The sequence below is a fragment of the Atractosteus spatula genome, chromosome 8 (genome assembly GCF_055471065.1).
Source record: "Atractosteus spatula isolate fAtrSpa1 chromosome 8, fAtrSpa1.hap1, whole genome shotgun sequence".
In the NCBI taxonomy this organism is placed as follows: Eukaryota; Metazoa; Chordata; class Actinopteri; order Semionotiformes; family Lepisosteidae; genus Atractosteus; species Atractosteus spatula.
Window position 1 is genome coordinate 49,307,939 of NC_142713.1, and position 288,358 is coordinate 49,596,296.

The following is a 288,358-nucleotide window of genomic DNA, read 5'->3' on the forward strand; positions in this document are numbered from 1 at the left end:
CACAGACACTCACACTAGGGCTAATTCTGCAGAAGGTAAATAATCTACCATCTACCTTTGGATTGCTGGAGGAAACCTGTGTACTCAGCATGAGCCCACACGAACATGGGGAGAATATACAAACTCAAGAACAGATCCCAACAAATCTAACATAGTGCCATCCTTAATATACACGTCATTTTGCCAAGTAGCTATTGTACGTTACATATATGTGTAATGCTTTTTAGGTTAGGCAAAATGCTTTTTATTGTGGCGGCTACATTAGCTGCTAGGAGACTTTTTCTTTGGTTACGTCAGCTTTAAGTATGCAATATTCAAAAGAAGCATTTTAATACAGTTAAGTCAGGCTACAATCTTGTGGTGAGACCTGCAGGGCATTTTGGGTAACAACATGATACAATACTTTGCATCTGGATTTTCTCCAGGGTTTTTAGGTTTGAACACAAAACCATATGACAGGCAGGCTCTTCCTTAAGTCCAGCAGAACCACGCTATTTAAAGCAATTGAGGAAAAAACATCTGCCACAGCATTTGACTACGTGGAACACTGTTGTAAATCTCTTGTATACCTGTATTTCAAGCTAAGTAATGTGTATTCTTCGAGCGGGAAAATTGTGTAGTGCTTGCTAGTTGCTTCAATAATTCAGCTTTTGCACTTTCAGTCACAGGTGAAATTAAAATTAATCCCTGACTATTTGATATACAAAATAGCTGTGTGAAGTATATGAATATAGAATGTTATAGAAGGCTGATGAAACGACATTGTTGGAAAAGTATACACAGTGGGCAAGAAAATTGATATTTTTTATATATAATATATATAATTTTAAAAGGCTTCCTTAATACAAAACTAAATTATGGTAATTTATACTTTAAGGAGCTCACTAAAAGTTACGATCATCACCCTAGTAGAAACAATTCATATGAATGTATTAATATACAGTGGCTATGAAAAATATTCACCCCCGCTTGGACTTCGTGTTACAATATGGAATCATAATGTATTTAACTAGGATTTTTTTGTCATTGATCAACAAAAAACACTCTATAATGTCAAAGTGAAAATAAAATTCTAAATTCTCAATAGAAAATAATGGATTGCATAAGTATTCACCCCCCTTGAGACAATTTGATAGAGGCACCTTTGACAGGAATTACAGCCATGGGTCTTCTTGGATAAGCCTCCACCTACTTTGCAAATCTTGACACTGCAATGTTTGCACATTCTTCATTGCAAAATTGCTCAGGCTGTGGTATCAATAATATTCATTTGCATGTACACCTGTGACCATAATCGGTTCCACCAGTACCAGTCTCCTGACAAGGATGCTTCACGAGGTTGGCTTTTTCCAACTCCCGAGTAAGTAGGGAGCACAGCAGTATATGAGAAAGGCTCTTGACCCGAGAGCACTCCTCCGCTGCTAACCACAAGCAGGCAGAGAGAGAGATGTTGAGCTGAACGCACTCTCATTTATCGCAGCACCGGTGCTGAGGTGCTGTTGACGCCAAGTATTGTTATGTCTTCCATAAAGTCAGTCTACAGATTGTAAGTTGCTGAAAAAACAGTACAAAAAGGCAGGGCTCAGACAGGAAGAGCACCAGGAAGAGAAGACGCAAAGTGCAGCTGATTGCTCCCAGACAGCACAGCAGTGCTTTATCTTTGCTTTTTCAACAAGCTGAAGTTGAAAGGGCAGGCATTGTTTCATTTTTTTTTATTACGTGATGTTGGCCTGCTGTTTTCTCCGTTGGCATATAAATTACCCGTTGGCAGTTTTTGGTTTAGACGTGCAAATCCGGAATCATGTTTGCACAAAACCTCACATTAATCAACCACTATCTGCCTTCTCGTGCTGCTTAGATGTAAAAAAAATAGAGACAACAATTCTTTTTACCTCTGAACTCTGACAAGACCAAGTTTATACCGACTAGCTGTCCTCTTCAGCTCTGCAGTTCTGTTCTTCAGGTCAGGCACGTTGGTATCATCAGGGATTTGAGTCTTTAATTTGAGGCACTTCTGAGATGTTCTTTTCTTATCTTTTTTTTCATTTATGTAATGCAAACCTGAGGTCTGATGCCGAAAACCTAATGCAGGCATTCATCTCTTCTTAGAATCTTATTCTATAACAGGTAAGAGCAAAAAGATCCAAATGGGCCATCCAAGAAGCAGGAAAACAAGTTACATACAGTAACACACAAGTGATTCAGAGCTCTGGGATTTGGGTGTGCATGTTGATTCTGTGTCTTCATCAAGATAACAGGGGAAGCAATAAAAACAGCAAACAGTGAGTAGTAGAATCAGCAAAATGTGGAATTTAAATGAAGGGAAGTTATGCGTTTTACAATTCACTATGAAGACCTCATTAAGAATATTGCTTTCAGTTTTGTCATAGAAGGCAACAGGAATAATTATTGGTTAAAGAAGCCAAATCTTTTCAGTCTAGAATTAAGGGGATTCAGAGGAGATTTGAGCCAAGTATATAAAATCCTAAGAGGTATAGTCAGAGTGAACCCAGGGGACTATTTTGCACTCAACAGTGAAGGACAAAGTGTTACAATGGAAAACTAAAAGAGAATTTATTTAGAAAGGAGAGTAAGAAAAGCTTATTCACACAAAGAGAGTCCTGCATATGCATATAACGGGCTTCCCAGCCAGGTGGATGAGGCCCAACCTCTGGGCCCCTGCCAGAAATGTCGTCTAGACAGTTTTTTGAGAATCACCAACTATTTTGATAGACACATCCGATTGGAAATAGACAATTGTGTATTTTTCACGTCTCAGCTTGGAGCTACGAACCTTACAACCAGAATCAAGGCAGAATTAGGAACTGTAGAGGGACTTCCAGCCCGCCCACTTTTGAACTCTGCCTTGGGAAGACACGCACCTTCAGACAGCATTCAGGCTTCTGTCCATGAAGGCCCACAGGGGTCGCCATGTTGCTGAAAGCTGACAGATTCCTGGCTGACTATCCCACCCTACTCTTGGCAGCCCTCGGCCAATTGTGTGCTGTTAGTTGGGGAATCCCAATCGCAGGTGGCTACTGACATGATGCACATTTCGACATGTGATTGAGGAGCTCAACCTGCAGTCCAGGACTAGAACTATAAGGTTATCCTGCCATAACATCACAAGCATGGATTTTCAGCAAATCTGAAGCATATACAGTATACCACACCAATAAAAGTTGCCAAGTGTGACAGGAACTGCCTTAGCTGGCGAAATAATATTAATATATTATTAATATCATGAGTATACAACATATAAATAATATGGTGCATTAGGAAAATCCATACTGGAGTAAGTTAACACTTTATGTGATAAACAGTGATCTGTGATGATGCTTGGCCATGTAATGTCACCCATTTAACCTAAGTATATTATTACACACAATCCAATGTTCCTACCTATACTGAACTCTGTATGAGTAAATAAAAACATAAACATTTATTGCATTTATACGTAATGGTAAATAAAACTAAATGCTTCCGATTAAATTATAAAAGCTGAAGACACTCATCCAAGGTATTCAAAATCCTTATTTTTTCTGCTAATGTCATATCTAAATGACCTTTCTACATTATCACCTTTAGTTGTCTTAGACTGTGATGTGATTCTACTTCATAAGGCTATTAACCAAAACAAGAGTCTAAAAATGGTTGAAAAAGACAAACACGACTTCACTGCACCGCACGTGCTAACGAAGTAAAAGATACAGAGCTATATTGATGATGATGTACAGTATGGTGGTGTAAATGCAAAACATTACGTCTGATTCAAACTTATTATATTGTGTCACTGAGGCAACGCCATCCCTACTGGGAAGCATGGTGGTGGCAGTATTCTGTTATAGTACTGCTTCTCACCAGCAGGAACTGGGAGACTTGACTGGAGTGATGGGAACAGAAATGGAGCAAAGCACCGGCAGATCTTAAGAGGAAAACCTGCTTCAATTTTCCATCATCATGCCCTAAGTGCTCACACCCCCGGTGCCCATGATTCAGAGTGAAGAGTATCTGAAGAATGGACAGCATTTCCCATGAATTTAATTAATCAGAGGTGGCAAACTGACAATTCACATTGACAAAGAAACTCAGCAACACCTTTTCATACTGTTGCAGTGAAAGACTACTTTCATTAAGTGGGAACCTACAGGTACGAGCAATTACAAACAAGAGGAAACCATTTGATCCATCTAGGCCAATTGGTGGATCTGTGATCGGAGGATCTCATCCATCTGTTTCTTGAAAGAGGTCAGGATAGTGGCTTCATCAACTTGGCTGTGTAGCTTGTTTTATTCTCCCACAGTGCTTTGTGAAAAGAAGTGCCTGATGTTATAAATATAAATAATATAATCACAACACCTGGCACTTAGACTGGCCTTCAAGGGGACTGAATTTTGTTCTAAAGCCCCAATATTTCATCTACATTTCTCAAATCCTCCAGACAGAGCACGAAGAAGTTACCAGTGTGAGCTAAGTTAAAGTAGTAGAAACTGGAAAAAACAGAACCCTTCAGGCCTTGTTTGTGGAGGAGACAGTGTTACCGGTAACATAATATGAAGTATGAATAACTGAAGTGCTTAAATAATGAAGTACAGTACATAAAAGAAGTCCTTACAGGCAGACAACATTATGATTTGGAATTTTTACATCTAAGTCAAAACATACTAAGCAGGCACGTTGCATGATAACGTGCAGCACTGCAAACGTTTTATGGAGGAATAAGCCTGTCTCAGCTCTAGACACATCAACAAAGAAAGGCGAGACTTTGGAAATCTGAAACATTTTCTTATTAGAGAGTGGTTTGGCCAGTGTGAACACAGCTGTTTTATAGAGCACTCCGTCTGAATAGTCCGAGTATTCTCGGCAGTACTGTGCTGTCTCGAAAGATGAAAACTGAGAGAAGCTTGAAAAAATACTTCGGCTTTACTGTAAATGTATGCGCCAGCATGGAAAGAAAGAAAGAACTGCTTGTGCAGTATCTGGGTGCTGGATTTTCCTCAGGAAATACTTAACGGAAGAACAAAAGCCAACTAGATGAAGCGGTAATTATCCATGAAATTGATTTTAACATCTATTCCAAAGGTTTACAGATCTGACGTTTTTGACTGAAGATGACTGGAGAAACAGTCACATTCAAGACTCAGAGGTTATAAAATAGCTTCTGAGGCCCCATTAATTAATGTTGCTTCTGAATCACTTGCAAACAGTAAAATTTAAAAATACAAAATGCGATTCAGACTATATATATTTAAATTGCATATATTTAAATTTAAATTGTTGTAACAGTGAGCTGTTGATTAACAGTTGGTAAACTGGGAGTTATAAAAGTCAATGAATAGAAAAGGCCTACTCCCTTATTGTGAACAGGTACTAAAAACATGGGCAGCCAGATGCTCATCATCGTTGGGCCAGATGAGTCTGGGTCAGGTCACTAGTACGAGGATTTCAAAGGTAGTACCTCATAGCTGATTGAGCACTTCCAGGGATATGATTGGGACTAGTCAGGCTCTTGGTAACACACAGGAACATCTATGACCTTTCTTTGACATGACCTGCAAGCTTGTTGTGACATCAGTAAGAGACGAGTCACTCCTCCCATAGCTGTTAGCTCATCTGCGAGGCTCTGCAGAACTTGTAGCATGTCAAAAGATATACTTGAGTGGATAGATGACTTGGATGTCTGCTTATTCTCACTCACCCTGTGGTGCACAAGAGACATTAGTGTGACCCAAGAAATAAAAAAACTGGCCATGCCAAAATGATTAGAAATAAAATGAAAAAAATAACATAATCTCTATTCATCTTCATTTGAGTTTCAGAACACGTACATGGATGCAAGGAGAGGTTAATTCCATGCTGAAAATGAGAAGGAAAGAAGGTGGCTCACATCTGGAGAAGGTCCCACAGATGAAACATGTTCTTCTTTTTTGTTTCTGTCTTTCAGCGTGAAACTAACCTCTAGTTGTTCTTTTGTGGCCTGCAGTCGACACAGATTCAAACTCAAGTCTCCTCTAAGAAGTGCATCGAGAGCAAAAAAGCAAAAACAAAATCCATTTGGCTGTCTTGTGGGTGGTTCATTATTACATAATTATGAAGCTAAAGGTCTCCATCAAAGTATTGTTTAGTTTCTGATGTTTCTTTGAGTTCAGTGAAGCACCAGCTGTGCTTAAAAGCACCTTCAAGGTCTTTGCTGTGGACTTAGACTCATTATGGCAGCTCAGGACCTTTCTGCTCTGAGTAGAGGACAAGTGTTTATTCATTTAACTAATGGAAATATAAAGCTACAGAGAAGAATATACAAAAGCCTTAGCTTGTAGACCTTAGGGCTCCAGACAAGAAAGAAACTTTAACCAAGATCCGTTCATGAACATTTTACCTTAAGTGTGGGTTCCACAGTATAATGGAAAAATATAGTTTTGACTGGGTATAGGGTTTCTTCTAGTTGTCATTTCTCTGATTCTCAAAACAATTAACCCTTTTTTCAGTACAGATTGATGAAGGTTGTATTTCAGCACGGGAATTTGCATTTAATAGAGTGGTATTAATATCAGTCCTTTAGAAGATAAACTTGCCAGCGTTTGATTACATTTTTAGCTTCCAGATTTTTCAACCTGTTGGCTTCCCAGTAGTACGTCAGTGCTTCAAAGGCTGTGTCATATTAAATGTGACATTTTTGTGCAGCAATTTGTTTTAGATACTGTAAATTGCTTTTGGCACAGTGGTAACAATGCCTTTGATTAAGACAAAAAAAAATTAAATAAAAGTATAATGATATCACTTTTTATTCCTCATCCAACAAAAACAATAATGTATTGTTGTTAGAAAGCATTATACGTCCTTAAAATATTAGTCCTAAATGCAGAGTATTGAATTCCACCAAATGGTAATGAAGTATTTACTTATTATTACCAATTATTTTCACCTCCTTTCAGTGTTTGAAGACTGAATTAAATCAGAACAACCTTGTTCCTTTTCTGATTATGAATACAGTATGTATGTATGCTAGTCTATGATGAAAAAATCTGTTTTTCTTGTCTACCGATGGTTCTGATTTTACTAGTCACTGTGCTCTGGAAGGCGTAATCACTTTCCCTGTCATAACCCCTGTTCTTCTTGTTGAAGAGTAAGACCCACCCAGTGCTGCAAGTTGATTTAAATCTTTTTATTTGGAGGACAGTTGCAGAAGCTTATCTTGTTAACACAGTACTTGTGTTGTTTTTAGTGCTCCTTCTCTGCTGAATCTAAGCCTTTACTAAAGTAGCCGGAGACAGAGGTAAACTGATCCTCTGTGGATTTGTCTGGAATTCGGCTCAGCTGTAGCTGCTCAAGCACTTTTTTTTCACTGGTTGTTTTCTATCTATAGCTGATTATAACACCACATGTCTCGAAAAAAGCCGTCTAGGGCTAAGTGCCAGAGCTACTGCACCGGACTTCTGGCCTCCAGATTTGTCATTAACAGACCTTTATAAAGACACATTCTCTCATGGCTCAAAACTCAAACCACAATAAATCAGTCTCTAATGTCATACTGCTACGTACGTAATCACTTGTTATAAGCTCTGTCAAACAGGAAGCCATCAATCTCGATTTTAAGTTGCAATTCTATCGGGTCCAGGGGGAATCTTACTAGCTGCTACTCAGCTAAGAGCAAGTGGCAAAAGACATCATCATAAACAGGGAATCCTTACGACTCAGCAGGACTGCCTAACAAAGTGTTATTTAAAACCCATTATGAGTAATCAGTGGGTCAGCCCCTAGGTTTTTTTAAAGAAAATTAAGCGTGTTTAGTCTAATTTTGGGACAAATTACCCTCTGTTCTCCTGGGTAAACAACATTACAGACTGAATAATTGTGACAGTGTGTTTCTTACTAAATTAATCGCTTCCTTATTTTCCATGATTTGGTTGTTTCAGTTTTTTGCATGTCTTGACATGCTACAATAACTGTTACGCACCCTTCATTTATGGTGGGTGGTGGGGTTGGTGATGCTAATGAATTATAAAAGGTGTGAACTACATGGAGTAAATTTTTTGTATTGGATTGATGGATGTCTGCAAGATCAAGGAAAAAAACATCAAGATGAAGGACATGAAATACTATCTATAACTGACATGACTGTGGTTTGTATTGAATGCCACTCAATTAATTGATGAAGGTATAAGCATACCTGTCAAAGTGATTTATCTGTAATCCTGGATTATGGAGTTACTTGATGATGGACTGCAGTGGTACCTCCATACTTGTTTTGTGGTAACATAAAATAATCATGTGCTTCAGTACTGAACATTGACATTTACATACAAAGATTAACAGTTTAAAATGACTTTTCTGCAGAGATTTCAGGACAGTCACAGGGGTCAACTCATACAAATTTATGAGCAGGATCACCCATGGTGTAACAAACATCAAAGACCATCCCAACACTTAAAACAGTTTACTCATCTGAAATGTAACTGTTATTCTGGAATTGTCCACATCATACCAGATTTCAGTAAACTAAACACAACATTTTATATCGTAGCAGATCTTCTATTAAACCCAATCTCTGGCTCTAGTTCTCTATTGGTCCTACTAGATCTCACAGCTGCATTCAACATTGTGGACCATCACATTCTGCATTCAACTTAAGTCTTGTACATATGTGACTGGAATGGCTTTGAAATGGTTTGAGTCTTGTACTGTATGTCAAACTGAGGGCAATTTGTTGCTGTTAATAATTTTAGGTTCAAAACTCTCACTCTCTTTAGGTGTACCCCAAGGCTCTAGCCTAGGACCTGTTCTGTTTTTAATCAATTTATTACCATTAGGCAGCCTTATTGGCAAAATGGTTGTCCACTTTTGGGGTATCCACATTCTGATCCTCAATGTGACGTTCATTTCTGTTAAACTGTGTGTGTGAAATTCAAGCCTGGTTTTGCTCAAATTTCCTCCATTTAAATATGAGAAAAACTGTGGTGATGTTCAAGTAAATCTTACTATGAGAAATCTGAGGGTCTTGTTTTTAATCCTGAGCTCTGTTTTGATGCACAAATAAAAGCCAGTTGTTACTTACTTTCATCCCAGAATCACTGCCCAAATGCAGTGCATTCAGTTAAAGATTTTACCCTTAACTTTCCTACATACCAAATCCCCACAGTACTTATCATTACTCCCTATGTAACAGGCAGGGCTTTATGCTCTGCTAAGGCACATCTTTTAGTGGTACCTTCTTATACTGTAGGTACAAGCATGCTTTCAATTCTCTTGCTCTGTAACTCAATCCCTGCTAATTTAAGAAATATCTTAAAATTTTTAAATCTGAACTAAAGACTTATCTATTTAGTCTTTTAACTGTTGTTTGCCTTTTCTTGTTTTTACATCTCTATCTTTTCAGTCTGTCTGTTCAATCATTATTTTATGTTTTTCTTTCTGTGTTTTGTTTTATTTTACTCTGTAAAGAGCCCCAAACACTGTTTGTGTTTGGGCACTGAAATAAATCCTTGTATCCTTGTTCAATTAACTAACACCAGTTGCTGTTGCTGTTGCTGTTGCTGCACCTTTTTTTAGTGTATTTAAGCATGTGAAACTGCACAGAAGTGAGACTCAATAACTCAATAAATCCAGTTAGTCTTACAGGTTACCCGTTTTTAAAGAGTGGGAACACTTGTAAGATACTGATGAATTAAGCAAGAAATCTGTTCAATTAATAGACATCTGATCCTGGTCACTGACTAACAGGTGCTCCTAATTACATGTTGGTTTCATGTGTTCTCTAAAGTACTACTTTTAACAAATAAATTACTTACTTGATCACAATTAAATTGTTTCTGCTCTTTAGTAACTGGGGATTTCAAGGTTACCTATAAAACCTGCTGGACTAGGGTTTTCCAAAAAGAGTGTTTGGAAATCCTCATCTTAGAATCATGATTATTGCGAAATCAGGGAATTTCTTTCAGTCTATGGCCAAAATAGAAATAATATTTACTCATTCTGCTGCACTTAAACCTCTTGTGAAGTATTCCCTTGTTCTGTAACCTGATAATAAGACATAATGAAAAAGACTTTAAAATGTGATGTTTAAGTGCTGTTTTTCTGATGGACAATAGTATTTCAAATTTAGTTTTTTTCACATCATTTAATTTTTTCTGCAATGCAGATCCTTCCGAAATAAGTAGAACTACAAAGAAGAGCCTGTAGCTTGTATTGTGCAGGCCTCAGACTGCTTTTATGGCAAGTTCTGTGTTTCCAGTGTCAATTGACGACATGCACTATGTCGTTTACTTGTATAATCATCAAATTAACATTTACATCCAACCATCCATTTTCTAACCAATTCATCCAATTCAGGGTCACAGGGGAGCTGGAGCCTATCCCGGCAAGCAAGGGCACAAGGCAGGGTACACCCCGGACGGGATGCCGGTCTATTGCAGGGCTGGCACACAGACACACACACACACTCACACCAGGGCCAATTTTCCCAGAGGCCAATTAACCTAGCACTTTGTCTTTGGACTGCGGGAGGAAACTGGAGCACCTGGAGGAAATCCCCAGAAAAATGGAGAGAATATACAAACTCACAGATACACAGATAGCACCCCAGATCCAGAATTGAACCCAGGGCCCCAGAGATGCTAACCACTGCGCCAACTGTTGCCCCTAAAATCTGCATATGCACAGCTGAACTTTTTTTTTTTGGGGGGGGGAATTGCACCATAACATGTAGCATTAGAATGCATGTGTGTATCTGTGAGACTCAACTGAAGGAATGAAAAGCATGGGATTTAAAGTATGGTGCCACATGGCTGTGAGCAGTTGGCATCTCTCCTAGACAAAGTTATGCCATTGCCTTGCTTGATCACTAAAAGATTTGGTTAAATGCCCTGGTTCTTTACCATGAATTTACCATGAATTTACCAGGACCACTTAGCTTGTCTAGTGTATAGGTAAAGTTTTGACTTCTTGATCATTAAAATTCCATGGCATTATCTAAAAGAGTAGGGGTGTTAAATCTAGTGTCCCAGGTTAAATTCCACCGTGAGCTTGAACCATCTGGCCTACTTAAAGTTCCCTCTTAATTTAATAGGTGAAATAATTTTTTCTGTTCTCAATCTGATGGCTGAAGTGTGAATGGAGTCATATGCCACTGAGGTAGGTTCTGCATTTCAGTGGTGAATGAAGTGTACCCCTTCTTGTATGTAAAATGCTTTTAGATCCTTTAGTGTGAAAGGCACATTATAAAATCAAATAATTATTCTTGTAAATTCCTCACTTAAGAGCAGAATGTTTTTTGAAAATCACTTTCAATAACTGATTTAAGTGTTATCTTTATGCTCGAACTGGAAAAACCTGTTTTTCCATCCTTTACTTATTATTATATTGCTTAACCTATAGTACGTGTCCCTTCTAATGACTGCTTAATGCATAAGATTTGCCACCACTCTTACTGAAGCTGAATTGAGCTCAGTTAGGCAATAAAATAATTAAAAAATTCAAAAACCAGGCAAGCTGACAAATTATAAATCTTTTTAACCGCCCTGCAAGAAGGTTATTAATCAGGACTTTCTTCATACTTCCCTTCCTGTACTTTTATGGCTCAGGAAATGAGATGGGTTCGACAGCTGTAAATTGCAGAAATATGTAAATGCATTATGAGTAGTATTTTCATATAGTTCTGATAATTTGATCAAAACAATTTATGACAGAGATAAAAATCTAGATTCCTTAAAGTCTAGGCTATTAGCTCAGTCAACTGTGATGGGGTTTTCTGATAAACAGTCATGCAATGTTGTGGCAGGGTATAACTTAACATCTGTTTTTAGTTTATTAAACAGACACAACATAGGTAAATTCAATATACTGACTAAGACTTGTCATCAACAAAGTTGATCTATATGGCTACTGTGAAAGTCACAGTCAAGTAATGTGTGTAGCCAATATTGGAAGCAATACAAGATGCACATCTGTGATGCATATTTTAAGCCAGGTTGCGGTTGCTGTCTTGTGGGATTCTGTTCATTCCTCTCGTAGCTCCTGGACAAGCATGCGCCTGTTTAGTGCTCTCTGAACTATAGATACGACATCTCAGCTTGTCCCACAAATGTTTGATGAAAGTCACACTTCGCTAATAGGGTATGTACAGTATAAATTTCACATTCACATCTTGCAAGAAAGCCTTTTTCTTATTCAAACAGCAAAGCATTTTGTGGTAACAAGTAGCAAAGGATGTGCAATGTGTAAGGAGGGCAGCAAATGAAGTTCCAGGACTTAATTATTATGACAACGTGCAGTCAGGTTGCCATCAAACACCACAAGTGGAAATTTGTAGCAATTAGACACACCTGCCCAGACCATCATACTTGGACCTCTCCTTTGATCATGGCAGAATCTCATGAATCATAGTCTCCCAGATAATGGACTGTCATTAACAGATTGTGTAATGTCTTGCCAGGTTATAAATTACAGATGGAAAGTCTCTATCTCCAGACGGAGAGTGATATTGTGCTGGCTTAGTCGAGTCTGACAGTAGTCATGGTGTTGACTGACAGATGATGGGATAATATGATGGGTTTGCTTCAGATGTAATGCTTTACATTTAGACCAAAAAGGCATTGTTCTCTATAAGTGTGGCGTATTGGTTCCTTTCTGTGTTTTTTCTTTTTTGCTCTTCACCAGGATTGACTTTCAAAACCTTCTAATCTGTGACCAGTTATTTCTTTGATTAGTGAGGTTATTTAGTTATTATGCAAGTCAATCAAGTCGGTCAGGAATAACTGATTGATCAAACAAAAATATTTAATCACTTTCAAAAATCTATATACTTCATTTTTCTCAACACATACATGCATAAAAGAGCTATAAATTATATTTTATGTTATTTATATTTGTATGTTTCTTGATGGTGTTCTGGGTTCTTGGTTTAAATTACAGCTGAAAGGCCAAGCAAGTGCAATTTTTCCAACAACATGTGTACATTCCTCATCTTTCTCAGGTGATTCACATGCTGCTGTTTAAGGCAATGTTGAATTCTGCTTGGGATTTGTTAAACTATTCTGCCTCTATTGTGAGGATGACCACTGGGTACAACAAGAAATGCTGGACCCACATCTCTCTATTTCAATTCCATCTGAGCCAGCACATCCGTCCCTTCAGATCTGGTCAACTCTTCTACCTCTTGCACCTCTTTCCACTTGGAGTGCACTGTGTAGCACAGTAGTGAAGACTGGACCCCTCCTCTCTCCCTCAGTGATGTCCTCAGTACTACAAAAATGCATCTCTGCTGGACTGTTGCTGGACTATAAGCCAGGCAGAAGTACAAGACAGATCTCTCCAGCAAAGTGAATAGGGACTAACTCCCTGCTTTCTTTCAAATGGAGATGCCTGTATAGCTATACTTGTTTTTCGATAAAGTCAAATTTTACCATCAAATGAAAAAAATGAGCTTACAAATATGAAGGGATAGTGTACTTAATAATTTGGCCCAGATGAGAAAATGATAGTGCTGGTCAGAGATCAGTGCAGTCAGACTTCCAACTTTCACAAGGGATGAACAAGGGAGAAAATGACAATGAAGCTGGGGTAGAGGGAAGGGTAATAGAAGAGATGTGCTCAGTGCAATTTTCTGCCAACTCCCTTATATGTGTAGAGAATGAGCTCATGAATATGTACTGATAAAAAGCTGATGAAGATGAACATATCACTTTTGATTTAACGTGACTTGCTGAGAAAATGACAGTGCTATCAAATTCTCTCAAAGGAATCCCCAAAACAACAACTCAGATTTAAAAAACTGAGGTAAGAGCTAAGTCAGTTTGGTTGCAGTTTTGTAGGAACCAAGTAGGATGCACATATAATATAGAATGAATTTAAAAACTCGTATGAAGTAGGCTTGAACTTGTTTGATTCAGTAGATCTAGATATACAGTGAATGAGAGGCACGTATGATGTAGTTTTAAGCTTGGGAAGTAGATGTGTGTATTAAGAATGCAAGTCAGTAAACAGATGGCAACACCAGTATCTAGTAGCACTAGCAGGACCGGCTAATTTGAGATTTGAACTCTGTTGTGGGTAATGGAAAATGCTGTGGTGGCCCAGAAGAGTACCTGATGCAGAATTGGCAAGACAGCTACCACTTGCTGAAGTTTCCTAAACAGAATGAATGAGAATGTATTCTTAGTAGAACCCCCCAAAAGACGAAATACCCGCTACATATGTAGTTGGCTTAGGGATGGAAAAGAGTTGAGGGCCAATAAAGCACCAGTTGGACACCATCCTAAGGAGGTGGCAAACAGAGGAGAACTCATCACTGTAGCAGCCTAAGCCCAAGTACTATGGACAGCATGAACCGTGAACAAGGAGGCCCAGACCGATGTGCAGACCGATGCTCTGCTCTTCTGTTAGAGGCAGATTAGGAATCAGATTGGGTTTCTGCATGGAGAAGGAATGGGAAGAAGGCAGAGACATAATAACAAATACAGGCTTGGGGGTTGGAAGTTTGACCAGAAATGGAGAAAAAACGGATAAAGGAAGGAGAATGAAGTGGGTGGGATTAGGCAGAAAAAGGTAAAAGGAAAAGAAGAGACAAAACTGCCACAGTTCTTCAGAGTTTTTGGAAGTCATGATGACATCAGGAAAACTGAAAGAAAAACCCAAGACAACAGCGATGTAGCAGAGCCACTAGTTATTGTAGATAGACTGAAGAGGCGAGAAAGCGACATTGGTCCTGGCTTGGAATGTACCGAAGATAAGGTCCCAACAACATATGTGAAACATCTGTCTGCAACAAAGCAGATCGCAGAAAAAAGATGTTCCCAGTGCCATCTTCAGCCAGGGATCTTATATATAGAGGGAAGTGGAAGTTCTTCTGTTTCGCTAAACTCTGCAAAGAAGTCTTGTTTTACCAGATATGGAAACTACTTGGGGATTGTTGAATTCAGAAATTCAACCTCTGTTGAGAAATCATAACTCTCAGATCCCTCCAGTAAGTCAGTTATAGTCAAAGTCAAAGTACAAATTGAATATCGTCTTATCTTGAGCAATCTTCCAGCTTGATTATCTTGTACGCCAGATATTCCACATCTTTGTTTAGAGAGCATTCAATATTCTTTTTTGTGACTGTTGTTTACCCAAAACAAAGTTTGGTTAAGAAACCAATTGCTGCATAATTGCCATCTGAGCACAGATGTTCTCAGCCACTTCAGCAATTTGGGAGGTCAACATAAATATCTTGTTTTTTATCTTGACTGGTGTAACTGGAGTTGCCATCTTACCCAAATCAGGCATTTCATATTATCATATATTTTTTTCTTTGCTGGAGAAGATCTGGCAAATGGAATTAACTTTTTTCTGGGTCTCTGCCATCTCATTCACACAGGCTCAAAATCTAGTGCAAAATAATTGAAGGAGAAACTTTTACTTTATTATAATAGGGCAGTGGTTCTCAAACATTTGGACCAAACCAAAGCATCCAAGTACCACCTACAAGTCATCTTCTCATAGGAACACCAGAAAAACTCCATATAATACACAAATAATAAAAATAGCACTGAGCACTTACCATTTCAGTGAGAGGGGTGAGCCTGTTTAGTCGAGCAAAGCAGATGTGAATTCATTGGTTGAGCCTTGATACAATTCACAACTTTGACAGCAGAATCTAACAGATTTTAAATCGTCAGGCATTTTCTTGACTTCCAAGGCCTCGCGGTGGATGCTGCAGTGTGTCCACTTCATATCTGGAGCAACCTCTCTAATTCGTGCAACTACACTGCTGTGTCTGTACAAACTCTTGATGCATTTTTTCCAGTCAATGCCATTCTCTTCGATAAATTCATTCAGAAGCTGAAATATGTGCTCTCCTGTAGTTCCTGTTTGTAGTGGCTTACAGAACAGAAAGTCCTCATGGGACATGCCCTCAAACTCATAACGTAAACTAACGTAAACTCTAATGTAAACTAGCAAATTGGCCGAATCAACGACATCTACAGACTCATCTAATTGCAGTGAAAAGCATCTGCTCATCTTAACAAGCTCTACCAGAGTACTTCATCCGCCATATCAATAATTCTATGAGTGACTGTGTCTTTAGGAGGGGGCAGCAGGTCGAGCTGTTTAGCAGCTTTTTCTCCACACATAATACGTCAGCTCTTTTGCCAACGTTAAACAAAGTTCTTCACCAATAGTGTGGGGCTTACCTGCTTTAGCAATCCGCAAGCTTGCATTTTCCCTGTTTCCGAAGTTAAAAGCAGTTTTTATTTCATGCGCATGGGAGCGAAACACAGATTATCTATGTATTTTTCTCAAATTAACCTAGAACAGTCCTTATTTTCCTGTTATCTATCACGCTTTCCTGTGCTCACAAGATTGCCAGTGTTCCAAAACCATGCACATACTACTACCTCCCTATTTGCTGGAGATAACTTTTTAAATACAATTGGTCACTTACATTCGTAGCACGCATTCCTATACAATGGTATAGAATTAGTAGCTTTTGTGTCCACTCAATTATTAGCGCGTACTGTATCGTAGTACGTAGGCTGCATATTTGACACATACTGCATACTCATTTTATTAAAATAGAAAAGATGCAAACCCGTCCCAATTTTTCAGTGCACAGAACAAATTTCCATTTGTCTTTTGGTGTACCACCAGTTTGAGAACCACGGCAATAGGGCATCTGCCTCTGACATTTCTTTTTCTGAGAAAAGTGTAGTGTATCTGATTGTCCTTCTGGGAACCTTTCAGTAAATTATTAATCCATCATCTCTGCTGTTGATTCACAACATTGCACATACTGGTATTTCTTATGACTTTATTAAGTGACCTTCACAGACTTAACTTTAGTAACTATACAAGAAAAAGTGTTACTACCTGAGTGAAACATGAGAGGAAGACAGAAGTACTTTTTTATTTTAAAAAAACTCTGCTATGTAATCATAATTAACAAGTACACTTTTATTAAGGCCTTCTTTGGGTGTGAAGGCTCCACAAATGAAACATACTTTTCTTCTCTTTTCAGCATGAAATAAAATTTTACTTGTTCCTTTTCAGGATGAGTTTTGTTTCTTTCTAATATGGGAGTTGAGAAACCCTTCTTGACAACAGAAACGAAACTCATCCTGAAACTAGGTTCACACCTTCCCCCTTCTCTCAATGACCGACATTTTCGTGTAATCTTCTCTATTCTCATGCAGGTTTTGACTTCACAACTTTCTCCACCCCTCTCCACTTTACACTTCCCGAGTGACCTCTCTGTCTCCCCTGTCTCCTCCCCTCTCCCAGCTTTTGTTCTTCTGTGCTAATTAATCTTTGCTGTCTGCCCTGTCTTTCTCACACCTGAAGAAGGCTTCACAGCCAAAATGTTGTGTTTTCTTTTTTTCTCTTTTCAGCATGGAATAAACCTATTACTTGTTCCTTTGCAGACTATGCATACTGATGCAGCTACCCACCTGAACTAATTCCTGTAAGATGATACAGTCCTTGAATTTAAAACTGTGAGAAAAGTTTGCAACTCGGTACTTGGAGGTTTAGTAATTATTCTACAAATATCAATAAATATCACCCAGTCAAAGCATAAAATGAACAATTTTTACATAACTTTTCTAGTTTTTTTTAGATAATACCATTACGAAAGAGAAAAAAAAAGCTAAGTATTTTTCTGAAGACATTAGAGTGAGGAGCTGCACTACGTTTGAGTTACAAAGGAACAATTAAGTGCTTTATTTTACTTTAGTTTCAACATTGAATTAAGACCTGCTTGTTCCTAAGGGTCTTTCTGCCTTACACATTATGGTTAAATGGGATTTGTATGCAAGAGATATAAACTTATATCCAAAATTCATATTACAATAATCCAAATTAAATAAAAGCAGTGTTTTATGCTTGATTTATAATAATATTTAAAGTAGTTCAGGTGGGTAGCTGCGTCAGCATGCGTAGGCTGCAAAGGAACAAGTAATAGGTTTATTCCATGCTGAAAAAAAGAAGAAAGAAAACACAATGTTTCAGCCGTGGAGCCTTCTTCAGGTGTGAAGCCACGGCCGAAACGTTGTGTTTTCTTTCTTCTTTTTTTCAGCATGGAATAAACCTATTACTTGTTCCAATATTTAAAGAATATTCTGAGAGCAGAAGTAAAAAAAACATTTTTTATCATACAAGGGAAAGCAGAAATGGTAACATAATACATACCTTTGTTCCCTAACTGGCGAAGGCTGCAAGTGACTCTGATGGCAACGTCCTGTTGAGTAACAGGGCAACATTTTCATTTCTGCTCTCAGTATAGGCCATAAGAGGAAACATATTTTAATTTACTGTAAATAACTTAAACCCTGGGCCCTGGTGTGAATGGATGTGTGTCTGTTCCTGTCTGCCCTCATCATGGACTGGCATGTCTTTTTTCTGACTGCTTCTTTCAATTCAGGGGCAAGGGGGAGCCAGAGCCTATCCCAGCAAACAATGGGCACAAGGCAGGGACATCGTAAAACTAAATTTTAATTTCCTGTCAGAGATCTTCAGCCCAGAATTGCTGCATTGTCAACTGATCTCTGTAAGTGTAAGATATTCAGTGGTATGGTGTTGGTGCATAGGAAAACTACAGACAATCAGTAATAATTGCAAAAATAAATTATTGCGAGACCTTATTTTTGTGGGCACAACTACAATACTTAAACAGAATATGTACAACCAAAAATATGAATATAAAGAGACACAGCAGTACAATAAAGGGACATATGGTTGGATGTTTGCCCATTATGCCTTCTGGCATACAGGGGCAGCAACATCCTGTTGCTGTTATTGTAACATTTGTTTTTTACAGGTTGTTAGCCTTGTGCCCAACCTCCAACATGGACTACCATGAGATTATGAGTCTCATGCTCTACCAACAGAGCTAGCCAGGGCACCAAAGGGACATACAGTATAACAAATAGTAAACAAAAACAAGTATTTCACAACACCCAAGAATTAGATGAGTTTGAAGATGTTTGAGGATTGAGTATTAGGCATAGTGAAATGAAGCTTAAATTGCTTGGATGAGGGCTGCACCCCTGGCCATAGGACAAAGAAGCTTGGACTTGGATGTGGTGGGGAGGGATGCAGGAGGAGAAATGATGAAAAAAGGGATGTGCATATGGGATGTAGTTTCAGGAAATGACGTCATGAGTGATTATGATCTAGAACAGCTGGAGTAAAAGACTTAGTTGTCATCATCCCTTCTGAACTTCAGTTAAGAATTTACATATATACATTTGTATCTTTCTTCATTCTAGAAGGTAGGAGACTAACGTTAACATGGAGATGAAACAGAACATGGAGAAAAAGAGAGAGCACATTATACTGGCCCGTAACAATCAAACACAACAATTACAATTGTGGTTCAGGTGGGTAGCTGCATCAGCATGCGTAGGCTGCAAAGGAACAAGTAATAGGTTTATTCCATGCTGAAAAAAAGAAGAAAGAAAGAAAACACAACGCATGGAATAAACCTATTATTTGTTCAATTACAATTGTGTGTTGCTTCTAGTTCCCTTGTCTTTGCTTGTTTATTCCTTTATGTGACTTACAGGGAGAAAACAAAGGTTTAAGTTTACAGTATTCATTTTTTAAATACTTACTGCCAATAAATACAACACTATTTCTGATATCGTAAACATCCATCCATCCATTTTCACTCCACTTTTCCTGGTGAGGGTAGCGGTTGCAGCAGGCCAAGTAGATCAGCCCAGACTTCCTTGTCCCCAGCAACAGATTCCAGCTCCTCCTGGGGGATCCCCAAGTGCTCCCAAGCCAGCCAAGAGATATAGTCCCTCCAGCATGTCCTGGGTCTGCCATGGGGTCTCCGCCCAGTGGGACGTGCCTGGAACAGCTCTGGTGGAAGCCGACTGGGGGGGCATCCCAATGAGACGCCCAAACCACCTCCACCGGCTCGATCTGGAGGAGCAGCGGCTCTGCTCTGAGGCTCTCCCCGGATTGCCAAGCTCCTCGCCCTGTCACGGAGAGTCAGCCCTGCGGAGAAACCTCATTCCCGCCGCTTGTATCCGCGATCTCGTTCTTTCGGTCATCACCCACAGCTCATGACCATAGGTGAGGACAGGGACGTAGATCGACCAGTAAACCGAAAGCTTTGTCTTCAGACTTGGTTCCAGCTTCACCACCACAGCCCGCCTTTTAGCCTGCCGGTACCTCTTGAATGTACCCTGCCCGGGACAGGGTTACCAGTACCTGACCCTGGAGCCAGGCCTGGGGGTGGCGTTTGCTGGCGAGCGCCTGGTGGCCGGGCAGCCCACATAACCTGGCTGGACTCTGCCTGAACAGGCAATGTGGGGCTGTCTTGTGGGCAAAATAAAGGGTGAAGGTCAGGTGTGATGCCAGCCTAGTGGCAGGCATAAGAGGAAAGGACCCAGATGGACTAGACCCTGGCAGTGGAGACTGGCTTTGGGAATGTGGAAATAGTAAACAGTTATAACAAAATATTACTAGGGAAATACTTGTTCTGTAGTGGAACTGTACTCTACTTTCCCCATAGTGAATTAAATTCTGCATTCGTGAAATCACCATTCACTAAGACTTCAGGGTACCTACTGAGATTTTTCTATACATTCAATTGTGTATTGTGATTATGATCATTAATCATAAGTCATTCATTAATAATTTCTTGTATTACTAAAGCCTGTAATTGTAATACAGCATTTTATTTTATCCTTGAAAAAGGATTTGTCAGAATTTGTTGCTTTAAAGCTTGCAGTCAAGACACTTTGAAGATGCAAATAATATTTGTTATATACAGTACACATCCTACTCCACACATTCAAAGCAATAGCTAAAAAGCAAGAAGTACATAGAATCTGCCATCCTCAGTCACCTGACCTATCGATGGAAGATAATTGGTAGGGTGACAGTTAAAACCTGGAAGCACAGGCTTCCAAGTCGGCTGCAGAATGCTGTAGAAGGAAGAGACCAAAAGAATGATGAGGACGAGGCGTGGGTTTTTGGTCTCTGTGAAGGACCGAAGGTTTATAAAGTTTATTTAGGAGAACAGTCTTGGGAAGAGACTTCATAGTGAAGCTAGTAAGCATTCAGAAAGCACTGAAGAAGTGATCTAGACCTCAGTGGTGTGCTTGGTTTTATTGTGTGGTTTTATTTTAGAGCGTATCCATGTGCTGTAAATAAAAGAGCACTATTTATTAACTTATGGATGCATTTGTGTGTCTGGTTTACCTTAAACCAACCTATTTAAAATCCATATTGGGCACCCCACCCCAGGAGAGTTACACAAAGAGAGTGCCCTGTTTACAGGCTGGGGAAGAATTAATCCAGTTAAACAAGGATATCTTCTTTATAAATGGGGTCATTTGACTATCTCAGATAGGTGTCCTTCCCTATTAATTAACACCAATGTGAACACTTATTCATTCTGTTCAAATACAACAATGAACTCTTCCCAAGGAACGTTTCTCCCAGCAGTATGTCCAATGGTTCTGAGTGGCTGCCCCTTGGTGACTACACCCATTTTCCCCCCAGAGTGGCAGCCTGCCACGTCTGAAATTCAAGATGATTATCTCACCACAGCTAATTTGATAAATAATGCATTACTGGTACATTCCTCAGGGGATTTACAACAACTCCCAGATGGAGTCCAAAAAATAAGTCTTCACACGCAATACCTCTCAGGTCTGCTATTGTGCACTATAACATTTCACAGAACACAAGGTGATCTGACTCACATAGTGAGCAGACCACAGGCCTTGAGTGTTCGTGTTGCTGTATTGTATCTGATTCAGGTCTTTCCTCAATTTCTTGTTTTGTCTTGGCATGAACCAACTTTAATCATAAAAGCCAAACCCCTGACAGCCCAACCACTAAAAACAACTCAGACAAGTCCACACCTAGCTACCCAAAATGTCAACAGGCTGTCGCTACTTACGTATTATACCGTGTTTCTCCAGCACTCCTCTCTCTGTTGCATAAAACGTGTTTGAACAGCTTTTTCAAAGGCAGATTGTTTAGTGTCCTTCTGTTCACCGGCTGTATGAGCAGTAATGAAAGCAGGATATTGTAGACTTACATTATCCTTGCTGTAAGGGAAGCACCGTAGAGTCAAGGGATATTAAATAGAGGGACAGAGATTATACACTGCCATTTTCAACTTTATAAAAAATGTCCTTCGATGATGTGTTTGAAAAAGGAATATTAAAATTATTTCCATGAACCTTCAGCAACATTTTTTAACATTCTTTTTCTGTCCTTTTATCAAAACTATCAATTTAGGAAAATGGCATTAATATGTGACTTGTATGAATGGTTATAGGGATACTGTAACTAGAAATTCTGGTCTGATTTTATTTACAATGTTACGAATATAATTCTTCGAATATATGTCTTAACTCTAAAGGCTTGAGTGCATCTGCAAACACATTGAGTATGTCTGGTAGAAGCAAGCCTAAATACTGGACATATAGCTCCTTATAAGAAACAGGAAGATTGAATTTGAGGATAACTCCTTCTTTAATCAAATGACTAGTATATCAGAATTTTTACAAAACAAGGAGTGATGTACTGTACACTAACAGTTAATCATTAAATCATTTTGTTAATCATTTAATGATTAATCATTAAATCAAACTGGGAATACTCACACACAAAAATAAAGAGAAAAGCTAGGGCATTGTGAGCTTTTTGCTAAAATACAGTATAGACACTACCCACACTTTATATTATTTTTGCTTTTCACCATCAAGTATCACTAACAAGGAAACCACTGAGTCTCACTGATTGTGTGTACAAATCATTGTGTTTCAGAAGACTAGTTCTCTACTTACAAAAATGTATTGCAGTTACAGACAATAAACTGTATACATCTGTTTAGTTCTGCCATTAATATACATTCACACCAAAGCAAATGCAAAACAATACAGAGGATTATGAAAACGACAGGACACATACTGTATATTGGAAGGCATATTGTTCAAAATATGCATCAATATACAGGCTGTCCTCTAAACAATGAGCACACACTGTTCCTATATCACTGAAGCAAAGATTATTACTGGGTACAACCGGTACCTACCATGTAGTTAGTCTATTACAGCATCATGTACCATGTACAGTAGTTCTGTCTACAGTTTATGATGTGTATGAATTTATTCATACAAATTTAAACTTTTCATTATGGGCCATTTTTACTGAGGTTAAGAGATGCTGGTGAATTATTTCTCCTTTGATATCCTTTGAGTCCTCAAAGATTCGTGAGAAATAAAGACAGCTGACCATTAATATAAACCAGTAGTCATCAAGATGTTGTAAGTTAATGAGTTCAGTTTTATAATGCCTAAAAATAAAAGTGCAAGCCATACTCCTAAAACTCTTCTCAGTTGTCTTATTCTTCTTTATTTTTAAATGTGATTAATTACATTAAAAGAGTACATGCTTTGTCTGTTGTTTGTCTTATAAATATTATCTAAAAGCGTTCTTACAGATACTGCTGTAATAGACTAATCAACTGTTTGGATAGACTTAAATCATAACATGCTTCATTTACATACAAAGAAATAATAATGATGAAATATTAATAAAGATTTGAATATGCTGCATTATACAATTGTGCTTTATTAACTCTTTTTAACAGCACAAGAATAATAAATCTTTTTAGCTGATATTGCTACCAAATATTTAGTTTTCTATAATACTGAAATTATAATTCTATTATAAATGTTACACTATTTTAAAATATGGTTAAAACTATATTTAACCATTTAAATAAAATGAAACAATATAACCTTAAAACCTTTGATTCTCAGACCTTAAATTTCAGGAAAAGGGTTATAATTCTGATATTTTATCTCTCTTGTTTTAAGTACTTTAAAATACATACAGGATGCAACACGGAGCAACACAGCACACTGTTTTACTGTATCTTCCACAAGATAGTGCTTGGGTACAATACAAACAGAAATCATTGTTCTTTTGTGACTTTGATTTGATTGACTTTGTGGATAGAGTTCTAGCTGAAACACGCTTTTGCTGACAGGTTTAATTTTTATGAGTTAGTTAATATTTAAATTGGCAAGGCTGCTTGACAGTGCCATAAATCAAACATTATAATGTCGAGCTCATATATAGATCACTGAAGAACGGTTCTTAGTTGTCATTACTTCTGTAAATAATAGTTGTGATTAGTAAAATGTATTCTCAAATGAGTGTTCTGACTTTATTTACAATCACAGTGCAGTCCTGATAAAATGCTGGTTTCTTCGAATGGAAGCGAATGAATGCCTTAGATTTAGACTTGTTTTCATAAAACTGTGAAATCTTCTTGTTAGGTTAAGTGAAAACAATCCTTTGTATTGTTTTAAAGGGAAATTGTAGTCCCAGTTTCCTAGACCAGTTATTAAATCTTGGTCAAATTAATTCACCAACGTTATAGAAAAGAATTACACATTTCGAATTAAGCAAAAAAAAAAACATTAACTTTGTGAAAGTTCTATAAGTTGCCATGTCATCGCAAACCCCTGAACTGTGTACATTTTACTTTTATTGTGGTTTGAAAAGCACTCACGAATGCTGATTCTTTCTAACCCCAAATACTGTATATACATAGCATTGAGGTTCCCCTTTAAATCGCTCACGTAGGACGTTACCATTTTGTTAACAGACTGATCTGAAGCATTCACATATTTGGCTCCTCTATAAGACGATGTAGTTTTATATGAGATTAAAAGTCTCTATACTTCAACATCTTCAAAATTATAAAACAAAAACACCGAAGCTGATGAATATCACGTTAACTCCCCCTTCACGTACCTACCCCTAATCCTCACTCACTGAGGAATGAGCCCGGGAGCTGCTGAAGAGATGCATTTGGAGGTGGAGAGAGGGGCGTTAGCTCAAAAAGATACACAACTTGTAGCAGCCAGCGAGCATTTAGAAGAGGGGAAGGGAAATATTAGTTTAGAATTTGACGTCTTCCCAAACTAAGCTTAGTAAAGCTGTTTTGTATTTAGTATCCTAGTCTTTTCAAAGGAACCAGGGGATATTCTTAATATGCTACGTAACATTCAATGCGATTAAATAAATCAACAAAGGCTTACGAGCATTTTTCTTCACTTTTAGAAAGCCGTTAAGAAATCAGCACTTAACCCACTGTATTTACAGACCTTTTTAGTGGACTTTTGTGCGGAGAAATCATTTCTAAAAATTGTTTCTCCACATTGTACTCAGAAAGTTGAAGCTCAACGGCTACCGTGCAGTTTCCTATAAACATTTCACTGCCGAGGAAGGAGGGGAAAGTATATTTTTGATATATGAGGATGGACTGAATTTTTGCATTGTTTTTTAATTTTGCTTTAAAATCGTGGCTGTTAATTTTACAGTCACGAAGGCACGTTACAAAGAAATTCAACAAGGGTGTACTTGCAAGTACCAGTAATAGCATTTTAAGGAAATAGGAAAAAGAACACCACGACTGCATGTGTGAACGAATTTGCAGTAACCAGCATTTTTTTCAATCTGCAAATAAATCGTTACAAGAGCGAAACTGTAAAAAAAAAAACTAGGGTGTTGCTTGGACAAAGATCCAGAATGAAATTGTCATTAACATTAACTATGAAGTGATCTGTCGTCTGGCTATAAAAGCATACAAAAAAATGGACATACTAAATTCAAAAGCTCTCGTTACATAATAGAAAAGGCACGAATGGAAATAGTAAGTGCGCAAACATTTTAAATATGCCATGGAGAAGGTTTCATAAAACAAATTATGTACAAGTTGGTAATCATTACACTGAATATCCACGGAGCAGAAAAATGTTCATCAAAAAACCTGTACATCTTTTCCGAATCCTAAACAGACCATTAATCAACTTAAAAATGAAATATTTTAAAACTATGTTTATGCGCATGCCACACTTCTAAACAAATGAGAAAAATTGTCATGATCTGACAATAAACCACTGTCGCAGCAGAAACAGAAATGAGCTCCACCGCGCTGTATTTGATGAGACGAGCCTGATAAATTATTAACCTCAAGGCTTGTTTATATCTCGCAAATTATTTTAAAAGTTTCCATATGTTGGAGCAGAAGAGAAGTAAATCTTGTCATATTTGGTCAAGAAAATGTGCTTGTTACAGTGCTTTGAATGAATGAAACGATCAGGAGATTTTTCAAAGCCAGTCGTGTTCCTGGGTGGTTGGCTTTATGACTTTAAGATCACCTTGGTCTTCTTTTTCGTAGAATAACCATCATGTGTCATGATGATCCTACTAGCAAATATATGCAGGTATTGTTTTCTGAAGCAGTCTGTTCTGCTTTGCCTGTAGAGATTCCACAGAAAACATTTAAGTCCGCCTCTGGGAATGAACAGTGGTTAGTGAAATGGAAATTTAAAGAAAATTGGTATGCCCCTGATAATGAGGTCCTAAGTCTGGTAGTAGTGTTGATATTTATGTTTTAAGTGGATAGAATATTCATCGGAATTCAATCAGATTAATTTTAAAATCAGCTTCACTTAAATGTTTTTTTTTTGCTTTCTCATTCTTCTAATTCAGAAAACATCCTTTTTCTGCCAGTAACCTATATCCTAATATAAGATATGTTAGAAATATTCTTTCCAGAACAAATCACATCTCGAGATGCCAAAATATACACACGTGTTTGCATCATGTACGGTTCAAGAAACTCACTCAGTAAGAATAAGACTTCTATTTTTCCTGATGTGTGTTCTGTGCAGTGGGCCCAAAGTCTGTTGTGTCAGTGAGGCAGTGCAAGAGGAACTGCGGATGTGTTGAACATGTGGAATTGATAGAATCTGTTTGTGCTGGATTATGAACTGGCTTATTTCTCTGACCCTGGGATTACAGATCAGTTTGAGGTTATGAGCTTTATTAGGAAGGAAGGCAGTAAAAGAATGTTTTACGGTAATATGTATGAGTCATACTTGTGAAGGAGAAGTCAATACTTCCCTCATTGAATTTGTGAAAAAATGGTCTAGTTGTACATCCGCTTCATTTTTTCTGAAATGTTCTTGCTGACATAAAAGAAAGGTCCTTGTCCATGGTCACTTTATCTTAAAGTGAGGGGGTCAGTAAAGATTGACTTCATGACAGGCCACTTCACCACTCTGCGCTAGTGGCAGCCACTGGCCAGCAGTCTCTCACACAGCAATCCTCTCAGCTTTCACCTCCTCATTTGGTCTTGCATGATCTTGCCTGATCAACTGTCCAGATACATATTAAGCAGCTGTTCACTTATGTTGTTGGCCAGTTGGCTCAGCTGGTTGTTCCATGACACTTATGGCTTCTACATTGGAGCAATGAAATAAGTTACTTATTGCGAGTGAGCACTGTTGTGTAAGTGGTTTTTCAGAGTCTCTGTTAGTAATTAAGAGGGTAAGATTAAAGCATTTATCAAGCCAATGTAATACTGAACAGTAAACAACTTAAAGAACTAATCCAAATCTTAGAAAGAGGGTACAAGGCAGCATGATCACTGTTTTTTGGAATAGTTAAAAACCACAAAGGTACTATGGTTTTCTTTGAAAAGTTCAAATATGACTTAAATGTCATTTTCTTTTTCCTGTCATATTCTTTTTTGTGAGGACACAATGGTATAGTTCCAATACTATTTAACTGAGAACGTTCCCTATTATTAATAAACAATCCTCTCTATCTGTTAAAACAGTCCAAAGTTAACTTCCAAGAAGCTTATTTAGATTACAACCAGTCACACTATGAGTCTGTAGGGTAAAGCCAGGGCTGTGTTCAAAAGCCTAGGCAAAGAATGCCAATATATCTAAGAGCTGATGACAGTGTTTTATAGAAACCACAACATTGTGTCAGGGCTGGTAAGCTATGGGCAGTAAAAAAGCAAGCACATGAGACATCTGAAACTGGTAAAATGTTCACTAGTACATCTGTAGACATAATCAAAAAGGGAATTAAAGTAATTCATGCAAGGAATCATGCTTCCATTTACATGTTAAATTGAAGACAGATTTACTAGCTGGAAGATCATATTTATGTATGTTTTTTAATTTGGTGAAAAAATATGGTGGATAAGCTGTTTTGTTTTTGAGTGATTGCAAAGAGGATGCTTTTAATAGAAAGCTTGCTGACAAATGAAATTGTGTGGTAAATTGTTTTGGTAAATACACATAATGGGGAGCCAAACGCAATAACATAATAGTCTTGTAATTAACATCGTAGTGCTGTAATGGTAAGAAAGCAGCACTGGAAATCTACTCATATAAATGTTCCTCGTCGTTATATGAAAAATCTGTTAAAGCAATTTTTCTGCCTGAGCTGCAATGCTTTTTTGTAATCTGTATATGTCTGTATATATTTATAGTTATCTTCTGTAGCTCAGCCGGCAAAACCTCTGTTGAGCGACGCAGGAGACCCATGTTCGAGCCCATGTGGTGAAGGATGAACCGGGACAGGAGCAGCAAGAGCACAAGCCCAAGAACCTGAATTCATTACAGTATTGGGGGCAGAGTGGTGGCACTTTAGCTAAGGATCTGCACCTGTGGCTGGGAGGATGCCCGTTCAAATCCTGTGGCCAGCAGAAAAATCCCACTCCATTGGGCCCCTGAGCAAGGCCCTTAACCCCAGCTACTCCAGGGGTACTGTATAAATGGCTGACCCTGTGCTCTGACCCCAAGCTTCTCTCCCTGTCTGTGTGTCTTGTGGAGAGCAAGTTGGGGTATGTGAAAAGACACATTCCTGATGCACGAAATTGTATATGGCCAATATTGTGATCTTATCTTATATAATCAGGAACAAATAAAACAAAAAAGCATTTGTGAAGACAAAATTAAAAATCAGTCATGACAGATGGATGGGATGGTGGCCAAACATGAGGTAATGTTATGTATATTTTGCCTTTCTTGGTACTTAAATCAAATATTTGGCTAAACCACAGAACACAAAATGTTCTTGACTGGTTTTCATGATTGTACAATTACTTCCCATTTTTAAAATGTAAGCTGTAATGTTGTTTGATGGGGATTTGCTATGTTTATTGAGTGTACACACGCAAAGTAAGGGAGATAATGCAATAAAAATGAGAGTTGATGAGAGTACAAAGATGTAGTAATTTACTTAAAATAAATTGTATCCTTAATGGGGACTTTAGGTGCCAGTACTTAAGCTTTTTAAGGTCAATGAAAACCCACAAAAGTGAACAAGACATGTATTAATGTTTAGATTACAGTTCACCCCTAAAAAAACGAGTTGCCAAGGGTTTTAAAACTGGAGGATTAATGGAGGGCAGCATGGTGACACAGTGTTTAGCATTGCAACCTTGTAGCACTGGGTTCTGGGTTCAATTCTGGACTTGGGGTGCTATCTGTGTGGTGTTTGCAAGTTCTCTTAGTGTTTGTGTGGGTTTCCTTGGGGTGCTCTGGTTTCCTATACAGTCCAAAGAAATATTGGTGGGATAATTAGCTTCTAGGAAAATTGACCTGGGAATGAGTGTGTGTGTCTGTGTTTATTCTGTCTGCCCAGTGATGGCCTGGCGTCCCATCCAGGTGGTATCCTGGCTTGTACCCATTGCTCCCACAGTCCCTGAATTTGGTGAAGCAGTTAGTAAATGGATAGATGGAAGGATGAATTGATGAAGACACTGGGAAAATAATTAGAAGGAATAGAACACACTAAAACTTATATAAAAGTGCCAAGATTCGAAGATGGAGAAAGAGTACACAGGCCAAGCTGAAAAAAGATGTTAGAAAGGAAGAGAGACAGAAAAGACTATAGTGTAAAACATGTTAATTGAATATTTTGTTGAAGTGTTTATAGTAGAAGACAACAATAACACGGCCCATGTTGAAGATGGGGCTCCAGTAATGAATAATCTTAGCACGAAGGATACTGAGGTTCTAAGGAGATAAACTAGTAAATTGTTAGGGCATGACGGATTATTTCAAGTCTTACTTAGGGAAATTAGTGATATTATTTATTTGTGCACTTGCTAGGATATTTCAATTCTTAGGATAGGAGCTGTACCAACAGATTGACGACATAAAAACAAAGACAAAAAGTGGAACATAGCAGATCAAGGAAACAACGGACAAATCTGTCTTCTTTTGCTGGTCAACAGGTATTGAGAATAGGAACACCTTATTTAACTTGCTAGAAGTTTTCAAATAAGCAATAAACTGATAACACCATAAGTGGTGATGAAGACCACCAGTGAGTCTTCATCAGGGAGACCCTACATCTTTTTTTTGTTTCAGCCGAGTTTTCATCACCTTTATTATTTTAATAATGAATTTATTTTTTTTCCATCTGAAATATATTTGAACCTGTCAGTTCTTAAAACACAGAGTTGGATTTGTAATCAGTACCACCCTTGAACCAATTTTCGAAATTTCAGAACACCCCTCATTCAGGTGTGCTTTCCTGAAATATGTGTCCATCTGAATCTCAGCTAGAGGAAAAAAATGGCCTTTGAAGGAACGTTTCTTACATACTCATTCCATATGTCTGTTCATCATTTTCTCATCACCTATGAGGAGCCAAAAATTAGGAAACAAGCAGTTGATTGTATACTGTAATTGTGAACAGGTCCTGAATAATGCAAGAATTGTATTTAAAAATGTTTAGGATTGTCTGGAATTCATCTTTATCTTAAAGATCAGCTGAGATAAGAGCACAAGCTGTGGCTGAAATTCAAAGCCTGCCACTACATGCTCATATGCAAGATGTGGTTTCTAGTCATTTTTTCGCTAAATGACCAAACCTTTAGTTCTTTACCCAAAGACGGCATTAATGTTCCTCCTCTGCCTGTTCAACCCAACAACTCTTTGTAGCAGGGGGTTTCCAAACCATGTCTTAAAACATTCACAATCCAATAGGACTTTTGCTCCAGACACCATTTTTAGGGCAAAAATGCTTTGAACTGATCAACGCCTTATAGCAGTGATGTACAGGCTTCATATTCTATAGGGTAAAAATAATGCCATGTTTTAGTATTAACAAATGTTAAACTGAAGCTAACGTGTGTGATTTCACATAGCAGCTGTTATAGCAATCCATGAAAACATTACAACGCATATATGTATATGGGTTCTTAAATATAGAAACATTATCCCAGTTAGGCTTAGAAGGTATAAGAAGGATATGGCAGGGATCATATATACTATATACATTGTCACTCATCCTACTGTTCACCTTACTATCCAGTAGCATCCTTGAGAAACTATTTTGCTGTATGGTATTCTGACATACCTTCTGTTGGGATTTTTCAGCAGACTTTTTCCCTTCACAGCAACTGCAAAGATGTCCCTGGATTTCTAGGTTCTTACCTATGGTTCCCATCAGAAAAGGGTCATCCATACATTTTAAGGAACTACTGACAAATTGGCAATGACAGAAATACTGAATATGTACAAAGGAGAGAATGAAGAATAAATAAACAAAAATATTGTAAAACATAGGATCAGGATAAAAGTTAAAACATTAAAAAGTTTGTATGCTTCCCCTACATTTGTGTGGGTTTTCTCTGGGTGCTCCAATTTTCTCCCACAGTTCAAAAACATAGCAGTATGTTAACTGGCGTCATAGAAACATTGGCCCTAGATGTGAGTCTCTGCATGTCTGCCTGCAATGGACTGGTGTCCTGTCCAGGGTGTACCCTGCCTTGCAGATGATGCTGGCCAGGATAGCCCTGGCACCTCCTGTGAACCTGTATTGGAAGAAGTGGTTAGAAAATGAATGGATGCACATTGTGTTGAGAACTCTGTTGAGAATGCTACTGTGTAAGGAAGCTTTTGAGACATTCAAAATAAGCTGCTTTTTGAAAAGAAAAATTATAGTACATTAGCAGAAAAATAGTTTGAAATAAAAGCCTGGAAAGTCTTCTGATAAATATTAAAATGTAATTTGTATGCCTTCACTTATAATTTCAAGAAAACTTCTAAATTATGAACAATTATTGAGAAACAAAACAGAACTCAGAAATCAGTTCTATTACAGTTTTTTATTGTTTTACATCCAACACTGTACACCACTCAAAACCTCTTCTACATTAAACTCATATTTTCTTCTAACCATCGAACATACCAAGTCCTTCTTCAAAATTCTCACCTTCCCTACATACAAGCTTACCATCATATTTTTTTTGCCAACTCATGATGACTTTTTTCTTATCAAGAGAAAAATTCACCACACACAGAAGCAGGTGTTAAACTATCTCGTAGCTCTAACAGTTACAGTACGAACCTAAGTTAACCTCAAATAACTTGTTCAAACATTACCTGCAACAATATATCCTTATAACTCTTTGCTTTTCCACTTCTCATACCTTCTACAACATACACGTTCCCTCTTCAACATAAAATATTTACATTACACCTTCATGTTCTTCAGTAGTCCAATGCTATAAACAGCATTTACATGCTTGCAGTAACAACCAAAAATCCTCATGCAAGATGCTATACTGGAGGGTTTATTCCATTTTTTAGCAAAACAAATGTCAGCTCAAAACCAACTTGGCTCAGTTTATATTTGTCATAAAAATACTATTCTTAAAACTCAATTACCAGTTTGGTACAAACTGGTGATTGTTTAAAAAAGCACTGTATTTAATTCAATGAATATAAACTATGGAAAACATATAATATTGGGCAAGATAACATCTGTACAATAAGGAATGCAAAAATGAGAAAATAGGATTGTTTCTTTACAAACTGCTTACCTTAGGATCAGATTAACTATTGACTATTTACAATGGAATTTCTTTACAAATCTACAACACATATTTTTCTACAAATATTAGATAATTGGTATTGTTATAATGGCTGACATGATACTAAAACAGTGCTTATTTTAGTAAAAAACAATAATTGTTTGGGAATATATAAAAATGTTTAAAAAGGAACAAAATTGCTAAAATCAAAATTACCATAATGCCAATTCAGAATGGGAGTGTAGAGGCAAAAGGGAGTATCAACGAATTCTCTTATCAAACCATCTCCGAAAAAGGACACTCAACCCTCTCGCATTCAGCTGTTAGACTTCTTTCTTCTGCAGTACAGCTGAATATATTGAACGTAGCTGCCATTAAGAAAATGAAATAAAAAGTATAAAACAGATGAACGTTAACGCTGTATTATACATAGAAAACAAATATTCATAAATACAGGTCCTTTTCAAGCCACGATTTGGCTTATTTACACCAGCGTTTCCTTCCTTTTGCCTGACGAATGGAACCTCTCCTTTCTCGTTTTCCGCGCGGGCGGCGTCTTGTGAGCCGAGGCCTGGACGTTCTCGACGTCCTCCAGGGAGTCCTGAGCAGGAGCAGTGCCTGTAGCGTCTTCGTCCGCCTCCATGTGGACGACGCCGGAGAGGGTGGAGGACCGCCTCTTCATGGCCACGGGCCCCGGCAGAGGCGAGAGGCCCTCCGGCTCCTCGCTGAGCAGCGGCAGCTCTCTGTCCCTCTGAGGGGACTGTGCAGGCTGCTGCGCCGCGATGGCGGTGCGGATGCAGTTGAGCCACTGCTGCTTGTGAAAGACGTCATTGACTTGCAGCGTGTGGGACTGGCCATGGGACGGGTCCGCAAATCGCACCCTGAAGATATTTTTAGCTGTAAAACAAAAGAAGCACGTTTTAGTCAGTGCAGTAAACTAATTGTTGCACTGTAGAATATTAACATTTTCCTTATTGAATTATACCCTGCATTCAGAGATTGATAGTCAGGTTATGTGTCAGAGGAACTGGTCTATACCCTGACCTGAAATTCAGCTTGATTTCACCCACCAAATTCTACACAGACCTAATTCCTGTTTGAACACTGTAAACAGATATGGTAGGGAGGTGAAATAGCCGAATTTAAGAATGTGTATAATTAATTTGCATCTTAATTTTTAAACGTATAAGCAAAGTCAATCTTTGAGTAACACAAAAGTACACTAACAATCCATTTATCTATATTTTACAACCGCAAAAAATTGCAAACAAATACTTATTTTGCACTTTCTGGGGTGGCAGAACCTCACTTGAGAAATAAGGCAGATGTATCATAATCTGATTTCTCAGGGTACCATGTAATTGCTGAATAATGCATCCTAATTGTAACCGAGCTTTGTGGTAGGGTCTGGATTCTTGCTTTGAATGCATTCTTGAAAGGAAAATCATTCTTTGTACTGTAGAAAGCATATTAACATTGAACTACAGCTCAGAGACTGAAGTAAACAAGGAGAGCCGTTTCAGAAAGGGGTGGGGCTCAGTGCAACACAAAGCATGGTGATTCCCACCTTTGTCCGAGTTGCTGAAAGCTCCTCTGAAAGAGCCGCCCATCCTGACGTCCCCATCCTGCAGGTCCTCCAGGACCAGGTCCTGCACCGGGATGGGCTGCCGGTACACTTGGTAACAGAGACGTTCGTTCCTGGTCACAGGCCGCGTCAAAATCAGCAGCTCTTGGAACAAGAAGACGTACAGTTTCTAGAAAAAAAGAAGACACATTATATAGGCATTATTTACTATTTAAACATATTTAACACAATAACACACCAATATTACAATTTTTTCAAAAAAATCTGAATTCACAACTCAAGAACAGTATACCCTTAATAAAACAGATGCCATTTTCAAAACTTCTGGCTTGTGTTTTTTCACAATGTTACTTTAGTTTCTGAAGAACAAGGAAAGCCTGGCAACTCACTGTTCCACTCTTGTTCCTTAGCTCTCCGTGGCACAGCAAAGTCCTGCATTTCTCAATGTGAGGATCCCTCTGCTTGTCATCCAGGTACTCCAGCTTGTCAATGTAATACTGGCATTCAGATTCTCCCTTCTTGATGTTGATGTCTGAAAGAACTCCTTGGATTATGGAAATCTGCAATCGTCAACAGAAATGTACTTATTATAGCATAATACTCTGTAGCATAATTCAAAGCACTAAACATTTAAAAAATGAATTATGCGTGAGTGACTGATCTATAACCTGACCTGAAATTCAGCTGGGTTTCACCCACCAAATTCTATACAGATTCCTGTTTGAACACTGTTCATGTTTAGCGACTCTGTAAACAGCCATAGACATAAGTACAGTAGCCCACATACCGCCTCCTCTAGGCTCTGTACATCAGGGTGGTCCTGAGGAGTGTGCTTTAGGATCTCTTTCAGGAGAAGAGGGTACTTGACAAGCCGGCTACGGGGGATGTCCAGGAAACTCCAGAGATCCAGCTTGCGGCTGAAAGGAGACTCCAGGCAGCGCTGCAGGAAGTCCTGTACTCGACGGTCCTGCTTCTTCTGGTCCAAAAGGGCCTTTGCTGCCAGCTGGTTGCTGCAGTAGTCTTTGTAGGCATTGAGCCCTGGCAACTGCAGATTCAATAAGAATACAGAACTCAGTCAACAAACTGCAAGAAACAGAATAAAATACAGAAATTCCCAAGTCAGAGAAACATAATACCCACCCAGTTCACAACAATGTGACCAATTTGTCCCACTGTTCCATCTGGACCTTTTGCTCTTGCAAGCTGTGCATGTAGATCTGAAAGAAAGAAGAATGATTAAATATATACATTTAAATTTAAGTGTATGTACCACATATAAGATAAACTTTTATCTTACTTTATTGTTACTTATTTATACTTTTTTTCCCCCTGGAGATTACATGTAGTCCAACATTTTATACACTGAATATCAAAAGAAGTTTTAAGTTTTAAAGACCTCACCTTCATGCAGTGGTATGTATGAATCCAGATCTCCAAAGATCTGCGTCAACTCCTCTTCTGACATAATGGACAGCTTCAGCATAGGATCATGGTATGCCTAAAAAATAAATTTAAAAATCAATCACTTGTTTTTTTATATGGAAGAACACTGATCTGTAAAGGACTGTACAGCATTTGGCATTCATGCCTATGATTTGTTTTCCTTTTTTAAAAGATACAGCTGAAAATATGTGCAGTGAAGACAGCCAAGAGCTGATTTAGTCTGTTTGTGTAACATGTATTGTTGATGACAGCAAATTATTTTTGAGTCAGATAAAAAACTGACCTTCCGGGCTAGGTTGAGGTCTTCGATCAAATCTTGTTCCCCTCGAGACAGTTCAAATATAGCCTGAGAAGAAAAAGGAAAGCCAACTTAAGTCCAACAAAATTCAATCAAATTACATACTGTATCAGATATAACATACATCATGTGATGCACTGTGCTCAAAATACATTTGTTAGCAATTATCTCAATTGCATAAGTGATCTCAGAGACTTAATACTCCAACAGAATTCCTTACATGAACTTTGAAATTTGAACTTGGAGTTCTGACTGCACGCTTTCGAAACAACAGACTTTTCAGACAGAACTGTTTGATAGTTGGTTGTAACCGTACGGTGTACTTGCTGGCTCAGATGACAAATGCACAAGGTGGACTCCGAGGAATAGTGGACAGTTTTATCATAAGCAATAGTACTGCCACAGACAAAGCATGCTCCCTCTTAATTTTTCACTTTCAGGGGCGGTTGCACTCCTTGCATTTTAGCGCCACAAAATGCAGCCCTCAGGTGCGCAAAAAACTCATCCACCTCTGCACGCTTATTCTCCACCCCAGACGAAGCTAACTCCAGCCATGGGCAAGCATGTCCGTGTACGGAGAAGTTGCCGACCCCTGCCAACGCGCTCCCTGAGGGGTAAGTAAGGGAAAAAGTACGGAGTGTGCCAAGTCTGTAATAGCTTAGAATATCTGGATCAGCTCAAACATTGGAAGACTATCAGCAAAATTGAGTCAAACATTTTCACATACATCACACGACAAGCACGCCGCGGATCTGGACAGGGAAATGGCGGCTTATGTCACTTTACATAAATCAACTTGTTTAAGTCCAAATGAAATCACTCCATAAGCATGCTTTTCTCATGCTCTTTGCAAATCCAAACACACAGACCTCTTGTCTCTTGATTTCCTTGGCAGAAAACGTTCCTTTCTTGTTCACATCCAACGTCTCTGACCAGAGCGTACTGTTCCGCCTCTTCGGGGGCGTAGGGGCGGCAGCTTTACTGCAGGACTTCTGGGAGGCACTGGGGGATTTGCCGTCACCTCGGAAAGAGATGGACTGTGGAGGAAAAAAAAGCCAGTTCAGATCCACCTGCCAACACAGCAAGGATGTACTCTTCCCTGTCACGCCCCTCTCAAACTGGAAGTGACATTTCACATATACAATAAAGTCGACAAGCTACAAGTACATCTGTATCCAGTGGCTCTGCATAATAAATCAAAAACACAGCTTTGTCATCATTGCTATCAACGTCATTGATAACTACTACACACTGTTAAAGTCTATAAAAGCGGGTCATTTTTTACCTGGATAGTTTGTCCGAAGCGCCTGACTGCACCATTTCTCACTGGAGAGATTAAATTAGCTAGTGAAGTCACCCTGCCAAGAGGTCTAACCCGCTTGTTACTTGGTTCCTGGAAAACAAGAAAAAAATGTGAATTAAACCAGGTTTGTAGACATCCTCAGTGAGATAAATCACCAACACGACACCAATTCTTCTCTCAAACCAGAGAAGAATCATTTTTTTAATCTGACAGTCAGTACAATTTCTAGGACAGTAACCTAAAGAAAAAGGTACAAGATACTGGGCGAATTTCAGAAGCTTTGCTGTGGCATTTTCTGGCTGGTAATACTATACTAATGCTCCTCCCAAAAAGGTCAGGAAATTGCCCTAGTCAACAGCTGTTTTTTTAACATGTGATGATCCCATGGTTCTTATCTGTTTACAATGGCCTACACTTACTTCTACGAGGGTAAAAAGGCTTGGAGGCATTTCTGGTATGTATCTGGTTCTAGTCTCAGCTGCCATACCCAGGGTGGTAAAAAAACCCTTAGCAAATGGTCATTGATTACTATGAATGGAGAATTGTTTTTGCTTTTCGACAACTCGCGTACAAAATGACCATTGAAAAGAAATTCTGCCTTGTATAATGTGTACTATTCAATTCACAAAAAGTAGGACAATCGGTGCAATACTTTTACAGTAGTTTAATAACACTGTACTCAGGGACCCGTTTTTATTTTTCCATTCTTCCATAAACAAGAAAACAGGCAGAAAAGTTGGTTAAATGATTGTAGTACCATTACACTTAAAAGGAGATCATAGCCTATACAAGTTAAAACATGCAACATCCTTATCCTTAATCACTTAATCACTAGCTGATTAATAATTCAAGTATTGGGTTAAATGGAATCATAGACTAAATTGTGGTTTAATACACAATCATCATGTTTTTTACACTACAAATCAGATTTAATTGTGAGTGGTTTACAAGTAGGTTGGTACTAATCCACATTTAAAGAGAAGCAGTACAGTGGGAGAGATTCTTTCATGTCGGAACAGGCAGACAGACTTGCGTGTGAGGGGGAAGAGAACCTGAATGAATACAACAGCAGCTGCAGAACCCCCCTTTGCAGCCAAGACTACCCAACAGGTTAAGACAAAGCAAAGCTTTTTTTCATTTGCTATGCATTCCCTTCCCTCTGAGAGTCATATACTGTGAGAGAAGAGAATATACTGGCCAATAACAGGAACCACAGCAAAATAAATGTAATGGAGATAAAGTTTGTCTCAATCTGAACTGGATCTAAATAAGACTTAAACAGAACGCATAATAAAAATTAAAAACTTTAAATGATACAGAGCAATTTTGCTGAAAACTTTGCACCCTTTTCACTTCAAGAGTAAAGCCACTAATTTCTAATTTTGTAACTTTTTTCCTGTAAAAAGTAATTTGTGATTTTCTACGAGAATTTAGCCTATGAATTTCTATAATTCTCTTAAGCATTGATATTCATTTGCGCCTTCTGAAATAAACCCCATTAGATTACTAATTGTTTGAAGTAGAAATTAGTATGGTACACAGAAGACCTTTTTTGTAGTGCTTTTCTGTTTGACAAGCTAAGCAGTATAGAAAGTCTATACAGAACCATTCTAGGACAGAAAGCTGCAGAAAAATGCTACTGGCAATTTAACATTTCTGTGATGTAGTTGGCATTAATGTTTTCCATATGTCGGCTGAAGACAACCACTAATTTTCAAACAATGTGCTTCATAAAGTTCATTCCATGATTTTAATAAGCGTTCGTAACTTGATACGTATTCCTTACTTATTCTGCCATTAACACCAGAACAGTACAAAAAAGTGGCAGATGATATTTAGAATCAAAAACTTTGGAGGTAACCCAAAGAAAACCATGGAAACATCTGACACTTCAAATACGTTTCCTATGTGTGGAAGACCCTGAAAAAACATTATAAAGAGAAACGATAATATGTTTCTATTTCAGGTAGTGGTTTGATTGCAGTTCTAGATTGTGCACTCTTGAGGATAAAAGATTTTGCTTAATACAGGAAACCACCCAGATCCGGCAAATAACACGATTTTTTGATAAATGTTTAGTGTTGCCTGTCTAGAGCTCTATATTCCCTGAGGCATAACCACCCCCTTTTCTATTCCTCTACTTTACAATGTAGCCTGGCTGCCAGCTACAGTCCGTGACCCTACCATACACAGGACAACCTTATAAGTTTTAAATTTTATGAGCATTTGGCATGGTATGTACTCCAATAACATATATCAAACTAAAAACAACAACAAAATTTACTATAAACACAAAAAAATAATTTCCACTTAAAGTTCAAATTGATTAGAACCCTACTGTTCTAATGTTGTTTTCTTTAGCTTTTTAACCACACTAAATCTTAATCAACCCATAGCAGAGAACAGGAAAACCTTCAAAACCTCGTATTGCCAACACAAATACTTGAAAAGAATTCAGTGGTCAACATTTTATTCAGAAGAAAAAGTATCCAAGAATCCTTAGGTCAGCTAAGGTACCAGACTAGAACAAGAGGATTTACCAAATTTTCTTGATGTCCGTCAGTGCATGCGTTAAACAAGCTTTACAAAACCATGCACAAAAAAATTATCATCTGGTGAAATGTACTTTAAAATACACATAGGTAATTCATATTTGATCTCCAAGCTCATTCAGCAATTCCTGCTTGAACTATCGCTCATCGCAGAAAAAGCAACTTCCCATCTCACACACACCAAAGAAAAACACAGAAAGTCTCGATAAGGAAGGAAATTGGAACTAAAGGAGAACTGATTCTGATAGCAATAACCCAAATGCAAATGTTCAAATTTTAAGCCTATTTTTTAATGCTTCAGAGAAAAAAAAATCCTTCACCTTTGTGTAAAATAACACTTCAATAGACACTAACTTATTCAACCCCTCTTGGCTTATACTGCGCTTTGATGTTGGGGTGACTGTGTTTGTAGTTTAAAGCTTTCATAGGTCTTAATGTGAAGTCATCTGTCTGGTTTTAAAACAAGTCTACTACAGTAAATGTTTATGACTTAACTAGAGTGTATAACTTCAATATAATGGTCATTCCGAGCAGTTGCCGTTTTTAACAAACTTTAGCAGTACTTTATATTTAAAAACTGTATGTTACCAAAAATTCCAAAACCATCCACACAGCACTTACAAAATAAGCTAGCAGAAATGCTAAACCATAAAACTAATCAAGGTTTGATCTTGAGGTCACAGTCTAATTTACCATAAGCAGATCTTGAAATGGAGTCTGAATCCATTTTCTCATTTAAGAACAGAAGGCATTCAAATGTTTGAAACAGCCAAGAATGAATAAATATAAATATGACTTTTAAAACTTGAGAACTAATAGGAAAAAAAAGGACTGATTTAACATGATCTTAGGAACTGCAGCACCTGTTCTTTATTTACCAACATCTTTTCTTACCTCGGATTCTTTGTTGAACTGATTCTGGATATCTAGAACTTGAAGAGTCCTTTTGATAGGCACTATACTCCCAATTTCATCGTAAGCCACCATGCTTTGTTAACTCCTACAGGTAATTCCACATGAAAAATTCACTTTAAAATATAATCCAAGTAAAAAAAAATCCTCCTTCTTTCTTCAGTCTACTGTGTGACCTCCCTGCTCACTAAGTTTCCCTGTCTAGTCTATTTCCCTGCGGGAGGGAGAGTGAACTTTAGTCAAGGTAGGAGGGGCAAAGCAAGAGGTACAACCTTCTCCTGGGATCCTTTGTCAGCCAACAGGAGCTGTGTCATGTTAAAGGGGTGGAGAAACAACTTTGACTTGAACTATAAATACAACCCTGTACTGTAGTGCTAGTCTTGTTTCATACTCTTAATTCTGCTTAATGCTAAATTTGATAGTTTTTGTTTTTAATGTTAAGCAATAGTTTGTTACAAAACCTGTAAAAAAATATACACAAATCAATGTCTATGCCTTTCAATAAGTTTACCCACGTAAGAAATGCAAATAGATTTGATTAAAAAAAGATTCATCAATGAATACAAAGTTGCTTGTTCGATCAACACAAGACAGGACTGAGAGCACAAAGGTACACTTGCCCTGGATGGGGCAGCAGTCTCTGTTGGCGCATGGAGAAAGGTACAATTTAGACAGTTCAGTAGGTAGCTGTGTCAGCATGCATAGGCTGCAAAGGAACAAATAAGAAGACTCCACAGCCGAAACGTTGTGTTTCTTTTCTTCTCTTTTTAACACGCTCCTTTACAATTTAGACAGCGTGTCTTTGGCGGGGGTGGGAGAAAACCAACAAAAACACAGGAAGGACATGCCGCAGCCTGGATTCAAACCCAGGGCCCAAGTGCTGATTCAACTGCCTCACCAATTGACTAAAATGACCAATTAAACAAGCAGCTCGCTCTCATTACTGCTTTGATATGATAAGAAAATAAGTATTAAAATATAAAAACCAACAGTTGCTCTACAGTGATTGCTGAGTAAGGACAAACTATCTGCACTCAATTATACAATTATACTAGATGGTGGATATACTAATTATATCCACCATCTTTAAACAAGTAGTATACAGTCTAAAAATACGAATGCATAGTCAAAAGGTAAGTGTGAACACCTAGGGATTTGTACTAAAGTGTCATTTACACAAGTGTAACAAAGATGACAGTACTGTAAAATTCGCATTAGAATTAAAATGAAACAATTTCTGTCATCTGATGACAATCTGGAGTGGAGTTTAGGACTCTGGACTCCTAGCCTGAGGGTTGAGAGTTCAAATCCCAGGGGAGTTGAGAGAAGCAGTACAAGGTAGAGGTTTACTCCGCTCACAGTAAACCGAGCTGTACAAATGGGTATGACACATTTTACTCAAAAAGGCACTCAATCTCTGTATGTCTCTTTAGATATTATTGGAATGTTAAAGAAAGGTACAGTATTGCTTGCTGCCAAGGACATTATGCAGAGTTTGTCTTTTATTTCAACAAATTAATTGTTAAGAAAGGTGTGCAATGATACCTGGATAATCCTGATCATCCTGTTTTTGGTAAAGTTTCTGTTGAGGGTGAGGGGTATTTTACAAGAAAGTGACCTACATTTTCACAGGTTTGCACAAAGAGTTTACACACTGGTATGAGCTATAGTATTGCTTATACTAGAGAACGTCATTTAAAACATTGTTGGATGTATAGTTAGGTTAAAACAATTGGTAAAAACAGAAATGCCGTTTAAAGCCAAATATTTTATGGAAGACGTTACAAAATAACAATCAAAGCATTAGTTACACAAAATTTACTTAAAAATACTTTACCACTTAAGAATAGACAGCAATTGAATGAGAAGGTCAACGTCTTAAAGAATGAAATTACTCATAAGGAAAAGTAACAGATGTGGGAAAGAATATCCATTGTAATAATTTATTATGTATAACGGCATTCATAGGAATAATTTTAAACCCTCAAAAATGTCAAATATTACCACCTGAACCATAAAATTAAATAGCTTACTTATAAATGCAGCTATTTACACTATAAAATCTCACAAAATATGAACACTACCTATTTGACATTTAATGCTGAAGTATTTAAAATCCTTATATGGCCTTCAGAATCAATGGTGAACACCCTGTTAAAGGCCAAGAGAAAGCTATGAATGCTAGAAGTGCCTTAAGAAACTGAGAACAAGCACTTTTTTTTTTTTACAAAAAGAGTCTTGGAAGTCTATAAAAAACTACCAAGGTATGTTGGTGAAACATGGCTTCCTTCAAGAAAAGGTGATGCGAGTCTCATACTACTAAACAAGCTAGATGTCAAATTGTATCCTTGTTTTTTTTTACATGTTCATTTGTATAACTGTTCATATATTAATATAAAACATCAACTGTGCAGTATAAGAAATTAGTCAAAGAGTCAAGAGTAAGCTTAATTTACATTTTTGAGAAACAAAATAGTTTGTTATTGATAACATTTAAAATTGTTTCTTTCTTCTGTTTATGATCTTAGCAGGCCTCTCACCCAGAGTGACGTAATTAATCAGGCTACAACAATTTTCCTTTGGATAAACAACAAATTGAAGGATTATGTGCTGTTTAGATGCTAGATTGAATTGCCAACAAAATAAAATTGCAGCCCACACTTCATTAATATAGCACAATGCACGAGCTGTGTAAACTGACCACAGTATGTTTTCTTCCATAAAGCTGCGTTATTATTGCAATTTGAGAAGGTACCAGTTTATGACAATCGCAATGAGTCCTTGAGCATCACACCCAAAACATATTTTTAACTTGCATACTGTACTGCAAAACAGAACACCAGTCATGCTCCACTCCCTTCTCCCTCTGTGGTTTAAAAAAAATGACTCACTAATGTACTAAACTTCAGCGTCCATATATTGTGTATTCGTATATTCCTTTTTGTAATGTAACTGTATTAAACACTATCTATGTGCTGATTTTATTTATAAGAATATTGATACACACAACATTCATTCTTCAGACGCAGGGGTGGTTCAGTCCTGTGTTACTTTCCTTCTTCAAAATTATTCTGATGCAAGATGCAAGTTAACATAGGATTTAATCATATATGTGACAATACTGAAGTTGGCATGTAGAAGCAAATTAAGGGATTAATCACACACAATTACTAATATAGGCCCAAGATTCTACAGTACGGTTTCTTCAGCTCAGAACTGGGGTTGAGCCACTTATCTGTGCTCACAGATGGTAGGTGTTGACCACAAAGGCAGTGATTTGAAAAAACAAGTCTGCTCCTATGTAGAGCCACTCCTAAAGCATCTGGGTGAGTGGGAGAAGAGGATTACAATCTCAGCTGAAGTCACTCTAACTGCACACCCAGTGGGCATGTAAAAACCTTGTTACTAGGGATCATATAAGAAATTATAACAGAAATATCAACTGCTACTACTTACATTCCCTCCAAAATTAAAGAGAACCTGAAAATAATAGTTTAAAAAAGAAACCAGAAAACGTGAGAAATCTTTATCTTTAGAGAAAACTGAGGAAAAACTTTATTAAACCCATCAGTATAAGGAATCCCCCTTTACAATCACTTAGACAACACAAACGTATACTTACCGAGGACTCCTATGACAAAAAAAAAGATGCGGATTTTGCAGAATTAAGGCTTACATTATTTTTTTTTAGATCTCTGTTGATTAAACCTTTATGAGTATTTCTAACTTCTACGATGTATAAACCTCAGAGCTAGATGAATATTTGCAGCTATAGTGACCATTAAAAAACCTTTCTCTACTTATACTGTACCCATATTCTTTCAGAGAAATAAGATATCCTGAGTATGGAAACTATTCAATCAAAATAAATATTTAATCACTTATGACTGACTGAGATCAACTCATTAGTGAGGTGGCTAACTGGGCACAGGTGATGATAACATTTTGATTGTCGAGTCTGGTGGAAGAAAAGAAAAGTAGAGAAAGAAACTAATATGGCCTAATTTTGAAAAGAACAACGCCTTTGTCTCATCATGCTAAGACTAAGTCACCTCAAGTGGGCTCTTCAGGCAGCGGTGCCAAGTCCTCTTTAACAATGAATTAAGGTTTTGTGCAGACCACCATGATGGACGTCAGCGGGTGTGGTACAGATGTGCTGAACAACAGGGGAATTGTTGTGCACCTGATCAATCAATGGAAAGGTCTAAGTGTGATAGTCTGGGCAGGAGTGGCTAGACTGCAGAACTCCACTTGCAGTGATTTAAGGAAAACCTTGTTCCCCGTTCCCACTTTTAAGGAAGAGCGTTCCTGCAGGCTAATCCTGATTGTGACAACAAACGACAAGTAAACACGTCTGTATGCTGTACATGCAATAACAGCTTTCTCTTGAGATGAGAATGTGACAGTGAATGCCTTAGTCACCAGTCTAAATCCCCATTGAACATTTGCTGATAAACAGGGATGAGTTGTGGCATCTAGAGCTCAGAGAGCAGTAGACAGACACAAACATTTCCTGGCTTTAGGAGAGCAATGAGACAGAATTCCACAAGAGAACATCTACAACAAGGCGCAAAGCATGTACATGTTAATAGTCTGTGACTTTCACATAAACACCCTATTGATCAAGTCTGTTGATGACAAACATGAATTAGCATTATGTGATTAGTGTACTTGCTGCAAATGCAATCACTTATTCTTACATTTATATGTTGATGTTCAATGTACGTAGGAGAAAAAATGGCCTGCCAAACTAAATATATTTGAAAATCGGTTCAATTAAATTATTCAGAGATCAGAAGGAGTACAAACCAAAGAAATAAAAAGGCTATGCAACAGGTAAAAAGGGCAACCAGGCTCAAGGAGCCTGCTCAACTTGATGATAATGTCTCATTTCTCAAGAGTTTATTCAACTGGATTGTGAATGAGTGATTGCACCCTCAGTTTACCTGGTTGCTACAAAACACAAAAAGTAACTACAACTCCAGTTAAAAAACATGAATCACCTGATAAAATGATATGCCCATTAACAGAAACAGAAAGTAGACAGTGATTTTTGGTAGATATCTGTGGGATAAAAAAAACCCTCTTTCCAGTGAAACAGTGGAAGCAGAAGTTCTGTACTTTAAAGAAATCCTTGATATACTGTATGAAAGGATCTGATTTTTTAAATATCAGGAATTTAAATAATGTCTCTTTCCTGTAAACTCTGTGTTGCATCCATCTAAACTAAAAAGGTTATCTAGAAGACATTTCTAGGTTTTACTAATTCAGCAAATTCAAAATGTGCTTGCCGAAAGTAATTTATGTATTGAATGAGAAAGTGTGTGAGCTGAATTCAATAATTGACATTATCTTTAGTATTCCAATAAATCTGTACACTAGTGTGCAGAGCAAATTGTAGCTGTCCTCTTGCACTATAGTAAGGAATATTACTTCAGAAAGTTGCCATTAAATTTCAATCATCTTAAAATTATGTTTGGAGTACAAAGAACCTAAAAATAATATGAAGTACTTTAAGTAAGTAGCTGCGTCAGCATGCATAGGCTGCAAAGGAACAAGTAAAGAAACACAATGTTTCGGCTGTGGAGTCTTCTTTGGTTGTATATTGGAAGCACACCCAAAGAAGGCTCCACAGACGAAACGTTGCGTTTCTTTTCTTCTCTTTTCAGCATGGAATAAACCTTTAATTTTTCCCAAAAATAAGATGGATAATCAGAAAATTAGAAGGCAAACTACTTCCACTCTTGGTACAGCTACTCAGTTAGAACAAAAGAATAGAAGTTCAGCTACAGACTTTCTAGGGAAATTTAAAGCAAACCCTTTCTAGAACAATTTCCTCCGACAGCATGCATAAAAACAGCTTGTCCTGTATTTACAGCTGAAACATTCTGCATGGGTTGCATAATAAAGAGTGGCCAGTATCCTTTTCTTATCTTGATGAATAAAAACAATGCCATCAGTGTCTGTAGCACTGTATTTTGGAAGCAGCAAGAGCTTGAGGAACTGGTTTACAACAGTCAGAGTCCCACTACTGATTGCAGGAATGATTAGATAGTATCACCCACATATGGACACAGTATGACTGATGACATCTTATGTTTCAGACATAAATGAATGCATAGTTCTATCCTATTTAAGCGGCAACCAAGTTATACCAAATGTATGCAAAGACCTGATTTCAAAGATAACAATCTTGAAATTCATGTTACCGAGTTAAAAGTAATAAAAACTGATTGCAAATAAGCCTTTTGCAAACTAAAAGACTGATAAAGTTACTTAATACCATTGTGCAATAGATATTCAAAAGCATTATCCATCAGTAAGCAGACCGTAAAGAAAGCATTCATAAGGCCACAACAATTGACGACTCATGTCTCTGATCTAAAAAAAAAACATTTTGAAGAGATGTTTGGTTTAAGAATACTAGATAATCTTTCTTGAATCTGATATACAGAAAATGGATATCTCCATTCTTGATGAATTAGTATACATTTTCTGACAATGCTCTCCAATGTGTAAATGAAGTGACAGTGTAGTTTTATCTCTGTGAAAGCTCTTTTTCCTTAGAATACAATGCACACAGTGAATTAAAAATCTGCATGTTTCTTCCATTAAATTCCACATGTAACTTTTCTATCTAAACGCACATATTTACTTCAGTTTCAACACCGAACCTTTCTGACTAAAAGAGAAAGTATGAAGACACTTTTGATGTGGTACGGTCTGGGCAAGAGGTATCTGACAGAATGATGTAAATGTTGCTTTGTTTCAGTATTTTAGAACCACAATAACAGAATCAAAGGCTTTAATATTAAAAGCATATGGTATGGGAATGATGCAACATGTATAAAAATGTAAAGTTTCTCTGTGAAATCAGAGATCTGTTTTGCTTCACTGTTATAGAAAGGCATGGTAATGCCTTCTAATTTTGTTCTGAGTTAGGGTGTAGGGTAAATCTTCAAGATGGAGTAGACATGATAAATGTTCCTTTTTGCTGCAATGTTTGTAAGTTTACAATTCGTACATTGTCCAAATAAACATAATACTTATTTTTATTTATGCACAACTGTGTCTTTGATGCAAGCAGACTACTACATTGTAATTCAAATGTAAAAAAACCTTTATGGGACTGGCAGGAGACGCAAAATACCCCCATGTTTCAATTTGCGGCCTATATACCGTTCATATTGTGTTTATGACAATGCACAGCAAAACAAATGAGAGTAAGAGTGTCTGTCACAGTCTATAAACATGGGTGTATCACTTATTGCAGGGTATCTCAGACTTAAGAAATAAAAAACAGGGTTGGATACGTAACAAGAACAACATGTTTTAGGCCCAATGCCAGTTTCTGTAAATAAAAAATGTATGACGTGTACAACACAACAGTATATGGAGTGAAGAGTTCATAAACAAAAGAGACACACGATCTTCACGTAGGATTTAGACGAAGTTAAATAAAGGCATATCAAATATGCAATAATTGCCAAATGTACTGTACTTTGATGATTAATTACCTGTGATGAAATATAACAATATAACAAACTGTTGCTAAGGTTTTCCTAAATCAGAGCATATGATTGTCCTTTTCAAATTGATGAGTCAGGAACGTTTCAGCCATCCAAATAAGTTTTGTTTCCATTTTTATTGCTTTCTAAAGGTCAGTGCTCCTATGGTCAGTAGAACAGCAGTATGTGTAATTTACATATAATAATAATAATAATAATAATAATAATAATAATAATAATATCACTTTATTAACCCTTTACAATTTCTTGCATTAGGAATTTGTCTTTTCGCATACCCCAGCTTGCTCTCCATGAGACACACAGACAGGGAGAGAAGCTTAGGGTCAGGGCGCAGGGTCAGCCATTGTACAGCGCCCCTGGAGCAGCTAGGGATAAGGGCCTTGCTCAGGGGCCCAACGGAGTAGGATTCCTCTGCTGGCTGCGGGATTTGAACCGGCAACCTTCCAGCCACAAGCGCAGATCCTTAGCCACAGAGCCACTGCTCCACCCATATGCCCACTGTGCATTAGATATCTTTCATTTCTATTATCCTTCAATTCTGGCGGTACACTATTCTTTTTTTTTGTTGAAATTGCTAATACTTGGAAACAAGTCCTGAGTTACGGTATAAAGGAGAAGCACTTTTACACAGTGCATCTTCCTAGTACAGACAAATTACCGAATTGTTCTGTATATAACTAAACAGGCACTCCACAATTCTGATCTCTCTCTCTGCTATCTGGTAGTCTGCTTGCCTCGGGTTATTGATACAATGTGTATTGTACTTGGACAGTTCTTCCACACCTGCACCTTCTTTAATTTGCTTTCCACCGTGAATTGTGAGCATGGGCGCACTCCTCTAGACATGGAAATACACTGAATTAACATGTAATTAAATGCATTGAATCACAGAAGCATTTGCGTCTTACATGTTGTTGTAAATTTATAGTGCATGTAACTGTTCTTCACATCTACGCCTCATGCTTTAAAAGTGATTCTGAACAATGGCAGTGTATGTAAAACCAACAAAACTTAAATAGAAATAAAGATATCATGCATTCTTACCTTAAAATCAAAACTGCAAAGACTGACGACATCATCATCTTTCTCTCGTCTCTTTCGTTTCTACAGAGCAACAACAAAGCAATAAGGCATTTTATTCGAGCTAGCAAACAAAGATTTTCTCCGTCTGCTATTAGCTTAATAAAACAATACATTATGTTTTTCCACGTAGTACGTAAAAACTGCATAGACAGATATAATACAGCATGATGCTCAGGGTCAGCCTTTATCTAGAAATTAAGAGAGACCAAATAACCGAATATGTAAGGCTCTCAATTCTGGATTTCTCAGCCATTCTTTAATACTCTATTATATTTCAGGAACTTCTGAAAAAAATGTGTCTCCATATAGTAGCCAGTAAACAGGCAATATTCTAGAATCATTTAAAAAATCAGATTTTCTTTTACATTTACTACACAGAGGATTTTAAACACTATTCCAAACCCTTATTGTAACTGTGTAATTCTGCCACCTCCTCTCATTGTGTGACTACTGTGAAGTAGTTTGAGAGGCCACTTTTAAAAGTACTATATGAATAATGTTGTTATTATTATCATTATTGTTAACATGTATCCTATGCACAAGCTATGTGTCGGGGTTAACTTTTCTCAGGGACAATATACAACATATTACACAGGAGTTTGTGTGAATGGTTTAATTTCACATTCACCAGGAAATGGTGTGTTTAAATGGGAAAAGCATAACTGGGTGCCCCTGTTCTTTCCATCAGTCTGGAACAACTCATAAAAAACATTTCAACAAATAGATTGCCATTACATAATGTCTGCAGGAGGAGCTCTCGCTTGAACCAAACTAGTAAAAACATCTGGCCACACCTGTGTTCAGAAAAAAGGCATAGTAGGCTGTTATTCTCATGAGAACTCTGTACAGTAGTTCATACAAAAAAGCAAAAGAGACCACTTTCACATCTTTACATGCAATGACTACACTTTATTTTGATGGCATTTAAAACTGGTTGTTTTTTTATGATACATTCCTCCAGATTCAACGACCTTCCAATACAAGGTCACTGCAATTCAAAACCAGACCTAGCAGACAATGTGCAAGACAGAGAGGGAACAATAAACAGACAAAACATAACCTAGATAGCAAGTCTTTAGGCTTTAGGAGGAAAACATAGCACTAAAAGCAGCTGCACTTTAATCATTACAATGGACCTGAATTCAAAGTAATAGCTCTATAAAGAAAGAGCCTGTTCTCAGTAACACTAAAATAAAAAAAACATAATTAACATCGATTAAGAATGCCCTTTAATTAAAAGTAGGATTCCACAACTTTTTAAATTACATGACTCTGTAATGAGATTGAACCTTCATCTTCAGTCATCAGTATTTTTTTACTACACAGTTGCTACAGAACCCCCAATTCTTTCAACAAACACTATTTGAATTTATATTGTAGATGTGTAACATTTATAAAAGGTTATGAATTTGAGCTCCCAGTACTGTTTGCCAGCTTTGTTTGAGACCCATATGGAGGATAAGAACTGCCCCATTCCCAGAGGTTGGGGAGTGAGAACTGGCACACAATAGATCACATCTTTGTACCAAAGTATTCTCTATTGAGAAGGTCCTAGGAGTGGCCAGGTGTGAATTGCTTTGGAATAGTTCAGGTGGAGCTCGGTCAACCACTGGATCCAGACCCATTGATACTGTTTTTCAGTTGAACTCTCAACAATCAGCACATCACTTAATGAGACAATAGACATCTTCCCCACAGACATTAGAGCAGTCCTGACACTGAAACTCTGCTGTTAAAATTAGCAATATAAAAGGGGAAAACTACATCAGACAATCTAAAATTATATTTGAACTTTGTGGTTATAAGCAGGCTCTTGTAATTTAACCCCAGGGCAGACATGGAAATAGGGGATACCAATCCCTGCAAACCATCCATTTTTGAAAACATTTAGCCTATGTTTTTACTTTAATGCCTGCAACATTAAAACATCCACTTACTTGGCAATTGTATTTAATGAAAAACTGTATATTTACTTCAGATTTTAGTAAGTGAGAAGTGATGAACAAAAACAAAAACATTTAGGCCTAAGTGTTTCCAAGAGATTACACATCTGAGATAATGTTACCAAATTTGGAAACCTGATTAAAGCCAAATGTTTCCTACATAAACTGGAAATAGTGAACTACAATCAAAGACAGATTTTGGCAAAAGATGAAGTGTTTTTAAACCTTTGCTGGCTTTCTAACATCAAACGAAAGTTTTGAATTTCAATTCCATCTAGTGTACAGCACAAGGACTCTAAAAACTAATGTGGTACAAAAATGCTATGCTACTTTCAGAAACTAGTGACTTTTCCCCCCGCATCACTGTGTAGTCATCAAACAATGCTATAAAAGGCCTTTATATACAGTATATATGTATACTGTACAATGTATACATATAGTAATGAACTGATTTTTATCACAGGCCATGCTCAATATTACATTAGAGGACATCAGGCTAGACTGGTGAACGCTATAGCTATAAAACTGTGCATCTTTCATCTAAATGATAAACCTGTTTTAGGAAAATTTGCATAGTAAAAAAATGCATTTAGTGTATTGCATCAGACAAGGCTATAAAAGACCTTTATATATGATAACATCATACTTAATAGCCGAGTGATCCTAAAATCTAATCCATCCATTGCTTGAAAGAAACAATCCCAGCATTAACAACATAGCTGGTTAACTTGTTTGATACTCCTACAGCCTTTGTGTAAAAAATGCCTCGTGTTCTAAGATTTGAATGCACTTAGTTTTCACTTGAGACATCTAGTTCACTTCGCACTGTTGATACTAAGCCTTTTTTTAGAATTTTAAATACTCGGTCCCCTCTTAGTCTGCTCTGCCTAAGACTAAAGACGTTCTTGTAGCCTGTCAGTGTAGGACATTCCTTTGCGTCTCAAAATGTGGGACAAATCTTGCTCCTCTCTGGACTAATTCCATAATTAATTCTAGTTTCTGGCAGAAACATATTATTTTTTGTTACATCATGACCAAATTGTACATGGTATTCTAAACGAGGTCTACTAGTACATTTCACAGTTTAACATAAACACCTTTCATTTAACATCTGCACTTTTAACTATTTAACCTAGGATTCTGTTTGTGCTTTCCCTTGCTTCCTCACATTGTCTAGAAGATGGAAACAATGTTTTCATGTGAATATCTTTTTCATAAGTAGCCTCTTCAAGGGTTTTCCACTTTAAATCACTGGATTAGGTTTTTACTATCTACCAGGCATTTGTCCAGTCTTGAATTTAATCTAATCAATTTTGAGTTTCATTTGCTGCTTCTAAAGTATTTGCTATCCTATCTATTTTAATATCATCTGCAAACTTGACTAATTCTTGAACTATACCAGAATCCAGAATACTGACATACATCAGTGGTATTTACATAAATATGTAAATTGTGCGCACATCAATAACTTGTGGTATTAAACTATTTCAACCTCTTCTTTCTTTGCACTAACTAATTCTCAGTCCAAACACACACAATTCCCCAAACACCAAACACCTATAATTTGAAAGATACCCCTCAAGAACTTTGTCAAAAGCCACCTGAAAATCTAAACACACCATATCGTATGCTGTGTCTTTAACTGTGGCTGCTTGTTCAGAGAAATCTCACAAGTTACTTAAGCCCACAATTACCTTATCTTCTTGTCCCGAAACAAATGACGAGATCCATAAAAATGTGAATTTCTATATAAAATGAATATATTTTGTTGAAAAGTCTAAAGATATTTTGATACCTTTAGCTTAATGGCCTTTTATTAAGTTATTTGGATTGAATGAGAAATGTGTTTTTATTATCCTATATAATTCTGAGTCATTCAAAAATGGATACAAAAATAACTGAATGCATAACAGGATAAAACACTAACTAATGATATAGAGTAAGGGTTAATTTGAAATTAATCATGAAACTGATACACACTATTCAAAAAGTAGCACTCATACCATTTAAGGTGTGGCTTTAAAAAAAACAATTGAAAGTTATCCGTTTCCATTTCATAATTCTGAGTAACGTCAAAGCACTTGACAGTGCTGGTAAAGACAATTTTCCATCAACAATTTTTATGATATTTTTTTAAGCTAAAAGGCAGGGTCCACATTCACAGACAGCCCATATTGTAATGTAAACACAAAACTTCTCCTCCCAGCAATGATGTGTGCATCATTGCAATTAACTATGCTGATGATAGAATTATTAACAAGTTTCGTTATGTTTCTAAAAGCCGCTGAATTTTGTAATGCAAGACGTTTTCCTCAGCGTGGCATTAATTTTTGGTGTTAATGCTAGACATATTAATGTAGAGCATAGACAGTTTGATGTGGCCACTAGTTCGCATGACAACACAACTCATTTTCAAATATTTAGTTAGGATATTTACTCGCCTGAATACAGTATTTGCAAGTTATAAAATCAATAGTACCCTCTGTACTGTGCAAATTGGGTGTGCACAGTAAATAGAATAATGATAACATGAATGTTAACACTTGCACAATTGGATACCGTTATGAACCTTAGTTTTAAATGCGGTGTCTGGAATGGATTTTTAAGCAGGAAGGCCCCTAGAAAATGCTATAGACTTAACCAGAATGTATGATGAGCATCTATTTCAGATACCAAATGCAAAAAAACCAAGGCTGTATTACTAACTGGAACATACACTTTGCCTTTGTTGAGAACTACACAAACACAAAGACAGACTTCTGTTTATTTAAACAAGAATCCCCTCATGGGCTCCCTCCAGTCCCAGCTACTCATACATCACCACTGGCACTTCCAAGCTGGCCACTGCCTGGATTCAAACCACTAATGCAAGGGAGAGATGACTTGGGGGGAAAGGTTTTACTGGCTGAGACAGTAAGGAGGCAATTATGTTTAGCCTACTCTTTAAACGGAACGGTCTACTAAGCAGACAGACTAAATATCTGTGGAACAGTAGCAGGAAAAATGGCAAATAGCTTGCTGAAATTTCTCCGCTATAAAAGTTACTGGGCAGCTACTTATGCTTGAATTTGCTTTCTTTTTACACCAGATAACATCTGGAATGTGCCTTATATCAAAATTAAATCTAGAAAATAATAAGGTTGTTAGGAGGTTAGGAAAACAATTAGAACCGTCAATTCTATGGCAATAGATATACAATTGAACACTGCTTCTGAAGAAAAAACGAAGAAAGCATTTTATGCTTTAGAAATGACAGTACAAATATTTAAATAATTGGAAAAAAATCTGAGCATCTCACACAGAAACTATACTGTATCTAAATTGCTATAAAATGAAAATATACCATTAACTGAATGTCAAAGTAGAAGCCAAATGTTAAGAGCAAAACAAATAATGATGTTTTCCCTAAAAATTGAAATGTTACCAAGTCAAACACTTAATGACAAGTTTTATAATATTGTTCATATGATGGGAAATCTTGAATATTACAGTAAATCATCGTCTTTACGCTAGAGTTAATAATGTTAATGTTTCTCCATTGCTTAATTAAATTACAAGACTAGTAACTTCAAAAGCATCTCAAATATTTGGCAAGCCACACATCTTGTCAGATCTCAGCAGCTAAGCAAGGCAGAGTCTGGACAGTATTAAGCTGGGTGACCCTAAGTAAAAGCAGGCTGCCTCTGCAGGTGATGCAGGCAGACCAGAAGGTATCAGTCTTCCCTCTGAACAGGGCTTTCCAAACCAATGTCTCAGCATGTTGATAGGGACATTCAGCTGTAGGTGAAGCCATCCTTTGGATAAGACCAAGGATTCAACTGAGGTAGTGACTACTAGGACATTAAAGATCGCATGGTACTGTTCACAAGGGATTCCCAATTTCCTAGCTCAATTTTACTCTGGATGTCCAGCCTTCATAAAGCTCCAACACAATTTAACCACTGAAGAAATTTTGTGGATTGAGTAAAACTAGGTTGACGCACTTTAGTTTTGGTTAATCGCTTTGGATCATATCAGAAAGCATCATATAAATGCAATAGTACTGTCCACACAATAATGACCATTTTAGTATGACTCTACTTGAAGGCTTCACTAAACTAAAGTCTAAATTCAGACTATAAAATAAGTAACTTAATACTAATAATTAGATTTAGACTAATGCAAAAAAAATGAAAAATGTTCTTCTCAATTCAACAAGATCTCAGAAAAAAAGTAAAACAAAAGAACTGAATACTTAACAACTGTCTAATTTATGCCTTAGCACCTGAAACGCTACATGAAAAAGTGTCCAACTAGGCGATTAATTCTACCATGTGCTGGCAAATGGGTTTAGAGGCAATTGTCCTGACTGGAGATGTTATTGAAGAGGCTGTTCCTAATCAGACAGAAATATGTCTGTTTAACAAACATGAGACACTCGGGGTGTAACAGAGCCTAAATGTTGGTTAGAAGTAATCTTGTTCTATCAATAACACAAATATTTACAAAACCCAAACCAAACCACACTGATACTGTACTTTTCACAGCAGATGCAAGATAATTCAAAACCTCTAGCCAGTATTTGCACAAGTCATGAAGAGGTACTAGGCAATATGTATTTGTTCTTGTTAATTCCGGAAATCGAAACAGACATAATTCAAGACCAGGCAAACACCTGACAGATGAATTTTATATAGACAATGACATTATAAAACAAGTATTACATGCGGGAGCCAAACCGAACTACAGCTATTGAATGAGACACACTGAGCATCAAGAAAACATGAACAAGGTTTAGGAGTCTGACATTTTCATCTTCTAAGCAATGGGGGAAGCAATAAAAAGCAAATTTTGAGATGTACAGTAAGAAGTGCAGAACTTAAATCAAGGGATGGTGTGCTTAAATTGTGCCTTGTACCAGTAAGTTCTTATTTATAATTTTGTGTACAGTGTTAATCACCATGTTATTAAAAGGATATTGTTTTTTTAGAATCATTAAAGATAAGTGTCTCACTGAACTTAAGACTCAGCCTTTCTATTAGGGCTTAATTTAGAAAAAAATAAAAATATCAAATACAAACACTAAAATAAAATACAAATCCAATATAAAAGATCACATGTCAAAATACCAAAAAACAGGAAAAAAATAAATGTTACTTAGTAATGTAGCAGAGCCTACTCTTCACTTACCAAAGTAAAATCCCAGTGGGGCCCTGGTGTTAGGAAAGTAAAAGAGCTTCCTCTTCGAAGTGGAGGCCTGAAATTGAGAATATTTGGTAAAGAGTTTGCAAGATATGGCTACAATTATTGGTTCTCTAAAAAATGTTCCACAAAAATTTCAGAAAATCAAAATATAACAATATATATAAAAGCAGTCATATTAATGTGTTATATTTGCCCATTTCTGTGATTCACTCTGAGTTGAATACACTGGCATTTCTTCTGCTCCAGCAAACCTTGATGGGATTTGAATAGTATTACAAAGTGAACAGAAGAAAGCACCAACATTGTATAGCCACAAACATCAATCATTTCACCTGCCAAGAAATGCGGAGAAAGCTGTCTTCCAGTACAATTCATTAATAGCTTCCTGAGAGCAAAGGTATCGGCACTTTGTGCAAAAAGAATAAAACTTCAAGTAACTTAGTGTTCAGAAAATAATGATTAATAAGTACATGAAACACACCACACCTCAGACTAAGCACTGGCTACAGCTGCTTCCTCCCTGCTAGTTTAAGGTAGTAGACTAAGAATCAGGAGAATCAGGAATCAGGATTTAGGCAAAAGGCAAATGGACATGGACCATAAAATAAAGTAGCCACTTAAACACAGAAAAGAAGGTAATGGGGACTCCAGTCCACCACCAGAAATGTGCAGCCCCACCTGATGATGATGCGACGGCAGCCACAGTGTTCCAGAACGCTCACCACACATCAGCTATCAGTGGGGAGGAGAGCAGAGTAATGAAGCCAATTCATAGATGGGGATTATTAGGAGGCTGTGACAGATAAGGGCCAGGGGGAAATTTGGCCAAGACACCGGGGTTACACCCCTACTCTTTTCAAGAAACTCCCTGGGATTTTTAATCACCACAGAGACCTTGGTTTTACGTCTCATTCGAAGGATGGGGCCTTTTTACAGTACGGTGTCCCCGTCACTATACTGGGGCATTAGGACCCACATAGACCACAGGGTGAGCGCCCCCTGCTGGCGGGGTGATATGGGTGCAACTCACAACTGGCAAAAAAGTGGGTAGTAAAAGGCTTTTCACTACTAATAAAAGTAAAAGCAGTAAACTGCTACCAGTAAACTGCTGGAAAAAAGTGGGTAGTAAAAGGCTTCTTATAAGTTATAATGTAAAGGTGAGGTTTGAAAGTTCCTTTTCTGAGTGATGGTATTATTTCCTTTCAGGATATCTTAGAAGACCCCACACACTGTTTGGTAAATTGTATGAGGGATTTGGATGGGGCTGTGCTGTGAGAGAACAGTCTAGATAATCAAGCACTGTAGGGATGAGGAAATGTTTTATGATATGGCCTTGATTATATGATCTAAACATCTGAAAAATTCTATCACACCAATTAAGCCCCAACAATAACATCAACAGCAACAGAATTATAAAGAAAGACACTCAAGGGACTCCATTTTAAACAGTGCGATCAGCTTTCCCTTTCCAGCTTGTTTATTGTATAAGCTCTGTAATTCCAACTTAATTGAATTCATCTTTGTTTAAAAAAAGGATGAAGATGGATCTCTACTCAACAGTGTTGCGCAATATCCTTTGGAATCCTTTGGAAACACTGGGAAGTTCAGACTTTGAACTTCTTTTTAATGATATGCTTCAAATGAGTTTAGTAGAGGTTGTCAAAATAGAAATACTAATCAACATACTAACATCTAAACATACAGAGCATATTTCAACAAAACTGTGATATTAATAAAATTGATTTTGGGAGTAATAAAGACTTTAGGGTTACAATAACATTTTATAAACCAAATCACTGCCCAAGTAAGCAGACACTACTTAGCTGAAAAATGTGAACTGATATTCCACCTGGGCCAAATTTGTGTTCTCCAAATCACATTTGCACTTGTAATGTTTGATCTAATGTGAACTGCATTTTCTTAGTCCACCAGCATCTTTAATTTAACACCTTCTGACACCAGGACCAGCTGCACAGTGCTGACAGAAATTAGTCGGTGCATGTAAAACTCCTGATCAGCCGCACTGGTGCAGATGAAATTTGCGATCTGTTCAATAATAAACACTGCAAAGATAACACAAAATCACAAGCTGCAATCTGTTTTAGAATAAAACTCCTTTGTTGAGAAAATCAAAGATATTGTTTAAATAAAATTCTACATCATTAACATGATGTAATGTTTTGCTATCTTTATGACAGACTATTATTTTCAGACAGCATTTCTGAACTTGTGTGGTCAGAAAAGTATCACTATTTATCCCTTTAAAGGGACAAATTACCAGAGCCTACCAAAAGTACTCAAGGTACGAAGATTTAAAAGGAACCCCAGCTTTCTGAATTGTTATCCTTAAATGTATCAGGCTCTTGCAGTGTAAAACTCTTCTTTAACTTTGTCTTCACTACAAGGTTACCAACAACTAATTACTCACAGTATTTCTTTTAACTGAAACCAGTAAAGAGCACAATGCTGATTCTTTGTGGAATATGACATCAGTCCATCAATTCTACATCAGAAAAAAATAAACACTCATGATGGGACTGTGGATTTGTAGAGGCCACAAATTCCCTACGACTGCTCCACAGTGTGAAATGTCATGGGAGCTTTTTCCTCAACATTCTTCCTTACTTTGTTGAAATCACAATGAAAACTCTCTGCATAATAGAAAACACTCTCATTAATGGAATCTTTGACCAAAGTCAACGTAGGACTGAGTAAACAAAGGTAAGGCACAGATTCCTATCATCATAGTCACACTGTATGTCAGAGTGCTACTCTTAAGAGATCACTGGTTAATCATTCACAAGATTACAGTGCACTACGTGAAATTGTTCATGAAAAATATAGTAGGGTAAAAGTCTTCATTTCAGTTCCTTGAAACTATATTAATGCAAACTATAAAGAATTTTATTCAATTACTAAAAAAATCGAACAAATTCAAAATATGCAGTTTTGTTTGCTACACAGTATAACGTACTTTGTTTAACAGTACAAATATGGTAAAATGGATTTTGTTTTGTCTTTTATATATAACTTAATTTTTCTCAAGGGCTGTGGACCAAAGACCTGGCAGATTCAATGGAAAGCTCAGCAGGGGGAGGATGATTGGGGAGAGACTGGCATTAGTTCCTGCACATGCCAAAGTAAACTTTCTCAGTAACATTTTAAAAACATGGTGGCTGTTGTCATGTTTAATCTGACTTATTAGGAATATCTGATTTTTTTTTTAAAGTTTGGAGCCGATATATATTTGTTGCTGGAAAAATTGCTTGGTGAAGTTATTTTAAACTTCAAAACACAGCAGAACTGTTGGGAGGAACAGCGTTATAAACTCCAGCGTGTTACTGTATGTCCAGGTTGAAAGAAAACAGGCCACACTTTTTGAGGTGCGGCTCTGGGACTAGATTCGCTTTTCCTACAGTTGCAGACTAATGTAATGTGCTCATTAATCTAAAAATGATTTTGTAATTATAAGTAACACTCCATGATGTGCAAGTCAAACAAAAAAAAATACAGCGCGTCAAATCCAAGATTTTTAAATCACGTTTTCACGAAATATTATCAATGCTATCGCTATAGGACAGATAAGACGCTGTTCTATTCGCACTGGATATTACAACCTATTTTAACTGTATATATTGAAGCTTTATTTGGATTGTTCTTTACAATTCTTCAATGTTTTCCAACAGACTCGAGGAGGGCTGGAAACAAATTACAGGATACACTGTGAGCACGCTAGACCTTAAGACACCACCAAACCATCAACCAAAGCAGTACAACTACTGTCGACTGATTTTTAAAGAGTTGGCATTGATTACATGACGAAGGCCGCAGACTTGTTTTATTGCACTACCTATGGTTTGGCGCCACCAAGTGGGGAATCCGTAATAAGATTTGGAAAATGTTTTACTTCCTGAAATGGAGGACATCGGAGTGGCGGTCGTAGCGAGTCGTGTGTTACTTCCGTAGATGAAAATACACGTTCACTTAACACAGCAAAAAACACTTTTTTTACGAAGTGAAACATTTATGCGATTGGCTATTATTAACAACTACAACTCTACAGATACAATTCAAGTACATACAGAGAGAGGAATAAATCACGTTTTTACATTTAAAACGTGTAAGAATAATCACATTTTAAAGTTACGAAATTACGAGTTAGTAAGCAGCTGTTAAAACTTTCAAAGTTGCAGAGAATAATAAAAGAGTGATTTGGCGAAACTAAATCCGTCACAAAAAACGCTCAAGTAACAAAATACCATTTAACCGGTCAGAATATTTTTTATTTTCTCCCAAGTCATCGTGGATATGAGTTCTGTCCTTTCCAGATCAACAGCAAGTTCAGTATAATTTCAGGTATTTCTGTATAAGCAGAAAGTACAATGTTTATGTGCTTTTAAAATGCATATTTGCAAAACAACAGTTTGGTGTATCTTAGCAAGACGTTATCGACCCTTAAATGAAAGACGATCGACTGGAAACGGGTGCGTTGTTGATCCGTTTTCAATTTGTTGTAATCTAGTGGTACAGGCCTGCTGTGGTTTGGGAGTAAAATTAGAGATCACAACAAAACACACGACTCCCTTAACATACATAGCCCATCCCAATTACTGGAAATCTGCCGATTTGCTGTCTTCAAACTACATTGTGCAGCAGAAATACAGTATTGTTATTTTTTTTACCGCTTAGAATTACTGTTTTCCGGGGAGTCTGATTCGGAGTTGACAGACGACTTCTCTTTCTTACAGCCGGCCCTCCTTCTCGGCCTGTCATTCTCCGTCTCTCCAGTCGGGATCTGAGGTTCTTCGGTTTCCTCCATTTATAAGATCGGCGGTATGAGAAAGAAAAGCAACCTAAAAGCTAGAAGGTGGGATGCAAATAATGGCGAATACTAAAACTAAGTGCTTGGTTTTTTTTTTATCTGAAGCGGGGAAGGGAAATTCAAATAGATGGCAAGAGAGGTTTTGAAAATGGCGGAAACTTGAACATCCACCAATAAGGATCGAGCTCAGAGGCTGGTTGCTAGGAGACAGAGCGCAAAGATTTAGCGTGCAGGGGAGTGGTTTTAGTAACAAAGCGACATAGAAAGGGGATGTTTAATATTTCAAAACGGGCGAACGTGGCCTTAAGTTATTACAGCCACATGTATCAGCGAGCGAGGATTTTAGCTTTATATGCAGCTCATCACTAATGATTTTTGTGATGGCTCCTAAAGTTTAAGTTAACAGTTACGGATAAAGCATGTGTAAAGGCAGCCTGTGTCATTTAGCTACTTTTATATGAACATTTTGAATAAAAATGTTCTTTGGAAAGTGATGCCATCTTGTGGCCAATTTAAATATCGCATGTGTTCTCCATCTTTCGCACAAATTGTAATTGCTGGGTTTACAATAGGTGTATATTTTTTGTGAGAGAAATATCCTTACGTACACCTGATTTCAGATTAAATTAAAATACCAAAAGATATCAAATAACGTTAGGGGGTTTTAACTGTGTTTCTGATAAGCTCTTACAATGAACAAAAACATGATTACGCCGATTTCATCTTTGGCTCCAAGTAGTATATAGAGACCGCTGTATCTGACAGTCCTATTAAAAACCTGGGACACAATTTGAATAATTAAATTCAATATTGTTCTTTGGCCAGAAAATTAGGGGTTTTGTATTAAGTATAAAAATCACCTAGCTGCTTAACTGAGCTATATAACCAATAAAGAGGAAACTAATTTGACATTTATTGTTATATGTGAACATCTTAGCTGTTGAAGAATATGGTTTGTACTCTGCATATCAATTGTATACAAAAATCTAACAGGATGTAAACTGTTAGTAAAAGCCTGCAGTGGTGTCTTAATTTATGCATTATGAAATGAAATTCAATATTTTTTATATTTACAAATATAAAAAAATCAGAATACTAAAAATGTAATATTTTAACAGTATTTGCAAATGAATTCAAATCCTTCAACAAAATTGCAGTCATCTAATTTCTTTATTCCTGTTACGATTTTGAGGGTACTTACTGTATCTCTAGCTCTAGAATTATTGGTGAGCCTTTGAGATTCCTGGCACAGTTTTATGTCTGGCAGATCCTGAGGAAGGCCTAGCCATCATTGCAGACCGATCCCATATCCTGCATCAGTCTTTTGAACAGTTGCCTTCAGGAAGATGTGTTCGCTCTCCACAGTGCAAGGCAAATAAAAGGAAATGTAGCTTTGTTCCAGAGGCCATCAGGCTTGCAAACAATGAATGTAAAGACATTTTATCACTATGATCTCTATTGGATAGAGACCCTCTATCTAAATGTGCATGTACTTTAATATCTTCTTATATATTGTACACTGTTCCTTTCAGTCGCTTCTATGGCCCATTGGCTGTTTTTACCTATAAGGCTTTACATGGCTTGGCACCTCAATACCTGTCTGAACTTTTATCGCCCTACTCCCCACCTCGCAACCTCCGCTCTTCAAATTCTGCCCTCCTTACTGTCCCCCCAGCCCGTCTACATTGTATGGGCGACAGGGCCTTCTCCTGTTATGCCCCCAAGCTCTGGAACTGTTTGCCCAAGGATATTAGAGAGTTACCTTCTCTAAACTCCTTCAAATCCAGACTCAAAACCTTCTTCTTCAGAAAAGCCTTTACTTAACTGGTTCCATTCTTCACCCCTCTGCTCTTCTTAGTACCACCTTCCACGGTCTCCTCTATTGTTATTGTTGTATTGTTGTAATTATAATTGTGTCCTATCTTGTGAAATCTTCTTATTTATTGTTGTAGTCTTCTTATTTATTGTTATTGTCATCCTGTAAAGCGCTTTGAGAAGCCACCTTTAAAGGCGCTATATAAAATAAAGTTTATTATTATTATTATTATTATTATTATCTATGTACTGTTTATACTTTTTTTTTCTCAGCAATGTTTTTTTTTTTGTCATGTGTTGCATGTTGCACTGCTTGCTGCTTAAATGGGATGAATAAAATATTTTGAATTGAATTGATGCCTCTGTTCTGTCCAGACCTCCTTGCAAAAAATGTCACCCTGTCCCCTGATATGATTGTAATGATGCATCCCAGGAGCCGGTCCAAGAAAAACATGGATTCTGGTCAGCTATTGTGTTTTCCATGATACACAAAATGGAATCTCAGAAAATATGGTTAGTCCATTACATTTTTAGCTGTCACACCGTAAGGTGACGTTAGTAAGAAGAAAAAGTTTAAAAAATCACAGACTTCTATGATTTTTTATGATCTTGTGAGGAATACGACCCTATTGCTCAGCATTCCAATCTAAGTGTTTCTCTGGCTCACATGGGCTCTGAAAATCAAATAATATTTATTTAGTATTCAACATGTCATTGCTTAAGCACATGAAAACGTCTTCAAATAACTCAATCTCTCAATCTTTCTCATAAGCACAAATTCACGACTTGGGGAGTCAAACGCGAATGGAAACCCACATACATACTGGTTAGAAACATACAGTGTAAGCCATAATGATTGCTAGCTTTTTATTTATTGCAGTTTTTTTATACCTCTGTGTCAGTGCCTCAGGTTAGACCAGAGGTACTGGGTGGGTTACGAAATACTGCTGCTGACTGTCCAGAGGGACTTCTGTCCATATCTGAAGTGTCCAGCTCCTGGTGCCGTTACAGTGGGGCTTGTCTCTTGCAGAGCAGAGAGAGAGAGAGGCTCCCAGGTCCCACAGCTCGAGTTCTTCATTTCCCTGGACGTAGGGCAGAGCTCGTGGAGTGGACCTGGAGAACAAACACACACACCATCAACTTAATAATGAGGTGTGTGAAGCACGGCAACATCTGGTAAAATCTATCAGTGCAGCACGGAATGACATTGACCTCAATTAGCATCAATCAGCACAGAACTTGTTTCTATCCTTTCTGGCACAGGAGCTTAAACTATGGACAATCCATCTTGTACAAATCTTGATGATTCAACATTAACTGATATGTAATTTTTTTAGCACAAACCCCTCCACATGGCCCTTTGCCTTACGTGATGAATAGTTCCTGTTTCAAAGCACTTTCTGTTCACTTAAAGTACAAATCGTACATTGTCATTTTTGTTATTTCTTGTGGAGCTCAGTATTTAATGCTGGAAAGGAAATTCATTATTTGAATTGTTTGAAATTAATCAATTGACAGTGGTGGATTTTTTTGGATTATGGTTTTAGGATTGTGTATCTATTAAGTAAAATATCCCTATTTTAGCTACATTATTTCTTAGTTATGCAATGTGCGGTGTTCACCAGTGACTGTGCTGTATATGCTATTGTATGAAAAACATTTACATACAGTACCTGATGAAGCCGATTTTATCTTGACATGATGTAATAAAGATATGGCTGAAAATAAATATTTTATGTTGAAATATTGTGATATCTCCATTAATGGCTGGTTTTTATAAACACTTGGTAGTATAAAGCAGAATGTTGACCATGAAGCTAAATTTTCAGAACAAGATTAAACTGAATACTCAAGACCCCATCAATTTTTGCAGTTGCTGGCAATCAATACCTTATAGGCTCAGACGATCTGTGGGTGACTTGCTTACACATTTGGACTGACTGCTGCTCTGAGGGTTTAGGAACAAGCAGACTGGGAGGGCTGGACTCTAAAAATTGTAAATAGTTATACAGCCAGCAGCACTAACATTAACAGCAAGCATTCGCCCCACAAAACACACACAGGCAGTTGGCTTGACTTGCTATCAATCATTTGCAGATGACTGTGGTAACTTAACAGTAACAGTGCCCACCTGTTGTTTAGAAATGTACTACATACTGTAGATGACACTGCCATTAACTGCTGAAATATACTACTGGAGCCCCTTACTTGTCACAGAATCTAGGCAGCAGATGTTACATTTGTTTGTACATAAAATGGAAGTGTGTGATGCCTACTGGATATTTTATCCACCACCTAAGAGTACTTTATATTAAAATATTAACATTTGTGTGCTCTGTATTTTTAAAATATAAATATGTATTTAAAATATAGTTCAGGCGGGTAGCTGCGTCAGCATGCGTAGGCCGCAAAGGCACAAGTAATAGGTTTATTCCATGCTGAAAAAAAGAAGAAAGAAAACACAACGTTTCGGCCGTGGAGCCTTCTTAAGGTGTGAGAAAGACTTACTGTCTTGCTGCCTTGTCTTTCTCACACCTGAAGAAGGCTCCACGGCTGAAACATTGTGTTTTCTTTCTTCTTTTTTACAGCATGGAATAAACCTATTACTTGTTCCTATTTAAAATATATTCATACGTATTTCCCATGACTGGTGAGACAACTGCTATCATTATTATCTTTTTACCTCAACACTCAAGATTTAGAGCCATTACCTTCATGTATATTAGTCACACAGAACTTGCTCTTGGATATCCTGTTATCTAGCAACTTTGGTAGCAGCCTTGGAGTGTTTTCATCAGAGTACTCTTGACAGCCAGTATTTGAGTTTGCATCTCTTTGAGACCTGAAATAAAATACATTGATAGTATATCTGTGTTATATTTTCCCAAGTATGCTTAATGTGATTTTACACAATAGCACAAAAATATCTACTAGATTAGAACTCTTTTTATAAATACATTTCATAGATCCTGCCTTGTGCCCACTGCTTGTCGGTTCCCCCAAGACCTTGAACTGGATGAAGGGATTTGAAAACTGATGGATATTTAGTAAAAAAAATCTGAGCATCGTTTCCTAGAGATATTGTTTTACTTTTTCTGAAGAAAGAAAAGGTTTTAATTTGCAAAATGAAAAAAGGAAATTTCTACTTGCTTATATGATCTCTTTAAAACTTCAAAAATGTTAAAAGAATGTGAAAAATGATATACTTGACAAGGCTGTTCAAACTATCTTGCACATTTGGTTTATTGTAGCTATTGATCTATTAATAAATCCAGATATTTCTCAAGAGTCTGAGCGAAAAGAGACACAGGTATTGTGTTAAATCTATGGCCCAGTGTGCCTTAGAAAGTAGTACATTGCTAATTATTGAATTACTTTTGATTATTGAAGGTCCAGTTTTGATGGAAATGTTGTTTTCGCAAGTCTTTGTGGGAGTATCTTAAAACCACAATACAGATCACAATTAAAACTATTAAATATTAAATATGCTCTAGCAATACAGACATCATTCCACCTGCTTAATCTTTTTAGTCTTACTTATGTGACACAATGATGAATTTATTTCAATCACAGTCCAATATAAATAGGAGGTAAATACAGAGGTCCCATTTGAATCTGAATTGACTACACTAATTGGTAAAGGTACATCCTTTGGGGAAAAAGCAGAAAATTATGAATGATTTTAAATTACAAAGTACAAAGTTGCAGAAAGTCCCAATTAACACTGAACACTCCATGCTATATACATTCCTTATTCTTAATAAATACCTTTTTGCCTGTTTGCCTGGTCTATGGCACTGCTCTTTCTTCAGACTGTAGGAATTTCTCCATATTAGTGACGGGTGTTTTCTGCTGTGATTCAGGGGTGGCAATTCATGCCGGTTATTCAGAGGATCTTTCGTCTGTGAAAGGAATACTATTATTATTTCTTAGCATCCTGCTACTACTCTAGAAAGAGCCAAATCATTTATTTATATATATATAAGAATAAAGAAACAAAACCTTTCATGCGATACAAAACCGCATTTGAAATCAATGACATTTTGGAAAAATCTCATTTTTATTTCCCTACGCTAGTTTAGATAGAACACATGCACAAGCTTCAAAATAATTTCTTCCTTTCCATTCCAAATTCGAACTTCTTGCTGAAGGTACATCACTGTAACACCTGCTTCGAGACGCTTTTGATGAGATATTGCATTGGGCCACTGTTCCCCTTCATGTCAGTGAGGTCAGGGAGAGGATTATTGACAATTATCAGAAACATCTTGTCCTGGTTTGTTTCTGAGATCCTGTGCATCTGTGCGAGATTGTTCCTGTAGTGACCAATTCTTCCATCAAGATTCTGCAACAATTGGTTGAACCTCCGTTTCTCTAATAACTGCAGAAAAGGAGGCATAAAGGAAAAATGATTTACATGTAGGTACACTTCTTGTAGGTGTTCAAATCATTTTTGCCAATGGCCACTGCCTCCAACAGTAACGAAAAGTACTTTCTTGGATTTCACATACGGAAGGAATTGTGCCTACTTTTGCATCTGATGGAAGTTTAGATTCCAATTGCATCAGTTTCAGTTTCGACTGTTCCCTCAAAATTTTCCAGGTCTCCTCAGAATTTAAAGCTGTTTAGGAAAGATTAGAAACCTTTGCTAATAAAAAGAAGAAAAGGGGAAAATAACACATCTAGCTCAACATGCATTTGTCCCTTTACGTAATTACGTTGTTTTTTCGTCTTACGTTAAGACGAAAGGCAAAAAGACTAGATAATATGAATCCTATAACAAGCTACCTCTATCACTTAAACAAGCAGAAATGAGACAGTGTCCTATCATTGATAACACGATAACCATTGTTGTGAAGGACTCAAACTGAGGAGTCCTTAACAACAGTGGTTTACATGTCGATAAGTCCCCCTCTTAGAAACTACCGCTGCTCTTAAGAAGTACTGTACAAGGACCCTCTGAGGACACACCGCCACCCTTCTCCCTCAGCCGGTGACGACATCACGATGCTCTGAAGACGCCACGATGGCAATGACCTCGCTACAGATACAAACCTCTCCACGACGAAGGACTGGGAAAAGGCTAATGCACATTAACTGGGACTAATAAAGACAATTTTTCACAATAGACACATTTAAACTAATTTAAATTTAACGTTGGTTAAACAAAAACTAGATGTAAAATCTCGAATCTCGTGTATATTGCCAATAGATGAAAATACGAAAAGGTCGAGCTCTGCTAAGAACGAAATTGTCATCCACAATTGACACCGTGAATGGAGCGTGATCATACTGTAAGGTCTGTAGCTCAGAACTGTAACTTAAAGTTAGAAGTTGATTTTTGTGCAAGCACGTTTATGCTTCTTTCTTTAATGTCCGCGACCGATGAGGGGCTTGTAATCTTCTCTGTCGCCGAATGTTAAGCCTGGTACAATTCTGTCTCGACGCTTACCCCTTGCTTTTTCATATATCATCCGTGCTCTAGGGGATATCTTCTCCTCCGAAATAATGGGCTGTAGATAAGATTCAGCTAAAGTTTTTCCAAAATACCTGCAAAAGAGCATATAGTTTGAAAACAACCACCGTTCTTGATGTTAACATAAAATCCCTCCACAAAAAAAACTGTATGGATTGTTTGTACTTTAATTGTAATTACTGTGATAGATTAATAAAATGTTAATATCGGAAATAAGCACCGGAAACGTTTTCTAATTATGTACATTTTTTTATAACAGCCCCATATTGTGCGTGTCATTTTTAGGAGAATATATATACAACATGTTCCCATTGAATTAAATATATGAAAAAAGTTATTAAGACTCGCCTCCTAAATTTGACAAAATCCAAGAACATAGTTTGTATGATCCATACCAGATCATGAAGAAGAAATCTTGACTGAATACATTAACAATTATGTCGTTATTATGTATTTAGTGTTATGACGACTTACCTTTAAGACATTGGATACATATAAAAAAGCTAAATATAAACTTCGTTTGTATTTATACCATATATCTTTACTAACTATATTAGCAAATTATAGAATGCTACATAAGATGATATCACCCTAATAACAATAGAGCTTATTGTGATCTTTTTTTACTTGGCAGTCATTAAAAAAAATGTCTTATTTTCACGAATATTTTCTAAAACATAAGAACATAAACATGAGAAATTAGAGTAGGACATTCGGCTGTTCCAGCTCGGTTGATATCTAATAAACCCGAGGTTCTCTGCTGTTTCTTTAAAGAAGCCAGGCTTTCAGTTTAATCATATGGCTTGTTAGCTTCATATATAGCCTCATCTGCAATTTCCCTCACGGGATCAATAAAGTATCTATCATATAATCCAAATACTTTTGTGAAATGAAATGCCTCCTGCTCTTAGTTTTACATTAGATGAATGTAATGTCAAATGTAAATTTACATTTGAAATTCAGTTTAAAAATTCCATTCCTTACACATTCTATGGATTTATAAAGGAAGAAAATAAGTTTGGAAAAAATCCGGAAATTCCCTTTATGTGTTAAGATACAGTTAGAAGTTACATTAAGTTACATTACAGTTCAACAAGAAGTTTAGACATCAAGTGTCGGCAGATACAACAGACCTTACGAATCAAACTACCTCATTATCCATGTCTTCAACCCCAAAATACGTCAATATCGATACCGTAACACAGGTCTCGGTTCTGTGCTGGTGGCGTTGCGAATGACAATTTGGAAACTTTTACACGGAGTCTCATTGCCCGTTTCATTACAGTGGGACAACGTTTCATCATTTAAAACAAAGCTATAAGAAACTCTTGCGACCTCATTTCAATAACGATTTATAGGATGAACCTTTTTTGCGAGTAACAGAACAACCTGAAACTGTAAGAGGGGAAGGAAAGACATTTGAAGAGAAGTTTCAAGTGATCCCAATTGACAGGAAAGAGCGCCACCTACTGGTTAAATGACTTGACTGCCTGCAGTCCCTGTTTTTGGAAGACCCGGACTACAGATTATAAATTTGTGTACTGATTTATTTTTGACTAGCGTTGTTGCACACAGTATTATACAATAGTCAAGGCTGTATAAAATCGCATTTTAAAATTTGATTTACGGGTATTTAGAATCAGCCTGCATTGTTGCAATTGGATTCCAGCCTCCTTCTTCCACTTCGTACAGAGATATTAGAGTGAATAAATTCTGTCGTTGAATAACTCTTCCAACGTCTTCAAACAGGGATGTAATTAATTTGCCCCCCCCCCCCCCAAATAGCACCTCTTTGCTGCTTCAACGTCAGTGTGCTGTGCCTCTAGAAACCGACTAGATCGGTTTTCCAGGTACTGTTTGGATGCTTTTACCAAATCTGAGAAAATACAAGTGTAACAGCTCATAGGACCTTGTATATTGAAACTTTTATAGTAAAATAACATTTCTAAAATTTAAAATATCCGTAGATTTGTTAGAATTATACGCTGCACCAGTACATGACTGAAAATGTTGCTTATATCAGGAATGAATCACACGTTTACCTGCTGGTCCATTTACTCAGCATTACCTGTGAAGTGCGCGTATATACTGCGGCACGTCCGCCCCAGGTTCTGGGACAGACGGACCTGTTTCTTCACAGAGCAGATCCCCATTAGCCTCATGGATAGGTTGGAGCCGAGTGGTCTTAATTTGAGGAGAAAAACGTGGCTGAGGTTCAGACGCAGTGCTTTTCCATCTTGCCCCACTGCTTTCACTTTGATCTCCATTTTCGATGAATTCCCGAGAACCGGGGATTTGGCCTAAAAAAGTAAATATTAATTTACGGGAACTCTCAACAATAATGAGTTAAACGACAGCGCCTGCAGCATCATATTTTCTCAATCCGAGAAAACCTAATTTAGGAGATAATGAAAACGCCAGAAACACTACCTTGTAAGATGTTATCTTCCAGGGTTCTGATAGAATCTGTATTGTGACTGATAAAAATTGATAAAAGGTAGATTGATAATATTTATACTGTAATACAATAGAACCATTCACAGGTAAATAGCGCATACAGAATCATAAAGATAAGGTTCAGATTATAGAGAATATGCACACCTGATCTAAAGTATATGATTATATAATAGCTCCAAAAACGTCTCACCAGTGACTGCTCCCTCAATGGCCATCTGTCGTTCGTCAGCTTTTTAACACATTTGAACACATCCAACATGAAATGAAAACTGTGGTGAATTTAAAAAGTCCCTAAAGTGCTTTTATTGTGAAGATGACCTCCTTTCTTTCAGATGCTTTTTATAAAAATCTTTATAACAGAGCCCTCAAATGTAGTCATCAATTCATAATTTGGTGTGAAAACAAGGAACTGAAGTAATTTGCAAATATCCCCATCATGGAAAGACCAAAAGATCTTTTTAAAAGACGTGTGTATAGCAGGCCTGTGTTATTAAGGTACTGTAAACATCTCAGCATGGCAACACAGTGTGGATGAAAGACTCACCCTAGACAACACAGCAACACGTAACAGAGAAGCACAATGACAGTCTTCAATTGATTTTGGGAAGAGGTCCATAGATATGGAGTTATATCAATCATTGTGTGGAGCCAAATTGTAGATTTTAGTGTAAGAAGCCCTGAATCAGAAGATCTCAGATTACATGTTGGGCTGTACTCCACCAATCAATCCCTTTGGGTAACCTGGAGTTAGAATATTCAGTGCTTTATATGTGAGTGGGAGAACCTAAAAGTCTACTTTTATTTCACAGGGAGCAAAGTTAATGTACATAATAATATACTGAACATTATTATTATTAGTTACATATTATATAAGCACATACTGCAGATGATGTTTAGGGAAAGTACAAATACTGGAAGATGCACTCTCCTTCAACATTGAGGTGCAGTAAGAAAAAGCAAGAAATACACAGACTTCAAAGACTGAGAGAGAAAGAAGAGTCTGTTGACTGTAAATGTCAAAGTTCAAAACGTTGGACTGGTTAATGAATGCAAAAATCAGTGATAAATTTAGAACGCTGAGAATACAGCTAAGAGTGGTGTTGCTTAGGGCAAAACAGGGCAATCGTGGCATTGTGTAGCCTATTATTTCTTCTTCAAGACAAGTTGAACCAAAGAAGTGCAAAGCAGATTAGATTACAGGTCAGACCAGTGACCATAAAACTGTAAATGGATTCTTCTTACCACACCTACAAACACGCCAGAACTAATGACTTCCTGGCAACCAAAATCAAAGCATTTATCAAAGATCCCTCGGTTGCTTCTGTGGCACCGGTTTATAATCTTGCAGAATCATTACCAAGGTTATTATTTGGACTCCTGGTAGTGCTAACAAAGGTGTGTGAAGCCTGGATTTGAAAAGGTCACTTATTTCTAACAAAGATTTTACTTGTGGCCAGAATGTACACATACAATGTGCAGACGAAGTAGAGAGACTGGAATTCAAACTTTGAAGTTAAGCTGCTTCACAATATTTTAATAACTTTGGTATCAGCATGTATCTAATCTTCTATTATCTTATATTCTCTTGCAGCTTTATGTGGTGGTGGTGTGGTGGTTAGTGCTGCCAAGTTACAGATGCAGGTCCCCAAGTTAAATTCTCATCTGGGGCACAGTCTGTGTAGAGTTTGCATGTTGCCTTAGAGTTTATGGGGGTATAATATGGATTCCCACTACACCTCAAAAACATGATGGTAGGTTAATTGCCTGTACTAAACAGCCCGTGAGGTACAGGAATGGGGCCTTTCTCATTAATCTTTCTTGTTCATTATTTTGATATTCTTTCTTTAAAGAATGCCTTTCCGAGATCATAGAGGAGGTTTTGATGCCCTCTTCAAACAGACTTCCAGTGCTTTCCGTGTACTTAACACCAGGTTTGTGTATTACGGTCATAAAAAAAACATCTCCCACATCACCTGCAATTCTAGAAGGACCATGGCAACAAGCAGCATGACTCACTGTGAAAGTATTCATTTCAGTTTTTCATCCAAGACACTTTTATGCTATGTCACATTAAACAAAAGTGCTCCAGACCATTCATAGCCACTCTAAAATTAAATTAACATCACTCCTAAAGATTAAATCTTCATACAATATTGACAATATGTGAAGGTAAGATATTTCTGAATCTTAAAAATAACATCGTAATATCCATGAGTTATACATGTTGATTTAAAAACTATTTGGAAAATGTAAATGGCAGGTTTATATTTTACATTTGTTCCAAGTCTTCAGTTTTTGTTAAACACTGATTGGCTCCTAAAAGCTTATTTTTTCAAAACAAAAATATTTCTTGTTGTCTTGTCTCTGGTATGACCTGTGGATAGTATTTTTATTTCTACAATTAAAATGACAAATCAAAATCCCAGAAGAGATGCTCATTGTGCTGTAACGGAACACCTTTCATTCAGTTGTCAAAACTGTTAAATCAGAAAGTTCAGCACACACAGTGTCTAAATATAAATAGGTTCTCTTCTGGATGAGAGGTGCTATCGGCATGGTTTGTATATTTTCCCCGTGTTTGCCTGGGTTTTCTTCCACAGACCAAAGTCAGACTTGCAGGTTAATTGGCAGTGATCCAAGCATGTGCCTTTGATGGACTGGTGTCCCAGCCAGGGTGTGTCCTACCTTGTGCCCGCTGCTTGCTGGGACAGGCTTTGACTCCCTTGAGACCGTAAGTAGGATGAAGCACTTAGAAATGGATCGACAATAGAATGAATTTATATATAATTTATCTTGTGTGACACATCTGAGGATTAGAGTGCTGCAGCAAGCAAACTATGTTGATCTGGGTCTCAGGAACATCACAAATGCAGCCATAAGGTACAAAACAAGTGCACTTCATATACAGTGTGGGAACTAATGCAAAACAAATGCCTAGCTCTACTTTAAGCTGCCAACTATATTTATTCAGGATCCCTCACTGTACGCACTGGGCAGCTAAGCTGCTTACAACCTTCACAAAAGAAACTTTTTAAAATTCAGTCTCCCCTTCCCAAAAACCACCCATGTCCCTCAGTCCCAGCTCCACAAAGGATGTGTCCTTTTCCCCACACGGAGTCCTCTCCGCTTCAGGAAGCCCCAGCTTACTAGTTTTAAATGATTACCTAATGAATTGTCTTTAAGAAACTGGTCAGGTGACTGAGGGTGACAAAACGTTCCATACAGATTTCTGGGGAATGTAGTTCAGGCCAGAGCTACCATCTTTCCCGATTCTGCCATCTTCATGCTTGCCTACATAATTCTAAAATGATTATACTGTAATCACAATAATATTGGAAACAGAAAATTTTGCAATGATGTGTCTAACAGTAAAGCCGTATTTGTCAGAACTGAATTCCAAAAAACAAGGAGGGTTCCCTTCATTCTCACCTAACAAAAACAACGGAACCCTGCAGAACAATATAGTCTTTGGAGATTTCCTGGTTCTTTGGGATATAAAAGGAGGTAACACAGAGAAGACATTCAGTTGTTGCAGGCATCATGATGGTTAAGGTCAGAAAATTAGTGGACGACTGCAGGCCATTCACCTCATCAAGTTGAGGCCTGACTATAAAAGACAAGCAGAATGCACAACAAGTAGAATCTCCCCCTTTCCAATGTAAACATATCATAGTTATGATATGATATGTAGTCTCCACTGTTAAGAAAATTAAAGCTACTGGTATAATGCCAATCGTGCCAGGAGAAGGACTCAAGAGTATCTTGATTCCTTCTGCTTTGAGATAAGGGGTTCAGGAGGCAAGCCTACCAAAGGCAAAGACTTAAGATCTCCAAAACAAAAGAGGATTTTCAGGACAAAGTCTCAAAAAGTACTGATGACTTTCACTTGTTTGAATGCATCTGTAATCAGGTTGCAAGGAATAAGCATCAGAGGATGAAGTAGAAAAAGGAGAAGTTTCCAAACTACATCTGAATGACCACAATATATTATGGTCAAATGAATCAAAAATTGAGTTTTTCCACATGGTTAGGGTTATGTTTGGTGTACAAGAGGTGAAACTTGTGAGAAAATACTAATGCCCTCCGAGAAAAATGGCAGGGAGTCTATTATGTTTTGGGATTGGATCCAAGTTCTGGAGCCCTTGTTAAGATAGGAAGAATCAACAACCACACCTAAATATTTTGGCCAACCACCTGGTAGAAGACGTGGATTAATCAGAGGCAGAGGTGACCTAAGTCACCTATTAAATTTCCTTGGCAAAACATCTACAGCATTGCATAGCTTCAGGACATCCTGTGCAATATGATATAACTGCACTTTCTGAAATCTTTTGATAAAGTGCTACTTGAAACATTAATCCTGAGGCAGAAAGTTGCAAAAATTCAAGGACGTGTTTGCATATGGCTAAGAGCTGCTCAAGCTGCAGAAAACAGATTATTAACTCAGTCAAGTTATAAGTGAGGTACCACAGGGGCCAGTGTTAGGACCACTGCTCTTGCTTACTTATATGAATGATATCGACCTCATGTTTAGTCCTTCAAATTTACAAATAATAAATTCATAAAATAATAAAACAGATGAAGCTACAAAAATGTTTTTTTACAAAATGTTTTTGCAAAGAGCGTTTTAACAATCTAACACAGAAGCTTGTAATGATAAAAGATGGCTATTATTATTTCCCCCATTGTGCCAGTAGCTCTGCAAAAGTCAATGCATTCTTTCATAAAGTGTCTGTGACCTTCAAGTATATTGTAAATGAAACTTACAGAATAAATAATAGGCAGAATTTTCAAAACACCATTGAAGTAAAAATTACTTACCCCATACTGTATGTCATTTTAACACTTTAGCTACTGCTTGTTATATGCCATCTACTTTAGAGCTGGATAAATAATAGTGAGTTTGGATTCATTCTGCCAATGAAAGATAAAGATCTTCATCTGAAAAATCATTAAAGAGTCATTAAATCTTCTCTTATCAATTTTACACCATATAGCTTTATTAGGATTATAGTTAATTAAAATAGCTCTTGGCAATTGGATCAACGTGCTTGTTTCTTATGCCTACAGAGTAACAAAGGATGGCTATTATTTTTCTGCACTAAACACAATCTCGGCTCATTATGCCATTATAAACCCACATGTAGCTGGCAGCAGCTCCACTACTGCATGAATAAAGTCTGATGAAAAGCCACTTTTCCAAAGAACCTACAAAAACATCTCCTATTGTCTTCGTGAGAAAATGTAAGAGAGTTATACTTCTTTGAGTTCATTGCTTTCATTTAACAATAAATGGAGAGAACACATAAAATGAAGTAGCATGTTTTTAACTTTTTACATAGAGATTTTGTTTAAACCACTGTACGATAGAAGCATGCAAGACCCAGTCAGTCAGCTAAGCCTTACTGTGTATGCATGGGGCTAATTCACAATTAAGTAATGAAAAGTAAGAAGAAAAACATTTCAGGCTTTTTCAGGTGTGTCTGTAACCAAAAACACTGATTTTTTCTTATTATTTTGCAGATTGGAATTAAAATCCGACTGGAATTAACATCCAAAATGATGCATTTCAACCTGCACACTGCTGCAGCCCCCCTTTCTAACTGCTATGAAAACAGTTTGTACTTGGAATATGCACCTTTTGAACAGATTCATTGTTAAGAAAGCTCAAACTGAGAAAACTGCTTGATCCTTTCAGCAGTAACGCAAAGGAAAATAGTGGAAGGCAGATGGGAAATGTATTCATGTGACTATCTGATAAAAACAAAGCCATTCTTACAGAATTGGAAATGAACATTTTTTCTTTTGTAACTATAATATTACACAAATTAAACACAGCTGGAAGTGAATACATTGATCTGTAGGTTTCATTCTGAGCTTATTCTTAAGAAGGTTTGGAGTTACTATAATTCAAAAGTTGAGGTACAAGAAAAAAGTATTTAAATAGGAAATTCCATATATGTAAAAACTATAGATTTACGTGCACTATATATTCACATACAAATACTTGAAGAAGCTTATTTTACACACAGATCATATGCAATTGTGTATTCACGAACTATGATATGTTTACTTTTTTATGTTTTCAGAGGGTATGAGCGGGCATTTCAGAAGCTTAGCATGGCTAGATTCATTTGCACAAAGAAAACAGGAAACTTATCTAATCAAACATTACAAGTAGCCTTTTATCAGGTTCGAAATGTTCTCATCTAGGAGGAAAATTTACAGAGGTGGCAGAAATTTAGGCCTTACAGAATTCTGAAGGGAAGCATGTGTGAAGTTGAAGTGAGATGTTTGCAGGTATGAGATGAATTATAAAGCAGGAAAGAATTTTTCAGTTTACATTCAACTTCAAAGCCAGACTTAAACCTGTTATGTTTGTAAATCAATGCATAGCATAGTAATTGATTGATTATCAAATATATCAACTCAATGTAAACATCAATAATCCATTTAGCAGTTGCTATTAAAACGAAACCCTTAGGTTGAAATATACTGGTACATTTCAGAGTCTTCATTGTAAACCCAGATTTCAAGCAGATGAATTTATCCCCTGTCATTATAACCGATTTCAAATGGTGCTAGAAAACATTGTGGACTCTGAACACCAGAGGAAATCAGTCATCCTTCAAAAGGGGTGAAACTGGGGAAAAAAGAAGGAGGAAGTGCCTACAAGAAGAAGTGCCTTTTAAACAGATTACTTTAGATAAAGAATACTGAAGAAGAGTATTGTCCTCGCCTTAGTTGATACATAACATTAAGCAAATACTACATTTAAATTCTCACCACTATCTGTCCAAGTGGTTTATATTCTGCTCTATATGACAAACATTTTAACACGTTGGGTGTTATTTGAAACGAAACCCTCTGACTGTTGTGAAGAATGCGCCAGATTCAGGGGCTTTGCAGCCGGTCTGATGGTAAAAACACAGCAGTAACTTTCAAAGGCATACCTTGGCAAAGAGACCCATTTATTGTATCAGTTCTAGCACTGCCTTGGAGGAACAGTGTGTTCTGGTTAATGATCTGCTCAGGGTCATCACAGAGCTATAAACAATCCCTCCTAGTGTGAAGCCCTTGTGGGTGTCAGCAGATAAACATTTCCTTCTTTTCAAGAATCAAACAACTGAAAAATAGTGGATACTTTTTAATGACATGACGATACAAAACTCCAAAGAATATAACATATAAAGATCTATCCATTTGGGTAATGCCAGCAACATTCCACACACCGTACAGCATTTGCCAAATCCAGATATTTTTGCTAAAATTAAAATCATAGGATTTAGGAAGGCAAGACTGTTCAGCACAAATATTTGGGATTTAACAAAGTGCATCTGCAATGACAAATGGAGCACGCTAAGAAGACTGAAAAACATCTGTGCACACTTTGATCACACAGCTGCTATTCTTTCTCCAAGAACACTGATTTCAAATGGTGCTAGACACTGGGAACATAAATCTAAACCACCATATGAAACCAGCTTCCTGGGGAAGATCACCAAATGACGAAGAGGAGCATGGGAAGAATGCTGGCATTTAAGATGTCTGTCAGATCATTACAGCTTTCTGGATCTAAAGGGACAAGAACAGATTTTGTTAATGTTTACAAAAACAGAAGAAAAATAAAACAGAGAAAATAATGATTATGAAATCGTATTAAATTGTCTTAAAATGAAAGACACTTTTATATATTTCAACAAAGGCTAAGTCTTATATGATGGTGCATTTTTTCAAATGAACTAAGCCTGTGCGTGATACAGAACAACATTCCTTTAAGGTAACAATAGTCTATTTTAATAAGCCCCTTTATGCTTATAATGTTATGTAATATTACTATAGGGATGCAGTGATCTATACGGCCATTTTCAGTAACCACACTGTTGTAAGAAACAGGTGCATTTAACTCTGGTGCTCTGAAGACACCGCGCTACCCGCTACACAAAAATGCCACAAACATGTCATACAAATTAATAATATCTGAAATGCATCCATTTCTCCATCTGTCTGGGAGTGCACAAAACAACTGATGTACTGATCCTAAAGTACTAATAATCACATTCAATAGCCTTATTTGGTCACGAAATGGTGGGTTGCCCACAGAGCTTTGTATAGGGAGTGATTAAGTTAAAAAGATCAGTGTATCTTTTAAAAACAGTAATAACTAAAACAAAATGCATATACTATAAGCCAAACAGCTATTAGAGATAAAGTATTATTTAACTCTTTATGATGGTTTTACCTAATCTAATAAGGTTATATTGCAATATCATTACATTTTAATTGTATTCCACTGAAAGTCTATCATGGATGGCCATGGTTTAATATATGATTGTTACATATAAGATTCTAGTTTTTGTTTTGTTGTGATTGTAGTTATCCTTATCCTTGTGAAGACCATAGCTCGCTACCTTCAGCAGGAAGAGCCCCAGTCTTGTGATTAAAAAGAGTGTTGTGGGGAATTTTTCTTTCCTGTGTTTGAGAGCAGTAGTGGGGGACCTTGAACAAGACCTTGTAGAGATACAGGGGCTGCTGGCTTTCTTTCCAGAGTTTCAAATTACTTTATGGAACCGATACTTTGCGCAAGTGAACAAACGAAGCACTGGTTCCGGGTCTGAAACCTGATTAAACTGTTGATTAAATTTCATACTTACGCAGCCAGCAGCACTCCGGGACCAGAACTGGCCTCCACTGAGTGAGAGGAACTTTCCTGCTTCTTTAGGTCAAACTGCAGAAAGGAAAGGGTTAAAATCTTGACCACAGTGTGGCACTCAGAGCTCTTCCTAAGCAGGTAGGCTGAAATGGAGGGAGAGTTCCAGGTTCTTCTCTTCCCATCCCCTTTTGTACTAAGTGTGCCACTGGCTGCAGATATCTCCTCTTGTTTTGAACTTTTTCTTAAATATCCTGACATGATTTGACAGGTTATTAGAGCTACTTCCAGTGCTGATTGATATTTCCTCACTGTTGCACTACACAAGGACAGTTTGTCTGTGTAAAACAGCATGCTGTAATTGGAAAAAAAAAACTTAAAAAAAACTGTTCCGGTTTGTTGACATCTAGATGTTACTTTAGAACTTGGAGAAAAAAAGTGCTCTTCAAGAACACCGTAACGCAAATAAACGCCCGAGAAAACATTTTCATTTACCATATGGTAGAGAATTTATTTTCACATGATGTTACTGAGCTTTATGGCTTTTTTATTCAATGCGAAAGTATTACAACTCTAATGCACATTGAAACATAAAAAAAACAAAATCATCCTGTCACTTCACAAGGCCACAAAATGTGGATCCTTGGTTTATACATATCTTTCAATTCCTAGGAGCACAAAGCTGTGTGGGAAATATCCAACTCTGTAACACTCACTGAATACATGCAGATTTTATTCAAAAAGTACTTACCAGATTTCCAATACTGAGCTTTTTTAAGATTCATTACTGCCTTTATTTTCAGGAACCTAAAAAAGAGAAAAAAGTGACAGTGTACTTAAGCTGTACATGAACGTACAGTGTGTCCTCTGGCAACTACAATCCATGTAAACACTACCTACAAGATAGATCTCTATGGACACAAAGTACACTATATTTGCCACATGACTGACATTCCTTCTTTTGAGAGCTAGCTAACAGAGCTGTTAAGTAAGGTGTGTTCTTATTACAATGGGAGGAAACAATTATACAATTGCACTGTAAACACCATTCCTATTCATAGTTTTTTTATTTTTACCTTTGGCACTTTAAAATATCAGGTTAATGTAGTAATAAATACAATCAAGAAATACAGTGTATAAAACCACACATTTTAAAAAGACAATCACAGGTGACAGTAACCCGTTTTTAATACTACTGCTCCAAACACATTTCTGATTTTTCAAACAAAAAAAAGTAACCTTAGCAAAGAAACACTTTCGCAGATGTGTTGAATTCATTATTATTTTTTACATTCCAGATTCAAAAAGCAGAATTTCTAAACCCTCTCAATTTACGCGAGGTACTGCAATGCATGCTGCTCTGCATCTCACCGGGATCTAATCACAGTCCTTGCTAATGCCACACTATGCTACTTCACAGCTCTCAGAAAACAGGAAAATCCAATTCTGCTCAGGTTCCTAAAAGGAGTTTATCGATTACATCCCTAAAACCTGTAGTTAATACACGTCAAACGCAGGGAGTATTGTATAGGGTCCTGGAAATCCTAAGATCGGAAACTATTCCAATAGCTTGGATAAAAGGCAGTGATTCCACACTGAGGGCCTAGTTCAGCAGTTCATTCCACCATTCATTTAGAGGTACAGTCATAAGCTGAAAAAAAACCCGGACTTTCCAGGGTGAAGACCAAACTAGTCTTCAGCTTCTCTGAAGACAGTCCAGGTAACAAGTTCATACTTTGATTTTAGTGTCTTGTTCATTGCTTACAAAAAGAGAAACTGCTTAAATAATAATCACATTTTTATTACTATCAAGTTACTTATCAAATGGATAAGTGCAATTGGAAAGCTATTTGTATGTTTCTGCATTCCATGAATTGGTTATGTGGAGAAAACAATTGCCTGGCAAACATAAGTCTTGAAAAGTCTTAAGTGGTACATCCTAGTGATACGTTTCCAGGTGAAGAATGGAACAGACCAAATGAAAATTCAAAATACAAAGATTTCTCTTCTCTCTTCACTTATTGGCCCACAATCAAAAACAACCATCTTCAGACAATGTGGTCCCTTTAATAGCCTTTTCTTTAAAACAAAATGCACACAACAAGTAAAATAAGTAAAAAAAATCAAGAGCAAACTACCACTTACATAATTTAATATTTTCTTTTAATACTGCAAGAAAAAACACTGCATCACAGTTAATTCCTGACAAAACAGCACCACCTGAGTATACTTTATAATGTAAAATATTAAGAAGACATTAGGAGTGCTTTCAAATCATAAATAATTGCTCTGTATAGCAAAGGAAGAATGCTTTTAGGGCTCTCGGAGAATGAAGACCGATAAAGTGTCTTCATATTTTACATCCTGTACTTTAAGCCTGCATACAACTAAGCTATAAAATATAAAGTACTTGATAAATCATTTTTGACTATCCAACGTGATACACATGCGTAAGGCATAATTATACTTTACCATAATTCTCTGTGTTGTTGAGTGGTGTTCTCGAAAGTTTAATATTATACTTAGCTTTAATGGCTACATTCAATATTGTTGTTTTTGATGGGTCATATTTTTACAAATAGATAAAATAACTGCAAGAAGCAACACATAATGAGGGAAGAAAATTTTAGAAGAGCAGGTATAAAAGCTTTGATAATTTTATCCTTTTTTGAAAAGAATGGAAACAGCAGATCATATTTCACTTCCTACTGTATGTACATCTCTCTCAGAAGGGCCCTGTTCTTCAGGCATATAGTTTGACTGAATGTACTAAACAAAAAAAAGTCCTATTCTTATCTTGTAAAGAACAGACAATTGTCATACCAATAATAGTATTTCTCAAATTTCTCTGTAAACAAATAAATTTAAGTAGTGACTTGAATTATTAACCTATAGTTCTTTTTGCATTGTTTTAGACCATAGCTGTGAATCTAAAACTGAACAACAGAGGGAGTTAGTGGTTTTCGTAAACAGCTGCTTTGGTCAGAACAAGATTCAGAGGCTTACATGACTTAAAATAACACACCTTAACCTGGGGGAGTATATACTCTGCATGCATCATTAAAAAAAATAAAACTTAAAAAAAATTATATATCTGTACAATCCATCATGTTTTAATACATATAGTGCAGAGCAGAACCCCAAGTCAGTAAGACTTTCTTTTTCTCCTCCTAAAAATGACAGGGCAGGCTGGAGGTCTCATATACAGCAAGATTCATGTCTGTTTGTTGCCCATCTGTGTTAAGCAAGTGATCGAATACAGACCACCATGTTTTATGAAAAAATGTATCCTGTTTTTTGTTAGTTACTGGTCTAAGAACAAAAAAAGACTTGAAAATTATTTTTAACAAAAAAGCACATCTGAACTTACCACATGCTGTAGATCCACTGTTTACACCAATCTTCACAGAACAACTACTAAATACTTTCTGTAACTAGGCAATCTTCTGATGAACTTGACCATTCGCTAAAAAAATCAAGAATCGGTCTCCCTGATCCAGGCCTTTACATGCGTAAGGACTCAAGAAGACAAAAACTGAAAGGTAGCTCTACTATTATAAAGTGAATGGTCTCTCCAGAAAATACTGAAAACAACAATGAAATATGAAAAAGTTTCAAAAGATCATCCGAAAAGTGCCTGCCCCCTTGATTCTGAGAAGACTATTCACAATTTAAGAGTTCAACATCAATTTCTTTGCTGGTTGCATGAGAGGAAAATCCCTTTTGATGATGGTGTTTGTTAACATGACTGATCTCTAGATGAACAGGAACAAACCATTAGTTGTCTGAAACAGAGATCTCTTACACCCCCTGTCTCCTTGTTCTTAGTTTGGCAACTACATGGGACTTTTTCTTCCTCAAAATGAAACCATAAATTTCTTCATTCTTAATTAAATCACATTTATAGTCAATTAAGTAGGACTGTACCTACAAGGGTTTCTTTAACAATAGCAGCACAGTAAAGTTTAAGATTTTTTTTGGGGGGGGGGTCTGTTGTGGGCTCCCTGTTTTGTGTTACAGGAATTTCTTTAAATCAGCAAAACACACATTGTAAAACTAACCAAAGAATTTTGTGTCAAGATATAGTTCAGTAACCTGATAACTTGCTTAACAATTTGTCAAATTTCATTGCTTATGAAAAAACAGACCTGTTCGAATCGCACCACCCTGTCCCTTAACATTTGCCTTACAGCTCTGTACAGTTGGTGCACAACAGGAATGAGACGTAGATCAAAATCTTTGTTTAAGATCACATAATGGAAAAGCTACATTCTCACATTACTCTAAGAGTACTAACTGGACAATACTTTGCATCCATCCATTTTCTAATCGCTTCTTTTAATGCAGGGCCCTGGGGAGGCCAGAGCCAATCCTGGTAAAGAACAGGCACAAGGCAGTACGCCCTGGAGTGGATACGGACACAAACACAGACACAAACGCACCCACACCAGGGCCATATTTCCCAGAAGCCAACGAACCTCACAGTACGTTTTTGGACTGTGGGAGGAAACCCAAGTAAACACAGGGAAAATATGGAAACTCCACGTAGGTAGCACCCTAGCAACTCAACCCGGAGACCCAGTGCTGTGAGGCAGCAATGCTAACCACTGCACCACCCAAACTGGACAACACCTTTTAGGTTAATTAGTTTTAAGTAATCTTTGAGACATTCCATTACATGGAGATCTAAAGCAGGATGTGCAGACTTTGCCATTATCAAGGATTCTTATCACACAGGACCTTCAAATAAGGCACCTCAGCATTTGATGATCTAAAACCTCATACACTTTTTAGATCTTCAGTGCTGGTAAATATACATCTCTGACAGCATCAAAATTAGTTTTAAGCCCATAAAGGGGCAGGTAAAAGGGCTTCGCACTAAATGCAAACCATCAATTGCAGTCTAGTTTTAAATTTGTAAGGTGCAGCAATGCAGTGATCAATGACCGCCCGTCCATCGTCAGCAAGCCACTTGTTCCTTGTAAGGCTCATGACAAACTGGACCCTATACCAGAAGAACAGGCCAGAAGGTGGCACTACATTTATGGGAAACCAGAGTATTGCAGGCCACGCACAGGCGGGAACAATTTACAGACACCAATTAACCTAGCCAGCATATCTTCGGAAGCTGCAAGAAACCCAAAAACGTGAAGAAAAGAAGATGGGGAGAACATGCAATTTCCACCCAGTCTGGTATCAAACCCAGAACCACAAAAACAGTGATGCACAAAGTGAACTGCTATGTCATCATGCCATTGGTGGTTATGACCAATGAAATGGAAATAAATGGATTCCAAACACTATCTTTTCAGAATAAGAATACTAAGCATTATTAACATAGTTCAACCTTTGAAGCTTTCTATAAATCTGGAACACTAATTGTTTTTTTAACCCCTTGTATCTCTGGGAATTCTTCAAGCATGAAAGAGTAATGGTTGCACTAATTGTTTTTTACAGGTTAACACTATCAATAATTGTTTTCGTTCAGATAATGTGAATGGATATTGAAACAGGGCAAGATGATATTGAAGAAGGCTTTGTGCTTTTGAAATCAGCCTGTCAGCTACGACATGAAATACAGAAAAGGGATGAAATCAATATCAGCACTAAACTGCAGGAAGCTCCGATGAAGCTGATTACACAGGACACGTATGTCTTCCTTTTCGTGGTTAATAACAATCACAAGAAACCCAAGTGTTTGTCTAACAGGGACATGGAGAATTATTGCAAAAAATATTAAATACCTCCTGATGACGACTGCCCATACACACAGTGCATAGAATTGTGTTCGTTATACTGGTTTAATTTGTACCTATTCTCTAAGAAGACAGTTCACGCTACATGGATAGTTTTAAGTTGATTGTTTGGCACTACAATTCCAAATTTAAAGATCTCAGCTCACTAATCTGATCTCTGTTTACCAGGGGAAATACAAAATCACTCGGATTCTCATGCAACCCAGAAAAAACATTTTGTTAAGATAACATGCTGCAAGATGTTTCAAATACATGTTGCATATATTTAAAGATATTTATGGTGGATATTTTTAGTGTATGAAATACTTTAAAGCTCATGGGGATAATCTATGTAAATAATTTTAAACTTGTAATATTTTTGTATCCAAGTTTTTTAAACATATTTGTGCATTAGAATGTTTTTTACAGCTTATTTGCCTGTTCCTAAAAACGTAAACGTCAGTGTAATGTCACTTAAGGAATACTGATTCATTCTTGTGGAGAATAATTCATTTTGATGATAAATTTCAACAGCCAGCTAAGGGAAACTATGTTAAGCACAACCCTGGAGAGATCTTTGGGCGAATATCTTGGTATTTATTTTAAGCAAGCTCCAATAAGTTTTAATGTAGACTGAAAAAGGTGTAAAGAGTACATACAATGTCCTGCCTATTATATGTTTAGATGTATATAATGTATAATGTATGTATAATGTACCTCCAGCCACCTTATTTACTGTATCTCTTGCAGTAAATGCCCAGCCATGTACATTGGAGAAACAGGAAGAAGATTCGGAGTCCGCTTCAGAGAACATGTTAGGGCTGTGAAGATTAAAGATCTCTCCAAGCCCATTGTTTCTCATTTCACCTCTGACGGCCATGACCACTCTAATCTCTCCGTCTGTGTTCTCAAAGACGGTTTTCCAAACTCATACATCAGAAAGACTACAGAAACCAAAATTATCCTGCAGCTAGGATCACACCTTCCCCCTTCTCTTAACGACAGACTACTTTTCTTCTAAATTTTCTCCATTCATTGGAGGTTTCATTTCACACCTCTCTACACCTATTCTGACTTCACACCTCTTGATTGGCCTCTTTCTGTCCCCTGCTCCCGCCTCTCACTCCTCCTCTCTCCCAGCCTTTCTTCTCTTGCTACATTACCTTCGCCTACTGCCTTGTCTTTCTCACACCTGAAGAAGGCTCCACGGCCGAAACGTTGTGTTTCTTTTCTTCCGTTTTCAGCATGGAATAAACCTTTACTTGTCCCTTTGTAGACATGTTTAGGTTAACACTGCCACAAAAAGAGGTACTGCATCCTATAAACATTAATCATGTATAAAAAATACTTGTCATACCTAACTACATTCATTCAGATACACTTCTGTTCACTAAACATTAAAGAGAAGTAATGGCAAAGGGGAAGAATATCTGTGCTGCTCAGAGTCAAATACTGTACAAGCAGATTATTAATAAGGGTGCAAGGGTGGAACACAAAGAGCATGGCACAAACATTTCATGTAACGCACTGACTTCTATACTCTAACATGTCATCATAAGTGACTTGTACAGACCCAATTTAAATGTTTTTAGGAAACAGATGATTCGGGACCCCTGCCCAGATTTGGTTTTGGGTACAGGTTTCCCCTGGATCAGAAGTTCCAATTTCATTTAGAAAAAGATTCTGTAGCGAATTCAATTTCCAGACATTCATATTTTATTTCTGCGCTTTATATTAATATATTTTGAAATAATGCTAAACCAAACTGCTTGCTTCTGACTCCTAAAGAAATGGCTCAAATAACTTTGAGGTTTATTCCAAGGTTTAGTTCACTGCAGACAACATTAAACTAAATTGAATTTCAAATCATTGTCCCTGGCAATGACCTCAAGGTGACTGAATGTATTACTCTTCTGAAGGGCAATATATTAATACCCTAAAGAGCTGGCTCTGTGAACCATTACAAAGTACTGCATTACTGCTCCCAGCTTGTACAATGCTATTACTGAGTGAACAACATAAATGGGAAAAATGACAATCATAAAAACTTATTTAATTTCAATGTACTTCAAATTCAGTATTTAAGTATAAATAATTATTTGAAATGGTAAAATTAAGTGGATAAATACACTGTTTTTCAATAGGATAAATGACTGTCAATATTCTTTCAATAAGGAGTTCACTTCTCCAAATTATGCTTAAGGAATAACACTGATCAAACAATAAAAAGGGAGACAAAACTCTAATAGACAGACCAAGAGATACCAAATCTGAGCACTCTAATTCACAATACTATAATGTGTAACTTAAATTTTACAAACTGTACTCAACAGTGTCAACTCCAGGATGAAAAGCACTGTGTACGTCAATTTAAAAATGTCCTGTGAGATATTCATCATGGAAACTGTTTAAGTGACTCATAAAATGCAAACATCTCAGAACTCTTATTCTTAATCATCTTTAACACACAACCATCTTAAGCTTTGGGACCTCAGTCTTGAAGTTATTGGAAGATGGGGGCAATATGAATACATTCTGTCAGGTTTAATTAATTCTGAGTTTATAACACTAAAATAATGAATCAGAAGGACACGGTGCAAAATGTTGATTTAAATTCAAACAAGGGGCAAGATAACAATGTTTGATGACAATAGCTGTAGCCCTGGATGACAATTTAACAGATTTAGATCATAACAGCCATTTCATATTAGGCCTATATATTAAGAGCCCAGCGGAGTGTGAGAAAATATTTTGGATCACCAGCGTCATGCAGATAATTTTTACTCAAACTAAAACCTATTTTCTCTTTTGTACAATAATCCTGTAATTTGCAGTACACCGAAGGAGCGAGGTTAATATGGTACAGACACTACTGTACATGAACTTCACTCTATATAGATGCACAGAGAAATACCATATATCACACCGAGAGACAAAGGTAGTATAGAAAATAAGTGAGTTGAGATCTTTTTAAATATTCATCATGTGTGTCTATAGTATATGAATCATACTGATGGTCATACACCAAAGTAGCAATTTAGATGGCTCCAACCAGAAGAATACAAAAACACAGGTTCATTTGTTCCAACACATTCCCCTCACACTCTGTAAATTTCTGCAACTGGTGATTAATCGATCAGCCTAGGTTCTGGCTAATTCTGTTTTATCCTCCTTATCTTGTTTCTCCACCTCTGATCCTCTAGAGGACAAAACACATTTTCTTAAGAGTGCTCTTTTATCTACCCTTGACACCTTTGCCCCTCTAAAAACTCGTACCATCTCCTTTTCTCGCTCCGCCCCCTGGTACACTGACCATCTGCGATCTATGAAGGCAGTCTCCCGGAAACTTGAGTGTAGGTGGAGTCTTTCTGGCCTAAACATACATTATCAGGCTTGGAAAGATTATTTGTCTGAATATAAGGAAATGCTAGAGTCTGCTAGATCCACCTACTTCTCTCACATCATTGAAAATAACCACAACAACCCCAGACATCTTTTCTCCACCATCAACAGACTGCCTCCACTACATTACCTCCCTCATCCCAACTTTACAACATGTTTTTAGAGTTCTTTAGCTCCAAGATCGACGACATCCAGCATCACATTCTCTCCACAGAAGCATGTCATGTCCACACCTCCTCCCTGCTTATCTAACGTTACTGGTTCCCTTCTTTCTAACTTCTCTCTTCTTGGCTCTGTATCCCTCAGTAAACTAGTTTCACACATGAAATTCACCACCTCTATATTAGATCCCGTTCCCACCATTTTATTTCAGTCCTGTTTCACTTCTCTCTGCCCCATTGTCCTCAATATAATAAATGAATCCTTGAGCACTGGTGTTGTACCAATGGTCCTCAAAACTGCTGCCACTACCCCCATGTCAAAAAAGCCTAACATGGCTCTGGACAATCTAAACAATTTTTGCCCCATCTCCAACTTACCCTTTCTTGCAAAAATTCTAGAATGTGCTGTCTCATTTCAATTACATAACCACCTCATTGTAAATAACCTTTTCGAACCCCTCCAATCTGGCTTCCGTCAACTTCACAGCACAGAAACTGCCCTGGTCAAAGTTACTAACGATGTTCTAATAGCTTCTGATTCTGGCTCTCTCTCTATCCTCATTCTTCTTGATCTCAGTGCTGCTTTCTACACTGTTGACCATGACAACGTTCTCGTCTTGAGACTGTCTTTGGAGTTTCTGTCACTGCTCTCAAATGGTTCAAGTCTTACCTCACTGATCGCTGTCACTTTGTCTCTCTTGGCGGATTTAGGTCTGGAATTGGACTCGTTAAGTTTGGTGTTCCTCAGGGCTTGATACTGGGACCCCTACTTTTCAGCATTTACATGTTTTCACTTGGTCAGCTTTTAAGATCAAATGGCCTCAACTATCATTTCTATGCCGATGATACTTAAATATATATCCATACCAAACCTGACACTGATGTGGCTGTCTCTATTCTATCAAATTGCATCTCTGACATAAAAATGGGGGTGACTCAAAATTTCCTTCATCTTAACTGTGACAAGACTGAAGATGGTACTGTACTTGAGCTTCAGTCTAAATTGAAAAACCTTGGGGTGCAAAGGAACAAGTAATAGGTTTATTCCATGCTGAAAAGAGAAGAAAGAAAACACAACGTTTCAGCCGTGGAGCCTTCTTCATGTGTGATATGTGGTTAACGAAGTACCACTTAGCTACCTGTAATTCATGTGGCCGTTTACATAACTAACAACAACAACAACAACAATAATAATAAACAATAAACAATTAACTTTATTTTATTTTTAAAGAAGGTTTTGAGTCTGGATTTGAAGGAGTTTAGAGAAGGTGACTCTCTGATATCCTTGGGGAGAGAGTTACAGAGCTTAGAGGCATAACAGGAGAAGGCCCTGTCACCCAAAGAGTGTAGACAGGCTTGGGTGGAAAGTTAGGAGACCAGAATTAGTGGAGCGAAGGTTCTGAGATGGGGAGTAGGGTGATAATAGATCAGATAGGTACTGAGGTATCATGCCATGCAGAGCCTTATAGGTGAGCATGAGGATTTTGAAGTCGACACGAAACTTGACAGGAAGTCAGTGCAAGGACTCCAGGATAGTAATGTGATCACTTGCACTAGACCTAGTCAGGATTCTGGCTGCCGAATTTTGGACAGAGTTTGTTCAATGTGGATTTAGCTACCCCAGCAAGTAGAGCATCACAGTAGACAATTCAGGAGAAAACAAATGTGTTGATCAGCTTTTCAGCCACAGTTAGTGATAACATAGGGCGTAGTCTAGCGCTATTTCTGAGGTGAAAAAAATATGTTTTGACAATATGTTGCACATGTGGGTCGAATGTTAAGCTTGAATCAAATATCACCCAAAGGTTGTAGTAGTTCAGGTGGGTAGCTGCATTACATATAATGCACTACATATAGTTAAACATACCATGCTTTAAACTGTACTATTTAGTGTCATGTTAGCACACATTAGCTCAACAAGTAAGAAAAATTTCAAATTTAAATTAAGGAAGTGTAGCATGAGGTTGGCGTAATCAGTTCAAGCTGTTCCTGCAGATGGTTTATTTATGTGCTTTAGTAGTAGCAGGAAATAGGAGTTATGACTACTACTCCTGCAATGCACATTAAACACTTAGGGATACATTTCAGAACCATAGATTCATCCTTTTACTTCCCTTTCAATTTCATTTTAAGTTGCTCCAATGCATATGTAATTACTTTTAAGATGATACAGCCCTGAATCATCATCCTGCGAGGAACTTGCATGTCTGAAGGAAGTTACTTATCTTGAAGTATTCACATTTCATAAATATTTCCATAATTTCATCTGTACTACTGCTTACATGTTTCTTCAAACACAGAGTATATCCAAGGGCAAAAAATTAATGCAATAAGATATTTCAAAGTCAAGCTACGGTGAATGAAATGATTTGAAATAGTCTAGAATTCAAAGCAACTTTAATCTTCATGACACATGAATAAATATTGTTTTCAAAATCACCAGCATGCAGTAACAGATGCTTCAAGAAGACTGGCAAATGTCTAAATACATTTATTCAATCTTACGATTTCCAGGGCTACAGATTTCACAACAGCTTTTGAGTTTAAGAAAAAAAATTATTTTACATCTTTAAGCAGCCCTCTTATATTCACCCAGACAATACATTTTTAAAACAAAACCTTTAGAGGAACATGTATATCTGTAACAAAGCTAATAAAAGAGACAGCTGTCCTTTAAGGAGAAATCTTTCTTTCAATCAGTCTATCATATTCTAAGAGTAATCATCACATATTTTTCAGCAGCTACTTTGGTCAGCAGAAATAAACTTTCAGTTTCTTTAAGAGCGTGACATTAATTCACCAATGTATTTTAGTATTTGTCTACGTACAGAGGCTAAAGCGTGAAATACTATAGATGACCTAAACCTGACTGTGTGCTTTTTTGTACACGATACATGAGACATTTTAAAACTCAACTCTTATTTCATAGTTTGTCATTAATTTATATTACCTGCAATTGCTGTAAATAAGATGGAGCAGATGTGTTTCTCTGTCTCTGCTCTTTGTGAAGAATGAAAAAAGAGCAAAGAAAATGAATGGAAACTATAAAAAAAATCTCAGAAACCATAAATAACCATTAAATTCTCTCCTCAACAGATGGTGTTTACACAAAATATATTTTCAGATTCGGTATTAACTTGAACTTTGTAATTACTCATAAAAATGAAATCAACATACCAGGGCTTACACAGAATATAGCTATGCTGCACTTTAATTCACAAAACAGCATGCTGATGAAATGAATACAGATGTTCTTACTACAGTGCCTCTTCAGTCTGTAATATTTTTTGTATGCCAATTAATAAACAGCCAGACCAGTAAAAGATTTACAATTTTTCTTTTCCTGTGTTGTAAGAACAGTTCCCCTGCCCCCCAAAATGATTTTACAGTAAATTTGTTTTCCTGGAATCACTCAGTTCCTGCATATGCGATATAACCATAATTTGTTGATTAAAATGAAGAATGTAGTTCAGATTAGGCTTCTGCCATCAGAGAAATCCCCTTAGTACAATGTTATGTGTAACTGAATGCTTTAAGTACAAGTATTATTAACCAAAAATACCTGCATACATACATGTGTGTAGAAAGGGGATTCCATGGTGCATTGGTTTACACGTAAGGTTCTTTTACTCATTGCTTCATCGCTTGAAACAATTTTGTCTTATTGTTAAAAATTTGAGGAAAGAATTAGAATGCTAAAAACTGGCATCAGGCAAAGAAGGACTTCTCCAATCTTAGCAATTTGCTTCTGCTGTCAGAAAAGCACATTGTTAAACTGACAATATCTTGCGAGCAAAATGATCAGCCTACCCAATTCCACTGCTATCATTACAAAACACATTCTTTGATCACTGGAGGGGAATGAAGGGAATAAGACAATAAGGTTTGAAGCAGCTAATACTAATAATAAAACAAAATTGCATTTATATGGTGCTTTTCAGCCCAAATGACCCCAAAATCACTGTACATTTTAGAAAGAGTCCACTTCATCCATAACTACAGTACCCACTTTGGGAGATGCATGGCAGGCATTATGTGCTAATCAGGTACAGAAGCAAGAAACAGGGAATGAAGCGAGAGGAAACTTAAAGTAGGCCAGACTGTGGAAGCCTACAGAGAAGCCTAGCTAGGACACCACAAAGTGACCCGAAAAGTGCTATTGGATTTTTAATGACCAAAAAGTCAGGACCTAATTTTATTGTCTCTTACAGTATATTTTCCCCAGTTACTAGAAAGGCACATTGGTTTGGAAATTCTGGACCAGAGGGAAGAGTGACACCTGGTCCAATTACTCTCACAACAGCAACCTGGCCCTTCTTTAGAGGTCACCCATCTCAAAATGATACAGGCAAGACCAGCACAGAAAGTTGTAAGACTGCACTTTTTTACAGCTACTACAGTATAGTAATGTTAATTAAAACAGATTAAGGAACTGGTCAAAAGCTAGGAAACAGAAAGAGGAAGTGAACTGAAAACGGAGAATAGGAGATATTTCATTACACAAAGGGTTGTGGGCGTCTGGAACAAGAAACTTGGATGTTGTTGACGCGAATACCACCACTTTTTCTAAGAAATAGGTGGATTAGATCCTCCGATCAATTGGCAACTACAAAACCAAACAAGCTAAATGAGTTGAAAGGCCTGCTCTCATTTGCAAACTTTCTTATGTTCCAATAGAGTCTGTCCTCACAGTATGATGATGCCTCATGTGTCTTATAAACTTCAGATTTATAGAGCACTGGATCAACAATCATGTGGGTTGTAACAAAGAACTTAACTCCCTCATTTCAATTTTTACTGGAAACAATGTCTTGGATTTCTTATGCCTTCTGTTTGGTACTTTTGGAACTTGAATTCATCTTCCTTCCTTGCAGGGTCAAAAGTATGAAGTTGTGAGACTAATGTGACAGGTTTAAAAATTCCCTTTCCTATCTCACAAATTATCTATATTGCAGAGAAATTGCATTTCACAATCTCAATGAAACACGCATTTATAGAAACAACAATTTTGTGAGGCTCTTATCAGTTTCAGTGAGTGGTAATTTAATAGAGGTGATGGAAAGATGTTCCTTAAATAACAGTTCAGCACTCATCTTCATCAAAAGAATGGTGCAGTGATTGCTTATGCTTTCTGAATCACAAAGATAAAGAATACCTCATTATATTTTTCACAGAAACTGAACAGGAAAGAATTTATTTAAAAAAGCAGTATTATTTACCTGTCTTTCAACAATTGTTGCACGTGTTCAGAGAACTACAGTATGGTCAGCTGCTAAGACAAAAGAATTTCTATTTTGCCCATGTCTCTGACAATCAGTGCTATTTCTCAAGCTACCTTGTTAGAATTGCATTGAAGTGGGACCAAATAGTCATTTTCTTCAGTGTAAATAACCAATTGCTGTGATAAAACTGATATAATTTCATTTAGATCCAAAAATATTTTAGTTTGTGTATAATTTCAGATTTCTGCTGCATTTGCATTTCACATTTTACAACAGAGTCAAGCAGTTTCCCTGAATTGCTATCATTTAACTCATCATCTGTTACTGTGATTATATACACAGTGTACCCTAATTGTATTCTTCATACACGCAGCACTCCAAAACATTCGACATTTATAAAACTAAAATGTACTTCTAGTCCTTAATTGAAAAGGGACTAGAATTTGAATTGAGTGAAGAAGTCTAAAAGCAAGCATTCTATGTGCCATTTTGTTGTTAACTGTCAAGAAGGTGTATACTGTATAACACTTGCAACTGTCATAATGTTAAATGTTTCATAATGGATTTTTCAAAGCGCAACCCACCTGCTGGAGCACAAACTCTTGCTGACAGGATACTTGTAGAAGTGATCATCTAACACTAGTAGTAATATTAGTCATTTTTAAAAATAAAAGTGTTCCTAAAGCTAACAATACTTTTGCAGAATTTAAATCCATTTCAAATAAAACTCACAATAATGAAGCCTTATTAAATTTGAGAATTAACCTGAAAATGTGTTAGGAACCAAGCCAGGATTTTATACCAAATGATGGTAAATTCCAGTTACTGAAGACAATTTGATTTGGTCTCTCAAAAACATTTAAAAAGCAGAATTACAGTGTTTTTTGGAATGAAAGGATTTAATAGAAAATACAAAGTACTGCATGATGACTCGAATCTACTATGTTTATGCCATGCCTGTATAAAGTGTGCCAAAACAGGATTTCAGCTTACTTTCTGGAATGAATCACTTTAAATGAACACCAGAGGATAAAATTTCACATGCCACAAAAGCTATATGAAAAAGATATGCCTTTAAAGTTTTTGACATCCTTAGTCAAAATAAGATTTTAGAGATCTGAGCTTAGTAAAAGGTAATGTTTGTTTTCAGTTATTTGACTAGAAGATTGTAATGATTATTTTACCCCACCAAAATATGTTTACTGAGTTATGTCATCACGGCCACCCACTGCTTTATAATGTATTTTGCTTAACATGACATCCTTAATACAATACTTTTTCAGTAATGTTAGGATACGCCAGGAATGGGCATCACATTTCTGCTGTAATCTAACTTTCCCAGACCATGATACCATGCAAATAAACAATATAGGAATTCCTCTACAGACCCTGTCCCTGACATCAACCCTGTAGACAGAAACATTGACATCATCTGCAACATGAGTGTTGAAATGAACGAATATGGTGGCACGTTCAAGCATGAATGACACTCATGTTTTACCAGTGCTATGCATGGCTCCCAAAGAACATTCTTTTAAATACCAACAGTCAAAGTATTCATCTAGACAAATGGCACATATGAAATTTAAACCATACTTGGGATTTTCAAAACAATTTCTGAGAAACAAGCAATCTAAATTATTGGTGGGGATACTGGCACATAAACCACACCACAGTTAACCAGACAGGGCAATGAGGCCCAGCATCAATTTATTCTTCTAAAGATGCAAAGGCAGCACCACAGGCACCAGCTGTAAAGCTACACAAGCGGTGCAGGCCTCGTTTATAGCTTATCTAAAGCTGAGGTGTTTCTTTTTTTTTTGTTTTAAGATGTCTTATGCTTTCAGATCTGTGTAACTGCACCCCATGAGAACTTCACGCAGTTCCAGCAGTAATGTTGCAATCCGCTATTAGCAGCTGGAGCGCACGGATGTGCTGCTGACAGATGGGGGTCACACTGAATGCACAATGAATAAAAAGGAGACCTTTAAGCAAGACGTATGCTGTGTCTGACAATTTCTGTATTACTCTAGCACAGATACTCGTAAGATGAGCATAAAAAAACATTCTCCTTGATAAATTCACATTGTATTTTTTTTTATTTAAAACACAGCCAAATATATCTGAAGGGAAGCTTTGGGAAAATAAACCTATGTGTTACGCCTTCTAGATAATATTCATGCATGAAACAGCAGCTTCCCGCTGCCCTCAGAGATAAATCAGCTTGCCCTGCAATCCTCTACTTCCTAGAGACAAGGAAAGCATGGCTCTTCTGAATAATGCCATTCCTTTTTCCACACCTTCCTGTGACAGTGGGAGAGGTGTGATTTAGAGGTTTGCTCCCAGCATTCATCATATCTCACAGTGCAGTCACTCATTCGCTCCATTGACATAAATGTCAATCTACCTTCTGACCAACTCATTTCAAGGGAAAAAAAAAGACCAAAATCAACCTTAAAGAGGTAAAGCCAGCATAATCCAGTTCTATCCAAATTGAAGCTTGATTACCACACAAAATGCTTTCCCCAATTTAAGTTAAATACAATAGAGCCAAACAATTACAATGGTAAATCGGATAAATGTGGCAAGGTGTTGGTGTACAGGAGCAGCTTGCTAGATACGTGCTATTTTCTCTGTGACACACATCCTGCTTCTGTGACAGATTATTTCTCTGTACAGGGAGGGACTTTGAAAGCAATGCAGAAAAGAGTCTTCAGCCAGTGACTACCAACACACTTTCTTAAGGATGTCATCACAGTCCTCGTCTTACTTGCATTTTTGAAAAGAGAACAGAAGGAGATTCTTGATCTGCATCCCTTTCTTAACACAGAGGAAACTCACAGACTTTAGAAAAAATCATGGCAGAGGGCTGCTCTTTTATGTAGAAAAAAAATTAATGTGACACTGCCAAAAGGTTTCCTAAAAGCACATACTGTAAAATCGAGCAATATCATCTGAATCTGAATCATATGAATGCCATCTTATAAATATGAGAGAAGTACAAAATCAGCTCAGATAAACTTGGTATGGTATGGAAACAAGATAATGATGAAACATTTGAGATTTTCAGTGTGACCATTTATAATCTCCAGCATGTATTTTAGGACTACAGTTATTTATAGTCCTAAATAAATCCATAATTAATGTTTTATGTATATTTATAATTCTGCTCTCAAAGTGAAATACTAGATTGTTTTAAAATGATCAGGCATCAGTGTCAGGGAATAGGATTAACTGTACTGTAGCCGAAATCTGTCCTATAATGCAAGGTTCCACAAGGTCTCATTGTTCTCAGATGGAGTTTGCAATGGTAGAACTTTGTTGTTTCTATTTGTTTTGGGCGCTAATTTCAGACACTAATGTTTCAGACGCTAGTTTGAGCCATCATCTTCCTGAATGCTGACACACGAATTATGTCCAAAAGGACAGTTCTCCTACCTGACAAACAGATTTAAAAGGTTGGAATGTAAATTGTCCCCAGTTCTGGTTTGTTTTTTTGCAGTGCTACACAGAAGTCATAAAGTAAAATTACTTTTTTTTCCCTTATATTCTTTACACTACCTGTGATTAGTGTATTAGGGAGGTTAACTGAAATCTTAAACCAAAAAGCATATAGGCCTTACTAATAAGACATACTGAACCTATTTGTAAAAACAATGTCTTTTGTGAAACAATCTTTCCTGGAAGCAATGATCTGTAAACATATACAGCATATTCATCTTTCAGGCTTCCATTGTTGTTACATTTGTATGTAGATGTTAATCAAGTTTCAGAGCAAATACATAGCGAACAAAAGCAAAACAGAAAACCAAAAGCATACTGCATAATGTCTTAATTATAGCTCCAAGCAAGGAATAACTTGCTTCAATATTGGTTGGAAACTCAGCCAGGTAATTCAAATCAATCAGAGATTAGAGACGTCATTGTAATTTTGGTGTATCACAACTGTGTCACCCCTGAACAGCTCCAGAACACAGCATTTAGGGTAGCTATTGTTTATGACACCCAATGCACATTTTTCTGTTGCTTACAAAGCATGTTGCATGAGATCTTCAGCTTCTTAAAGGTAAAGCTCCATCATTGACACCTGAAGAAGGCTCCACGGCCGAAACGTTGTGTTCTCTTTCTTCTTTTTTTCAGCATGGAATAAACCTATTACTTGTTCCTAAGCTCCATCATAACTGTCTTTCAGTACAGGAGGAAACTTAGAGGAAAGGAGAATGAGACAATTCAGTCATGAAGCACCTGGACATCAGGGGGTAAAGAGTGATCTACAATTATTTTTTAAAATCTGGTTCTAGTCTCAATTGAGACTATTTAAACTAAATTAAAAGAAATTACATGCTCAATATTATGCTGCCAACACACTAGTTTTGGAATTCAACACAGGATTGTGGTGTGTGAGCTCCTTGCCACTCCACTACTCTTGCACTGACAATTAGAAGTCTGCTCATAGACTGGACAAGGGATGTTAAAATTCTAACAATATCTGGGATTTCAGACTGACAGTGATGCTGCTGCAAAGAGACACTTCGTTCAAATCCTGATTAAGTGTTCCAATAGAAAACTACAAAATCACTGTAATCACAGACCTTTGGTCTCTGCATTTACTATGAAGAAAACACTTACATAAACCAGCAATAATGATAATGAAGAAAATTATCTAATGGCAAAAGAACAGGAAGAGGAAGCAGAAACCTAAATTTTGTTATCCTCATCATTGCCTTTCATATCCTTACAAGCAGTGCAATGAAATCATAGGTACAGCATGCAGGTAAAGCTACCAAAACCTCAAGCAATACACGCTTTGCTTGTATTCAGCTGTTCCTGTGATGACCTAAAAATGTACCCACATCGGGCACACAACACATCATTGACACACTCAAGCACAATGTCACTATACTGGCAAGTCTCCCAGAAATTACAGGTATTGAAGTGCAAAATGTCAAAATACCCCAATATCCCAATAATTAAGATATAATACAGTATAGAATACAAATAAAACTGTAAAAGACCACTGTGTGAATATAAGTGAAACAGGGACCCGATGAAGATTTGCGACTAAGGGGACGTGCTTTCTTAACTAAGAACAGGAGACATTTCTTTACACAACAGGGTGTGGGGGTATGGAACATGCTACCCAGCCACACTTTTGAAGCCTCCACAGTGGAGGGGCCAAAAAGGTTACAAATAAAAGGAGGCTTTCCTTTGTTATAATGGAAAATTCATAAGAGTTACATTATCTAAAAGACTGGACTGAAAACACAACAATATAAAAAATAATTGGGCTAAACATTTATTGTTTAATCAATATAAACAGCAGATGCAACCAGTCACTGAGTATATATGAGCTTGCTAAGAAAAGCTTGGTGGCTTTTGGATAATGCTCAAAACACATCCTCCCTCCCTTTTATTAACAATGGTGCCTGGAATTCCAGTTACCATTTCTGATAATGATAACATTCTCAGAAAGCTCTGAGTCATGTTCGAGAATTAATTAACTCCAGAACTAGTGCAATTTAAACCACTTTAAAATCACCCTTACTGTGCTATACGCTTGTCATCTGTGCAAGTGATGCCTCAGGACAGGTTCAAGAGACTGGTGGAAGCTTACTGTATTAGGAAAAAAAACTGTAACCACTGACTTTGGACAAACTAATCTCACTGACGTAACATTTTACATTTAGACAACATTACTACTAATCAGTTAGCCACCCAGTCCTAAGGCAGATAAGAAAGAAAAAATGAACAAGAGTGATGATAACCACAGTCCCTAGGCACAAGTGGAGGGTAAGAAGTCATTGTTTTATTTTTATCAAAATAAGGGCAGACATTCATACTCCTGACACATAATTAAACGTATTTAAGATGTTAAAATATAACCAAACACACGGTGCACACATTTTACATCAACAAAATCAGGTGTTTTATTATTATTGAAATTAAATAAAATCAAGACGGATGATTGCTTTTCCTCTAAACATTTTTCCTTAAAGACTCCATGCTCAGTGGGATGTCCACAACACTTTTAGAGAAAATATCCTCACACCCAGCTATTAGAAACACAGTGAAAGTTTTGAGCTACCCAGACTGCATTGAAAAGTATTTTGTTTTTTACCGATTGAACTGTTTTAACTTCCTTTTTAGTCACTGTGGTGTTAAAAACTAGTCACACTCATGTGCCTATAATACTGAAGGCGGTACAGATATGCAAAATGTAAAAAATCTTCTCTGGTTCAACTGACCATTTTTATTTCAGTTATAATTTAAAGTCAAAATTATTTTTTACTAACTGTTTAGTTACTGATACATAAATCTGCTGAGCTGCAGGAAAATAAAAGAGGAATGGTTGTCATCCCTCTACCAACTCCTATTCCTTGAAATCTTTCATCCGTAAATGTAACACATACCAGGATCTTTACATATTGTTGTTAATTTATATACTGCATATCCACCACACTTATTTTTGTTTATCGTCTTAAACAGTTTAAATTTGGAATTCATGATAAAATAATCAACCCAGTTAAGGCAAAAAAAAACACTTGTGGCATACATGAAATAACAGAAGCTTGAAAGATGTTCTTATGATCTTTACCAGATTTGTATCGCCATATGTCACCGAAAAAAAGGCTTAAAAATAAGCATTAACTTGAAAGCTGCTTCCTTGTGCCTTCCCCACAAAACCACGTCTATGTACACATATAAATATCAGACCTGTTGTTTCTTCCCGATTTCAGACATCACTAGCGTTCTAAATAAAATACTTCTCTACAGGTGCATAGCTCAAGACAAACCAAGACCGTACGGCAGAGAAGCACATCTCTCCTGGAAATGAATGAATTGGCTATGTTACAGCCATCTGAACTCACAGTATACACTTGATGGTCCATCCAGTCTATTTAAGGCAAAGGCACCGTCTGAGAATCTCCACTCTCCTCTGTCTGTTGAAATGTATCACTGGTATCAAGTGAAAGAGGAACAAGAGCTGTGGAGCTCTAATCCACTTCATATGCTAGCAGGCAACCACACTGGGTTGAATGAGAAAGACACTGGTATGAAGTAATTCATTTCTAGTGAGTCATTAGAGAGGGCCAGTTCAGTCTCTCATACAACCCCAAGGCCGGCCTACTACCAGTCTGAACGTGCGGCTTGTGTTCTGTCAGCTGGGGGGCGCCCTTCGAACAGACAAGGCCTGAACTCACTAAAACAGACACTTTTAAGTTGCTCTGGTAAAGCCTGCAATATTTTTTTTTCTTCTCTCTCTAGCAGAAGTGTGAAAATTAGCTAAATGCATGTTGTAAAAAAAACCCAAAACTTATAGTTATGTTTTAGTATACGAAATAGTAGACGTTTCACGTTTATTTTTTATTATTATTATTTGGATTTTAAAAATCTTTACCTGACACAAAACTAAAGTGTGCACTATGCATTGCTTCACAGATTTATTACTGTATATGTATTGAGGTTATTATTAAAAAGTTATTTTAATATATCCGTAAAGCTGCTAATGTGGACATAATTTGGATATACACATTTCTCTCTCAAAGAAAATCTTTTGGGTGACTGAAGTAATAGCCTAGACTATTTTGCTTAAATCTGAACATCCAAATCATATCTCAATAATGTTATTACATACATTAGCTTTTCACATCACAAAATAGAATCCCAGACTATAGTAATAAAGCAGATTGTGGATCAATACCTGAAGCATGAGCCATAATTATGGATCAACATAGAATAATGAACTACAGAAGTACTTCATAAATGCAATTTAACAGCACTTACCTCCATCACAGATAGAAGGGTGTTTATTGAATTGAGTTCAGTTCCCACATTAGTGACAATTCAGAAACTTACAGCTCCTGATATCCATCAAAACTGTCTAGCAAATTTCGTTTTCAGACAGAACTAGTGTGATAATCCTTTCATGGTTTTCTTTAAATTTTAAAATTGTTACATTTGCACAGAATCAAAATCACTGCTTTACGAATGTGGCGTCCATACACTTCACATCAAACTTAAGATTTTAGCAATAAAGCCTGAAACAGACAAAAACACAAACAAGTGAACACTTGCATCATACGCCTCATCGAGTTCTTGAAGGTTTTATCAAATACCACCCTTAATGCTCACTCAAGGGGGATTTTCTAAAACCTGCCGTTTGGTTATTCACTCATCCTATCACAAGACAGCGTAACTGGATCTGATCAAGATGACAACTGTTCCCGCTCCTTTGTGGAAATGATTCACGGGACAGGAATCCGATTCGCTGAAGTGACTCTGCAGCTGGATAATGAACCTTCTGAAGCTGGCTATAAAAACAAAGACCCCTCGTCACACGTGCCCCACTAACCATCAATTTCTGTCCTCTGAATCACCTGACCACACAATGACTCGCTCTTCTTCAATGCTTTTCATCTGGACCTCCCTGTGGCGCCAGAACTACTGCTAACTCCTTCGGGAGGGCTTCTCATCTCAAGCATGAAGTGAGTCAAGTTCCTGCCCTCAAGCATCGTGTGGATACTGTGCCAGCTACTGCACTGAATCACCTGTCATCTACAGTATATCCCATTACTTCCTGCAGAACATGACCCTGAACCTTCACCTACTTTTACACCTCACTGCGTGCCACTGCCTTTCATTAAACATAAATAAAACATAAAATAGCTGCATGTAAGATCTATGATATGGACATTTCCTTCATCGATCTATTTGGCCTCAACGTTTGTCCATCTAAATTAAACACTTCAGAGAAAACATTACCAATAGCATCAAGCCAACATTTCTGCACTATCTCTACATCACTTGGAGGCTCACAGTACTTAATACTTGGATAATGATGAACACATTAAATCACCATGATTTCATTTGGGTTCTTGAAACTCCATTAAATTTTTTACAAGTCCACCAAGTCCACTGAGGAGGGGGGTAGTGGAAGGAAGTCAGGGCTGCAGGTTTATAGGTTTATGTTAGCACTACGACAAATTAATCACAACCAGTAGTGACAGTCCCATGGCATCTCTTGAGATTCTGCTGTGAAGTTAAAGCAGCAATTCAGATAACATTGATGTACTGCATTTGTCAGATGTCTTCCCAGCATGTTTAAAGCACATAAGGAAAAATGAAACAAAAACCTACTTTTCAGTGGTCTTTCTTCATCTACCCAAGTAGTTGTCGAACTCCAGTAAAATATGTATGCCCTTAAAAAAAAAAAACAGAAAAACAGCTACTAACTTTTCAGAATTTTTATTCAGGCTTAAACACTAAGGGAATTGATGACAACATTGCAATATACATGAGGAAATTTACAATATACAGTAGAATAATTCAGAGCTAGAAGCTGCAAAGTAACAGGTAGATTAAATTCTATGCTTACTTTTCCTTTATACTTTTCAGTGTGGAATTAACTTCTACTTGTTCATTTCTGAATAATAGTTGACACTTCACGATTTCTCTTCTTTACACATGATGAGAGGCAGTCAAATTCCTAAACCTGCATGAACAGAAAGCTGGGCAAGACTCCATGCCATGCACTCATTATGTGTAAAAACAGATGAAAACAAAAAACAACAGCGTACTGAGCATGTGTGCTGCATGAGTTAACATGGTGAAGAAAATGACTTTTGAATAACCTGCAGATAACAATATACAGCTTCATGGTAGTGACTGCCTCTCTAAGGTCAGGAAATATACGAGAACTGTCTCCTTGTATTTTACTGCAAAACGTGCAGGTTCCACGTGAGCCATTTCATTACATCTTAGTGCTTCACATGAAAAAAAAAATCAAATAAAAGGTATTTACATAGTGTGTTATATGCAGCCTACACAGTTTTCTGAAAAAAAAAAATTAAACCAGAGATCCCCAGTCGTGGGGCTCAATTTTTTCTACATCTCAAGACCTTTGAATTGGCTGATTTAAATGTTAATAAGAAGAGCTCAAGAATCCTCAACAGGTTTTCAGAAGTTGACTATTTCCATTGGCTTGGACCAGATTATGTCCTGCCTTAAACACTGTAAAACACTATGCTTAACACTACCACCAGAGAAAAAGGCAGAACTCTTAAAATAAATAGTAGTGTCTAACACCGATAATCTGTTGACCTTAGAATCGTGATGTGAAACGAGGTGAATGTTGAGTTTTTTTTAAAAGAAGGTTTAGTTAATATGGAGTGGCAGCATTCAGCAGCTCAGAGTCATCAACTATTCCACTACCATCAAATTCAGGGTCTCTACAGGCAATGGGAGCAAGGAAGAGTACACCCAGGATGGGTACATATAGACACGTACTCACACACACTCACACCAGGGCCAATTTTCACAGAAGCGCAGACAGAACCTGTAGGTCTTTGGACTGTGGGAGGAAACTAGACACACACACAAACCCCATGCAGACAGCACCCCAGAATTGACCCCAGGGCCCGGCAAGGGCCACTTGCCATCGCTAACCATAGCACCACTGTGCTGCCCATACTGCATCTTATTGAGAGAAAACGTGAAAGAACACATTCCATTAAAAAACACTCTTTTTTTGTATTTTCAATAAATACCTGAGTAAAGTATTTCAATTTAAATCTCTTACATAAGTTTCAAAATGATATGTAACGAAATAACCTGATTTTCAAAAGAACTCCAGAAGAACCAGTGGTGTATGATGATGCACTAAACTTCAATCAGGCTTTTTTTTAAAGACATTCCAAAGCTAACTTGCTGAATTGTAATGATCCAATACATCACCATTTATCATGACAGAGGGTAATGCAACTTCTTCATTACATTTCATAGTTGGGCTGAAGGTCAGTGATGACACCCTTTTTAACTGATATAGTATTTGTTTTATGTTAAACGTCCATAGAAAGCACTGGCATCCAGGCTTGATACAGTACGTTACATTAGTAGTACAGTTTACTACAGAGATAAAGCTTTGCACGCCAACCGAAATACAAAACCATCCTTCATCTCATCAAGTCTTCCTTTTCACAACAGGTACCACCATGTCAGCATTCCACTGCACATGATTTAAATTCCAATTAAAATAAGAATTTCTACAGGCCGAGTTGGTTTCTAAATAAAATAACTTCATGTTGCTGGTGATAGAGTAAGTCAAGCAGTCAGTACATGTGGTGTTCCTACACCAAAGGATGAACAGTGAAACATGGACTGGAGCGCACAAGTGGAATCCTAGTGGAACTGCGCCTAAAAACAGGAGGCGATTCCTACTTACAAACTTTACAGTATATTCCAGGTTCTATAGCTCAGTGATACAGTTTTCTAACCTTTGATCCTACAAAAATACTACCAGTAACACAATCTCAGCATTGTGATTGGAATATGTATAGCAGATACGTACTAGTGTTAAAACATAAAAGGCTTTATTTATACTTATAAATGTTGAGAATTGTAGTTAAAAAGTGTGTGACCTGAATGTCATCTTAGCACCTCTAATGTCTTCACTACATAATCTGCACATTAAAGCAAGAGACCTTGGCAAATAAACTCGCCGATTAAAACAGGACAGATACCAAAAACAAATCTCATCCAACTTTTTAAGAGCTGAAAGCAGAAAACTGAAATGAACCCGTGATAAAGCAGTTAGATGTTTTCCATGTAATTTGAAATCAAGTTCCTCAGATAGTAAGATGTCTACAATGATTCCTGAGGAAAAAAACAATGCATCATGCAAGTGTAATTTAACAAATCATAGGTTAGCGTAGAATGTCGAATCACACGGCTTGAACACCAATGAAAAATGGAAAAAACTGTGAGGTACTGTACTGAATTCTGTTCTAAGGGCCAGGCGCATCAATACATTTGACATGTTGTTGACAAAAACACAATTTATTTTTATTATTTGGATTTTTAAAATGTTTACCTGACACAAAACTAAAACATGCACTATGCATTGCTTCACAGATTTATTACAGTGTTCATAGGGGTCAGTCCTTGTCTGCTCCAATGGTAAAGAGATGCCACCCTCTTCCTAGCTCACTTGCTTTCTAAGTCATTGAAATAATTTGCAGTAAAATTGCCTGTTGTGGAGAGCAAAGCTACTGGACCTGCATCATCGTGTGATTATATATACTGTTTTGCAGTGCTTTCTGGAACAAATATAAAGAGATTTGCTAAAATACTACCACAGACAAAGGAATTAAGTGAAACTGAGGGATTCCTTTTTAAATGTCCTCCAGTCCCCTCTGTTCTGAGAGCAGTTTAGGTTTCTTTTGATCTCCTTACAGTGTTCATCTCCTTGGCATTAACTCAGGAATGACATGTACCACGTGGCACAGACACATATTCTGCCAAGATGTTTTATTTTTAACAAGTAGAGAGATCAGTTTAACTTTTTTTCTTCAAAAACTACTTACATTTTTCAAGAACTAAATAATAATGATGCAGTGGTTTACTTAAACATCATGTAGAACGACACCTGACTTTTCAATCACTTCATTGAGCCAAAAGAGTAAAAATAAATTAGAATTAAAAATGGCTTCATTAGTGCTGAAAGCATTTATCATGAGAGACTTTCAGCCTCTGCTTTCCTGCCTTTTTTTTATTAAAGTAATGTGAGTAGATAAACAGTAGGCTATATTTACGAGTTGAGAAAGGATACAGTTCTAGAATTTTCTAAAGAGTGACAAACATCATGAAACAGACTAGGTATGCAGTATAATATTTACATATGTACCACAATTTCTTTTCTTTCTGCAGTGGATGACTAAATTACAGCTCATTTCACTCTGTAAAAGTTTTACCAACATGACTAACAAGACAGGCTATGTAGCTTTACTGCCTTATTAAATTGCTGTTTACATACAGTATTTTACTTTCAAGTATTACATTTTCAGTTTTTCTCATCTTTCAGAAAATGACTTCAAGAAGCTAGATAGTGGTCTCTAAAAACCATGTACATACAATACCAAAATTGTGTGCTGCAATGAGCACTCCAAGTTTAAAACCTAAAAAACTTTCATTACAATTATAACTATTTGAGTCCTTAATTCTTGATAGCTATGATGGCTAATTTTTAAACAATTTTGGGGATTTCCTAAGGGAAAAAAAAACATTTCTTTTTTAAGAGAATAATATACCACAATTATCTCATATCAATACAAATTTTGTTGCGTATCAAATAAAAGCGTCTAGTTTATCTCTTTAGTTGGGTATGTAAAATCCAAGAACAAAAATAAACAATGATTTGTAAAAGGAAATAAGGAGACACAATAAGGCCTAAATAAGTTCTGAATTATTCTGAAGTTCTGAATATGTTCAGCATTATCATTACATATAGTTTTTAAAATACCAGTCCTTGAATTGTCTAAGTTGTTTTAGTAGACACTATTCCTACTATTTCCTCCAAAAAAAACATTTCTGTTATTTAAATGCAGTATCCATATGCTCCATGCCCATTTTCCAATACTGATTTGAGTGGTGAGAGCTTGAGTTATAAAAATGAAACTAGTGCCTGTACTGTATGTCTTTTGCTTTCTTAATAAAAATCCTTTATGGAATGCAATTTTGTCTTAGCCTTCCTCACTGAATCCTGCCATTCACTAAAGTATTTTAGCCAGAAAGAAAAATATTGCGATACAGCAAAGATTAATCTGACACTTTCATAGGAAAAAGACTATGCTGTACGAGGCAATTCACTCCATATCTTGCTCTGTCTGGTTAATTAAACAGATTGAGGTAATGTCTGCTTTAAAATTAATTCCATTAAATCACTCAGTATACAATGCCCATTCTATCACCTCTACACCTACAGTACTCCTAGTTAGAAGTTTAAGTTCACAGCAGTTCAGTCTAAGTACTGACTTGCTAGCACTGTGGCCAGATCTCAGTTTTTGGAAACTGAGCATGCCACATGAGACTGATGATGTGACAAGCTTAATGCTATTATTGAAATAATTTAGTTTTTTGGCACTTTCACGATTACTGACTCACAGTTACAGAAACTGTAAACATCTCCACTAGATCCTTTCAGTAACTGTATGGCATTCACTTCAGTTCAGGTCAACTGCCTGTCTGAGGAGACGCAGTGCTAGGGTAGTTATATTTAAGACGACTTTAAACTCGTAAGTATAGATCCAAAAAATAAAAACATAAATAAAAGTAAAGCACTTCAAATGGATTGTGATTTACTGTTAATAAAAGAATTACATATGCCACTGAAGTATAAAACCCCACCTATACCCAACATTTAATCTACTAAAAAGCAGTTGAAATTGAAAGCAAGTTTGACGCTGGAAACAGACCAAAGAGAATGACAAGACACATTCATGGAATATTCAGCACTGACAGAGACATGCTTCAGTTATGCTTATTTTTACTGAAAACCCATTCATCCCACCAAATGGAAGTTCAGGACTAACTAGTTTTAAAACCGGGGTGCCAATATTTCTGTCTGCAGCTCCATAAAAGTTTTTAAATGATGCTCACAATTTGCAAATAAAAAGCATCACATGACCAGACAATCACTATTGGTGTTTATTGGGGCAGTGGCTTTAGTCTGTAGCTCCAAAATATCAATGTTTTAAGATAATATATTATGGTTTTCATCAGGACTAGTGGGATTAAATAAACTCAAAGCTGGCTAGCGGATCCTTATAATAATCCCTGGAACTAGCCTCATGCCTGTGAGTTTGATGTGTTGTCAACTGGTATCATTTTGGTCATTTTGTACAAGTGTACAAAAAGTTTAAAATATCCCATCCACCCCTCCCCCCCCCCCAAGCTGATTAAAAATGGTCGTTTCAAACTGAAATGTAACAAGCAAAATCATTTTCCAACTCCAAAAAAGATGTACCACATTTAAAGGAATCCTTATATTCCTGTAAAACTCTTGCACGTGAAGATACAGATAAATTAGAAGGCAGTAAAAATGAAGCCTCATGGTCACAAAAGCAACAACACACAGCACCTTAAATCACATTCAAGGAAAAGAAGCCTTTATATTGGTTTATTGTAAGATGATAAACTACCATGTCTATCATTGCTGCAAACCTGAGACTTCAAATATTGGAGACCTTATCTCAAACCAAGTCTTTAAACCTTCATTGCATATCTGAAAATGACAGAAAGCTACTTCAAGTAGGATTATTACAGGTGGTATAACGTGGTCGTAGACGGGACATGAATTCTCCTGGGGTTTCCAATCTAATGTGAAAGGCAATTCAAACCAACAGTTATCAGTAAAAAGGAATAAATAATGTGCTAAGTGCTTGCTTGACTGCTTTCTCCTTTTCAATTTACATAATTATTACACAAATAATTAATTGATGTGCAGTATTGGGGGATATGGACCAAGACATTTGGATCTAGCAAAGGAAAAGAAATCCTGTCAGTTTTCTAACCTCATGCCATTAGTCACCTCTTTCTTTTAGTATCACAGCCAAACCTGACAGGTAATAGTACCTATCTGTGAACTTTAGAATTCCACAAGACCTATTTTTACTAATAATAATCTCTGAATTATCTACTATTGGATAATCATGTATGTAGGCCATATATACAAGAGCTGGCACAAATGCCACCACAAGTTCCAGGACTCATACTTTGGTGACATTTTCTATTCACCAGGATCTGGAACTATCCAGAAAATAGCACCGACAACACAGCATAATGCAGTTACTTTTTTTTGGCAATGAACACGTTATTGTTATTTTACATAATGGCTGAGGGTTTAAACAGAACTTGTTCAGTTATCCCTGAAATACAGCGTCCACAGCTACCATATGCTACGTTTTCAGGGAAATATTATTTCAGTCCAAGTAATAGAGTATGGTCTGCTCTAATTTATGCAAGAGTACAGAATATTACATGGCCAAGTGATGTTTCCCTAATGTAATAATGACAACTTGTTTATAAGCATTAGACCAAATCACCCACCAGTTTTCTAAAGTAATGATTATTAATCGCTGCCCAATCTTTTATTTTACCTTTAGTCTTATTAGTTCTGAGTATTCTTTATAAGGTCCCCAGCCTTGAACCATGTTGCCTAGCCTTGTATTTCCAGGAAATCACCAAGAAAACTGGGCTAGACAGTAAGATACTTTAGTAATGATGACTGTTGTTCCCAGAAGGCTGATTCATTCATAAATTCAAACCTGGCAGCTTAAATTTAACAGGAAAAAGGGACCAACATGTCCCAAAATGTGTGTGGTTTAATGTATTTTTTCCCCTCTTATAAATACACTGATTCCAGATTGTTATTTCATGGTCAATGTTACAGGGAAGTCTCAAATAAGCCATGGAACATTCATAATAAGCAACAGCTGTTATAAAAGTAATCAACTCATTATGACACACATGTGAGAGGTCTGCACTTCTTTTTGGTTTTCCTTTCTGTCTGCTGAGATCATGAACAACAGTACAGTGCAGAAGTTTACCTTTTAAAGAAGAAACATGGCATGCTGCTTCTTATAAGACAGAATTGACTTATTGGAATTCAGAAACAATTTTTTCCCAATGTCATCTGCTGAAATTTTACAGGGTACTGCTTTTACAAGGTATTTGCAAAAGAATTCCAAGATGAAACTGAAACTGATTTTAAACATTTTGATATACATAAATAATTTGATGTTTTAGACTTTGGACCCTATTTTGTCTACATGTCATGTAGAGGTATGTCATGTGGAGGCAGCTTGCTTTTCAGCAGGTTTAACCTTTTTCATTCATTTACATTTCAAGACGTGGAGAAGCAAAGGAGAAACAGTCACAATTCTGAAATTGAGTCTTGTCAATTCTGTCACAATTCTGTCCCAGATGAAATTAAAGGTAAGAACTGCAGACTAGAACCGTTCCTTCTTACTAAATGAAATAAGAAGAGATTTTCGTCTGTCCTGTTATTGGAATTAAAAACAGGGGTTTTATTGTTCTTGCTTCCCTGGTTTCAATTTAGTTTATTTCTTCAGAGCATTTAACTGGAAATAGCATCATGTGATGCTAGTCAGTTAGGTAATCAGCAAGTCTCAGCAGTCAGCAACTGTATGCACTTGCACACATTGAAATCTGGGGTAACCTGTATCAGTTCATAACGTGAAACAACTAAAACCTCACCCTGTCTTGCTTGCTTTGTCACCCATAGCTTAAAGGCCAAAGGTCTCTTGTACTGTAGCCATTTGTTTCAACTTAATCAAACTGGCTGTGCAGTTGTTTTCAAACACTCTCCACTCTGCTCAATGCATTGCTTCCTATCTTTGTAAATTTGTGCCCTTGGGCCATTATTTTATTCTTATGTCTAAGCCATCCTTTAGGCCAACTTTACCTATAACTTTCACAGTAATGAACAGCCGAGTCAAATCCATATGAAACTTTTGTTCTGTTTAGGACTACAGAGATTTAGTTATTTTAGCCTGTCTACATGCAAAACATGGTATAGAGCAGCAACATTTTATAACATACTTGTATACATAAAACATATACTATATGCGTACTTCATAACAAAGTATATTGTTCTAAAAAGTGAACACAACAAAGTGAAAAACTAAAATTCATATAACATTTTTTTTACTATTTATGAAACATTAAGAGCATAGAATAGATGGAAAAATCCTCTGTACTCCCACAGATACAGTAATCCTATCAAGACATCATAAGTACACCTTTGACTTTCAAGTATGATTAATCAGTGAGGTTGGAAAACAATAACTTTGCTATTTTTTAAGCAATTAAAATTATTTTTATGTTTTTCTATGTAAGTGGTCCAATGCTGTGTGACAAAATAAACTGAAAATTAATAGACCTTTCAGATGAATCACCCCACCTACCCACCTTTCCTTCCTGATACTTACTTCTGCTGACATGGATTTCACCACCAGATGCTGCTATGGCTCTAAACAGCATGGCCAGTTCAGTTCATGCACTTACCCTGTCTTTACTAGACACCTGTTACACAGGCCAGCCAAGGTCAGTATAGGACTCCCTGTGTCCACAGCTGAGAGGACAACTTGGCGTCACTAGTTTTTGGTCCTGCTGACCCTAAAATCACATGACTCACCTTGTTCACTGCTTTGTATTGTGAAGCCCTTTCTTTCTATTGTCCGGTCCTCAACGTGCAAGTAAGGCACTAAACTGACTTTTATTATATGCTGATGGACTAAAATATAGTAAAAGTTTCACATCTACCCTCCGACCTCTGAAGGCAAAACAAAAAAAGAGTGATGATTATGTAAATCAAGATGTTACAGTATGAAAGTAGCCTGAAGCCTGTGCTGTACTTTACATTTCAAACGCTCAGCATTAAACACAGAGGCCACATACACTGTATAGTGCCTTGAAGTAGCATTCACCCCTTCCAATCATTTCCCATTTCTTTTGAATAACAAATGATGTACACACATTCAGGGTAGCACAGTGGAACAGGGGTTATTATTGCTGTTTCACAGTGCTAGATTACGGTGTTCAATTCTAGATTTGGGGTGCCATCTTTGAGTCCAAAAACACACCGATATCTAAATTGGCTTCTGGGAAAATTGTCCCTAGGTGTGAGTGTGTGTCCAGGGTGAACCCTGCCTTGTGCCCGTTACTTGTTGGGATAGGCTCCAGCTCCTTGTGACCCTGAACTGGAAAAAGCAGTTAGAAAATGGGATGGATGTTATACACATTTAAATATTCTTAATCAAATCTTGGATGATCAAACTCAATGTTTCTTGTTGAAAGAATTCAGATGTCATCAAATACTACAAAAAAACATGAAAATCTTAAATATGTTGATTAAAAAAATCAACATCGATACTTGGTAGAAACTCCTTTGATGGCAGTTATAGCCGCGAGTCTTTCTGAATAAGGTGCTGCCAACTTTAGACACTTGGATGGTGCAGTCTTCTTCCTTGTAAGCTTGCCCAAGCTCTGTCAATTTACTTGGCGACCACTGATGGACAGCAGTTTTCAAGTCTCAGTTTCATCACAATGACCGGAAAATGTTCTTTTTGTTATACACTCCAGTATAGCTATGGCCTTGTGTTCTGTTCTCATGGTAGTGCTAAAATATGAATTTTCATTTAGATTCTAGGTCCATAGAAATCTGAAAGCAAGATTTGCTCCATTCATTTTACCCTCAATCTTGACAAGCTTCCCAGTCCTTGCAGATGAGAAGCAGCCCCATCACTTGATTAACAGCAAGGACGGTGTTGACTACGTGATGTACTGTGTTGAGTTTCTGCCAATACAGCTTTGCATTTAGACTAGAAAGTCCCAAATTTGTTTCACCTGACCACAAAAGCTTTTGCTACGTTTGCAGTATCACTTAAGTGATTTTTCGAAAACTCCGAGTAACAAAGCATTTAGGGAATTTAGAAGGTTTATTCCAGTAAACAGATACTAACTATATTTCATAGGTTTTCTAAACTTTTTTCCTCATCTCAGCCATTAAACTGTAGTTCTTTCATAGTCGCATCACAAACCTGTCTCCTCCTTGCTCGGTTGGTCCAACGAGGAACAAACTTATATAGTATCTGGGACAGCTTCATCGTACCACCACCTCTTTATACTTAACCTCACTGTGCTCAAAGGGATATTAAATATCACAGAAATATGTATGTATACATCATGATCTGAGACTTTGCAGAACTTTATCACTCAGTTGTTTTGAAAGCTCCTTGCTCTTCATGGCTGAATCATTGTAATTCACTACCTGACTGAGTGACCTTACAGAAACAGATGTATTTGTTCTAAAATCATTTGAACCACTATTTCTGCACATAGATGGAGGCCATTCAACTATCTGTGGAACTTGTTGCTGCCAACGGTGCGTCTATCAAGTATTGAAAGGATCCCCACAGTCCAAAGATATAGTGGTAATTGGCTTCTGGGAAAATTGGCTCTGGTGTCTGTGTGTACACCACAGTGGACTGGCATTCCCTCCTGGGGGTATCCTACCTTGCACCCATTGCTTTCTGGGATAAGCTCTGGCTCCCCCAAGACTTTGTATTAGATATAGTAGTTAGAAAATGGATGAATGGGATTTCATTGGAGGGGGTGAATACTTTTGCCAGGAACTATACAGTACTTTTGCAAATGTCACAAACCAGAAAATCTGTACTAATTCACATGCAAGTTTTCAAGCTGTATGGATGACAAAATCCCTCTACTAGGAGCAAATAAGGTTGACATTAATCCAGTACATTTTCCACTATACTCCTTAAAATCATTTTAAACTACAGTGCAAAATAAGCCTTTGTGATCATAAATTTAACATCATTTCAACAATGAACTAACATGAGAAAGCTTCTTTTTCAGGAGGTTAAACAAGTGTGGTGCTTATCCTCCTACATAGCTTACATGAGTAATTACATCAGAAACAGTAGCAACGGTTTCCTACAAATGCCTTTTGAGTGCTTTACCTTTACCTATTTTAAGCAAAGTAGCACGCACTGTACTGATTATTATTGGTGCTTTTAAGACATTTTAATTCCAGAACTTACCTTCTGAATTATTATTTGACCAGTCAGAAATTTGAAGATGATAAAATACAACTGAGACTTTTATACATGCCTTTGTTCTGTGAAAGCTGGATATAAAACAATTTGTTTCATTTTCCAGAATGTCACTTTTTATTAGATTCAATAAGTAATAAAATGCACCATTTTGTGCATTTATATTTCAGTAAGAAAAATATTTATTAATAATATATTTCTTAGGTCAATTCAAAGATGTATGTATTCATGTACATATATAAAAATGGGTTTATTCCATGCTGAAAAGAGAAGAGAGAAAAACACCTTTCCCTCACACCTGCAGAAGGCTTCACAGCCGAAACATTGCGTTTTCTTTCTTCTCTTTCCAGCATGGAATAAACCTATTACTTATTCCTTTGCAGACTATGCATGCTAATGCAGCTACCCACATGAACATATATAAAATGTAAAGGGCAACTCTTATCCAACCAAAGGCTCTGAGCCTCCATGTACTAATAACCTTTGCCTCCAGATTTTTGGACTAAATGCAAAAGGCCTTTTTTATTTTCTGTAACAGCATTTCATTGCCTGTAAGCTGCAATACATTCCTGTAATAAAACATTCACAACGAAAGCGTAGAAAAAAAATAAATGCAGAAAGGAATGCTCTGAATATTAAGTGAAGCAGTTCAGTCAAAAGCATTTTTCTAAGTCACCAATAGATTTACAATGTCCTCATAAATATATAATAAACTGAATAATAAGACGTTAAAGATGTAATAAACTGTGAAAATGCATGCGATTAGCACTAAATGTAATAATATGTCCTCCAAATGCCTCCCAATGAAGAAAGTTTTGACTTCTCTCTGTAGTAGCACATGGAGACTAGAAATCTAAGCTCCCTCATGAGCCATTGCACACGCTACGCAAAAGATTTTAAAAAATGCATTAATGCCTTCCATTCCACTACATTACACGTGTTAGTAAAACTATGTTTAATGTTCAGGAAATGCCACATCCTCCAAATGAAAAAACAGAAACAGATGAGCTTATTTAACCAAATACCCACTATAAAATATGTTAATTAACAATGGTAAGAACTCATCTTAGAAATAAGATCTTAACTGATGAATGGGAAACAGGTTTTACAGTAAATATTATCTATTAAGTAATTTGAAAATATGGTGAACACCAAGATTTTATATATATTTCTGTTAGTCCTAAACGGACGATAAGAGATTCTCGTCAAGCGAACTTACAGTTTCTGCCACTATTTCATATTCTCTCGATCAGATGTGTCCGCCCCAGCACCAGAGTAGCTGTGAGTAGAGAAGCAGTGAGTAAGTGACTGCTGGTGCAATACAATGTTCTTTTTCTCTAGTGTACTCCCTCCCTCTCCCTCTCTCTCACTCTCACTCTCACTCTGTACTTCATGAATGAAATAGGAACATGACTCATGGTGTTTTTCACAAAGCAGATTGCTAATGTCTTTTTAATTCCATTCCAATTATTGTTTTTTTTCTCTCATGCCAGTGAATGTTACAGTAAAGCAAAAAGAATTTTCAAAAGGCAGGTGTGGTCCATCTGCAAGGTACATTTTTTCCCCAAAGATTTCTACCTACAAACTTTCCATCCAAGGCGCACTTTTAAAGTACCAGATTTTACTATAAACCAGCTGCAGAGCCATCCTTATTACACAATAAACCTTTGCCTTGCGATTACAGCAGATTTATCTTTGCATTCCTCAATGATTCAACACAGGATTTCCAAATAAAATAAGAGAGAGGAGAACATATTGTTCTTGCTACATGTCGCGTTTTGTGCTGTGGTGTAACAGGTGAAGGAGAGCAAACAGCTTGATTTCAGAGTCATGACTGTAAGATGATAGCCACGATGATCAGACGATAGATGATTATTTAAAAGTAGGCCCAAGAAACAAACAATGACGATTCAATGTTTTGTACTTTGCACTACACTTTATTTTCCTTTAAGCAAAAACAAAAAACACAAGAAACTTAAAATAGTGCCTCTGGTCATGATTTGCTCAGCTTTCAACAACAGAATTTAATGGGCTCAGTTAACCCATCTGAGTTAAAAGTGTCAGTTTTGCTATTTGTCACATCAATAATCACAGAAAAACTCCTCTGAACAGAAAATACTGACTCTGTTACCATGGGAGAAGTCAACACTGTCCAAGTTTGAAGGTGTGAAATCCCTTTGTAGTATGTTTCACTGACCCTGTTACTAGAACAAAGATGCACAGCTGAGGGGCAGTTCTTAAGTAAGGGAATCAAACCTGGAAAGGACAGTTTGTCCATTTGATCTTTTAAAACAATGCAAGTGAACTGTGATCATGAACGTAAAATGTGGAAATACGATTTATGGAAACAGGATATATTGTAGGCTATTTCATGTTGTTGTGAAAGTGATTGTGCCTTTAAAACTTTTTTTTAAAAAAAAACTGTGCTACATATATTTTAAAGCAATTCAGGTAGAGCTGAAAGCTAAGGTACATAGCCCTACACTGTTAAGCTGAAAGATCTGACCATTCTTAGTCTTAGACTAGACTATAAGGGGAAATTCTAGACCTAGAAGTAATTCCTAAAGTAACTGAGGTTCTAGAAAGAAACGGCCTATTCTTTTTAACAAATTAATTAAGAAAATTGGAAGGAGAAAGAAAGCACTTGACAGGGCAAGTAAAGGATACAAGATCCAATTTAACAAATGAATTATACATTATTAGGTAACAGAAGTAGTCTCTCAGAGATAATACTGGAATATATTTTCAAAAAGAAAGAAAAATGGCAAACAAATCATACTAACATATCATACTGTTGTTTACTAAGAAAGGAGTCAGTAAGTGTGTATGTTTAAATAAGTATGTGCAGTACATTTCAGGTTAAGGAACACAAAAGTTCTGAATGATATCAGCACAGAAGAGGCAAGCATTACAGGTATTAGGAGCACTTAAAACATTCTCAAGGGCCAGATGAAATTCTGCCAAATGTACTAAAAGAAATGAGGCTTTTATAGACCATTAACAGGACTCTTTTAACAGCCACTCCGGACAGGGTTACTGGCCACTGACTGGAAACAGCAAATGCAGCACCCATTTATAAAACAAAATCATCTAGGTAATTATAGACCAGCAAGACTTACTTCTGTTACATGTAAAGTTATGGAGACAGTAATTAGAGCTGAACTAAAGCAATAGCTGTGTATATTAATATGATTCATAGGGATTATTCAACATCATTTAGAATATGGCAGATCTTAACATTTTATTTGAATAAGCAACAGTAAAATTGAATGCAAAATGAGTTCACTGCAGAGTATATTTAGATTCGAAAAGGTTTTTGCTAAATGTCTATGTAAATGAAAACTGTTATCATCCATAGTAATGCATGTATATGGACTAAGAAATGGGTGATTAGTAGAAACGAGAGAGCTCAGATAAAGAGTGAACAGTGTTAGATTAACAATCTCGTCTGGCCCACTCTCCGACAGGGCCGTTTGCAATAGTAAATGAAATACGTATACACAGCAATCTATTGTGTACAAGTATGTATTACGATTTACATATGGTTGCACTATTGTATGTGTAAAGAACACATTATGCATTCACATTTAATCTACAATCTAACATCTGAACTAAAGTTTCACAAAAGTTCTGCAATTGTTGATAGTGCGATAAGTTCTGTACAAAAGACAAGACCGTAAAATGTGGAAACAAAACATCTTCAGGTCACACAATAGGCCACTTCATGGTGTAGTATATGTAAAATTAAGGCACTCATAAGAAGAAAAACGAATATTTTGATTGGAGAATAACCTTGGTAAGAACACAAACTTTTGCCTTAACCCTTTAGAATTTTGTTCTGCTGCTGTCAGTTTTCTGAAGCTGTGGCTCAAGGCACTCTCCCCTTTCCATAACCCAGTAACTAGGATCATTACTGTAAAAACAGCTCTATTGTATACTGCTACAAACAGCTGTTGTATATTATAGCCTACTCTCAGAAAATGGAATGCATTTTCCTGTATAAGCAGTATAGCATCTTATTAGGAAACAAATGAAAAATAATCTTAATATCATGCATCTGTAGTCTAACAATTATGTAAAAGGTTAATGTTTTGTAATGTAACAAGCCAACAGTATTTTATTTAGGTAAGAATAATATTAACAATATCATACCTGAATCAAAAACAATGGTTTTTCAGATTTGTTTAAAGTTATGCACTTATTATTCTTTATAACTGTGAAAAACACATTTTATTGCTGCAGTTACAACATGGAATAGATATTTTATGTGCCACAATGGGTCAAAAAAGACCATTATCCTGTGCTGTGCATTGAATCCAGTCATTGACTTTTCAAGCAAATGCCAACAGAAGACCAGAACTGGTAACTACCAGCATTTTATGAATGGGATCGTTTGTATTTTCTAAGTTTGCTTTTCATGTCTGTTTTGTTTTTAGGTTTGTATTTTGATTGATTGGTTTGCAATAATCATATTAATAATAATAATAATTATTATTAATAATTGCTTACACTTATATAGTGCTTTTCTGGACACTCCACTCAAAGCGCTTTACAGGTAATGGGGACTCCCCTCCACCACCACCAATGTGCAGCATCCACCATCATCCACCATATTAACACAGACAGGTGTGGCTTTTATGGCTTGTTTGTAGTTTACCTCACTTAACCTCTGTAAAATGAAGAGAACTGTTGTATTTTACACTTTGTGGACAAAGAAGAATGAAAATCACAACACTCCAAGGTTAATAAGGAGTTTTTCATTTTTCTTTCACTGAAACAGATACCTGCACTAATTACACCACCAAATGGAACATAATGAAAATGGGAGTACAAAATTCATTTGTTGAGCTGACCTAACAAACATTTTAATCTTGCTTTGAGAGTGGGGTGATTAGTGAGAATTTAGTCATTATTAATTCTATGTAGTGTACAAATGACTTAGTGCAGATCAGTACAGAGTAACACCGAAATCTTTAGTGGGATCTCTGCTTTTTCTAATTTCTGTATATTAATTAGCTTTGCACAATACCGAAATAGGAAATGAAAACACTGTTGAAGCTGCAGAAAAAAAAAAGAAAACTTTCAGAACTGCACAAACATCTAACAAATAATATTTCATAAAGGTTGCTAATCTCCATCCCTCAATCTATTCATTCATTTTCTAACAGTTTATCCAATACAGGTTCACAGAGGAGACAGAACCTGAGATAGAATTAAAGTCTTAAGGTATTGAAAAGGTCAACCCATCAGTGAAAACATTAACCAGAGAACATATTGGGAAAGTAAGGGAAAGTGCATTTAAGAATTAGATGTAGGCAATTCTTTACACGTTGAAGTCTGGAAATTTTAGAACACCCTACCCAGTCTGCTACTGGACAAACTCTTTGGATCAGCTGCTAGTAACCAAATGAGCAACAAGAGCTGAAAGTATTTTTTGTGACTTTTTCTGTGTGTTCAAACATGTGGCATATATTACCAAAATAACTCGATAATACCCTGCTGAAAATAAACATTAAGTTTTGTCTTTGCTCTCAAATCAATGTGTACATTTTTCTGACTGGAAAGATACCAAAAATAAAGCTGAAAAAGGATGAACACTGCAGTTTTGTCAAAAAAATAATCCAGTTAGGCAACTGTTAAATAGAATGAAACAATGTTAAAAGATTTACAATATTTAAATGGCTTTCTTTATTTAATTGCAGCTTCAAATTTTTAAGGAAGCTTAAAAGCTTTAAGAGAAAGACATTCCACAACACAGGCTTTTGTGGAAGCCCTTAAAAGGTAATGACCAGCAACAGAGCATTCTACACACCCTTCATGACCACGCCTTTCATCGTTGCTACCGGTTTAAAATTTCAACCCTCCCACCTGCTGCAAATTATGGACTGAGCTTTTCATGCTTTTTTTTTTGTCTGATGAAGATTATTGCTTCTACCCAATAGATATTTGCCATGTGTGATATGTCATACTACTTTCAGTTACATTCATTTCTTCATATTTAACTGATAATTCCCACGTAAAACTGCAATGAACAGGTCACTCGAAAAGAAAAGGGATCTTTTTTTGTAATAAATGACCATCAGAAATAAACTATGTATATATAAACACTATTCTGAAAATAATGAACCAATAAGCATGACTATATGCAGACATGCACCACAAATCCAGATACCTACACTTAAACTGTGAGCAGAGGACTTTTACCTTGGAGGAAAAGGCTTTCAGCTAATGGAAATTTACTGGTCAACAATTTAAATTTTAACTTTCACTTTAACAGACCAAAGGGTTAGAAGGTACTTTTCCTTTACGACAGAAAAACACTGTGCTCTGTAATATAACAGAAAACTGTGGTTATCTACAGAGCAAAAGTCTGAGAAACAGTTAGAACACCTAAGGTACAAGTTTCTAATTGAACAATCAAAAACTGTCATGTACATCAGTGCTCTATCCTGTTCGACAAGATAGGACAACGGCTCAAACTTTCATTTTCAGGACAAGCCAGATTAAAAAAAAAAAAGTCTGATTACTGCTTTTTTATTCCATATTGCTTTATTTAAAAATTAGTAGTCTGAATTATAACTATGTAACTCATTCAAATTAACACCCTTAAAAGGAGTTCAATGTCATTTGACCGCATAAACTGGACAATTAAATTTAATATAAATCTCCACCCAACTTTATAAAAAATAGAATCAGTACTGTATTTAACTGAAATAAACTTTGGAAAACTTACTTTATCAACACAAGGTAAATACAAAATGCTACAAACACAATGTTACCTGTTTTATTCTTACATGAACTGCTTTCTCATTCAAATGTAACTTTACAGTAAAAATACTGAAGAAGCAAATACAACTAGTGCTTCTGCATTTCAGACTTAAAACGTGATTTTCTGCTTGTAATTTAATATAGTACCGTTATTCTATCGATCACAGGTGTCAATTATTTTTAAGAACATCAATATGGTGTATCACGACATTCCCACAAAATCGCTCAACACACAACAGATTTCACAGCAGCCACCTATTATAACCATATACAGTATGTAGTTTCTGATGTTCCTCATATGCAGAAAAGAGGTGGGACGAGAGCAACACCTGTTCCACTGTTGGCAAAACACACACACACCCTTTATAGCACAGATGCTACACAATAAAGCTCAGGCTGAAAGACAGCATCTTCACAAAAAAACACTATGTTGGAAAAAGAAAAACTGGATGTGTCCATGAGTTTAATTAAACAATATTACATTCCCCTGTCATCTGCATTACTTACAATGGCCAGTCTCTCAAAAAGGAGTTCAGGAGGCACATGTGGGCTCTTCTTCACTGATGGAAGATGTGATGCGATCCAGTAAACTCATTAGTCAGGGTCCCTCTTAAAGGTTACATGCTAGGAATGTGTTGTACTTTCTGATTGCTGGAATCCTGGATTGGTACACCTGGATTGCTGATCTAATCCACACAATTTGTAAGCAGAAGGAAGGACACAAAGTATTAATACCATACATATTGTTGGCCCTAAACAAGGCTCTAGAAAAACATTTTTTCAGATTTGTGGGTCTGCCCATTTGTATCAGGTGATTGCCTATATGCCAGTCAAGCCATTCTAGTGCAGGAGAAATGTATATATACTTGCACATATCATTGTATTAAAGCATCCAACGTTTTGAATATCACTCTATTTTAATAGTGCTTTCCACGGTTAACAAGAAAAGTTGTAGTATTTAAATCAAGAAATGTGATCTTCTATTTATGATATAGAGTGATAACAGTTGTGTCTGCAAGAAAATGAAAAGCTTTGCTATTCCAATTTCATGATCGGCATTTTTTGCATTCTAAACCATGTTTCTTCCTAACAAAACCAAAGTCAAATGAACTGATGTTTATGCTATGTAACATTCATTTTACCATAAATCAATGCACCAGATTAAGGATCAACATTGTGTGGACATCACGTTACTTTTAGTGCCATACAAATGAAAAAAAATCAAACTGTAAATCATTTGAAGCCTGAAAGATTCGAAGAAGACAAATACTGCCACCCCTTCATTAAGATTTTGTGTATCCCCCTTTTACTTTGAATACATATAATGTTGTGCAAATCTCTTGCACAATGTTAAAGGGAAAGCCCTCTTCTGTTTCTTTCAGCTCGAATAAACTGGACATACACAGCTTGAATGCAACTTTTTTAACATTGGTCATCAGCATGTTTCTTGGGTTGTTTCCTTGTGATTGCAAAAGCAATTCCAGAACATGTATTATTTAATCCATTAAGCAAATCTAGAATTGGTTTGACTGTATGCTTTGGACCTTTATCAGTGCTCCCAGTAGAAAGTTTTGAATCAGCATTAATTCACTCCTCAATCACAATCTCTGCACTGTGATCTCCAAAGACAAATTCCATTCGATTGAATGAATTAACTTTTATTTTCTGGGTGGGAACATCTCCCTCAATCTCATCAGAGAGAAAATTACAAAGGAATTCCTTCCTTCATAACAGATTTGCCACAGACCGTGACAAATTTCAAGTTGATTGGTTAATTAATGTTCTTTAAACGATCTACAGCAAAGTATAAGGGTCTTTTCTCTGTCCAATTTTTCACTGTTTCAAATCTTTAATGAAGTCTTTGGATGTTAACTTAAATGTTTAAAATTGAATGAACAATAGTAGAATCCAGTTAATGAAAATGCATACAATGAATTGCAAGCAAAAGGAGAAAAAAGATATTACTAAGGCCAAAAGAGGGAAGGAAAGAAACACTGCATGAATAAAGGGCTAAAATAATTAATAAATGTTTTTTTTTTTAGTACTACAACATCAAAATAATCGTTAATGTATCAGGGGCAATAACAGACCATTTGTACATAAGGAAACAGATGTTATTCATAAGCAAATGATGCAACTCTTCCATCAGTTTCTCAAGACAGGGTTAGCATCCATGGAATGGAGAGCTACCAATGTAGTGCCCATCCATAGAAATTGTGACAAAACTGATCCAAGTAATTACAGACCAATGGGTCTGACTACTATTGCATGTAAGGTTAGTACAACTGATCTAGAGCATTACCTACTGTATATGGAAATAAGTTCGAATAGGATAATAAGCAGAAATTTAGAAATGGTAGGTCTTAATTAAATTATTAACAGTTCTTTGACCAAAAAAAAAAAAACAACCATAATGCCTACATAGAGATTTTGATGTGTGGTGCGTTATATATTTCCAGAAAGCCTGTGATAAAAGTTTCTCAATAAAGAACAATGATCAACTTATATATGGTAAACATTTGGCAAAATACGCATGTCTGGATTGAAAATGGCTAATGTAATTATTATCATGTAATTACCACAGGGATCTGTACTATAACTACTGCTATTCCTAATTTTTGTCAATGATCCAGACTCCAACATAGTAAACTAGTCAAGTGTGCAGAAAATACCAAAACAGTAGAAGCAACAAATAAATCTTTTTGAATTTTAAGACTTGGCAAACACCTGGCAGATGACATTTAATGTAGACATGCAGAACATTACATTCAAGAAAGTCCCTTAAAAAATATAATTTAAACACCTTATGTGTTTATTTTTACACATCACTAACATCTTCTACACAATGTAAAGAAAAGAAAAGGCTTGGATATCAAAGTCAACCCAGTGGTATTCTTCAGAATCGACAATGAAACATAAACCAGAGGTACTGTATAGAGTAGGTGGAAACTACATTGACGTGCATTTAAGACTCAGAACAGGAAGCACTTCTTTACCTAAAGGACTGTGGGAGTAAGGAACAACCTACCCAGTCATGCAGTTGGAGCTGATGCCTTGGTATCCTTAAGAAACAAGTGGATAAGACCCTCAGATGAATTAGATACTAACTAACAAATGGGCAAAATATAGTCGAATGACCTCATCTCTTTTGTAACCTTAGTAATGTTTTTAAGCTTTTAGCTGCACAGACAATGCTCCTACCAGCACCTACATGTACTTTACTCTGGACATCCACATTTTTCACGTTTCTGATGACTTCACTCTTGGTTATTCGTCTAATTATGGATTTTATACTATTAATTTGATGCTGATCCTTAGTTGTTTTATGCTGTAGTAATCTTCGGTAAGTACTTTTCTCTAAATGCTGAATCCAATTCCTTCGTCTTGTGCTTTTTCCCCCCCAGAGTTCTCTTTTAGCAATTGTGTTTGGCTAATGACTTTACATTGCAGCTTCATTACAGAGCACTATATTTTTCTGGTAATATTTAGATGTAAGGCATCTCAAAAATCAAAGCTGAACATCATGTACTTTAATTATACTTTGCAAAATAAATGCATTATACTTTATTAAGAAGGGAATGCTACAGGCAATTTAAGAATACAAATAATCCCAAGCACTCTCTTCTGCATGTTTGTGCTGTTTTCTGCTTCTCAAAACAGTGATTTGCCCAGATTGGTCAATGGTGCAATAATACAGTATTAATTGTGTTTTATAAATATTTAATTATATAATATATGGATTGGAGTAAAGTTCTAATTATACGACTTTTAATGCAATTAAACCATATATATAGAACCTTAAAAAAAAAAGATATTACAATGTCACTAGTTTTCCATTTCACAGGGTTCAGAACTACCAGAATACACTAATTGTTACATGTAAATTTCATTTAAACATTTAAATTTCTGAAAAACTGTAGTAACTTTTTTTAGCAGTATCATCAGGTGATGCCAGTCCTGCCATCAATGTATGAAAATCTCTAAGAATTAAGGCAAAGATAATGCAGCAGCTGTCATATACACAACAAAGTCTGCATTCACTCTTCTGTTCATATATTTAGTATAACAAAAATGCCCTAACAACCTTTGTCATAGATATCATTACAAGGCTTCCCACAGAATTCCTACCTGAACTAAAATCTGAATGGATTCTTCAATTGCTGAAACCAAAATGCTGAACACAACAACTTGACAACTTCACAAAGCAAACCTTTTTTAACTATTTTTTTTTAAACTACACACACTTCCCATCTTATTTTGTCACCAGATGCCTTCCCTGTATCTCTGTAAAGAAGGTGAACTGCATCAATTGAATGCAAATGAAGGTTACACTCAAAGAGCAGTCTCACAGGTGACTAACTTCTTGCTGATTCGTATTTTGTTCACACTGAAGCTTCTTTAACTTAAAACTAAAAACAAAATATCTTGAGAAAAAATGCACCTCACACATTGCACCAACAAGTTCATACACTTTGCGGAAACCACAAATTTTCTATAAAAAAGGAAATTAGAGCATTCTGTAACAAGAAAAACAGATTTTAAGAAGATAAAATCACAACCACAGCTTCATTATACAATAGCATTTAACACTGGGTGACTCTTTAAGTGCAGTTGCTTAAGCACTTTTCTAGAATTTTCATTGTTTAAAAATGAAAAATATGAACAAAATCACCATATAAACATTACAAGAACATAAAGCAAATTAAATTAAAGCCAATACAATAAAATAAAATGACTATAGAAAATATCCAATAAGTTTGCAGTTCACTTCTGCAACTGCTTTAGTTTTGTTCCAACAATACAACCACTAAATTTACTAAAAGAACTGAATCCTTTTTACATCCTTTTAGACATACAGTAAATGTTTGTCTAGGAATTAGTTTTAAAGTAAACGTTTTAAAAACTCTTCTCAAATACACATTAGGTGGTTGCTTTCTAAATATTAAAAGCCACTAAAATAAAGAAAAACAAATACAGGAGAAAAACGAATGGTTTGGCTAAAATTAAGTTACTCATCAAACAAGTTTAACATCACTATTATTAATCCCAACCAAAATGGTCCAGATCAACATTGACCTCACTACTCCATTCTCAGACTGACGAGTCTCTGCTGTAAAAAAAAACATTACTCCTCCCCTTCTGCCTTAAAATAATCATTCTTATTACCTTAGAGCATAATTAGAGCTCTAAAAACAGCTAAATTAATTCTGCAGCAACGCTTATATTATAATAACATTTTAATTGAAGCAGATCACAGGATTTCCTTGAATAAAAAAATAATTTAAAAGAAGTACTAAATTTAGTATGCTGGTATCACAAATTAACACAGAAAGTGACATAACTTGTGTCAGGTACAGTGTTAATTTTTCACTGCACATTTTCTGTAACAATTACATATATCTATAAACGTCCCAAAATAAGTAGCTTATGTATGAAACTAGAATATGCTGAAATTTGTAAAGGGGCATATTCAAAGTCCTAAAAATACTAAGAACTTGAATGGAATATTATGAGGTACCACAAGGATAGTGTATTCTGTTACTGAGCTGCAGCTAAAGGGTTAACATGAACAGCATCATGTTTAGCTTAAAAATATAAAAGGAACAAAAAAATTTAGATCTGCTACACAAAGTATTAAGTGAGATTTAAGGAACCAAAACTGGCACCCTCATTAATTAAAATAATGAAAGAAACCAAACTGTAATAAAAGAATCCAAATTGTACTTTACAATAGAAGCGCCTTATCTCAAAAAGAGAGGCCTGGAAGACCCTCCTACACATGTGACGCTGAATATCAAAGGCACAAGTTTCCAGGAAAAACCATTCTGACGTTATCAGGGGCAGCTGAGTGACTGCCTCTTCCCGCTAAAGAGGGCATACAACAGGAAAGCAGATCACAAATCAAACACAGCCTTGCCTATGACATTGTGCTGTCATGGCAACCGGTATGCGACTGTTTACAATACATACAGTACGAAGAACTTAAACTCAGTGGAAGGCCATGTCTCGGCATGCTTGCAAAGCTGCTCTACAAACATCACTGCTGGGAGACTTGCTTCCATGATATAATATGCATACTAGAGACAGTCATAAGCTGTTGCATGACCAGAAATGTTCTGAGAGCCTTCTGTTAAGGTGCAAAACAATCTCTACAGAAAGTACAACATACCATGTGATACATAAAAGTCCAGCATTTCTGGAAAAAAATCTGAGCACTTTCTTGGAAACAAGATTTCAGTTTTCTGATACCTTTCATGGCAGCCAAATTTCTGTTACTGCTGCCCTGATACTTCCTGATCATATTAAAAACCCTCTGCTTTTGTTTTTTAATCTTACTTGTTCTTGATAGCCTTCAATTCCTAAAATTATTCTTTCTTTTAATTTCATTATTAATACACTGTTGAATCTCCTTTTTCTGCCTCTGTACAGTTTCATTTTGTTCCTGATCTGTAACTTATGTAAATTGCCTTGAGAATCCTTTGATTGAAAGGCACTATATAAGAAAAAAAATGACTGATTGAACCCACTGGCACTGATTTAGCATCTTTATATGTAATACTTCATGGAGCACAATGCAGCTCTATAAACCTGACAACAGACTGAACTATTCTCAGAGTCAGAACACTTAACTTCGAACTGATCATGAAAATGATCACTCCTACAGTCAGGAGGCTATTACTTTTTAACTTAATGTGTCCAGCCCCAGCATCAAGACCCTGTCTCTCAAAGTCATTCTAAATCATTCCTTTTTGAGCCATATTTAAACAGTCATAGACTGTGCCAATTTATCTGAGCCATTATCTGAATTCACGTTTCAACCCTGTTCCTTTTCCAGCACATACCGTACCAGCTTCATACTTTTTTAACTGTAATGCCTTGCAAACTGTAAAATACCACTCACCATTTATCCTGCTCAGTTGCAGTTGTTGTGGCTTCAGGTGAACCAGGAACTGTTTGGTCTACTTAATAGGCTCAAGCATCTACTGGGTGGGTGTAGAGTGGATTTGCATTTGAATTGCCCTTACCCACCTACTAGTAGAAGAGAACACATCGACCTTTAGGTGATGATAAAAAACAAATTACTGTAACATACAAACTCTATTTGTATTTTTTCATTAAAGCTTTTAATTCTCTTTCGTCTATAAAAGAACCAGGGCTGTTTTTTTTTACTGTTTAATGTTCACTTGTACGTTTGTTTTATTCTATACCTTTCTAATACCAGGTACTGCATTAAAAAGAAAAAAACTGGGATTTTAAAATTTGCATGCACATCCTTCACAATTAAGCAAAATCCAGATGATGATTTTTTTTATCTTCTTCCTAAATAAGAATGATAAGCATTCTTTGATCCAAAAGAAAAAGATAAGGTTAGAAAAAAATATTACCCAGTTTCTGTGCACTGAATATCAAGACAGTTACAATATCTCTTTTTTGCAACTTAAATCTGCCTTTAATTTGAAAATAAAAGACCTAGAATTATTATTCAGATATACACTTACTGTGATTACAAGAGGCAGATTGTTTTTTTCTTTTGAAACCATAATTGTAAATGGTTACTTATAAAATACATGAACTGAAAAACACTGAGTTTTTAAGATACTGTAGCACTGTGCCTATGATAATACTGAAAAGCAAGAGACCATACATGTTTCAAAAGGTGCTGGCACCAACACAGTGACCAGACAGATAATGTAAAAAGATTAATTCACAGACACATTGATAACCTATTTATTCTTATTTTAGTAAATGTGACAATTTAAATATCAATTTTTATTAAACTGTTTGTAAAACAAGTAACTATTATATAAACACTTATTTGTACAACTTGAATTTACTTGAATTAATCTAATTTTTAATTATTATAGTTTAATTCATAAAAATGACCAATGCTTTAGGGAATTTAGCTCAACATTGCCGATTTTGGAAAAAGAAGTGTATCATATCCTTTTAAAAAAATCATCTACACAATTAATAAGACTACTTTTTCCATTAATGTCTTTTAATATTAACTTCTTCAACATCCCACTATTTTCTGGAAAAAAAAAGCTATTTTAAAAGCTTTAAACAAAGTTATTTCTATTTCCTGCTGCACTCAGACCCGCATTCCAATTGATTGCAAATGTATACCTGTCAGAGACAGCTTATTTCTAATAATACATTAAAATGATGAAATATGTATTATCATAAATGTGAAATGAAAGTCTTCAAAAAGTATTTTCCAGTGGAAAATTACTGAAACCTTAATGCAAATTATACTGACTTTTTCAGGGGTTTCATTAATTTTCATTTGTATTATATAAAGGCAGTTAACACATTTCTTTGAAACCGATACAACCTGTGATTAAAAATAGAATAGAGCTGTGCATGTAAAACTATTTTTTTTAATAACCTCTAATTACTTTTCATAATACAGTACTTTATGTACAGTATATATTTTTGCAGCCTCAAACACATTCACTGAGTTTTAACATTAGCATGAATCAAATTCTACACATTCCAATGATGCTTGAAATTTAGTTTGAGTCTTTAACCATGAAATATGAAACGTTAATGTATCTATAATAAAAAGCAACCAATCACAGTTAAGGACTGTTAGCCAACATATGTAAAGCCATATTGTTCTCCCAATTGTTTCAGAAGTACTAGCTGCATTAATTAACCTCGGAAACCTGATCACAGCACCACGAGCAAGAATTCAATGGCATAAACCCCGTAAAACATCTGAAGCATATACTGACAACATAAACAAATTTTACTTCTTTTTATATTTTTACTGTATAAATCTTCAGCATATTATGTCGTATTTATTACATTAGACCAAGAACTAGTTTAGTATTGGTTTTAGAGGATATAAAACATTCAGTAACTGCATCAAAATATAAGGCAAAGCAGGGCTTTAACTAATTTTGAATACAGGTTCAGAAAGTTTGTATTTACAAAAAATATTTTTACATTTGCCTCTACAATAAAGTATTTGAAAAGAACTCTCATGTAAACGGTTACTTCATAAAGGTTTTCTTAAGCATTTCCAATAATTGCGGTTATTGGCTATCAAAGTTCTTCTTAAAGAACTAATCCCAGACAACTTAGCTCTCTAAGTGGCAAATGCTCAGGTTGGAACTTAGTTAATTAGTGGAGGAGAAAAGGAATCTGTTTTAGAACCAGTGCTCTTCCTAAATGATATTAAAGACCTACAGTACATTCTGATACAGTGTAGTGCACTAGTCAACTTTACAGAGAAGATGGTTAAAAATGCAGTTAAAGCTGCAAAAGAAATTCAGGAATAGAAAAATTCCTGGAAGATGACTTTTGATGTAGACGAAATGCAAAAGTAGCAAAAACAACCTATAATATTGTGGCAGAACCCCCTTAACCTGGTAGTATATCTCTGGGGGATCTATGCACTTCAACTCCAAGTTACAGATCCCTATTTGAGACTTACTTACCTATTTAATATAACCCAATAATAATAAAACTGTGTAGCTGAGCTAAGACTGTACCAACTTGTCCAGTGAAATGACAACCTGGTCTTGGAACTTGCACTTCCTGACTGCATTCCCCTTTTGTCTAAACCTTATGGCTGGACAGCAAACCACACTTCCCGCCTCCTAACTCTAAACTTGAAATGAGAGACCAATCCCTGTATCGCCCCTCTATGTATCACCCTTAACTCTATAGAAAAGTGATCCCTGCTTCTCCCTGTTTAACTATTAAACCTACAGTACAAGCTTGGTTCGCTCTCCCCTCTTAACCCACGATTCCGCCCACTTAACCAGTAACCCATTGGAAGATCAAACCATGGTTCTCCCTATGGGAGAATGAACTGTGCGTCTCTGCTCTTAACTTGACATGTGGTAAGAAAGTCAGTCCGTGGGTAAACATTGCACAACTATTCCTCCCTTCACTGACGACTACCCTAGCTCCACCCTGGTCTACCGTCTAACCAATAACCCTTAGACTAGTCCCACTCCATGATTAAACAGCTTCTCCTGTGTTCTTTAGCTCTTTATACAGAGATCTAATCGAAATCAGTTGCAGCAGATTGGATTCTTGCAAACCAGTGCAAATGCCTGCCTGACTTTTCACTCTAAAATGGTTTCTAGCCACACACAGAGTTCAGGAAGAAGGCTCACCCATTACAATTTAAAATGGGACCACACGCGGGTTGTTTTCCTTGTGAACAATCACTGGTGTGGACGCAGACCCAGCATAAGCCTCAAAATGTTGAAGAGCAAGAAGAAGAGCCAATGTTTCTTTCTCCATTGTGGAATTTATACGTTGATGTTGATTAAATTTCTTAGAGAGGTTTGAAGATGCTATGGGAAGCAATAATGAATAATTAAACTCAGACATTGACACATTTTGTAAACGATGTTGGGAAGCAAAAAAATGAATGCTATGAATGTACTGTAGTTTAAATTGTAGAAATTAAATTAAGGCATCACATATGCATAGCACATAGTCCTGGTAAGGTCTCATTTAGAATACCGTGTAAAACTTTGGTCACCATGTGATAAAGATATTTCTAATCCAGCATTAGTCCCTGAATCAAAGAACTATTTTTTAGCCTTGAACAGAGAATACTATGAAAAGGACCTTATGGAAAATATTCAAAATTCTCAGAGAAACGAACGCAAGCAGCCCTATGGACTTGTTTAGAATCAGTAGTAAAATATAAACCAGAGGACACAGGAGAAGTGCATTTAAAATGGGAAACAGGAGACACAACTATACACAAAAGGTTGCTGGATTCTGAAACAAGTTACTGATGCCATTGATTCTTTAATGAACTAGTTTTTTGAGATAGTCATATAATTTAGTAAAAATCAAACAACCCAAACAGATAGGGAAAATGGCCTCCTTTTGTTTGCAAACTTATATTTTAAGATGGATAAATTCTACATGCTGTGGGTACCTGGACAGATGGCAAGGAGAGGCTCACTTACTAGCTGGATTTAGCTCATGATCCGAGTCTATTGTGCAGCTACTTTGGAAGCTGGGGTCAATAACCTTTGGCGAAGTTTTATCCCCTTCTGCTCTTCCAGCCAAAACTGTCAGCCAGACCGAATCGAGAATAAACTAGCAGCAGACCTAAGTCATGGTTTGTAGACTATGGGAAAGGCATTAATGCACGTGCTGAAACCAGGTATACGTAACACATTCGTTCATGGGCATAACAAGGAGGGGGGACTGCTTTCTGTAGAGAACAAAAATCAAGCAGTTAGACATGCATGACCAGTCTCAGAGGAGGTGCCACTGTCATCTCCATGGCATCTCAAAGGCTTCCAGCATCTGATTTCTCATTGATTTGCTTCAAACTCAGTTGACATTCATCTTCACTCTTCTATATTCCCACTTTTTAAATCTTATTTCTCAAATAAACTACCAGGATTGAAGTTCTGGAACATATTTCCTTCATGGGTAATTTGCTGGTAATTTTGCTTACTACATCTACATGTAGATTCGGAAAACATGAAAGAATTACAAGTCGAACATTATATAATGAATACAACCCTTTAGACTTTTATTTGTTATTGATTTATGGAATCCCTTGTGACGCTACTGCATTTGGTCATTACTTTTAAACAGTTAGACCTTAAAATAAGTTTTATAGTAGGGGCAAGGAGATCTTGAATTTACCAAACATAACCATATCTAACTGGGTGAGGGTATTTGTGAAACCATGGTTGATGTCTCCATAAGGAAAATATATTCTTTATGGAATACAGGAACAATATGCAAATCATTTAAATATACTGCTAATTTAAATGAACTGTAATTTATAGGAGAATTTCTGTAAAGTAAAAAAAAATGTAAAGGAATGTCCGTAGTTTCTGTTTCTGTGTGAACTACTTTTCTATCCTTGGCTAATGAAACCTTAAAAGCATTGGAGCTTTCGAAGACCCTGCAAAATACTCACAGTAATCTCTCTCTTTCCTCTCAATACTGATAACTTACAGCTTCCTACAGCTTTACCAATTTCCTACTAATAATTAAGGATACACTTTCAGACTTCAAATCACACACAGATGTTATCAGCTACAGTGGTGTGAAGAAGTGTTTGCCCCCTTCCCGATTTCTTATTTTTTTGCATGTTTGTCACACTGAAATGTTTCAGATCATCAAACAAATTGAAATATTAGACAAAGATAACACAAGTAAACACAAAATGCAGTTTTTAAATGAAGGTTTTTATTATTAAGGGAAAAAAAAAATCCAAACCTACATGGCCCTGTGTGAAAAAGTGATTGCCCCCTAAACCTAATAACTGGTTGGGCCACCCTTAGCAGCAACAACTGCAATCAAGCATTTGCGATAACTGGCAATGAGTCTTTTACAGCACTGTGGAGGAATTTTGGCCCACTCATCTTTGCAGAATTGTTGTAATTCAGCCACATTGGAGGGTTTTCGAGCCTTAACCGCTTTTTTAAGGTCATGCCACAACATCTCAATCGGATTCAGGTCAGGACTTTGACTAGGCCACTCCAAAGTCTTCATTTTGTTTTTCTTAAGCCATTTAGAGGTGGACTTGCTGGTGTGTTTTGGATCATTGTCCTGCTGCAGAACCCAAGTGCGCTTCAGCTTGAGGTCACGAACAGATGGCCGGACATTCTCCTTCAGGATTTTTTGGTAGACAGCAGAATTCATGGTTCCATTTACCACAGCAAGTCTTCCAGGTCCTGAAGCAGCAATACAGCCCCAGACCATCACACTACCACCACCATATTTTACTGTTGGTATGATGTTCCTTTTCTGAAATGCTGTGTTACTTTTACGCCAGATGTAATGGGACACACACCTTCCAAAAAGTTCAACTTTTGTCTCGTCAATCCACAGAGTATTTTCCCAAAAGTCTTGGGGATCATCAAGATGTTTTCTGGCAAAACTGAGACAAGCCTTTATGTTCTTTTTGCTCAGCAGTGGTTTTCGTCTTGGAACTCTGCCACGCAGGCCATTTTTGCCCAGTCTCTTTCTTATGGTGGAGTCATGTACACTGACCTTAACTGAGGCAAGTGAAGCCTGCAGTTCTTTGGATGTTGTTGTGGGGTTTTTTCTGACCTCTTGGATGAGTCGTCGCTGCGCTCTTGGGGTAATTTTGGTCGGCCGGCCACTCCTGGGAAGGTTCACCACTGTTCCATGTTTTCGCCATTTGTGGATAATGACTCTCACTGTGGTTCGCTGGAGTCCCAAAGCTTTAGAAATGGCTTTATAACCTTTTCCAGACTGATAAATCTCAACTACTCGGTTTCTCATTTGTTCCTGAATTTCTTTGGATCGCAGCATGATGTCTAGCTTTTGAGGATCTTTTGGTCTACTTCACTTTGTCAGGCAGGTCCTATTTAAGTGATTTCTTGATTGAGAACAGGTGTGGCAGTAATCAGGCCTGGGTGTGGCTAGAGAAATTGAACTCAGCTTTCCAAAGATGTGATAAACCACAGTTGATTTATGTTTTAACAGGGGGGGCAATCACTTTTTCACACAGGGCCATGTAGGTTTGGATTTTTTTTTCCCTTAATAATAAAAACCTTCATTTAAAAACTGCATTTTGTGTTTACTTGTGTTATCTTTGTCTAATATTTCAATTTGTTTGATGATCTGAAACATTTCAGTGTGACAAACATGCAAAAAAATAAGAAATCAGGAAGGGGGCAAACACTTTTTCACACCACTGTAAATGCTTCTCTTCTAGTGAACAGGACTGGCTGCCTAAAATTTCCCCTAGTGACCCCTATAAAATTAAAACGACATAAGAAAAGTGAAAAAGATGGAAGGGGAACCCCACCCCACACCCCAGCCCAATACAAAACCATAAAAAGAATCCAGTAGCAAGAATCACAGAGATTGTGAGTGCCTTTGGGAATCCCCTTATTATGCTGTCACACCCAGCCCACCCAGTTGGATGCTGTGTCACTCCTGTAGCTGTATATACAGAAGATCATGATCTTATGAGGTACAGGAGGTAAAATGCAAAAAGCCATGTTGGCACATCTGCTTTAACTGATGCACAGGGTTCTTTATTCTACTCAATCACAGGACATTTCAACTCAGAAGAGATCCCCAACGGTTCAACCAATCAACATACTACAGTGGACTCTGGAATTATTGGCACTCCTTGATAAGTATGAAGAAAAAAGTCATAATAAAATAAGCCACATCAATAATGACAACTATTTAATACTCATATGTTAGGGGAATACTTGTCCTTTTTTTCTAAAACATTTCTGTCTTTTCAAGGTTCAAGTGTTTTAACTGAAAAACATAAGTGCCAAAATTATTGGCACCCTTCAAGATCCCTTCAAATATAATCAAACACATCTGAGAAAATAATATATTTATACTTGTTCGAGTTCAATTGTGTCTTAAGGAACGGATGTGTGTACTTTAGTGATTTCCTGTTTCTCTAGGATATAAAAATGACGCACAGAAAACCTTTCGTCATCCATCAGCATTGGGAAGGTCAAAGAACTACCAACAAAAATTAGGCAAACCATTGTTGATCTTCACAAAGCAAATAATGGGTACATAAAATAAGTAAAACTTTAAAAATACCAATATTGACTGTCAGAGCAATAACTGAAAAATTCAACACCACTGGAACAGTGGTTAACTTGCCAGGAAGAGAACACAAGCCCATCTTGTCCCCACGCACAGTGAGAAGGATGGTATATATATCCGTATGAGCTTAACATGCAGAAGTTACATAGTTATATTGTCATAGTCAGGTGCCTCAGCCAGTCGCGGCTGGCATCATCCAAATCGGAGAAGTTTCCGGGGCATCTCAAGCAAGGGCAGGAGTATAGGATGTGGCCGGCCGTCTGCTCCTTGCCATCGCCGCATTCGCAGGTTGGATCATCAGTGAGACCCCACTTGTGTAGACTGACCATCTCCTCATTGTCCTGGTGGTCACTGGTTGCCGTAGGATAAGAGGCTTGTACAGAGATAGGAGATGAACAAGGTTGTGGTCAGATCTGCCAAGTGTGTGGGGAGTGATGAGGAGCTGTATGCATCCTTGACATGAGCATACAGCAAGTCCAAAGTCTTATTATCTCTAGTAGGGCATTTAACAAACTGACTAAAAGTATGCAGAGTAGAGGAGAGCGAAACGTGATTAAAATCATCAGTTATCAGGAACAGAGCTTGTGGGTGACGAGTCTGTAGTCCAGTTGTAACAGTGTATGACGTCACACGCTGAGGCTGCCCTCCTCCTCCGTTTTTACTGTTCTCCTTGATTTTCCGATCCACACACCATCTGAAAACCCTCTATTGTAGCATCGGGAACTAGTTAGTTCAACCAAGTCTCTGTGAAGCACATAATACAGGACTCACAATATTCCCACTGGCTCCTCGTCAGCGTCGCTAGCTCCTCCAGTTTGTTGGCAAGAGATCGTACATTTTCCATTATGACGGAGGGGAAAAAAGGTTTATACCTTCTTTTTTTAGCCAGACACTTTGCTCTGGATCTACAGTCTCAACTCCGTTGTATTAGTTCTCTGGGGATCTCCAATCACCCACCCAAGAACACTGCCAACTTCCATAACATGAAGGGGTGGTCTCTGGTGTAAACAAAAGAGCCCGACTTGCCTGCAGTACATGCCGGTTTAAAAAGTTGCTTAGCGACCGTCATAACTCCGAGTAAAAAAGTAACCCAACGAAAGTAAACAATAATCAAAACTAAACTATATAAACTAATATAAACTACAGGTAGTAAACAAAAAAAAAAGATATACTAATCACAAAGTAACTGGAGCAGCTGCAACAGGCTGCCTCACGCACGGTGCCACGACTACCTACTAGCATCATACCTACTGTAAAATATGGTGGGGGGATCTTTGATGCTCTGGGGCTGCTTTCCTGCAAGTGGTCCTGGGGTCCTTATTAAGATCGATGGCATCATGAATTCTCAAAAATACCAGGATATTTTTGCCAAAAACCTGGTTGCCTCTGCAGGAGGCTGGGTCTTGGACGAAGATGGAACTTTCAGCATGACAATGATCCAAAACACACTTTAGAATCAACAAAGAAATGGTTGGCAGAAAAAAAAAATTGTGTTTTGCCATGGCCATCTCAGTCCCCCGACGTGAAACCTATTGAAAACCTGTGGTCTGAGCTGAAGAGGGCTGTCCATAAGCGCAAACTCCCACAGTACAAACCTCATGGGTCTGGAAAGGTTCTGCATGGAGAAATGGTCTAGGATCCCACCCAATGTGTTAACCATCCTGTTACATCCTGATAAAGCATTACAGGAAAAGACTTCCTGCTATTATTCCTGCCAAGGGAGGCTCCACCAACTGCTAAAAACAGGGGTGCCAATAATTGTGTTTCTTTTAATTTGGGGGAAATAATTAATAATGTAATTTTTTTTGTCTTGGTTGATTCAATTGAATCATTCATTCAGGGTAATTAATTCCTTATTTTGGAAATATATTTGCTTAATGAACTAATTATTTGTTTTACATTTCTTTTTTTCTTCATTTATCAAGGGGTGCCAATAATTCCAAAGTCCACTTAATATAGCTAAAGGTTGGGTCCTTTCACTAGATGAATGAGACTAAGATGTCCAAAATGGAAGCAAACCTGAGGTTGAGCTGCTACTCCTACAAATTAATGGGTGTCTGCAAGATTCCAGTGATGTCGATGAAAAATGGTCTCCGCTGAAGTTACTTCTCCTGCCAGACTCAGTGTGTCATAACAGACAGGTGGCTGTTTTGGAAGAGCACAATGTTGTCTTGTTTTTTTTTTCATGAGTGGGTGCAGGAATCGTTGAAAGCTGAAATCATAAAACTATTGGCAATTCCTAACTGGGTGAGCACAGGATTGAAAACAACAAGAAAAGAAAGTGAGATCTGTTGTAGATTCAAACACTGACATGCCACCCATCTGTTAATTACAATGTACCGTATACTTTTGCTGGGTGCATCAATAAGCTGCATGTTTTAGATTTTATTCGCCAGGTGTCTTCCTGGTGCCGAGTACGTCCTGCTGGAAATCATTTTTTGAATTTACAGTGTTTGCAAACCAACATCCCCTGCAGATATTCTTAAATTCCTTCAGATCAGGACATAGTAAACACAGTGGGTAAGAGTTCAATTATGCCTAAAGAAGAATGAGTGTGATTCAGGAATAAAACCTAAATTAAATTCAATTTATTTTTATATAGGGCCTTTCACAACTAGGCTGCCCCAAGGCGCATAACAATGCAAGTAACCATATATTTTGTGAATATGGAACAGAAGACAATGGAGGAGAGAAACCAAAAACTCCTTAGTAAGGAGAAAAAAGGTCAACTGGCTGCCCAACATTCTAACATTATCTAATTTAAAAAAAAGGAAATAAATGAATGAGGATATGAATCCATCCATCCATCCATCATGTCTTCTATATGTCAGTACTGCATGCAGGTCTCTGTAGACCAGCAAAATCCCGAAAAACCTGGTGCAATCGTAAACACATTTATAAACAAAGAGCAGGTATGACACAATCTCACCAGTCTCAGTGGTCAGTATTAAGTTATCTTAATAAGGGTGGGACTAAGCAGTGCCCAGAGAAAAGACTGAAGTTTTTTTTTATCTGAAATTCATAAGAGAACAGATACAGACAACAAGAACAAGTTAGAAATCCATTTAACTTATTTAGCAGTTTCAAAACTAATACGACACAAAACATCTAACTCAAAAGGATGGCGTACTGTAGTAAACATAAGAACATAAGTATGCAAATGGGACAAGACCATTTGGCCCATCTTCCTCACTAGTTTAGTTAACATAACAACAATCAATTGTTCCCAAAGGTAAACGGTTATTATTATTTTATTTTATTATTGTAAGCCATGTCAGGTGGCTAAGAAAATTTATTTTGTTAACTTTCTAAGCTTTATTTGCACTGCATATATGCAGGACATAATGTATGAATGAGACATCTAAAATTAGGCACCATCTACAATTTTTGTATTCATTTAACAATATAATAATATTATTATCTTATTATTTAACAGGCATTGAAATAAATACCACTGACACATACAGTAATAACTATGGCTTCATTTTTAGCAATGTGGCAATACTGAATCCATACAGATACTCAAGTGTGGGACTTCAGAAGCTGCAGCCCACATTTTTGCCTGTACTCTCATGGTCTTGGAGGTGAATTTCATGCACACCATGCAGAAAGAACGTCCGATGCTTGTGAAGCCTGCTCTGTCCCTGAACTGCTCTGTCAGTACAAACATAGCCAGTCACTTTGGGAAACCATTTCAAAGTGGTAAACGACATTATGACATCCATTGTTCTCAACCAAAAAAGTTTGCCCCAGGAATTGTCTGGAAGAAGGCTGAAGAACTCTTGGTAAATAAGGAAGAGTTGGCTCTGAGTTGCTCTTAATCATGTTCATGCTTAACTACTGTTGATCTGTAGATTTATGAAGAAATCTATTTATCATTCAGTGCAGATGTTTTTTTTTTAAATCAGCTCCTCCAAAATGATTATTTTTCTTCAGTAATAGATTCAGTAATGCGTATTTGGTGTGACACAATAAATACAATTCAAACTTGTGTTTAAAGTGTTTAATTCTTAGAAAAACCTCAATCAAGTCAATCATGTAGCACTTCTAAGAAATTTAAGTCTGGCCAGTACTTCCCACCATCATCAACATTACAGGATACGAATTTAAAAAAAACTCTTACCACTGAAACAAGCTCAATCTGTCATTTGAAATTAGACCAGGTTAGTCTTAGTGTACCACTAAGAATAATGAATAGATTCATTATTTCAGCTTCAAGTGATATAAATGTATTTTTAGTCCATGTAATTCAGACAGTTTCAATTCGAATGCATGTTTCAAAAGTCAAGGGGGGAGAGAAATTTAACCCAGTCTAGTTTTGTTTTGGTCAGTATGAAGTGGATTATTTGAAAACCAATGCTGATAAATAGAAACTGACAAGTCAAATTGAGACTTAAAATTCAGTACCGGTAACAAATTGCACAAGAAAAAAACATGACTAAACTTGCATTTACACATTCAGGCTGGGAAATCGTTACATATACAGTACGTCTATGAACAAAACCAACAAATGTGTCGGGAAACCACTAAGCATTTGCAAGGTATGATTTACACGTTTTGGGGTTTGATTTCTATTTGTCTTATTTTAAGTGTGTATTAAAATACAATTAATATTTTACACTTCACAGACATATTATACTGTTATGCAAGACTGGTAGCACAGGCTAAAATGTTCATGCAAAGAGCTCTCCGAGAAGTGAAGGAGGACACAAAGATGCATTCATTTCAACAGTAGAGGGAAATGAACTTGTCAAAAATAAGTGTTCAAATAAAAGAAATTTATGAGGAACACAAAATTGGTTTGGCCTTCATGAACTCCAATAATATTTCCAAATAATACTACTACTGTTGTCCAGAAAGAATAGCTTTTTGGTTTTCATTAATAAAACTACCTAGGGAGTCAAGTTTCTTATCAATATTGAATCTAATTTTTGTAGGTATCACACAGTCTTGTGATATCAACTGTATCTCCAGAGAACCCTCAGGGGAATCCAACTCTATATTCTGAGGATGGCACACATCTGGAGGTTAAGTAGTCAAGAAAGTATTTTAGTATTAAGTAGAATTATGTTATGGATCGCTGAACCTTCTGACAAACCAATCAACCGAACCCATTATAGTCACCCACCAGAGGTTAGTGACCAGCTCAAATCAAGGTATTAATGCAAGCGGAAGGGCTCTGCTAGTTTTATCAGCTTTGAATAATACCATTTCACATCTGAGTTTTCAGAAATGAATGGCATGTAACACATTTTGATTCAGGGGTTACCTGCTCATCTTGGAACTAGGTCAGGTTAGGCACTCTTGGTCATAAATGGAACATGAAAATGTCATTCACGACTTGAAGTAAATCAGATTTGGTCCAAGTTGTAACTTTCTGCAAAGTATTGAAGTATTACAGATTGCTTACACTGGGCTTTGATGAGGTAAGTTCTAAAGGTTGCTGAATCCAAACAGCCTTCCACATAGGAGGGGTCTGAAAGAACTATCACGAACTGTGGGACTGATGTGTGGGGATAATAACATCGATCCTTGTATTATTTTATTTATAAAGGTGACATGACACATACCTAGCCTTGAGCTGCAGTGACTTTGAACCTACCATAAGGAAGTGCCTGAAGAATTACAAAACGGCAGAAAATACCTGCATGATTCATCTGCATTTTCTTTTTATTAACCCACACCGTTTACAGCCACTGTAATGCTGGGTAACAAAAGTTTTTCAATAGAGTAATTTAGTTTCTACTTATAAATGATGATGCAACTCCACTGTACTTCTGGTTACATGTTCTAATACTTAGATAAAACAACAACAACAACAACAACAAACCAAGAAAATACCCTTTTTTCTGGATAAAGAATCGCCTATTGAAAGACTTGAAAACTTGAATTGAAAGACTAAACATTTCACAAGAAATCTTCACGAGAGTATTTTTATAAAAAACATGTTTTGTTTCTGATTTTAATTATGTATAGGATACTCCATAGCAACCACAGGTGAAAAAAACATCTGAATCATGTTATTGTCATATTTTTTTTTTCTTACTGTATCTGGAAATGTATTATTTCTAGTTAAATCTCCCACTAATAAGAGACAAATGCACAGAAACACACCACATCTTCCAGAATCAGGGACACTAACAGTCACCCAGAGATATTAAGGAAAAGGCTGCAAAGTAGCTACAGGCCTAAATTTCAGAGGATGCCAAAAGGGGATTGTAATCAATGAACGTAGGCGTCCTTGACAAAATAAAAACAAGGATAAAAGCTGTGAGTTATGTGGGTTATTTAAGTATGAGGGAAAGAAAAAACACTTTTTTTATAACAGATTTATTTTATATCTGATTATGATGACCACCTCTCTGTAATTTACCTTGCGGAATTACAGTTAATGTAAATTAATCCATCTGCATTGTGTCTCTCTTTATATTAAATAGATTAAATTGCTTTAAAAAGCAGAGCTTTTATTAGAGCACTATATACATGACAATGGTTTAAGTCAAGCTATAAACACACAGTACTCAAACATAATTTTCTATTTCTAAGTTCCCTAAAGTGGAATTCCCCTAAACGGACTGTTTGAAAGTATTATACATCTATGTCTTGCAAATAAAGTATCTTATAATATTACATTTGGATTTAGTCTTTTGTACATAGCACATTGTCATTTTAGTAAGATGCAAATGAAATAGAACATACCAAAGAGCGAGCTCAAAAAAGCCCATGTTCTTTCTTACTTATTGAGAGGGCTATTTCCCCCACCCACTCGATTGCTGTAAACCTATTCAGTAGACTATACAGAACTACTTTTTCAATTAAGTTTACAATAAACCTTAAACTTCAGTTGAAACAATGTATGGCTATTTTTATCTTAAAAGGGAATACACAACAGAAACTATCCAAGTACTCTTTATTCAGGTTTTTACTCATTTCGACTTTCATGTACAACGAGAGATAAACAGGTGGTAACTGATTCTAGACTGAATAAAAAATAAGATGGATGTGAAAAGAAAACATGAAAAACATATTGGATGGCTTTCTTTTAAGAAACAGAAAAATTCAGATTATTATGAAAACCATATCAACCATTTTATGTACAAAACCACCTATATATGTTTCATGGCACCTGCTGGTTTGACTTCAATTTATTATTAAGAAGCTACAGCTGGTAAGAAAGGAAATGATTAACTTAATGTTGCAAAACAATTAATTTCATTTATTGGTATTAAAGTCAGAAAGTAGAAAATACTTTTCAATAAACTGAATCTTTGAAACAACCTAACAGATATTATAAATGCCAGGGAGGTCTGTTAGGTTTGAGCTGGTTAGGTTAACATGCTTCTTTTCCTCCTATAAAATATTGTATTTTCTAAAGAATTTTTAACAGGTGGCATGACGCGGGGGCGTGTTCAGTGTGGAGGTGGAGCCCTGGATTAAGGGTGACCAATCCAGGACAAGCCGCAGCTGTGACACACTGAGCACCTCCCAGAGGGCCGAGCAGACCCCCCGCAAGGGGAGAACCTCCTACCGACTGCCCAGAGGCAACTGTGACAAGAGCGTAGAGGCCATGTTTTTGCTTCTTTTAATTTTTTTACGGTCCCGCTGTGAGAATTCACCAGGGCAGGTTCAGTTTTCTTTTGTTTTGGCCTCATTTGATTTCTTTCAGTCTGGAACCTGCTACATAGGGATAATTGCTGTTCCAAGAGGTCTCCCCCCCCACCCCAGACTGGACCCTGATAAATAGGGACAGTCCAGTTTGGCTGCCGCTGTGCCAAGCGGTTTCTTTTCCCTCAGGCTGGACCCCGTTAGGTAGGGATTGTCCAGTCTGGATGTCACTGTGCATTTTTCTTTTTCCGTTTTTTTTTTCCCCTTTTGATTTTTTTCCCCTGGGGTTCGCGAGCCACACACTGGTGCCTCCGCCCTCTCAGACAGGAAGTCGACTTTTACCCGCCGCGGCTCATCCCACTCCCACATTGTTACAGCAGCATGTTAATTTTCCTGACATTGAATTGTTCACATGGTGTTGATCATCCACCCATTATCTAACCACTTGATTCAGTTCAGGGTGACGCGGAGCTGGAGCCTATCCCCACAAGCAACAGGTGCAAGGCAGGATCCACGCTGAACGAGATGCCAGTCCATGACAGGGCAGAGGCAGACACAAACATGCACACTTACTCCAGGGCCAGTTTTCCCAGAAGCCAATAAACCTACCAGTATGTCTCTGGACAGTGGGAGGAAACCGGAGCACCTCGAGAAAACCTTGTCAACACAGCAGAACATACTGTACAAACTCCACAGAGTTTAATATCTGGGCTTTTACTAACTGGAATGCTCTTCTGACTGGCATTTTCTCCATAAGCCATTACAAAATGATCTTGCTATCCGGACAAATTTCTAGTTCTACCCAGCTTGCACCACCTGTTCGTCAGCCATCAGCCGGCAGTTCCGGATGCTGCTGAAAGAGTGCGCCAAGTTACTGTAGTCATACGTCACATCAGGCCTAGTTTTATCTCGAAATATTCACACCACACAACGTCATGGTGACATCAAGATGGGGACAAAAACACGAGTGTGTGGCTCACAATCACACGAAAGTCTGTGCTGATTAAGCAGCTTTGGAAGGGTCAAAAAAAGAGTAACCTGATGAAGGAAGTCAGCACTGGCTCATAGAATGATGTTACTCATTAATAAGCTGTAGTATTAGTGTGAGGAAGAATTTATAGTCGACTTTAACCCGCCGCGGGTTAATGAGGGAACAGATTTATTTGTGCGATAGATTTCTTTACATTAAAGTATATATATTACCAAAGCATTTCATTTAATCAAGTGTAAATGCTCTGAGAGCTCAAACATTCAGGACAGTGTCCAGATGGATTAGATCTACAGCATCAGTTATGTTTACAATCAACCCACAACACGGGCAAAATCATGATCAGTAAAGTAAAAATGTGAAGAAAACGTTTTTTTTCCCAACAAATGTGTTTTTTCCCCCCAGTGCCAGCTTCTTTATGACCTGGTGTATACTATTCTAAAGGTATTCAGTAAGTACATCACAGATACACATCAAAAATAGGCTTCCACTACTGCTCTGAGGTTTAATCAATCTACAGGAGTTTGTCTATACTAGGTTTCCTCAGGGTGTCTGAGAAGAGGTCATTGACATGCTTTCTGCAAATTCAAGTTTTCCACTCCGCAATGTGACCTATACATTTTTCCTGAATTAGAATCAAAAGCAAAGAAAGAGGGCTATGAACAATAAGTTCTTCAGCTGTTTCTATTTATGAAAAGATATCTGAAAATACTTAAAACATTACACACAAATCCAATATGGCTGCCACACCATATAACCCAATATCTCTATATGCACTCTGGTACTAGCCTTCACAGTTCTTTAGCAATATCAGAAATTTTGTGATATTTCACAAACCACTAAATTGAACATGACTGACTAGCAGAATCATGTGTAAGAGAAGAAAGTGTTGAACGCTCTGATAAAATGACTCACTGCTGGCACCATGGGTTTCCTATTAGGAGACAGTCCCCACCTGCATTTACTGGTACGTGAGGAACAGGACTGTGGTGAGGCATGGAAGTTCATATCATAGATACCTACACCAGCTGTAACACTTCAAAAGCCACAGCCCCGAGAAAACACATGGCTTTCAGAGACAGTGATGAAGACAGACTTTCTGAGATTTCCCCCCAGTTATTCAGGGACACGAGTGACATGTTTGTAAAGACAAAAGGTGGTTCCCCATTTCTGGGTGAGAAAACAATTTTCCTTGTCAACATATCATTACATCAGAATATGTAAAGCAACATGAACTTCCTAAATACAATTTCTCTACCACTTGTAATAGAACTAAATTAAACTGAACAACACAAAGACACTGGTTATTGCTTAACAAATTGTTTAGGGACACTAACTGCTTTATAACAGATTTCTTATGCGAAAGGAATGACCCAAAAGGTTTATGAATTCTTACCCATTAATAGACACAACCAATTATGTTGTACCAATACAATTCAATGCAAAAAATAATAATGGCTTTTAAAATAAACCCAAACTATTGCGACTACCCTCATATTATACCAACCCATTATACATAGCTTTTGACTAAATTAAAAAAATATTAATTTAATTAATTATAGATCTTTCTAAATCTGTTCCTTTAGATCAGCAATGAGCTACTCTCGGATTGATGAAAATTAAGAACCAAAATGCAGGAGTGCAGGAGAAGTAATTCGGTTAATTTAACTAATCAATTGTTGAATGAAAATGAATATTAAAAGGTCATACTACAGTCATCCAGGACTGGAGTTATCTTTATATGGTTTAGAATAGTATTACTATTGATAACACCCACAACAAAACTATATGCTGCTCAGAAATTTGGTAATACCACTATTTCATAAACTATTTCATAAATTACTTTACTATACCTTACCTAAATCTTTTTTACTCCTCTGTTATGGTAAAAGAAGACAACAGAAACAGGAAATAAAGGATATATAATAACAGGAAATAGCTTATAAATTACAAAGTCTGTAAAAAAATAAGATTCAAAATTTGATTAAAATATAATCATAAACTTAAAATAACAGATATACATTTACATCTTTCAGGTAAAACTACATCAAGACTCCAAAATGTATTTTTAGGACTTGAACCTTACATTACATATTCTGCAAATCTGAACTTCTGATCAAATGCAAATCATTATTTTTAAGTGTGACATGTAAGCTGAAAAAAAACATGAAGAATAAATTAAAAATAAAATGCATACTGCAATTTATTGCATTTAACTTTCATTTTTATTGCATTCACTTTAGCTATCAACATTAAGATGAAATTAGTCATTTGTGAGGCTGCTGTACATGCCTAAGCATTTTAAAGCCATCTCTTGTCTCCCAAATTCTTTCATGTGTTCTTAACAGAAAAACATGCTTTACAGAATAAATATTAATAATAATCTAAAACACTCCTGTGAAGGGACAGATTTGGAAAAGATCATATAGATATCTATGTAAATACTCTTACTTTTGTATTATTTCTATTATCTTAGCAAAGGGTCAAGAAATGCTTCTATGATGTCAAACTGATTAAATCAAATTGCTGAATTCCTTCAAAATACCACTTAACCTTATCTCAAGAATAATTGAATTGAGATTAGCTTCACTGCACTGTAGGAAGTGAAATCTGTTAGTCTACAAGCATGAAAGTAAATGTCATTTAATGTGCCAATAGCTTTCAGTTGAAAATGACCCCTACCATGTATTCCTGAAGTCAAAACACCTGCTTCCAAACATTTACGTCTCCAACAACTGAATATAAACCACACATTAAACCAGATATCACATCTCTTCTGCAGGACGAAGTCCAGTGAAGGGAGGACTTCAACTCCTACAATGCCAAAACTAAAACACGCATGTATGCATGACCAGTAAACCTCAAACTGATGTAAAAAATAAAAAAGCTGATGTCAAAAAGTATTTATATTTGCAAGATACCTTTTTTCTTTCTCAGGACAAAAAGCAGAGGGCCATTTGAGGAGAATTAAATATCCCATTTACACATTTTCCCTAGTAAAATATGTTACAAATTTATTTTAAACACAAAGAATTTAACCAATAAAGCAGATTCAACTGCAACAAATCTAGTGGAACCAAGGTAAAGCTATGGAAAAAGAAAATATCTGCTAAATCAAAATCAGAACTAGGACAAAGCAAGGAAAGAGATGGTTTATTCTGGTTAAAATCATGGGTAAGCTTTCATAAGGGCTTAGAAAACAATTACCGTTATCTGTTGTTACATTATGGCTCTGTTCTTTCAGGAAATCAAAAAAGAGACATTGGAGAGTACCTACATTTTTTTTGTTGTAAAATAACATGTTATGCTGTGTGATAATATATGTCCTTTTTTATTTTTACTAGATAATAAAGAAAAACCATTAGGCTCTTAAAAATACATTAATATCTCACATAAAATAGATTTCATAAAGCAGGAATGATAATATCCTAATTGTAAGCAATGTACTGTAGTAAAGATAAATTGATACTCAAAAGAAAAAACTAACAAAAAATTCAAGAGAACTATTTTGAAAACAAAGCATTACATTGCCACCAATTTGCTGAAATACAACCTTTAGCACACACACATTAAAAAAACAAAAGAAAAAATAAATTGACAGTGGGTTACAGTTAGTATTGACACAAAATTATTACTAACATACTACACCATAAGGGCTCCCAGAAATTTCAATCATCTATATTACAAGCTCAACCATGTATTTTAAACAACTGTCATCCATCAACTGCTTCCACAGATATTTATAGAGTTACAGTAGTACAATGTACTCACTTAAAAGAAGTAGAAAAAATATACGATTTATTCTTTTAATGGTACAATATAGTTAACTCATTACAATTTATTTTGGAAATGCAAAAGAAAATGATGCAGTAAATGATGTATTCTTTTTTTTAAATGAATACTGCCATGTAATAACTCGTGTGGGAAAATAATCTGAAATTAATATTTTTTTTATTTTCTAAATAATGTCTACTATCCTTCTCAGAACCTGTAAACCCTTAGAAATTTACTTAATTTCAGCACCAACTACTTTAAATAAATTGGATTAAAATTTGTTAAATGCGTTTTTCACCCACACATTTTTAAAATTTTTAAATTTGAATAATATTTTCTGGAATTGAAACAAAGAATAAAACCTTTTTAACAAGTACAAGTAATAGGTTTATTCCATGCTGAAAAAAAGAAGAAAGAAAACAACGTTTCGGCCATGGAGCCTTCTTCAGGTGTGTCTTGTTACTAACAAGTATACTTGTTAACAAGTATACTTATTTAATACCGTAAAACAATATGTACAGAAAACAATAGCATTTATTTTAACCTACATATCCAGTCAAAGACAAATTTATATATCTGTCCCTAGTCTGGAACATCTTGTTTTGAGGAATCCTCCCTAATACAGTATAAAAAAAAAGTTTAAAACAAAATATTCTCAGAATCAACACAAAACACAATGTCAAAAGTTAATACAGTATAGGAAAACAAAATAATTATAATATTTTTAAGTATTACTGTTAAAGTGTCTATTGACAAAAGAATGGGCATTGTTTATTTTGGTACTGTATTTTGGGAGATCACCTTTTGCCTTAATTAAACCTGTATTTGTAATTCATTAATACTGGTTTTGTGAATAATACCTTAAATAATTTTTCTAGTTTTTCCTTTCCTGTTTAGTTGTACCACTGCCATGTTGAGAATGTTTTGCATTTTCATTTTCCAACAATAATTGGCAAGTATTTTTTATAACTATTGTATGGCAACTGTTATTTATCAATAATTAACAAGCTTTTTTACATGTGTTTTATTTCATGCACGGTTTTAAATAATCGGTTATCTTATTTAATATTTTAAGGTAGTCACAGGCATTCCACTCAAATTAAGATTGAAATCAGAACAAATGTATTCAGTTATTGAAAAATCATACCCAGATTGCAATGAAGACATGATAACACTGACGAGCCTCAGGTAGGCTGTACAATCTGTAGCTGTTACATTTTTTTACTTCCGTTCCATTTCAATTTGTACTAAAACACATTAAAAAGTTCCCCCTCACCTTCTTTTAACACTGTTCCTCAACAGTCATGCCACTTACCGTTTTTGACTTTATCTTTTATTTTATTTTAAATTTTACAGTGGCTTGTAATTTGACTTGTAATGGAATACATGTAAATGTCTGCCACATGTACCTGCTTGTTTCCATCATCTTTCTTCCTAAATTTCCCACTGTTCACTGCTTCACCCCCGTATATGAAACAAACTAATGTTACATAAAGCCAACCTCTCCTGTGTAAAAAACAAATAAAAAGCTGGATTCTACTGGTGGCTATGCAGCAACAGTTCCAAAGACAGATTGACACCTTTATTACACTTTTTCATGTAATGATCACCACAATACATACTTTGCTACAGATTATTTAAGTCATTATTTATACCAAATGATAATAATTTAAAAAATAGTAATGCTACAATTTAAAATTAATTTTCATACACTGCATGTAAGTAATATCTTATGTTTCAAGACTTCATTTCACTATTTGTAGTGATTTCGTGATTTGCAAGTTAGGGATCTAATTTAATACCAACATACTTTGCTCAGTCTTCAGCAAATTCACCATGCTTGTGATTAATATTGACAAGTTGAGGTGTATGAATCTACTGTATTGTGAAAAGGGGAGATATCAAATCTTTAAGTATTACAGTTCAAAAGCAATTTTAAATGTTACTCCGGACTACGAGGTTCTTGACATACTGAACTAAAAATTCTGGTTTTATAGAACACAGAAAACAGTGCACTTTAAAAGTGTTACAAGAACATCCGTAAAAGCATATATCCTGGAATTAAAACCCGTTTATTTCAGGATAATGCACAACTCTGGTCAAATATTAAAAGGATGAACAAACATTTTACAAAGAACCCTTATGACTCAAAACACCTCAAACAGCTCTAAAAAAATAACAGAAAGAAACTAAATAAAAGATATAAGGATAAAATTAAAAATTACCCTAAAATTGATAAAATGCAGAATCTTTCAGTTCCAGCAGATTCTTTAAAAAAACATTACCTGACATCTAATTAGGTATTCTTCTTTACAGGTCAAACTGTAGGTGTGGATCTCCATTATTAAAATAGCTATATATCTTCTAGGCAATCTCATTTTCTATCAGGTACAGAATTTAAAAATATTAGTGATTTTCAGTTTTAGGTCTTTAGGATTGAGTAGAATCCTGGTAAGTCCAGCTTGATGCACATTTGAAGAAGAACTAAACCAATTAAGACTTAAGGATCTTCTTTTTTTGTCCCCAAATACAGGATGGTCTCTTTGCAGTTTCCTGGTACTGCACCTCAACGTTTGCAAGCTCTCACAAATCTGAAATATTCTGCTTTAACTTACTCCTTCACTACATTCTTACTTATTCTCAATGGTCCATGTGACAGGCCGTCAGCACATGTTTGTCCAAGAGGCTGCAGCTGCTGGGCGTTACTGCCGTGAAAGACAGGAGCTGTAGTTCTCTCCGCATAAACTCCTTCAGTAGGCGCGCGGAAGGAGAAGCTGAAGGATGAGCCAGCCGCTCACCACCGGCTCCGCGAGCAGTGCAGAGCAGAGAGGCATTATAGAAAGCAACTTGAGGAGATGAAGGTTAAAAGAAGACCAAAGTACTGATTTTCTCCCTTATTTTTATTTTTGGAAGAATTTTTTTTTCTTTTTTGTTTCATTTTTGGAAAATGCGAGGGAAAAAAAAGTGCCGCTATGCCAGTGTGCCTTTCAACCTCCAGCTTGACAAAGTCATTCAAAGACGTCATGCAGAGCAACAGGTAAAGATTCATTCCTTGCTGAAAGGTAAAGAAAAGATGCACTACGTTTTAGCTGTAGACCCTTCTTTGGGTGTGAAGGAGAGAGAGAGAAACGGATAGTAGGTGAGAAGGGCTGGGAACCAGGGGTGAAATGTACATAAAGCAGGTGGGAATGTCTGTCCAAACAGAGAGAACAGAAGGACAGGAGCGGAAAGCCAAAACATACAAATGAATGGAGAGGAATGAGAAGATGATGAGTCTGTCGTTGAGAGAAGGGGGAAGGTGTGATCCAAGTTGAAGGATAAGTCTTCCTTCGGACGTCTTTCTACAATACGCAGAACAGGAAGAAAAGATTGTGAAATGGGGAACTATCGGTTTATAGAGATCTTTGATTCTCACAGCTCTGACGTGTTCCCTGAAACATTCTGCCAGTTTTCTTCCTGTCTCAACAATGTAAATGGCTAGGCATTTTCTGCAAGAAATGTAAATGATGTGGCTGGAAACAAATGATGTCATCTGGGTGACACGGATTCGTCCAGAAAGGAATAGTCATTCGTAGTCCAGCCTATAAAAGTCCAAAAAACGTTGATTCTCTCAACATCTTACACAACACCGGACTCTGCTACTTTCAGAATCTAAAAGAAAACTGCTTGATCCCTGGGTCAACATTTTTTGCATCTCAGACTCTGCTCCTCCCTTGGAGCACCATGAAACACTGTCCTACTTTGTTTATCAGTGGCCTATTATCTTCTAACTCTTCTAAGGAGATCTAGTCTTATTCTTATATACTGTATGCAAACGTATTATTCATCCATTTAATCACAAATCAAATACAGGGTCGCAGGGGAGTTCCGTGAAGTTTGCCCCCGTACAAACAGCACAAACGATGAAACCCCCCTCATCCGTTGGTGCTGCGTTTGTGCCGTTGAAAATAGCGTTTGTGCTACGAATCACACCCATTGTTTTCATCACATACTGTAATTTAAGTACCAAGTGTGTTGGTACCTGTAAACTTCCTTGTAGATAGTCATGTGATTACCTGTTAAAACTCCGTGTGGACTTTAAAATCCTCATGCTCACCCATAAGGCTCTGCATAGCTTGGCACCTCAGTACCTGTCTGAACTATTGTCGCCTTACTCCCCACCTCGCAACCTTCGCTTTTCTAATTCTGGTCTCCTAACTGTACTCCCAAGCCCGTCTACATTGTATGGGTGACAGGGCCTTCTCCTGTTATGCCCCCAAGCTCTGGAACTCTCTGCCCAAGGATATCAGAGAGTCACCTTCTCTAAACTCCTTCAAGACCAGACTTAAAACTTTCTTCTTTAGTTTACTTAACTGGTTCCATTCTTTAACCCTCTGCTTCTACTTTTCTTAGTACCACCATCCACGGTCTCCTCTGTATATTATAAATGTGTTTTATCTTGTGTATTCTTTTTATTTATTATTGTTGTTGGCATTCTGTAAAGCGCTTTGAGAAGCCACCTTTAAAAGGCACTACATAAAAGTTTATTATTATTATATTATTATTGGTCATTTAAGCTCCTATAAAATTCCCCTCAACAATTGCCCCTCTTTCAAAGTCACTGTGGTCTCTTAATAATAGGCAAACAGGCCTGTCCTGCATTTTTCAACATGTCCCGAAGCATGCTGGGATGTTATTTGCTTAATTAATGCCAGTTACACCTAGGTGAAAGCGCTTGATTTCAATATATTTGGTGCCCCTCATTTGCCCAGGTGTCCACTACCTCCGAGTATGAATATTTTCTTATTTATAAACTTCCCTGATATAGAACATTTATATAATATGATAATATACAGCTAGTATAGGGATTTAACTACTGTGACCACAATGAGACCCAGCAAGTCCCTACTCAATGATTATAGCTAGAATACGGTAAATGTGTTATACTTGCATTAATTTGTAGATTTTGATCCCATGGAGAGACCTATAGCTCCAAGAACCAACTCAGCATGCAGGCATTTTTTACATCGCTTCATACAGATCCTTCTTCTTCTCTGCATTTGTTGTCTTGTTCAAAGTTTCCTTCTTTTTTTAAGTTTTGATTGTGTTGCATATTACAGAAAATGCTACTTTAACTTCTTTGATGATTTTATTTATCAGACATTCTGGTTTCCCATTCAACAAATCTTTTACATCTAGTTAAAAAATTCTTTTTTCCTTATAAAAAACAACACACTTAAATGGGGTTTCAAAAGTGAAAGAGTATTGAGCATTACAGCACCTTACATTAGGGCTGTCCCAGGAAATGAGATCTTGCATAATGAGGCTAAATAAGATATACGTATAACTATCTAAAGAGTGTCCTATATTTGCAAAAGCTTTGCTGCCCATTTCTTCATGTACACATAATGCTAACCATTAAAAAAAAAAGTGTGAAATAATTATAATTCCAAGTTCCATTTTCAGGTCAGTAATTCTGATTGGGAACAGCAGAGTGTGAAGAGTGACCCCCCGATTATTTATTTACTGTAACTCACACTGCCTTTGCTCTAGAATGAAGATGAATTTAAAGCTCACCTTTTGCTTAATTTGTATTAGGTAGGTGATATTCATGGATGCCTCACAGTTCCATTAACTATGTTAAAAAGAAGTCCTATAATGTCAAACCAGACCGACATCAGAATCAGATCTAAGAGAGCACAGTACTGAATGATCTTTCTTTGGGGGAACTTGGCCAACACATCAAAGAACATGTTTAAACACTGACATCAATCAAGTAGTGCATAATACTCTTAGCAATTAGATGAAAATCAAATTGCTGCTTTAAATCAATAAAACAAATAATCTGATTCAAAATGTTTAAGATGAATGAATATTAAATGCAAAGTAATTGAATGACTAAGGGATGAAAGGAACACAGGCTTATTTTTTGTCAAAGACTTTCGGCACACTTTAAAATGAGAGTCCTAATTGACTCACCCCCTGACAAACAATGGAGTTAGACTAACAGCAGAGCCACAGAATGTTGGACCTCTTGACACAGTTCAAGTTACTTAACGTGCACTCACATCAATGAAAAATGACCCTACGCAGACTAAAACAAGCATACAGTACCTCTTCTCAAATCAAAGTGCTCACAGCATCTCAAAAGCCACACACAGTCAGACACGGTCCTAGAAAAAAAAAACATTATGATCTAAGGATGAGTCAAGAATTGAATAAATTCCAAAGCAGGTACTAATGATCTTATGGAGATGAAAAGCATAAATTAACACAAAAAGAAGCCTATTGCATCCCCTCTGTTGGATGGAAAGAGTTTTAATGTTGTGCAATCCAGATTTAACAGCTCTTCACAGGCTGGCATCAAATTTCATGAGTGTCACAGCAAACACAACTTTAAAAAAACAAAACAAAGCACTTAGTAACTGAAATGGTATTACTGAAATGAAATGGTAAGTTTTTGAATGAAATATGAATGTAGTTTCATGTTCCAGTATGTCAACTGTGTAAAGCCCACATCCAATTAAACAGTAAAATTTATATAACGGATAAGAATCATTAGGCTGTACTACTCATCATAATCACATGCACTAAATTCTTTTGGAATGCAAAGCTCATATCTAAAGTAATATCTGTGGAAACCCAAATGTCTTGAGTTGCTCACTTAACATTTCACTGGACTGAGGCTAACAATTCTTCCGAAGATATAGAAAAGCCAATGACGGACAACATACATACTAACCCAGATGTGAAACTACCATGCATGTAGGATTTTAGTTGTAATTATAGCGCAATTTAATTTTGTTTGAAAAAACTGAATACCATTTGATGCTCTTTAGTGCAAGATTTAAAAATTAATACAAGAATGTCAGGCGGCGTTCAAAGGGTCACTTACTAAACATTTTGAAACCTCATCATGTGTGTGTACCAAATTAATCTCCATGTCCAGCAACTTTGCCAAATGTAAAAAAATCATTTAAAATATTTAAGCTACATTTCTGTATCTCAGAACACTAGTCCTCCTACTCCTTTCTTCGTATAACCTTTTTCAGAAATGGTCTAGTTACAGTCAGGATTTCCCATAATGGCAGTCGTTGGTCATTTCACGATTTCTTGCCGATGTACAAATAAGCTCTAGATAGCACTATGGGAATGAGTTGGATGCATTGCAGAGAAATGCAGTGGCCCACACACTTACAGTACATTGAAAAAGACTTAACTACCCAGTGCATTTCTTCAGAATGAACACAAGAACCAGTGGAGTCAAGAGAAACTCATATAGCAGTGCCTTTAAAATCAAGAATGGGAGGCATTTCTTCACTCATAAGGATGGGTGAACTCCAAACTCTACCCCTAGCTCAAACTGATGTTTTTTTCCCCACTCACACTGCTTCTCAGACCTTTTTTTTTAAACTTGTATCTTATTTAACTTGGTTTTGTTGTTGCTGCTGTTCTGTGTTATTGTTCACTCCTTTAATGTCTTTTTATTGGAGCATACATGCAAATAAGCATGTCACTGCACTTGTGTATATGACAAACAGACTGAATTAAACGTGGGAGTATGGAACAGGCCCTGGATCAATACATTACCAACTGCCAAATGTGTCAGATGGCACGAATGGCCTCTTCTTGTTTGTGGCCTCTTCGTATTTCCTGACTGGGTGGGGCTTAATTGTTTCCACCAGTTTTCTTTGAATAAACATAACTAGTAGCCACAAATACATATAATGGTTTTCATGGCAAACGTTTGCTTAACCGAATGACCGCACTATTGTCCGTTTTGGTTTCTTCATTGCAACATGTAGCACAATAAATCTTATATTAAGGTTACAGCTGTAAAAAAAACCTTTGGTCTCTTCTCAACACTAACATCTTTAAGTTAATCTGACAATCTTTGGGGTTTGATGGGGCTACATTTGATTTATTTTTACGTATTCTTAATTTAAATATACAGTATTTATAGGTAGAGGCTTACAGAGTTAGTATGTTTGCCTAAGAACAGGTGCCACAACCAAAATATCTTGAGATCTTAATTTCAGATATTATACATACCAAAGACAACAGCTCACATGATTGAAAATCCTTGAAAAAATGTTTTACAAGTACTTTATATAAAAACACAAGAGCCTAGTATACTTTGTGGAGGAGTGTATTAGGTTTTAAAAAAACAATATAATGAAAATGGTGGGATTTTTTTTGTACAATACTGCATTTAGTTCTCTGTTCCACAGGTGGTTGCCTTGGAAACCTGAAGAGGTAGAAATAAAGCTCTTACGCTACATCTCAGGGAATGAGTTACAACTAACGTCCTCTCCCACTTGGTGACTCATCACAGCCACCGGCAAGCAGGCATTCAAGCAGTCCAGGTCTATGGGTACAAATGTGATGGTGTTCACATCCGCAGCCCTTTCTTTTATTTTAAAAGTTCACCGATATACAATACCTGTAACAGATCCTATCGGGACATCATAGTCATGCTAATGAAAACGGAGAAAAAAAATCCATCGTTGTATCAGCTACAAAATGTATTTCAAGTTTTTTGTAAAACAAAATACAAACGCCACTGATCTCGCTTTGTGCTTGGTCTTCGTAAAATAAAACAAAAAGACCTGAAGACCCCCGAAACTGAAAAAAACCACATCACTTTTTACATGCTATTAGAATGGAAAGATTTTTTTAAAAGGCAGAGATGTCTAAAACATGAGTTCTGAAATACTTACACGAAACTATTACCGCAAACATTAATAGTCAAATGGCTCAAAGATTACATGAAACCATTTTGCTTAATTTGGGAAGCTCACAGTTTTAGTGATTGACTAACTGATCTGTCTGCCCTTCAAGTTGTAATTGAAAGTTGAGCAGGAGATAGTTTGATGAAATTAAACTGGCTTTACAACATTGCCTCAGTAAACGTTGTTTTACTTATGTTGCCCAGAAAATGTCTGACCTGCTCATTCGAACAAACAAAATTCAAAAAAGTTTGAAAATGCAAGGATTTTGCTGATAGATGAAGTGGGTGCCTTCTTTCAGTGCCACACAACCATCAAAATGCTGACTGCAAATGGAAGAAATAAACATGATTTACAGCTTCCAGTTGAGATCAATCAAGCAACTCAGTGACTGAATGTCACTTGTTAATAAGAAGGAAGACAATGAAGGTTACCAAGAGGGAAAGCCATTCAGCCCATGTAACTTGTTTGGTAGCTAGTAGCTAATGAACTGCTCAGGTGCTTATTTACATATCAATGTTTCATTTGCAATTAACTGATTATCATCAATCTAATGGACACTGTCACCAACTGTCAATAACATTCCAATGGACCACAAAGATCAATAATATCATAACAGGTCATTATCGCCCCAGACACAGGCTTATACTTAAATCACACAGGTGGCTCATCAAGGCATCTCCGTAAGAGCAGTAAGGACATTATTAATGAATATCAATACATGTTAAGAACCCTGAAGATGTACTTACAGTAGATCTAAACTCACCTAAAACATTTTAATACGTTCCTAACGCTGAATCTCTATCATGTTTCCAATAGTTTCACATGCTTTTTTTTTTTGTAATCGGGCATTTTTATCTATCACATCAGTCTGCAGAAATTCAATTTCATGAAGCAATTTTTATTTTTACCTTCTCAACACAATGCATAAAAATGAGCACCTACAGAGAGTATACACGTATACTCAACACTTCTGGCAAGAACACTAGGGTCTTTAGTGATGCTATTAGTGGAGTACCACAGGGATCTGTACTAGTCTTCCTATGTTGACTACACACCTAAAATCTAACTCATTCAGATAATTCTCAATTTTAATTCTGATTATTGTTTTCATTATTATTGTTATTGTTTGCACCTTCCATGCAGTAGAGTCTTGGTTCTGTATCTATTTGTTTTGCTCACCCTTTTAGAGACAGGCACTACATTATACTAATGTTTGTCTGTTACAAGTCTTGATTTTTTAACTTCACCTGTATATGAGTAGAACCTACTAGTTCACTAGAACGGGACTGATAACGTTTCATTGCCCATTCAATATCTGATTATAATTATCAAAATGAGTGTCTAGGCTACTGCGCATCAGGGACCATGAATTCCAACTAGTTGACCTCACTACAAGCCACTGACTCTCACGGCTTATTGCCTGGAGGGGAGCCAAACTTCTAGGTCTTGTATCCCCAAGATTTATTTCTCTAGTTCGTTTTTCACTCCTCTATACCTAATGGTTGTACTATGCATTCTGCCATACACCTATGGTGTGCCGATAATGATTTGCAAAACAGTCTGGGGCAATTTGTGGCAAAAGGAACTATTTACCAAATAAACACCATACTAAAAATGGAAATGTATAAATTGTACAGATCTGTTAACTTTAACATTGTGCTGCAAGTGGCTTTGTCACGTTACTAGGACAACTTCAATGAAAGCCATTTTCTAAACTGTCACAACGAAGCATCAAGGATGAGATCAATCTCTAATATACGAAGAGTTTTTTGTTCAAATCCATCTATCCACTTTGTTTCCAGCACCACACTGGAGCTTCTCTACAGAACATAGCTTGAGAAATTATATATATACACACAAACGTGCAGTTTTAATTTTGCTAACCCTGAGCAAAAATGTAAAAACATAATATTCTTCATGATTTACGAATAGATAATTGATTTTTTTTCCTCCTATGTGAAGAGTTCAAAGTCCATGAAAAGGGGAGCCAGACCATTTAAATGTATTTTACACAGTTGCCTCCCATCAGTCAGACCCCCAGCAATTTCCCTACCCACCCTACAGCCCATCTCTCTGACATTTTAAAGCTCTTGGATAAAAACAACTACATGTAGTGTAAGCTGCTGCGTGGGGCCTGCTTTCAGGACCACAGGCAAATTCATGCTCACAGGGGCCATGACCACTGCTCTTCAGGACTCCTCTTCACATATACAGGAAATAAATGAAACAACTGTAAAAGCATAGACGCACAGAGACTGATTGAGAGACATGGATTTGTATTCCATAATTAATTTACTCTGTAGGAGGAGTCCCCAGCATCAACAGCAGTGATCACTGAACTGCTAGTTCAATAGGAACTCTCGGCCCACTCACAGAGTAGGTGCTGGGCTCTGACGTGCTCACAGTCGCTGCGAGTATAAAGAGAGACAAGTTCTTCAGCTGTATTCAACATTTCTGCTTTATCAGGGCTTCAGAGCATTTCCTTAGAATTTTTACAAGGTTATTAAAAATCCACAGCGCAAGAATTGTTTAAATCTTTATGTCTGTTTCACAATATGAAATTGTATAAATGCATACCTCATCCGAGAACTAGAGATTGTGTAAGGAAGCAGCCCACATTATGAAAATCCAACGTTTTTAATTACATCACCAGCAGAACCACTAAATGACTGTTTTGTAGCATTTTAACAGGACTGCGAGGGCACATTTTCCCACAGGACTGCAAAGCAAGTCTTAACATAAATATGTATTCAACATACTTGACGGGGGCCAAAACAGACTGTAACATGAGTTACAGGAAGGCATGAAGAAAAAGACTGAAATTGAGTATTCTGATTTCAAGACAAATTCTGGAAATCTAGAATACACTTTGCATTACATCATGTGTGAGAAAATCACAGGAGCTGATTTACACAAAATGATTTAGGCCACAATGCAAACCTTGTGTAGAAGTATTTAGCTAAAAAAGGACAGGCGTTGAACACATACAGTTAAAATGCCTAGTTGCACTGTAACACAAAGAAAAGAACCACTATAACATAAGATGAGAATTTAAAATGAAGTATGGTCTATAACCATGATTTCGATCCTAATCATAATGATATAAGAGGATTTAACTAGCTATTAGCGCACAACGTTAGCTGGCTCCAATGGCTGAGGAACCCCGAGAATTCATAAGCCTGTCTCATACTGTACTTCAGGGCTCCACCACACACTTTGATGCTGAAAGCAGAAGGTAACCTACCAGGTGCTGCTACAGTGTTTTAAATTAACTCTCTCCCTCCAGTTTCTACATTTAGTCTGTTAGGTGGTTCATGAACATTTCTCTAAGATCATCTAACAATTTCTCCATTAAGTCTACAGTTTACACCTTTTTACTGCAGAATTGCTATGGCACACCAGTGAACAGAAGTCCAATCATAAAAAGCACAAAAATGCAAGAGAAAAAAGAGAGCTATTTTTCAAATAATCTTAATATAGTTATCTGCTTTCACATATGTACATAAAGCACCTAAAAACCTAGTGATTTTTAGGGCTTTAAAGCACAGTAATTTCAACTGAAAAAAATGAATTATGAAAGCTAAAATTCTCATGTTAACATATTTAGAACAATTTCCTGACATACAGTACCTGCAGGGTTGCATATTTTTTGTGACCTAAAGTTGTGACCTAAAGAAAAATTTAAATCCAACACTTTAAATGGTATGTCAGCTGACATAAGAATACAAATGTTCTACCCTCACTTAACTTTCAAGAAGCAATACAGATTGTACATTACATTTGCAGGGAAGACAGCTGGAAAATAAGTACACAGTATTAAAATACAAACATTTTCTACTTAAGTGTTGTATAACAGCATCATAAGATAAGTAGTTCAATTTTAAAAACAAAACAAAAACATTTCAGTGCAAATAAATAAATCTCTTAGAATTAGAAGCACATCTTCAGCACTTAAAATGTTATTTTTTATTCATAAATAGCGCTTTTATGCAGGCAAACATTAAGCTTCCTTTGTCTCTAGTCCTATTTGCTGTATATAGATTCACATACAGTAGATATATAGATGGAAAAAAACATTTAAATTGTGTTTTATCCGTTTAAGAATTACAATCTCTGTTTTTTTTCTGAATTATTTTTGGGCTTTCTGCAGATTTACAATGAGTTTAGAATTACTACTGAGAGTACCATTAGAAATTGTGCTAGTTTGGACAGATTTAAAGGTTAATTCAGCTCCACATTCAACAAAAACAAAAAAGCTTACTTTAACTGAGGATCTAGAGGATACAGTGTCCATTAAATGTAAAATGGATGAGCTCCAATGATTGTACAAATATTTAAATAGTTGAAAGCACAGTAATAATTCTGAATGCCTTTTCTCTATGAGCACCTACCATAACATGTACAATTCAATCCCTAAAGTTCTTGTGAATATGTCACAAATACAGCACTAGGGACATCTACTGGGTGATCATGTGTACTGAAGATTTAATCCACCTATCTGGAGACTCCCAGAAGGTTCAATGTTTATACTGTAGGTTTTTGGTATGAACAGATCTTATATTACACCTTCAATAATCTGTAGCATTACACTATTAAGGAGCTGGTTGCAACAAAAGCCTGAACTGTGATGCTTTTGAAAGTTAAATGTCATCCATCAGTTCAGTTAGTATTCCAAACACCCTTTGATAACCCAAGGTATTTATGCAGTACCTTATGGCTTTATAATATTCACTATATTTAAGGAAACCTAGGGACTTTTTCCCCCCAGGTTAAACATACAAAAAAGATGAATCTTCTTAAAACACATCAAGATGTCAGCAAAGCCTTAAAAGGCATTTTCAAAGTTAAAAAAGGAGCATACTGACAGAAAGACCTACAACTGGTTATTTTTCATATTTAGTCATGTAACTTAAAGACTTTATACTTTAGTTGTATCACAGGTTATGGCATACCTACCATTTCAAGTTTATTGGCCCACTCTTGACTTTTTTTCTCTCCAAAAACTGTGCTGTATTTCTCTACATTACCCAGTTCCACATCTTTTTTCCACAGGCTATTATAACTAACACACCATCGACACTTTAGCGGAAAGTGCTTCTTCCAGTGCATGACATTCTCACACGCACTACACTGAGACACCACTCGGCTTGCACATCTACAGCAAGCAGGGGGAAACTGGAGTTATCTGAAGAAAGCCCACTAGATGAACCTGCAGATTCCATACATATTTCATAACATATTCCAATCCCGAATCGAACCCAAGACCACAAAAGAGGCCATAAAGTAAACTGTCATGCCACCAGTGATTTTCTTCACCTCCGATTCCCTGTACATATGCTCCCATTGACAGGAACAAGTCAATGAGAAATGTTTTCCATTTTGAAGCTAAGCAAATAATTTAAAATTTTACTTGGAATCAATGTAAAATGTCTTCTGTTGACATCCATAGATGAGACATTTTCAATAATTACTTGGAATTTCTACAATCTGGAAAAACTTGCAAGAATTCTGATTGTAAGAAAGGACATTAGTTATTTACTTAAAGGGATTAGTTTCTAATAAAGTTTGAAATACTGCACTTCTAAAACATCATGTAAACAGTTTGAAAAGACTACAGACCACCAAGTTGATATTCATATAGATCTCGTTAGAAAACCTCAGAGTACGTTTCCATGTAAATCAATACGAATTGTGTTTGCAGGATTCCAGAGTAATTCATTAATAAAGATTATTCTAAATAGATAATATGAGGATAAAATCAGAACATACACTGCTACTTTGAATACTTGTTGACTGGTGAGAGACTTTAGCTATATACCGCAGTCTACTTTTCAAGAATGCATTCAAACAGTTACAGACACAAATATGAAAAGCCTTCAGCGTGTTTATGAACCTTTAACAGCCAGGGTTCTGGAACTCTAGTGAACATTATATTAAAAAACACTCTGTTTTTCACTGATAAAATCAAGTGGCATCCACACAGATACTGTATGTCACACTTTTTGTGAATTATATATGTGATATTCCATACTAAATAACGGAGATATTAAAAAAAATATTGCCAGTGAAAGTCTAGGCAAAAAGTGCTGGTCAAAAGCAAAAACCAAAACTAAGATGGAAAAAAAAGTAAAATCACTGCAGATTAACTTTTTAATATCTTTAGTAAAACTACATAAGATATAGTACCTACCTTATTATTGATAAAGAACCTCCAAACATAGATGGGTTTTTAGACAATGAAATACTAGGACAATGACCCAGGTTTTGCGCAGATATTTCTTGATTAGAAAAGTTCATTAGTGTCTCAATTCCAGACAAATACTCATTTTTAAAAGCTGAGACTTGTACTGTACCTGATTCATGTCCAAACTGAAGAATCAACAAATTTAGCAACACTGTCTCATTAAACAGGTGATTAAAATCAGTCCTGGTGCATCTATGGCTTCAGCAACACTAAACCTTTGCAGAAAATGAACTTTCTTCATGTCCTTTTAAGCCTTTTAAGCCTTTTCACCTGATTTTATGTGGTTGTATTTTTTCCCACAAAATGAATCCCTACTGAGTGTACTGTACATAGAGATGACATACAGTCCTTTCAAATGAAGCTGTTGATCACACAGGTCCATGGAGTGGCAGTGGTCATGATTGCAGTTTGACCTTAAGAGCTCATGATTGTGCAAACGTATTGCGTTTCTCAGTCTTATTTAGAAGTGAACGAAATGTACTGGCCAAATGCGTCAATGATTTCGACACACATCTTTGGTCTGAGCAGCCCTGACTGCGATCGAAAGAAACACTGGGAAGCCAATTGTCAAGAGGATGCAAATACATGCATTTTACTCATGAAGAAATAACTGCCAAGGTTACAGATGAGTTCAGCTCTACATCATCAGCAGATACCGAGGTTTGTACTGTAAACCCACATCATCCTGTAGCCATACCTGCTACCGAGGTATTAAAGGAATCCTTAATTGAGCACAATATGAAATGTAATAAATATTGTTATGTGTTTCTATCTCTGGAAAGTTGCATTAAATGTAATGGTGTGTTGCATCCTCACCAAAAGGACTGCTCTTTTCAAAGAGCTTTAAACTTAGGGTGCTTGAAACAATTAAATGCAACAGATAGAATAAAAACAGAGATCCCAAACAGTGTGGTTTCCATGGGGTTTTGGTGGGTGAAGCAAGAATATGTTACATCTGAGTGCCCCTGTTCTCCCATGAGAAATCCTACAGGAAAGGTACTCCTTAAGGCCAGACAGAGGCTGACCCATTTGCATTTCAGCCTGCCGTTTGCACTGTGCAGCAGTCTGGCAACAGGAGTGGATTCTGTCCAGTGTAGAAAAAGAATCCGAGCGCAGTCCCCTCTACAAAATCCTCTGTCTATCTCCAGTGAGGTGAACACAGGACCTTACATTTCAAAAAGAGGGCAGAAACAAAACAGACAGGGATCTAAATTATTTTTTAATCAGCTGTTGTGCTGTTTGTTTTGGGTTATTATGTTTAAGTTTTTAAACATGAAAAAAGCATTAACAACATACTGGAGCTCTTCTTGGAGGTCTTTGTGTCCTCCTAGCGTTTGTAACTGGAATTACACTTACCTTATCTAGAAAATACATAATGGGCAATTTTTTAAAATATATATAATATGCACATTTGTGATACTGATTATTCATATTTGTTGCATGTGCACTAAAACACTTTATTAGTGAGATTTGATTTGGTAAAAGTGGAGGTAATTTAACCTGTTGAAACTCAAGCCCAGTGAAAATCAAGAAAGAAAAACACAGAAAAACTAATATTCGCCACCTTTGAATACCTTTGACACTTCCCTAAAAAAAGATAATATTTTGTGAACATTTGCTGCGGTTAGTGGCAGTATCCTTTACATGCTTTATATTTAAAATATATATAAATATAGCGGTTATCTCATCCTGCAGCTCTGAACTGGCTACCCACTGAAGGTAAGCAGGGTGGAGCCTGGTCAGTACCTGGATGGGAGACCTCCTGGGAAGCTATGGTTGCTGCTGGAAGTGGTGTTAGTGGGACCAGCAGGGGGCGCTCACCCTGCAGTCTGTGTGGGTCCTAATGTATAGTGCCGGGGACACTATACTGTAATGGGCGCCGTCTTTCAGATGAGATGTTAAACCGAGGTCTGACTCTCAGTGGTCATTAAAGATCCCCGGGCATTTCTCGATAAGAGTAGGGATTTATCCTGGTGTCCGGGCCAAATTTCCCCCCTTGGCCTTTACCGTGGCCTCCAAATTGCCCCCATGAATGACTGGCTTGCACCCTGCCTTGTGCTCGTTGCTTGCCGGGTAGGCTCCAGCTTTCCACGACACCGTATGGTATAAAGCAGGTTTGGCAAAAGACATGACACGTAAAAGAAAAGAACATTTTTTCAAAAATCACTTGAGAACACATTTCTGTTTTCAGAAACTAGCACAAAATTACAATTTCTTCCCGTATTCCTCCTCAAAAAACTCCTAAGGAATAAATTGTTACTTAAAGGTCTTTTAAAATTTTATCACTATGAAAATATTTTGGCTTACTGTTGCCATACATTAGAGGAGAAAAATAAAACTGGTTTCATTTCTCTCCCATAGGAAAAATCTTGATTTCCACTAGGAGTTAAACAGCACAATTAAACCATTTTGAAGAAAGCTATTCAAATTGTAGTTCAGAGCACGCGTGACCTTATGTAACAGGCTGCACTACATGAATACAATACTGTTCTGCTTGAGTTGCCCATTTGGTTAGACTTCCTGTTGATTTGGTATACCAGTACAGAAGCAAAAGCTAGAAATGTAGCATGTCTGTACAAACACCCTCTGGGGAACGTGAAATGTTCTTTATGGTAATGGAAAGGACAGACCACAGACCATACCTTGTGTATCATCAGCACAGTAATTAGTGCAACAGGTACAAACTTTCTACATCCTCCTTGTTTACCACAGGTTATCATTTTTACAAGTAGAAGGAATACGTCTGACAACTGTAAACTGTAACACGTATCCTTCACAATTCTTTTTTATTACCATTACATGAGTCAGGACAGGGTAAAAGTGTAATGCACAATTTTGACACATAACCATACAGCATCAGATCAAAACTGAAGAAAGATTAATATGACCTCTTCTCACCTTACCAGTGAATTAAAAGCATCCCTGTAGTTTAGGACATTCCCAAAGGGAGGAAAGTGAAAATTTGTCTTTTTCCTTGATCCTCCCTTAAGAAAAACAAATGCCCTCCTTTGTCTTATTAATTCTAGCACAGGAGCCCACTATGTGAATATATATATTGAACTTTTTCTACAAGAGTTAATTTCACATTATGCCACAAATGCCACATTATATAGTGTGGCAGTCTTGTGTAAAATAAACATTAAATAAAATAACTTAGCTGGAATTTTAAAATGTATATTTTAGTTTAATTTACAAGCCATAACCTTTCCGATTTAATTTTACATTCGAAATCCTGCAAGGTTTGCCTCGAATAAACATTGCATAATGTGTTTTTATGCAAAGTTGCATACAAAGCTGAACATTGGATATATCACTTAGATTTCTTTAATCTATAAAGAACTGGCATGTCCTATGTGTTCAACAACCAACTCTTTTTAAAAGGGTGCAGTACATGTTTCCTTCCTGAGCATTTTTAAGGAATTTGGACAACTGCAACACCCATTTCCAGAAGAATTTTGGGCACTTTAACAAAGGATGGATTTTTAACAAATAAATTACAACATTTTTCATTACGGCAAATAAGCTCATGTCAATTTTAAAATGGTTTAATTCAAGAAATGTATGGATTTAAAACCACTATAGAGCCATTTACCCATTTTTATTTTCAAAGCACATGTCACAGTCATTTCTTTAAGAAAGAAATATTGGATTTGGGGGATATTTATTCCTTAGATGTATGCTAACATGCATCAGAAATATATTTCCACTGGGCACTGTTTCAGTCTGATTCTTCATCAGGTTAGAAATCTTTAATACTATCCAATATAACATCCTGAATGACTCTATAGGATCCTACAGTAGTATCTTGCAAGATCTTTAGGCATAAGAGAATTCTAGCTTTCATCCCAATTTAACCAATTACCTTTTTAAATTCAGGCAATGAAAATGTGAACTGAAAGTATCTCAACCTTACAACAAATGCCTATTTATCTCACTGAGCAATGTCTCAGCATTTCAAAACTATTCAACATGATATAAAACCATCATTATAAAGTTTAATTAAACAACATACTAACGGGAATTTAGAATGGTAATTGTCGTTATCATCACTCATTGAGGTGTTTGTTTTATTCATGTTAATTGGAAAACATGTTTACAGAAGGCTAAAAATGTAAAGTAATCAAACTCAGTTACAATGCTGGTAACATAACACGAAAATATTTCACATTTTACAGCAGAAATTCAAAATGCAAAAGCAACAGAACAGACTATCGAACAACACTGACTCTCCCACTGGGAATTCTTCGTATTTTGTCCAAGTCCGGGAATTCAGAAGCGGGACTCTTACCTTTGACAATTAATCATGATCTGCCGAACAAGGAGGAACCAACCCTCCATGAAGTACAGTTTTTGTCCCCCCCTCAGCAAGGTGTGGCTCTGAAGAAGGCAACCTAGTACAGCATGTGAAGTATGCCAAGCAGAAATCTCCATGATGGGCGTTTTTCAATCACAACAACGGCAGCTTGTCCCCACAATGACGGAAAACCACTACTCTGGTCTTCTAAATACTTCAATTAACATCCTCACTGTGACAACGACTTTTCCAGTAGGATTTCATCTTTTGCAACTTAATGCCATTTCTTGCAAAAATGCAAGCAGTGGGTTTGGAAATAGATAAACCTGGCTTAATGAGGGACATAAACACATACTGAAAGAACAACACCTGCGTGGAAGTGCTTTCATGTGTTAGTTGAGCAAATAACATCCCAGCATGCATTGGGTAGAAAAATGATGTATAGGCCTGGTTGCCTAAAATTCTTGTTAGTATGGTTGCAAGAGGAGATCTCACTTTTTAAAAGAAAGGTGATTATTTAGGTGCATTTGGCAGGGGCTAAAGAACTCCAGCTCAGCCACGGGTGCATGGTTCCAGCAATGTGGGGTTCTGGTGGTAACATAATGCCATAGGGTGCATGTTCCTAGCATGGTTGGGGTGAACCCACTTCTATAGACGGCAAGGTCAATGTTAAATGATTCTTAACTGTACTGAGTGATAACCTCATGTTGCAGCGGGTTTTTTTCCCCCATACTGGGAGGGATGTCTTTCAGAATGAATTCCTCATCCATGGAGTACAGTATGTGTGGTTGTGCAATGGTTCAATGATACGACACTTATGTTATCCATATGTCATGGCCTTCTCGGTCTCCAGATCTAAACCCAATTGAGAAACGATACCCGAGACAGTATCTTTCACCTCCAACAACCAGGTAATAGTTGATTGATTTTCTCGTGGAAGAATGGTGTTGCATCCCTCCTGTACAATTCCAGACACTGGTAGACTTCTTGCCATAGCGCCTACGAGTGCCTTATTGGACACATGTTGTGGTTCAATGTTCACTACCTGTAGAACAATAGTTACTTTTCATGTACTTCAGTTTTCGGTTACCATTGTAGCCTTAAAAATGGTTTTCTGAATGACTCAAAGAGTGTCGGGCAAGAGATAGCTGAAGAATTATTGTCATCATTCACGAACTTTCTTTCACCAGATAAAACAAAACCCCCCTACAAAATCAGCATAGGAGTTGATGACTGTAAGCCCTAAACGAGTACAGATCGAACCTGAAGACCTTACAAATAATGGAAGCTAACCTCATCAAAAATGTATGCCATTTCTTTATTTGTATGGGGGCAGAATGCAAGCACAGCAAGTTGCAATACTGATATTTTTTTCAATTTTAACTGTACATCAAAATAGTGAAATACTGGTATTTTAAAATATACATTTACCATTTCAAATCAAATACTATTCATCATGGTTACAAGGACATACATATACAACAGATTTTGTAATAGCTCATGCAGAATCCTGAAAGATCTTGTAAGGTTCTGCATTGGATCATATACAATAGGGTTAAACAAGATTCAACTTATACTATAAGTTATAGGAACCTATAGAATCCTCCAAGAACCATTTCAGAATTCCAGAAGATTTTACAAGATTCTATAGGGTATCCGAGGAGCTTCTTAAAGATCCTTGACAATTAACAGTGGGGCGGAGCGGTGGCACTGTGACTAAGGATCTGTGCCTGTGGCCTGAAGGTTGCTGGTTCAAATCCCGCAGCCAGCAGAAGAATCCTACTCCATTGGGCCCCTGAGCAAGGCCCTTAACCCCAACTGCTCCAGGGGCGCTGTACAATGGCTGACCCTGCACCCTGACCCCAAGCTTCTCTCTGTCTGTGTGTCTGTGTCTCATGGAGAACAAGTTGGGGTATGCAAAAAGACAAATTCCTAATGCAAGAAATTGCATATGGCTAATAAAGTGATCTTATCTTATAAGTAGTATTCCGTCAAATACTTTGTAGGTGTCATTCTCCTTAATAATTAAGCAGATACATTTATCCAAAGCAACTTACTACCACTTTAAAAAATGGTACCAAATTTATAGTAAGTTTGTTGGAACAATCTGGCTAATGTCCTAATCTGCAATTACAGTCCTAAATGTAAATCCCCACAGGTAAATCCTACTGGATCTTGCACAGGAGTCTGTAAAATCCCTTTTAGGAATTTGGCACAAGAGTCTATATAAGACCCTGTAAGATCCAATATCTGGTGAAGTTTGATTTAATCAGTAAATGTTGTAAAACACAGAATTAAAGATGCTATTTTTATTAAAAATCTTAGACCCTACAGCGGCTGCTGCATTAACTTTCTAGTCCCCAAACAAATTCTATGTTATTATTGTGTAATTTTAAATGGCTACAAGTAACCACTTTTCTAATAACAAATATTTTATTTTTAGCATGCTAGAATTTCAAGCACTTTTATTACCAGGAATATTTCTCTTTAAAATGCTATTATACCTATGTTTAAAAATACTCAAGTTTTTAATTGTCAACCTTTGGTACAGGTGGCCCACTCCAAATAAAGTCTATGAGGTTGTTGGGCAAAAACTATACTCAAAATCTATTAGATAAATGCTGTGCAAGAATGCATACAAACTTTCAAAATAAGTTCTATATGACAGCATAAGGCAAAAACTAGCACAATCTTTTAAACCAACAAGGTTTATTTCATTGCAGAGAAGCAGTTCCTGTTCACAAGTACCATTTAATGAACTTTTTCAAAACGTCAGAGCTTCCTATGCCTATAACATGAAATGTGCTGAAATGATAGATGCACTGTAAGCCACCATGAATAAGGGCATCTGATAAGGAAACACAAAATACAGTACGTAACGTGACTACTTTTTTAAAAATTATTTTTGTAAGATCACTTTGTCTTGATATTTAAGGATTTTAATGTTGGTATTTAGTTCAGAATCCTGACAAATTTGAAATGTGTCCTTATTTCCTCAGAATCCATAATCAATATTCTAGGCATTCAGGGTTCACACAGTAATGCAATAGGATCATATTCGTCACAAGATTGTTGCTAGGATCCTGTTCCTCCTTCAGGATATCGAGCAGGACACGATGGAGATCCAACAGGATCCAACAAGTTCTTACAGGATACTGTGCAAGATTATTACCAGGACAACGGTATTTGACAATCGGACATTCTCCCGGCACAAAACGTACTTTAAGAGATAAAGAGATGTGAGGGATTGGTTCACATGGGGAAAACATAACTGAGAGGCCTGCAGTTATTTATTTTAAGAAAGACATCAGCTTTTCTATATCTAATTGTGTTCTTTTACCAATTCTATATTAAATAATTTAAATAACATTTGTGCAGCTCATATCCAAAAACAGCCCTTGAAATTACAGAGCACAATCATTATTGTAAATTGAAACTGCGTCATAACATGCGTAATCAACTCATGACTTACAAGGTGTGTTCTCTTGAACAGCATGTATTAATTTGACTAACAGAACACATAACTGGCTAATTAAGCACAATAATTCTTCCTAATGCTTCTAGAGCAAAATGCAATCCCCTCACTGCAATGTATGTTTTTTTTAATTGAATTCAGGATATTATACTCCGAACAAAAATAGAAATTCTCCTATTCGAACAACAGGATGTAAAGGTAAATGAAATCACACATCTTAATATAGCTGGGCGGCTGTTTTAATTTGTAGCTGCATTAACGATCCTGAGCGATTGCTTGGTGGTAAATGTATCACATACTCACAGTCTCTCTGGGGAAGGTTTTAGTGAGAAGGACAACTTGTAATGAACATTTCCATTATTAAAACGCCAGTTTCATAAGCTGCTAACATTGTATAAAAATGTGTAACATGCCCAGGAATTTTTCCCTAACGGTCAATATTTTTATGCATCCTTTTATAATGTGCTTCGGACAGGAGATTTGCTGAAACACTTGCATTGCACCAGCTACTTTGACTGCAGTGTGCGTCACTCCAGTTTCCCCCTCTCTGCAGTGAGATGTAAACAGTGTCACATGTCCTGAGGTACATCACTAAAGCTAAGAGAAAACATATTCACAGCTGGGTTTTTCTAAGAATTGCCATATTATGCACGTCAAGCAACCCTGTAAAAAAAAAAAAAACCTCTCTTTCTTCTTCAGGAAATTCTATACAAGCTTGAAACCACTGACCTCAATTATAGCCATTTTTGCTGCACAGCCTTTGATCCACAGATTAAAAATAAAACACTGCACCATTTTCTAAAGTATAATTGTGTTACCGCAGTTGTAAAAATCCATTCAGTGGTGTTCCAAGGTGCATTCTGACAATGGTCGTGAACATTTTACTGATACAATGACAATGTCAATTTTTGACCCCATCATGAATGTGGAAAATCATGATGCAACTTTGTTAAAAAATAATATGCATGATGTTTTGCCTATACAAGCGTGAAAGCAAGATACAGGATACCTTCAAAAATGAGCTACCTACAGCGTTGTGTGTAGCACAATACAATCTCTCGAGCACAGAATGAAAGAGTAGAGAACACAACTAAAAAACGTATACAACATTCACGAAAGAGAAAGAACGCACAGTATACAGAAATGTGGTTGCAATAATTATTTGTGTGTTCTCTGAAGGTGTAACCATGACACGCTAAAAAAAGCCCCACAAAGAAATACTGCAGTAAAACTACAGTATGTGGAAGGTCAATTTCTATATTATTCACATGCTAAGAACCAAGTGCCCGAGATGGTACTTGCCAGTTTTAAAGTTGATCAGTTATATGGTGTTTGATCACGATCAGTGGTGGTCAGGTCATGTGGGTAACACACAAACTACACTGTATAATACTGTAATTATATTTTGGAATTCCAATTCTAATTTTTCCAGGATGGTTCCAATTACGTTTGAACTTAGCTGACTGTACAGTTTCTGTAGTACAGTGTTTGACGTTTACACTTAAACTTGATCGGTTCATGTGCTGCCATTTAGTCCCACACGATCACACCTATTCAAAAGTAATATGACAAGGATGATGCCTGAAAAACTTAAATTCTTAAAGATGTTAATACAATAATCACCTCACCAATTGAATTAGAGGCAAATTTATTAAAGTCAGATAGTAAAAGCCCCTAGTTGAATTTAACCAGGACACCAGGGTTAACATGCCTAACATTTCTAAAACTGCTATAGGATTTTTAATGACCAAGCAGTCAAGATCTGTTTAATATTCCACCTGGAAGAAGGCAACTCAAAACGCACAGTGTCCCCCAGTCACCATAATAGGGCACTGCCTTGGAACTTCTATTCCAGGAGGAAAAGCGCTTCCTACTGGTCCACTAACACCACTTACAGTAGAAACCTGGCTTGGATGTCTCTCACCCGAGGCAGGCCCAAACTTGCCTCGATTCTGACATCAAGATCAAACGGCAAGGTGGTAACAGGCTGCTAAGATTCTGAAGAGGTTTTCAAATGCGAGAGTCAGACTTTGTTGACACTGAAGGCTGGCTTTTGTCACATATTAAGTCATCTCTCTGTCCTTCCGCATCTGCCAAAATTTGAAGATGTTTGACCTTGTAGTCTTCGGCCAAAGCCATTTTTTTTTAAATTGGAAAGAAAGAAAAAGAAAATATCCTTACAATCACTGCAGGCTTTTGTAGTTAGACTGAAGACGGCATCCATGAATAATTCCGCACAACCCGCAGTGGCCAGTAGGACACTGTCTAAAGGGGAACTGTAGTCCCAATTTCTCAGACCACTTATTGAATCTCGATAACAAAATACATTCATTGACATCACAGAAAAAGTTTACATTAAGCACAAAGTCTTGAACTTTGTGAAAGTACTGCAAGTTGCCAAGTTGTCGCAAACTGTATGGAGAGTTAAATTTGTAAAATCTAAGAACCCCAACTGGTTTCTCTTGATTTAAAGTGAATCAAGTTTGCGAAATTAATCAAAACTAACACGATCCAAGTCTGCACAAATCTGTGGGAACAGGAGAGACCTGCTGTACTGTGGTTCTTCAGGCCCAGTGTTTGGACACCCCCGGTTTAGAGTCTAGCTTTCTCATTTGTTTTTCTCTTTTTATTCTACAAGACATTATGAGATATAAAAACTCAGACTTGATTGGATAATAAAATTTTAGAATTAAGTGTTGTAAATTTCTTACGTAACTGCATGCGAGAGGAAAACGAATTATTTCAAATATGAACCACTTTCTGTTTCACTACAACAAGCAGCGCTCCAACTTGGATTATAAATACTAATTAGTAATGTATTACAAGACCTCCACTACTCATGACTAACACTCCACTGGTTTTAAAATAGCCTTTAATCCTAAAAATCAAAGCACTGAATTTCTACTGAACCACTTCTGTGCTTACTAACTACACTCTCAATCAATGCCAACAGAGGACTTCTGTGTCTGAACTATCATAATTATAACTTAATAATTATTAATACTATTAATGGGGTACCTAAAAATCACCGTCTTTGAGATTTTGCAAAATTAATATTTTATTAAGATTTGGGCTAAGAAATAGCAAGTCTACTAAATATAGACAAAGCCTAATAATACAAAATAACCTAAACAAGTACAGCAGTTTTTCTTAAGGCTCTTGATAAGGTTATGCACAAATTCCAGTGAAAGATTTGTCCCGTCAAAAAAAAAAAACAGTTCCTGGTGCAGGATGTATTTTTAATCCTTTATTTAACAAGATAGGTTAATTGAAAACATTCTCATTTGACAGATGGGCATTTCCTGGAACATTCAGAGTGAAATATCATACTGAAAGGTTCAATATACTGTACCAATATCCCATGCAGAATATAAAACCACAACCCACCAGTCCAAAGTTCCAACAGTCACCCCACAATACAGAAACTGTCAGCACTGTCATGGCAAGGAACCGGATTGAAATAAATGTTACATAAACGAACGCCTGTTCAGACCTCACATTCTGTATGTGTTTGTGCTCAGTTATGATCCAGAATAAATAAATTGAGACAGTTAAATAATATGATGTATTTCTGCATACAGATTTGCTTCCATCTGTGCGTTGGGCACAGCATCAACATTTCAATTGATCCTGTCAGTATTACTCAAAAAGTACTGAACACACAGCAGAACCAACCATATCAGCCTGGGAGCAAGAGGCAGAGACTGAGCAGGCAGAAAAATGCACACCTGTCTAGGAACGAAGGAGATCAAAATAGCACTGTGCCAAAACTTAACAGTAGTCATATTCCTATAAAAACTGTTTATTTTTAAAGTTAAACGAGTTGCATGTGTGTGGGTGGAAGTCTGTATCTGTAGTTTTATGAATCCAGAAACTCTAAACGGCTGTAGATGGCAGCCACCCAGTAAAATCTGGCTTTCAGTTCTAACACATCCACTGCCTCCCTCTGCGAGTCTGACACAAGCCAAGTCAGTACCTCACAATTCAATTTCTTTGACTCAAATGTTAGAGAAAACAAGTTGCTCCCTTTGACCCACATCTTTGCTGGTTAGTCCAGCGCACGCATCTTAAGGTTAATCAGGTAAAGAAAATAAATAAGCTATGAGGAATAATTACATACAATCATTAGAAGTTCACCGTCATTTCATTATAGACTGTCATACACCAACCCGTCCAAAAACACGTCCCAACTCTAACAGTAACAGATGGACAGAGACAGATAGCTACTGGTGTTATACATCATGTATATAAAGAGCCATTTAACACATTTCCAATGTTCGGTCCTCCCAGGTGATTCTTTTATCATCTCTGCTTACATATTGATGGAGCATTTGTTTAATTTTTTCAAACGTATCACATCACAGGTATGCACCCACACCTCACAAGAACGCAATTACAGTATGTGCTTTGTCGTCGTCATCTCTGCATCGCCGTGCTTTTATTGAATGTATTATCAGAAGGTGGGCTGATAAAAGTGCAACTTTATTGCCATATTATTGAACTCCTCTTGCATTTCACATAGAGCTCAGCACCACTGCAAAGCAAAGGCAGCAATATGGACTGATCAGAAGCGTCGAAAGGAACAGTTCAGTTTAATGGCTGTTGCCCTGCCCATTTTATGCACAAATCACTGCATAATCAAATCAACTGCACTATGCTGTAGGCTACTGACTCTGACACATTCATAAATACGAAGGCCTGAAAAGTTATCTTCCTGGGCACACTGACGAAAAACAACTAAAAGCAGTAAAATTCTCCCACAGAGAATTTTCCCCAAACGGCTGAAGCTATTCATTTTGATTGCTATTCTGAAGTAATGACAAACACCTCCGCATTAGAAAAATGGAAACGCTAACACATTCATGTGAACAAACACAAATTTTCATAGAATCTCCAAAATTATTAAAATGCATAAATGTTGAGTTTACAAGCAGTTATGCTGGGAAAATTTTCAGAAGTATAAAGCAGAGATGTTATTATAACCCTGCAATCCTCAAAATACAGCATTTAACACCATTACATAACATACAGTTGCTAAGAGAAGCTGACCTCGCCTTCCAGCTTAGCTCTTAAAAATTCAATATTTATTTAAACAATATATTAATAATTTGGCCCACACCCACACAGGATTCCAAAGCCATTTATTTGCAGCTTCATTTATGTTTTTCTACCAAAACAAGATTCTTAGAAAAGTTTAGATCTTAATGGGTTAATAATTTGATAAGAATTAAAAATACATTTTGTTTTGCTATACACAGTGCTGCTATACAAGGTAAAAACAACGCTTTGAGCCTCATCTAAATGTCAGAATACAGATTTACAAACTGAAATTAACCTTCAACATCTTAGAAACCAGAGCATAAAATATGAAGTACCTGTAGTTGAAATCCAAACAAGATGTAAAAAGCTCAGACTGAATAATAAACTCTGTCGAGTTATTTTTACTTCATATAACCCATTCAAGTACTACACAGTAAGTACACATTCCCTCTTTAGGCACTGTCTTGCACATTCGTTAAATCCAATCCCGATTAAGAGACCTTAGTAGGCAATACAATTTTAGAAGATCTGTATTTTCATCCACATTTGACTAGACAAAAAAAAAGCTATAATAACAAACGTGCCGTTTTTTTTAAATGAACCGCGTCGATCACATCTCTAAACACCACCGATAATGCTGCCTGATGTTAAAGTCTTCACATTCTGCACATCTGCTGTGTGACTGTACTACATACCGTTGACGGATAATGTCCCATTCTAGGCAGTTCTTTGCACGTTCACGTGAACGGTGATGCTCGCGCTGGTGAAGCGTGCATGAGCTCAAATGCGCGCTCCCATACGGCAAGTCAGGTGCTGTTGTTTTTATCACGGCGCGCTGTACCTTTCCAACCAGGAGCTGATGATGACGACGTCTGTTATTGCTACACACCCGCAACTACTGTTAATTCTGGGGGATGGATCTAGGACACGAAAAATAAAGAGCAGCCCCACCTAGGGTACGGTAGTCAATACTGCTACGGGTATATAGGATTTCTGCTTTGAAAACATGAAGCCTTTAAAGCTTTATATGTTGATTTAGCTCTATAATTAATATGATACTTTAGATATATTTAATTAGGTGTTGAGAACCGATGGAAAATGCAAAGTATGATAAAGACAGTAATAATACACTATTAAAACAAAATCACTGTAAATATTATTTAATATTAAGAAATTCAACTAAAAATCCGACAGCATAAACAGATTGTCAGGATAGCCCTGCAGAAAACTAGGCGTGCTTGGTTGAGTCCATAAAACTTAGAAATGGGTAAACAAAAATGCAGAAATCAAGATCACCGAAGTAAACCGAGATTCCCTAAAGTGATATTGTGACGCAGGGTAACTTAAACATTGTTATCCGCGGAACAAAAACAGGAAATCACAAATTATCGTAGCTCGTAAGCGTGGGAATTCATATAATGTCCATATATTTTCCAGATTTCATTGTCATACTGTATAATTTACACACTCGCATGTTAACAGCAAATTATGGTAAATTAATGGTGGGGTGTGTGTGTGTGCTTTCAGCTCGTATTTTATCAGCTGCGATCTTGAATATGACTATTTCAAGTAAAAAAAATATATATATAATGCATTCGCGTCAGTTGGGACTTTATGACACCCTCGTAATCTGACAGAGATGTTGGGTGAACCTTTAATGAATCAATCAATAAGCATGTGCAAACTCACAGAATGCACTACTTAACTACCCACAACGTAATAGCATATAGTCAGCCCATCATGCGAGCAGAACTAGTCCATTTCTATTCACTTAAAATCAGAGATGTCTAGTTGAACCGATTCCGTGTTAAAAACCAGCGTTCAAAAAATCTGTTTCAGAACCCACACGGCTGCTTTTAGATACAGCTCAACGTTTAAACAGTCCTCAGAACAGAACCGACAGTTCCGTCTACATTTCTAAGACGCAAAGAGATCTCCCCCCACCCACCCACCCCCTCTGTTTACTTCAACTTTGAATTTTATCTGCGCAACATTAGCTGGAATGCGGACATTGAAAAAGCACACAAGAGTGTCAGAGCCATGTGGCAAAAGATCAAAAATCTTCTCTTAGCAACAAAAACATGGCGCAACTTGTGGTCCTAATAACAGAATTCCACCTCTCAAATAATTGTATGGAGACATTTATATATCAGGATAAAATCAGTCGAATAAACTAAGTGGCGAAGCCGCTTGAATACTGTAGCCTGTTATTAAATAAAAAAAAAGACAGGTACACTGCACCGACCTGCCGAGATTCATAACATAAACACTCCAGCCCACCGGCTCGGATCCTAGAAATGACTAAACTTACGTTTCCCTGTTGCGCAGGCATTCCGCTTCCCGGTTCAAATGGAATAAAACCCCATGCTCATAAAGTTCATCTTCCTCGTTCAAAACATCACAACAGGCAGGTGCAATTCCAGTGATGCGAAGACGGGTATCCCTTTTGATGAGGCGTAACGCGTGGGCTTTTCCTCGCTCCCTCCTCGCCACGGACTCCCATCTCCGCCGTGTGTGTGTGGGATGTTTGCAGACGACTGCGTAGTTTCGCACTGTTTTTGTAGCCCAGGGCACACTTCGCTTTTCTATTTGTGCTGTTTCATTTTATCATGTCCATCATGTGACATACAGAGGCCTCTCTATGGAAAGTTAAAGGGCCACCCACGTGACTATGCAGAAACAACCTCAATACAGGACCGGCAGCTGAGCTCAGGCGGTGCTACTATGAAACAATTTTGCAGCCGGAGTGGTAGAGGGTATAGAGCACATAACACGCCCGTATTCTGTATCCATCCAGGTTATGCAAGATCTTCAATAAAATAAGGTTTATTAAGATTTCCATTTATCTTTATATTCAAGAACAAATTACAAATGATTATCCCTCACGCTCCCCCCCCCCCCCCCCAGAGAAAGTAGTTTTAGAATTGTTTCAAATTCCAAAACTGTGATTTTTAAACTTAAAAAAAATAACTATAACGTGTAGGTGCTGAAGAAATATGTCATTGTCACTTCCTAACTTTTCTTAACAAGTGATATTAATAGTTTTTTCGCTAGTATTTCTGAGGACGTGTTTTAAAGCATGATGTGAATATTTGCCGAATTTTAGATTACGTAATTCCTACTATTAATATGATGACGCCAGGCGAATGTCGGGATTTAGTCAGTGATTGCATTTGAAACGGGAATTTTTCGTCACGAAGAACAATTTATTCCCGTAGTCCTTGCTTCTGTAATTGAGAAATGATTTTTTTGCATTAAGTGCCGCTTGAAAACAACATTTAAACATGTGTGAGATGTACCAGTAAATGTTTTAATTTCATTACATTAGCCTGCTTGCATCTTGCGTCGTAAGTTTAACCCTAGCAAATCCTTTATTAGTAGCCTACATTTGAACTGCCACTTGACACCATTAACTACATTTTGAAACCATTCTACGCGGTCGAATGCAGGTGAGATGGTTTTATATCGTAATCCTGTCTCCAATTAAATATTTTTCAAATGCTTTAAATGAATGTTGGAGAATAATACCTACACGTGCCCCACAAGCCAATAAAAGCTTATTGGGTAGCCGTTGTATTGCAATGCAAAAGAACACCGAGAAAGTTGTAAAACAGGAAGCAAGCTAGGCAGGCATGCTCTGTTTGAACGCTGTTTTCTATTAAAAACAGAGCGCATCACAGACGCCCACAGAAAGGCATACGCCATATAATACAATGCAGCTGTACTTCTCAATCTTACGTGTACGAATCCTTGGGTATTTTCCGAAACTGAAATCCATGAGCAAAACAAAAACTAAACGTAACCCCCCCCCGCCACTCCTCCTCTACAACCAGCAGCATATGAAAACAACACTCTAATGAGATCATGCTCTGTAGATGTATATTTCCACTTCAAGTAGCTCACAATTAAAAGTAGCTTTATGTACAGTATACTAATTCTCAAATTTAATTAAGAAGTCTGGGTCCGTACTGAAAGTGACCCCTTGAAAAGAGGTCTTCAAGAAAATGGATGACCAGTGGAGACACATCCGGATCACACAAATAAACAAGGTACAGAACCTGTAAACTAGGTGTTCAACACTGTAAATGAAGCGTAGCTCTGCACAACATGGTTTCGCCATTCTTCCCCTCATCCTTGAAAGACTGAAGTCTAGTATTCCAACTGTGTAAGCAATACTCTTTCATGTGTCAACAAATGTTTCTACACTGCCTCCAGCTGAAATCAAAGTATCCTTGTTTTCCCCTCACAGTCCAGCTAAGAAACAAACTTATGGGAGCCAACAGGGTTCTCAGGTGACTCCTGGGTGAAGCCAGCAGTCCTGTGCTCCTCTTGCCCCTCGGTTGTCTTGTCTGACTGCAGAGAAAGTCAAAATGTTCCCAGAACCAGTAGCCAGTATTCATGTCAGCTGAGTGAAACCATTCTGTACCTCTGGGGTAGATGAACCTGAAGGGACACATGGCAGAGCTTCTCCAGCAATTTTAATGGAACCGCTCATGCTGGCAAAAGCTTGGGTGAAAGACTCTTTCATATTTGCCAGTCTTCATATTTGCCAGTTGTCAACCCAACCTTTCTTGCTGTCTGCTAAGGGGTGACTGCCTGGCTCCTGATACTCCACTTTCACCACTAGGTCTAAGGAGAATCTGAGATTTCACCACTGTGAACACTTGCAATGCTACTGTATGTTAGTTTGAGCAGCCCCGACAACTTTCAGACAGATCAGACTCAAGACACTATCATGAATTTCAGTCAACTAGACCTCATACAGTATCTACTGAGACGCTTAAATGTTTAGGTGCTTTATTTTGAATTTGGTCATAACTTGTCCAGTTAAGATTTAGAGCAGGACTTCTGGCTGAGTGAGTATTGATTAGAATTTGACACTGTATCCCACTGACAAAGCAGAGTATATTTAGGCTGTTACACACTTATTTTGCCAAACACCTGTTTGAAACACTTGGGCAGAAAGAATGTATGATGAGACACTATTGGCCACAGAGGCATGGACATGTAGAAAGTGGTCACTGTTGCCTTCACATTAACCCTGTCCCCAATCTGCCCTTCATCAGTATGCTTAGAAACCTGCCTTTGACCTGCAAGGACTCAAGGACACAAGACTGTGGTTGTCTCTACTCTCGGTCTCTAGAAGTGCCTCAGTCTTCAATAGTTTTTTTCCAAGGCTTGAACTTCTAAGATGGACTATCTACTATCATAGTAGGATTTGGATGTGGATGAGAGAACATGTCTTAAAGTGTAAAGGAACAGGTAAAGGTTTATTGTAAGTATGTTGTTGAAGGCCATTTTTGGAAAACATTCAGGGCAAGGCTTGTTTAGATTTCAGGGAGACATTTCTTTTTCTACAATAAGAAAAACAAACATGGACAATACAACAAAGAAACGTGTGTGGAACTGAAGACAGCAAAGGAGAGGATCTCTCAGAATTCGGAAGTACCCTTGGGGAACTTAATTCTGAGCACTGATTCATGACAGCCTTCTAGAATTACTGTTTACATAAGTTGAACACAACTACAAATGAAATAGCTAAGAACCAAAGCTGATTGCTAAAGACAGACATACAAAAAAGCAAGCAAGCATATTGTTTTCTTCATTCCACCATATCGAATTGCTGCCCTCCGTTGAAACTTTATATTGATGACATTTCAGTTGGACCCAGTTAATTATGATTTTCCTTTACAGCAGTGTTTTCCAAACCTTCAATAATCACGTACCCCTTTTGAGATTTTAATCTTACTGGCATGCCCCTTTTTGGGCAAAGGTAATTTGGGGGGTAGTGATAATAATACTATTTTATCGACTAGAGCAGAGCAAATATGGTATTTATTTCTTAATACGTTAATTAATTTAATTTAATTAATTTCTTAATATTATAAACGTTAAACATGTATACTACATGAGAAATAATAGTTAAATAAAAAAAACTAAACTAAAATAATGATAAAGAAAAATAATGATTTAAAAATTTTCAATTAAACAAACTGTTTAATGTGAGGGTTGGAACTGCTTGATGAAATTAGTGTGGAGATATCCGGGTCGATATTTGTCATTTTTAGACTTATGCTGGAGTTACACTACATGACGATTTTCAGTTGTAGTTTTCATTTACATAATCTTAAACAAATCACACAGTTGTAGAAAGTCACAACGTGCGCCCGTTACCGTCAGTTGTGTAGTGTGACACCCCCAGCAACTCATTCATAGCGCTCTTAACAGCCCCTACAGCTCTCTGCAACTCTTACGACAAAATCGAACTGGTTTGATTTTCTCATAGCGAGTTGCAAGTTGTAGGGGTGGGCAGTGAGCCAGATGTGTAATTGTGAGATAATGTGCCTACTATACTACATTATAGCGCAATACTAATTTGTTTATAATATTTGCTTTAAAGGTGTTTTATATTTTTAACTGTGTTTTATTTTTGTAAATTTGTTCTATATTTATAAAGAAGAATGATATTTTTGAATGTTTATTTTTGGAAAACAATGCCTGTGTTACATTTTTCAAGATTTTTTTATTTATTTATGCATAACAGAATAACAAAAATTACAATACAAACAAGAGTACATATAACAGTTCAAGACAAAATTACATTTTTCAAGATGTTTACGTGCTTCTTCTTCATGTTGATTGTTACTTTCGTGCAGTGCTCCTCTTCTTATTCCGGTGTGCTCCACGTTGATTGGCTGCCAAAATGAGGCGATCTCGCGGTACTTTCTCAGTGCAATACGAGCTTTGTAACTGTGATGAAAAGTCGTAAGCGAATCATGTAATTAGTCACCCACTGCGATTCTTAGTCGTATAATTTGACACCCTCTAGGACAGAAAAGACAGCGAGATTCAGCAACTGCAGTTGTTAAATTTGACATGCTCTCTGACTAGAAGTCGTGTCGAGTCATGTAGTATGACCCCGGCATTAAATAGGGCTCCATGTCAATCAGACGTTTAGTTTTTTTTGTCTTCATGCCAACAAGTGCATAAAATCCAACTTCGCACAAATACGAAGTAGGAAAGGGCAGAAGATACTTAACAGCTTTATCCGACAAAGCTGGATATATAAGAACAGACGTCCAACCAAAATTGTCCGTGTAGTTTGCTCAAATTTTGTTTTTAGGAAGCCGTCTGAAGCCAGTTCCAAGAGCTGTTCTTCTGAATGTGAGAGGTTATTTGACAAGGTTTGAACACTGAAAATGAAAGGGTTCCTTATCCTTTCAAAGCTGTGGTCCGATTCAGGGAAATACGAAGATCTTTCTGCAGACTTTCCAAATGTAGCTTCTTAGTTTGCAGCACATCACTATCAATTTAATTAGCCAAATGTATTACTAATTCATGAAGAGATGGAAAGGAATCTAATACACCACTACTAACATGTTTATGCCACAGTTCCAATTTTGTGATCATGGCGTTCAGTTTGTCTTGAGCATGGAATATAGAAATGTGTTTCCTTTGCAAGTACAGATTGACATTGTTTAAATGTGCAAAGATATCTGCAATGTATACTAATTTACATAGCCATTTCCAGCCATGTAAACGGTCCTGTAGGTTAAAGGTTTCATCGAGAAATATTCTAAGTTCTTCCTGAAGGTCAAAGGCGATTGAGGACTTTTCCATGCGAAAGCCACCGCACTTCAGTGAGAAAAAGAAGTTGAGTATGATCACTGGCCATCTCATCAAAAAGCTGAGAAAAAACCGTGCATTCAGAAAGCGGCCTTTCACAAAATTTACAATTTTAACGGCTTTATTAAGTACTTTTTTAGATCTGCATGCACGTTGTGCGTGGCGAGTGCTTCTCTATGTATACAGCGTGTTGATTTTGCTTCTGGCGCAACAGCTTGAATACGTGGAACACGTCCTTTCCTTGAACCAATCATGGCTTTTGCTCCTTCCGCGCTTATTCCAACACATTGACTACAATCCAAATTATTTTCTTGAATAAAATCGTCAATAACTTTAAGAATAGCTTTCGCAGTTGAATGTCCGGGCATAGGTTGGCAGAATAAAAGACCATCGTGTACTTCTTTATTTTTCTTATATCTGACAAATACTAAAATATTAGCAAAATTCACACCATCAGTGGATTTGTAGTTCGTAGTACCGACTCTGTCGGACTCGTGACAATAATATCTGTTTTACATTTTCGGCCATTTCTATGATTCTACGATGATTATTTGAGAGGGGAATACGATCTGTAACTTTGCTTGCCTTATTTCCTATCTTCACTTGCGCCATTACTTTGGCTGCAGGTTTTACTAATGTCTCGTCAATCACTTCAGCAGGTCCGGATTTTGCTATTAAGTACGTCACACGATATGAAGTTTCCAAAGCTTTCATATTTTCACCCCCAGTCACACTGCACATTTGGAAATCTTTGCGTCGACTGTCGAAAAATTCTACAAGCTTTCCTTGGTAATTCTTTATGTTTTTTCACAAAATGCTGTTCAAGGTTGGATGGTTTCATAGTTTCATTTGTGAGTGTTTTGTAACAAATCACACAGCGGAATAGGCTCTTCTTCATCGCCAGTCCATGAAAATCCAAATCTAAGCTCATCTTCATCGTAGTTGCGGACTTTTTTCATTTTCTTTGCAGCTGGCCCTTTTAATAAACTTACAGAGGGTTCACACTCTTTAATTATTTAGTCATTACAGATGTCTGAAGCAGATATATCACCACGTCCATTCCCACATTTACCACTAACATTTGCATTTCCTAGGTTATTTTCTGTTGTACGTTTCAAACACCCCGTTTTTAGCCAGCGATCCATATTAAAGGGTTTAAGAAACACAAAAGAGAGAAATTTTGTTAATAGACTGCAGTTCAAGATTCACTAGTTCTGCGTATCTGCGATAAAGGCAAGTGTATCTTCTGCGCGCGTTTTATATATATATATCCAAACAGAACCGTTAGCTGTGTTGTTAGCGACGACACCAAGTGTGCGACGTTGAAACTCCGCCCTTTGAGCCAACCTGCGTGTGTTGTGCTGTATAAACTTTGGGTGACACCCACTTCTCTCCTCCTGCACTTCCAATGTAAACAAACAAATCCGAACGCGTTCGTTATCGTACAAAATATAATACTTAAAATCTGAGCATATTTCTTCTGTACTCCATTCTCATACATTACATTTTAATTGAATGTTTTCTGCACCAAAAAAAAACACTATGATAAAGTAAAATAATAAAGTACAAATAAAAATTCTGCCGTTTTGCGTACCCCACTTTGGGAAACACCGCTTTACAGTATTTCATTCTATAGGGGCAGATGTGTACTGTAAGGTATTTGTTTTCTTTTTATGAGGGTGTCATCAAGCTGTCAAATCTTTCTAAAAATCAATTCATTTTTTAATTCTTGTATTAATAAAAGATATCACAAACAAGGTGTTTAAGTCTTTAAGACTATACGTTCTCCCTCTCAAGAGTTCTCAGCAATTAAAGTGCAGCCTTTGATTAGTTAATACTGACGTCCCTCTCCACATTCCAGATTTTATTAATATTACGTTCTGCAAAGAAATATTTGCTTGTTTATGTAACTCTTTATAGCAAATCGGCAAAAATACAGATGGACACTAGATACACTCTGAGAAAAAAATGTAATTTAAATAAATTTTGAGATTAAAGGCAACGTTTCAGCAGTTTACAGCTTGATTAGGTTTGTTCTGTGTGTTTAACCTATCCAGCTATATCAGAAAGATACTGTACTTCAAGTCACATCTTGATAAAGGCAGACGTGGGACCAAACAACAGCTTTATCAGCATTACCACTACTGGAAAGGTAATGGTAACAATCTGATATCTTCAGTCTGCCGCTGCTTTCCGATTATATTATTTATCAAGGAATATTATTGCATGAGAGAAAAATCCAGACACAGGGCACAACCACACAGAGTAAAACAGGTTTGTTTAGTTAAAGCTACTAAATACTTAAAACAGTACCATAAGTGACCATTTAAAGTTTTCGTACTGTAATACAGTATGACCTTTGAAATTATTAATGTAATTGATCTAAAATATAATAATAAACTGCAGCTATGATATGCATAAAATTAATGCGGAAAATACGTAAAATAAAAGGTTCTGCCTTTCAGATTCCTGCTTTGGACGTGAGTTAAATACATGAAAATGTTCTAAAAAGTGACCAATCCAAACCCAATGCAAAATATACTATATATATATTTAAACTAGAGATCAAATTTCAGTGAATCACAAATTGTGAAATATAACTAGTGTATTGACCTAGTTCTTGGGCTGTAACTGCAGATGGCAGACTGGTTATTTGTCCCAAAACTTGAATTAAACACAATGGTTATTTATTTTTAACCTTTATATTGGTCTTTCAACTCTATGCAATAGAACATGAAATTTACAAATGAGAGGAGGTCATTCTACCCATCTAACTGGTTGAAAGAAGGAATGGTATTGTCTTTGATAACATACTGTGGGTGCTGCGGTCTTACAACACATTTCATTGCTGATTCTGAGGTCGATAGTGTTCCTTTCTTGATAAGGTCCTCTCATAGTCTTTCAGAGCCCAAGAATTACTAGGTGGCTCTTCTATGGACTAGTTCCAGAGCAGAAATATGTTAATTCTAGCATGGTGCTGGAAAATTGTGCGGATGCATTATTGTACAAAATATTCTAAATGAATTAAAGAATATTCTAAATTAATGCACTATACAATTTTAACTTAACATCCCTTGATTTGCCTTCTGCATTTTAACTACATATCCTATCCAAAGATTCTCTTTGCTTTTCCTGTTGCCTCCCCACATTCTCTAGAAGATGTACAATAAATGATGTGTCAACATAAAGACCAGTTGTTTACTTCAAGCTTGATGTTTCCTATTTCAAACAGTACTTGTAATTTATATTTTGCCTCTTGTATGTAACATTCTGCTCTTGTCTACATCAAATGTCATCTGTCAGTTGTTTGCCCAGTTTTAAATGATGTTTATTTGCTTCTACAGTGTTTGCTAATTCTCATGATTTTCAAATATATTTTATTTATGATTTTCATATATATTGTTAAATGCAAACTCAACTATTGTACTCACAAAACCAGAAGCTAGGAAACTGATATAAATCAAGAAGCCATATTACACCACATATCTGCAGTCTCTTGTTTCCTGTCCAATTAAACAGTTCTTAACCCAAGTACATACATTTCATTGAATCCCCTTTTGCCCATATTTTTTGGAATTAGTTTTTAATGAGGTACTTTTATGAAACATATCTGGAAATATACAGTAGATATGCCTTACTGTACACCCTATATGTATCCATTAGTTTTATTGCCTGATCTAAGAAGATCTGAAGATGGGGTACTTGTGGCTGTCTCCTAGAATCATTATACCATACTCTCGTTTAATTCTAATGATTGTTTCTCTAACCTTATATGTAATAATATAAAGACTTATCGGTCTGTAACTACTAGGTTTAGTTTTGTCATCCCTTTGTCCCTTTGGGTGCTGCAGCAAAAGATATGTACTGTAGTAAGTGGGTTTTTTCCTTGTCTTGAATGACTGTTAATATGAGTTTTGCTAGTGGTCTATGATTAACATTTTATTTTCCGTTAAATACAGTGTCAGGTTCTGAAAAGAAGCTTAAATTTGTTTTAAAACTTAGCTTTATCGAGTACCCATGACACTTTTTCCTTTTCAATGCCAGTATTATTAATATGAAACTTTGCTTTTCCTCAGCCTGAATCATATTGTTGATTTCGTCCTTGGTGGACACCTAAATTAAATTATAATTTAATACATCAGCCATTTCCCTTTCATCTTCCTTTTTTTTATCTTTAAGACACTTTTTCCATTAATGTCGTCTCCTCCGAGTCTTTAATCTACAAATATCTATATTCAAACTCTTAAAGTAAATTAAACCTATGTGTTTTGGGACTTTATCTCCTTGAGAAGGGGGTTTGGGCTAAAACGTATCCCCTCTCTGAAAACCGCAAATGGCAGACCAGCTAGCTATTTGGGGCATCCCGAAATCTATAGTTTTTACCAGAAATTGGTCTGGTAAGTACAAATTCAGCCAATAGAAAAAAAAAACACATAACCTAAAGTGATCAGAAAATAACAACTGGAGTAATCAAAAGTGATTTTATTTATCCTTTCTTTTGGTCCTGATTCCCCAGGACAGGATTGTACATTTCTAGAGCATAAATGTACATACTGAGAGGCATTTAAATTAGATTAGTTCCTATTAGTTCCAATATCTTTATATACAAACACTAGAGATAATTATGTGAAACACAGTCTTTAAATTCAAAATTGGATTATCAACGTGAGGTCAAAACCAAATATATAATTTCATATTATCAGTATGACATATATAGAATATGCTGAAAATGGTGGAAAATGGAAAATGATGTTTTTTTATTTTAATATTTAGTAAATATAATACATATAAAAGCTGTACATTGCATGCCAAAATGATAGGCCACAGAAATGGACTAATACTTGTAAAACCAAAGACCTTTCTGTTCACCACTGAGGTAGCTCTGCCTTTCATCGCCAGAGAAATTAAAATCTGCTGATTCAGGGCTGTACCATTTTGTATACAGCAGTCTCAGCACTGTGGGCTGTCAAATTAATTCCCACACTGAATCATCTGCACACTATCGGTTTTAGATAACCTTTCGATACTGTAACAGTGCGCTCTGATTCCTATACGGATCTGATGTATCCTCCATTAGAATATTCTATAAGCCCTGTAGGAAAACCAAACACACATTTGACATAATTGCCACATAGTTGCCTGGGACAGGAAGCTGTTTATCACTGTTCATTTCATTATTAGAATTAAGTGTTGTAAACCTTGATTAAAGTATTCTTTTAATTTACTAAATACAGTTCCCCTTCCTTTGCCACTAAGCCTTGGACAGTGACAGACAAGTATAAAAGATGTTAGTACAAACAGAGTATAAAGAGAGGCACCTATACATTGATGAAATTGTATTCAAGTCAGAAAACACATCAGCACCAAGAGTTGGGATATATAGTGCCTTTAAAATAGTTTAATTTAGTTTTTTTCATATTATTTTTCAAATTTTGTCTAAAAATATGTAAGAAAAATAAGCTGTGAATTATAGCCCTGAGACTACAAAACAAAGCACCGAGAATATTATATATTAAAACAATTTTGGATAAGATATCACTTTTTGCAGATCATTGAAAAAAGCAAACAAAAGATACAGAACTCACAATACAATATGTAATGTTAAACACTTCTTAAAATAAATGTAATCATATAACAATAATATTTTTAATATCCCTGTATGATATTTTTCTAAAATAGCAACTACATCTACTGTACAGTGCTTAACATTCATTTTTTCCATTGGAGTTTAAATTGTGAATTAAATAGTAAGTACTGTAATCATATTATAGTCAACAGTATATTTCCTAGACCTCTAGTACCACAGACAGATATTTGCAATGGAAAGTTGAATACTTCTCTGACCAAAATCTTAACTGTAATTAGCTTCTTACACCTAACAGCATCTGTGATGCTTTTTTAAATTTTTCAATTAAACTTGTAATAGTCAACTAAATGTGTGTGTTTTTTAAGACTAAGCTGAACAACACCTGAATAAATAGCTAGAGTAAATGTTAGAAAGCAATACCTGTACAGTTACAGTACTGTCATTTCTGGTCAGTTGACATCAGCTTTCATATGACCCAGCATGAGTCTGCACTTATGAGAAATGACATTATCCTGCTCATTACCTCAGGCCACTTCCTGAAAGAGAAGACCGAAGGAATGATTCAATAATTGCTTTTCATTTTGGCAAGGTCAGTGATTAAGAAGGGGGGTGTTTTACTATTGTTAACTTTTAACAGCAAACAAAACAATTGTATACTACAGATCAAAAATTGTACAGATATACAGCCACCCCAATCTGTTTTTTTTTTAAACTAGCACAATTTTCATCTTATTTTCAAATACTGGAAATGTTTCTGGAGTAGAGGATGCTCATAAAAGCACAAACATATGCATTGATTTTATAGAAACACAAGCAGACATGGGATAATGCTGCTCATATAACTATAGTAAAATGACCTTCCCTCGTTATCAAAATCCAGATTTTAATGTGGGATACCTAACAAGTAACTAGATAAGGACATCAAGAATATACTTACTCCTTACTATGATGTGCCAAATTACCATTAAAAGCTGAGTAAAACTACATGTATCTCGACATTTTAAAGGTATCTCTAAATCAAGGATAGCCAAATTCAATATTAGAGTTAGAGTTCTGTAGATTTTAAAGATTTTTAGCTGTCAATTAAGTCCATAAAACATTTGATTGGACTTTTTATCCAAATACTTAGTTAAATTAAATTATTAAGATCAGAGTTAGAATGAAAATACAGGAGTTCCTGAATGGTTCAAGGACAGGGGTTGCCAATCCTCCCTCTAAATTAGTTGAAGACAACTTGACCACTTTGAAGTCCTCTTTTACTTTCTAAATACAGTATCTGAAATACTGGAGATATCATATCCATCATCTGCAGATATCATCATATCCACTATACTTCTCAACTTTAGATGACTAAAATAGGTCACTGATTATTACTTTATATGGAGATGTAGACTGAAAGTCATTAAAAACACAAGCATTACTTGCATTTTTTAAAGTCCCCTCATTACTGTATATATTAAGGTCCTGTTATATGAGATATACAGTATTTGATCTGCTGTTAATTTTAAGATATTTCACTTTTCAGTATATCCTAAAACAGTTTCCTATTTATTTTAAAATACTGCACAAAGGATTTAATGGAAGTTTCTTGGAATTATTTCCTGTTTAGTATAAGATATCTCTTAAGCATGCTGAGACATTTTGAAATAACTTCCTGTTCTTTTGACAGATTTCAGATTTACTTTGTGATACCTGCAAATAGCTTCCTGTTTATTTTAAAATACATGCCATGAGAGATCTTCCTTGGAAACACCTTACCATTAATTTTAAAATATCGTAGGTATATTTTGAATGATCACAGATCATATTATTTATTGGAAATTTAATTCCGGACCATTTAATGATCTCACAAAATAAAATATAGGGATTTTCAAATCAAGTCAAGTGAAATATCTCAAAATGCTTTACAAAACTTTTGAATGGATCTTTAGGTCTAGAAATGCAACAGACATTTGTAAATATTAAAAACTTTCTTGAAATTACAATTTAAGATGTCTAAGATCTGTCATTCCCAACCTTGGGGTAAAATCAGAGAAGACAATGATGGTTTGAAACTATGGTTTATGGAAGAATTTAATGAAATATCATGACCTGTTTAGCAGTAAATATGAACTTAAGCAAAAAAAAACCTCAATGAATGTGAAAACTACTTTTTGTAATAAGAAATCTCAACCTATCAGCATAAAGGCCGCTTTAAACAAACAGGGAGTGATATGTAAGGGCCTCAGAAGCTGATTTCGGAGTTTGTTTTTGAATTACAAATGTAAAAGAAGCATGTGATATTGTTGAAAAGTTTGAACTGAAACTGTTAAAACCTTCATGTAAAAATGGCACTTTATACAATGCAGATACTATGTGGTACAGTATATGTCTGAAACAGGCCTTCCTACAACTAGTTGATTGCGATAAAAGGACAGGAATGAATGGCACTGGTCCTACACTTTTCAGCATACAAACACTCATTCATAACACTTTTTAGACAAAGTAATAATGTGAGAGGTACAGTAGATAAATGCTTGTGATCAATATAGTCTAAAATGTTAGTTGTAGTTACATTTTCTTAGAAGCTGCTGCTCAAGTAAAGTGAATTTTATGAATGAAATTTGGTTTTCCACATTGTTGAACATGAGAGTTTTTGGTTTTCGGAACAAATCAGGAAATACGGTTATTTCTGCTGTATATTGTATTAATACTTTTCAAAACTTTTCTAATGCACACTAAGAGGACTACAATATGCTCCCATTGCTATCTGGATTTCTGTTGTTATTGGGGGGAAAAATGACCAGTCTGTATGGCTTGCCTGAATTTTTCAAACAAGCCTTTGTTTGGAACAGAGGACAAAGATGCACATGTTTTCATACAAAGGTTCACAAGATTCACACAATCAGCTTCAGGTCTTGGATCAGAAAAAATGTGTGAAAAGTTCCTGGAATTTCCTTGCTTTCCTAACAGAAACCCCCATGTAGGGAAATTCAGGCTTTGCAGACAAAAGGCTTTCTGCCTTTCTTCTGCAGATAGTATGAAACTGTCCTACAACTGATGGGCGGTATCTCACTATTAATGTTTTAGTTTCATGATTGCACCTCTGAATAAATACTGTATACTGCTACGCTATGGAGAATGCATGGCAAATTTGGGCAAACACCGAAATCCAGAACAGTAACACTTTGTACTATTTTGCTACTGGAAGTTTTTGGTGCCTGTTCTGTTCTTATATTCGGGGATTTCCAAGTAAAGGAAATAGTAAGGTTAACAAGCCAACCAAAATAACAAACCACATTAATTTCAATTCTCATAAACATGTTTACATCTATAATTGTCTTGTCTTAAAAAAGAAGAAAACGTACTTAGTCATACTGTCATAAAAACAGGACAGAATATCTTATCTCAGTCAATTTCTCCATCTTAGTTACATAGAAAATAGTACTAAAGAGAAACTCTGTCAAGTGTGAAGTACAAATGCAATACCCTAATATGTACTGTGCCATTGCTTGCACATTATTATTTGGTTGTATGTTTTTAAAACACTGACTAGAACTTACTGTGTTCTCTTATTAGTCATATCACAGTGTTTCATGTTCCGGAGAATGTTGTCATTTTCAGTCAGCGTGATCTTACACTGGAAAGAAAATGATTGCATGATAGACTACAACCCTAGATCATGAACTGGGAATGATGTAACCCTATGTCATTGCAGATGACAGCATTGCAGGGTATTTACAAGCATCAAAAATGTATGTGCTGTGGAAAACATTCCTTAATGCCTTTTTAGCAAATCAATGAAACAAATAATTTCTATTAACTGTAACAGGGCATTACTATAAGTTTAACCACTATATAAAAGAACATATTGAGTTATAAAACGGTGCTAATGTCTATTTAAAATATTGCCATGTCACATGAATCTTAACCTTTTGTCTATATTTTAGGCCTTAGGGATAATAATGAAGAAAGGTAGCAAAATATGATTGCTTACTTACTGTAAAAGCTTCATACCTTATTGGTTTTTTACCTCCCTTTTAATATAACCATAAGATTGTACTTTTTCTTAATAACAATAGGAAGCTGTAATAAGCCTTAAATATAGTGAAGTAATCTATATATGTAAAAACAGTTCCAGCAACACTAGGAGCCATTTTTAAGCTCTCATTATAGAAAAAGTCTCTGCCTAAAAGTGGGATTGTGATAAGGAAAAAAATACTTCAGGAAAAAATAATTATTTGCTTCATATTGATAGAAAATAAAAGTCAAAAACCCATAACTCATAATGATTTTTCATTGGACTTTTTTGTAAACATGAAATATTCCTTCATTTACTTTTAAACCTTGATACTAAAGAAAAATCTGAGCTACAGTCGACTCTGAAACGGCCTTCTCCTCAGGAAAAGTGTCCCAGCTCTAGCGCGCATTCCTCATATATTCAATGGTGACCTACGGGGGAAAAACCGTCACCTGCTACCCGAGCGACTGTTGGGGCTTCATTTGGGCCTCACAGATGAAAATACACGTTGCTATTCATACCGTTGTACTATGTTTTAAATTCCTAACACTCCACAAATGTGCTGAAAATTGTCCAGGAACCTTAAAAAGAAAAACAATCGACTTTGATCTTACGTGCGATTGATGCTGTACTTAAACATGGGTTCGTTCGTAACCTCGACTGACAGAAGATCCTGGTACTACCCTAGAAAATAATCCTAAAAAACGGCACCGCTACCTTAAAACGTATCTTTCTTCTTTAAAGGTTAAATGTTATCTGCTTTAATCGGGGGAGATGGGAAACGACTTTAGGCTGGCATGACAAACAAATAATGAATTAAAAAATATATATTCTTAGCTTCCGTGTCCAGGATTACTGGCTAAAGATTAGCCTGAAACCACAGGCCCAATTTTTTCCTTTACTTTTCAGTTACTGTAAGTGCGATCGTACTGTAGTTTCACTGATAACCCAGCATCAAGCCAGTGAATCACCACTTACTGAAATATAACTTAAAGGTGAGAGAGCACTGGTATATTGTATATTGTAGGTCTATATCGCAAAAATGTAATCGATTTATTAAATTTACCCATTAGCTAATAAGTTTTTCTCAGTAGTGTTTGTTTAGATCGCTACTTTAAATAATTTAGAGGAAAACTGCATTTTAATTTAGAAATACCAGCACGTCGGCTGCCAACTGTGAAACGGACGGTAGTGTTTTTTTTTCTCTCTAGTGTAGCTTCTGTGACATTTATAGAGCTATATTTACACATACTGTATTGTTGTCCAGGTCGGTACCATTAATTCCTGACTTTCAGGTGTTTTGATCATGATAAGTGCTAATTCGGTTTACACTTGTAAGCTACAAACGTGCCGAATCGCAATTGGATTCTATTCTCCCGCTAAGAATTCAACATATAAATAATATGTTCAAAATACTACTAATCCCCAGCACTTTTTGACCAAATAAAGTTGAAAGATTAGTGAGTACAATTAACATACTGTACCACCTGCCGCGACCCTAGTTTGCCCCTAACCTTGGGTGCTGTCTACGAGATGTTATGTCATCAAACCCAAGTCCACTGTCTCTTTAAGAGCTGTCGGCCTTCTTCTCCCATCTCTGCTGTTGTTCAACAAGATGGCGGCTAATCCAGAGAACAGAGTCCTCTGCTACAGTGTTTTTAAATGGAGCTCTTACTCCTCTACGTACCTACCAGAGTGAGTAATGCTTCACACACTTACCTAATTTTTTTTTCTCTTTTATGTGCAGGTATGCGCATTTACGCGTATTTTTCGTTTAGTATTTCATAGTACTGGAATCCATGGCCTAACACACACCCCTCCTGCGGAGTATCCTGGCCTCTCAAATGCGTTTTTTAAAAACAAAATGCAAAACGTAAACAAACATTCTTAGATGGGTGAATGTTCGTCAAATATATTTTAAGTACGTTTTCAAACGGTTTGCTTTACTGTTTATGCAAAGGGAGATTCAGTGCATTCTGTTTTAAAAGAAAGGCGTAAATATAATTATCTGGTTTGCCGGGGAAATAATGCACAGAGGCCTTGTTTTAAACAACAGAGTTCAGAATTGGATTATTAAACTTGGAATTTGTGCTTGTCTTACGAAGATGTATGTGAATTGTTGAACCTGCTAGGAGATGACAGGCGGTTTGGAGGCGTTCAGATAGTGTTTTTCGTCAACTTGCCCGCTTGGTAATTTGATACTACCAAGTATCAACATTGTTATTTATGTTCAACACCAGGTCAACATACAAAAATGTAAAAGATAAAATATACTCATTCGTGTACGGTGCCTTGTATTTGTATATGTGCATATACACAATACAGTGACTAATATGCCTTAAAATCCATAGAAAAGTTCAATTGAAATCCAAACAAGATCAACGGTGAGTTCTACGTGGACTTGGCTATATTAATTTTGTGATGGAGTATTTTTCTTTGTTTGATATTTGTCATTTACAGCTGCATTTACAGCTTTAAGTGACTGTGATATGACTTGAAGTCCTCAAAACCGTGTTGCGTTAGTTTTTTAAAAAAGGCTCACATTTTACTGTTATGTGGATTTTAGTCTACACTTTAAAAAATGGTTGGCTAGCATCTCTGGAGTAAATTTGTAGCCTGCCTTAGGTGGTTATCAATGCACGGTACCACAGCTTTATTTTTTCTCATATTTTTAAAGTAACTCAGTAGTTCGTTGTAAACTTCCAACAATTTAAATTGGTAATATGAGAAAATTACAGTACTTTAAAAAAGGCACAGTAGCTTGGAGAGTTGGGCAAAGATTTAGGATACACGAACTGAACTTTATTATGTTTAAAGTGCTTGTCTAGATGTACAGTAAGTTGTATTTTGGGGCTTTGCATAGATTGTGAACTTGGAATGTCTTGTAAATGCATCTTAAAGCACTAGGCTTGTGCATCTCACACTGTGTATTTTTAAAGAAGGAAACTGCAGAGAAAAACTAGCTGTTCTTAAGGTATAAAATTGCTGCTAGTGACATATGGAAACAAAAATAACTTGCCTATTGTAGTATATTGTCTGATTATTTCTTTCAGTTTTGAGGGGAAATGGTAGCTATGTATTACAGTGTGAAAACCTTAGAAACTTAATGCTTAATTTATTTTACAAATGCATTTGCCTGATTTTAGTGAGTACTGCAATAAAGCCGTCCAGTTTTTCTTTGCCAAGAACAGAGAATTTGTGTGCTGAACTAGTGTCAGGTAAATATATTTTTATTAATCACTTTAGTTGGTTTCATAGATGTTTTCTAGTGCCTATCAACTTGTACCTGAAACGTGAACAGCGATTGCGGTTTGTCTGTATTTCATCAAATTAAAATGGTATATAAAGCGTAGGCTTATGTATATATATGTACATGTTAGTTCTATCCATGTCCATCCTAACTGAAGTGATTTTGAAAGCTGCTTCTTTATTAGTTTCATAAAGGTGTTGTAGATCCCCTTTAGGCAGCACAGGAGTGGTTTAGTTGAACTTGAGGGGAGTTGTTTTCCTTAACTTAGGCACAGTGTTTACTGTTGACGTCAGTGGACTGTAAGTCATTAACCTTTATTCATGTCTTTGTTAGCTGTGTGTCTGAGAGTCAGTTTTGAAGTTCAATACAATGTTCTTTGAACTCGTCAAGAGTTTGTGATGCTTGTTTAAAACGTAGGCATCTAGGGCCGCTTGTGAATAAAGTAGTTGTATATTCTCATCAATAGGTAAAAAAAATCAGTTTCACCTGAGGAGGGAAAGCACACAATTGTTTTGCCAAAATTCCTACAGTGCTGCAGGAAAATACCACTCTTATTTGTGTGAGAAATGATTTATACATTTACTTGGTAAAAGAGCCTTGTGTTTGGTTTGTTTATGTATTTTTTTCTTTCTAAATACCTTGTGGCACCAGGTAGATCTAAACTACCAGTAATCCCATTAATCAATAAATTATCCACATGAGACTTTATTTGAATATGTCTGAGTCTTACAGGGTGTGATTTAATGGCTAATGATTTGACCATGTGCTTCAGTATTAGACGTTCTAGTGCAAACGTGTATAACTTATACGAAAAAAGACATTTTGACAATCCTATAGTATGTAAAAAAGAGGGTGTAATTATTGTATCCCACACTCCCACAAATCAAAGAAAGCTTTGTTGCTGTTTAAATATGTTTTGTCATGACAGTTTTCATATTTTCTTGCAAATAATGACAGTTAATTGGTATTCAAGGTAGTGATGATGCTAAATAGAATCGTAGAAGGTGTTAGTCAGAAGCCTATGATTTTGAAGGATGAATATACATTTGTCTACAACTGAATTTTCCACCAAATACATTTGCCTGATTTTGTAGTGAATGCTGCAATAAAGTTAAGTACAGACGCTAAAATCTCACTTTTTTTTAGGAATATTTTGGTGGATAAACCTAACGACCAGTCTTCCAGGTGGTCCTCTGAGAGCAACTACCCCCCACAGGTACTGTAAGGCGATAATAGAATGCTCTTTCAGCCCATACTGTTCTATATGTAACTTTTTAATCTGTTTAATTTTTTTTATTAGAGTGTACCCATCTCTCTTTCTCCTTTCTTTGTTTTGTTGTAAAGTGCTTTGCTATGATGTCATTGAGGGTGTTGTAGGAAATAGATTACTGCTGTCTTTATGCTCTGCTGTATCAGTGTTACACTGTGTAAAGCACTCAGTTATTTGAATGCTTTTGCATTTTTTAGACCTAGTTCAAGGTATTGAGAGAGGTTTTTGTTGCAAACATTTGATTGGTTATTACTTAAATAAGAAGTCAATAAATTCAGTAAATGTCTTTAAATCCCGAGAAGCTGCAATTACTGAGCTCTTTCGTGCTTTAGTATCTTACAGAGTCATAGTGCTGGCATCATCCCATGCCTTTTCCCCTCTTGCAGTTGAAGAGATAATTAAAGCCTGCTCTTTTTTTCTTCACCACATTTCTTCCTCATTTTCCTGTCTGGTAAACCTCTGTTTAGTAATATTGGAAGCTTTAAAAAGGTTAAGTTATGAGATTTCTAGTTTGGCTATTAAACTTCAGCAACTTGTGGTGTTTTGAAGACATGTCTTGTGGTTAAGGGCATAGGAAATTGAAAGTGGAAAATAGAGCCACTTACTGTTTAAATTAACACTCACTTTGTTCTTTTTTTTTTACCAGCTATGCCAGTGTTAGTAAGATTTTATTGAATATTGTTGTTTCTTATATGGCAAAAGTGTGTAATTTATTAAAATTTTAATCCTTTGGCCAATCAAGGCTGTGATGAGTAGGAATGAAGACCTTCTTGTACCATACACAGATGTTACAAATACCTAACAGAAGTTGGTATGAATGCTTAAGTCTAATGCATATACCTTGTGCATGGGTTTTTTATGGTTGCATGCACTGTTATTTGCTTGTGTATATAAAGCTTCGATCAATGTTCAAAATTAAAATGAGTAAATTTGACGTGTTTGAGATAATGGCACTATGCATAAAACTGAGCTTTGATAAACTTGGCATCATCTGGTTGCTTGGCATTATGTGTCATGCAGATCCTGAGCCAAAAACCCATTTAAATTACTTGGTTTTCTACCATGGCCATAGAAGACTTGAGGGGGAAAGTGGCTTTGCATATGGGCGAGCTCATTTTAATATGGAAGGTTCTGTGTGTATCTGACCTGGAGTTGACTCATATTTCTTAATTGAATCAGATTTTTAATTTGTTTGCTCTAATACTGTACATGTAATTAAAAAAATCAAATAATAGCTGTATTTGCTTCTGATCAAAATTACTAGACTAGTACATTAATACATTTATGCAAGGGTCATCATAGTCATTTTGATTAATGTGAAAATCCATTATCCTTTTCAGAAGACAAAGCACCAGACTAATACATGTTTTTTTTACATTTTACTGCAGACTTTTCCTAATTCCCCATTCCCTTGCTGTTATGTCTCACATTTTGTAAGCATTCTGTTCCTTTAAAAGCATATACTATACTTGTTCTTGTTTCCTTGAGCAAATTGATTTTCATTATGCTTATCTTTCTCCTTTTAAATCCACCCCCTAAACATTTCCATGTTTTTAAGGTTAGACAAATTGTTTCAGACCCCTGAATGGTACAGTAAAATTTAAGGTCATTGTCATGTTGAAATCAAAAATATATTTTCCCATAAACTGGTTAAGTAATAAAATACAGGAATAGAATTACATTGTCTAATATACTTTTCTGTTGCAGTGTCCTGTTTGCATTGGCAGAATAAGCCTAAATGTTATGTCTATTTTTATCTCATGACTGCACAGTGAGCTTCTGCATCTTAAATTATGTTTTTTGCATAAATATAATCATTTGAAAACATTTTTGATTGTGAAAGAATTTCAGAAAAAGTTCAGTGGTTTACTAATGGAACGCAAACATTTTTCAGCTGACGCATAACTTAACTATGAAAATAATTTGGACTTTATAAACATCTTAAATAGATGGCTTAATTATTATAATCCAAGGTAAATGATTTGCTTACCAGTACTCCGCTTGATTCTGATACGAGTTTATCTTTCCATGTAAAAGGACAGTTATAAAGTCCCATGTATAAAGGACTAGAATAAGTGCTACAAGTTTCATATTTCATTGTGGATTCATATAGGCTTCCTAATTTCAATGATTACATTCACATTTTTATACATAAAAAATCTTGCAGCATTCAAAGTCTAGTATTACCCCATTTTGTTTGGAATAACATGCTGCTCCGTAAAAACAAATCATAACATTCCAGAAATCATTACAGAATATTGTTTTGAGGATGGGCCATTCTTAGTTCTAGGTTTATTCAGTGCTCTTCACTTTTCATTTGTTTTACTCTGACTTATCTTGACTGGCAGTGTTCATCTTGCTGCGACAGCTGAAATTCTTCTACCTTTGTCTGAAATCAATTAAATAAATTGCACTTTTAATTGATCTAGTTTGAATTATTTGTTACCTTATATACAAAATAAGATTCCCCTTCCCTCAATTTTTCTGAATCGCCCGATTGTTTAATCAATGCAATTGAATGTCCATTATGTCCACTGGGATCCACTGCAGTAACAGCCAGCACTGGATTTTTTTCAGCTATAATTCCTTCCGGTGTTTGTGTACAAGGACAGTTTGGAAGGCAAACAGTTTGTAGGAACACTGAGAGGTTGGTTGTACTGCTTTTAAGACTAAGTTTTGCTTTTTTTTTGTTTTAGTACTTAATTTTAAAATTGGAAAGGCCGGCTATAGTTCAAAGCATCACCTTTGGGAAGTATGAAAAAACTCATGTCTGCAACCTGAAAAAATTTAAGGTTTTTGGAGGAATGAGTGAGGAAAACATGACTGAACTTCTTTCCAGGCAAGTAAAAAAGCAAATCTCTAACTGATAAATTATTCACATTTTGCTAATGTCTAAGCTGACTATTAATGAAGATTTTTTAACTCTATTGCTTTAATATTAATTTAGTTGTAGCCAGATAAAACTGAAAATGCTGTACATTTAAGATCACTTTTACACATTACCTGCTCTTCCCTTGAACTACAATTTTTATATTTTTTACAGTGGCCTTAAGAATGACTATAACAAAGAAACCTTTACATTGAAACACAGAATTGATGAGCAGATGTTCCCATGCCGATTCATCAAAATAGGTAAGGCTATGATGGCAAGGTATCATTGAATGAAGATTGCCTTCTTTATATATTTAATAAGCATAATTCATGACAAATAAACGTGTATAGCAGAATAGCTACTTTTGGGGTTGCTCATATCTGTTAAAGTGAGATCAGCACAATAATAGTGAAATTGTAAGATATCATAGGATGTGAATGATTTATGGTTTTAGATCACACAAGTGAAGTATTTTAAAGCTGCTAATTTTTGTTTTCAGTTACTTTCCTTGGTCTCTTATTCCAGGCTGTTTTTTTCTGTAATTTCTGTACTTAAAAAACAGTAATTGTAAAAGACTAATTTTTAAAGTCAAAATAGTGTCCAGTACTATGAGAAACACACTGGATAACTGTTAGCCATGAAAATAATCTAGCCCTGGAAGGAATGTGGTTCTAATTTGAATTTTAATGGAGAGTAGTTTTAATTGTACAGTTAATTTACTATACATGTTGAAAAATCTGAGGGTGGTGGTAATTGTGTAGTGCTCCACTTCCGTTTATTTTTTAGTTGCATAATTAGAAGGTCTGTATACGCAGTGTGTATTTCAGTTGTATTAATGTTATTTTTTCTATAGTACCACTGATGTCTTGGGGCCCCAGTTTCAACTTTAGCATCTGGTACATAGAGCTCCATGGGATTGATGAACCTGATGTGGTACAACCGTGCCTTAACTGGTACAGTAAGGTAGGCCTGCGTTTCTTTGCAGTTGTCTGTAGGGTGAAAAATAAAACTCCAGTCAGAATTTTTACTAACTTATGCTTCATACATGAACATTTTTTGTGCAGTGTAAGAAAACTCCAAAACCATGTAGCCTTTAATACACACAAGTGAGGGAATAGTCATATACTTAAATATGTGGAGTGAGGTGAGTAGACATGTTAAAATATATTTATTAAAATACAAAATGTATTATTTCGTATGTATTGTATTTTGAGATTAGTTTGCTTTGTGCTGATTCATACCTACATTGCTGGTGTCCACTTAGGCTGAGCCCATCTGCCCTTCCTTCTGAGCTCCTATGAGCTTTCATCTTTTGATTCACTGCAAGTTTTCAAAGGCATTAGGGAAGTCGTCTCTAATTGCAGACATCATGACAAGCCCAGGAGGTCTCGGGTGTCACTGTTTCGCTGGAAGCCGAGAGAGCCGTGGTGTGACTAATCCCTACCCTAACCCTGGCCTAATACTGGCCAGGGGCAGCTAGCAACATGACCCATACTTGAGCTCACACTATCTTAATAGAGCCTAACTGTCTTTCAGAGCATATCAGGTTGAACCACTCACAATCTCCAATCTGCTCCTTTTTCAAGAAATGGAACTTTTTTATACACCTTGCAAGCTCCACATTGCTTTCTTAGCAGTGACTGGAGTAATGGTGTGTACGTCGCCTATAGCACTTTGAGCCAACAAGAGCCCAGGAAGCTGCAAGGATTTGTTGTGATGCCTAGTGCAGAAAGAACCCTATCCCACTGGTGACACCCTACTGATGGAAGCACTCAACCGATTATGTACCACTGCTTGGAGAATCTTGGTCACAGGTGGCTAGTAACATGATGCAGGCTTAAACTCCTGACCCAAATTAGCACCTTTAGTTGATGAGCCACGTGGGAGTCTCACAGTTGCTTTTTAATTTTATATACTGTAATTTAGGGAAAACATTCAGTTTAGAAAAAGGTTGCACTGAAGAAAATTTGAAGGTAAAAGGAGCTAAGCAGTGTAAAATGAACATGGGGGGGGAGACCAGGTGAAAACATTTTTGTTCAGCCTTAGTTTGTTGCTTATTGAGGCTTAATTTTATATTTTTCTATATCGTTATTGACACTTACATTAAACCTTAAGATACCTCAGGCTTATTAATGGGCTTCCCTTGTGTTCCAGTAGTACCGTGAACAGGAAGCCATTCGTCTGTGTCTGAAGCACTTTCGGCAGCACAATTACACGGAGGCATTCGAGTCGTTGCAGAAAAAGACAAAGATTGCACTGGAACATCCCATGCTCACAGATTTGCACGACAAACTGGTGCTGAAGGGAGACTTTGATGCCTGTGAGGAGCTAATAGACAAAGCTGTGCATGGTAATTGAATTCTGCTTTGTATTGTTTGTTTGATTCTTTTACTTTTCTGTGTAGCTGAAGCTAATTGCTTTCTTTTTTTGCAGATGGGTTGTTTAATCAGTATATCAGCCAGCAGGAATACAAGCCAAGATGGAGTCAGATTATTCCAAAAAGCAACAAAGGTACAAAAATAAAAATGCATATAAAATGTGAAACATAATACTGTATTTAGTAACATCTTTACATTTGTAAAAATGCTAAGTTATTCTGAGTATTTTTCTCGATGTTGTGGTTATTTTAATAGTAATTCAGTTATTTTCTTAGAAAAGATGTCAATGGAAGATAAATTAATAAATCATAAAAATTAGGTGTTAGTTAAGATATCTGGGATTCTTCTAGCCAGAAATTCTCCTTAGCCACTCTGCACTTCTGGATAGCTGTAATAGCCTTGTTTCAGCCATGCAGGTTTCAGACATGTACAGTATTTTTGAAAAATATCCAGTCTCACACTAAGGATCTGTACCTACAAGTATTACATCATCCTTTATGTACTCTTTTGATCACTCTATACCATAACATTTTGACTTGATAGACTAATTCTGCTTATAGTAGTTCAGGTGGGTAGCTGCGTCAGCATGTGTAGGCTGCAAAGGAACAAGTAATAGGTTTATTCTATGCTCACACCTGAAAAAGGCTCCACAGCCAAAATGTTGTTTTCTTTCTTCTCTTTTCAGCATGGAATAAACCTATTGCTTTGTTCCTTAATTCTGACCATATTTAATTTCTGACATCCTTTTTTCACTCTGTGCATACGTGCCTTAAGGTTCTTTCGTTATTGCTAATAATATTTTGCTTCAGATGACATGATGGTTACACTAAATTTACTTTTTGGTTTGAATATGCATACAAATACGTCTCTCTTAAAGAAACACTGAGTGTACATCTGGAGAGTGCTTGATAATGGTGTTCTGGTACTTTTTAAGGATTACTCTTTGCAGAACTACTTCATTGTAAAGCAGTATTCTCAAAATGGCATTGAAAAGATGTTTCTTAAATATTTTTTTCTACGTCTGTACTTGAAAATGTTAAACCACTCCCATTCTGATTATGAAGATCATGCAGCTAGTGAAAATTGGATAAAATTTATTTTTGTACTGTACAGACCTCAACCTACACCAGACATCCATTTACGTCTGAGCTGAAAAGTTTTGATTCCTGAGCAGTTATAGTCCAACAATAAAATAATTCTGTTTTGGTGTTTCCAGATTGTGTTTCAGCTTGAATAGTTAAGCAAATGGATTCCTTATACTTAACTGTCTCTTCTGAAATACAGCCTATTTTAATTAAAGGTGAAACAGTCTTTGAATTAATTTTGTACTTAAGAGGATAACAATAACAAAAAAGTTCACGAGGACTTTTTAACCAACTAATGCACATGCATATAAAATGGATTACAGTAATCATGCTGTGAATTGCTTTTGGTTTTTGGTTGCTATCCATTCAAATTTGACAGGTATACAATAACGTGACCACTATCCACCATTTCACTTATTGTAATATGTTTAATTTTTAAAATGTCACTCATGAGTGGTGAAAAATCATATATCAGCTTTTCTCTAAGTTATCTATGACAAATCAGGTGTGGTGAATGGGTAATACTAGTCCAGCATAGTACATTTCATTGAAATATTTGATGACTCTGAACTGGGTTTGCGTTTAATGAAAATGGGGGTTTCAAGTCCTTTATTCTCTTTTTCAAGGTGATGGTGATGATAACCGGCCCGGAATGAGGGGAGGACACCAGATGGTGATTGATGTTCAGACTGGTAAGAATATGGCTGAAATGCTTAAGCTTAAACAGTTTCTAATTTCATTCCTAAAAGATGCTGGTACTGAGAGGGAGGTGCCAGGAAGTACTGATGCTATGTTGTTGGATGCATTCTGTTGTGATGCTTTTTAGAATGTTGAAAAAGAGTGCCTTGGTACATGTTGGTACTTTTGTCAGACTATCTTCATTTTTAAGTAGTTCAGGTGGGTAGATGCGTCAACATGTGTAGGCTGCAAAGGAACCAAAAATGGGTTTATTCCATGCTGAAAAGAGAAGAAAGAAAACAACGTTTCGACTGTGGAGCCTTCTTCGGGTGTGTCAGCCGAAGAAAGCTCCAAGGTCGAAACGTTGTTTTCTTATTTCTCTTTTCAGCGTGGAATAAACCTATTTCTTGTGTCTTAATTTAGTCTTTTTGGAAAATGCATGTACAAAGCAGATTTTTAACTTAATTTGAACATTTCAAAATGTTTCCATCTGGCTTAGTTTTGAGCAGAGACTGAAAATAAATTGCTACATGTGAGCATTGTCCTTTTGGCTTTTCCCCATCAGGATGTTCAGATGAATCCAAATCTGGTATTGTGTAGCTCCATCAATAAGACTCTTGTTGTTGTGTGGGTTTTGTGAGCAGTGAGAAATTATACATCAGAGAGCCCAAGTCTTGAGCTGGAACACTACAAGCTCTTTGTCCAGTAGGAAGGTTAATTAGAGTTAATGAACTCGAATAACCTCTTTCAAAACAACAGACTGTTAACCTATGTCCTGTTTTCTAATATGATGGTAAGCCTTTCAGGCCATATTTAATGAAAGCCTTTTTGAAACCCTTCTTTTATAACCTTCTAATGTTATGTGGTGTTGAGTCAAGCACTATAAAGAAATGCCTGATACAAGGTGGTTATGTTTTTATGTATTAACCCCCACTGCTACAAAACATTTTAATTATACTTGTTTAAAATGATAGCATTGTCAATGACAAAAATCTGTATGTATAGTAAATGTTACATTACTGTTATTTACATGGGATCAAAGGGACCTTGATAATGGTTATAGGACTTCAGTTGCTTTAAAAAAGTCCCTTGAAATTAACCTGACATTGTGTTGACAATAACAAATTTGAATATGTTCTTTTTCATGTTCCACATTTTCACTCAGTGTAAAAAATGTCAGGCTACAAATATCTTTTTTTTTCCCCCCAATAAAGACCCTCTTACATCCATGGCAACGAACTGTTTTATTCTGGATTTTTAAAGTAAGGAAGTCATACAAGCATTTGTTCATGCCCTAAGTAAATATCTTTTATTTTAGAAACCGTATACTTGTTTGGTGGTTGGGACGGCACCCAGGATTTGGCAGATTTTTGGGCATACAGCGTTCAAGAAAATCAGTGGATTTGCATATCAAGAGATACAGAAAAAGAGGTTTGTTCAGCTGTTTGCTGTGTAGAAATTTGTTTTTGAAGGTTTGTTTTTCTGTTAACATGAGTAGTATTATAAGAGATGTTTTTCAGCAGAGCTCCTGAAAATTTAAGTCAGGTTCTAAAGAAGGAGATGGCTGCCTGTTTCAGTTTGGCGACCTTCTTTTCCCATAAATCGAAGCTGAGCTATGGAGGAAAAATATATTTTGGTTTAGTCCTAGTGAATAAATTAATTGCGGGTTGTAATAGTAAAAATGTATATGGGTACTTCATTGCTTACAGAAATATATTTTGCATAAGGACTGCTAAAACACTTTTCCTCAACTTGGTGATTTTCTTGCTCTGTTATTCAACAAAAAAATGAATATGCTTCTTTAAGCATGATACAGCTAGCATTATAATTATAAGAGCTTTTTGTGAAAGAGGAAGTGCAGAGGCGTCCAAGCTAATTGGCCAGAAACACAATAGCCTCATCTTTATCAGTGCATTATTCCGGTCACTGTTTTTCAGAATGACTGTGACTCACTGTTCTCACTCAGTGTGAAACTTGTTCTTTCATATTGTGTATGAATCCATTTAACTATTCTCCATATAGTTGTAGTGCCTAGTGATTCCAAATCCACATATGGGGAGAGAAGTTTTGGTGATTTCAAATTAAAACAATTTCTCTATTTTAACTTATACATTTCAAGATGACTTAATTCTTTTGAAATATTTGTAGCTGAATTTACAGATCAAAGTTATGATATCCCTTTTAAGATTGTTTATAAATTTGAATGAAGCAATGTTCTAATTATATTTTAGACTAAACCTGCCTCATTGAATAGACCATATATTGTGTGGTGTCTTATAAAAGCATTCATTCCGCCAGTGAAATTTCCCCATTTTAATGCTGTAGGAGATTGTGGTAATGATGCATTTAAATAGTATTTTGTATGTAGACGTTAACCTCCAAAGGATGAATCTTAAAAATCACGTTGTATGTAAATATTAAGTTTTTGAAAACCATTAGAAGATTCTCAGTTGTATTGGTACATGAATATATAAGTGTTCATTCCTTTTTTTTTGTTCAGTGTAGGGGTGAAAGATTACTTTGATAGGTTTCATAATTAGTGTAATGTTCACTTAAAGTGGTTTAACATGACTTCTGAGTATCTGTCTCTAGGTTCCCCAGTTAGATATTGATTTTCAAGCCATATCTGGCAAAGTTTCGAAGATGGGAACAAGGTGATAGGAGGAGATTATAAGAACATTTCTGAGTTGCTAATCATCATTAAGTGTAATGTGTGTCATTACACCTTGATAATCCTCCAGTCAGGCCATTCTTCCAAACCAAACATCCAGAGAAGCAGCAAAGTGCCGTTTTTACCTGCTGTATTAAAAACCTAATAAGCATCACCCTGTGACTGTGGCAATTGAAAAAAGAACTTTACAAAGCACAGGTTACTTTTCTGAATGTAAATGGTAGAAATTAAAAAAAGTTTTCTTGGTTTTAAATAAAGAAAAATGGAGAAGAGTTTAAAAGACAAAATGCAGATAAAACGGTAAACCTCCTCATATCCAGGAGAAACAGGGTGGAAGGGGTTCCTGATACATGGATTTTTCGGATAGTTTCGAGTAAAGCAAACTCATATGCCTAGCCTAAAGCAAAATGCTTAGGACAACACCACAATGATCAAACCCATTCCTCCTCCTGAAACACGTTATCTCGGAACGGGACGCTCTGAATTCTTGAATTGGAATGTTAAGCTGTGTAGCTGCCTCAAAGGATTTATACCTTATCACAAACCGTTGTGACCATGAGTCCACTCCAAACTGCCTTCCATCCTGACGATTCCAATGCTGTTCAGCACATAGGAGCACCTCCTTCTTGATTGCAAAAGTTTGCTGTGATATCTTTATTTGGATAACTTCAGAATTAATATAAAAGTTCAATTGCATCAACATGACAGAGCCAAACTAACTGTGTTCAGCACTCTGGTGGTAAACAACCTGGTCAGCTTTCGAATTTGTTTTTAGTTGTATTCAAATACAAGCCTCAGGCCAATTGTACCACCCTGAATTTGGAAAAAAGTGTGACTTGTATTTAAGGTAGTTAAAGATGTCACTATGAAGCCAACAGTATGTTTGACAGTGACTGAAAGATTTGCAGAATTTGTACTTCAGCAAGACTATCATTGGTTTGCCCAGTTAAAATTGTGGCGTGGAAAATTAATGGCAAGGTCTAACGATGGGTTTGCAGTTATCAATAATCCCCAACAAACTTGTCCGAACTGGAGTAATTTTGTCAGGAAGAATGGGCAACAATTATACCGTCCAACTTTTCAAAGCTGGTAATGACATATTCAAAAAGAGTTGCAGCAGTAATTACTGCCAAAAGTGTAGCCACCAAGTAATGATTTAGGTAGATGCATACCTACACAGTCAGTAAATTTATATGCTATCTTTGCAGTGTTTTCTGACAATTTGCCTCCATTACATATAAGAATATTCAGTTTGATCAATTCTATATAGAAAATATGGGGGAAAAAATATAATTTATTGAAATGACATTAGTAGTCTTATTTCTGTATTTAATATTTCAGTTTTGTATACCAGCTTACTATAAAGCTAAGATTGCATATTATAAATGATTTCTTATCTAGCAGTCCACCAACTTAATATAAAAATGAATTAAAAAATCTATTCCATCTATCATAAAGTACAGATCCAGTAAAGTAAAATTTTAATAAGAGCTGGTTTGTGTTAAATTACAAGCTAAGTCCTCTTTCAGTACTGCTTTTTTATGGTTTATTTGGTTTAATATATCACAATCCGCATATCAGAGCCTTCCTAAACCTACAACCGAATGCTTTGTAAATATATTTTTTAAATATTCCATCCATTATTTTGTAGTATTGGAATTTGTCATTTAAATTATTCTATTGCAAAATCTTTTTATTCCTTTGGTCCAATGTTTTATTAGTATCTTAAAAGTTTTGCAGGGTTTTAATGTGATCATAAGCTAGGAATCCCTAAACCCATTGGAGCATATTAATGGTATGGATGTCATAGCTTGTTGAGCGGTTCAAGTTCCCATTTTATCTCTGTTGATGTGACAAAAACAGAAGAACTTCAGTTCATGATTGATGCAAACAGATGGTATTAGACCTACTTGCAAGTCTTAAATCCACTCATTAAAAACTCTGGTTTGTTTTGATCAAAGAAATAGTTGCTGTTATCGCCACCTTCTGTATAGATGAAGCATATCTCTGTTTTGCAATTGCATGAAATAAAAGAAAAGTAATTTATTTTCTTTTGGACAGTGTGGAAAAAATAAGTATTCTTTGAATGTATTTTTCCCCTTAACACTTCTGAAATTTCCTCAGTACAGCTCATGGCAAAAAATAACTTACCACACAAATGGAATGCGGAATGATTATTCTTTGCAAGCAGTTTAGCTGGTCTTGCAAAAAGTTTTGAGTTCAGGAGACAAAAAGCTTATTAATTCTGCATTATCCTCTGGTTACTATCATTTCTTTTCAGCTAATATCCCAATCTGTCATCAGACCTGTCCAAAAAAGCTTTTTGCACTGAATAATTTAGAATTCTGATATTCACTTAATCTCCATTTCCTGAAAACTAATTGAATAGAATTTGGGATAGTTTGGATTTCATCTAAATGCATGTTTATTCTTTGATTGCCAAACTGTGTGGTACAGTCATTTATTTTTGAGAATGTAATTTAAAACATGAATTTTTATTTTCTTTAATGTTTATTGATACTGTTTTTATTGACAAGTCATTGCAGTTGAATGTTTGCAAGTTATTTGAAAACACTTTTGCCTTGTGTGATTTTTGTGGGGATTACTTAAGCTACAAAGATCTGCTACTAAAGGTTTCACATAGAAGTGTAGTTTTAGATTGACAACTTTTATGGAATTGAATGTCTTAGAGACAGGAACTTTTTTTGTAAGATGATGTTGAGTGTTTTTTCCTGTTACAAGTACTGTGACTACTGGGAATCTAATGAAGAAATATGTACTTTTTGTGTCTGCAGAATGGTCCCAGTGCTAGATCATGTCATAAGATGTGTATTGACTCCCAGAGGAGACAGATTTACACATTAGGACGTTATTTAGACTCCTCTGTGAGGAATAGCAAGTCTCTAAAAAGTGATTTCTATCGCTACGATATTGACACTAACACATGGATGTTGCTCAGTGAAGACACATCGGCTGATGGCGGACCCAAGCTTGTTTTTGATCATCAGGTAAACCTTTAGACCTTATATTGTGGAAACAATTTTCTAGAATAAAATCTATTCAAAGTTCAAATTTTATGATTTGACACAGATGTACAGTAATGTTGTAGTAACATTGTTCAGTTTTTTGAGAACTATGCATCTACTGAATTTTTCCTCTCGGCAGAATTATTAATGCATATTGTGCTGTTTTTATTAGTATACGAATAATACAGAACTAATGGAAATTATTTACAGTTGCATCATAACAAAGGTGGAAGAAATGCATGTGTGTTATGTTGCCAGAGGTTCTGTTCACAAGATAACTTTCATACAGTTAATTTATAGCTTATATTGAGATATGATTACTAAGGAAAATGGTCTATATAGTAATTCAGCAGATTGATTGCTAAGAAATGTTTTCACTGTTTTTTCGGTTGTTCCATCTTTAGATGTGTATGGACTCTGAAAAACACATGATTTACACATTTGGTGGAAGAATCTTAACTTGTAATGGGAATGTGGATGACAGTCGGACATCAGATCCACAGTTCAGTGGTCTTTATGCCTATCATTGCCATTCTAACACTTGGAAACTTCTCCGTGAAGATTCTTGTAATGCTGGGCCTGAAGATGTCCAGTCAAGAATAGGACACTGTATGCTTTTTCACACTGTGAGTCTCCTTTTCTTTATTAGAAGAAATAAAGGAAGCCTGTTGAAATTCCTTAAAAATGTTTATAACATGTTTGTTACAGAGCTAGGTCCGCTATTTTGTGCGTTTTCTGATGTTTCAGTTAATATTGTGATTTTATTTTATTACTTTTTAGAAAAACCGATGCCTTTATGTTTTCGGAGGTCAAAGATCCAAAACGTATCTGAACGATTTCTTTAGTTACGATGTGGACAATGACCATGTTGAAATTATATCAGATGGCACAAAGAAGGACTCTGGTATGGGTAAGTTAAAATGTTCAAGATAACAGAAAAACTTTAATAAAAATATACCATTTTTAATTATAACACATTTTTTAGTTTTAAATTAAATTCGTTCCATGTAGAGCTGGGCGATATGGCCAAAAACATTATCACGATAAAACTTTTCATATCAGTCGATATGGATAATTATCACGATAAATGTCAAATCATTATTTCTTTCAAGTTTAAAGGCAGATTTTTTTCTCCTGAGTGAAAGTTGAAGAAACCAGACAGTTAATTGGTAAATTAAACAACTCTTTATTTTAAGAACACAACAAACGCTTGCCAAACAGCAGAAACATTAAACAAATCTGAGGTAGAAAGTATTCAAGTCTTTTTTATGTCAAAATATGCATGAGTAAAATTTACAAAATAAATATCTTAATAGAAAAATTAAATACTGCAGTGTGATGAAACACACATAGAAGATGGCTAAGACAGACTGCAGTGTTTAAAGTGCTCTGTTTTATGTCTGATCGTAAAAAGCCAAAATATCTCCAAATTACCGAAGTTGAATGACCTTTTCTGTCGACGATGTCATCGTCCTTCGAGCTGGTCGTTGGCAGCACTACATTTGCTTCAGTGTCGCTCATTTCTCCACTCGAACTACAATCCTGTCAGCCACCACCGTGTGGGTAAACAACACCACGTTAGCTGCCCGGTCTGCAACACTCGCGCAGTATTTTGCGCAAAGCATAAACATAGATATCGAACATTTATCGAACTTTCGTTTAAAATTTATCGTGGAAAATTATATCGCTATAATTATCGTTATCGAATTATCGCCCAGCACTAGTTCCATGTTACATTGTGTTTTGTATACAGTTTTCTTGTTTTTATATTAATAGTCTTGAGGCTTATGGTTGTGTTGTGAACCAAAAATAAACATTATGGTTGTACCTTAAGAGCAGGTTTTACAAAGATTAACTATACTTTTAGACATGTTCAGTAACATGATGTAGACTGATCTTCAAATAAGAGCTGTTTTTTGTATCTCTTTTCCTGAATTGACTTTAAATCCTTGATAATTTTTATGGCAGTTATATTTCAGTATTGTGTAATTATCCTGCTTTATGCTGACACTTTGAGTACCTTAAATAGTGTTTTATGATGATGGGATAATATTTTCCTATTTTAATTATAGTGTTTATGGCTGACTGACTTTATAGCTTCTAACACTTTAAAGCAAAAACCATACAAGAGAAGATAGGGAATACATTACTAGTAATCTTGAAGCATGACTTTTAACCCTTTAAATCCTGATTTGCATATTGTGTAACGTAAGCAATGCTTGGAGCAAGTTTGAGTAAGATTCTTTTGATTTGTAAATTATGGTTATATAATTTTTACTCTTTATCATTTCCTGATGGTAAACAACACATCCTTATTGACGCTATGCTATTCATTCGCATAAGGTGCTGAAATCGGTGTTTAATTTCAGAAAATAGAATAAAAACACTTTTAACTTTTAACTTTTGTAACAAGGCTTTTCAAAGTATTAGATATTTTTTACTTTCTTGAAACAGCTGACGATGGTATGCTCTTCTGGTAAACTGCCAATGCATTGTCCGCATAAACAAGTTGAGTCATCTGAATTACTTGGCAAAATTAAGTAATTGTAAAAATGAGTGTTTAGCTTGGTACAGTATTCCTGCTTTCTTATGAGTTTTGAGGAACAGAATGTTTCTGGCAGTAAAGTAGTGAGAAGAAGTCTGAGTCAAACACGAGTTCCAGGATTCCCATAATCATTTGCAAATAGTTTATAAGGCATAATCTCCCTTATTCCCTTTAATGTAACTTGTTGACAAATATATGATTGAAATGATTTAGATTTATGCAAGTATTGCATGTAATAAAAATGTTCCCTTCAATCTTTGAACGTTTTATATAGTTTTCCAATATATTCATACTGTGAGGGATGACATTACACACCTTTTGTTTTGTACTAACAAATTCCAGTCTGCTTTTTTGTAAATTAAAGTTAATTTTAAAAGTACTTCAAGCATTTTTCAAGGGTTGCGGATTTCAAAATTGGTTGGCTTGATAAAAAGGATTCATGGGGGGGAAAAATAGAAACTATAGGATGTGCAGTATCTGCTGAGTCAATTTAAATCTTTGCACTCTCTCTCCAGTCCCAATGACAGGCTTTACTCAAAGGGCCACCATTGACCCCGAATTGAATGAAATCCATGTGTTGTCTGGGCTCAGTAAGGATAAAGACAAACGGGAGGAAAATGTGAGGAATTCATTCTGGATATATGATATTGCTCGGAATAGCTGGTAAGAAATGTATTTAAAAGGGGGATTTCATTGCTGTAGGGGCCTGTGCCTTTTGCACAGCCTGGTCACTGTTGTACATGGTGTTTGGGTACCAGTAGGTGGAACTATTGTAAGTGGGGGCACTGAGCTATAGAAGAGATAGGAATCTGAAAAGTGCTCTCCTGGAAAATCCGCTTTGTTTGGCATCTGCTTTATTACCTGGCCTAAGTACAGTTGCCCCTTAATTCATTTGTTATAATTGTAGTTTCGATTTTAGAAATCCTAGTGGTTATGGAAATCACTTAATTCATAACTGCTTTACATTTTCAGTGTTCTGGAGACTGTTTTAGGTGTATGTTAGATCTTATTCCTTTTGAGCCATAGCTGACTTGAGTCACGCTTCGTTTTGTCCATGTCTGTTGTACTTGAATCAGGTCTTGTGTGTATAAGAATGACCAGTCTGTGAAGGAGAATCCTAGTAAGACACTGCAAGAGGAGGAGCCCTGCCCACGTTTTGCTCATCAGCTGGTGTATGATGAGCTGCATAAGGTCAGTGCAAGAATGATTCTCACTATTAAACTTTGTCCAAGATGCTACAGAATAATCTGGTTAAATATTTTACTCAGTGGGTTGATGTAAGAAATTTCTATTTTTACAATAGTTTCTTTAGTTACATGAAAATGTTTAGAGTCTCAAATGAAGGAGTATAGAAAGCTTAAATGCACAAATTCAGACTTGGAGCCATTGAGTGCAGAATACTTTATTGATCCCTTAAAAATTAATTTAATCAATATCTTTTAGTTAATTTATATTCTCAGGTAGTAGGCATAAGACCTTACAGCCCTTAGGGACAGGAGAGACCTGTTCCTTTGAGGGAGAGACAACACTTTCATGAGTAATGTGACAGTGCTGGCCAATACACTTCTATTTGTAATGTGAAGCTGACCTCTTTCCTGATTGTTTTATATAAATGGTTGTACTTGTCTTCTGAACAGCTTTAGATTTTAGTGGTTTTGATTTCTCTACAGAAAATTAAAAATGTCTCAGGCTTTTAATGTTTATCTTTACTGTGTTCATTTCAGATTTTAAAGTCTAGATGGCTTTTGGTACCATTTGACAATTTCTTTCTGGGTCACTATGTAGGTCCACTATTTGTTTGGTGGTAACCCTGGCAAATCCTGCTCTCCAAAAATGAGGCTTGATGACTTTTGGTCATTGAAGCTCTGCCGTCCTTCCAAGGAATACCTCCTCAGACACTGCAAATACCTCATTAGGAAATACAGGTTGGAGACTTCTTAGACTTCCTATATCATATGCAATTTCTTTTTTATTTTAAAGTATTATCAAATGATTCTTTTATAGGAGTGTAAGGTACGTCATTTATAAATGCTTATTTGTGATTTTAATTTTCCTCAGTGTTTAAGTAATGAAAGTTGTTTTTCTAGTTTAAATAAGACTTGTGTTTGACCAGGCTGTATTTATTGCTTGGTTCTTTTTTTTTCCTAAATGATAGACTGGCTGATACTTAAATTTAAAAATCTTGTGTGGTTATTCAGACGTTGCTGGTGGACTTGTGACTACTACAGTGGTCTTCGCCCCATCCCATTGCATGTGTCTTAAATGGGGAGGCTGATAAAGGATGCTTGTTTGCTACATTGTGTAATTAGAATTCTTGTGGAGTTACGTAAACACAATTGGTGGTGAAAGCTTACATAGGGCTGGCTACAAGCTGAAATTATCTCCCATGTCTTGGTTAAAAAAAAGTATTTTTTATAACTCTAGCATTAAGCAGTAGAAAGTCCAGTTTTGAGAAATTTCGCACAAGCCCAATTGTCTTTCTTTTCACTTTTGTCATGGCTGCTGTTTATTGACATCTAGTGGCCATATCTTATAATTGCAAGCTTCATTGGTGAATTAGTCCAGTCTTAAAGTGGTTAGTATTTTATTTTTTAGCGATATCAATTTTTAAAAACAAACCCAACTAGTTTTCCTAGTTCATATTTTTGTTGTGAAATTAATCATACTAGAAAGTACTAGTACTTTAGTATCTTCTAAAATGTGTCTTGGGAAAATGATCTCGCTGAACATTTGCATCTTTGATCTCTTAAACTGTAAGTAGACATACAGTAAACCCTTGGTTTCACTGGCTAATGGGGGAATGGGTGTTTGTTATTGCCAAATGTCTATTAAATCGTAAATTATGTTTTTTCAGCCCACAAATACTGTTATAAGAATGATGTATACTGAATATACTATCCGTATGATTTCTGATTTTTTGGGGCTTATTTTTAACAAGTGCAATCAACACAGTCAGTGAAATTTGTTACTGCGTCTTGTTTATCATAAATATACAAGCTCTTTATTTCATGCTTCATACTGTGTAAAATTTGCTAAAGCATACAAAGCGTAAGCAATTGATATACCCTTATAGGGCACTATATGAATTTCCAACCTCTGTAGTATTTTTACCTTATTGTATTATTAGTGCACTTTACAGAGCTTTTTTTAAATACTGTTAGCATTTTAGTGTATTTTTTAAAAAATTGAAAGTTTCAGGTTTAAACATTTTCTAAAGCACACAAAATCATAAGTGGTTTGCCTACCTATGCACCAATTGCCCTACCTCTATAGGGCATCTTTTATTTTTGTGTCTTTTAGACCTATTTAAAGGTTTGCTGTATAGAAGATATTTTAGCATTTTACATTCCATGCATTTTCTCATTTTACTTTATATTTCTGTACTAAAATTGCCTTTTAAAATGCATGAAGTAGAGCATCATTGTTATGCACATTTATTCATAAAATGTCAAACCATGATGCCATCACTATTCACTACATGTTTAGATAGATTATCATGTTTCCAAGTAGCTTAATTTTGTAATTTTGATTTAAATGTAATTGTTTAATTTCATTGCAATTTAAAATTAATTTACAAAATTAATCCTAAATTTATTGGTGTTGTACAATGATCATACATTGAAGCTTGTACTTTGCAATTTTAAAGAGTAATATAGTTTTAAAACTAGCACCAGGTAACTACGATACTCTTGCTTAACAATATTTTTTTGCAGGAATTAAACATTGCAATCATACAAAATGTGTACATTAATTTGACTTATAAATTCTTTTATGCTTTCCATTGTATAAATGTAGGAATTCTGGGTTTGTTTGGGACTCTTGCTGCGTGTAGAAAAATTATCTTTAGTAACGTTTTCCAGAACTGAGTAGCTACTTTGTAAAGTGCTCTTTATTGATTGCCCTGACATTTTGATGTCTGATTTTGTAATGGTCGCCAACTTACTTTAATTCTTCATTAAGCATCCCCACTTTACATATGAAGTGCTCAAGCATGCACAAAAGTGTTAGAAGTAGAAATACATTTGGAACAAGCAAAATAATAAAAAAAAAGCTGTGTCATGGAAATAAATTCTGCTTGAAAAAAGTGATAAATACTAATTTACAGTGGCACAGAATTCTAAGAGTAATTCATGAAGACAATATTAGGTTTTGTGCTCAGCCATTGGATTTGAACACGTTTTACCTCAGGAATACTAGCACAGCTGAATCTCTGAAAATGTGTAGTCTAGATTGTCTTATTGGAAGGTTAGACTGTTGTCTTTACCCTTTTATGTTTTCACCAGGTTCCAGCTTGTAATGCTTCAGCAAATAGATTAAATGATCTCTTACAAAAACAAATTGCACAGTTAGCTTTATGTTGTGTTAGAAAATTTTAAAGAGGACTTGGAGTACTAGATCTTATGTGTTGCTTTTACTTGCAGGTTTGAAGAAAAAGCTCAAACTGAACCTCTAAGTGCACTAAAATACTTACAGAATGACCTCTCTTTAACTGTGGATCACTCAGACCCTGAAGAAACGAAAGAGGTACAGAGAATAAAATCTTTCATAAAAGCAATTCCTGTTAAAGTGTGTGCATGTCAGTGTTTTTTTTTAAATACTCACTCAAGTGGGAATGTGTTACCACTTTGAAGGCCGTTCCTTTAGTTGACAATATCAGTACCTGATTTGCAGAGAACAAGATGTTCAGTCATGCTCTTCTGACGTGCTCATAAAATTCTTTATTTTTTGCATTGTAAATTCCGTATAGCCCAACAGGAGAGTTGGCACACATTTATTGACCATTGCATCTCTCATTTATATTGCTGCAAGCCTGCATGTGCCTGGCTAGTTGCAGTAATTGCTGTTATGCTGACAGTTGGCCCTGGCCAGCTAATACCATCTGACCCCAACTGCATTCTGCTATTTGTGTGTTTCTGCTCACCGTCTGGAGCTCAATCAGCCTTTCGAAAAAATGCCTTTGCTGGTTGTCACTTGGGAGCCCACTTGGGGGTCTTTGTGTTCTTTTCAATAAAGCTACTATTTTTTTAGTCTTTCATTTGGTGGAGTGACATACAGTACTGTTCATAAGTATGGAAATTTGTTAATTTTTTTTAATTATTGCAGAAACTTTTTACCAAGTTTTATTAAAAGTCCTTTGTCCATTTTTGATGGTCCTTATTGCAGTTATATAGCATGAGATTGTTTTAGGTACTTCACCTCTGAAACGAATGCATTACTGAAGATTGCTGTGTAAATTCAACTAATTTTCCATAAAATTGTAATTGTAAATAGGTTCCAAGTACACTCCCAGCTATAGGGGTGAAGTACCAAATAAACACAGTTGCACATTTATTCATGCAAGATCATTATGTAATTGTGTTTAGTTGTTTTAAAAATGATTTAATATTCATCAATGTCATGTAACTATGAAGGGAAGACTGTTAGTGGTAGGTAATTAACAGTGATAAAAATGCCTCAGTCATGCCCATAGACCCATCTGGATGGTGCACATCCTCATTCTGCTTGTTAAAGAATTGTTTTCATATGAGACGAGAATGTAATGGTTATGCTGTGGGTTTGAAGCCCATTGAACATTAGTGTAATGAGCTGTGATGTGGCATTTACTGCTCAGTATCCACTGAACAGGTATGTTTGTCCAGACTCTTGAGAGGAATGGTTCAGGTACAAAGCTTATATCGCACACATACAGTTTGTATTTCTGATTAGGATTGTCTGCGAATACATCATTCCGTGTGTGACATTTTCTTTGTGATTTCTCCTGACTTCAGAGTCAACAGGGTAAGGTATGCCATTAATCATAACCAATCAGCTGTCACTAATGAGGTGATTTAGTGTTTATGCAACAGCCATGAATCAAAATGTCAAAAATGTTTAACCAGTATTCCAAAACAATATTTTTGTTTTTTCTTAAACATCTATGCAGGGTACATTTCTGATGATGCTGATGTGTTTAAAATATTGGTTTATCTATGTTATCAATTAACAGAAGCAGAAATGTTTTTTTTTTACTTTTTTTGCAAAGTTAGTTTCCATTTCCAGACTTTTGGAACAGTACTATATGAAATAAGAGATTTTTACATTTAATCTTAATTACAACTTTTTTTCTTTTTTACTGTCCTATAAATTACCTTTCTGATTTGCTCTGAGTTTTCATTTGCATGTGCTCCATTCAGTTTCAGCTCCTGGCATCTGCATTGTTTAAATCCAGCTCAGACTTCATCCCATTAGGTAAGTGACCACTTTAAATGTTTTAAAACTGACTATGAATTTTCTTTAGGTAGGGAAAACCTAAAGGCTAGTAAGGTATATAAAAAGCACTGTATTTCAGTTTTGTTTCTATAATTTATATGTTCGGCTTTGCTTATGATTTGCAGTAGTGATTGAGTGCTTTATCCATTTATAGGTCAGTAAAGTATCTAATTTTGGTAGAAACAAATGATTGTGAGTCAAACTTAACCTCATTTACAAGCAAAACTAATGTATTTCTCTGCTTATTGCCCAGGATTTTCAGATGTGGATCAGACTTATGCTCAGCGCACTCAACTTTTTGACACTCTGGTGAATTTCTTCCCTGACAGCATGACTCCTCCAAAAGGCAATCTAGTCGACCTCATCACACTGTAGCAGAGGCAAGACCCTGCTAAAAAATAAAACAGATTTTTAGATTATTTAATAGTAACTAGAAATATTTTTATAAATTGTTCTAGTTCTGAAATGCTGACTTTTTTCTTCTGTGCTTACCAGTATTAAAAAGTAGAATGTAAGGATTTTGCTTTAGAACAATCCAACTTCAGTGGGTTTATTTAAAAGAAAGTCCTTTTATACTTCATTTTGAGCTGGAATGCACCTGAATTGTGTAAATCCTATATACAAGTGTTTCTATTAAGCTGTAGGATGAAATCGTACATCATAACAGAAGCCAAACTGTCCAGAATCCCTTTTTTCCCCCCCAGTGATCATGTTTAAGGTCTTGGGTACCTCTGAGCGGGTCACCATCTGTGTTTTTTTTAGCTGGAATTTGGCCTTCAGTTTTTTTTGTTCCTTCTTTGTAAAGTTGCTTTGCTAACATAGCTGTAATTCAGTTTGTGGTTTTCTGCAGGTACCTTTAAAAATTGATGAAAACTCAAATGTACTGTAATTTCACATGGAATGAATGTCTACGTTTGTAATTTTTTTGCTCTTTTAGCCAGTCCAGTATTGTTTTTAAGGGCTTTAAAAACAAAATACATATCATTTTTATATATTAATTTTAAATATTTAAAATGCCTGCAGGGATTCATACAACTCTTGCCTTTCTATAAAATTTTTTAATTCCATTGTATACAAAGCACTATCTTATCAAATTTTGTTGTGCAATCCAAGACTAAATTTGGAATTAAATTAGAAATTAGCTAGAACATTTTAAAAAGTACTTTCATCATATAAACATTAATTCAAGCCAAATGTTCAGTGATTATCTTTACTTCTTAACAAACCATTCAAGCTTCTCACCAAAAACCTAAGCATAGATCTGTTTCTGAAATTCAGAGTTCAGCTGGATGATTGTATGACAGATCATTACATCCAGATAAAACCTATTGTCAAATAATTTGTTGTTGGGAAAAACTCCAAATGTGAAAATTCAGATTTAGCTCTTATTATTCAGACTATAGTCTTTTGCAAATCTCTTGATTTTCTTGTTGTAGTATCCATTTGACATAGAGGCATGGTTTGGTATCATTTTGTTGGAAATAGCTTGATTCTTCAAGGTGGTAAATTAAAACCATTATTAGACTAAGTTTAATTTTTACTTTTGATATTATGAACTTCTACATTATCCACAAATAGCAACATGAAAAAATAAGCAGTAATTGTTTCAATTTCTAAGCAATAAGAAACTTTGAACTGTAACCTTCTCAAGAGTTCTCAACATTGGAGGATAAAACGTACACATCCCTTGGTGTCTGCTTGATGAATACCTGTTACTTAGAAGAGGAAGGAAGCATTTATAAGGGGTAACCATCAGCATCTGGTAGGAGATGCATACATATTTGCCAAATAAAAAATAGAGTAACCAGCATGTTTATCAGGGTTATGGTTGAAGACATACCCAGGGGTCCTACCGTAAAATGATTGAAAATGTAGAACTAATAGTCTACTTTAGATCAAAATAACATACATTTAATCCATTAAACTTATAATATTGTAACCAATTGAATCAAATGAGTTCCAGACAAAGCAGAATTTAATGTCTGAGCAAAGCCAAAGACTGATCCTGTAGAGCACATGAACAATTGGTTACATCGGTGTTTTGATATCTGGAGTTTCCCCTTAAACTATGTGGTTGGGTGAAGAGTACTTCTAAAATCTGTGGTGATGGAGATGTTAACAAAAGTTTTGACCAGTCACTGAATTTCCAAACTTGGAGTTTCTTGCTTTAAAAAAAATCTTAAATACTTTAGTAATGAAAATGTTGACTAACTTCAAAAACTTCTTCTGTTACAAGCATTCTCAGTCTCCGTTCTTTTCTGAAGCATTATGCCTTACAAAATATTTACTATACTTTGTTCATGACCAAGATAAGTCTGCCTTTGAATCTTTTAGGTGTGTAAAGGTTCTGGTTAGTGAGGGTTATAAGAAATGGTTTACGGAGTAGTGTATTCAAGTGGGGAGCTGTCAGTGTGCAATCTGCAACGCAGGCAAGTAAAATTTTAATTCTGTGCTGAAAAATAGAAGAAAAAAATAAAACTTTCAGGTGTGTTTGACCATTTTTATTTTTTTATCTTTCTACTTTTCAGCATGTAATCTGTGCTTGTTCCTTTCTAGTTATGAAAGATCTACCACATAATAGAAATATTGAACAAGGAGCATATTAATTTCAGTGGAGAAAGGACTAAGGGTTCTTCTTTTCTTTGGTACGCTCATTTTAAAATGAAGAAAACTGTATATAAAATTTGTTTAATTGCTTATACCCTATTTGGAAACTTTGATGTAAGTTTTGGGGTTTTTGTACTTCAGTTAGTGATATACAATACGTGCATGTGCCTGTTCACTGTTTAGTTCAGCTGTTCTGTGTTCATGCGGACAATACATCTGCAGTCTTTAATAAGATATGCATCCATATACGTGGTTTATGGTTATTTTCATTTAGATATTTTGTTCATACTTCTATCAACCCCTTATCCTGAGTCAATGATTTCCTTCACAGGAAATAATTTGGTATTGCATATACTTTTTGTACGATTTGAAATGCCGTAATAAAATACACTGTTAAGGTTATGATAGCTTTAGTTTGTTTTCTAATTAAAAAGCTGTGTGAAGAACAAAGTTTGCTTAAGGAATAAACTATACTGAGGTGGTCTTTTTGGCTGGTTTGCTTTGAGTTTTGTTTGCAGTATAAACAATAGAGGAACTTGATGTGTTTGCAAATGTGAGAAGTCATGCGTAGATTGTCGTTGGTAAGTTACATTATCCACAGTTACATTTTTAACACTCGTTATACCTCAACATTTGGATTTGTAAGCAGGAGTTGATTTCAAATCTTAAATTGTCCAGGTTGGCCTTATTTCCTTTGTTGCAGTAGTGTACTCATTCTGGCCCTAAAAGGTCCACAGACCCCATACTAGCACATCCATAACAGCCTTGCCAGACAATTCTATTGGCTGTGTGAAATTTAATAATGACTTAAGTTGTCTGTCAGCAATCCATTTTAAAGTGATATACTTTCTATAGCTAAACTTCGTACTATGAAATTAACCAGGTATATTCAGCAACATTTGCGGACGCTATTGTATTCTATATGAATTGTGTGCTTCAAAATGATATGATTAATATAAACTTAACTTGGTTTCCTGTTTACTTGTATTTTGAAATATTGTTGCATATAGCAGATATGACCGTGTCGCATTGTCAGTATTTTAATGAAAAAAATAGGCTGTGAAAACAATGAAAAGCAATTAAAAAGTTTTCCATTTAATAGGAAATTAAAAAGATGATTCTTAATGTTAATATGTGTACAGTGTATTCATGTAAAGGTCTATGTGTCAAACTGATCAGTTTATGCTTGAGATGTCTGAGTTTGCTGCTTGAAATTAAACTTGTATAAGTTGTTTTGTGCTCTGAGATATAACTTCTTGAGGGTAATGAGGCGAATCGGTCTTTTGACTATCTCTTCATTAGGGCAGCCTATTGGAACAGGAATGTAAACTGCTTTAAAATGTAAGCATTGTTTGTGCACCAGCACTTCAGTCTTCACAAACTAAGCACTAGTTAAACTATTAGTTATTTTTTCATGTAATATTATGGAAGACACTTGGACTTTTAAAATCTGAAGAGATAAAGAATGACACGTAGATTGATGTTGAGGGCAGAAAATTGTTGACGGTATATACTCCCTCAACCCTGCCTACCACTAAGTGAGAATTCTTAGTCTGTATAAATGATAGTTTTCAAAAAGGTTTTCATGATTTAGGGGTAGAATATCCAGTCAAATAAAAACTACAGAAAGTAATAACTTGGTGTGTAAGGTTATTAAGTGGCAGTTGTCAATACTGAAATAGTGTTTGGGACATGGATTTGATCCAGGATTTTATGATTCTGCAATACTGATATCTTTGTTCATTACATGGGAAGTGTAATCTTAATATAATGAAATTGGAGGTTCTCATTGACTTCTTCCTATCTGGATGATTAATTACCTTCTGTATGTAATCACCCTGTTAAGATGTGACTGATAATAATGCATTTTGTTTTAATAATATGCTGCCCTCTGGTGAGCTTTATGTGTAAAGTCATTTCTCACTTTTTAATAAAAAGATGAAAGTAACTTTCATTTAGCCCCCTGTTTACAGAAATAATTCAGATATTTTCTGACCATATTCAGAAAGACAGCAGTGGCACATCTTAGTGTGTCCACACTGTAGTATTGTTTCCTGTAATGCATTAACATTGGGTACTTTTATATATGCAAATATTATGTAAGCATTTAGTGCTTTTGAAGTGATGGATTGTTAAATTAGTCACGTGCACATACTCCTTCCTGTCTCTTAGCGCACATATGTGATTTATAATCAATTTTATTAATGTTGATGTTAGAAATCAATGCTCCTGGGTGCAAAACTAAATTTTGCATGTCTTTGATTTGGTTTCTATCTTAAAAACATGCAAAGTATCAGTGATGGAGAGCGCAAGAACATTAAAGACTGGCATGTACCCTAGGATTATGTGATATAGGTGGGTAAATGCAAAAGGTTGAGATATATTGTCCTATATACACTTTTGCAACTGATGTGAACAAATGAAATCTGAGGTAGTTCAGAATGTGATTTTGGTATATTGTATTAGGCTGTATTATGAATGTGAAAAATATGACTTTTAGGCCCATTTAATGCAAATAGAATTGTATATGTGCACAGTGTAGAGAGGGCTTAAGACTTCAAGTTTTACATTTCCGCATCGCTTGTTCCTGATTTGTTTATGAAGATACTAGTTCTTGGAGAAAGAGAAGAAATGCTAGTAGGAACATAGAGATGTGAACCAGGTAATGGTTACATTCTTATAGCAGTGTATCAGTAGGAAAGCCGAACCTGCTGATGGCCATCATATCACACTCATAAATTCTTCCAAACCTTATTGTAGACATGCAAATGAGAGCAACATGTAAGCAGTGTTGAATTTTTTCTTTTTTGCAGAGGGCAGTTGAAGTCCATGTAGTTGTTACAGAGCATCTGTTATAAAACCAAAACATTCTAGGCAAGGAAAAACATTCTAGGGTCAGTAGCAATTTTTCATATATGTGCTGGGATGTGGACTATCTGCAGAACTCAGTAGCCCATGAAAACTATAACAAGAAAGTGAGCATTATGAAGAAAGTCTAGTCTTGTGCTTCTTTAGTGTTTTTTTTCAGTGCTATATCTGTTTAAACTCACCTTTGGCTAATACTGATAGTTAATACCAGTAGACATTCTATAACCACAGGCCTATAAAAGTTTTTGCTAAACTGAGACGTAGTGAAAACACAGTGGCTAACAATTGTCTAAATCCAGACAATGTTGTATAACACTAAGGAAACACCATCCAGAAAACATGAAAGCAACATTCTGTATCTAAACAAATGTACAGAGAGACATCAAACACATTTTGGTTTTAATAGTTGTTCAACTGTCAGAAATTATAGGATTAGTTCATCCTCCTGAGAAAGAATAGCAAAGTTTCCAAAACTTTGATTCTAGCATTCACCTAGCTCACATTAGTTATCTGATATTTCCTTCAATAGAAACTTAGATTGTCATTTTTTAAAAACTTTAAGTGTTTGGAAATTGCTTTTTACCACTGAACCAAGATGAATTTTATTTTTGCAGTTCAAATAGTTTTTCTTTATATGTAAGTAACAAAAAGATCTCCTACGGTCTTGCTCTTAAAATTTAACATAAACCTGTAATGTGGACAGATGCTTAGTGAGATTATTTAAGCGTAAATACATAGTGAAAAAATTACTTTAAAAGGTATTATTTAATGTTATAACAAATCTCTTATTTGTCTATATTTCTGCTTGTTCTTTACAGAATATTGCAAAGATAATTTGGAGACAAACTATAGAAATTTGTGTGAAGAAGCCTCAGGTCATTTAACTGCCTCAAGTTAAAAGATAAAAATCCCCTTTTTGAACACAAGCCTAACTTTGGCTTTCTGTCAAACATGGCTGTCTAGCTATCTAGAAGGCATCCTGAAGGTTTGTATGCCAAGACACTGCTATATGTTAAAAGATCAAAACTGATTTTGTGAAATTAAGTACCTTGTATATGGAGATTCAATGAAGATTTTAAAAGTAAATTGTAATACATAACATGTTTCACGGCTCTTTAGAGCTGTATGAGCTTAGATGAACTTTTTACTTTGTGTTCCTCTGTATCTTAATCATTATACCACTGAAGAATATAGTAGGTACTTTACAGATGGGTAATAAGGACACAATGGTGAAGGGAAGCAGGAGTTTGATCAGATTTTTCTGAACGTTTCATAGGGTCTCAGTTTACACATGTGGAAGTGCATTATGACTGCAGAGTGACTATACTGTACATCTGTAGGCAAGTTACACTTCAGATTTTTGGATGGTAGCTGAAGGGCCAACTAATTTAATTAATTGATGCTTTCATAATGACTTAATTATTTTTAATTGAAAAATACTGTAAGCCAGTTTGTTGTTTACAGATGAGTGATTAAAGCGCTATAATAGAAATTATTATTTTCCCATATGGTTCATTTCTTAATGCCATGAATTTATCATTTAAGAAGTATTTTGTTTCCAGTGCTTTAAAAATTATTTGTGGAAAAAATGTGGCCCTTTTCTACTGTTTATCATTTTTTGAAAATGGATGCTTTTTAGGTTTTCATCTGTGCAAGTTGTATTCTATGCTGTTTAGGGTGGAGGGTGTAATGAATTTCATTAGTAAGCAGATTTAAATGAACCCAAGATTAAAAAGATGTAATGGATTTAAAAAATACTAACTTAAAAAGTTAAGAATATTAGATGAGTGTATCATACCTTGTCTTAACGGTGCTTGGTTTTGGCAAAAAACTAATAAATTCTATTTAATTCTAATTTTGTATCAAATTTCAATAAAAGTTTATACCAAATGAAATTGTTACATTCCAAAAGCAAAACAGTAAGAATTTAGAAAAACCCATTGAACCTGTTTTACGGTGTTGTTGTATAGGAAGAGTATTTTAGAATTTAGTCTTGTTTTGACCAAATAAAAACAATCCTATGCATTCTTGCATCACTTTAAAAGATAAGATTTGAAATTTAAATGCATCATTGAGGAATTAACCTCTGTATTTAGATATACATTATATTTGTGTTTCTGTATGTGTTTACTTATTCAAAATGTGTATCCATTAAAGAGTCTTATGGCTGTAAGAAAATGCAATGACCCCTTGTCTAATATTTTAAATACAAAAATGGTGGATGACTTTCTGAGATGAAAGCTGAGGAACAAAGGAACAGGTAGACTGCATGCAGATTTCACAAATTCCTTTGCTGGGTGCACTGCCTGTATGTGGTTCAGATTAATATGGTCAATCATTGTCATTTGCATTCAACTAATGTGTGTGGTAACTGTTATGAAATCCTTATGCAGCTCCACGCTTATTTAATGGTCACCTGCGTGTTGCCTACTATCTAGAAGTCCTTTATAACTGCACATGTTGTTACTGTCTGCTGTAATGTTACTGTCCTGTGTATAGTAGATCAGTCCATATCCTCTGCACTAGAGTAGATAGAGTAAATGGGTATTGTTTGTGATAAGAGTAACCCAAAGGAATGAACATTTTCTAGCGCACACTAAATTTGTATATAGTTTACAATTTCAGAGGTATACTTTCACTGTCAACCACAAAATGAAAATTGTAGCTTTCTGCTTATGGGATTTGTGGTAGTAATCACCCTCAAAGGATCTGTGTTTAACAACGTACTAATACAATATTGAGTTGATTTTGTATAAAAACATTCAAATTGTTTTTGAGAAAGAAGTTTGAAATTCAAATCATGCATTAGCTGTTCACATTGTGCCCCAATCAATAGCGAATTTAAGGTCAGTGTATTACTAAATAACTAGTAAGTAGCTTATAGTAACAATACAAAACTGCTAAGTGTGACATAAGTTTCCATTTCTAATGCTTTATTTTAGGTATTCTTCAGACCGCATTGTTTCCACCTTTTACTCTACGCAAATCTGTAGCTGTAATAATGTTGATTTTAATTTCCCTGATGTTCTTTCCTAATGCTTTGCGAAAACTGATTTTGAAAGACTGCCTTTTATTTTTTGATGGGGCTCAGAGGGAGGAGTGTTGCTGGGACAGGGGGGATTTTTCATCTTTATTTGTGATTCCTTTCCCTTTTTTATAAAGAAATATTTTTAGCATTATTGATTGTCCTAGTTTATAATTGCATTTTTCCTCTTATTTGTGGCTCAGGATAATTCAGTATTGATAATTCGGGACAGTTTCATGCTGAAAAATTAGTGAATACTAATTGCACAAAGAATAGCTTGCATGTTCATTAAAAGTGCCCCCTTTTCAGCAATATTTTTAATTAGTAATGTGATTTATAAAACTGCAGTTTAAACTGGCTTGGGTTTTGGTGTGCTGTCAAGTTGCAGTAGAAATTTCTGTGCATTTTTTACAGTGTTTTCTTACATTTATTTTAATATTTCATGTTTAATAAGGTTTTGTAAAAATACATAAAGCCCTGTTGGTATAGGAGCTAGTACTCTAAAACGATCAATATGTTCTAAAATTAACATGAAATTAATTTTTTTACTGGCACAAATTGATGACTTGCGATCATAAACACTTTCTTTCCTTAATATTCGAGTCTAAAGGACTTCAGCAATATTAAATCTCTTTGTTGAAAACTTTCTTTATTCATACATAGATATGACTAATTATACATTTGCATCAAAGAGGCGCCTTTTAATTTCAAACGGCAGTGATTAGAGAAATTACAAGTCAAATTGAAATATGTTTGCTAAGACAGTTTGGAATAGTAGTACATGATCTCCAAGCTTTGGCAAGTGAAACAAATTCGGCTTCACCCACGTATTACTATCTCTTGTTTCTTACTGGTTCAGCACCAACTCTAAATGCCAGGTCTGGGGCTATGTTGCTTGCAATGATGATAAATTGTACATGGTGTTTTTTTAAGTTCTTGCATGAAGAGTGAGCTTTTTGAATGAGCATTTGGAATACCCATTGGATAATGTTTAAGAATGTTTTTGTGTATGGCAGTGAAAAGAATGGTGAGCGCCTTTCAAAATGCAATGCCAAATCAATTTTTGTTCTTTGTTTTTATGAATTTGAGTTAAGACTTTAATTTCTGTTGTTTATAATCAGTCTTTATTTTCCAGCAAAATGTATTTAAAAGTCCTGGGACAGCTGGTACCTTTGGTTTGTAGACACTACTCTGTGAATAAGTGAATGTGTAGAGAAATTGTAGAATTCTATTGTATGTAATGTAAATATAAATAAAGATTGTATTTTGTTCAGGTTTCTTAATAAAATATGTACTCAGGTTTTTTTTCTTTTTATTTCAAAACGCTGACCTCAGAATTTTCTGATATTTGTAGAAAATATTTTAATGTTGCAAAACACTTTTGAAGAATCAAGATCTTTGATCTTTTCTAATGAAAAAATTAAAATAAAAGTATAGCTCCTTGTGACTACTATCCTTACTGTTTTGAAACCACAATTCTAATGTTTTAAAATACTCTTCTAACTTGGACAGCTGGAGTAGGCAGAAAATACCCAGGAGTGATTAGTGATTAGGAGTGCATTAAATCTCTTAAATGTTTTGTAAGAGGAGCATTTCTTATTAAAAAAACTCCCATGAGTTAGAAAATGTTCTTTAAGCATCCCATTTATTCCTTTCCAGAGCTTTGGAACCTGCTCTGACAGATGATAAGCTTTCCAGTGTCCCCAAAACATTTTTGTGCCTTTTAAATACCAGCCTAACTAAGTAACCTCCCCTCTAGGCTTTGTGAATGTGTATATTGTTAGTTTTATTTTGTGCAATTGTCTCTGATTTGGACATAAAAGCTGTGTTTATAAAAGTCTTATTCAAGAGCAGAGGCAATGATGTGGATCAGTTCAAATAAATCGATTGTTTAGGCATTAGGATAGTGATATGCAGCTCTGGTCTATGAGTGTTTTGTTCCTTTCTGGTTTTCATTCTACCTTAGACATAAACTAAATAAGTGGTTAAGTAGTTGATCCAGTTGTTTCCAGGTCTGAATAAAATGCTAATTTAAAGATGCTTCAAAAATGGGTGCCCAACTATCGGTCTCTGGCTTTCCATCTTCTAAAGAACAAGGGAAAGACAATCAAATAATTAGTTCCTTTAGGTAATTTAGAATTTGGCTGGAAAGGTATCCAGATGCTATCACACCCTTCAGGACTGAGTTGTGTTCCCTGGTTGCCCTGGCTTAGGAGAACAATTTCAGTCATGTTCATTTTACAGTGCAATAGTGTCAAATGATTACTCTTACAGTCACTTAGTAATTTCTAGTAAGACCGGAGATTCATCCTTTAAAATTGTTACTGAAAAATATCATACAATGCTGTGTTCACTTAAGAATTGGCAGTCACACTTGATATTTGGTAACTACACTAGTAGTAACATATTTCAAAGTGGTCATCTCATCTTCTAAAATGGTGTTTGTAAACTGTAATAGGTAAGGTAGGAAGGGTTAGCCTTGGTATAGTGTTGATCCTTAAGCCTAATTGGTCTAAAGAGAGTTCTCATCTTTAAGTGATTAAGAAAATTAAATGCAAAAGGTTTTTATGTTACAATCTTAATAGACAGGTTCATTATCAAGAACAAGGCGCCATACCAAGAACACTCCACCAAACGCAGTTCATTGTTTTTGCTACAAAGGTTTATTGGTTTGAGTAAAAAACAGAAGAAGGCCTTGTCCTCATCAAACGTGAGTTTCAGTTGTCAGTGGGGATTCCAGTGTGTCAGACATCTGTTCTTATGCTAGTATAGCACACGCAAAAAGTTTATATACAGTATAAGTATATATACACTCTACATACTTAAAACTATTCTGCTAAATAGATTCTGTATGAAAAACATTTTGAATATGATCCTTTAAAGTGTTAGTTTGAATACAACAGTTGCTGATGTCTGTGTGTAGGTAAGCATAATTACTAGGAACAGCACAAGGGTTTGTTTTAAGTGTACAGCAGATTAAGATCTACATCTTATTGTGAAACAAAACATTGAGAAAGCAATGTCAATCTTTTTTGCACTGTGCGGTGTTACTCACTTTTGAACATTGTAACATACATAGAAATGTGTGGGTGCATATATATATAAACTGTATATACACAAACTTGAAGTAATGTAAAAATACACCCTGAGATTCATAAAGGCCATTTAATGTACAGAATAAGTAGAAGACTGCCAGGTGTAGTAAGAGTTACAGGCCAGAGGAAGTCAGCAGTCAGCCATGTAATGAAAAGGAGAGGCTTAAATGGAACATTAGTAGAAGCCAGCAGGAAATCTTCTACGACCCTAGACATTCTGTTTGTGACTGTTGACAAGAGTGACCGTCGAGTTAATCATCTTTAAAGTACCTAATTTGTACCACTCCCTTTTCCCTCTTAAGGCATGTCCACTGAAATAAGGGTGCCGTGAAAATGTCCTGCTTTCAGTTTTTAAAAGATGTTTGTGAAGGTTAAGGTACCAATTGTTTATATTTAAATATAAGAATTTCTGTTATTTTAAATATAATGATTCACACAAGTTTTAAAGAAGAGGGCTAAGATTATAATCAATCTCATAAACAACTAAAAGCAGAAATTCCTGAAACAATCCTCTGAATGTTGGCGTGGACAAAGAACTCCAACCATAAACTCAAAGCATCTTCAGTTCAGTAAATCTCCCAAAACTGCGAGTTGTACAAATGTGCTCATCTAAAAAAAATCCTTGGGTGCACTGTTTCCAAAATAAGTATTCACACTCAAGACATTATGTATTTAACGTTACAGAGAAATTTAAATTTCTGCTTTGTATAAAGAAAAAGAAGGGTGCCATAAAATATTTCTTACATCTCAATCTTTAAAACTGAGATAATGGTTTCGATTCCAGCATGCGCTTAAATGATAATTTACATCTTGAACTAATTTTTGCTAAGTTGCAAAAGTTTGTAGTGATGCACAGTTCAAAACTGCATACGTGGTCAACACAAATACCCCACCTTGGGAACAACTGTTATATCTGGAAATACTGCATGACACATTCATGATATTTCAAATACTGTTGAAATTAAACCATTTTACATTCATATTCTAATTATTTTTAGCACAAGAAGTCTAGCTTCTATATGACAAAGGTTTTTGGTAAAAGGAAAATACAATGTACATGAATACATTAAACCGTGACTGCTGTTATATAAGTTATAGTGGTATAAGTTATATCTACCATTACCTACCAATAGTGCTGCTACAGGTCTTCAAGAGTCAGTCAAGATTCTATTCAAAGTTTTCTACAGAACAAATCAGAATGCGCCCTTCAACTTTACCAGGCTTCTGGCTGCATCGGTTTTCCTTGGTTTAACTGTGCAAAGACATTAAACTGCAAATTAGAGAACAGCTCTCCCTTGTTTCAGTTTTACTTGCTAGCAGATGTCATGGAGTTAATGAGGGTACTGTCCACAATGTAGACATGTACCCAGCTAAAATCATACTAATATTAGTGTTCAGAAAAACATTATGAATATTTGAAACTTAAATTGCATTCTCTTGCAAAATACTTAAAGCAGCATGGTATATCACATATAGTGGTAAGAGTAACAATAAAATGTAGGTGGTCACTGAGTTATATCAAATTAGAACAAGAACATATGATTTTGCTCTTGCATGTATCAAACTCGGGGGCTGAGGTCAGATGTAATACTTCAAATGTCACATTCCAGTCACATGGAAGGTGCATGCATTTTGTTTCGGAACAAGAACCCCTACTAGACTACAAAAGCTAGTTTTTGAAATAGACTTTGTTTGCAAGATTCAAACCTGTGTGCAATAGGTATACTGTATATGTATATATCCAGATATAGGTACGTAAAATGGTTGTACAATTTTTTGCTGAAACGTGTTATCGTCTCCACTCTTCCTTGATTCTCATTTCTTTATTTTATCTCTGCACCAAAACATGCTGCACTTCACAAGTGAGTGTCTTCTTCATCGTTGTGGTCATCTTTATTGAGATTGTCAATGGGGACTATCCAGCTGTCATTAAATTCCCCATGCAAATTGGCCTTCTTCTCCTGCATCTCAGGATGAACCTCCATCACCTCCAGGGTGGGGTTGTCATGGTAACCGTTTTCCACTGTGTGCAGTTCTTCAGTCAGTTGCTGCTGTATAAATTAGCCAAGATAAGAAGAAGTAGTACAACACGCCTCATCTTAAGTGAAACAGTTTTTTTCTGGATTTTTGAATTACAATCCAGAGTTCCAGTATACGGTAGCGCAGGATTTACAGAGCTGCATAAAGCCAGCTTCGAACAAACTTTCAATGGGTTATCACATCTATATATTCAGTATATAATGAATATCTTTAGGTCAAAAGAACTTGAAATATTATGTTCACTGCGGTACTCTCACTTGGTATATAATGACTTGAGAAGTTTGGCAGATCAAGTGCAAGTTGTCAATATGGCTGTGGTCTTGCACCGAGCACATTTATAGCATCTGATTCTCCAGACATTCTGAATGCAAAGTGACCAGGGACAAGAGTCCCTGCTGAGCCAGCCCCAGTGGTACCCACTGGCCATTGCTGAGGCTAAATATAGTTGATTCAGATCTTTGTAGCCAGCTTGTTAGAAGTGACCAGGGGGATTGGACCAGCTCCTGAATTTAGTGTGACCGTAACGGTTCCACGTGGGCTCGTGCCCTCGCCGCTCCACTCCACCGGTTCGTCCCGCAACACCTAGGGCACGAAGTTGGGTCTCCGGCGTAACGCAACAGGGAGCCAGCCGCATGAGCAAAAGGAGACCTCCCTCAGCCCAGGCAGCTGAGGTCCCTGCTACGCGCAGGGAGGGCGCTGACGTCACCGTGTCCAAACTAGCTCTGCTACATTAGCACAGTTCAGCTCCGCGTTGGTCAAAAATGGAGAATGAACGATTGGGCGTCTAATGATCTCAAACTGCTGAAACAAGAAGTTTTCTTCCAAGAGAGGTCATTTATAGAGCAGATCACAAATACAGTCTTACCTCTCTACAATTCTTACCCATTTTTCGTATAGCCAACTTTTACAGAGCTGTTTACTAACTTTTTACGACTACACTACATATAGCAAACTGGATGATTTACAAAATGAATTCAAGATTATGAGGGTAAAAAAAAGCATACAATTGTATATAAATCTTCCTGAACTTATATTATCAGTTTTCCCCACTATTATGAGTTGTTTTTTTCTTTTTCTCATTTCTGCCTGTCAATAAACAGTTTTTTTCATTTTCATGAGTAGCAAATCTATTTTTTGTTTTAGTTTCTTTTAATGTGGTAAAATATCATGTGAATGTAGAACTACTTCTTTGTGCTTTGTATAAGGAAGTTCAAAGTAAGGAAAGCAGTGCAATTAAAGGTAACAACTATTGCTGTCTGTGGAGAGGGCCATTATGAAAGCTGGCTGCATTAAATGAGCAGGATATTTTCCTATTTTCCCAGTGTTTTTAATGTTTAATAGGCTTTGATCTCATTTTCTAAGTTATGTATAATACTTTTCAATTCATCACTATACCTTACCTGTGCTTTTAGTATGATTACACTGGCATGTTTCACTCTTTTTACCATGGTTAAGCAAGTTAAGCTTTCATATAGGAAAGCATGCTAACTCCTAGGTTACAGTGTAGTTGCCAACTTTCATTAAACCCATAGATAGCTGGTAAGCAAGATATAAATTTAACGATGTTCATAAGTCTGTAAAAATGTGTCACAGACTTGTAAAACAAGAATCACATAAGGGGTGAAATTATTCAATTATATCATTTGCAAAAAAGGGAAGGTCTTAATTTCATAAAATTGTTCAAAATAGCAATAATGACTGTTGTTAGCACTAAAGGCATATAACACTATGTGATGTCTAATAAAAGCTTTTTCTGGGAACAGTGCATCTTTGAAGTTCAGGCCAGTCACTATGTCTGTGTAAAACCAAAAGAGGAGACAAACAGAACCTTTTGGTCTGTATGTCAGTAAAAACAGAACAAGGGGTTAGAGGTGTATGGTTACACATTTCTGTTTGACCTTTTTATTCCACTATATTTGTTCTGGAAAAAGAGTAAAACTAACCTACAGTAGGTACGATGGGTTATATCACGCACATGCAAGAATGGTATTACATTTAAAACCACGAGCTGCTCACCTGATTTTTCCTATAGGATTTCCGCTGACAAAGAATGCACACAAGGAACGCAACAATTATGAGCAGTAGTCCACCACAGGAGGCAAGAACAGCCGTCAGTGTCAGAGTAGAACCAGATAAACGTTGGTCAGAAGATACATTGTCCTAAGAAAAAGTGTCATAGAAGGAAAAGGACAAAAAGACATTAATTTCAAATAATACAACAGAATAATTATGTACTGTACACTGGATACAGGAAGAGTAGGTAACATAGAGCCTAAAAAGAGATGTCAAGGAGCCAAACATTTTAAAGGCATCACGGTTGTGTCAGTATTAAAATATCATATTTAAAATCAAGTGTTGGACAGAAAATCTGCTTACACAACAAATAGCTTTGCTCCTTATATGTTCATTGGGAATACACTGGCAAGCTCAAGGCACTTGTTACTCTATTAAAAAAATAAAGGAAATAATTAGCAGTAATTGTATACAGTGATACACACCTTATTGATTTTTTCCAGTTCTTCAGGACTCACTGCAGCAAAATAAAAAAAAAACATAAGGAAACATTTTTAGACCATATGATAATATTCCATGGTGAGAACAATGCCACTAAATTTTATTTCTGTCAATAGTAATATGGTAAAAACTGTTAAGAGTAGCAAGTAGTAAATACAGAATAAGTAATAGGTTTATTCCATGCTGAAAAAAAGAAAGAAAACAACGTTTCGGATGTGGAGCCTGCTTCAGGTGTGATATTAATATTGAAATAGTAATAGAGCGAAACTTTTTTTTTACTGTTTTTGGTTTGTATAGTTTAAAAGAGTTTTAAGAGGCTAAAATACTATTTTTACTCAGGCAAGCTGTTGTGGAAGCAGTTTCACACTGTAATTTTATCAAGTGCAAAATCAGAAAAAAAACAAAGGCCTGTTTTGATGTAATTAAAAAAAATAACCAAATGTAAGAAAACAGGGATCGTGATATTAACTATATTTTTTCATCTGAAGAAAAAAAGGGTGGTGTGGTGGCTCTGTGGCTGGAAGGTTGTGGGTTATTATCCCGCGGCCAGCAGAGGAATCCTACTCCGTTGGGCCCCTGAACAAGGCCCTTAACCCCAACTCCTCCAGGGGCACCGTATAAATGGCTGACCCTGTGCTCTGACCCCCAGCTTCTCTCCCTGTCTGTGTGCCTCATGGAGAACAAGTTGGGGTATGTGAAAAGACAATTTTTTTTAATACAAGAAATTGTATATGGCCAATAAAGTGATAATATGTTAAATGAGGCCCTTAGCTTTTTTAAAATAGAAAAAAAGGGAAATCCCACCGCGTAATATCACGTTGTTAAAATGTACTGTTCCATTTGCTCGAACTGTTATATGAGCATCACAGATCTGGGAAGGATGTTTCCTCCACATGTCACACACTTCTTTCACACGTTTTCTTGTTTCATTGCTCTAGATACAATGGAAAATAAGAGAAACACATGGACAAACTTGTCAATATCTGAGTCCATGTCACCTAACACTACACAGCCATCTCCATTTATCACTGCATTCCCATTTTTCCTCATGAGCTATGAGCTTGGACTCCTATACCTCAGTGTGGGCTAAATAACATTTCCCTTGACTGGTCTTCAAGGCAACCCAACCCTTGAAAGACCTCCACAAATTTGGCATCCTCTAACAGAATATTGAAGAATGGATATTCCTTATGTGCGGCACAGTGGCATAGTGGTTAGCATCTCTGCCTCTCATTGCTGAAGTCTTGGGGTCCAGAGTCTGATTTCTGGAGTTCTACCTGAGTGGAGTTTTTATGTTCTCCCCCTGTTTGTGTGGGTTTCCTCAGGGTGCTCCAGTTTCTGGAGCCCAAAAACATACTGGTTGGTTAACTGGCTCCTGGAAAAAAATTGGCCCTGGTGTGAATGAGTGTGTATTTGTGTCCATGTGTGCCCTGTGATGGACTGGCCTCATGTCCAGGGTGTGTCCTGCCTTGCATCCATTGCTGGCAGGAATAAGCTCCAGGTCCCCCACAACCCTGTATTGGATTAAGTAGTTAGAAAAGTGATGGATGGAATTGGATGGATGGATGGATGAAAATTCATTGCAAAATGAGTACTAAATATTCGCACTCAAGTTCCTCCATCTTCAAAAGACTTTCTCTGCCAGTTCCTTTGGGGCTTCTTTGATCTGTAGAATGCTTAAGTTTGTCTGTTTGTTTTCTTCTGCTTTACGAAGTAATATTCTATGCTTTCTGTGGCATCAAGTTTAAAAAGGTTATTCCTTTAATCAAAAACTGCAGATGTTTCACAAATACCAATTCAAAAAGTGAATAGTTCTCATTAATAACCACTAACAATCATCTAGTTAAAATTCAAAAGACAGAAAGGTAAAAATAGCTCCTTTCAATACACTGGAGTGCATATCTAAACTGAAGAGGGAATGTCAGCTTTCACTGCTGCTAATAGAAATGTCCCCTTTGGGATGTGACATAAGGAAAAAACTAAATATTTCCATGAAGGCGTATTTTCCACCAAATGAGTGTGGGACAATTTGAAATGTGATGGTGTTTTTCCAGTCTTTGTAACTGAATAAAAACAAAACGTAAAAATAAAGCTGAGTTAAAAGATAAGAGCAAGTGGCCATTCAAATTGACAAAAACAAATAGCACTGATAAAATGAATCCTGCTTTGTGAGCCTGAAGAGCCAAACTACCTCAATATGTTCCACACAAAACTACCCATTTTAAATCTTATTTTCACAAGCATTTATACCCCAGTATTATGGTGGTAGATACACAATAAACTATTTAACCACAATGAAGTTTTATTGCGTGGGAGTTCTTTTATCCCATTCTGTCCCAGTCCAGATAAATGTTTTCTGTAAAGCACAGGTTATCTCTCACCAGCCAAAATCTCAGCTCTGCACCTGTGTAATCACTTATATTACTTATATGAAATAGTAATTTAGGAAGACAAGAAAACTACACAATATCTCTGTCTCTAATAGTCCATACTCTGATTGCATTCCTTGCAAAGCTTGATGCCACATTTACAATGGATGTGCACTGCAACCAATTACCATAAACTATGAGATATCATGGCCTTTCAATGGTGATGGTACAGCACCATGCTTGCCAAAATGAAATAAATAAGATAACAGGTGGAGTCTATGTAGTTCAAACCCCAGACTGATGTCAAGGATCTCATTATCAACTAAATACCCTCTCACACAAGTAACTCTCAACTGTGTTACCAGAGTGCTGTAAGAAACCTCCATCCATTGATTCATTTTCCAATAGTTTCTTCCAATTCAGGGTTGCAGGGGAGATGGAGCCCAGCAAGCAACAGGTGCAAGGCACAGGACACACTGGACAGGACACCAGTCCATCACAAGGCAGAAACACCGACACACACACATATGACCAATTTTCCTAGAGCCAGTTGACCTCTTTGGACCCTGACAGGAAACCCACTTGAACACAGGGAGAACAAACTCCATGCAGGGAGCACCCCTGGTCTGGAATTGAACCCAGGGCCCCAGTACGCTGAAGCAGTAATGCTAACCACTGTGGCACTGTGCCACCCACAAGAAACAATTCTTGGCATCGAAATGCTCTTTCCAATCGTAGTCCTTGAAGCTCAGCATGTAAAACACCATTCAATGTTGCCTTCAGTGGCAAAATGAAACATGGAAGTTCTTAGTTGATTCCGCTAATAATTGCAAATAGAAAACATCCTCTCAATTTCTTACCAAAGTGGCATTTTTTGGTTCACAGTGAATCTGTTGGGACAAGAGAACAAAAAGCATTAGAAATACAAAACACCAAACAAAACAAAACTTTGAATGGATACGTAGCATTATGATCTGGACTGGTCGACATCAGTAATATGAATAAATGCAGACCTGAGGAACTCCTGGGATTTGAAGCATACACCTTGTTCAAACATTTGCAGTACATATAAGGACGAAAGAGCACAAGAAAGCTTAAAATCAGGATGATTTCAAACTGCCTATTAATCTCCTATGGCAGTTAATAGCTAGCTAACTGCAGGATGTCTTCCAGCTATTTCTTGAAGTAAGCCAGGGCATTGGTTTCAACAGCATGGTTGGGTACTTTGTTCCATACTTTCACAGCAGAATGGCTAAAGAAGTGTCTCCTGTTCTCCATTTTATATCCACTTCCATGTAGTTTCCCCTTGAGTCCTCTGGGTTGTATTTTCTTTTTCCTGTCCAATTTTAGTCCACTGCACAGACTTTGCCAATATTTTTTCACATCACAGAACACAAGAATAAAAGTGGGCAAGACTAATATTTTTTAATTAAAGTGTTGTTTTACAATACATAACTGTTTTTCAAATGCATAAGTGTAAATGAATAAACGAGGGGTTTCTGAATACATGGATTGAAAGTCCATTCAAAACACATAGTGTTAGGACCTACAGATCACTAAATTCAGATATTACTTATAATTCAATATTGTATAATAAAATTAAGCATTTTTTCGGTTTCAATGGAGAGTTCGACGTTCTTCACAGAATGAAGAATAATCTTCTATGTCTAGATTCTGATATAATTAGTAAAGTAGTCCACTACTTGCATTTACGTTTTCTTGCACATAGTAATAAAATAGGAGTTTTAGCAAACACCGTAGAAGCTAGAGAGAAAATTCAAAAAGATTTACTTTACTAGGGACAACGACATCTAAGAATTAGAATCTTTGTTAATGTTTGGATTGATTTGGTGGAATAGGCCGGTTGGTTAATGGGCAGCAGGAAGAGGAGAGGAGTGAACCAAGGATGGAGCAGAGATCCCTGAGATGAATGTGAAGGGAGGCATTTGAACAGTATATGAGAATGATGGTGAGTAGGATCAGCTGTGTGTGATTGCTTTGTCATAGTTATCCCTACCGAACGTCAGTTAAAACCATCTATATAATACAGGGCACAGATCTGGCAGATACAGTAACATTTAATGTATACAGGTGAAGAGTATTACATGTTGCAAAAACACAAAATGTAAAAAAAATGGGTTTGAAGAAGTTATTTATGAGCTTGAAGAAGCTATTAATGAAAAACACTTAGTGTTTGTATTGCAACATCATTTGAATTTCTACTCAATGTGGGGAAACAACAAAACAGCACACCGAATGTTAAGACATATAGTTAGAAGCATGTAACAGCATAACTTCTTGGGCTTAAAGTTCTTGGGCAAAGAACTGAACCTTTTCAGTTTTGAACAGAGAAGACTACGAGGGGACCTGATTCAGGTATTCAAGATCCTCAAAGCCATGAATGAAGTTAACACAACAGACCACAGAATCAGTACTGAAATGCCACCCAGATCATACATGTGGAAAAAACATAAAAGTGAATTTAACCTGAAAAAAGGAGGCAAGTTCTTCAATAGGGTTTTGGGAATCTGGAACAGGTTACCCTGCTACACTGTTGAAGCTGATATTCTTTCAAGGAACGGTTGGACGAGATTCTCTGATCAATTCGTTACTAAAAGCTAAACAATCTAGATGTGTTACCGGCCTCCTTTCGTTAGTAACTGTTTTTTGTTTGTCCTCAGTTTATTGTTGATATGTACGTATGTGCTGATTTTTGCATCACTGCATCATTTTAAAGCTATGGTAGTGAAAACATAACAAACTCTGCTTTATTTATTACAGGTTAACTGCTCAGGGCCTTGGTAATTGAGTACAAACTAACAAAGATAAATAATCTCTTAGTCTATTAGTATGCAGCAATTAATTATCTTACCTCGTATTTGTCTCCAGGAACGAAGACTTTTGGTGTTGTCATCATACTGGTAGTTTTTAAGGTTGGCTTTGAATCAGTAGTAAAGATGGTTGTAGTCTGATCTACACTAGCTTTTGTTTGATTTACAGTGGTAGGTTGATCTGAATGTGTTGATAAAAGTTTTGTAGTCACATCTGTAGCTGTGGTAGAATAAGTTACTTTTGTTGTTTCAGTATCGTTATACGGTGCCATTAAATTAGTTGAACTTGATGAAATAACAGAGGGTGAAGTTGTTTCTACAGTTGTAGACGGCAGTGGATCTCTAGCTTTTCCTGCTGTCACAGAAGGAAAAAGAAATGTTTCAGATTTTTTTAACAACTCAGCTAACAAAAGATCTTAAACATCCCAATACAGGTAGACAAAATTATTTTGTATCCCATTTTGTTCCTCTAGAATTTGATGGTATATTTGATACAATAGAATAGTGTTTATTTATATATGGGGGTGAGAGGTTGTCTCACAAGAGGCCATGGACACTTGGATTAAAAACAAGTGACCATTTTTTTTTAAATTGAGAATATTCTGAAAATATTTAAGTTTATATTCTTATTACCCTAAATTTCTCACGTTATTATTTTTTTCTTAAGAAGAAAACACAGAGTAATGAGTAATGGAGCTTCATCTAACATTCATTGATTTGTTAATACACTTACAGTGTTTTGCAAAAGCATTCTAATCTCCTTCTAATGATGTCCATTTTAAGAAATTACAAATGATGTATGCATAATTAAAGTTAATATTTTTAAAGGTAAAAGAATTTATAAAATGCCTATACTTACCCATAGGACCTTCAGTTGTAGTATAACTACTTCTTGCAATAGCAGTAGCAGAAATAGCAGAACTAGTATTATGTGTGATAATTGAAGGTGGAGGTTGAGTAGTGCTGCTTATTTGTTTTGATGTTGCAGACATGGAACTCACTGAAATCGGCCTTGAAGTAAGAGGAGCAGTTGTTTCATTGGTCATCCTGGTTTCAAGGGAACTAATGGTTTTATTACCATTTATTACTGGTATTGGAGTATTTGTAGTTGTAATGTTAGTTGGAATGCTTGGGGTTGTTGCGGTTCCTGTAGTAGTAGTATTTTCTGTAGTCTCACATAAATTCCACATCCCTAAAAAAGAAGAGTTACAGCTCAGTCTGTTGAAATAAGAATTCCATTTCTATCAACTACAGAGACTGTAATTTGAGTTATTTCAAATGGACAAAATTGACAAAATTCCACATTAATTACACATACATATATAATATATATATAAAACACATATATTTAAATGATAAAAGGACAAAACCTTTTCATTTAACACACTTTATATTAAATTAAACCAACCTTTCTTGTAATAATAACAATTCCTTACTCTTATATCGCACTTTTCTGGGCACTCCACTCAAAGCGCTTTACAGGCAATTGGGCCCCTCCACCAATGTGCAGTCCCACCTGGATGATGCGACAGCAGCCATAGTGCACTAGTACACTTAACACAGACTAGCTATCAGTGGGGAGAACAGATTGATGAAGCCAATTAATAAATGGGGATTATTAGGAGGCCATAACTGGTAAAAGCTGGGAAATCTGACCAGGACACCAGAGTTACACCCCCCCTCTCTTTTCCAGAAACGCCATGGGATTTTTAATGACCACAGAGAGTCAAGACCTCGGTCTTATGGCTCATCCAAAGGATGGTGCCTTTTTTTACAGTATATCACTATAAAGGGGCTTTAGGACTCATACAGACTTCAGGATGGTCACCCCCTACTGGCCCCACTAACAGCTCTTCCAGCAGTAACCTAGGTTTTCCCAGGAGGTCTCTCGTCCAGCTACTGACCAGGCTCACACCTGCTGAGCTTCAGTGGGTTACCAGTTGTGAGCTGCAGGGTGACATGGCTGTTGGCTGAGATATATTAGGCCATACCTCCACAAAATAAAGTGCTGGGTCACTTGTAAACAGAATACTTTTGGCTCAATTCTTTCCCGTTTTACGAATAGATTGCATTCAGATGAAGTTATGATAAAGGTAATGATGTGAGTATAAGATCAGGGGACTGTTCAGGACAGGAAAGGAAGCTGATGAGTGTCTGCTCAAGCAACTTAAGCAACCCACATTAGCCTACCACTTTCGACTTACTCTAAATGCTACACATTGCATGTACCAGACCTACTGACCACTAAGCATTAAGTCCACTGCAAGCTGACCTAATAATTCAACTTTGCTTCAAGCCATCATTTCTCCCCTTAGTTCTTACTGACAGCAGTATCATTCACCTTTCTCTTAAGCGCTATTATTAGGGGAATGGATTAACACCGTGATGTGGCAATGTACTGAATATAAAGGCATCAGGAAAGTGCAGTAACAAAACCTCATCATAGAGCACTGAGAGAGTGGGTTTGGCGTGTCAATCCATGAATTACAAATCTGTAAGTAGCAAAAATTCTCTAAATTAACTCTCCATAGGAAATAGTAGTCTCTAAACAAGTTTCTAGGTGTTTTCTTTTTTAATAATATTTAATTGAGTAATAGATATTGACTTTGCCTTACAGCACCTATTTTAGTTTTATAAAAAAAATTCATCAACCTTCAGACAGACCATTTTAATAGAAGTTTCACTTAATGTGTCATTTCCTTTTCTAATGCTCTTTCTATACGAACTGAACTTATACATCTATTTTTGGGGACAGGATGTTTGGAATAATAACCTAGGAAATTATGTCAAACACACCCATTCCGACCACATTAACAAACCAAATATTAACAATGCTGGCAAGCCTGCTTAGAAGCTCTTAAAAAGTCTCCTGAGGTTTAGAACAATGTATTGCGTAAATCCTACTATGTAATCACAAAAGAAACTTAAATCTCTTTGAAAAAACTGAAAGTATCAAAAATAGTTGCTGCAAAACATTCTGCCTGCCTTGTCTATTTAAAGCATGTTGCCTTTAAATAGTTACAGTGCTGAGAAAAAGTTTGTGAACCTCCTAGGATTTTCACATATTTGAAATCTGAAATGATTTTAACCGAAGTGCTAATACTAAAGTTAACCTGATGAAACAAATGACACAAAACACCTTCAATATTTATTTATGCTCAAATGTTGCAGCATTTATTATCCATGTGTGATAAAGATAAGACAAGATCACTTTATTAGCCCTATGCAATTTCTTGCATTAGGAATTTGTCTTTTTCACACACCCCAACTTGCTCTCCATGAGACACACAGGTGGGGAGAGCAAAGCTTGGGGTCAGAGCACAGGGTCAGCCATTTATATGGCACCCCTGGAGCAGTTTGGGTTAAGGGTCTTACTCGGGGGCCCGATGGGGTAGGATTGCTCTGCCAGCTGTGGAATTTGAACTGGCAACCTTCCAGCCACAGGCGCAGATTCTTAGCCACAGTGCCACCACTACGCCCTTGTATGTCAACCTTTAAATTCAGTAACGGGTGGAACCCCCTTGGCTGCAACTAAATATTTCCTGTTAATTGTTGATCAGTTTCTCACATTGGTTTTGGCCCATCCTTCCTCACTTCAATTCTGTGACATTTGAAGGCTTGCATGGACACTTCTCCTGATGTCCTGCCAAAAACGTTCGATGAGGTTTAAGCCTTTAACTATGACACTTCTTCTGCAGCCATGCTTTTGTAGATCTGCTTGTGTGTTTAGGACCATTGTCTTGCTGCAAGATCCACTTTAGGTTCAGCTTCAGGTCACAGTCAGACAGCCTGACATTCTCCTCTAGAGTCTTCTGATACAATGCACAATTCATGCTTGTGTCAATAATGCCAAGCCACACAGGTCCTGAGGCTCAAAAGCAGCTCAATAACATCCCACAGTCCATGCCTGAAGGCTGGGATGGGATTCTTTTGTTCAAAAGCAGTACCTGTTTTTTTGCCAAACAGAATGTTTCTCATCGAGGCCAAAGAGTTTTACCTTTATCTCGTCTGCTCTGAGAACATTGTTCTAGCAGTCTGGTGGATCATCATGAGCACTTTGGGAAAGTTTCGACAAGCAGCAATGTTCTTTATGGAGACCAGTAGTTTTCTCCCTGCTATCTCTCCATGAACACTATTCTTGTTCTGGCAGTTTCTGATAGTTTCTTGAAAAGATTTTGGAAGGACGAGTGCCTATGGTCCTTAACTTTCTCCATTTATATTAACCAATTGGCCAATGGATTGGTGGAGCCTCAAATCCTTAGAAATGGGTCTGTAACAGTGCTCAGAGATTTCCTTTGATTGCGCTATGAATGATGCCAAATGCATCCCTCAAGATCTTTCTAATTATTTACAAACCAGATTCTGATGTATCATTGTGCCTTTCTTTTGCATATAATTTTGTATAACTTGGTCAAACATGCACACTTACATCTTGTAATTGGATTAAATAGAATGAGAAAGCATGGCTGGCTTAATTGTTTTCTTAAGGTAACATTTTTGGGTAAAATGCACAGAAGACGAAGAACAGAATGTTCTTTATTGTGTGTATCAAACTTGTTGGACCAGGAATGGCAGTATTCACAAAGTGCCATTTTTTACAGAAATCCATGTGATCTCCTCTTACCTCAGCAAAGGCGGTCTTTTATATATATATGTTACTCTACAAGCATATTGCACAAGACACAATCAGGAATAACAATACAGTATCAATAAGAGCATCAACATTTTACTCCAAGCTTCCACAAGTGTTTTTTTTTTCTTGACAGAGGTTCTCCAGCTGTAAGGCTTAAATGTCCTGTGTTCCTGTGTACACGATTCCTCTTACTGTACATCAACAAGGGCCCCAGGACCAAAGCAACCCTATATCAAAACAGACACTCCCATATTTCACAGAAGGCACGAGTGTTCCCTGCTTCACCTTCTTTTACACCAAGCCATAATGTCCAGAAAGACATAACATATTTGCAACTATAAAATATGGTTACAATTGTCATTCAGATGTGGTTTGATAACTCCAAATTGCCTCTTTTTGTGGTTGGCCATTAAAAGAAGCTTATTCCTTCAACTCAGCCAATCCTACACTTACGCAGCCAATATTGAACGTTAGCTGTCATCATTTTGTATCCTGAAGATGGCAGCTTGCGTTGGAGATCTCTGACTGCTGCCTTATGGCTGCCTCATGAACCATTTGTATAACAGCTTGTGGTGGCAAGACACACTGTAGTTGCTTCCTCTTCATGACAAGCTTGTCACTATACCAGTAGTCTCAAATTTCTTAGTAATGGACAGTACAGTTGAAAATGGTAGATTCAGATTTTTTGTGGGTTCTTATATAGCAATCCCCCAACCTGTGGAGGACAATGACCGCTTACCTGAAGTCTTAAAAAGAACATAAGAACATAAAACAAGTTACAAACGAGGGGAGGCCAATCAGCCCATGTTGGTGAGTTGGTAGATTTGTGTTTCACGGTTCATTTTGAAGAAATCTGAGCTGACTTTGTCAGTGCCTTTGAGAATTTAAAATAATTGTATTGGGTCCCAGTATAGTTTTCTCTGTTCGAGAATAAAATAGTTCAAATTCCTTAAGCATGTCAGTGTAGGACATTCTCCAGAAACACTCCCCAGAATGTTTCTAGATGCTCTTTTTTGGAGAGATTTCAGTCCAAACTTTTCTATAATGTGGTGACTTCTGAAGATTTTGTACATCGATAAATTTGATTTCCTAAATCTTTAATTATAAGAGATGAAACAGGACAGCACTTGAATGACAACTAAATTAAAAATTGATATTCAAGACCTTTCGGGGTGCCCACACAATGTAATGGTCAAGCACAAGCCACCAAGAACTTTATATTTAACTCTAATTCTGTTAGACTGAAGGTTGATCTCATTGTAAAGTAAGCAACATTATACATATTGCCATAGCTGCAATTTAATCAATAATAATAGCACAATAATAAATATGGACTCTAATCAGGTGGTACATCTACTGGTAGATTGGTTGGCTACAAGGAAATTGTAAAATTGTGTACCCTGCAATGGACAGATGTTACATCTAGAGTGTAGAAAATGGATGGTAAGATGGACTCTATTGTATCACAGTGACAAACTGCATATTCTGTTTGTACCTGGATGTATCTGCAGTAGATCTAAATAATAACTGTATTTGTATGGAGCTTTTCACTCCAAAGGTTCTGAAAGTACTCCTCATTAAAAGTGGGGTCCGATTTTTCCCCATTTAAGTGCAGCACCTATAACTATGGCAGCCATTATATACTATACACTATACACTAGCAGTCTCACTATAAAGCCAATGTGATGGAGACGTGAGACGCCATTACATCAGTCAAATTAAGGGAGGACTTCTGAGAAGCCAAATTATGCAAGGCCAAAGGAGAATTTAGCCAGGACACCGGATTCTTATGACCAGTTCCATAGGATGTTTGATGGTCACGTAATTATGACTTCTGTTTAGAGTATCATTCAAATGATGGCACATCCAACAGCATAATGATCCCACCTTACTGGTGCTCAAATTTGGAAATTCTAGTTCACAGGGAAGACTGGTCCACCAATGCCACTTACAAAAGCACTCTGGCTTTCCTTAGAGGTCTTCAATCCCAGTATTGCCCAAACCCAGACTTTCAGATTTGATTCGATCGGGCTGCAAAGCAGTAATGTTGACACATCTCCTTCATTCTCTCCCCTTTGTTCATATGGAAAAACTCACATTATACTGAAATATGCTTCTATTCCAATACTCTGATGTCTAACAGAAATGGTTATAAAGGCAGAAGTTTTTAAGGACTATTTAAACAATAAATACGGATAAGATCTGGAGCCTCAGGCTTTTCTAACATAATATCAAGACCGACCCAGCTGCCTACTCAGCAATTAAACAAGGCCATTTGACACAGTCATTGTTTCAGAGAAGAGGCTTTCATTGATAAGCCCTGGCTCTTGGGGAAAAAAAGAAATAAAATAGCTTTGATGCTTGTAATTAGTGCATTGTTGTAACCTTATCATCTGAGCTCACATGTTACGTCTGTGCTATGATGGCTGCAAACTGTCTAACGTGACATCAGGCCCTTTTGTTGAATCCATGTTCACTAGTTTTCGCTGGAAAATTGAGCAAGAACCAAGATGACCCTCCAGGAGAAGTCCAAAATATTTTTTCCTAACTGAGTATTGTTTATATATATATAATTAAAATATAAAATAATTTTAATATAATATATCCATATTGCTCCAGTTAAGAAACACTATGACAGCTTCTTTTTTCATTTATAAAACTATTGTTAGGATAAATAACAGGACGATCATGTCATACTGGCACAATAAAAGTGACAGAAAGTCACTTGCAAATGTCAATGCCATCAATAACAGACAGTATGTAAATGAGTCCCCAAGCCTGATTATGGAGCTGATGGTGAAGTTAGCTATAGTAAGGACTTGAGGAATTCTAATTGACTTGTTTTGACATAAAAACAAAGAAACTCTCGATTCCAGAAACTATTCTAAATGAGAAGCTTGTGGAAAAGGGAGAAAACACACTTTGCATGATCCACGCTGTTGCAGTCGCAACGACAGACTATACATTGTTATAAAAAGGGAAAATGATCACTTTGAAGTTTAAAGTCGGGCTGACAAAGTCAAGTTGAAAGATATGATAAACGCCCCTTCTCCTGACAACCTTTTAATTAAATGTTCAAGCTGATTTGTGCCAACATTACCATCAGCCATGAACGCAGATTCCAGATTTCACTACCATACATCTTTAGATTAAATTAATAATGATAAAAATGAGTGTCAGGCAAATGTAAGCAGTAATGCAATTATTGTATCAAAAAGGCAGCTCATGACAGTGACAACCTTTATCACCATAGTGTATCAGACAGCTTGTGAACAGCCCCGCAATAGTTTATCGGGGAGTCTTTCACAAGAAACCAAGCTCGGAATTTCAGCATGAGTAGTTCCCTACTGATTTGTGGTGTTTAGTGTTCTTTTCAATGCCAAAATTCCATTTTTAATTCTGAACATTTCTATTAAAATGATAAGAATTTAGATTCTACCTTGGTATTGAAATACATGTTTTTTTTTCATCCTCCCTTACTTATCCTTATCTCTCTCTGTTTCCTTTCTGGACACCGGTAATCATTCACTGACCCAGACTCAAGATTAGATTAGGAATGTAACATACCAGATTCCTCCTCTATCCCTTTTCCCATACGTGATCCAGTGTTCCCAGTTTTCTTTCCTTTCTCCCTCTGTTCACAGCTCCCGAAAAAAGGAAGCCCTTAAATGTGCTTGCACGATCACTGGGCTTGCCCTCACACAGCCTCTCTGGTCTGAGGATCAGGGCCATTGAACAGTATCACTCTCCCCACATAAACAGACGGCCCATGAAAACCGCACTGTTATCACTTCTTGTGTAAGTCCTGGACAGCGCTGCCGATGTGTTTGGGCGGAAATTCAGCCAGAGCACCTTAGTGTTCAGGCTTTTTTTGCCTGTGGAGAACTTCTTGCTGTTCGTAGTTCAGAACAGGAAAGTCTATGAACCGTCATTTCAACTTCAACCTCTCAGTGAGGTTAATTTTACAATAAAAAAATATAATTAAAGTATAGAAGGCCTCATAGCAATGTCACCATGACCAGGACAAGGGGACTGAAATAGTATGGGTAATATATAATATTTGATGCCACACAAGCATTCAAAAACATAACTGACAGTCATTCAATTTTACTTCCACTCCCCCACCTCCCCCCATTTCCATACCTTTTAGATAATCCCTATTTACTTTTTCAGATACCAGGCCATCTGTTTTTAACTAGCAAGGAAAATGTTCACCCTGATACTATCAGTACTTAAACTACTTTATCTGCATTCCAAACTCCTTATCTTGGCCTTCTGCCTTGCATCAAAAACACCTGCTTCTTACAGAAATGTAAAAGATTAAAAAAGTGACTTTTACTAGTTTCCTTGGTTCCTCTCCCGCATTGTAGTTTTGATTTCACCTGCTTCCAACAAATGCCAATTGATCTTGCCACTACCAACACCTTTAATACAGTACAGTACATACCCCTGTTTTCGTTATAGAAATTTCTGGTAAGGGTTTAGAAGTTTAGTGTTACTGCTCAGTTTAAAAAGAAATCCTTTAGAGACCGTTATTTTAATAGACCATAGTGCGAGAGCCGTTCTGAAAAGTATTTTCTTGTCCTTCCTTTGCTGAGAGGATTCTATCACTCAGTGGAATGGGCTACTTCGGTTATTATCTGATATGACTGTGATGAGTCAATGATGAAATCAGGATAGATAATTGTTCTCTTTCTAATAATTATAACACCTTCTTTTCACTCTAAAAATGACCCTTTTCTTCTGTCATACGTGCTTGTTTTATCAGTCTACGATTTAAAAGTTGATTCATTAAATGCCCTCATCACTTTATGCTGCAGGATGAAACAATGAATTTTAGTGATCATTAAGACACATTTATTTTAGAATTGAATTTTGTCATTCATTTTTCTTATGTTTGCTAATGGTTGGTTTTGTATATGGCGTTGTATATGAACGTGAGACATATAAAATCTGTAATTTTATACTGTAGGCTGCCTATTTAAGAAATCTTTACAGCTTTAATAGTCACTTTTTATTTAGAATTTGACTGTTGTGTAATAAATATTGTAATTTGATTCTATTGCAATGACATGTAAATGCTAAAACACCATTATTTCAAAGTATCTTTCCAGTTTCACTTTATTTTAGAAATATCTACAATTGGCACATGTACTTCTATTTTCTATTAAATTAGGTAACTTAATTAAAGTATGACAAAGGAAGTGAAAGCATGTGAAAAATAAACGGATTATAAATGACGATAAAATAAACAGTCAAGTTGTGTTCTTTAAATTAAGTTGCCTTAATTTAAAGAAACAAAGTACATGAATGACACCAATAAACATCTGTGGTATGCAAATAACAAGGACATAACTGTTTTTTTTTTAACCCGGAACATTTCTCTTTTTACTATTGGAAACAATAAAGGTCAAATGGTAATTAATCTTCTGTGTTCAAGAAAGATTTAGCTCAGGTGGTACCCCATGGTGAGGTCCTGTTTATTCACAGCAGGCGTTAACTCATTCCTGTTTTGTGTTAGGCTTGGTTATACACAATTAAAGAATGACACTACTAAAGGGAGGGAATTCAATTGTCCCTTTTCCTGGTTCTGCTGTAAAAATAGCGTTTTGGCACAGACTTAAAACAATGAAAGACAGCTGCTCCTCTTTGCTTCAGCAAAAACGTATTCCAAAAATGTTGTCTCTTACAGTAATTTAGTTTAAACACCTAAAAACTAAATGCTAATATATTTCTCTGTTATTTGAAACAAGACATATTTTTACATAATACTGTAAATTGAATCTAAACAAAATCTCATTATTTTTGTATATTTAACCCCAACACAAAAAGTTCTAGTTCTTTATTACCATTAAATTCAAATAACCATGATAACCCCACTGTCTAAAGAAAGCATTGTTTTCAAGAAGGTTGATACTATTATTTTTTTAAGAATCAGCAGCTGTTCATTTCTCAGATTTACAGGACCATTAAACAATTTGTAACTGCTTTCATCTTGACAATCACTCAGAAAAACTTTGTTTTTCACATTGCAGGAAAAATGGAGAAATTGTTTTTAGTTAAAAGGTTTGTGACTATAGCCCTAAAGCATTTAATTACATTCCCATTTCCATTTTCTGAATGAATGAATAAATGTAGGTATCACTTCTACAGTACCCTACAATGACTAAGCATTCCAATTCGTCGACTAGCACATAACAATGCCTCTCTTTGCAAAGTGACTGCACTAGAGAGGATATTCTTTGAATGAAGCGTCATGGTGTGACAAATCTTTTTAGTCAAATTACACATGGTATCTATAGAACCTCCTGGTAAGCATCAGCATGATGGTGCTCCATTCAAAGGTTCAGAGATTAATTCAGCCGTCCCACCAAGGAAGGGGTCGTCTTTGTACAGCTGAGACTCTACAGTTAAAGATAAGGGCAGTATTCAGGAATGTAAGGGCACAAAGTGTAAAACACTGTTTTTAAAAGACAATGAAGTTAGGGGCGTGTGCAGAGTGTGTCACACTGAGAAGCATTAATTCACTTTAATCATTAGTCACAACAGGTAGTGCCTTTAAAGGCTATTTACAGTCAGGATATGGCACTGCCAGATTCCTCTCTGGGGTCAGAAGGTGCAACCGGTGTCATTTTCACAACCCTTCAGCCCCCAAGTCTCTTTCTAGCAGCATCCTGACTGTAATAATCAAAAATATTAAAACAGGAAGTGTCTCTTTGCTGGCTAGCAAACTCTCCTTTTAAGTTCTCAACATTCCTAATACCTGCTTCACTTTTTCTCGAAGCTAGGTTTGGGGCTTAAATCGTACAGTGTTTTCGAAAGCCATCCATCCACTTTCAGTAACCGCTGTGTTATTTGAGTGCTGCCAGAGCCTACCCCAGCAGATACTGAATGGGACTGCACCCTGAGTGGAACACTTTTCCCATCTCAGTGCAGGTCATGGGAAAACGTGTACACTTTACAAAAGAAAATAATACATGGAAATATGCGATTATTAGGATACACATATGAAAAGCCTAGTGACTTACTGACATTTACTGACTGACTAGATACACGGGGGAAAGTCTCAAAGTAGCTGAAGGAAGTACTAGTAAGATCACACCACACCTCTTCTTATATCAGCTTTAGTGACACAGAGCCTTCCTTTCCATTGTTCTAAGTCTTTTTATTGGAAAGAATGTCACATGCTCTACATGGTGTAATGTATATATATAAGACTTTAACATAATCACAATACCATAAATATAGGGTATATAACAACTATTCCGATATCGATATTTCTTATTTTTGTCATCTTGCAAGCAACAGACACAAGGAAGAACGCACCCTGGACAGGACACCAGACAATAGCAGGGCACACTTACTGTAGACACAGACACACACTCACACCAGGGTCAGTTTTCTCAGAAGCCAATTCACCTACCAGTACAGTATATCTCTGTACTGCGGGAGGAAACTGGAGCACCTGGAGGAAACCCATGCAAACACAAGGAGAACGTACAAACTCCACCCAGATAGCACCCCACATCCGGAGCCTGCAGCAATGCTAACCCCTGCATCATTGTGCCACCCTTGTATCATAATAAGATAAAAAGACTTTATGCTGAATATGCCTGATCAAGTATTCAGAAAGAAAGAAATATATAGACAAGGTTGGGATCCATTTTTTTCTCTGAAAAAAAATTGCCCTGTCCATCTGTCCACTCGCTTTGTCTTCAGTTCCTACACTCTCCAACACCTGAAGCTGTTGTGGACTTGGAGATTCTAACGCTGCCACCTCCTTATTCTTGTTTACATGGCCTCCTCTCAAAATTGTACTGATAGCTTTGTCCCCACCACATTTGTCACATCTGAGCCAATCCAATACTTTTGGATCCATCTCACCATAAAGTGGCTTAAAAATGTTCAATACCTGGTAGAGGTACTTCTGTTATCTTCTTGCTGTTGACCTGGCTGTCAAAGTGCTTTGTTTTCCAGAACTACCGCCATTGAATTCAATCTCTCTCATCTTATTTTCACTGTTTGCACTGACAAGTTGGCACTTTCCTTAAAACATTTAATATTTTTTTTTTGCTTTTTCAAGCTATTTGAATAAAGGCTATTGTTTAAAGACACGAAGTGCCCTTTTCTTTGATTTGAACTTCAAATTCAGAAGACAAACTCATGTTGCATAGAGTCCAGACACAAGAGTAAACAGAAGAAATAATGAAACTGTGGAGTTTTCAGCCTTCTGCATGAGCGTGTGTGCCCAGTAAACCCTGCATGATCATTAAAAAAAATATATTTTTCTGTGTTTCGGTCTGCTCCATTCTGATTTTGGTGTTGGAACCAAAAAAAGGATATTCCTTAACTTTCAATATGGAAAAGGAGGTTCAGCTAATCAAGTTATAGAAAACAGGAACACTTCATAAAGATAATTTACTCCAGTGTGTGCCACATACATTAATAAAACATTGTGCACTCTTAAAAGTTTATAATGAAAAAGATAACTGGGAATTTAAAGTGTCCTTTAGCTAACAGCATATCAGGACTTAGCATACCTCTAAAACCAACACAGACTGAAGAAAGGTCAGATTCTTGTGATTATTTTCTTATTTAATTTTCTTTCTTCAGCGGCTAAAAGAAATATTTATTGACTCACGAAATCTGCACTGATTATACATTTTAGTTGCACAATGTTATGCAATATGTATTTAAATAAACCGTCTGAGTTTATACAAGCTTTGAGACAACTAAAGTTGGCTTGATGAAAATAAATACAATGAAGTGTTTTTTTTTTCTGACTGCACTGTGCGTGATTTATTGGTTTAGTGTTTTAAACTAAAGGAAAATATTAAGGAAAAAAATCATGTGCTTTTGGCCTCCTGAAATGAAATCAGTTTTTGATGTCTGTCATTTAATTTCAATGCAAACGTCGGGTATGAATTTTAAAGTGTGACTATGGAAGGCTAGGAGATATTGTCAGGAGTCAATATACTAGAAATAAAACAATCCCACATAGGCTTAAAAAAAGCAATAGAAAATCCTGTCTGACAAAACATTACTCTGAAAATAAAATACTGAATAAATCAATCGAATTCCTTTGGTGATTCGCGTTCATTCTTTTATGCACATTTTTATTTTAACTACCACATTACCATTTTTTTCTTTTTACAAAAATATTTGGAGCACTACCACCTCTGAAATAAATTTGTTCTTTGCACCGCTTTATTGTTTTGCGAGATCAAAACTTAATTGCTACATAAAGGCACTTAGGAATTTCACCCAGCACCGTAAATCATTATTTTGAGCCGAAGTATTTTCTTCTAATGATTAAAACACCTCTTTCACGTGTCTTACAGAACTTGCTGTTCCCTTGAGACAGATGTGACACATCTTATTAAATTAAGTAAATACCCCCTTGCCGCCCAGTTCTAATTAAATAGTTCTTGAATCCTAATAATCAGCTGTACCGGGGTCATCTTCTCTGCCAACACTGAGTTCATGCTCTGCAGCATATAACATACCAGACCACAACAAATGCAAGTGGGCAGATGTTTCATCTCTTCAGCTGCAGGGATTCAGCAACTCTCCAAATGTACCACCCTGTGCTTTGGAGATACAGTGCGTGCTGTTATTAAAACAATGTGTCATGAAAGAGAACCACCAGAATGAGCTCGTATAGTATCCCATGCTAAGTCAGCATCAAAAACTTCCACAGCAAGGAATTTCATTTTTCCACGGGTACTGACATTTTTTTTTCAGCACTGAAAGTGGCAAATGATTTATTTTCAGAAGTGAAACCTACTTCATATGCTAGCAAATACTTTTAAATAACACCGTAATTTTCTATATAATTTAATTTACGGTACATACAGTCTACAATACCCCTTATACGATTGAATAAGTGTTTCTAAACGATATAGATTACAGAAATGTGGTACATCTCTTAATAATGTGTGTCATTATTGATTCACAAATGTGAAATTTAGCAGCAAAACTAATAATAGTGATGAGAACGACGATGTAAACAAGAGAAAAAATGAATTACAACTTAAAACTCGAAAAATGCTTCCTGGCAGTGTCTATGCTTGGACAATTTTAAAATTTACCATAAGCTTAAAAATTGAGACATATAAATCTATCTTAACCAGATAGCCAAAAACTGCATTTACGCGCACGGAACAGTTACATTGCAATAACTTTTGCAGCGCAAGCACCTGTTATGAGGAAACTCCCCGAGACATAACCTGCACAGTAAAAATGTCTTAAACGATTTTATTTACGTTTATCGCCAGACTACAATTTTGTCTGCACTTAAAGTTTAAATACACGAGATGCGCCCATAAACCTTTGAACTGAACAGACACTGAATGCTAACAGTGACTAAACTCAACTCCTGTACAAGAAAACTTAACTTTTCTAGCTACACGCTGTAACTAGTGCAGCTAGTGCAACAAAATCGTTTTCACCGAAAAAACTCTGACATAAATGTAACAGCCGTTTATTTTCTGGGGGAGATCAAAGCTAATGGCACTTCAGATACATGCTTTCCACAAGAAAATGGAAGGCTATACAGATCTAATTAACTTGCAGCCCAAAACAAACACCAATTTAAAACAAAATTAAATTCGGTTAACTTTGATAATTACTCACCCATGAGAGAAATCACATAAATTAGAGCACACATTGTCATTGTTTTTTGTACTTCGACTTCTTCTCGCTGATCTCAATGCTAGAACAGAGGTGCGTTAGCAGATCTGTGCGTAGTTTTAGTTCAGTTCTTTTTTGTTGTTGCTGATGCTGGGAGGGCTGTTTTGTTACGGTTATCTCCTTGGATTATATTTTCAGTACGTGATTTTGCTTCGCTGTGATTGTTTTTGCTGAAAGCCAGGAATGCTTTTGTTCATTTTTTTTCTTCCTGAGTCGGGGATGTAATGAAAAGCCGTCGCAGGTTTCCTTGGCCGCCGTGAATGTAAACTCCAATCTATGCCTTCCTTTCTCCCGCTTTTCATGGGGGAGTCTGCAGTCGTGAGGGCTGTTGATGGCTATAGACGTATTGTACTCGCAGGGCAAGTACGTGGCCAGGCGAAATGTGTACTTTCCAGAGACGGGGCTCAGCTGTTGATAGCGCTGGCACTGCCCACATGTTTAAGTATCACAGGGGCTCACCAGGCGAAACCCAACGGGATCCAATTGAAAAACGGGGTGGACTCCAATCCGAACAATAAAAAAGGAAATAACTCCTCATCGAACTTTTTTTTTCTGCCTGCTAGCACTCAAATTGAACCGCAAAAATCACTACAGATGTTAATAAACTTGACAGAACTTACTGATTTTCTTTATCAATTATTACGAACGTTGTACGTGACTAAAATAAACGTGGCTTTAGACGACAATAGGAAGGCATTGACATACAGTACACATTGTATTGAAATTAGCCACAACCTTGCTACGTTGAGGATTCCACAACTAATATTATAATGTTATATAAAAAATATATTAAAAAAAATTAAAATCAACCAGGTGTATAACCACCGTGCCACTAAAATATGTGAGTTGCCCCTGCTTTTTCAACATAAGTGCAATACGATGTTGTTGTTTTTTATCCCTGTAAGAGACAATATTCTTCCATCTAACAGATCTGTCATGATTCCCATCTCACCTGAGAGCAATCTGTTGCATTTTCAAGCTCACATATGTATCTGTTTGCAAGCAACTGTATTGGTTCTGCACTTAGTAACTTTGACATATACTGTAGCATATCTTACTTATTTTTAAAAGAAAGTATCATGGGTTTTTTTTCTGAGAATACTATAAGTGACTCCTGGACCATGATCCATCATTGATATCTGCTACATCAATATAACTATAATTGCCAGAGTATCAATAACCCAGTTTACAGTCAACAGACTGTCACATTTAATGCAAATAGAATGTACTGTGCAGTGAGAGGTGCAGAGGACATCTCTTGGTTGTCCTGCTCACACCTGAAGAAGGCTTCACGGCCGAAACGTTGTGTTTTCTTTCTTCTCTTTTCAGCATGGAATAAACCTATTACTTATCTCTTGGTTGTGCTAAGAGGTGGATTTTTAAACTTGCCATTGTAGTTGTATTGCATTTCTCAATCAGCTGTAAGGTTCTTTAATGCCAAACAATGGGTTCTGAAAGTTAAATGTTCACTACTCTGCAATAATATTCTGACCTTATTATAATACAATGGACAAATGTTTTCCCAATTAATAGTACAAAGGATGTGAGACAGCATTAAGGTGGTCAGCTTTCACTATAGAAAAACACTATAGCCGCAATAACCCCTGGAGTGTTTGCAAACTTTGGATTTACTGGTGTCTGTATTGGTGTATTTTATGTGATAGTCTTTTGAGTGACTGGAATATGCCTGAATTTGTTGGTCTGATAGCCTATGTATATATTTATCAACCTGCTGATCTGTAGCAGTCAACAGGTTGTTACTGGTTTATGGAGAACTCTACTTGTTTCCAAACATACAGTAAATATTGGTTGCAATTTGTTGCATTTTCAAGTTTACATATGTATCTGTTTTCAAGTAACTGTACTGGTTGTGCACTTACTAACTTTGACGTATAACATAGATTAGCTATTCTTCAAAGAAAGTATGAGTACTCTGAGCTTGCAGGTCCCCCAGGATTCTAACACAATTTTCTGTCCTGGCCTGTTCTTATGCAGTTTCCTCCAGTGACACCAGTTTGACTTTCAATATTAAAAGCAACTGCTATTCCAGTGTGATATTAATGGGATGACAACATATCTACTAACAAACCAATAGTGCTATAATTTAATCAAACGTAATTTTCATCAAAATTTAATCAAAGTATATGCCAGAAGACCAGTAGAATTGTAACCTGCTTATGACTGTTTGTAAGACTAGGAAACCGGTACATTACAGTACAACAAGTTTCAGTGCTCATTCCAGAACTTCGATGAAGCTGTGGATGTAACAAATAAGATTTTTCCTGAACAGTGCATCATTAAATAGTATGACCGAAATGCAACCCTTTACACGTATCTATTTTAATATCTCACTTGTATTTAGTTTTATTATTATGAATCATTTTAAAGTTCTAGTTTGAAATCTTACTCACTCTATTGGGATGCATAGTGTCACTGTGGTTTCATTAAGGCTCCTACATGAAGGTACAAAATAAGTAAAACAAAATAAAAAAAAGTATAATGCTTTTTAAAAATATATATCTTGCCTCAGACAGGCACGGTGACGCATTGGTTAGCATTGCTACCTCTTAGCACTGGGGCCCTGGGCTCTACTCCCGGCCCTATTGTATGTGCTATATGTGTAGAGGTTGTATGTTCTCCTTGTGTTTGTGTGGGTTTCCTCTGGGTGCTCCAGTTCCCACAGTCCAAAAGCATACTGGTTGGTTCTTTAGCTACTGGGAAAATTGACTACCTATGTGTGAGTGTGCATATGTGTGTTTGTGTGTCTGTCCCGTGACAGACTAATGTCCTGTCCAGAGTGCACCCTGTCTTGAGCCTGTTGCTCTGACTCCCCTGTGACCCTAAATTGTAACAAGCAGTTAGAAAATGGAGAGATGGCTGCATTTACTCAAATTTTGTGATCAGTATAAAAATTGGTCACAGTTATTAATCCTATTTTTGCTAAAAGGGTTCCAAAGATCGTGGGATTTGCAAAATAATTCACATAATTCACTGATTCAGTTCTGACTCTCACCTCTGACTTTCCCCTAATGTTTTTGGTTTATCTTATGATGAAGGGGCATAGCATGATCCTTTAATTTTTTGACTCGAAAGAAAACAAAAAGTTTTTGTTGATATAGACTCAAAGATAGAGACTGTTGTCTGAACTACATTCCCCATAAGGCAGTGGGGAATGACTCGCCATATTCCCTCACCTGATCAATTGGTGGAAGACAATGGGTTCGGTCATATTTAAAACAAGGAAGCTGAGGCGAAGCTCAGCTGTCAGATCGTATTTATTGACAGGGACTGAGGAAATCTGGTTAGAGCACAGAAGAAGAGCTAAGTATTTGTTCTGTTGTAAAAGTGTGAACAGAGTCCAATTCTTTTTACATTCATGTTGAACTGAAGTGTTTTTATGTGGAAAGGTCCTTGAGACATGTTACCATGGTTACCAACATAATACACTAGTAAGACTTAAAGGGGAACTGCAGCCCCAATTTCTCAGACCGGTTATTAAATCTCAGCAACAAAATAAATTAATTGACGGTATAGAATTTTTTTTTACAAATTTTGAATTACGCACAAAATCACGAACCTCGTGAAAGTACTGTAAGTTGCCGTATTATTGCAAACTACTGGTCTCGTCTCGGGCAAGAGCGAGAGTTCTCTTGGACTGTGATGTGATGTGGCCCTTTCTGCTCACTAGTAACAGTAATGACTAATGTAATGAGACGTACAAGTGAATAAGTACAGGTTGTGCAGCAGACATTTCACCGCAGAGATGTTCCAATGTGATCTGCATGCACAGTTAACAAGTAAGTAGTATTTGTTGGCAACACAGTCTCAAATTTGAGAGCAATATTTCTGTTGGATTTCTGTTGGATTAATTGGATTAAATTGGATTCACAATCCTGCTTCTTTACAATGTAAGGACTGCTTCACCCCCCGGACATTCTGTTGCCTCTTTCTGAATCACAGAACATGGCCCTGTGCATACCTGGACGTTTTGTCTATTTTGTGATGTAAAGTGGATGTTTTTCAACTTACTTTCATTGTAGTTTGAAATGCACTCATCAAGCTGATTCTTTCTAAAACCCAGAAATATAAAAAAAGCTTTGCAGTTCCCTTTAAATTTAGAATACTCTGTACATTTTTGGTCATCATATTACAAAAGCATATATGCTGATACGGAATCAGTCCCTAAAGCAAACATCCAACAACCTTTATATTCTTGAAGAGAGAAGACTATGAGAGGGCTCTATCAAAGTATTCAACATCAAACTTCCATCCAGTGAAATTCAGTATCAACACTGAAACATAATTCGAAGGTTGCAAATTGAAACTGTGGAAGGGGCATACTTCTTTCGTTCTTTTAAACGTTGTGGGATTATGGAATAAGATACCCAGTCATGTTGTTGTAGCTGAAACCCTGGCTTCTTTCAAGAAATATCTGAATGAGGACCTTGGGTCAATTAACTACTAACTACCAAAACACTAGATGTGTTGAATGCCCTCCTGCCACATTTGTGATCATTCTGATTTAGATGTACTGTAGTTACAACAGATTTGTAGTTTAAACAGATTTGGGACAATGTGGTTTCATTTATAGGCTTTGTAAAACGTCATAGAAACCTTGCTCCAGTCTGATTTCCCTCTGGCTGCTAAATAGCACTCTTTTAGGATGGTGGCGATGCACAGCCAAAGACAAATGATCAATTTTCTTTTTCTGCTTTTACCAGACACAGAACCTTCTGTTTTTGAACGAGAACTGGGATAGTGGCAGTGTGGCACACTCCATTCTTAACCCGCCATTAAGTTCTAATGAACAGTTTAGGCACTGCTGTTTCTCTGCTGATAGCAAAGCCAGAAGTTTTCTAATGACAGAAGTTTAGTTTTTCCAAAGCTACTGTTAAAGAGAATTCTTTATTGACAGGTGTACTGTATGTGTGGGAATACATACAAGAAAAGGTACTTGAGGTACAGTTTTACAAAATTTACTGAATTTCAAGTTTGCTTTTCCATTTACCAGGAAGGTGAAGAAATCGAGGGAGGAAATGTTATATATAACCCATTCTACATAAAACCTATTTTCATTTCCAATCGTGATCTCTTGTACTTGTTCCTCTGTTGAATGTGAAATTGACTCCAGTCTATACTATTTAGGGTTTATACAGGGTTTTATACACTTAGAGTGAATTTCTTGTCAATCTGCTCCATTCTAGTCTAATGTACTAAGACACAAAATCTAAAATTGCTTTCCATTGAACTCTGTATAGGATTATAGTTTAATTATTTATGGTTTGGTGACCAAAACAGAGCAAAATATTATAAGTAAGTAACTTACTACTATATTATACAGCTCACTCGTATTTTAATAACTGTTTTGATTGTTTTTCCAAGAAGGGATATGGGAGTATGGTACCCAATTATGTTGTTGAAGCCACAATATCCTTGCTTCTTAAAGAAATGGCTGAGTAAGATTCTTGGAACAATTAACTTCCACATGTGCTATATGGGTACCATGGCCTATTTAACTATATAAACTTTCCTATGTCCTTATATTCTCTTAAATAGCCAAAACCCTTTTGTGCATAGCTTATGCAGGTCAGAATCACCCATGCAATAAGCATACAGTAGTGCAAGTTTCTACTATAAACGTGTATCACCTTGTACATACTGTATAGATGTTAACTGTCATGTGCTTCCCTTTCTGCAGTTTTTGGGTTTACTGTTTGCCCCATTTATGTGTCATCTGTAAATTACAGTATACAGTAGAAATCCCATTTGTTGTTATACAGTAGATCAGGAAGAGCAACACCAATGTTCCGATCCCTGTGAAAAAACCACTGCTTGCATCTGCCCAAGTGTAGGTTGTGCCCGTTCTTGTCCCTGCAAACTTCAAGCCAGACAAATAGCATGCAGTGCCCTGAGAGAAACAGATGACAGCTATGAAACATTGACAGCATGACTTTTGACTTCACTGAATGAAATTAAGGATGTTTTCCATGTTTGTAGGAGCATTTAGATACATTACCACTTTCATTGGATCAAGCTTTGGCCAGGCCCTGCAAAAGGAGGAGTGTGTTCCTCACCTACGCTGCATTAGAGCGTAGATTGGATGTATTTTTCTTAGCTACCTGTCTAGATACTTATAATTCATAACCGAATTTCCCTCTTCCACATTGTAGACATTTTGATTGAGTAGTAATTGACACTTATAATTCCTTCCTCAAATGTGTGTTTGTGAGACTGTAAAACAGTTAAATGCATGATGGTTCTATAGAATAGTGATGCAACCTGAAGCATTTAAATTAACATAAATGAAAATAGGGTATATTTAAAACAATGGCAGCTATTACTTATACAATTCAACAACTCATTTTTTCATGCTATAAAATTCAATAAATCACTTTTTTAAAAATAAAAAGTACCACCTCACCCCCCCCCCCAACAAAAAAGCTACCTGCATCACTCCCCAATTCACTCTCACCATCACCCTCTCACCAGACAGCAACTATTCACACTGAAACACAAAGCATAACTGTCTAGACTGGCCAGTATTCATTCATACACATCAAAAGCTGCCAAAAACATAAAATAATCAGATTTTATCAACTAAATCATCAACTAAACATGTTTCTCTATTTCACAATGGATGAGAAAGTCTCAGACATTTTGCAGTATGGCCGGAAATTAACATATCTCTATTCATCTCTATTGTCAGAAGAAAACTATGATGTACTTGTTGCAGAAAATAAATTTACCATTATGTTTACCACACTATGTGTGTATGTTTTTACAGAGAATAAGTATGCAAGCTTAATCAATTACTGTTTTGACAAATAATTTGTGACTAATTGTGATACATCTGATCACCTTTGATCAACTGATCAACTTTGTTGCATAAGAACTGAATAACCTTTTTAGTAAAAGTTGATTAGGCATTGGAGATGAGATCATTTAATCTGTTGCATGTAAAAATAATCACTCGCTTGCCTGTAAGACTCAAAAATATTTAGCATTTTCCTGATAATAACTTTGTGAATTTCTTTTCATCACATTTGTTTGATGCTTAATATTATTTATAGCCCTATAAACAACATCATGTTCATGAGTCATATACAGGTTCTGAAGCCAATATGATGTTATTTAGCAAACTGTTACATATATTTTTACTATCACTTTGACAGGGCTCTAGTTTTGTTTTTTCAATGTTAATAAATTGTATGTCTGTTACTGATAAAGCATTGCCCTACAGTTTATCCTGTATGTTCATGTTTAATTTTATTCCTTTTACTTTTTATCGTATTTTTTGTATTTTTCTTTTTTTATCACTATGTATACCATCCTTGGGTTTAGAAAGGCACTTTCTAAATAAAAAACTATTTTTATTTACTATTCCTATCCAGTCTGCATTTTGTTTTAATCTTGATATACAGTATACTGTAGCTACAAAACTGAAACTACAGAGAATATTTCTTATGCACTAATATGATTTTATTTTTAGCATTGTTATTAGATATTTTTATCAGATATTTTCCTCATTATTAATAATAAAGAAAAACATTTGTTTAGATTATAATGTTAAATGGAAATATGTGCTTGAAAAATCCCATTGCAGCCTGCACTAAACATATACTGTAGATGTTTCCTTGCACTACTCCAGAATGTGCTTGAAGAAATCAAATCGTTTTACTGTTGTGTCTGTCATCCATCAAAGCAGCAGAAACAGCATTATACAGAAGAAAATGTTTTAACTTTAATATTTAGCATGAAGAAATATATGTTAGCAATAATGTTACAATTCATAAATGATATGTTCATGTACTGCCCCATGCACAACAATGAAGAGTTAGAAATAAAGTTGAAACATATATTAGGTACAGTATGTACTGTATGAGATCAAGTGTCACATTCAGTATTGTTCTTATTTTTGAAAAGTCATTTGACACCAGCACAAAATAATGCAACCTTCTGTGCTACTGAGATGCAACTATTTACAATTAGAGGAGCACAACGCACTTTATATCTTACAGGTACACTACATTTTTTGTGAGGCGTGGAGCTGTGATGATGTTAAACAGCTATCACTGTAAAGGGTGGAGGTTATACACAGGAATAGAAAACAAATGCAGGACACCGACCTCTGCATGTGTGAAGACCTGTCACAATAGCAAGAAGCAATCATTCTTTAATTCCAGCAGCTGGCCGAAGGAATGCTGTATTTATTTAAAAGATAAAGACTGAAGACTTTCACATGCTTCATCAATTTCGCTCTCCATTAACCCCATCACTCTGTCATAACACAGCCGTGGACTGAAGGAGGACTGTTCATCTTCTGCTGTACAATCTCAGCAGAATTTTTTTTTCTTTTGTTTCCTATTTTAAGCTTGTAATGTTTAAGATTAAGATGAAGAAAACAGAATTTGTTTAAAAAGTTATATTACTTTAACTCTTTAAAGTCCTGTTTATCATATTATGCTACAGTGCTGTTTAGTTTTTTTCTTTTTCCAAAAAAAAGAAAGCATAAATAATGTATATTTACTAATTATAGATTGTGTTTTTTTCTTAAATAACACTGTCCATACAGTAGAATGATCCCAGCATTCATACATGTGACTGAAAAGTAAAACTATAATAACAAGATATCATCTGTTGCTCTGTACTTATGTACTGATTTTTTTCCCACACAGTTCAATGGTTTAGAAACTGTTTTAGAAATCTGGGATTTTTGCATTTACCCCAATCCTATAGCAGAATTCAATTAAATGGTGTTTGGTGGGTAACACTTTTGAGCAAAGTAAAGAAATATTAGTTAATAAACAGTCTGCAAAGGATGATTATCAGATCAGTGGAGCTGGTGTGCTGTGGTGTTGGTTGGTTTTGGTATGGTGTGGGGGAGGATCTCAAGTCATTGCTGGTCCAGGGACTGCAGGGTCTTGACCATATTATTGTCTCCCATTTTTATAGATAGATACTGTATTGATCCCGTGAGGGAAATTGCAGTGCAACAGCAGCTTAAGACAGACAACACAGCCACAGTGTAACGAATGATACAATACTAATAATACAATACATACAGTACAATCAGTACAGTGAGAAGTGCACTAAGAAGAGTTACTCACAGTCCAGAACACACAAAGAACAAACCAGAACAAAAAAGTCATATTTCACAATATGAATGTAAATATAAATGTATTGCACAGGTCCCTGGCATATATTGCACAATACACAATACATTATACAGTGAAAGGTGCCTTCACAGAATTTGAACAAAGGGAGACACTCAAGTTCATATATAGGTGCGCTCTCCTCTCAGTTGGAGAGCTGATTCTAACCACTCAAAAATGAACAGGACATACAAATTGGGATCTTTTACATCTGCTTCATTTGCCTGTGTTTATCAGTTTTAATTCTAATAACTTCTCATTGGCTTAATCTAAGCCTATAGCATTTGCTCAAAAATATTAGAAGGAAAAAGTTACACTGTAAAGTGTTATTATACGGTATTTTCTACTGTTAACTGTTTATGGAAACGAACGAAAAGAGAAAAGGGGGTAACCCAGATCTTTAATGTTATTTTACTTCTCAAATATGTTTTTGTTGTTGTTTTAACTAAATGTTACATTCAAAATATTAAATGTAAAATATATATATTTACTTTCCATGACATTTATTTACATTGTACTGTATGAGCAGGGGAAACAAATTATATAACAGTAGTTACTCAACTTGCATTCAGATTACCATAAAGACACAATTGTTATGCTGAACTTTAACAGTAACAGTTTTAACAGTTTTTAGATTCTATTAATTTAATTGATATTTTTTTCATTTAATTTAAGATTAAGTTAAATTAAATTTCTTAATTTAATTTAAATTTTGTTTTTTAATTAAGCCTTGTATTGCTTGCATATACAATAACTGTTTTTAAGCAGAACATACTGTATATACAGTAGGCAGGTTTTTCATCTAACCAGATAATCCAAGTCCCATTAATGTATTAATGTATATTATTGTATAACATGTGAACAATGTAAGACATAACATAACAGGCAGAAAAAAGGTTTAATCATTCATCAATTAACAGTATCCTCAATTACAGAGGTGGTTAGTCTCAACTTGCTTTGCAGATTATTCCAATCATTGGCAAGACAAAATATAATAACTTTTGTTACTCTAGAAAGCAGCAATTTGACAGATGTACTACATGGCATGCAGTATGGCCATAAGGTTTGAGACAGGAGTGTGTTTTTACAATTTAATAATTAAAATCTAACTTAAATCCATGACGCATTTGTCAGGGAAGGAGAGAAGAACAACAAATTAAAGAATAACCACAATGGTTACTGTGATAAGGGGTGCCACTGAAAAATCTTTTATTAGAAGGGTCTGACATCAGGTTTCCCAAAAACAACTTTAGTGGCCATTCTGTAAGCAACACTTGCGAATTTAGAGGAATCCATTAGTCCTCTTTATATAAAGATAAACAGCAAGTTCAAAACAATTATTACTTTTTTAAACTTTGCGTGACTGACAGTCCTCAGCCAAATCAGAAATCTGACCTAGCCTTTTCCTCAGAAATCAAAGCTTTTGAGGTTTTGTGATCTATGGCTTCATTTGGAAACAGTATGTCATTCCTCAGATTTACTGAAATCAATGGGTAAGGTGAACTGGCAGAGAAAATCGAGGTACGTTTTATTTTTAACACGAATCCTAGACTTGAGTTTGGGTGTTTGGTTTAATCTGTGCTGTGCTTCCCTGGTCTGAAATTCCTGTGCTGTTAGCTCAGTCTCTCTGCGTTTGAGAGTTTTGTTCCTAGATAACGAAGCAGCAACTGCTCTTGCTTTGCTTCATTAGATTCTGACAATACAGGAAAATTCCAGGAATTTTAGCTCACATTCTCTTACTTTCACTCCCCTAGGAAATGTAGCGAGGCAATACCCAGCAGTAAAGGTCAGAAGAGAAAGCCTATGAGTAATGAAAGCTGGCATTATGATATGGCAAATTCAAGTTTATCTTTTAGAATAATCTGTATTTATATGAGATTCACTTTTACTACATTTTATTGTTCTTTATGCATATGTCTTTAATGCATTTAATATTTTATATAAATGCATTAAATATATTTGTAGATATTTGTGATAGCAATTAATGTGGAGCTCAATGGGATGGATGTAATAATGATTCTGGCAATAAACCCAAACTGTAATGTGAGATTTTACAATGACTTTGATTGACTCAGTAACTAATGAGTCGACCCCGCTGCACATGTGGGATCTTAAAAAAAACATAACTTTATTGTGGGATTATTCACGGTGTCAGAGAAGATCCCCAAGAAGGAAGCAGAAGCACCAGAAGTATCTGATCAACAGATTTACTTAGTATTTGTTGATTTATTTAATATCAACATATGTCTTATTCTGTATGTGCTGACACCTGTGCAATTAACTGAAGAAAATTCTTCATTTCTGCCTGGATAACTCCTTGAGTGCATCTGCCATAAAATGTTTTCCTACAAAATTACAGAATACAAAGTGTTCAGCGTCCAGATATTAAATAAGCTAAAAAACAGCAAATCTGTCTTATTGTTTTTCTAGGCACATTTGTCGTTTTTAATGTTTCAACTAGATTTACTAATGTTTCCTACATTTATTACTAAGTCCAGTTCCTGGGCAATTACTGTAACTTTCTTTTTAGGACTGTGAATCCTAATTTTACTCATTTTTATTTTGTAGCTCAGGTTACAGTTTACACCTGTTTTTTGGATTGATTGTTTTTGTGCACCTACTGTATACAGGATTGTATAAGCATGTACACGAAATTCCAAATACACATACAGTATATGAAAAGTCATACACTTCGTGCTGAATAATTGCAATGGAATATGCTTAACATTGATCCTGCAACAGATCAGTATTTATTCCCCAAATCCATTAGGTTTGTCAGCAAATTTGTTTTTAGAATCACCCCAAAAGGGTTCTTCTTGTAGGAACTTTTGACAGATGTGTTTTTTCATTTCCTTTTTATAACCACCTACATTAAAAAAAGATTATTTTTTTACGCTGTTACAAGTGCCCAAGCTGCGCAAGTGTGAGTGTGTGGGGCAGCATACAGTAGATTGGAAAACGATCGCAAGGCTTGTCTGTGTAGGAGGGGAGCGTCATGCCATTTGACATAACACAGAACACACCGCACCTTGTTATCAGCAGACTGGTACTATGAGGAATGTTAGACCAAAGAGAGCCCCGTGAGCAAAAAGATGTAAATAATGAAAATTATGCTGTAACAAAATTCAGGAATGCTTTCAAGCCTTAACTTTTGACTCGAACCGTCTTACCCATTTCTATAAAAGATTTCTTCATTCAATAAACATTACGCTCCTGAATATGTTCTGGTTAGGAGATAACATAAACTATGGCAAAAACTGGAAGTAAAAACGCTGTTCTACTAATTATATAATGTAATTGCTATCTGCAATCGTAAGAAAATCTGTACAATGACATACTATTGATTCTTTTTTAATTTTTCTTGGCTAAGGGAACTAAGATATCGAAATAAACAAAACAAAAATTTTGCCAGGACTGAGTACATTGTAGACATCAATAGACATTGGCATAGATATTTTCGGTACAAATTTACAGTCACCGGGTATGAAATTAAAGGTTTTCATTTTTTAAAATAACTTTTCAGGAATGGCCGAGGAAAAAAGAAAGTAAGAGTCTCTTGGAGGAGGCGAGAGGAAGTTATTGCAACACTCTGGGACTGAAAAGCTCCGCAGAGATGAAGATAAGTAGAGCATTTACTACAAACACTTTGGCAAAAAAGAATAAGAAAGAAAATTCTTGAATGATAAGCAAATGCAATGCCAATTGTGTAACATTAAACGAATTTGTGAATCGAAACCACATGCTCCTTTCATCTGATGGAGACAAACACTCTCCAACTCAAAATGATGCTGAAGTCACAGTCTGATTGATCTGGATTGATTCTAAGAAGTAATTAATTTGGTGGAATATAGATAAGTGAGTTGGAGTCCACAGTTGAAAGACACTGCTGAATATAATTTATTAGAAAACTGTAATTTTATAACGATTCACTATTATTGGAAAAGCAAAAGTTTTAGAATGACCTCAGCCTATCTGGTGAGAGATATGCTATTAACAATCGGAGACAGAAAACAATCTGGGAGCAGTACAGGAAGGCATTATGGGAGCTTCCCGGTACACTGCTCCACAACTGTGTTTCTATAGGAGGAAACTCTGGGTGTGTACATACCAAGTGAATTTCCACTTGGTAATAATATGCACCCTACAAAATACCAAAGGCACAATACAAACCAAAAGCATTTCATTCAATATATGACATCTCTGTGTGCAAGATGAGTTGTTTTTACCACTTGGTGATTTTTTTGGGGGGGCAGCAGCAGCAATTATTGGCATTTTTCTACATTTACAGGGCAAAGCAAATTGTATTTTTAAAAAGTAAAATTTTCAAAAATTATTGATGTGCAAGAACATTACAAACAGTAAACTCCCTTCCGTGAGCAAACATTCCAAGATGCTGAACACAGGGAAGAGCCTGGCAGCCAACCCATATAAACAGGAAAACTGATGTGCTGTTGTTCTTGCATCTGTGAGAAAAGAACAGGGGTCTTACGGAAGACATGGAGACAAATGGTTTGAAACAACGATAGATATAATTCATTTCTTCCAATAAATAAGTTAACCTGTTATATTAATTTTGATCTTAATTATACAGCTTTCCGGATTTACTAAAACGTGTTCGAAATGTTGAAATTAATAAGAAAAAAATAATTTAAAAGACTTAATTTAATTGCTTTTATTTTCAAAATAAAATATTTTAAGTAATTATTTATGTTGAACACACCTGTGCTGCATATTAGCTGCCACTTCCTCTCCTTAAAATCAAACAATGGATTTCGTGCACAACTTGTTTCAGTTATTTATTAAACTGAACTTATTTATTCAACTAACAGTGGTGGTTATGCTGGAAATTTAACAACAAACTAATTGATTTGATTACAGCATGTTCCTTGCTTTTTAAAATAACAATACAAGCATTGTTATTCAAGTATCTGTCAAGAATTTATATGATTAACTCAATGCTAATCTAATTAAACTAAACAGAACTGTGTTTTAAATTTTTATTACCCTTTCCACTGCTGACTTCTTACTCTACATATAAAAAATGCTAACAGTAAGGAAGATTTAATTTACAGTGATATTGTTTAACCTGCTAAATCAATGTCCTTTTAGCACCTGAATCAGAACAACATCATGTATTACATATTACCACAAGTAAACACCTTTCTCATGCACACAAGTCAGTTAGCTGCAGATGATACCTTTTCTGAAAACACTACAACCAGTGCATGAGCATCCCATTCTATTCTGATAGAAGCTTATGAATCTACCTATATTTCACTGCGTCCTCTCCAGAGAACTCAAGAAAAAAATCATTTCCCCAAGTTAAACATTTTTTTGTTGTTGCTTAAATCCATGACATGCTAATATAACTCCAGTATATGAGAATGGGTTCAAGAGCTCTCTTGCTTGGGAATCAGATAAACATACAAGTGTTTACACAAAGAGCAGGGAATGATAAGTAATCCAGTCCATCTTCTTACAGTATATACAGTGTAATACACATTGTCAAATTAATCTGTAAACATACAAATAAAAAAAGGCTTATCAATAACAGCAGGAAGTACCTCCATAAGAAGTTCTATTGGTTTGTGTGCTAAGTAGCATCCAGTATTTACTATGCTAATGCTTATTTAATTTCCCCTCCTTATCAGGTGTAGATTAATATTTCCCTTCTAATAAAAGTAGGAGATTAAGTAAAAAAAAGAATGAAAGAAAAAAAAGACAAGAAAAAAATGTTTTTGTTCTGCTGTGCTTGGCCTTCTTTCATGTTTTATTTAAAAATAAGCCATATACCTCCAATCAATCCACCTTTTCTGAACTTTAGTAAAATATATCTGTTGTCTAGATTTCTTTCACATTTCCTGTATAAATCATAAAATTGAAAGCAAAATACAACATAAAAAACTGCTAATAACATTTTTTGAAAAATATATCATAACAACAATTATAATCTGAATAAATTAGTTTGTTAAAGAAATACGTATGAATACACAAAACAACACATACAACACCCACAATCATTCATGTGATTTTACATGAATGATTGTGGGTGTTGTATGTGTTGTACATGTGTTTTTAATCAAAAACATGTATTTAGTACTCAGTATTAAAAAGATTAAGTTGTAAGAGGATACACTTCTCTCAGATCTCAGTAGACATGTAGCCCAACCCTTTTAAGACTAAGGAAGGCAAGTTCCTTCCTCTGGGTCTATTTTGTTTTAGTTTTCACATACTCCACCTTTGTATTTTTTATTTCCTTGTAGATTTGTATCCCTTCCTGACTGCCATTTGTGTAGTGTTATGTGGCCCAAGCCATCCAAAAATGATATTAGTGTTCATGGCTATCCTTGGCTTTTAGGAGTTTGCAGGCATGTTTTAGGGCTTTGGGCCTGATCTAGCAATGCTGAGGTCAGCAGACTTAAGTAAGGATATAGTGTGGCTTTGTGGGCTCAAATTCCATCTGTCACAGAACATATTTTCTACTTCCTTAAATCAATATCATTTTTGGTACAAAACACATTTTAAAATATACTCTGAAGGAATAAAGGTATTTATAGGGGCAACTGGTGGAGGGAGCTGTCAGGGTTGTGAGGCAGAGGGCTGGCGAGTGGTCTGAGGCACTGTGGTGTTGTCAGCACCCACACTCTAATTGTTCAGTTTAAAAGCTTTTTTTGCCAATTTAATCTTTACATACAAAGCTGACACAGTAAATGAAATTGAACATTTATTTGACAGAGGCTTCTCTCAGGCTGAAGGTGCAGAAAATGAGGCAGGCTTTGTCGTGCCTGTAGGAAATCCTAAGATTACTCACAGTGTTGTAAAAGTTACATAAAACTACTGAAAAGTAATTTATAACTATGTTGTGTTACACAGACATTTTCCATGTGACTTTTAATTTGTGTTATATGTAGGTTTTTGACATAAAAATTGTAAATAAAGCTTTCAATTGTTTTGATTTACGACTTTATCTTTTTAACTGCGTGTGTGTCAGCCCGAGTGTGTGCCAGTACCACAGGCTTTCCTCATCCTCCCTTTACATGCTATGTTCCAACAAGACTCTCTGCACCCCTGTTACTCCCTGATTCCTTAGGAATAAATCTTTTTAAGTTGTTTTTTTATAAATCTCTGCCAAAATCAGGTGGACATTTCTATCCAGAGGTAGGATATGAACTGACATGGGCTTAAGTTCAATAGTCCTGTTGCCCGACATCTCTCGCACTCAGACACAACTCCCACACACTACACACTACAAATGTAGTGGCCCTGAAAACTACAATCATGGACAGATAATAGACCACTTTAACATCATAATAATAATGTGATAATAATAATAATAATAATAATAATAATAATAATAATAATAACAACAATTACTTCCACTTATATAGTACTTTTCTAGATACCCCACTCAAAGTGCTTTACAGGTAATGGGGACTCCCCTTCACCACCACCAGTGTGCAGCATCCTCCTTGATAATGCGACGGCAGCCATAGTGCACCAGTACACTCACCACACATCAGCTATCAGTGGGGAGGAGAACATAGTAATGAAGCCAATTCATAGAGGGGGATTATTAGGAGGATTATGAGGATTACGACTGGTAAAGGCAAATGGGAAATATGGCGAGGACACCAGGGTAACACCTCTACACATTTTGAGAAACACCCTGGGATTGCTAATGACCACAGAAAGTCAGGACCTCGATTTTACATCTCACCTGAAGAATGGAATGTTTTTTGCAGTATAGTGTCCCCGCCACTATACTGGGGCATTAGGACCCACACAGACCAAAGGTTGAGCGCCCCCTGTTGGCCCCACTAACACCTCTTCCAGCAGCAACCTTAGGTTTTCCCAGGAGGTCTCACATCCAGGTACTGACCAGGCTCACACCTGCTGAACTTTAGTGGGTAGCCAGCCATGAGTTGCAGGGTGATATGGCTGTTGGCCATATAAATAAAACCAGAATCTTAATAAATTAATGAAAAAAACATTATTTTTTTCATTCTTCCTTAGAAGAATTAACCAAGCTAGTTTTTCTTGCAAAAAGATGAAGTGAATCAGTAGAATTGTGTGATGATTTGCTTTATAATATATAAACAACCATATGTTCTTTGAACTCCATATCAGTTGATTTGATCAGAGTCTTCAATAAGGGAGTGACTTTACTCTTGTGCAGTAGAAGAAACCAGAAAAAGCCGTATCCCTCTTGAAGCAGAAAAGACAACTGTTAGCTGAACTACTATATAGACTCTGTACGGCCTCTTTATGTATCATGTTTATGTTTATGTAGGCAGGAAAAGCCCCCTTTTAGACACTCCAGCAGTCTGTCAACACACTAATATGCCATGCAAGTTGCTGACGGTGGAGTCTGAGGCTGTGAAATCAATATCCCGTAAGTGGTTGTCTTTTAGCCCTGAGCATCTGTCCTGGTTACTTTAGCCTGTCCCTGGGCAGTGCAGCTTTTTACCTGGGCAAAAAATGGTGCAATCCTGTTTCTCTAAGTGTTAGAGAGCAAAGTACATGCGGCTTATTATTCTTTAAGATGTAATGCTGTCATATACAGTATTGTAGGTATGTAGTTGTGTTAGGCCTATTGCAACAACACATCATCAGTAGGGTAAAACTAACCTGTCTCACGACGGTCTAATCCCAGCTCACGTTCCCTATTAGTGGGTGAACAATCCAACGCTTGGTGAATTCTGCTTCACAATGATAGGAAGAGCCGACATCGAAGGATCAAAAAGCGATCTGATGACTCTATTCACCACCCGCTCTTGTCTTTGAAACGATGCATGGCATTCACAGTACTGATTCCTCTGAGTCTGGGCAGGACACTCCTTCACATTCTTTATTCTTTTGCCACATTCTTCAGAAAGCAGCTGAGGCCAAACTTGCATGGATAGAAACTCCCTGATGCACTCCTTTATTTTAGTACAATCCTACCCCCAATCCTGAAGAAAAACTACAGTACCTTTGGCATCTCTGATTACAGTACCTTTATACAGCCTTTAGAGAATAGGACCTGCATGGCAACATGGCATCTGTACAGAGTATGTCCTGCTTATGACCAATAATTAAAATACTATAGATCCTTTGAAATGTACTGTTGTTCAGTAAATGAACACTGACTTTTTTGTGTGATTTCCGAACAGTATTTGCTGTCTTTTCCTTAACGTTTCCTCAGTAAAATTTTGAAAGAATGTGTAACCTCACACCAGACACAATATTTCTTTGATAATCACCCTTGAGTCATTTCATTAATTTTTTCATGTTATAAACACACAGGTCTGATACTGAAGTGGAAGCAACATTATGATAATTTTAGCTAAAATAAACAAATTCTTGTTTAAAAAGGCCTTATATTAAATAATTGAGTAATTAGAATAATTGCTATAATTTCTTTTTTTCAATGTCTTCATTGTAAGGGCCTGCAGGAGAGATTCACAAAAGCTCCCCTCTTTCACACACAAAGATATCTGAAAAGACAGTTGTAATGAAATTATCAATATTTTGCCTTTGCTGATGATGTTTTCCTAGGTGCCTCATGAGAATATGCTTATTCTTTAGCAATAAACTCTTGGTGCAGTTATATTTATTTCATATGGCCTGTACAACATAAGTAGATAATCAATTCATTAACCTCTCTGATAAGGACATCTGCCTCTGTTGTAGTTTTGGCAGCAAAGGTTGACAAATCCTCTCCTCAGATGAAATTTGATAATAAGATGCCTAACATGCATACTTCATGAGCCCCTGCATAGCTGATTATGCAATTTACCTCATTACCACATGCAAATTCTATTCATCAAGTCTGTTCCAGGAGGTATATGAGAAACAGAATGTAATGCCAGCTTCTGAACAAGCATTACATCAGCAACTGATGTGATGCGCAAACAGATTCTAAAAATGAAGGACTTATGATAGCATCTGGACCATGAGGTTGTCACTGTAGTAAGTCAGCTACTGTATTTGCAATCACTAATTGAAAGATTTTCATAATTATTTTTCTACGTCGAATGCCTTTTTAACATATGAAGGAGATTATTACACTGCATGCAAAATGTAAATCTGTCTCCTTAAGTGTGGGCCTTTTTTTCAGTCTCATCTAATGAAAACAAGTAATAAATGTAACACTGTTTCCTAAAGCATCTTAACAATTGATGTAGCCAAATGCTATTCAGTTCAAATTCTGTAGTACATTTAACATTATTGGATAATTAGACTGACATGCACTCAGAAGGTAAAGAACCAAAAACTTAATGTACAGGTGCAGCATACTTTCTTTTGGTTAGATAAACTGATCACCTTACTCTAATAAGGCTAAGCAGGCATAATTAGTATGGTATGTTTCTTCACTCAGGATGGCCACTGAGATTTTCCATGGGATGTGTGGAATGTGTTTTCATCATCATCTATCAAGATAACTCCACCGCACCTCGTTTATATTCTAGTTATGCGGTGGTAATCTAGAGGTCTAAGGTCTTCCTCTAGCTCTGACAGCATAATGTATTTTATTACTCTACCTAAAAAGAGAGACTTTTATCTGAGCTGTTTTACTGAAGACTAAACAACTGGAGCCAAAATACTCAATTTCCAACAACAAAAAACACGTAAAGCATGATCTGACATTTTCACACTATCAAGAAAATGAAAAGAATAACACTCTTTGCTCTAATAGTCTGCCAAACCGAGCCCATGCTAGGAAAAAGAGGTTACCCATCACTCAGAAACTCAGAAAAACAGCCTTTTCTCTCCATGTTAGGCACAGGGGAGTTATTGGCAGAGTGAGTGCAAACGTTAAAAGAGGGATCAGATTTTTATATTGTGTCATATTTAGACAATGTCACATGCTAAAAAGAGAAAACCATAATTTGTGGGAACATAGTTAACTCTAGGAAGAATTATTAAGAAAGTAAAAACCCAATCTATAAATACTAGATGCGATATGATGAGTTTGGAAAGTCTATTTAAGAAAAACATTTAAGTGTTTATGTTGACACATCATATACAGTACGTCTTCTACGAAATGTGTGGAACCAACAGTAAAAGCAAACAATGTTGAAATATACACAGTAGTTAAAAGCAAAAAATTTAAATCAAGGGATTTTATGCTAAAATTGTACAATGGACTAGTAAGACATCATTTAAAACACTATGTACAGTTTTGGAGGCCAGGTTAAAAATATATTGCTGCTCTGCATTCAGTTCAGTGAGGAGCAACCAACTACATTTCTAGGCTTGAGCGAATGCCCTTCACTGAAAGACTAAAAGAGCTAAACTTTGTTTGTCTCCATCAGAAAAGATTATGAAGAGACCTGATATGAATATTCAAAATCCTCAAAGGCTTTGCCAAAATTAACTCAGGGATTATTTTCAGTAGAGAACAGTGAAACACAGACCAGAAGTCACAAATAGAAACTATGTGGAGGCATTTCTAAGAGTTGGGGGAGTTTAGAACAGACTCCCTAGTCATTTTGTGGATGCCAAAATCCTGGCTTCTTTCCAGAAACGTCTTGATGAGGTCTTCAGATTACTTAGCTACTTACTTCCAAATAAGTTAGATGGGCCAATGGTCTTTTCTCATTTGCAACCTTTCTTAAATTCCTAAAAACGAAATTGTTCTGAATAATGAAGATTCATTGTTTTAAAGATTTGTTGCTAAATACATCTCAGAATAGACAATGTATTAAAAGGGAAGATTTTAATTTGGTGCTTCATCTGATTATGGACAAATCAGTGGAAACTCGTATAATAAAGGGCAAATACTGTGTTAAACGTAGGCACACAGGAATTGGGTTTTGTGGAAATAATGCAAGTACTCTAACAGAAAAGGAAAATTCTTTTTATTTTCTTTTTCATAGAATGTATTCTCGAATGGATTTCCTTATATCAACATCACTTTCTCTGTATGTAACAATATCTTGCTTCTACGTTGTCTGATCATTACCCTCTTAAAATTATTTTGGAAAAAAATCACTAACAAAAATATAAGATGGTGCTCTAGACCGTATCTTTTAAAAAAATCCTGGTTTTATGGAAGAATATATTGATCTTTTTTTTAGAAAGGAATAAGGACTCTGCTTCACCTGAAGCAGTTTGGGAAGCTTTAAAATCCTACTTAAGAAGGATTTGGGGTTAATAGACAAAAAGAAAAAAAGAATTTGCATTTGGATTTAATAATTTGGGAGAAGAAATTAATGAATTGGAGCAATAGCATGCTGGTGCGAATAACAGGGCTTTGTTTACTATTTTAATACAGGAAAGAATTGAATACTGAAATTTAATTACGCATTGTGCAGATATGTAACAAAATATCATTATTATGAATATGGGGAAAAATGGAATACTAGAGGGAATTGTAAATGATCCAGTTGAAATCAATGCATATTTTGAAAAGTAAACATGCAACTAGATCAAAACAACAGCATGCTTTTGAGTATACAAAAACTGTATACACCAAAAAAATGACAAGGTTTCAAAATATATTTAAAAGAATTACAATCACCTAGATTAACTAGTGATTTTAAATGAAACTTGATACAACGGTAACAAAAACAGAAAGGCTACAGAAAACTGTAGACAGGAAATTCACCTGGTCCAGATGGTTTTCCTGTGAAGTATTTTTAAGACCTTATGGAATAAATTAATTGAGGCTTTGACTGATATGTACAGTATATTGATTCCGTGCAGAAGGGACAATTACCTCATACATATAGCTATAATCAATGTCTTTTTAAAACCAGGAAAACATAAGTTTATGTTTGGTCTCATAGACCCTTGCCTCTTCTAAATGTTAAAATTATTTTACAATTGTTTGCTTTAAGGTTGAAGCCAGTTATATATGATCAATCTGAAAGTTGTATGATGGAATGTAAGTTGTCCCTTATGCAGGTGACTTCTTGTTATATATAAGTAACCCAGATAGATCTGTTTTAATTTTGTGAAGAATGTAAGAAGTTCTTGGTAAAAGGTAAAATTCTGACTAACTTTACTACTTTATGAGATAATTAATTGATTTCTTTTAGATGGTATAACACTTAAATGACTGGAGAATGGTACCACTGAATTAGGTGATTTATGTTGTGAGGATACTTTATTATATGTTTATGGCAATAAAAAAGGAAATTTAATATACCCGATAATCATTTTTTAAAATATAATTAAAAAAAGGATTTTCCATTGTTACACAAAAAATAATTAAGTAAGCAGTCCAAGGTATTTACTCCCTTAAAGGTTTTGTCTCTAAATTGTATAATATGTTTAATTCAGAAAAGCGATGTGGTTTTATTTGAAAAAAGGTAAAATGGGAAAAAAAGGTTTGCAATGTGAGTATTCAGTGGAAGAATTGCAGAGACTATTATGGAATTAAAAAAATTAACTAGTACTAAACATAGATTGATAAAGAGTGATGCAATTTCAAGTACTTTATCATATATGTAATGCTATTTAGAAAGGGTCAATTTAAAGCAAATTTTGCAATTTAAGCTAATGTTGTGAATCAGAAAATACCCATATAATGAATATGTTTTGGAATTTTAAAAATTAAAAAAAGCTTTTGGGAAATGCATATTTGAATTATTATTAATATCACTGAAAAATGAAATACCAATTGACCCGTTTTTATGTTTTGGGTGACATACGTATATAGTCAAATTTTGAAAATGAAGGTAAAAAGATTATACTTATAGGAATGACAGCAGCTAAGATATGTACCATATACTTAAATGTTGGAAAACAGATATTTCACTTTCTGTCATATTGTACACCACAAAAGATTGTGTACAATGTAAAGGGAAAAACTACCAAATTTGAAAAACATATGGGGGCCAATTGTGACCAGCATCAGTATGATTGAAAAGAAGGTGTGTGAATTTAATTAATCAACTTATCTTACTTATTTATGTCTCTTTTAAAGTTTGTATAAATTTCAAAATGCTGTAGAATCATTTATTACATGATATTAGAAAGCCTACTTTTTCTTTATACTTTTTGTGTCGAGATTTGTTACACGTACTTTGTAAGTGATGACTTTGTAAACCTATTCCTTTGTTAAACTTATATACATTGACCAACTAGTTGAACTATGTATGGACTGTCTGTCTGTGCAAGCAATGGAAATGTTTCAGGGGGAGGGGGATGCTAGTGTATATTTGAAAATGTTAAAAAAAAACTAAATAGTAAAAATAATGAATGTTCTTCAAGAATTTAAGCAGTCATTTTCGTGGATTTAAATGACATTAATTTAAATAAATGCATTTATGGTGATATGTATGTCACTTGTGATGTCATGACAACTTGTAACAAACTTGTAAGTTTACCATGCTCAGCTAAGAAGCTGGTGTGGAATAAGACTACAAGACCAATGGGGTGTAATGTTCCTGAAAGTGATGAAAGATAAGTTGTTTAGAGTATTGCACACAAAAAGCAAATTACATTTTGTATAGGCAACACCATTTAAAAAAAATTGAGTAATTTGAATTAATTTAAAATAATATGAGGAATTTAATGCAGGATTAAATGCAGTAATTAATACACATTGTGAGATGACATGAGAGACGTTTGTGGAGAAAGAGAAACTGTATTAGTGCGGACATGAATTTCCCCAACAGATAGATATGATAGCTAGAAAACCTAAAGGATAGAATAGATATTATAGCTTCAAAAAAGATATTATAGCTAGAAGACCTAAAGCAGAATTCGCCAAGACAGAAGTGGCTAATGACTCTTTAAACCTAGTTTGTCACATCACCCCCAATGGAATTTGTATTGATCTAGTCTTCTCAAACCATGAACATAAATGGGGAAGAAAGAGAAAAAAGAAAGATGAGAGGATCACTTGGGAATTGTGACTACAACAGTAACAGTATGCTTTGATTAATTTTTAAATGTCTCCAGGTATATTCTGAAATCAAGGTCTATAATTTCAGACAAGCTTAAGATTTACAGTTTACAGTCAATGAGTTTGTGGTCTGACACAAAAAAACAACAGAGGATTAACATTAATTGGAAAGCATCACTTTACAGCAAGTTTCTATAGGACAATGATTAATAGTTTATATATGAAAATACAGACATTAGACATTATATAGATATAAAATATGACTTTGGTCAGAACCACCATATCATGAGAGCTGTCACTATTACATGCACTGACATAATATACTAAAAGCATTTAACACCTGGAAAAATATTTTTTAATATCCTGTCAAAGAAAATGGTATGAAAAGATAAATATATGCACATTTGAAAAAGCTGTGATTTGGTATGCTCATGGTGATCATTTTTATTCATGTAGTAACCTTGGCTTGACAGCATTGAGAGAGGACATATGTATATGTACTTATACTGTATGTCTAGCACATGCAAATAAATTCTTACCCCTGCATAGTTTTTTGTATTTTTTTATATTTTGTTGTAAAAATTGAGTCATGCACTTTGTGTTCTATACACAACCTACTCCACATATTCAAAGCAACAAACAGAAACAACAAAGTCAATTTAGGGACCTTTTACAGGATCAACAAACATAGAAGATCCAGTGGCAAAAGTGGAAATTGTGCTTATGGTCAATCAAGACAGAAAACATTTGACTACTGTATTAAAAATTATGGTAAGAGAATGGAACTCCTTACCTGTGTTGTTGTGACTCTGTGATCCTTTAATAAAAGCAGGATGGACATATTCCTTGTAAATAATGGCAATGGCAATGACAATGGCAGTTCCTTCAAAGGATTTCAATGACCGTAAAGGATCTATCCAAATGGGAGAACACACTTTTATTCTTCATGTCTATTGCTCCCTAAGTAAGCTCTAATTCAGGCGATGTATTGAGCAACATATCCTCTACTTGCCTTAGGAATAGAGGGCTACATGACTACATATGCTATAGGAGATGTTGAGGCCAGGCAGGATTAAGTAAACATGATAAAGGGTTTAAGTTAAGCATTATACTGTTACAAATATAGAGAGTTACTAAAATAGATCATTACAGAAATACCTGAGCAGGACAATCGGTAAATAAAATAAATAATCATAACCCCCAAAACTGAAAAGTTGATGCCAAGATTATACCTGAGGAGGCAGTATAATTAGAAGCACCTGAGATCTTTGTTCTCTAGCACAGCCTTGTTGAAAAGAGTAATAATTCAGACACACTGGATTTAAACAAATATTTATAATACTAAAAGTACTGAAACATACTTAAACATAAAAAATGAAAAATACTAAACAACACACAACACAACATAAAACATACAAGTCACTCTATTTACAAAAAAAGGCATCTCAGAGACCTACTGTACATCCTGACCAACCGGAAGAAAACCCAGCCTCCCATTTGGAGGATCTGTTCCTATCTCCCTGTTCTAAAAATGTTTCCAATAACCTTCCAGGAGAGACCATTATTAACCTAAGGATTCCTTATATAGGAATTCAGACTTTCCTACTAACCACAGCCAGACAAGCTCTCTTAACAAGGTTCAAATACTTTAACTAGAATCTGGTCCTTAACGCTGCTCTGATCTCCATTTGTCTCTCTTTTCAGTGTTCTGTGTGCCTTCTCTTCCCTGCCTGTCTTTTTACCCTGTTTTGCTGGAGTGTTGATGACTCTTAATAATGAACTAAGAATTGAATTAATCAAATACTCCTTTGATCAATGTGTGTCAGATGCCCTACAGCTCAGCACACACCTTAGTTTTCCCCCTGGAGGTAGTGGCTGAGAGAAGAATGGTGTCCAAACTAGAGGCCATCATGGACAACATCTCCCAACCCCTCTATGACATGCTTGTAGAAATGAAGAGCACGTTCAGCAATAGACTGATTCATCCACAGTGCGACAGGGAGCGCTACAGGAGGTCATTCTTGCCTTCTGCCATAAGACTGTACAACGCATCCACTTTGCGTCTGGGCAGAGGCAACTTTGACATTGACCTGTTTCTGGACTGAACAGCAAACTGATACATTTGTTCTTTTTCTTTCCCATTTACAACCGTTTTTGTGCAAGGGACCTGTGCAATACATTTATATTTATAGTCATATTGTGCAATACGACTTTTTTGTGTACTGTTCTGTTCTGGTTTGTTCTTTGTGTGTTCTGGACTGTGAGTAACTCTTCTTTGTGCACTTCTCACTGAACTGATTGTATTGTATGTATTGTATTATCATTCGTGTATCACTGTGGATCACTGTGGCTGTGTTGTCTGTGTTAAGCTGCTGTTGCACTGCAATTTCCCTCACGGGATCAATAAAGTATCTATCTATCTAGTTCTTACTTCTTGCATTGAGAACAGCAATGCTGAGAATAGCCAGGTGTTGACCATTGTCTTTAAATTCTTATGACACCTCAGCAGCCACTTCCAATAACTAAACCTTTATTAAGATGAGTATTAGAGCTCTGGAACCAACCTCAGTAAATTTGTAACACTGATAAAAATGAAACAAATTAAGTTTCTTGCATAATTCATGACAAAAGTTAAACAGTCTCTTTATACAATTACTAACTGAAACAGTAGCCAAATTAATAAACATGAATGTTTAAAATAAAAACACACTTTATAAACATTGTTTGCCATTATTCTAATTCCTCTGTGGGGTATTTCAATAGGTGACATGTGCAGTCTGGCAACAGTTACTGTACATTTTGAATGGATGACAAGTCCCAGATTGACCCATCTGCATCAAATTCAGAAGGGATTTCCTTTGCAGGAGGTAGTGGCTAGCAAATACATCTGCGGGTGTCTAAAGAATACACAAAGCACCACATCAGGAGAGTATGCATTTCTAATGAGTTTTTCAACAATTCTTTTAAGTAATAGCAATTTTCACAGCTTTGTGTGGCTTGGAGGAACAGTAATGCATTCATGAAGCAAGGTAGATTTCAACTCTAAACCTTGAGGGCAAAATGTAATGCAATAGGATGGTGGAAGGTGGATAAATTATTTCCTACAGTATTTGCTTTAATAAAGTATGATGTATCTCAGGGGGAAAATGTGTTTTCTCTCTGAATCATAGTTTTGCGTGATAACTTTTCACAAACATTTGACTTCAAAGCTGCCACATTCAGTACAATCGATTAAAACAATAAAACCAGTCATAAGACTACATTTTGAGAATTAGCACAAATGCTGAGCTTGAAAACAAAACATTATGAAAATATGTTTTACAGTATTGTGCTTCATTCAGTAGGTGTAAAGGGCTGCAGTAGGCAAATGTTTTTTTTCATTATTTTTATTTAAATAAAGCATTGCAGTAAAATAGGACATTTGGAAAAGTATTAAAATAACAAGACCTCTTAATTTTATCTAGTTCCTTTCATAAACATGTATGTGAATACACTTTATATTAAAGAAAAACTCAAAAACAAAAACAAAAAACCTACAGCTTTAATACATTATATATATTAAAAAAAATTAGAAACTAATTAGAAGAGAAAGCTGTCCAGCAAAGTTGTAAAAATGGAAGAAACTGTCAATCTGTCAGAAATACCAGGTGACCGAGTGAACGATTTAGTGCTGCTGTCAGTTCCTGGGCTTGGCTCCAGCCTGGGAAGACTGTCTCTGAGGGGTCTGTATGTTCTCCCTGTGTTTGTGTGGGTTGGTGCTGGATGCGCCAGTTTCCTCCCACCTCCCAAATACATGCAGCCTAGAATTGATTGGCTGTTTTAAATTATTCCTTTCTAGGATGGGGGGTTCAAAGGAATTCTCTACTGTAGGGAATTGTTCCAAGTATATACAGTGCTGCCTAAGGTGTTAGAAAGTAATAGCCACAAGCACAGTTGGCCCAGTGACCACCCTCTGGTTTTTATGATTTACAGCCTGTAAATGTATTGTCTATTAACCTCATTTACGCACAAGGGGAATGTGATTATTTCCAGTATACAAACTTTAATGAGTGATGACATGTTAAAAGATTTCTGAGGTTTTGTCCTATTGAGGACTGAAGGCCTGATGACTGAGGCAGTTTATGACTCATAATTGTTGTTTAGTAGGATTCATAGGGGTCTCTTCAGCAGGGAAAGAATGTCTGATGTCCTGTACTTTAATTCTCCAAAGAGCAGGGGATCGGCAGGAGCTGGGGTTTCCAAACTTTAATTACATTCTCTGTTAGCTTCAAAAGACATTCAGTATCTTCAAAAAATATATGATAAATGACTTAGTCATATATAAAGCAGAGCTAAGATAAGTAAACTAGATCTATTTTGCATTGTTGTATTTTTTAATTTTATTTTGTTACCGAATTTGAAGAAACAAGCAATTATTTTTGTTATTAAGCCTAATAAATCCATCTATCTGTCCATCCTTCCATTTTTGATCCTCTTCTTCCAAATCAGGGACACGAGGGAGCTAGGGGCCTATCCCAGCAAGCAACAGATGCAAGGCAGTATGCACCCTGGATGACATGCCAGTGTATCGCAGGGCAGACACAAACACACAGTCACACCAGGGCCAACTTTCCTAGTAGCCAGTTAACCTATCAGCATATCTTTGGACTGTGGGAGGAATCAGGAGAACCCAGAGGAACCCCACACAAATTTGGGGGGAACACACTAAGTCCTTGCAGGTAGAACCCAGAGTAATAATAATAATAATTGCTTACACTTATGATTAGTGCTTTTTTGGACACTCCACTCAAAGCGCTTTACAGGTAATGGGGACTCCCCTCCACCACCACCAATGTGCAGCATCCACCTGGATGATGCAACAGCAGCCATAGTGTGCCAGAACCCTCACCGCACATCAGCTATCAGTGGGGAGGAGAGCAGAGTGATGAAGCCAATTTATAGATGGGGATAATTAGGAGTCCATGATTGGTAAGGGCCAATTGGAAATTTGGCCAGGACCTCGGTGTTACACCCCTACTCTTTTCAAGAGATACAACAGAGAGTCAGGACCTCGGTTTTACATCTCATTCGAAGGACAGCACGTTTACAGTATAGTGTCCCCCATCACTATACTGGGGCATTAGGACCCACATGGACCACAAGGTGAGCACCCCGTGCTGGCCCCACTAACACCTCTTCCAGCAGCAACCTTAGTTTTCCTTAGGAGGTCTCCCATCCAGGTACTGACCAGGCTCACACCTGCTTAGCTTCAGTGGGTAGCCCAGCTGTGAGTTGGGTTGCCATGGCTGCTGAGTATTGAATCCAGGGCCTCAGAGCCACTGTGTGATAACCACTGTGGCATTATGCCACTCACAAAATAAACAATCCCACTTATTTTCATTTAATGTGAGCATTAATAATATAGTACAATAATGCAATTTCCATGGTGATATTTTTCCTACACAACAAAATAATTACAATTATCTGTAGAACGGACCAAAAAAAATCAATGCAGAAGCCAGTGGAATTATTTGAACATGATGAGTAAAAAATAGTTTGAACTCTGATAAAATTAGTTGTAGCTCAGAAGGCACATCCACTACAGTATGCAACTATATAACAAAGCTTATAAGTGTGGCTTGTATTTGAAGTAGTGAAGAGGATGGCAGAATGGAATATAATACGCTTTTTTAGAGCATTCCTGCTTAAAGATTTCAACGTTGGACAGTTGAAATCAGCCTCATTCAGGATGGTGTACTTTTCCAATCATGTGAAGAATTGCTGATAAAAATATTTTGACGTATCAATGTCCTAATGCACTTTTCTGCTATTCTTGGGTAGGACAGGACTAATATTAAACTGCTCTAATAATGTAGTGCCACCTAGTGTTAATCAATCCCCAGTGCCATTCAGATACCCATGATCCCATTCTCTGTGTACTCTGTAAATTTCAAGTGCATGAAAAGTTACTGAAAAAGGTACTGTTTCAAGGTATTTGAAAAACATTTTATAACCGTATATATTTCAGTTCTAGATTCAAATATCACAATGTTTCGTGTCTTACATGTTGCTCAACAGTACATGTTTTGAATACAAGAGCTGATGATCAGTGCAAAGAAAATTAAAAACAAATACTTTCCTAATGTTGCCAAAATATCAATGCTGAAGGAACAATCACTGGAAATGTTATTGTAGCAAAACAATGACTCTTTTCATTTTCCTCTGGAAAGAAAAATGGTAGTGTGTGATGCCACATACTCTCTCATTCATTCCCCTGTACATCTGAAGAAAGATACACAGCTATAACATTTTAGTTCTCTTTTTATTCTTCAGGTTGGAGTTTACCTCTGCTTGTTCCTTTGCAGCTGGCAAACTAATGCAGCTCCCCTCTCTTGAGATTAATGTTAAAAGCATTCCCCAGGAGCTAGGTCAAATCCGATATCTGCTCAAAAGCATTTGGAATAATGCATTTTTTTCATCATTTTATTTATTTATCTTCATATTGCCAAGACATAATCACAGAATACAACCTGAAGATGTGCTCAGACTATGAAAGATCATAGTTTTCAAAGAAGTGTCAGATTCAATCATAAATCAAAACAGTGTTTCTGTCAGTTTTACTGCCTGTTGTGCATCAGGAATATTTCTTGTAATCATGTTCCACAGAAAACACTTTCAAATTACTGAGAATACAAGCTATTGAACTGGACATGTTCAGTGTAAAAGATTGACATGGATCTCAAAACTTAAACCACTGAAAAGTGAATAACAGCTTCTTTATAATAAATGTTCTACTATTCTTCTTCAAATTGTTATAGATAATTAAAATAAATAGCAGACATAAGTCCAATAGTGGGTGTAGCCTAGCTGGTTTGTCTGCCCTATACTATTCAATACTATACACAGAATTACATTTTTCCAGCCTTGCAATTTAATTTAAGGGTTATTTGCAAGACTTTGCCAAGGTGTGTTTCTTGTATACTGTTTCGAATAGAAATAAAAAGAAGGCTAACAAAGTTGTACATCAATACCTTATTGTCCACATACATCATGTTACTTACACTTTAAATAGTAAATAACAATGATGTTCATTGGGATAACCCAAGAGTGAGCTCAAGTCATGGGATTTCATAAAAAAACAGATGTTCAATGCTTAGTATTTGAGTTGCGTTAAAATTGTCAATATGAGTTGATTAAGATGCAGTGAGTATAATTAGCCATTCAAAAAGACATGCTTTTAATCAATGCAAACACAGTAGAACAGTACAACCCTGCATCTGTAATGAAGATTGTCTGGTTGGTATTGGCATGATTGAAGGTAACCTGTCTGCAAGAGGAATCGGCCTAGTGAATGTGATATTCTGTTTTTTGAAATAGTCTATAAACCAAGTAATTTACTTTTTGAGGGGCATTTTGGAAAGCAGAGATACTGTCCCTGGGCCATCACACTCATCTGATCTATACAGTTCTGAGAAAAGTATGTGAATAAGCATGTCTGTATTTATGTACATTTTAAACCTAAAGCATAATTATATCTTCATTTCAGCCTTCATAAAAGATGAAGATTAAACCTGACTACATACAGTACATAACACAACACAAAATACATATTTGGATAATTTCATAAAAAAAATAATGTAACAGTAAATGTTCTCATGTGAATAAATATGTGAACCTGTGATTCAGAAAATGATTGCAACTTTTTGAGCAGCAATGACTTTATCAAAGTTTTTTCCTATAACTGTTCACAAATCTCTCACATCAGCTGTCAGAATTTTTTCTCCCATTCTTGTTGATAGAACTGATTCAAGCTGGTGACATTTGAGTGCTGCCTTGCTAACTTCAGGTCCTGCAAAAACATTTGAATGGGATTTAGGTTTAGATTTTGACTAGGCTAATCCAAAATGCAGACTTTCTTCTTCTTCAGCCAATTACTGTAATACCATAATTATATTAGGGGTTCACAAACCTATTCTAGGATCTGTACATGTAATTGTTCTCAGAATTGTCTACAATGTCTGCATTGTCTACAGCACAAGAAATGTCAGGAGGAAATAACCCACGCATCAGCAGAATGACTGCAGCTCATCATCTGCATAAAATAATTTGCATTCTTAGTAGCTATGTAATGATAACAGCTGATAGATAAAATCACCATCCTCTGTGAGACTGAGAAGATCTGAATTGTTGACAGTAGAAGAGTGACAAACTTAGTGGAAAACATTGTATCTATAGATATTATGTTGAGATTTATTATGCGGAATGTTGTATTTTCAGTGTCAACCACAAGAGTGGTGGAAGTGAGACAATGTGGGGAGGAATCTCATTTAACACAAGAACGACTTAGCTGTAGATTGAAGGCAAATTGTAA

The 288,358-nt window shown here is 36.2% G+C and overlaps 4 protein-coding genes across 7 annotated transcripts; 1 reads left to right on the forward strand and 3 right to left on the reverse strand.

Moving 5' to 3' along the window:
• Window positions 1–31,925: 31,925 nt before the first annotated feature.
• Window positions 31,926–61,414, reverse strand: net1 (neuroepithelial cell transforming 1). 2 transcript variants are annotated; one of them, XM_088923039.1, is made up of 12 exons: window positions 61,165–61,414; window positions 56,468–56,534; window positions 49,317–49,376; window positions 37,262–37,369; window positions 36,846–37,013; window positions 35,962–36,024; window positions 35,637–35,733; window positions 35,376–35,452; window positions 35,023–35,280; window positions 34,625–34,795; window positions 34,218–34,404; window positions 31,926–33,547 (listed from the first exon to the last, which is right to left on the reverse strand). In XM_088923039.1, exons 1-12 carry the CDS (start codon window positions 61,299–61,301, stop codon window positions 33,135–33,137), a joined length of 1,806 nt encoding a protein of 601 aa, XP_088779165.1. In that variant the 5' UTR covers window positions 61,302–61,414; the 3' UTR covers window positions 31,926–33,134. The 2 variants fall into 2 exon arrangements, with proteins under 2 accessions (XP_088779165.1, XP_088779164.1); XM_088923038.1 differs by lacking the exons at window positions 49,317–49,376; window positions 56,468–56,534; window positions 61,165–61,414 and adding an exon at window positions 40,726–40,963.
• Window positions 61,415–64,053: 2,639 nt separating this feature from the next.
• LOC148829756 (uncharacterized) lies at window positions 64,054–178,649 on the reverse strand. Its single transcript, XM_088922608.1, has 10 exons — window positions 178,418–178,649; window positions 103,361–103,422; window positions 80,454–80,509; window positions 70,664–70,895; window positions 68,572–68,669; window positions 67,649–67,740; window positions 67,288–67,500; window positions 66,888–67,021; window positions 65,831–65,961; window positions 64,054–64,232 (listed from the first exon to the last, which is right to left on the reverse strand). Exons 3-10 carry the CDS (start codon window positions 80,485–80,487, stop codon window positions 64,054–64,056), a joined length of 1,113 nt encoding a protein of 370 aa, XP_088778734.1. The 5' UTR covers window positions 80,488–80,509; window positions 103,361–103,422; window positions 178,418–178,649.
• Window positions 178,650–194,914: 16,265 nt separating this feature from the next.
• On the forward strand, window positions 194,915–225,836 carry mkln1 (muskelin 1, intracellular mediator containing kelch motifs). Of its 2 annotated transcripts, XM_088922940.1 has the most exons (19): window positions 194,915–195,014; window positions 197,716–197,785; window positions 200,536–200,678; window positions 200,883–200,971; window positions 201,565–201,674; window positions 202,869–203,061; window positions 203,145–203,222; window positions 204,801–204,866; window positions 206,171–206,283; window positions 210,319–210,531; window positions 210,954–211,175; window positions 211,330–211,459; window positions 213,610–213,757; window positions 214,171–214,285; window positions 214,880–215,019; window positions 217,516–217,618; window positions 219,268–219,322; window positions 219,597–219,652; window positions 225,637–225,836. In XM_088922940.1, exons 1-19 carry the CDS (start codon window positions 194,935–194,937, stop codon window positions 225,700–225,702), a joined length of 2,190 nt encoding a protein of 729 aa, XP_088779066.1. In that variant the 5' UTR covers window positions 194,915–194,934; the 3' UTR covers window positions 225,703–225,836. The 2 variants fall into 2 exon arrangements, with proteins under 2 accessions (XP_088779066.1, XP_088779065.1); XM_088922939.1 differs by lacking the exon at window positions 225,637–225,836 and having other exon boundaries at window positions 219,597–220,027.
• A 4,651-nt stretch (window positions 225,837–230,487) lies between these two features.
• podxl (podocalyxin-like) lies at window positions 230,488–256,458 on the reverse strand. 2 transcript variants are annotated; one of them, XM_088922942.1, is made up of 8 exons: window positions 255,961–256,458; window positions 241,552–241,884; window positions 240,734–241,047; window positions 238,722–238,751; window positions 236,297–236,426; window positions 235,477–235,508; window positions 234,995–235,138; window positions 230,488–232,989 (listed from the first exon to the last, which is right to left on the reverse strand). In XM_088922942.1, exons 1-8 carry the CDS (start codon window positions 255,998–256,000, stop codon window positions 232,795–232,797), a joined length of 1,218 nt encoding a protein of 405 aa, XP_088779068.1. In that variant the 5' UTR covers window positions 256,001–256,458; the 3' UTR covers window positions 230,488–232,794. The 2 variants fall into 2 exon arrangements, with proteins under 2 accessions (XP_088779068.1, XP_088779067.1); XM_088922941.1 differs by having other exon boundaries at window positions 240,734–241,044; window positions 255,961–256,455.
• Between the last annotated feature and the right edge of the window lie 31,900 nt (window positions 256,459–288,358).

Excerpts from the sequence above, each read along its gene's own strand:
- net1 (XM_088923039.1), bottom strand. The coding sequence starts at position 61,301 with ATGGAGGAAACCGAAGAACCTCAGATCCCGACTGGAGAGACGGAGAAT. Across the intron at positions 35,281-35,375 it reads GTCACATTGTTGTGAACTGG|TTGCCAGGGCTCAATGCCTA; the intron begins GTGGGTATTATG and ends TTGAATCTGCAG. Across the intron at positions 33,548-34,217 it reads TTTCAGCAACTCGGACAAAG|CTAAAAATATCTTCAGGGTG; the intron begins GTGGGAATCACC and ends TTTGTTTTACAG.
- LOC148829756 (XM_088922608.1), bottom strand. The coding sequence starts at position 80,487 with ATGAATCTTAAAAAAGCTCAGTATTGGAAATCTG. Across the intron at positions 67,022-67,287 it reads TCAAAAGCGTCTCGAAGCAG|ACGAAAGATCCTCTGAATAA; the intron begins GTGTTACAGTGA and ends TTCCTTTCACAG. Across the intron at positions 64,233-65,830 it reads TGTGACTAATATACATGAAG|GTCCACTCCACGAGCTCTGC; the intron begins GTAATGGCTCTA and ends TTTGTTCTCCAG.
- mkln1 (XM_088922940.1), top strand. The coding sequence starts at position 194,935 with ATGGCGGCTAATCCAGAGAACAGAGTCCTCTGCTACAGTGTTTTTAAA. Across the intron at positions 206,284-210,318 it reads CAAGAGATACAGAAAAAGAG|AATGGTCCCAGTGCTAGATC; the intron begins GTTTGTTCAGCT and ends TTGTGTCTGCAG. Across the intron at positions 211,176-211,329 it reads ACTGTATGCTTTTTCACACT|AAAAACCGATGCCTTTATGT; the intron begins GTGAGTCTCCTT and ends ATTACTTTTTAG.
- podxl (XM_088922942.1), bottom strand. The coding sequence starts at position 256,000 with ATGACAATGTGTGCTCTAATTTATGTGATTTCTCTCATGG. Across the intron at positions 238,752-240,733 it reads TTCCTGGAGACAAATACGAG|ATTCACTGTGAACCAAAAAA; the intron begins GTAAGATAATTA and ends TTGTCCCAACAG. Across the intron at positions 235,509-236,296 it reads TAACAACGTGATATTACGCG|TGAGTCCTGAAGAACTGGAA; the intron begins GTGGGATTTCCC and ends ATTTTGCTGCAG.